The 256,846-nt window shown below is 32.7% G+C and overlaps 2 protein-coding genes and 1 long non-coding RNA gene across 6 annotated transcripts in view; 2 read left to right on the top strand and 1 right to left on the bottom strand.

Annotated features, from left to right (window-relative positions):
• Positions 1-13,483: 13,483 nt before the first annotated feature.
• Positions 13,484-126,636, top strand: LOC143054632 (solute carrier organic anion transporter family member 4C1-like). 4 transcript variants are annotated; one of them, XM_076227641.1, is made up of 12 exons: positions 13,484-13,608; positions 99,486-99,792; positions 100,383-100,658; positions 105,288-105,455; positions 117,367-117,469; positions 118,936-119,057; positions 120,853-121,116; positions 122,815-123,013; positions 123,418-123,565; positions 124,601-124,779; positions 125,080-125,144; positions 126,282-126,636. In XM_076227641.1, the coding sequence occupies exons 1-12, from the start codon at positions 13,546-13,548 to the stop codon at positions 126,587-126,589; spliced, it is 2,202 nt and encodes a 733-aa protein (XP_076083756.1). In that variant the 5' UTR covers positions 13,484-13,545; the 3' UTR covers positions 126,590-126,636. The 4 variants fall into 4 exon arrangements, with proteins under 4 accessions (XP_076083756.1, XP_076083758.1, XP_076083760.1 ...); XM_076227643.1 differs by lacking the exon at positions 13,484-13,608 and adding an exon at positions 60,414-60,722; XM_076227645.1 differs by lacking the exon at positions 13,484-13,608 and adding an exon at positions 65,229-65,255.
• A 32,436-nt stretch (positions 126,637-159,072) lies between these two features.
• LOC143054626 (uncharacterized) lies at positions 159,073-167,996 on the top strand. The gene is made up of 4 exons (XR_012971754.1): positions 159,073-159,207; positions 160,458-160,540; positions 161,838-162,357; positions 164,117-167,996. It is a non-coding gene; the product is annotated as an uncharacterized LOC143054626 (long non-coding RNA).
• A 74,643-nt stretch (positions 167,997-242,639) lies between these two features.
• LOC143054624 (adenosine deaminase-like) overlaps positions 242,640-256,846 on the bottom strand; it is a 20,364-nt gene continuing 6,157 nt past the window's right edge. Inside the window, exons 3-9 of the mRNA XM_076227639.1 lie at positions 255,471-255,593; positions 254,121-254,377; positions 252,944-253,074; positions 251,469-251,540; positions 250,271-250,440; positions 243,697-243,823; positions 242,640-242,842 (exon numbers count right to left, since the gene is read on the bottom strand). Coding sequence (XP_076083754.1) covers positions 242,753-242,842; positions 243,697-243,823; positions 250,271-250,440; positions 251,469-251,540; positions 252,944-253,074; positions 254,121-254,377; positions 255,471-255,593 — 970 coding nt within the window. The 3' untranslated portion in view covers positions 242,640-242,752. The remainder of the gene's footprint in view (positions 242,843-243,696; positions 243,824-250,270; positions 250,441-251,468; positions 251,541-252,943; positions 253,075-254,120; positions 254,378-255,470; positions 255,594-256,846) is intronic.

Raw genomic sequence — 256,846 nt, 5'->3', positions numbered from 1 at the left:
ATGAACCAACGACAAACACTGAAATACAGGCTCCTGACAGACAGGTACATATAGCATGAACCAATTACAAACACTGAACTACAGGCTTCTGACAGACAGGCACATATAGCATAAACCAACGACAAACACTGAACTACAGGCTCCTGACAGACAGGCACATATAGCATAAACCAACGACAAACACTGAACTACAGGCTCCTGGCAGACAGGCACATATAGCATGAACCAACGACAAACACTGAACTACAGGCTCCTGACATACTGGAACATATAACATGAACCAATGACAAACACTGAACTACAGGCTTCTGACAGACAGGCATATATAGCATGAACCAATTACAAACACTGAACTACAGGCTCCTGACAGACAGGTACATGAAGCATGAACCAATGACAAACACTGAACTACAGACTCCTGACAGACAGGCACATATAGCATGAACCAACGACAAACACTGAACTACAGGCTCCTGACAGACAGGTACATATAGCATGAACCAATGACAAACTGTGAACTACAGGATTCTGACAGACAGGCACATATAGCATGCACCAATGACAAACACTGAACTACAGGCTCCTGACACACAGGCACATATAGCATAAACCAACGACAAACACTGAACTACAGGCTCCTGACAGACAGGAACATATAGCATGAACCAACGACAAACACTGAACTACAGGCTCCTGACAGACAGGCACATGTAGCATGAACCAACAACAAACAATGAAATACAGGCTTCTGACAGACAGGCACATATGGCATGAACCAATGACAAACACTGAACTACAGGCTTCTGACAGACAGTCACATTTAGCATAAACCAACAACAAACAATGAACTACAGGCTTCCGACAGACAGGCACATATAGCATGAACCAATGACAAACACTGAACTACAGGCTTCTGACAGACAGGCACATATAGCATAAACCAATGACAAACACTGAACTACAGACTCCTAACAGACAGGCACATATAGCATGAACCAACGACAAACACTGAACTACAGGCTCATGACAGACTGCAGGCACATAAAGCATGAACCAATGAAAAACATTGAACTACAGGCACATATAACATGAACCAATGACAAACAATGAATAACAGGCTCATAACAGATAGGCACATATAGCATGAACCAATGACAAATACTGAACTACAGGCTCCTGACAGACAGGCATATATAGCATGAACCAATGACAAACACTGAACTACATGCTTCTGGCGGACAGGCACATATAGCATGAACCAACAACAAACACTGAACTACAGGCTCCTGACAGGCACATATAGCATGAACCAACAACAAACAATGAAACACAGGCTTCTGACAGACAGGCACATATAGCATGAACCAATGCAAAAACTGAACTACATGCTTCTGACGGACAGGTACATATACTATGAACCAACGACAAACATTGAACTACAGGTTCCTGACAGACAGGCACATATAGCATGAACCAATGACAAACACTGCACTACAGGCTCCTGACAGACAGGTACATATAGAACGAACTAATGACAAACACTGAACTACAGGATTCTGACAGACAGGCACATATAGCATGCACCAATGACAAACACTGAACTACAGGCTCCTGACACACAGGCACATATAGCATTAACCAACGACAAACACTGAACTACAGGCTCCTGACAGACAGGAACATATAGCATGAACCAACGACAAACACTGAACTACAGGCTCCTGACAGACTGCAGGCACATAAAGCATGAACCAATGAAAAACATTGAACTACAGGCACATATAACATGAACCAATGACAAACAATGAATAACAGGCTCATAACAGATAGGCATATAGCATGAACCAATGACAAATACTGAACTACAGGCTCCTGACAGACAGGCACATATAGCATGAACCAATGACAAACACTGAACTACATGCTTCTGGCGGACAGGCACATATAGCATGAACCAACAACAAACACTGAACTACAGGCTCCTGACAGGCACATATAGGATGAACCAACAACAAACAATGAAATACAGGCTTCTGACAGACAGGCACATATAGCATGAACCAATGCAAAAACTGAACTACATGCTTCTGACGGACAGGTACATATACTATGAACCAATGACAAACACTGCACTACAGGCTCCTGACAGACAGATACATATAGCACGAACTAATGACAAACACTGAACTACAGGCTTCTGACAGACAGGCATATATAGCATGAACCAATGACAAACACTGAACTACAGGCTCCTGACAGACAGGTTCATATAGCATGAACCAATGACAAACACTTAACTACAGGCTTCTTACAGACAGGTGCATATAGCATGAACCAACGACACACTGAACTACAGGCTCCTGACAGACAGGTACATATAGCATGAACGAATGACAAACTATGAACTACAGGCTTCTGACAGACAGGCACATATAGCATGAACCAACGACAATCACTGAACTACAGGCTCCTGACAGACAGGAACATATAGCATGAACCAACGACAAACACTGAATTACAGGCTCCTGACAGACAAGCACATATAGCATGAACCAACGACAAACACTGAACTACAGGCTCCTGACAGACAGGCACATATAGCATGAATCAACGACAAACACTGAACTACAGGCTCCTGACAGACAGGCACATATAGCATGAACCAACGATAAACACTGAACTACAGGCTCCTGACAGACAGGCACATATAGCATGAACCAACGACAAACACTGAACTACAGGCTCCTGACAGACAGGCACATATAGCATGAACCAATGACAAACACTGAACTACAGGCTCCTGACAGACAGGCACATATAGCATGAACCAATGACAAACACTGAACTACAGGCTCCTGACAGACAGGCACATATAGCATGAACCAACAACAAACACTGAACTACATGTTCCTGACTGACAGGCACATATAGCTGGCATATCAGTTAACTGCTAGTAGTCGGTTGCTATTTATGTATTATTGTCATTTTGTTTATTTTCTTTGGTTACATCTTCTGACATCAGACTCGGACTTCTCTTGGACTGAATTTTAATGTGCGTATTGTTATGCGTTTACTTTTCTACGTTGGCTAGAGGTATAGGTGGAGGGTTGAGATCTCACAAACATGTTTAACCCCGCCGCATTTTTGCGCCTGTCCCAAGTCAGGTGCCTCTGGCCTTTGTTGGTCTTGTATTATTTTAATTTTAGTTTCTTGTGTACAATTTGGAAATTAGTATGGCGTTCATTATCACAGAACTAGTATATATTTGTTTAGGGGCCAGCTGAAGGACGCCTCCGGGTGCGGGAATTTCTCGCTACATTGAAGACCTGTTGGTGACCTTCTGCTGTTGTTTTTTTTTCTATGGTCGGGTTGTTGTCTCTTTGGCACATTCCCCATTTCAATTCTCAATTTTACATATAGCATGAACCAACGACAAACACTGAACTACAGGCTCCTGACAGACTGGAACATATAGCATGAACCAACAACAAACACTGAACTACAGGCTCCTGACAGACAGGCACATATAGCATGAACCAACAACAAACACTGAACTACATGTTCCTGACAGACAGGCACATATAGCATGAACCAACGACAAACACTGAACTACAGGCTCCTGACAGACAGGTACATATAGCATGAACCAATGACAAACTGTGAACTACAGGATTCTGACAGACAGGCACATATAGCATGCACCAATGACAAACACTGAACTACAGGCTCCTGACACACAGGCACATATAGCATAAACCAACGACAAACACTGAACTACAGGCTCCTGACAGACAGGAACATATAGCATGAACCAACGACAAACACTGAACTACAGGCTCCTGACAGACAGGCACATGTAGCATGAACCAACAACAAACAATGAAATACAGGCTTCTGACAGACAGGCACATATGGCATGAACCAATGACAAACACTGAACTACAGGCTCCTGACAGACAGTCACATTTAGCATAAACCAACAACAAACAATGAACTACAGGCTTCCGACAGACAGGCACATATAGCATGAACCAATGACAAACACTGAACTACAGGCTTCTGACAGACAGGCACATATAGCATAAACCAATGACAAACACTGAACTACAGACCCTTAACAGACAGGCACATATAGCATGAACCAACGACAAACACTGAACTACAGGCTCATGACAGACTGCAGGCACATAAAGCATGAACCAATGAAAAACATTGAACTACAGGCACATATAACATGAACCAATGACAAACAATGAATAACAGGCTCATAACAGATAGGCACATATAGCATGAAGCAATGACAAATACTGAACTACAGGCTCCTGACAGACAGGCATATATAGCATGAACCAATGACAAACACTGAACTACATGCTTCTGGCGGACAGGCACATATAGCATGAACCAACAACAAACACTGAACTACAGGCTCCTGACAGGCACATATAGCATGAACCAACAACAAACAATGAAACACAGGCTTCTGACAGACAGGCACATATAGCATGAACCAATGCAAAAACTGAACTACATGCTTCTGACGGACAGGTACATATACTATGAACCAACGACAAACATTGAACTACAGGTTCCTGACAGACAGGCACATATAGCATGAACCAATGACAAACACTGCACTACAGGCTCCTGACAGACAGGAACATATAGCATGCACCAATGACAAACACTGAACTACAGGCTCCTGACAGACAGGTACATATAGAACGAACTAATGACAAACACTGAACTACAGGATTCTGACAGACAGGCACATATAGCATGCACCAATGACAAACACTGAACTACAGGCTCCTGACACACAGGCACATATAGCATTAACCAACGACAAACACTGAACTACAGGCTCCTGACAGACAGGAACATATAGCATGAACCAACGACAAACACTGAACTACAGGCTCCTGACAGACAGGCACATGTAGCATGAACCAACAACAAACAATGAAATACAGGCTTCTGACAGACAGGCGCATATGGCATGAACCAATGACAAACACTGAACTACAGGCTCCTGACAGACAGTCACATTTAGCATAAACCAACAACAAACAATGAACTACAGGCTTCCGACAGACAGGCACATATAGCATGAACCAATGACAAACACTGAACTACAGGCTTCTGACAGACAGGCACATATAGCATAAACCAATGACAAACACTGAACTACAGACTCCTAACAGACAGGCACATATAGCATGAACCAACGACAAACACTGAACTACAGGCTCCTGACAGACTGCAGGCACATAAAGCATGAACCAATGAAAAACATTGAACTACATGCACATATAACATGAACCAATGACAAACAATGAATAACAGGCTCATAACAGATAGGCATATAGCATGAACCAATGACAAATACTGAACTACAGGCTCCTGACAGACAGGCACATATAGCATGAACCAATGACAAACACTGAACTACATGCTTCTGGCGGACAGGCACATATAGCATGAACCAACAACAAACACTGAACTACAGGCTCCTGACAGGCACATATAGGATGAACCAACAACAAACAATGAAATACAGGCTTCTGACAGACAGGCACATATAGCATGAACCAATGCAAAAACTGAACTACATGCTTCTGACGGACAGGTACATATACTATGAACCAATGACAAACACTGCACTACAGGCTCCTGACAGACAGATACATATAGCACGAACTAATGACAAACACTGAACTACAGGCTTCTGACAGACAGGCATATATAGCATGAACCAATGACAAACACTGAACTACAGGCTCCTGACAGACAGGTTCATATAGCATGAACCAATGACAAACACTTAACTACAGGCTTCTTACAGACAGGTGCATATAGCATGAACCAACGACACACTGAACTACAGGCTCCTGACAGACAGGTACATATAGCATGAACGAATGACAAACTATGAACTACAGGCTTCTGACAGACAGGCACATATAGCATGAACCAACGACAATCACTGAACTACAGGCTCCTGACAGACAGGAACATATAGCATGAACCAACGACAAACACTGAATTACAGGCTCCTGACAGACAAGCACATATAGCATGAACCAACGACAAACACTGAACTACAGGCTCCTGACAGACAGGCACATATAGCATGAATCAACGACAAACACTGAACTACAGGCTCCTGACAGACAGGCACATATAGCATGAACCAACGATAAACACTGAACTACAGGCTCCTGACAGACAGGCACATATAGCATGAACCAACGACAAACACTGAACTACAGGCTCCTGACAGACAGGCACATATAGCATGAACCAATGACAAACACTGAACTACAGGCTCCTGACAGACAGGCACATATAGCATGAACCAATGACAAACACTGAACTACAGGCTCCTGACAGACAGGCACATATAGCATGAACCAACAACAAACACTGAACTACATGTTCCTGACTGACAGGCACATATAGCTGGCATATCAGTTAACTGCTAGTAGTCGGTTGCTATTTATGTATTATTGTCATTTTGTTTATTTTCTTTGGTTACATCTTCTGACATCAGACTCGGACTTCTCTTGGACTGAATTTTAATATGCGTATTGTTATGCGTTTACTTTTCTACGTTGGCTAGAGGTATAGGTGGAGGGTTGAGATCTCACAAACATGTTTAACCCCGCCGCATTTTTGCGCCTGTCCCAAGTCAGGTGCCTCTGGCCTTTGTTGGTCTTGTATTATTTTAATTTTAGTTTCTTGTGTACAATTTGGAAATTAGTATGGCGTTCATTATCACTGAACTAGTATATATTTGTTTAGGGGCCAGCTGAAGGACGCCTCCGGGTGCGGGAATTTCTCGCTACATTGAAGACCTGTTGGTGACCTTCTGCTGTTGTTTTTTTTTCTATGGTCGGGTTGTTGTCTCTTTGGCACATTCCCCATTTCAATTCTCAATTTTACATATAGCATGAACCAACGACAAACACTGAACTACAGGCTCCTGACAGACTGGAACATATAGCATGAACCAACAACAAACACTGAACTACAGGCTCCTGACAGACAGGCACATATAGCATGAACCAACAACAAACACTGAACTACATGTTCCTGACAGACAGGCACATATAGCATGAACCAACAACAAACACTGAACTACATGTTCCTGACAGACTGGAACATATATAATTTGGCTACGCTTGTTTGTGTGTGCTCTTTAGTGTTCATCTGTTGTTATATGAATATTTACTGATCAGTGTCAGATACAGATCCAGGAAGTTGAGAAAGTGGATAACACCCAACAACGTTCCATAAGGGGACCTCGATTCTGCCTCTCGGTACTTTAAATTCAAAATTTTTTGCATGTATTTATTATTGCTATGTTGAGAATAGGACATAAATAGGAAATTTATTTATATCAATTTAGGGAGAAGTTGCATACAAATATATGCATCAGAATGCAAGTTCTTAATATAGTTATACTCACCAGGCACATTATTTCCATTAATTAAAACATTGCAATAATTTCTGAATTTAAAGCATGTTTTTATTTAGTAATAAATGGCAGATCTTTGATAGTCACAACTGTTTGGTTTTTTTTTTTGTCAAAGCAGGAGGTAAACTGAATTACTTCTGTTCGTGTGTCCTCCTGGGTATCCTTGCTTACACATGTTACTGTATAAAACTTGGACTTTGACGAATCTATCACTCATCAACTGCCTGTCTAGATTTGGGCGAATCCATCACTCATAAACTTCTTTTCTAAAATTGGACGAATTCATCTCTCATCAACTTCTTGTCTATATTTCGTCGAATCCAACGTGTCTAGACTAGGACGAATCCATCGCTCATCGATTCTTGTTTAGACTTTGATGAATCCATCACTCATCAAGTTATTGTCTAGATTTGGAAGAATCCATCACTCATCAAATTCTTGTCTAGACTTGGACGAATCTATCACTCACAAACTGCTTGTTTGTCTGGTATTGAACGAATTTATCACTCATCATCAACTTGTCCAGTCTCGGACGAATCTATCGCTCATCAACTTGTCCAGTCTCGGACGAATCTATCGCTCATCAACTTGTCCAGTCTCGGACAAATCTATCGCTCATCAACTTGTCCAGTCTCGGAAGAATCTATCGCTCATCAACTTGTCCAGTCTCGGAAGAATCTATCGCTCATCAACTTGTCCAGTCTCGGACGAATCTATCGCTCATAAACTTGTCCAGTCTCGGACGAATCTATCGCTCACCAAATAATTGTCTAGCCTGTGACGAATCTACCACTCATCAACTTCTTGGTTAGACTTGGACGAATTTATCACTTTTCAAACACATTTAAGTAGTTTGACAAAGTTTGTCAAAATTATGAAGGTATTTCATCAGTATCTTAAGCTTATGGAAGTTATTGTATACAATTAAGAATACAATGTGTAATGATATCAGAATTGATTCCCACACGTTTTACGAAAAATAGTATTCATAATTATCTTCTCAGGCAAGTATTAAATAGTATAGCTGGTACAATACCAGGGTTGGTTGACAACTGTCATGAATTAATGAAATAACAATACACACAATTTAAGTACAGATCTAAATGCTCGTATGTATGAGAGTATCGATGGATTTTATTACCAAAGAATCGTATAGACTTCCATGATGTTACAAATAAGAAAATAAGAAATCCCCCAAATAAAATTAAGAAAAATGGACAAAACATGTACTTAAGGAATAAAAAGGTACTAGATAAAAAATGAAAACAGCACCTTATATAATTCCATGCATCCGAAGCGATTTTCTTATTTTACCTTCATCGGAAACACTCATTAGTTAAACGCATTAAATAGATAGTAATGAGCCTACGAAGTAATGAAGAGAGAAAAATGGCCTAAAATCTTAAAGAATACAGAAATAGACCCCCAAACCAGACCCGCATACGTGAAAAAATAAAACCTCATCAAAAGTAAAAGAAACTCTCTAATAGCCTTTGTAAAATTTCGTATTATCAATACCATTTACTTCTAAACATGACTGTCTCAGTTTTATCAAATTCAACAGTAAAAGTAATGGATATTATAACGTAATAATGACGAAGATCAGGTTATACGGGAATCTATTGATACTGTTTAACGAGATTACGACTTTGAACAAAACATTGTGATGACTTTGTCTTATAGAGCTATTTCAAAATCGATCTTTAGTAATCTTCTTTGTTGTTTTCTAAGAAGGTTATATATTTTCCTGTTTTGTTCCGTTTGGAATGAAGACGTTAAATCCGATACCCTGCTTTCTGCAAATTTCATAGCTTTATCATTGACCAGTTAAAGTTCTCAAAAACTATTAAAAGATAAATAAATGTTATAAGACTTACAAATGACTTAAAATTATACATGTAAAAGATTTATAAAATGAAAAATGGGGGTCCATGGGCAAATTTTTTTAAGGCTTTCAAATGGATAAAACCAGGGGATTTCGAAAATCTGACAAAAATTACAAAACATGACAAGCAAACATCCTTAATCTACGATGGGCTCGTTATTTGGCCTTTAGAAAAACACAATTTCTGCCACTATCATACAACATTGCGACTGCGTCGTGCATTTTCCAGTGATAGACTATTAGCTCTTATCCAGGGCGATTATAATTTTTTACCTTATACCCTATTGTATCGTTATAAAGTTTATTTCGTTATATAAATGCATACAATATTTACCACTGGACGTTAATCAAACAGCAATCAAAAACCTTATTAGCAAATGACAAAAACGAGTCAATAATCGATCGTGTCACATGATTTGCACCTAAATATAAACTAAATAAAAGTAAGTCGATTACTGACATGGAACATCATATATGGTTACTTGGTCCTCTCCCAACCGGCAGTAAAACCAATGCTCTGACAAGGCGTCCATTCGGCTCTGCAGATGTATACATACAAAGTACGCAGCCATGTCCGCCCAGAGGGCAGACGTTTAGATCAGTTGTACCGTATATATAATATATACATAATGTACACAGCCATGTATCACCATCATTGCTGGTGATCCGATGGATAAATCTGTTGTAGAGTTGTTACTGACTCAGACGTACTTATTAATATAATTATTTTCTGTGTCTTGCATTAATTTGTAGGATCCTTTACTATAGATAATTGAGCTGATCTGTAACAATAACATCTCCATGCCTTATATATCATGTACTGTAATACGCCGCTAGATTAAAACTGACGAGGAAAGGTAACACCCGGCCACCGAAAGTTTTATTATAGTGAAGCCAAGGTGGCCGTGTGGTCTTGCGCACCGGATACAGTGCAGGCGATTTGGTGTCACGATATTTCAGTAGCATGGGTTCGAATCCCGGCGAGGGAAGAATAAAAAATTTGCGAAAGCAAATTTACAGATCTAACATTGTTAAGTTGATGTTTAGACGAGTTGTGTATATATACATGTACATATATATGTCGCTCTATGTTAAAATCCCATGCTACAATTCTCTGAAGGGCTTTTACGGGACAAAATGTATACTATATCGTAATGGCGGATCCAGGGTCTAGTAAAAGGACGGCATAATTTTCCCAAGTTATGAGATTTATTTTAACAACTTTAAGATAAAAAAAACCTCAAAAAACATGAGATTTAATTCTGATCAAAGGTGGCATACGTCTCCCCGTCCGTCGTTTATATTAAACATCAATAAAGACCGATAGATATAGGAAGATGTGGTATGAGTGCCAATGAGACAACTCTCCACCCAAATAATAATTTAAAAGTAAACCATTATAGGTCAAGGTACGGTATTCAACACGGAGCCTTGGATCCCACCGAACAACAAGCTATAAAGGGCCCCAAAATTACTAGTGTAAAACCATTCAAACGCGAAAACCAACGGTCTTATCTATATATATAAAAAAAAGAGAAACGAGAAACACGAAACACGAAATTACATAAACAAACGACAACTACTGTACATCTGATTCCTGACTTAGGACAGGTGCAAACATTTGCAGCGGGATTAAAAGGTTGTAATGGTACCAAACCTTCTCCCTTTTTTGAAACAATAGTATAACATCACAACATAGAAAAACACACGATATCAATTTACATTAAAAACTACAAAACAATATATTACCATTAATTCAATAAAGTGTTCGTATTGCATCCGATGGTATTATAACATGCAATACAAAATTATTATTTAATATTTCATGTATGTTGTTCTATATGAAATGACAAGCTGATGAAAGTTTATTGATTTTAAAGTCAGTGTATAAGTGATGAAATACCATATTTGACCTCATTTAACCAAAGTTACAGAATTTCTGTAATATGCCATATTTGGTTTATGTATCTAATCAATCAGAACTAGTATGGTTAGATGGATAAATTAGTTTAAGGGAAATTAATGTTGTCAACATCAATTCAGACCAGAACTTGATACCGTCTGCTTCACTAGAAATTTATCAAATTAGAAGTATCGGATAACTAAGGATTTTAGAATATAGAAATGTTTGTTTGTATTGAGCACAACCCTGTACTCACTAGACTGTCAACACTGAGGTTGTGTGTTCGCGCGCGTGCCGGTGCACTCGACTCCAATCTTAATTGACTAGGATTGCCATTTTTCTGACTGAAGGTCGGTGGTTTTCTCCGGACACTCCGGCTTCCTCCACCAATAAAAACTGGCCGCCACGAAATAGCATAAATGCAGTGCTTAAAAGTGGCGTTAGAAACACCGAGGCAAAAATCAATCAAATTATCATAAAAGATTACAACCCGGTTTGAAATACAACTTGTCATATTCGCCATGAACTTCAATTTCTCTCATTCGTTGATTGACAACTGTTTTATGCATCTTACACTTTTAAAATGTTAAACTCGTTCAACCATTTCATATCAAATTAAAAATTATGTGTTGTCTTCTGTGATCCTAAATGAGATGGTTTATTATGTAGTTCGGTCTAATTTGAGAAAGAAGATCATATAAAAGAACAAGACTGTGTCCATAGTACACGTATGCCCCACTTGCACTATCATTTTACATGTTTAGTGGACCGTGAAATTGGGGACAATACAATTGGACTTCAACTTCATCAAAAACTACCTTGACCAAAAACTTTAACCTGAAGCGGGACGAACAAACGGAGGCACAGACCAGAAAACATATTGTCCCTCTACTATCGTAGGTGGGGCATAAAAAACAATCACAGAAAATCAAGTTCGTACGATTCTATCTACTTAAATCCTGCATGTGTATAATTGTTTTTATATCAGTTGATTATGTATAAATATATATGTCTCCTGGGTCCGTCAAATCATGTAATTGCCATATAGAATAAGATAAGATATTTTTAAGATATTTTTTATTTCCAATTATGGGCCCCAAAGGGCATAAACATTACAACATCAATAATTTTTTCATAATACAATACAAATAACTAGCTTGTACTTGATCTAATAACAATCGCGGAAGGCATGTAATACATATTTTCCTATAACACTATTGTCTCAATCATAATAAAATATATGATCTTGGTGATTATAATGTCAATCAAATAATCAGAACACCACGGTTGTACTTTTCATTGATAACCACATGCATTTTATTCACCACAAAAAATATAAATATATCATATAAAACTTAGAGTATAAAATGTAGCTATGAATAAAATTGAGAATGGAAATGGGGAATGTGTCAAAGAACTTAGAGTATAAAATGTAGCTATGAAACCTTCATTAGATACTCTCAGCGAAATATATTAAGGTCGATCGCGCGACACGCTTGAAATCTAAAGTATACGACTCGTGTTCATGAAACTGTCGACAACAAAACACTACACGTCGCAACCAAATTTTGATAAATCGAAAGTATTACACGTGGATACGAAAACTTTATCATATAGTATAGTACACTCGAAACCAAGAATATTGAAGATACAGTTCGCAATATTGTAAAGGACCTAGAGAGAAATGCTAACAGAGATCTATCAAACTTTATCATATAGTATAATATCCCCGAAACTAAAAGCTTGAAGATACAGTTCGCAAAATTGTAAAGGACCTAGAGAGAAATGATAACAGAGATCTATCAAACTTTATCATATAGTATAATATCCCCGAAACTAAAAGCTTGGAGATGCAGTTCGCAAAATTGTAAGGGATTTAGGGAGAACTGCCAACATCTATTAAATCAACTGGAAAGTTTGAACTAGCAAATAAATCACGACAACTAAATTATTCAATATCCAATCGAAGTGCCTGATAAAAGACATAATACAATATCTTGATATCCAGCCTTCATCTGCATTTAGCGATTAAAATAACATATATCTCTATTTATCCTTCATCTGTATTTAGGGATTAAAATTTATAGGTTTATAGGCCTCACGTGCTATCACCGTATTGTAAAATATATATGTATGAGTATATAAGTATAATGGTTCATAAAGTGCAATCCATACACTAGTTATATTCTGATCGATTTTGGACAGTATGATTGACATTTTATTGTAAAACAGATGTTGTATTTTGTCACTATAATTGTGTATTCCCATTTGTAGTGAATGGTATGCGAATACACCAAAGTTAGGAATAGTTTGGAATTTACGCTGTATTTCATTTTTAAGGTAAGATTTTTCTGTTAAATAAATACTTAGTTTTAATATATAAAAATTCAATGTCAAGTTTATAAAAAAATCTTAAATCAAATATTGTATGATGTATATTAGACATAAAACAAACCAATCAATATAACACTATTAAGTAGCAACTTTATTTGTATAACTTGTCTTAGAATAGCTGTGGGAAATTAAATGGTCTACTGCCAGTGTACATTGACATTACTAGGTTCTAAGGTGCAATAAATGTTTTGTTAACCAGACGCGGATACATGACTTTGAAAGGAGGGGTCTGACAAACCATAGTTTTGAGAGTTACTTGTAATAGGTCTATACATTTATTACAGTCATAGGCAGCTCAGTAAGAGGGACAGGGCTTAAACCTAGACACCCCTCCCCCCCCCCCCAAAAAAAAAAAACCTCAATGAAAATCATTCTGGTCGACCTTTACTAGTGAAACCAATGATTTGTATAATGTGATGGAGTATACTATAAAAGCATTTACTAAGATACACTATATTGAAACTTGGGCTAGTCCTGTAAATATTGAATCACTATTTTTGCAATGAAATTTATCAGTTTGATTTTATTAGATATTCACGCTTAATACCTAATAACTAATAAAAAAAAATAATAATAATATCTCAGTGAAATGATGTACTAATGGCTTGTACTAATTACAAAACGTAAACTGTTAACAGCAAAACAGTATGCAACACAATATTTTAATCATAAATCTTTATTGTCGTAAAACATAAAGCTTGTGCAAAAGTGATAAACGAAATATAAATTACAACATATTTACAACAAAGCGTATACGAATCAGTGAATCAACAGTCCTTTCTCTTCAGTTCCATTGATCGCTTTAAAAAGGAACAACAAGGCTTTGAACCTGTTGAAAATTTAATTAAGTGTTCGATTGTTAATGTATTGAATATTTTTTTTGTTAGTAAAAACTCATACAGGCAATATTTTGAGAGAAAAAAAAGGAAGTAATTGTTTTTGCATTTTTAATTCTTATGCTTTAAAAGAAGAAATGAAATTCATCATCTGTATCTTTAATCGAGCTAAAACTGATTACATAGAAACCTATACTTAATTTTGACTTAGCCATGTATTAGTGCTGTTGTACACTTTTTGTCTCTTGATCAGAATTGGGGTTTCATTTTATAGCATGGACTTTTTTTTTAATATATAAACAGCTCCTCCTAAACTCCATATTACAATTTATCGAAACTATCCCACAATCTTTATAACATGAGTAGCAAGACAAGTTCTACAATTAAGTCAGCATGACCTCAATAATCAGTCTTCTCTTTATTAGAGTTATTGCTCTTTGATGGTGATTTTTAACATTTTTCAGTTTTTGTTTTGACTACAAGTACAATCTTGAAAACTATAATATATGAAAAAAATATCAGCAATTAAGACAAGGTCTACAAATAAACCAACATGGTCATTTTCTTTGTTATCTATCATCTTAAAAGCTTCAAAAGATAGAAAAAATTAAAATCACAAAAAATACTGAACTCCAAGGAAATAAAATCGGAAAGTCCCATATCACATGGCAAAAAACGGTTATTCGAAAAAATATCTACAAATCATGCAAATTCTGCAGAAATCGTTAGTAGACTCTTGATAAGATTAATAGCCATTAAAATTACGTTTTTCTACCCTATTCTATCTTTTGGGAAAAAACTAAAGACCAGAGAAAATATTTTAACAGAATAAACTGTTTGTCATGAATTAAATTCTAGTGCACAATAATTACATTAAATGTATGTTTCACTTTAATACGTTATTCTGATTGGCTAACTGTACATCACGTGTTATTCCTTAAGCAGTTGTATCACACAATAAAACTTTTCATTCATGATGACACAGGTCCCACAGGTAAATGAAATAAAAACTTGATAAAAGGCGTGTTTTCATGATCCTATAGGTAAAAATGTAATTATAAGAATTGAATGCTTTTTTTTGTAACTTTATAGGGTTGTAAAAGCGTTGACCGTGCGCACATTTTTAGTATGAAGCCCTTCCGCGCTTCATACAAAATGTACTTCGGTCAACGCCTTTACACCCCATATAAATTTACAAAAAAGAACATTCAATTCTTAAATGTTAGAGAGTGTCCATTGTTAGACATGCACAAAGACCTAGATGAGCGACACATGCTATAAAAAAACCTCTAATTTCATACACTATTTGGATAGAAAAAGCACTGCTTAGTAAAATCTGCTAATTAATGTTCCTGTACTGTAATCTGGTAACCTTGATATGATTGTATTACGCTTCACTCTATGAACAAAGTGTAGCAGTCAGCCAAGAACCAGTTTAGTAATCTGGTATCCTTGATCCGATTCCTTAGATGAATGATTCTCTCATTAAGTCCTTTCCAATATTTATTATCACACGATTGGTAGAGTAGCTGATGACAAAATCACGTGATGCTTAAATTCCTCAGATATACTTCGGTATTGCACCATTTTTTTTCTTGTCAATATCTTCAAACTGTTGAATTTGATGAACTGAGAAACAAATATATAATTATAAATGATCACTATATTTTCACCAGAAATTTCTATGTTTTAAATCAAATGTTTACTATTCTGTCCAAAAAATTAAAGTGCGTTTCAAATAAAATTTGGACATTTTCCCCAGAAATGTGTCGTTTCTAATCAAATGTTGGCTATTTTCCACAGAACCTTATGTGTTCTTTATCAAATTTAGCCGCGATTTTCCCAAGAAAGTTTTTTGAATAAAGACTCCAATTTGACAAAATGAAACAATATATCAGCGGAGGATAGGCAAAGAATGGGTGTTGATATATTAAATTGATCTCGAAATGATGACAGGTTGTCCCTCAGACAAGCCAAAATATGGACGCAATGACATCTTTTAAAATCGCACAATTACAAAAGAAATGACAATCATCATCACTGTTGCATTATAAAAATAACAACATTGCATACATCAGACATGCAGTAAAAATAATTTCTCATAGTCACTAGCCACGGTGCTGTTGTTCCGGACTTGCATGTACAATATACAATCTTCTTATTCAGTGACGTATATTTCACATTGCTGGACCACGTGGTACTTATTTCACACTGCTGGACCACGTACGTGGTGATTATTTCACACTGCTAGACCACGTGGTGCCATGTATTTGCATGTGCAATCTTCAGTTTTCTTTCTCCATTACGTTTATTTCACACTCTTCGACCATCGTGATGCTGTTGGCATGTACAATCATCTCAGTTGGCATGTACGTACGTGTACAATGATCTCAGTTGGCATGTACTTACGTGTACAATGATCTCAGTTGGCATGTACTTACGTGTACAATGATCTCAGTTGGCATGTACTTACGTGTACAATGATCTCAGTTGGCATGTACTTACGTGTAAAATGATCTCAGTTGGCATGTACTTACGTGTACAATTATCTCAGTTGGCATGTACTTACGTGTACAATTATCTCAGTTGGCATGTGCCTGTCTTGTACAATTATCTCATACAGTGAAGTGTCTAGTTTTGCAAGTTTTTGATGGGTTGAGCTACATGTATGATCATATCTGAAAAAAGAAGAGACCCGATTTCAGCTTTGTTCCAATTCATTTTGATATAATTTGAAGAGAGGTTTTACATTTGTAGATAAGAACGATTCCGACTTGTTTTTATAATTTCACAGAAAAGCACCACTGTATTGCGTCATCAATGATCTAAATAATACATCCGTATAACCATCCCAATTAAAAAAGTATGTCTGGGCCTATTAACTAATTCAGGTGTTCTACTAAAAGTATATTGATTTGATATTGAAACAAAAGAAATTATACACCTGCTCTGATTTCTGACCTTAATCTAATTTGCGGTAGTTAGGTCGCGTTTAACGTCATCGACAAAGCTTCGGCAATCGTTTAGAAAGGTAATACATGTATAAGGGAATAGGAACACATGCACTATTAGTAAGTAGTATGAAATGATATTCTCGCGAAAAAATGTGAAGGTGCAATTCATTCGGACCCTGTGCATTCTGAAGCCGAGATCTGCATCTTAAATCGAATATATTGCTAATAGGTAAGTATAGTTTCTATGTATACAAACTGTACGCGTTGTATAAACATCAAGTCACTAAAGCAAAATTTTGAAATCCCAATTCAGTATAACTCGAAAGTGTAGTTGCCTTTATAAATACCTTGACATAATAAATACACATATTGAAAGTGTCGTATGCTTCCATTGCATTATTTTTATTATCTCTCTTAATTATGTGTGAACTGAACCGTTTTTCGAATTGTTTTGGGGGCCGGTTAGTTGCGGTTGTGATGGTTATGATACAGTGCCATTCGATTGGGAAAGGTGGGGGTTCGCCAAGAACACATTTATTATGTCTGTTTTGAAATGTCTATCTCAAAGATTTTTAACCTAACATGTCCGTGTAATATACAATTCTGCTCCGGACAATATTCTCTAATATTCGTGAAATAATCCAAATGTATAAATCTTTATTGCAAAATTATACCCATAAGGGTAAAAAAATACAATCAAGCAATTGTATACAATACAATACAATATATTGAAAAATAGAATATATTAAAGTTCAATTATAAATATGTTAAAATAAAACCACCATCATAAGCTTGTCTGACATGGATCTGACTCCCTCAGTTTTAAAGACTGCCTAATGAAGACTCCAATATGACAAACAAGTTCAGAGATGGGGTTTAGAATGTGTTTAAGTTTAATTTTTAGTTTATTGAAAGCATGAAGATGTTGAAATAATGGTACATAGTCTTTTAGATTATAAAAAAGGATTAGAACGCAAAGATATGTTAATGTCACAATACAAAAAGAAATGAAATTCGTCATCTAGGACGCCACATTTTTTTACATTATCTTTGTGCTCTTGGAATCTTTCTATACCTTCCTAATTCAATACCTAGGGAATATATACAAAGCATTAAAATGGTTCTTTATAGCCCCTAATTTGACTCTGCATGAACTTTAGAAATGAAAATTAGAGGGTATCCATTTTGTGTTGAACCCCCAACTCCTAAACCCCATTGAATGAAACTTTCCCAGTCTGGGACAAGGGTTTAATTTTTAATACCTCTTATTTCGATCTAGATTGCTATTCAATATCAAATCCATATCTTTATAACATATTGATAGAATACCTGATTAAGGAGCATACGCCCAAAGTTCCAGTTCCAGTTTTCATTGGTAATTTCATTTGGTTTGATTTGCAAATGGCAATATTGTAAATTTTTATAGTACATCATTGTTGATATAGGTTATAAGACAGAAATGTAAGATCACACGTACCATATGGCTTTTCTTTGTCATATAAATGATTTACATATACTTTTAGTCTGATCTATAGATTGACTATTTATGTCGTAATTTGCATTACTTATTAATTCAATAACGGAATGTATGAATAAATCTGTAATATTTTGTAGGATTTTGTACTTATGTCGCATTTGATAATAACATTAGAATTTCATTCATTGAGAACGATCTGTTTTACTAGTTTACATCTAGTTGTCATTGCCTCTTGACAAAACCATTTAGAAAATAAAGAAAATGTGGTATGATTTTCAATGTGACAACTCACCAACATGCAGAGACCAAATGGTGTAGTAGCTAGCAATTGACTATCCGCACCATACGGTTTTCAACAGTGAGCAAAACACATACCGCATATAGTAAGCTATATAAATGAAATTCATGGTGTGCTTGATGTCTTTAATCTTTAAATATGTCACAGTTATAAATATATTTTAAACAACTATTAATATCAGCACAACAATGTTTAATCTACAAATATGTGGAGGCGTGTGTTTACCTCGCCGGGAATCGAACTCATGCTGTTGGGATATCGCCGGACAACACTGTCTGCATTGTGTCCATCGCTTAAGACCTATCGGCTACCAAGATTCAGTTTTCAGTTGCCTAGTTTAACCTTTCCTCGTACGTAGAATCTAGAGCTGTTATTCATACATGTAACTAGAGTCTAATATGATCATGTTGATGTTCCGTTATCTTTGATTTGCTACGTTTCATTTAAAAATTTGTATACGAATATTATACAATGTATACTAGTAGTAGGGTTTTTAGTTAAAATTGTCGCGAATTATATATAGTGATGCAAGTAGTGATGCTATTGTAGTATCTTTTTTTAGATCGCACATAACTACTCGTCCAATGCATACAAACGTTTGCGAGCGCTTTTTATTTGGATAAAAATAGGTAAGTTATGGCAAATTAATGCCTATTTACGTTTTCCTTCTATAAAACATCACAATTCTCTTTAAAATAAATATCTAAAATGACCTTATACATAAACCGTAATGTCCTTTTGAAACAAATGACCTCCAAGATCCACGAACGTTCGTCTTAACCTTATAAAAAGCAATTATTTTACACGCACAGCACCGGTAAGATTGCGGATGTGCTGAATAAGCCTGCTTCTAAAACAGACTTTGAAAATATCAATAAAAAATTCCATCTCCGGTCCCGATTACAACAATATGATGATAGATAGCAGAATTAAATCGTTTGGTATTGACTAGTTCGGAAGCATCAAGACCTTATTTAGAGTGTCTGTAAATTCCAATCAAAGTTAGACAGCTAGTTGAACGATGTAAAGAAAATACCACAATAGTACATGACAGTTTTACCAATAAGTAAAAATAATGCTAAGTTCTGACAATGATTTTATATCTACCAAAAGATTGATTAACGGACTGGAATTTATTTTACTAATTTACCAAATGAACATATATGAAAATACTATCAGTCAAACAGAGAGAACTCTCTTGATGAAGTTACTAGTCTTGATCGTAATTTACGGAAAACTAAAGTATGAACAAGTATGGCCATTGCTATGTTCTAAAATACAAGTTAATTAAATTATAATCGTTATCGTATTAAAACAGCTTGTTGTTTATTGATTTCTCCTTGATTTGTGTCATGAAGATCAGTGATACTCCATCCAATTTGATTTATTTCATTTTGGTGTTTAACAATTTTCATTGATAAAGGTTATTCATTATGCATACTTGATTTTGAAATTATTTGCAGGAAAGCCTGAATGCAATTTCTATTTAGAAGTTGAATTTTCATGTCATCATTTACACACAAAATCCATTATTATTCTAGTATCCCATATTTAGTAATGAACTCATTGCAGGGGTGTGTGTGTGTGTGTGGGGGGGGGGGGGGGGGGGGTCCAACTACATGTCCCCATTCAAATGCATTTATGATATCATCTAAAAAAAACTTGGGGAGGTTCATCCTGGATCCGCCACTGCATTGCATCCAAACCAAATATAAGTTTAAATAGTAAATAATCATGGTTTATGAAAGAGAAATGCTTTGAGAATTTGCAACTGTACCTTGAGACACTATCTGTTGATTAAATTTAGAATAGCCATTTATTGAAAACTTCAAAATTAAAATATTATGTGGTGCTCATACACCACTGTATCGGGTTTGGGGGAGGGGAAGGGGAGGGGAGGAGAACTCTCGCTGACATGTTCATTAACCCCGCCATATTCTTGTGATTGGCTGCTGTCATATTTGTTTTAAAAATATATTTATTGTTTTGTTGTAAATAAGGCCGTTAGTTATGTCGTTTGAATTGTTTTACATTTTGCCATGTCGGAACTTTTTATGGATGTCTATACGGTTTCGGTGTATCTCATTGTTGGAGTTCATCCGATGATATATATTTTCTAAGTCTATGTCATTTGGTCTATTGTTGATATTTGTCTAACTGGTAACTATACCACATATCTACATGTATCTTTCATTTAGCAGATGTGTTGAAATGATGCCATATGTCATGGTCTTTTATAGCGGACTCTAATGTATGGATTTTGCATATAAATCGTCCATTAGCACATTTGTTCCATCAAAATTATGTCAAGTCACGTCTTTTATAAATAGCTGACTACGTTTAGGATTTTGCTCATTTTGTGTCATTTGGTCTCTGGAGGTTAGGGAGCTACCATTTGATTTTTATGGGGGGGGGGGGGGGGGCTAGGATGAATGTCCTGCATTTTTTTTAGCTGTAATCTCTGTCCTGCCTTTTTTATTTTTCACTCTAATCGGTCCTGCCTTTTTTTTTATCCTGACTTTTTTTACCAAAATTGTCGTCCTGACTTTTTTTTTTGCAAGTGTCACATCCTGCCTTTTTTTTTACTCAAAACTCCTATCCTGCCTATTTTTTTCAAATTTCATCCTAGCCCCCCCCCCCCCCCCCCCCCCTAAAAATCAAATGGTAGCTCCCTTAGTGTTCTCGTTTGCAATCATACCACATCTTTACTATACTTAAATATCGTTCATTAGCACATATTTTTCATTGAAATTGTCCACAAAATTATTCTAAAGTTTTGTATTTAAGCTAATTGTAGTTATTATTTTCCGTTGATTTATATCTAATTTTCAGCCATTACACAGCTGACACGTGCTTCCGTCAATTTCATTGACATTTAAAAATGACATAATATACATAATCATACATTGCAATCGTCTGCTATCCCCGCACTGCAGACGGTTACATAATTTAAAGGACAAACAACACATTTTAGCTTTGTGTAGGGCGAAGGGTAAAATCGTGACTAAACTGGACTTGAGGACTGGACTCATGGCCTGCACTGGCCTAAACTGTTTGAAATTAATGGGAAGCACTTTTATTATTTTTCTTTCAAATTTCTAATCTTGATATGCCAATTCGTTTCCATCTGGTATTACATTTTGTTCTTATTGTGTTTTGTGATAACAATGTTCCAAGGTTAATAGAAGGATTGAACTCTCACAAACATGTTCAACTCAGATACATTTTTTTTAAGGTTCCTGTCCAAGACCAGATGCTTGCAATTCAGTAATCAAGACACCTTATTGTTCCAACGCACCATAAATCTTGCACACTACTAGTCCGACAACCAAACAGTCCCACTTATTTAAATCAAATGCATTTCACAGAAACGGTGTTTATGTGGAAACGGTATATTTGAACTACTCATTCTATCACCCAAACGTTGACTCGTGGGTATGAAAATATAGTCTCCCGTTCGGCAGTGAGGTCCTTGCTAAAATGCGGCGTTTGGCTGTTTGTTACGGGAAAATTTGCAGCCTCGATCATCCGGTTAGGACGGGGACTTAAAATCGAATGACTCGTGTACAACAACTCTCTGAGGGATCCTTATGTATGGCCTGCTGCAAGACAAAATATGTTCCTCATTTTCATTTAAATTACTCTAATATTTCCCAGTAAACGATTGAATTTGAAGACGGTCCTCAGTTTTTCATTCTCTATGGCTACAGTGGCGGATCCAGCCATTTTAAAAAAGGGGGTTCCCAACCCAGAGTAAAAGGGGGGGGGGGTCGAACTATATGTCCTCATTCAAATGCATTGATCGGCCAAAAAAGGGGGTTTCAACCCCCGGACCCCCCCCCCCCCCTTGGATCCGCCACTGGGCTATGTTTAGGGGTCTAGGTGGAATTTAAGATAAGAAAACAATTAACTGATACTTCAAGAATAGGAAAAAAAAACACCAGCCAATAATAAAGAATAGAAAAGGACCCCATCCAGACCCGCCATGTTTATACTCGACATACTCAAATCAATCAATCAATGTACACAACAAGTCAAGGTCAATTTTGTGGTTAACAGTGAAATCCGGATTATCGATATTCTCGATATTTTGCACAAATATTCCAAGTATGGCTCATTTATCAAGGCTATGGAGAAAATATTAGCCTGGATTAATCTGCATCATTGATATTCATGAAACTAGCAGCGATATCAGATCTAACTGGGATTCAGAAGTTTAGATGAATATTGATTGTTCTTAAAGTTGGTTAATTTTTCCATAATTATTTAAGGAAAGACTGTAATATCTTGTTTTCTATGAAGAAATAACATAACAAATGTGGTGCACACTGAATGACCCGCGTAGGAGTAAATCATGAAAAAAAGTTGATTACGTCACTGTGAAATTATGTCAATAGACAAATTGCTTTTAGCCAATCAGAAGACGTCTAATCGCAAACTTGCTTAAATTCTCCATAACTATACATTATTATACTCACTACAGGGGCGGATCCCGGGTTTTGGAAAGGGGGGGCGAAGTAATAAATTTTCCCGAGCGGAGCGAGGCGAAAAAAAATTTTTGACCTTTTTTTTTGCTAAAAAAACATAAAATAAGTGTAAAATGCATTTTAGTTAAAGTGTAGGGGCTGGACATTATTGGTGCCGTATTCTCTACATTGATTGTCTATTATAAAATGATTGAATAGATCCAAAGCTATGTACTATTTAATATATTTAATGTGGGATTTGTCAGTAAAAAATGGACATGGAAAATTCCCGTTTGTTGTATTGTTAGTTAGCATAACTTTGCAGATTTCTTGCTGTGAACAAGATATACGGCTATTCAGTGAAATTTACAATATAACCGACACGAAGAAAAACAAACAAGAAATGTTTATCCATTGAAATGTTTGGTTGAAATTTTTCACCCAACAAGGGAAGCGAGGGGTCTAAATCAACCAAAGGCTACGAATGAATCGAAAAGAAAATGAAGTTGTGAATAACGGTCGACACATGGAGTCATATAGGCCACACTCAGCAGGCCGGTTGCAGTCGGGCCTTGAAAAACATATGTAGAATATCAGTTCGGCTGAACAGACCTTCCGGTCAGATATGACATTTACATGCAACCCTCTCCCCCAAAAAAAATAATTACGCCGCCGTTTTTTTTTAGAGTGTAACAGTGTATAACTTTCTGTTGGGTGGAGTCGTGAAAAAGAAAATACGTCCTTGCTCAATACTTTGTAGCTTTGAAAGCGTCATGCTTGATTGTCATCCTTAGCCTCAGCAATGTTATTTGAATTTCAAAATGACTGATTGACGTTTTTTTCGACATACTTGTCAACTCCACCGTAGCGAATCACATAAATTTGACATATTCAATAATATATTACAGTGCACGTGAATACGAGCGAAAATTATTTTCATAAGTATTGTCACAAAAAAATTAAATACATGGCAATACACGAAGTCTAGATTGATTATTAATCATTTTACAAAAAAAAAAAAAAAAGTGCCAGCAAAGGGGGGGCGTACGCCCTCTACGCCCCCCTCTGAATCCGCCACTGCTGTTTTGTTTTTATTTTTTTGATATTTTTAAGGAGATAATTTTTAGTTCTTATCAAACCATCTTACATGTATTTATGATTTGCGTTTTGTTTGAAAATACTTCAGTTCTATAATCTATATGTTTTATTTGAGGCCGTGATTTCGTAACGTAGTTAAACCATCAATTTGACAACTATTGCTTTATTGTCTTGTGTGTTTTTACTTCATACTGTAATGATAAATTCTCTGACTGAAAGAGAAACTTATGATATTTCAAATTTATAATATTTACATATTTATGAATACAAATTTAAGCGACTATAATTAGTTACTATCAGTCCGGAATGCGGTTCGATAAAATTGCTCCCCTTGTTTATTTCGCTCTCCTGTCAAATCATGCAATTTCGCTACCTCCAATGGTAGACGCTACAACGATGGGTGTCGTCAAGAAAGGTACGATTAAAGGAATCAGCTATGAATTAGACGATCACCATTGGTATAGGTGAGTTGTTTAATAGTTGTTGCTTTGTGATAAATGCATGTTTTGGATTAATTGATAATCAGGAATAGCTGGAAAGGAAAGAAACGTGTTGCTACGTGAACCCGGAAAGGCCGGGACGAATTTAAAAAACAATCTAGAGACGATCGTTCTGAATGTTCCACCTACAATATTCCCTATCTATGTAATCTGTTTTAATAATTATGTGAAATAGAGCAAAAAAAGATAGCAGTTTTTTGTGTCTTGTTGTTAAGCATTTCCAGGGGAGATAATGTTATTTTTCACGGTGTCACTAGTAGCACGATTTCAGTCTGAAACGGTCATTTTGGTCTGATCGTATCTTAATTGACTGGATTTACCGCTAGAGGAAAACGTCAAGATTTGTCAGATCGTTCAGTCTCCATTCGGATCGATAGTCTCATTAGGTAAATTAGTCCCGTTAAGGCATGTCAAGATATTTAAGACTGTATCTTCTAGCGAGCTGTTTAGATCCGTTAAGACCGTGTCAGACCAAAACAGACCATGGATACAAACTGACGTCAAGATGTTGTCAGACCGTGTCCAGTCGTGTTCAGATTTTAATAATTTGGACACAAAACGAGTGAAACTTTCCCATTATTTATCAGGGGTTGCTCCCCTTTCAAGAATAAAATAAAACTGTGAAAGAAGACGATTTTTTTAACTGAAAGTCTACCACGTCCCCTTAATCATGTTATTTAAATAAAACAAATATTCAATTTTAATTCTAACTTCTTACTATTTAATTATTTAACACTGTTTTATAATTATATAAATAAAAAAAGTAGCTCAAAGTCATACTGCTGCACAAATCGGAATCGCCGCGAATTGACTAAAAAAAATCAACAGATTGCCGAAATAATATTTGATTATTGAATATAAGCACCTGAACCTTTGTATTTAATGGTTTACAAGTGATTGCAATACGTTTTATATGCAATTACAGACTGCCGTACGTGGTGAAGAATTTGTCATTCATTTTTACACCCTTATTTAATAATAACGGATGTCGGCCGTGAACACTTGCAAACGTGATCTTAATATGTTAAATTAAATTTAAGATGTAACTATTTTTAAATATTGTAAATGAATGCATTATCATTTATCTTTTATGTTACCTATATAAATTGCATTTGAGTAAATTTGAGGCAGGGAAAAAAATATATAGATATAACTCTGTCTTTTATCGTTTTCTGTTTATTGTCATGACATTGTCCGTTAACTTTATTTTTGCCAGACTCATGCGTTTGACTTTCCATCTTTATTTTTTAATGTGTCTATAATTCGAGAGCCTTTTGTAAAAAAAACTACATACCAGAAGCCTTCGTTAAAAAATAAAGTTTGAATATTATAGCAGAAAAAGGCTTATAAATTCATTCAAATTTATATTTGAAATAGGATAAATAATCAAGAAAATGTTTATAAATACGTCAGACACTGTACTTAAAGTACATTTAAAGACCAGGTTACATATATATTACATGCATACAGCATAATAAAGCTGGTTTAATTTGAATGACTATCCATTAGGGACATTTTTCGACGATAATTAATCAAATCTGACAAGTTTAATTAAAAACGGAAAATAATTCTTCGCCCGTAAACGATTTAACGTTACCGTACCCTCTTTATTTTTGTTGCATTCATGTCGCATGTGTGTCGGCAGTGTCAGCGCTTCTAATAGCTAACTTATTTTACATAAAATCGTTGACATGGTAGAAGGAAACTCTAGTACAATATAAGCTGAGCTGGAAATTGCAATTGGTGAGTAGAAATGAATATTTTAATACATGTCTATCAGAATAATCATTGATCATGGATCATCACCCAAGAATTTGAAGGAAAAATGTTCACATTTGTTAAATTTGTTCATACAGGTATGAATCGACGTTCCAATACTCCACACTCTTGGATAGTAGCCTGTTCAAAGGCAAAGTAAGAATTTGGGCTGGTTAAAAAATTGTTCCTGTGATTGGACCCCCCCCCCTTTTTTCATGTTTTTTGGAAGATCAATGCATGATTTAAAAAGTTACATATAAACTAGTATGGTTTAAACCTCCTTTTAAAAGTGGCGGGATCCACCCCTGTTTATTGCCTAACATGCATTGACATGTGGGGTATTCACAATGGTATGGTTGTGCGGGATGGCCTATACAACAGTTACAAGACCTAAACCCCTGATCGAGTAATCCTATATATTGTATGTTAATGTATTGATAACTGTCACGTCCTAAATTTGCATGAAATATTTGTCACTTTTTTTTATTAACCAATAACCAACCAATCTTCACATGTTACGATGTAGTCCGAGACAAGCTTGTCTGGCAAAACAGCCGTTTGGACGTCAGAGTAATCTCAGACTAGTTACGACGATGATATACCTATTTATATAGCCACTGGTGGGTGAAGTACAATAATTATAATTTGTCACATATGTGTTATGAATACCTTCAACATGTTCAAGGCTTGGGTTTATATATATGCAATAACCTCAAAATTGCCCGGGGCAAAAAAAGAGTATATTGATATTGTGCCCTGACATGCCTGATTCCAAATGATGAGACGACATTGCGTCCTTAACAACAATTTTTAACACTTTTCATCTTTTGTGATAAGAAATTTAAGATTTTACCGGGTATGATTCATTATTTTGTTATAAATGATTTGTTATGCTCTAAATTTTGTAGAACTTAAATATATGTTATAACAAGAAAAAGAAATTATGTTGAAATTTTTATTTTTATCTTTTGTATATTAATTATTATTCACTGACATGACTGTCATGACTAAATAAAAATTAGATCCCACGCATGCGCGGCATAGTTACTGTAAATAAGTGCCAGACACGTTATCATCAGTATGTTGATGGATTATAAAGAAGAAGAAGAATCTTATAAATACTATTTGCTTTGTCACCATGTCACGTTGGTAGTAATATTCAACAAATTCTATTTTAAAATAAAAAAGTATTATAAATTGATCACAACAAGTATAGTGCTATACAATGCTATAGCCTCTATTAGACAGTAACCCTTCAATGAAGTATAGACCTAAGAAAACATTGATGTAGAAAGAGAGAACATTTTGTTTTAGAAATAGAACCTCAAAAAAGGGTTTTATTCTTCTTCTCATAAGGGACTTATCAATTAAATTGTATAAGTCATAAATTCATTTCTTTACATCATTAAACTTTGTTGTCAAGCAAATTATGATTGCTAGTTTTTCTTGTAGATAAATTATACAAGTTTATATATAATAAATACTTTATTCTTAATGTATGTTTTTTTTGTAGATAAGATATCACATTGGTTTGAGCATGATTCCCAGCCAGATTATGAAGCGGCATATATCATGTATATCAATGTATATATAGGAAATATATAGTGTCACTAAGTTACTCTCATATGGTACCTCATTTGTACCTGTAGCTATAAATTGTGAAATGGTGGATTCATTCATAATTTTGTGTTACTTATTGGTTTGGAAATAACGTTGATAGAGCTAACAGCATTATGTCATGATGTACAGTTGATGGGATGATCTGATTGGACAAAAAGAGAATTGTGAATTGAACAAATAGCAAACTTACAATTCATAGAAAAAATGTAGGAAATACAATGTACTACATTACTTGGTGACAGAGCATACCTTTGAGATATATATATATATATATATATTTGAAATAAGTAATATTAACAATTTGAAATAAAGAGAATTTAAAGTTTTCTAGGAATATTAGTAGTGCATCATATCTTAATTCCATGATTATCTTGGATAGTTATATCATTAAGAATAGACAATTGGAATAATGGAAATTTCTGGTTTCAGTGAATATCAATCATTGTCAATACTAAACGTGCAGCATCATGATCATACATCATCTGATTCACCTTGGATAATTATTCATTTGAAATAAGAATTTGGATATAATAAGAGTTTCTATGCTGCCATTGCTATTGTTGGCTACATGTACCACCAGGGAGTGTTAAACCTCCTTTACTTTCCATGAGGGTCTGTCACGGTCCATCACTATTGGTTAGTGTCATATATATGCATGATGATGGAAGTTTTTACCAACCTAGACAAGCTTTAGTTTACAGCCCTGGCATGGTTGTTGGTTAGAGTCGAATGACAGCTTGCTGTATAGTTATAATAGTCTGAATGTATCTACATGTATTTTAATAATCTTCTAAATTACTGTTCATTCTGAAACTGGCATTTTATAATAGTAGTCAAACATATTAAACAATACATGTACTTCAAAGTATCATTTTATTTTGTCTCGCCTTACACAAAAGTCATGAAAGTTGGTTGTATACAAGAAATTTGTATTACAGTCTTGGGGTGATGATGTAAGCTATTTTATAGAGCTTTACATTTTAAAAGCTAAAAGAGCTGGATGTTTCTTGACTTGTATTCAGATGCTAGTAGGTAATTAATATGTTATGATGTTTCAGTTTGCCATTATATGTACATTGCACCTGACCCCATTTTCATGGTTCAATGACTGCATGTAAAATATACTGTTACTTAATCAATGAAATGCTCTTTTATACTGTATATTTTATATATGTAATTGGATACATTTTATTGTATATGAGTATCTTGAAAGATCTACTTGTCTATCAGGTTGGGTTGACCTGACCTTGACCTTCATGGATAATTTAAGTGATTAAGGTTATTTCAGTTTGATACAATGTTAACATGGTTAGGTTTGTTTCTCAGTTTATACTTCCTAATCATGCTAATAAAATTGACACTGGAAATGGGGAATGTGCCAAAAAAGACAACAACCCAACTTCAGAGCAGACAATAGCCGAAGGTCATCAATGTTTCTCATAAGCTATAAGCTACATTGTACATGTATAGGATCACTACTTTTGGCATAATTATGGAATAAATGTAAGTTGTACATGTTTGACATTTTTGAATGGCTTATTTCATCTGACAATGACACCATTTTCATGGTTTTTATGTTTAGTCTTTTTCTCTGTTTCTATGGTTACTATAAATGTTTAACCATAAATTTGGGGTATGGAAGAACTGTGAAATTCAAAAATTCATGAAATTCATGAAATTATCTGTCCTATATCTGTCTGGCATGGTTATTTTGACTGGACTTCATTTTAATGGATTATTGATAATGTAAAGTTTATGTGATACTTATAGACTAGTAAAATCTTCTTATTTCAGAATTTCAATAAAAAGATCATGAATAAGTCCACATTTAAAAGAATGTCTGTTTCCCATCCCAGGGGGCTTATTTTTTACCTGGGTGTGGGGAGGGGAAACAAACAATTTTTATTTTGGCCTAAGGAGATATGGTGAGACGACTATCAACCATTTAAACCATGTAGACCAAGTGATTTACTTGTTAGTCACTATATAATAGGTCACTGCACACCCTTCAACAATGACCAAAAACTAAAACTTTATAATGAGCACCCTATAAAAGGTTCAGCCTGTAATGAGGCATCTGACACAGTTAATGTAAAATATTCAGACGAAAAACCCAACAGTGATGACAATTTGATTTATTATACCATACCCTCCCCCCTCCCTTGAAGTTAAATGTCTAATCCCTTGGTGTACTAATATGAATAGTATTTTACTGGAAATGTTTCGGAAAATAGATATTGATGCTAACATAAATATTTTATCCAATAAAAAGACAGGAAATAAGTCGGTGAACCAAAAAGTTCAAATCTAATTGAAAATTAAAGTGCCCATGAACTCACTGATCATGCACGAGTGATTCTATTCATAAAAAGTGTCCGTGTAACAATTAAGAAGAGTCTGTGTATCATCGAAAAAGAGTCTGTGTAACACCCCTTAATGTACTGTTTTTCTATAGCTCTGCAAGGGGGGGGGTCAAAGTCGTTCAAAGGTCACTGTACGGCCTTTAACAATGAGCAAAATCCATACAGCATTCTAGTACGGCATACGTTTTACCTCAGCGAACTCACTGTCTTGGTGATGTATCAATCATTTGCTTCAGGTCGATCAATTTCGCATCTCGTCATGAATAAGCGTGATATATTTGCCACTGGACATTAAGGGAGCAATCAATTTATCAGTTTCATTTAGTGATGCATGCTAGTTATATATAGTTCTCAAATGATAATTGTCTAAAACTGTTTCCATTTTTGTGTATTTTATTTTTTAGCGTAAATTTTAGAATTTCTTTCCGAATCTTTCTCTTTGCATTTATTTGTTTGTAAACATTTAATAAAGTAGTCCATGTCAGGGGTTAGATTGTATACAGCCAATCTAGGACCAGGCCAGTAGAACAGAAAACAGTCTCCATTGTATACATACATATGCATTTATGTTGAAGCGTAAAACAACGACATGTAGTTGAGCTCGTTTTGGTGAAACAAGTACTGTCAAATCTTTATATATATATATCTGGTAAAGTTGTCATAAAAGCAAAAACGGACGAAAAAGTTGGCAACAATTTATAATAAGACTAAACTTATTTTGGCCGTTTCGTTTCTTCTAAAGTGTTAAATTCAAGTTGACAACCATGCGACTGGCTTACTTGGAGATTCAGGTGACCTTTTTTGTTTTTTAGAAATTTCAATCAAAGTTCGTATACCCCTTCAACGATTTATTCAATTTTTTTTTAACGTATAGATAGCGCGAAACTCTCACTACACCATGCATAGACTATTTTTTTTTCGACCAAATGCGGCTGCTTATTTATACAACCGAACAACCAAACGTCCGCACCCAATTTTAGCAAAGATATACTGTCGAACGGGAGATGTGAATATTTCTATACCCAATCAATCATTTGGTTTTGAAAACAATTTTAAAGGTATACATTAATACGACATCAACCCAACGACACATATCAATCAAAACATTAAGAGTCAACACACAGATTTTTGTTATAGAAAGAAACCTATACAGAATAAAAAGCCTAAACCGCAACAAGACTAAATAATACGGGAGCAGTGATTTTTTTTAGACAAAAATGCAAGTGTTCCGTAGAAATATTTCACGTACCATTTTTTTTTATTTCGATCGTTGAAAATTATAGCAGGTGTGATATAAATCAGTAGATTCAGGCCAAAACTATAATATGGAAATATAATATAAAAATTAAGCCTGCTTTGTACTAGACCGACACACTGAGATGGATTTTTAACGTGTAAGTTCACAAGCTAACAGTTCGAAAGAAAGAAAAAAACTCTTTGTTAGACCCGTTTGGGATTCGGACTAAAGTCCTCTCGCTGTTGAGGTGAACTTATTCTCACGAGACCAACCAGGAGAGAGGTCGCATAGTCATGCCATGGAAGTATTATATTGACGTCAATATAATACTTCCATGGTCATACCAAAAACTTGAGCATAATAAACAATACAGTTTAACAGAATTATCACCGTTACTAGTTAATGCGATTTTAAAGTCATGATCTTATCTAAATTAGATACCGTTATGTGATGTTGGTATCTACACGTATGAATAGAGATGGCCGACATCAGAGTAGATTGAGAGGACCATCGCTCTCTGCAAATTGAAAACTCTTCCTCAATGATGTTAGTGGTCCCACTGTAGCGAGCTGTTGCAAGGCTAAATTTCTATCCTTATTAAATCTTCTCTCATTATTCAGTGGTTACCGTATTTCAAGTTTACTTTTAATCTTATTGTCGAACGACTATTTGAAGTGCTTCCTATTATATTTAAAACTTGTGTTCTCGTTATGAACACGAATGAAATATTTGCCACTGGAGGTGACTGAGGCAAACAACAATGAATCACCATCACTAAAATATAAGTATTTGTTCTCACAAAATACTTTGTAATTAATTAGAAGAATGATGACAATTTCTCATCTATTCACGTTTTGATCGAGCTGCTTCAACCTCAAATCTTGCTGCATTGTTTTACATTTAGGCTACTAGTATTAAATACTATTGTATTCATTGAAGTTTACATGCGTAGTTTTTTTTATTCAAAAGAATAAATTAATATTTATAAATAAATTGGACTGAACAAACAACACTAATTACTTCGCATTTGCATGTAACGCAGTTTAGAAAAATAAAAGATTGGATTTTTTTTAGATTAGCACACATGCAACGCATCCCCACTTAGGAGTCCTCCAAAAAGGTAAAATTTACCTGTAAGGGAACATGTATGTCTGGTGTATGTATATCACTCGTTCCATCTACAATATACGGAAATGACACGACCGGGTATTGTAAAGCTTTGAGGGACTTTTAATGTCAAATTCATATCCCTGGGCGAAGAAATTACCAAGTTTGGAAAACACCGTGTGTACACTGACTTATAAAAGTGTTTATGTCTTTCATGCTGTCTAGTCTGAGAATAAAAGTTTGAGCAGTTTTTGAAGGTAAAAAATAAAGGTTTAATATTATTGCAAAAGTCTGTGAATAATTGAAAATAGGACGTTCCGGAAAACACAAGTCGCTATATTAAATGCTTGTAAATCTCTGTTACATGTGGCGCGCTTCTATTTAAATACCTTTCTGTTAATTAAGAAAGTGTAACAGTTATTGAAATCCGGCTGAAAAAAGGGAAAACGAATAGTGACTATCTAACTTATTTTTCAAATATCGAATACACAAATAAATCTCTAACCATCCACGCTTACAATTTGTTTTTACTGACAGGTGTCTGCTGGCATTCGATTGGATATCAGTTTTATGTAGGCGTAACAATTCATCCCATTTATCCAATCAGCTGTCTTGTGTGCGATCTCATACGGTTCACATGGTCTAGTTTTTTATAATGATAGCGATAAAAATTATTCGTGCAGAATATACATACACTATAAAACAAAAATATCCTGTCCAAAAATGACTTACGAGACACCATATTAACCAAATAACTATTTAAAAAATTAGACAGCATACATGTAAAATATTATCATTCATAACAATTACTATTTAAAAGGGAACACATACTATAGGAGATATGGGATATGTTTCAATTTGACAGCAACCAAACGACAAAAAATCATAAATGAATCAAGAGCGCATGTTTAGTCTTCAACAAGAAACAGGTGTCTACACAAAAGGTCTGACAGCGTGAAAGACCAAAACCACACTATTATAAGTCATGGTATTCGAAAGCAGGAGATTAGTACTCTATCAGACAAAACTGCAATCACGTTTACCAAATACTTAACCAACGCACCACAAACTAATACCTGCACCAAGTTAACGTATAATTGTGATATGAAGAGATGGCAGATACCCACAACCAACTTGGAACCACCACCAGACAGAAGGACAAATAAGCATTTAGAGGGCTGGCACCCCATATGGAATTTACTGACCCCATATATACCGTATTAGGTCACTAGCACACTGTGTCACTAATAATATTCAGTATGGTGATGCAGCATCTTACATCCTCTAACTTGGAAACTTGATGAACATTGAACATTCATATGTGTATATCAGTGCCTTGTACTTGTATGATATTTGTCTGTATTTATTCATTAAAATATAAATCTCTAATAAGACTTTATTTACAAAATATAACACATGAGTAAAAAAAAAAAACACTTTCAGAAAAAAAAGAGTAACTATAAAAAGTGCGACCCCAAAAATTAAAAAAAAATATCTTTCCTTTAAAAAGTATTTCATGGTAGAATTTGACATCAAAATGGGTTAAAATAACAAATATCAACTTATTGCAATACTAACAAAACTTAACTTAATTACATTGTTTACAGAAGCTCCCATTTCACCTTAGTTAATTCTTGTGTACCTAAAAATTTGTACTAAGGCAAACTGGGATTAATTATATATATATATTTTGACAACTAAGTCGAAATGAGAATAAGCCGTTCACACAGTGTTTTCACAAACCGGTAATTTCTTCGCCCAGGGATATGAATTTGACATTAAAAGTCCCTCAATAGCTTTACAATACCCGGCCGTGTCATTGCCGTATATTGTAGATGGAACTAGTAATATATGTTCCAGACCGTATGAGTATTTGGGCCGTACGCGTACGGTCTGGACCGTATGCGTATTTTTTCAAAATACTCATACGGTCGGACCGTACGCGTACGGTCTGACTAATATTAAGAAGTTGTCAAAGTTAATTAGATCCATATAACTGATCAATATAACTTAACTCTCAAATAGATATAAACAAGGGTGTGTGTTATCGCCCATTTTATTCAATATTTTTATTAATAATTTAGTAAATGAGGTTAAAAGTTTAAATGTTGGTATTCCGATAGAGGAAGAGAAAATATGTATTTTGCTCTATGCTGATGATATTGTTTTACTTGCTGAAAATGAATCAGACTTACAGATGCTCTTAAATGTTTTACATATGTGGTGTCATACAAATGATATTAGTGTTAATTTGAGTAAATCTAAGATTATTCATTTTAGACCACCTTCTTTTCCAAGGTCTATTTATACATTTATGCTGGGTAATGATAATATTGAAATTGTAATACAATATACTTACCTTGGTTTACATCTTACAGAATTTTTAAATTATGATTTAATGGCAAAAGCTATTGCCAAGTCGGCAAGTAGAGCTCTTGGGTTATTGATCGCAAAATGTAAATCAAATGGTGGTTTTTGTTACTCTACTTATACAAAGCTTTTTGACACACTTGTATGGTCAGTCATCGATTATGGTGCTTCAATATGGGGAACAAGAGAATTCTCCTGCATAAATGCTGTTAAAAACAGAGCGATGAGATTTTTTATGGGTGTAGGAAAGTATACACCAAACTTATCTCTGTATGGTGATATGGGCTGGATTCCATGCAATGTAAAGCATTGGACAGCTGTTTTTAGATTATGGTCCAGATTTTGTAAAATGGACAATGATAGATTGAACAAAAGAGTATTTATATGGTCATATAAGTATGGAAATAAGCCAATTAAAAACTGGTGCTTCAGAGTGATGACTAAGTTTAAAGAGTATAATCTTGAACCATATTGTAACTGTGATATATTGTTAACTAAAAATGTAATTAAGGATATAGAATGCTTAGCTATTGATTTATATAAAACTGAATGGCATAATAAGTTGGTTTCGAATGAATATGCCAAACTTCGTACTTATAAATTATTTAAAACAGAATTTAAGGTAGAAAATTACATTTGTAAAACTATTGCAGGGAAATATAGAAGTGCTTTTGCAAAATTTCGTTGTGGTGTTGCGCCCCTAAAAATTGAAACGGGCCGGTATCAGAACTTACCTATTAATGAACGAATATGTTTTAGTTGTAATGAAACCATAGAAGATGAGAAACATGTAATTTTGAAATGTCCACTATATGCAGATTTTCGTGCTGTGTTGTTTAGTCATGCTAATTCTTTTTGTCATGATTTTAATAGTATGTCAGATGATGATAAATTTGTATTTTTATTTAGTGATGAAAATGTTTATTTTTACACTGCCAAAATCTGCTATGATATTTTACTGAAAAGAAAATGTTTATTATATTCTTAAAATTTGTTTACTTTTAAACTGTTTTATGTTATTCTTAACATTTGTATACTTTTAATTTGTTTTATGTTTTATGTATGTAAATATATATATGTAAATGTATATACCTTTTTTTTTTTTTTTTTTTTTTTTTATAGTCTCTCATAACTCTTTTTAGAGTGGCTCTTGTTTTATATTGTAATATTTAAATTGTAATATTATGTAAATGTTTTAGAAGAGGTGAGACTCAAATAAAATATTGTCTTGTCTTGTCTTGTCTTGTCTATAAAAAAAGTTTAATTTTATAATTGAAAAAAAACAAACTATATATTTTAATGATTTAAAAAATTCACGCTAAGTGAATCTGTTAATCTCTTGTATTTTAAAACATGTCGATCACTCAGTAAAATAATTGAATTATGATCACTAAAATTGAAAATATCGGAAGTAAATATAATGTGGGAGGACAATTGTTTTAGAATATTTAGAAACTTTACTAAAAAATATTTTTGCTAAGGAACATACAGAACTGCAAAAATGTAAATGAAAAAATATTAGTACGTTACTTGTGGTAGCAAGTGTAACATTGGTTGAGAGTACCAAAATTAGGATTAAGATATACAATTAAACAAATATTTTATTTCAATTGTTCATTTGTTCATTTTATCCGTGTAATTTTAATAATATTAAATTAGTAAATCTGAAAATAAAGATTGTGATTAATGTTAATTTTTTGAAATTTAACCCATATGATCTAATAACATGTATGGTCAGCTCGTACTGGACCATACGCGTATGGTCGGACCGTACGAGTATACGTATACGGTCCGGACCGTACGCGTACGGTCCAAATACTCATATGGTCTGGAACATATACACAATGAATTTCATACACCAGATATACAAATACAGGTGAATTTTACCTTTTTGGAGGACTCCGAAGAGGTGGTGCATTGCATGTGGGCTAAGTTTGAAAAAAAATCCAATCTTTTATTTGGGGTACGTCTGAATACCGCTAATGACCTCCTGAGTGCACTCAGGACATACAATGTGCACTCAGGATCCTTCATATTCATCGTATTTGCAGGATGGATGCATATATTTGGTACACGCTGCTTAGCTAAGAGTTACATTTTGGTAGAATTTGAAATCGAACTAAGATAGATTTGTTAATTCTTTTGAAAAAATGACACCAATTACTGAGCCGTGAATTATCCAACCAAGCAGGAAAGTCCCTGAATCAACAAAATTGATCGGATTATCTTATTTTTGTTTATGAATTGTGTTGTTAGTACTGGTCCGGGAACACAATTATCCCCCTTCAATTTTCGTTGTCAATTTTCGTTCACAAATATAGTTCCCTTTAATTTCAGTATATTTTTTCTTAAATTTTTTTTTGCCTTTCCTTTGAATTTTTCTCAATTCAGAGTTTGAACTTTAAAAAAATGATTAAGTGTGTATTAATATAGTACATAATAGTAAAGAATGTGAAAGCGATTCCTTTGATATAAAATTTGCAGCAATATTCCAGTATAAAATTTCTGTCTATCTGTAGCTACATCCAACACTTAACATGTCATGATATAATGATATTCGTCACAGATATCTCTTGAGCCGCAGAAATGACAAAGTCTGTCTTGAAAGGGGTTAGTTATTATAACTTTATGAAGTTAATCTCTTTTCATGCTTTTGGAGAGTTGTCTCATTGGCAATCAATACCACATCTCGATCTTTTTTTTATTTTTTTTTACATATATAAAGTTAGACTTCAATGCCCCCCCCCCCATTTTTCTTGAAACTCCTCGTAGATTTATAATAGATAGCTTACATATAACATATGTTTTGATAACTAATAATAAAGATCTTATTTTAGTTTAAAAACTTTACGAATGCCCAGGAAAGATTAAGCGTGTTAGATTCGAAGTGATCAGACTACCGCTAGGTAAAACTTTGAATCATTTTTGACAAAACTATTAGAATTTAAGACTGCTCTGCTTTTACAATAACTGTTTACTTGTTATCATTTCAATGAATATCGAGTAATATTTGTCGATGGACGGTTGTTGAGTTAATGCACGGTATTGTGATTGTTTTCACAATTGAATTTATAGAACCTTTTGTTAAGATTCATTGTCATATGTATCAAATCAAAATAGCTTTCTATTACCAGTTCCTTGGCGTTGCAACACCACTGCATGGTCATCCAATCAAAAAAGGAAAGTTATAATATTTATTTTATTAATAATATAATCTTTTATTCGTAAGCAATACAACTTACAGAAAACAATTATTACAAATATTCAATTACATCAGTGAAACATATTTACATTTAAACAATTAGTCAAATAATCATATAAGTATAGGTATACCATTATAACAGTACAGCAGAATAGGATCAAATGGATTTTTAGCATTAATGAATGAATTTAATTTCGTACCTTCTCAGTCAGAAATAAAAACTTCCCTTTAATTGGTTAGTTCCTTTACATTATGAACAGATACTGGTGAGAACCCAACCACTTTAAAAGGGGGTCCCAACCGAGCATAAAAAAGGGGCGAGTTCCAACTGTATATATATGCCCCCTTTCAAATGCATTGATCGTCTAAAAAGTTTAAGATTCGACGGTTTTCTCCAACAATATGGTTTGATAAATTTCTTTCGAAGTTCATTATACTTTTCACATACTAAAATAAAATGATATTCATCTTCAATTACTTGTTTATCACACCATATTACAAAATCTCGGATATCTCTCAATATTATAAAATCGACAAGTTTCTATATTCAAACAGTGAACAGACTGATTTATGCGGTATTTACAAATAAATGGTTTTATAAATATAATTTACAGCATGATCTAATACAGCTATGCAACATACATTTAGGCGAGTCTTCAAAAAAATAGTTCATTTCACTATTAAGGCAGCAACCATTTGATTTTCTTGGGGGGGGGGGGGGGGGGGATTTTTTTTCCAAACATTTTTTCGGCGACAATTTTTTTTTCTTTCAATATTAGCATTACATATAGTGTCAGCTGAGGGTAAAACAAACATTTTTTTTCTCAGAGTCAAAAACAAATTATTTTTTTTCCAAAACTCGAAACAAACTTTTTTTCCAAAAAAAACATAGCCCCCCCCCCCTTTCCACCCCCAGAAAATCAAATGGTTGCTGCCTAAAGCTACCGTTTAATCTATCTTTGAATTCAATTAAAAACAAGTTCACATTTTTTTTTAACCCTAATGTAACCGTATGTTAAAGCGTTGTCATCCGTATCAATAAATTGTTTATCAAAATTGAAGTGCATGAGTATTATTAACGTCTGGGATGAGTGTGAGATTTCTCTGTTGATGGGAATAAACAAAATTTAGCTGAATTTGTATTATTCAAATTAATGAAAAGGCAATCTAGTGTGTGTTTAAAATGATATTGTTGGAATGGATTTATAACATTAAAAATGTGTGTAACCGATTTTAGGTTGACTTGGACTGCGAATTTGAAAATAATTTATTTGTGAAATCACATTCTTTAAGATGACATATTTTGTAAGTACGTTAACCTTTTATTCTAATTATAATATCTTTGAAATGCATTTTATAGCTGACTATGCGGTATGTGCTTTGCTCATTGTTGACGGCCGTACGGGTCGGGAAAACTATCAGAAATATATATGATAAAAAAAACAGTAAAGTTCCCACTACTTTTTTGGTAAACTTTCTTGCTATTCCCGAATGTGTTTTTGTGATTTATGCAATTTTATTCATGGACTAGCTAGCATAAAGAATTACATGTACTTTAAATGTATAAAATAAATTTTTTCTACAATGATATATAATTAGGAATGGAAATTAAAAGCCTAATTCAAAAACATAAAAAGGATTTTTTTATTTGTATCTTTAAATATCCTCGAAAATAACTGCGTTTGAAAGCTTCTTTTAATATAATTTACACGTATATCGAAATGTGTTCATACCAATTGTCCCGCTTAATACCAATCAAAACATTACAATTTTGTTTATTACAGATATATTTGATCATATCCACGGTTGAATGCACAATATCCCCACCAAGAGAACCGTCTACGGTTAGAGGTGGGACGACAGCCTAGATGTCGTGTGCAAAAATAATAATCACTTGGTACGGTTTCAGCTTGCGTATTGTAATTTTAAATAGTATAGATCGATTCGTGTTTTAAAATCAAACAAACGCTACTGCTTGCACTGATGATCAAAAATTACTTTTATATATATATATAAAAAAACAATGTATTTGTTACATGTTATTGGTATTAAATTGTATATTTTGAAGATCATATTCCGTAATGTTATGCCCTGAATTCTATTCGATGTCTATAAAGCAAATAAAATCTTTTTGTACTCGTAACAAGAAGGAGAAAAGATTGGGCTGCCTCTCTTCAATTTTGTCCAGTTACCAAAGTAAAATCAAAATTAAATTCTCCGACAATGCACATGTTGATATATTGTATATGTCATTCCAACACTTACACTTGTTCTTTTATTTGTGTGGCAAATTTAATGACCATTTTAATTCAAAGCTTGGATTTGCATCCTTCATTCTCCAGTACGTTTGAATTTCTACATACATCCAGTCAGTAATTAAAGTTGTGTGTTAAACGTCAATACGAAAGCAAACAATCCATAGTAAAAAAAGATATTTAGAGGGCACATATGTATCTTTCGTCTGACAGCACGTATACACCACAGTTATCGTAAATTATATAAACATATAAAAAAAAAAAGAGAAAAGAACTGATAAGTGCGGGTAATCCATGCGCCTTGCCTCCTTCATGTTTCGATATCTTAAAAATTAATTATTCTTTTATCTATTATAACACGTGAAAACTACACCGGTGAGTTCCGTACATGTCATAAACTTACAGGTGGTCCTGAACATGCATGAAGTATTTGCCACTGGACTTTAAACAACAATCAATCACACTGCAACTTATAGTATATATAGTTGTGAAATACAAAATGTATATTATAATGATACATTTAGATGAATAAATAGAATACAAATACACACTACTTTATATAACTGACACAATTTAAAGGAATACTCTCTAAACTATATAGAGAAGCGAAACGTTTCTTTTGAATACTAAACAAACTTCCTAACAGTACATGTTTTTTTAATGGTTTTACATGCGGCGCTCAAATATTTTGCATGGTCTTTTGGTATATGATATTGTAAGAACCTTTAACGTTTAATAGATTCACATTCGTTACTTTGCTCAATATAAAAAAAAACATAAGCATTAATTTATATTAAAAACTGAAGGTCAGACATCACTAATACGTGTTCATTCATTCTTTATTAAAGTTTAGACCTTTTATCAAGAATGATGATGAGAGTAATTGTAAAATATAATAGGCATGTACTTTCGTACGTTATGGATCATTGATTTTGTTACATGTTGACCCGGTTGATTACTAGCACGTGCCATTGAACTCGACCGTTTTAACTAAAACAGATTTTATTTCAAATCAACGCCATATATATATATACAAAGTATATACAAAGTACTATATACATATTATATGGATAAGAAAATAAATATTATAAGGATATATTGTTTGAATGAAAATTTTTATACGGTGATATTTTAACACCGTCCCGACAGAGACTGAATGCAGTATATGATCAGGTTTCGGGATCCGGGAAGTCTTTTTTCGAATTTCCGAATGTCGGGAATATTTTTTTCCAACTTAAATAGAGTAACTCGCACGAAAAAAAAATAAATATACCAAAAAAGCAACAGCTTCAACGGTAAACTAGGACATATATCAACAGAAAACGAATTAAAGAAACTGTCATGCATAAAACAAAAATATGCATGACTGTGTTTATTTGCCTCCGCTGCATTTCTGTGGATTGTCTCATTGGCAATCATACCTCATCTCCTTAACTTTTTTAGGTTACGTTTAGGATTTTCCGTTACTAATCTTCAAATACAAAAAAACATTTTTACCGGTGTTCACAACATTTCAAGGTTAAATTTATGGCATACATTATGGTGTGTATACAATTAACGTACGTCCTTGCATTTAACTATCAATATATATTTATATAAACTAACATTTATTAAAAAATAAACAACATATATATATAGAAGAATAATTTATTAGTTTTTAACAAAACAAGAAAAGAAATAAAGAATTAACACAGGATTTAATCTTTTTTTTTTAATTAATCAAAATATACTTCAAATTCTAATAATAAAATACATATATACATGTATTAATCTAAAATGCATTATCGAGTAGAAGGGGCGCAACTCGTGGTATCAAACCGGTATACTGAACGGATCAAAACAGGGTCTGAAAATTTTGAACGTTCTTTTGTATCCATGGTCTGTTTTGGTCTGACACGGTCTTAACGGGTCTAAACAACCCGCTAGACGATTCAGTCTTTTCCGTCTTGACACGCCTTAACGAACTGATTTACCTGATGAGGCTATCGATCTGAACGGCGACTTAACTATCTGAAATATCTTGACGATTTTTTCTAGCGGTAAATCCAGTCAATCAAGATGTGATCAGACCAAAATGACCGTTTCAGACTGAAATCGTGCTACTAGTGTGTGTTTGATAGGTTTGTTACATTGTAACATTATATAATACACACTCAGAAAGTGGATTAAAATAGCCTCCCACACTAAATTAACCGAATTTCAATTATTCTATTTACCGTAATGCTATTATATAAACTTCGGAGGTTCATATCACTTATATTCAACGTTTTTATATCGGATTTGTTTTTACTATTGATGTTGAACGGTTCATAGTAAAAAAAAAATCCGATAAAACCGCTGAATGTAAATGATAAGAACCTCAGAAGTGTTATATATTGTCCTTTAATATAAGACCGGAGGTTCATATCATTTAAATACAACATTTTTTTTATCGAATTTTTAAATGTTGAACGGTTCAACGGTTCAACATTGGTAGTTAAAAAAATCCGAAAAAAACTGAAATTAACGGTTCAACATTGATAGTAAAAAACAATCCGAAAAAAACATGTTGAATCTTAAAGATATGAAACTCTGAAGCCTTACATTATAGGATTATCGTTTATTAGTTCTTTATCCTAACTAAATGTTTTTTGTTGGTGGTGTATATTTAAAAAAGGGGGAGGGGCTTTTAAAAACACCAAAATACCTTAACAATCCTACAATATTTGTTTACAGAATGAGAATTCCGATTCGTTTGTACGGGGAACATGTGGTTGCAACCCCCTCTTTAATTGACTGTTCGATTTTTTTTTTGCAGTGTCGAAAAGGGAGATAGACAGCAGTTTTATCAAGAAGTTATGTACGTTCTGCTATACATTTGACAGTCAGTAATTATTCTGAAGTAGACATGTCGACCAGAGGCATGGAACAGAGAGGAGAGGTTTTAAAGTACCAGATGCTTATCTGAGATTCCAATTTGAACTAAAGAAAGCAATATATAAAGATATGTAGGAGAAATAATCTATACGAATAAAGTTATGTCACAAAAGGAACTTGTTTTTTTTTTATATACAGAATTTGTCAAACGTCTCCATAACAGAAGAGATGTGAATGCATCCTTCATAGTCTTGTAATACTAATGGTGATAATTTATATAATTTCTGAGATGATATAGCAGTGCTATTGGTTTCCCCTTTCTCCTTCTTCAAAGAACTTGATCATCTGAACTCTTTCTTTTTTTTTTTAAATTGGAGCCCTGTTCAAGAACAGTTAAAAGAGCATATGCTTAATTTTCGTTATCTTTTAGAATCATATTTTTTTTTTAAACAGGTTGTACATTCTACATAAAATATGCCAGTCAATCGCAAATGTTAACACCCAAAAAATGTCTTTAGCATATTCATTTTTCAACTTACAAAATATGCGAAAAGTTTAAGCATCCCAAACATTACTCTTGTACAAAACTGTAACAGACTATCAAAGACTGTCTAGTAAGTACAATGTTAACCCAAGCCGCTGCTCTTTTAAGCATCGTCTTAGCAACGACTTGGTTGATTGTAAGAGTTAGGTGCAGAGACTGAAGACTTGAGACAATAACATGGAGATAAGTATGTATAAGAACAACGTTTTCAAGAATATAGGAGGGGGGGGGGGGGGCTTTCGTCGGAAAAATATGTTTGATTAAACATAGGGAATCACTGGAGCATGACTGGAGCGAGCTCCCCTTAGCTCAGTCTTAATTCCTTGTTGATGGATTGTTTCCTGGCTTGCTTTGGTAGAGTATTGTCTGCATGTTTCACACTAGAGTACTATATATACGCATGTGCAGTACATGAAATATGAAGACACCGGTGTACTACTATAGTACTTGACTTATAATAGTGAGCAAGTATGAGAAAAATAGAGTGAGCCACCGTATACGGTAAAAATTAATATAAGGGAACTTTGATATTCTTGAATCTGTTTCTGAGTTGTGAAGAACTAACATACAACTAACAGTGGGACGGTTTTTCAAGTAAAGTACTATAAATTACAATCGAGTCTTTATGTGATAAACTTTAATAAAATTGAGTCTAATGTAAAACGATTAAATAAGTAAAGACTCTTAATGTCTTGCAAATTTTAGACTGTAGGTAAACTAATAAGAAAAGAAAAAGATATAAATAGTAAATTCAAATTGTATGAATAATATTTGCGAACAAAAAAAGTATCACATTAAGATAGACTAAAAATGTATCGAAAATATAGCACAAAAGAAATCATGAAATAACTCGGTGCAATCCCAATTTAAGATGCAAACACATAAAAAGAAAAACAAAATCACATCATATCTCCACATGACACAAAACAAAAACCAACTGCAATCAACAAATAAGACGCAAAGAATAAAAAAAAAACATTCGCGGGCAACTACCGCCTTATTATACAGTATGATCGAACACAAACATAGATCCTGCTAACATGTTTAACCCTGCCACATTATTTATGTTCGTGCATGTCCCAAGTCAGGAGCCTGTAATTCAGTTGTTGTTGTTTGTTTATGTGTTACATATTTGTTTTTCGTTCATTTTTTTTCTATATAAATAAGGCCGTTAGTTTTCTCGTTTGAATTGTTTTACTTTGTTATATCTGGGCCTTTTATAGCTGACTATGCGGTATGGACTTTGCTCATTGTTGAAGGCCGTACGGTGAATATGACACCAAAGAAATAAAACGCAAAATAAATTACAAGAAATTGCAAAATAAATAAATGACGTATAAAAAATAATTCCGAACGACAATTGGTTAACACAAACAAAAGGAATACAACGATATAAATTTATGCTACCCCAAAAACTCAACTTCACAATGGTCAACCAATCCGGGTTACTGTATAACTAAGGTGTACCAAATGTGTAACAAAACTTTTAAAAATAATACAGAAATTATGACTGTCGGTGTAATTGTAATTGTTAAATAAAAAAAAAGATGTCAAACATGCAAATATTATTTAAAAAAAATAGTTTTAATCACTTTAAAGTCATGTGATGTTACATATATATAGGACGGGTGTGTTCGATTCGTAAATTAATTAACAAAACCGCGTCACATAACATCCAACTTTGAAATTGCGTCCAAATGTCAAATTTAGGTGTGCCACTTTAGGAATGGTCTTAAACGGTTGGCAATTCATTTCTCAATTTTTGTAATTTTTCCCAGATTTTTTCTATGTCGAGCAAAAAAAAGTAGCTGTTTATAAGGAGACCCCCTAAATGACACAGTGTAGATACTATTCTGTACGCTATCCGGAAGTCGCGATTTTCGAAGCGATGATTTCCAACTGGCTAACAGGACGGTTTTGCCTACGGTAACTTTTCTCATCATTTATTTACTCCTATATCTACAAAGTGCTTTGAACATCTTCAAGGTATATATAGCATCATAAATATGAGTAACTGTAACAAAAACATGTATTAGAATATAAAATATACGTGTGCATCACATCAACTTGGTAGAAAAAAGTGAAATCGATGGACAATTTTGCTCTTGTAGTACAAAGCAAATAATCTTTTATTGCAAATATTTGCATCAGTTTACAGTTAAATATATACTGTTTCAATATTCTTTTCGTATTTAAGTAGAATATTCGTATTTCCCATAAAAAATATGTTTTCCATGAGGATCCCAAAATAAATTACTGTACGATCAGTCTAGAACTGACTGTATTCTAGAAGCGATTTCAGATTTTTTGACTGTATGACCAGTCGTGATTTTGAAGAAAAAACAACAGCAATTTGAAGGTATATACGTGTATATGTGATATTATGAACTATAGGGAACTATAACGTGTGATTACTTTCATCAGACAATACAAATATATTTCTGATGATCTTTTGTAGACGGCAAAATAATTGTATTTTTGTTCCATCAGTCTTATTTAAAATCAAATGCCTAAAAAGTAATACATGATTCGCTTGTGGACTTTGTAATAGTGTATCGTTACAGTTATCTGTTTAGCTATTACATTTTTAAAGATTATTAACCGCATCGTCCGCCGTTGACCAATTGGTGATAACATAAATCAAGCTTGTCTCTTTTAAAATAACAAAAAATTGATAAAGACAGCTTTGCATAGGGGATAATTCATGTGATATAATTTTGGTAAGTTTACAGAAATAGAAGGTCCAATCCATAATGCATTAATCGAGTAAAAATGGAGCAATTTCAGAAAACTTTAACGATTGGTTTAGGAGGTGTTGGAAATACCTGATGGATGCCCCCAAAAAATGCAATATTCAAGTCCGTATCTTATATAAAGTAACCCCATAAAAGACTTTTACTAAAATTCGAAATAGATGGTGTACAATACAGTCATTATCATTTATGATAAGGAAACCGAATAAGATTAATTAATAGTTATATCAGTGACGGATTAAAAAAAAAAAGAGATCCGGCAGTTTGAAACCCTTTTTTTTTAACTATCAATGCATTTGTATGGGAACATATATTTGGAATCCTCTTTTCTCCTGGATTGGACTCCCTCTCAATTTAAAAATGGCCGGAACCCCCAACCTCCAACGGACGAACGGAAAGACGGACTTCTTTATCACTATAACCCCCCGCTTGACAAAGTGGTGTACAATTGAGTGTCAAAGAGACAGCTCTACATCTTAAACAAAGTGAAGGAACTGCGATCAATTATAGGCTACAGTACGGCCTCGAATCATGTGTGTAAATACATGCATTTTTATATAACAACTAAATCTGTGTGTTTGTACAATTCTAAGTATAACGGAGGATATTTCTGAAACTTATATACTAGTATACATCAAACCTTCCTCTTATTTTAGCATCATTTAAACATCCTTATACTTAATGCAGTAAGTCGAGTACACCCTATCAAGCTAAAACATGTTTCATAAGTTTTCAGGATGTGAATGTATTGAAATATTGTTGTGTTATTTAGAAAAATGCCACCTTCTAATGTATCGTAAATAACTTTGAAATCACCACTAGAATACAGTGACATTATCATAAAGACTGATCATACAGTTTTAAAATATACAAGCGAGACTGATCGTACAGTGAGAAATTCAAACAAGTGTAATTTTCTTATTTCTGGCTTCAAAGATCTGGTTGAAACTTTTACCACCACTTGAAATATACTTCATTTAGTTAATTAAGTCAGGTGTTTACGTTAATTTGTACACTAAGAGGGTAAAAAGATTGTTTTTAGGTTCGCCGACTGATTTTTCTTAGTGATGCACTTGAAAATCTCTTGATCAAGGCAAAGATATGAATAATTAATGTGCGGAATTTAATTCTAAACCATTTGAGAATATCGATGTCGGCTGAATTAATCATTAAGCAATGTACAGATGATCAACTTACCGTTTAATTCGGTATACCCATCAAATTTAAAATGTGATCCAAAAAGTTATCGCTTCGAAAATCGCGACTTCCGGATAGCGTACAGAATAGTATCTACACTGTGAATGACGTTACAGCTTGACTTATGGTCGTTTTAAAAACGATTGTTTGCAAGTTGCATTGTCAACAATTGTACAATAGTGCGGTGACAGAAGTGTAAAAAGTCGTCTAGATCGCGAGTTTAATCTCCTCAAATAACACACGGCTAAAAATGGTCTTAACTTAAAGACAAATATGTCTTCTTTAGTTTTTGCCCTGTCGTCAGAATTTCGTACGGTCACTTTTTTCTAAAAAGTCGTTTTAATGACTGGTAGTATATTGGAGAGTTTCAACCCCCCTTTTTCAAAATGAAAAAAATGGGTATGTTTGCTTACATTTAATTGAAATAGTTTTTCCTGAAGCTATTTTTACATGTCAAAATATGCTATTCAGTATTTTATTTTCTTCTAATCTATAAAATTTGTGAAGTTCAGACTATTTAAAATTGAGGTAATTTTAATTGCAAATTCAGACTCAAACTTTAGTTTCTTCTTCATAGTAGTAATAAAAATTATCCCATAATATTTTAAGCATATAGTATTTAATAAAACTAATAAGTGATAAAAATTTCGGAACCAAAATATGAAAAAAAACTTAAGAAATCAATGGAAAAAGAATGGAGTAAAAATCTTCAATTTCAACACGGAACTCAATTACTTGTCTTCCGTCACATTTTGTGTATTGGTCAATAATTTGCTCTCAAGTGATATATGAAATTACTACCTTTTTCGCTATTATATACACATTTCAATTAAAGTGCACTGATATATGCCATATACTTTGTTTGTATATGTTTATATTCTATGTTTTTCGTTATAAAACATCAAATATACTTTGTCAGAAAAGTCTTATTGTAAAATCAAAATAATGACGGATAGTTTCAGTAAATATTCCGTGATATGTCAAGTCCTTTGCAACTTGCTCGATTAAGTCCAACAGACAAAAGTCGTTAAATTTATGCAGTGAATAAAAAATATGCTAAAAAAACCTCGATTGAAATTTAAAGTCAATTTACCAGTTTAGGGAAGTCGACTTTTGTATCTGCATTGCATAAAAGATTGGATGAGGGGAACATCAAGATGTTTCATGCGATAGCTGTTAATTTGAAGAACTCCGTGCAGGAAGTTTGACGACATACAATTATCTGACTGTTGTCCCTCAGTTTCGGGTATTCAGTGTACACGTTATAGAATGCAGTCGTTCATCTGGAGCGCTTGTATATTTTGTTGCAACAAAACATTTTAGAAAGATAAAAAATTACTCAAGTTTGAATCAGATGAGCGCATTAAAAATGTTTTATCCGTGTCAGATAAAGTTAAAGTTGAAATAGTTTCCCGTCCATCTTTTAAACTTCAAGCACTCTGTCATTTTTGTTGCATTACAAAATATTTGCTAAAAACGAAAAAAAACTAAATCCAAACCCGTGGAAGCAGATATTTCAGAACACGATACTGCTTTTACTAATTCTATTTTGGCTATTGACAACGATTTAATGGTCATTCCTCATGGCACCGTTACTTGATAAATATAGATCATTTCTTCAGGCTGATTCTAATTTAAAATATTCTACATGAAAAATGCAGTCTAAACTCATTTATTTCTATAGAAATTCAGTTGTCAAACAACTTCAACAAGTTCAAGGCAAATATAACATATTATTTAGTAGCAAATTAACTATTTTAGATGCCATATAAGTTTCTAGTCAATTGAAAACTGACCTCAAAATCTCAATGTCAAACTGTAATAGACACAAATAACGGACAGATATTTAATTCCGCTGCAAGTCTACTTAGAAAAGACATCGAAACTCCAAAGAAGACTACCCAACTTTGGATGAATTGTTTCTTCCTTCTTAATTCAGTCAATGCATTCGTATTTATTGCAATTCACTCTATAGTTACTCAATGAAACTGCATACAGCCAAGACTATTCTCAGGAAATGGCACCAGAGAAATTGTGGAAATGCTAAGCAATTGTTGAGGCAATCTTTTTTATTTTACTCCTTTTCATTTAGGATTGGCTTTACAAATGTACCGTGAGTTTGGTTCAAAACACCTTGTTGAAACATTGAATGCCAATGGATTTTATGCTTCTTAAAATAAAGTGCGACGCTATCTAATGTGTTGCCAACCATGAAATTGAGCGAATTCAAGATAGTGTGTACTTCTCGTATGATGTTTCCCCAGCATCTTTGCAGACAAGCATATGGATGTCATCACACCTTCCTAAACCCCCTTATAGATCTCTGTTAAATCTTGGATGAATTGATAGGGATGGTTTGAAGCTGGTAATTTTTAGAAACAAATGTCTTCGGACTTCCTACAATACCTTGTCTGTACTTGTAAAGAAAAACTCAAAATAACGTGTTTGCTCTGAGCAGAACCTTTCATGTGCAGACCTGTGGCCATTAGTGAAATGTGTAGAAATATTAAAACATGTCAAAATGTTAGAAATTATTATAAATTAAGGAATGTATCTCCCTAATGCAAAGCTCTGATTCATTTCACTGATTTGGCTACACTTTTTGGAACTTTTGGATTATAGCTCTTCATCTTCAATATAAGCTTTGGATTTCACATATTTTGGCCACGAGCATCACTGAAGAGATATGTATTGTCGAAATGTTCTTCTGGTGCAGAAAAAATGTTACCGTTATTGTTATTGTGACAGTTGATGAAAATGAACATGATGGAGATAAGGGTTGATTTGGTATAAAGCTTGTTGCACTGGTACACACGAATCCAGTCCCGAGGTTAGGGGATTGTTGGCGTGCCCTTAAAAAAGTTAAACCCCGCCACTATCTGTATGTGTCAGTTTTAAGTTACGAGACGGTAATACAGTGTTTGTCGTTTGTTTCTATATACTATATTGGTTTCTTTATTATGTATTTTGTACATTAATCAGGCCGTTAGATTTTTTGTTTGTTTTACATTATTCGTTTCGGGAATTGAAGACTTTGCAGTATGACTTTTACTCATTGTTGAAACCCGTACGGGACCTATAATTGTTTTATGTCTCATTTGGTCTCATTTGGAGAGTTGTCTCATTTGCAATCATATCACATCTTCTTTTTTTATATGGAATACTTTTGAAGTCTGTGGTACGTTGCAAGGGAAAAAAGGGGGGATATAGTTACAAAACCTATAATGTAATAGATATTAACCAGAGTTAATTACACAACAAAAGATAATACTATGGTAGCAGTAATAATTGTGAAAAAAACCAAAAAGAAACGAGTAGTCTATAAAAAAACCTGAAGTATCCGCAAATTCAATTTGAGGTCATATTTGACTGTAGTGTTCTATGGCTTTGGTTTGATACCTCACCCAATATGATAGTTTAAAAAATAATTTTAAAGTATTGTCCTGCATGACACTTGATTTTTACCTGAAATTTATATTTTTTTAAGGTTTAGGTGCTCTTAACATTTTATATGTTGAAAACTTGATTTTTGAAGTTTTGTTTATATAACGTCGTTTTAGGACTTTTTTTTTTATGAAAAAATCTCAATGATTAAGGTTTATGTATAATAACAAACATTACTAAAGCCAAAACAGTATCATTTGTATTTAGGTAGAGTTTAGAAATAGAAAAAAATGTCAAAATTGAAACCCACCCAAATTTTCACAAATTTTTACATATGACCTTTGACCTCAATTTAAAAAAAATGTGACCATATCAAGTCCTGACGACAGGCATATTCTTATAGTACATGATTTCCTCTTTCCAATGATATATTATGTAGGTGTGTGTTCAATCTAATTAAAAACCGATCTCTCATCGCTCCTGTTTCTGATATGTCGCGTGGGAGATCTAACGAAAGCCGCTTTGAGGTCACATGTGAGTGACCTCGTAGGTGTGTCTTTTTCGACCAATGAAATTGAGTCTTCCACGATCTTGGAAGTTTAACGTAAGGCAAAGGGATGTAACTCATTTTATTTACGACGAAATCGTCAGTCATAATAATTCATAAACTTTTTTGATTGGCTTATTAATAGGTCGTCAACTCATTTGCATATCTTTATAAATTCATGACTTTTAGTTCACTCACATGTGACCTCAAAGCCGGTTTCGTTAGATCTCCCACGCGACATATCAGAAACAAGAGCGATGAGAGATCGGTTTTTAATTAGATTGGTGTGTGTTCGGTGGGGAGATTAAATTCCAAAAAATCTGCCTTCAGTCACCGCACTACAATATGAAAATTAAACAACGTGAATGCAAATATTTATAATGACTTTACGGAAAGTAACTTTTGTGACATCTTGACAACCGTATACAAAGTTCATTTCACTTTTCTACCTTCTAAACACAAGAGGTCGAATTCTTTTGTTCTATTTAAACCGCATATCGGACTGCTATGTATTGCTTGATATAAATACTGCCGTATATAAATGACGTCCATCTACGATAGAAGCTCAAAAGATATTTTGTTTTTTTGTATAACTGATTGATCATTATTCGTAGGGTATAATTTTTGTAAATATCTTGGATACAAGTTAACCACATTTAAACGTTCAACGAATTATAAATAGCTTTTATAGCTGACTATGCGGTATGGGCTTTGCTCATTGTTGAAGACCGTACGGTGACCTATAGTTGTTTGTGTCATTTTGGTCTTTTGTGGATAGTTGTCTCATTGGCAATCATACCACATCTTCTGTTTTATATAGGCTTTGTGAAGGCCTCCCTGTGACTTTGAGATGAATAACAGCAATAAAAAAGTTGTTTCTTTACTTACATGTAGTTGTTGTTTTTGCTGTGTATGCATGTACTGATTTTGTGTCATTGTTTTTCTATTGTATGCAGAATTTGGAAAAAAAAGAAATGAGTTCACACGTAATTCGAATTCGATTCGCATTAACTAATTCGAGTTAGTTTAATTCGCATTCGAAACGTTTTACGTGCTAACGTCAATTCTAATTCGAATTGCAATTGCGAGTCAAATTCGCTAAACTGTCCAAACGACGTAAACTTTTAATTCGTATTCACAAAAGCGTATTTCTAATGCAAATTGGATAATTCGAATTAGCCAATTCGAATCAATTCGAATTAAAAAAGAAGAGTGTGTGAACGCGATAAGCGAATTCGATTCGCATTCGATTCGAATTCAATTCGAATTTAATGTCCGTGTGAACGAGGCATAAATATCAACGAAAATGCGAGTTTTCTTTAATCCACGATAATTGGTATTCACGAAAATAGTAATTCCATGGTATACTTGGTTTCTCCATTACGTATATACCGGATATATCTTCCTTCAATTCATAAGACTGACGTATAATAAATTAATAAGTACACTAAGATTAGAAAAAAACCCGGATGCGCGTGTTAGATACAAGTACATGTACATTAACAAGTAGCTTTTCCTATTTCCACACAATAAGTTCAAATATACAGTGAATATTCTAGTATTATAATACAGTTATGCACTTTTTACTCTCAATAACAAATTTGACAGCTATACAAATGTTATTTAACAACTGTTACCTCTATCAAACATTGTCCTACAGATGGTGTGATATTAGTGAATGAACTAATCATAGATACCAGAATTGAAATTTTACACGCCAGTGAGCCTTATTTAAGAGCTGGATTATTTTTGTTAGAAATAAAGAATTCCTCTTGTGCTGTGCATTGTTATAGATATCAATGGGGAGGGTAAATTATTATTGTAATGTATTTGTATAAAAAGTAAAAGAAATATTTTTTATACCGTTAAAAAAAATCTTAAATATGCCAACACACGAAACGCCTTATCATGCCGAATTAGATTTAAAATTTTGGCTTTGTGCGTTCCTGAAAAAGGTAAATCTAGAAAAGCGTTTCTATCGAATGAAATTTTTCCCGCGCTTCATCCAGATGAACTTATTTAAGTTACATGTCGTTCAATTTATTGTTTATTAAATGATTTGTTCTCGTCCTGAATTTGCATGAAATACTTGCCAATGGATATTAACCAAACAACAAGTTAAATTCATAAAATGTGGATGTCCTGGAGATGTTGTAACTCGAAAAATTCTGCGACCTCTAGCGCCTGATAGCCTATCGAGGTTAATGTAGCGATCGGAGATTAGTCGGAGACGGCGGCGAAATATAACGACTGACATTAGTTCGGGTTAGAGATGTTGCAGCTATTTTCGTCTGTTTCTATGAACCACGGGTAAATTTTGCCATCTTCGCAGGCCAATAGTTGCGATCAAGGGGGACTTGATGCATTCCAATGATGAATTAGTGATCATTAGTCACCCAGGTCGTCTATAACCAAAACAAGTGTTATTTTTCGGGTACAATTTTTTAAGGAGGACCAAAAACTCCGACTGTTTACTTTCCTAACATTTACCTTTCGAAATCAGACCAAATAATCTTGAATCAATGCTTATCTATACAACCGACAGCTCGTCAGAATTTTGCTAGATTTCTATAGATTGAAGAATTAAATGCCTCAACTACCCGGGGATCCTATAGTACATGTACTAATGACGTAAACGTATGCATCTAGACAATAAGATACACATCAACATTGTTATTTTTGTATTGATTTAACCTCTGGGTCAATAAATTGCTGTCCAAAACAAAATTGTATCTTGCCTAACTCTCTTTCATTTAATCTTTTATTTGATTGGCAAAACATACAATGGTATCTTATTGATAACAACATGTAAGACATTTGAGTGGATATAATACAACTTCATCTGACGCCAATCGAGTGGGAGGATCATTTTCGCGAGGGTCTGCATCGGGTTTAAAGCATAGAAAATAATGATTAAATGTGCAGAATTAAGGACCAAATAATAGAAAAAAAATGGGCTGAAAATTAAAAAAAGGTACGAAGGACCCCCCCTTTTCTATAGTTTGTTAATTCCTGTCATACGAGATGGGATCATTTGGGCAAAACAAAATAATTTAAGAAATATCGTTCACTTGCAAGTGAATTATTGGACATCATTGAATCTGAAGTCATGTGACCTTCAATTTTACCCTTTAACTAGATATGGGTTCCGCATGAATTATGCGTGTTCAGTTATTAAAAAGAAAAACAAGTGAAACAAAAAAGAGTGAAACAATGGTAAACTGATTCGATCCACAAAACCTCTTTCGTATACAGGTAAAAACTATGATTAACATACATTTTAACCTATTATATGAAATGACCTAAAAAATCCAATTGCACGAGTTCGCTATCTATCTTTAATTAAAGTAAATAAATGTTTGTATCAGGTCAAATGACCGTCGGCAGTGTTCCGAGGTGACCATTATGGTTAACTAGATAGGGTCTAGACTAAAATACACACGAAGTTCCGATTCATATGAGACTTTATAATTTGTATAATTATACTAGTACGTTTTAGTATGACATAAATAAAATGTGAAAACTTGAGTCAAAGCAGAGAATATGAATTTGACAGCTAATGCCGCTTTTATCAAATATGACCATAACCTGGTCCCATGTTTGTACCGCCCTCCTCACTTACCGTTCGGATATAAACAGTCTAAAGAAAGGAAGAGTGTTCCATCAATTCAAAGAAAAATCCAGAACAGTTTCAACTGACCTGTTGTGAAAAAATATTTGAAATATAAATTTTCACATGCAGACAGCTTTCGATTTTCGGATTATATTTGAAAAGTTTCCATTGAATTTTTCTAAATGCAGTTAGATTTCTTTTTGAAATCGAATTTAAACGTTTCTATCGACCAGAAATATCAAATACGAGTCTTGAGTGTTTACTTAACCTTCGATGGACAATTTTCCAGGTAATTTTCCTAAAATAGAGATTAAAATGTTTCTGGTACTTTCATCTGCAACGAAAAATTTGGCTTCTGACGGAATAAGGTGTATACAGTATTTGTTCCTCACTGAATATATAAAGTGGTATATAATATTTGATCCCATTGGTATAAAGGAGTACACAATAAGCTTCTGACGGAATAAGGTGTATACAGTATTTGTTCCTTACTGAATATATAAAGTGGTATATAATATTTGATCCCATTGGTATAAAGGAGTACACAATAAGCTTCTGACGGAATAAGGTGTATACAGTATTTGTTCCTTACTGAATATATAAAGTGGTATATAATATTTGATCCTATTGGTATAAAGGATGTACACAATAAGCTTCTGACGGAATAAGGTGTATACAGTATTTGTTCCTCACTGAATATATAAAGTGGTATATAATATTTGATCCCATTGGTATAAAGGAGTACACAATAAGCTTCTGACGGAATAAGGTGTATACAGTATTTGTTCCTCACTGAATATATAAAGTGGTATATAATATTTGATCCCATTGGTATAAAGGAGTACACAATTAGCTTCTGACGAAATAAGGTGTATACAGTATTTGTTCCTCACTGAATATATAAAGTGGTATATAATATTTGATCCCATTGGTATAAAGGATGTACACAATAAGCTTCTGACGGAATAAGGTGTATACAGTATTTGTTCCTCACTGAATATATAAAGTGGTATATAATATTTGATCCCATTGGTATAAAGGAGTACACAATAAGCTTCTGACGGAATAAGGTGTATACAGTATTTGTTCCTCACTGAATATATAAAGTGGTATATAATATTTGATCCCATTGGTATAAAGGAGTACACAATTAGCTTCTGACGAAATAAGGTGTATACAGTATTTGTTCCTCACTGAATATATAAAGTGGTATATAATATTTGATCCCATTGGTATAAAGGAGTACACAATAAGCTTCTGACGAAATAAGGTGTATACAGTATTTGTTCCTCACTGAATATATAAAGTGGTATATAATATTTGATCCCATTGGTATAAAGGAGTACACAATAAGCTTCTGACGGAATAAGGTGTATACAGTATTTGTTCCTCACTGAATATATAAAGTGGTATATAATATTTGATCCCATTGGTATAAAGGAGTACACAATAAGCTTCTGACGAAATAAGGTGTATACAGTATTTGTTCCTCACTGAATATATAAAGTGGTATATAATATTTGATCCCATTGGTATAAAGGAGTACACAATAAGCTTCTGACGGAATAAGGTGTATACAGTATTTGTTCCTCACTGAATATATAAAGTGGTATATAATATTTGATCCCATTGGTATAAAGGAGTACACAATAAGCTTCTGACGAAATAAGTGTATACAGTATTTGTTCCTCACTGAATATATAAAGTGGTATATAATATTTGATCCCATTGGTATAAAGGAGTACACAATAAGCTTCTGACAGAATAAGGTGTATACAGTATTTGTTCCTTACTGAATATATAAAGTGGTATATAATATTGGTATAAAGGAGTACACAATTAGCTTCTGACGAAATAAGGTGTATACAGTATTTGTTACTCACTGAATATATAAAGTGGTATATAATATTTGATCCCATTGGTATAAAGGAGTACACAATAAGCTTCTGACGAAATAAGGTGTATACAGTATTTGTTACTCACTGAATATATAAAGTGGTATATAATATTTGATCCCATTGGTATAAAGGAGTACACAATAAGCTTCTGACGAAATAAGGTGTATACAGTATTTGTTCCTCACTGAATATATAAAGTGGTATATAATATTTGATCCCATTGGTATAAAGGAGTACACAATAAGCTTCTGACGAAATAAGGTGTATACAGTATTTGTTCTTCACTGAATATATAAAGTGGTATATAATATTTGATCCCATTGGTATAAAGGAGTACACAATTAGCTTCTGACGAAATAAGGTGTATACAGTATTTGTTCCTCGCTGAATATATAAAGTGGTATATAATATTTGATCCTATTGGTATAAAGGAGTACACAATAAGCTTCTGACGAAATAAGGTGTATACAGTATTTGTTCCTCGCTGAATATATAAAGTGGTATATAATATTTGATCCTATTGGTATAAAGGAGTACACAATAAGCTTCTGACGGAATAAGGTGTATACAGTATTTGTTCCTTACTGAATATATAAAGTGGTATATAATATTTGATCCTATTGGTATAAAGGAGTACACAATAAGCTTCTGACGGAATAAGGTGTATACAGTATTTGTTCCTTACTGAATATATAAAGTGGTATATAATATTGGTATAAAGGAGTACACAATTAGCTTCTGACGAAATAAGGTGTATACAGTATTTGTTCCTCACTGAATATATAAAGTGGTATATAATATTTGATCCCATTGGTATAAAGGAGTACACAATAAGCTTCTGACGAAATAAGGTGTATACAGTATTTGTTCCTTACTGAATATATAAAGTGGTATATAATATTTGATCCCATTGGTATAAAGGAGTACACACTTAGCTTCTGACGAAATAAGGTGTATACAGTATTTGTTCCTCACTGAATATATAAAGTGGTATATAATATTTGATCCCATTGGTATAAAGGAGTACACAATTAGCTTCTGACGGAATAAGGTGTATACAGTATGTGTTCCTTACTGAATATATAAAGTGGTATATAATATTTGATCCCATTGGTATAAAGGAGTACACAATAAGCTTCTGACGAAATAAGGTGTATACAGTATTTGTTCCTCACTGAATATATAAAGTGGTATATAATATTTGATCCTATTGGTATAAAGGAGTACACAATTAGCTTCTGACGGAATAAGGTGTATACAGTATGTGTTCCTCACTGAATATATAAAGTGGTATATAATATTTGATCCTATTGGTATAAAGGAGTACACAATTAGCTTCTGACGGAATAAGGTGTATACAGTATGTGTTCCTCACTGAATATATAAAGTGGTATATAATATTTGATCCTATTGGTATAAAGGATGTACACTATTAGCTTCTGACGAAATAAGGTGTATACAGTATTTGTTCTTCTTAGAATAAATGATATAGAATATTTGTTTTTACGGAATAAAGGGTATAGACTTTTTGTTCCTGTCTGAATAAGGGCATTTAATTATTGTTCTTGGCGGATTAAAGGATATAGAGTATATATATATATATATAAATGTGTTCTCCAACCAATAAAGGGTAAAGCATATTTGTTCCTCACAGTATAAAGGGTAAACACTATTGGCTCCTGAAGGAATACAGGATATACATTATTTGTTCCTGTCGTAATAAATGGTGTATTAGACGATTTGTTCCTGACGGAATAAAGGGTACTTTCTAGACATAGAATATTTGCTCCTGGCGAAAAGAGGGTATAGAATAGTTGTTCCTAGCGGAATAAAGGGTAAAATATATTTGTTCCTGGCTGGCGGAATAAAGGGTAAAATATATTTGTTCCTGGCTGGCGGAATAAAGGATATATTAAACTATTGTTCCCTAACGGAATAATGGATTTTTTAAATATGTAGCTTGCTGGCGGAATAAACGATGTCGAAAATTTTGTTCCACGCGGATTAAAAGGGTACTACTATATAAAACATTTGTTCCCGATGGAATATTAAGGGTGTAGAATATGTGTTGCAATCGTAACATATGTTATAGCACTATTAAACAAAGTTTCCAGGGGTACTATAGTTAGGAGGAACCAAGCTAAAAGTACCAAGGGAGTTTTGACATAAAAAATCTTACGACAAAAATTGATTCTAAGTTATACTGAAATATTTCTGACTCAGGAATATGATGTTTTCTCGTAAGATTTTGTTGCGAAATGAGTTGCTGAACTGTTGAAATAGAATAAAGTATGTCCTCACTCTATATATAGATTTTTTTACTGTTAGACTTGTGATGCTGTTTAATATTTTGATTCATTTTCGTATTGATTGGTATTTCACAATCAATCGAGAAATTCCAATTACTGTGCCGATCCTGTTTTTTTAAGCTATTTTGGAGTTTATTTAGAATCATAATCAACGACCAATTTAAATGTTTTGTCACGATCTTAAGAAACGCGTAAAAAGTGATTCACATTGTTGTCATCCTTGTACTTGTACATTTCGATTACAAGTGAGATTATGTCGTTTTCACTGGTGTTTATGTTTTGCAGTTGAATAGGCACAACCACGCCGTACCTTGTTTATATATTTAAATACACGCTTCAGTGGATTTCTTATTGTTAATGGATGTTAAATAAATAATTTCAACACTAAATCTGTAGAGTGAAGTTTAAATTTCAAAAGGTAAGTCATTTTTTATAACTTGCATGTATGCTGTTATTTTTTGTATATGCATAACTGTATACTAGTAATTGGAGATATAAAGCAATCTGAGACAGTGTATAATTCAAATGACGATAATTTTCATAATTTGACATTGATAAATGTGTAATGCATATTTGTATATAAATTTGGCAGGGTGACAAAATAATTAATTCACATCACAACACCTAGTTATAACGTTGAGTGGTACATCTATAGTTGAATTATATGTTCGGAATAGAAACCTACATAAGATACCCAGATCCCACTTCCATTTTATACCCTTTATGTTACTTTTTTTTAATTCGTGGCCCCTTCATCCCACTTTTTGGAATATTCTTAAAAAGTTAGAGGATAAATAATTCATTTTGGCATCATTTAGGTCCTCAATGCTCGACAACTTCGTACTTTATTTTGGGCTTGTTTGGCTTTGATTCGAACTTCCCTGATGAGTCTTTTGTAGACTGGCGTACACAATTTTAATCAGGGCTTTTTGGCTTTGATTCGAGCGTCCCTGAAGAGTCTTTTGAAGACTGGCGTACAAAATTTTAGTCTGGGCTTTTTGGCTTTGATTCGAGCTTCCCTGGTGAGTCTTTTGAAGACTGGCGTACACAATTTTAATCTGGACTTTTTGGCATTGATTCGAGCATCCATGATGAGTCTTATGTAGACTGGCGTACACAATTTTAATCTGGACTCTTTGGCTTTCATTCGAGCATCCCTGATGAGTCTTAGGCCAAATAAAAATATATGTGTGGTTCCAGTAACCCTACCGTCCCTACTTTTTCGGCTTAAGAATAGCCTACCCTAAAGATTTTATTGTCATTTTTCATTAAGCACTGTTAAAGTCAGAATGTTGCTCCCATAGACTCAATGTAAAAAAAACCCCATAAAATAATAAAAAAAAAAAAATCCCTACCTACCAAATCCTAACTTTTTTTTCAGATGTAACTGGAACCACACATACATTTTTATTTGGCCTTATGTAGACTGGCGTACACAATTTTAATTAAGATATATGATGAATTTTGGTATCATTTTACTTGTACATTTCCTTGTTCTAAACACATCTAACAAATAACTTCGCCAATCTAATTAAAATATAGAGATCTTATTTCGTCACCATTATATACCTTATACATGCATGAATATACGAGCACGCGAATTAAGATAGATCTGAATTTTGATAAGATTGATGACTCCGCATATATAATATTGTATAGTATTGCAAATTACTTACATGTGGTAATAAATATAATAGAGTTAACAAATGATGGTTGAAATATTTAAGGTCAACTTCAAAAGTACTTGTTAGGTTCAACTCCGCTTTCTATTGAGTATAACAAGGTATACAGAATGCAAATGTAATCAGCTAAGTATTGGTCCACAGAAAATCAGTGTCAAGGCTGAACCATTTGTCACTTGGCGGATGACATACTTGAAAACAAACACCCAGTTGAGTGACCTTGTGTTGTAGTAATGAATAAGTTAATGATACTCTTAATGAATATGTAAACACAATATATTTTATACACAAACAGTGAAAGAATGTATTACAGAGACGGATTAAGAAAGTGGGGGAAGGGGAAAGGGGCAAAGGGTCTGGGCCTAATTCTTGTGGATCTTCATAGCTTCGATAGATGCATACACTGGGTTGCCAGTCTCCAACTACCCCCTCCCCTACTCAATATCATGGATCCGCATATGCATTAATATGTTTGCATCGGAACTAAACACATTTATTTGAAAAACAGTTGTTGGCATGACACGGGTATGCATGTTCTTCTCATATATTTTATGATAGTATGATACTAAACCCCTAACGGGAGGGATTGTACCTGATATTAATATGATGAAGGCATAATCTTTCAATCAATTTATTTGAGGTCTGGAGTTGGCATGTCAGTTAACTGCTAGTAGTCTGTTGTTATTGTCCTTTATTTATTTTCTTTTGTTACATCTTCTGACATCGGACTCGGACATCTCTTGAACTGAATTTTAATGTGCGTATTGTTATGCGTTTACTTTTCTACATTGGCTAGAGGTATAGGGGGAGGGTTGAGATCTAATAAATATGTTTAACCCCGCCGCAATTTTGCGCCTGTCCCAAGTCAGGAGCCTCTGGCCTTTGTTAGTCTTGTATGATTTTTAATTGTAGTTTAATTTCTTGTGTATATTTCGGAGTTTAGTATGACGTCCATTATCACTGTACTAGTATACATATTTTTAAGGGCCAGTTGAAGATCACATACGGGTGCGGGAGTTTCTCGCTGCATTGGAGACCCGTTGGTTGCCTTCGGCTGTTGTCTGCTCTGTGGCCGGGTTGTTGTCGCTTTGACACATTCCCCATTTCCTTTCTCAATGTATTATATCTGACACAAAATTAAACATTTTGACACCTGTTATTAATAAGTACTAATGTACAAGTGTCGCATTTATTTTGTATTTGTGTAATTATTTAAGACTCTAGGTGTTCTTTAAAATGCATGCCCTACAATACAGAATTAACATATTTCTTCTAATAAGTTGAACAAGTGTATTTAAAATATAAAATTCTTGACTATAGATCAGATTAAAACTAAATAGAATAAATTCGCACTCTGTCTTCCAATCTTTGCACAGACAACTAACTAAGTCTTGCCTCTAAAATTTCATTTTTCCTATAATGATAAACCGTAAATCATCACTGTTATTTAAGTATAATAGATTTTTTTCATATTTATTTACATTTATATATCAAATAAAGCATCTGTGTTCTTTGTATAGATATTGGAATTTCTAGGTTTAACTAAAACCCAATAATGATTTGCGTCAAACAATAAAATATGAGGTGCACACAGTTTTGATTTTTTAATGAATGTTAACGGAAAAGTTATGGATACAAAGTGTTGATGGTATACAAACGTTTGAATTCACTCCTTTTGTAGGAATTTAAAATTTTGTACACCTTTTTTTTCAGAAAGGAAAGTTAAAAAGTTGAATAATCAAAAAGAGGCTTTTCTTTCCTTTTATTGATATTTTATCCTATTTCTTAACTGACCAGTTTTAAACAAACACTTCAACCATCTTGCGATGTTTGCTGTCACGTATAAGATAAATATGCAATTAAATTTTATTAACAATTCAAATAAAGAGTCGTTGGTTGTTCCACGTGCACATGATTTTATTGAGGAACAATATTTTCATACATGTTATACTCCAGATTTACGTTTGAAGGCCCCATGAAAGGTATGTTGAGAAAATATTTAAACTTAATGCGTTAAATATTTATTACTTGCTCATGGTCTTTTACAAGAAATGTGACTTGATTTGCAAACAGTCGACGTTAAATGCGCACATTTTCACGTCTCGCTTCGAATGCACTGGCGCTATCATGAAACGTTTATATGCAAATTTGAATAGAGGATAACAGTTTGTACGCCATCGGAAACATAAGAATTCAAATATTAAACTTTTTTTGCGGGTTTCCTTAGTCATTTATATTTGGTTATCAGGGAATTTGTTTATACTTCATCGGAACTATATGTAAAATTATATGTTCATGATTACGGAGTTTTACAATGAAAAACAAATTCCAAAATAGACACCATTAGTTTTGAATACGAAGAACTAAAAAAAGAAGATAAATATCTTTCCTAACTGTAAGAAAAAAAAACATAAAACGTTTCAACTCTAGTTTCTTGCGAACCTAGATGGCTTCACAATAACACAAGATTAAAAGAGTCGCACGACCTGATATCAGTAATCGTTCGACCAGGGGGACAGATACTTTTAACAGGCATTGAGACCTTTTATAGCTGACTATGCAGTATGGATTTTGCTCATTGTTGAAGGTCTTATATTGACCTATAGTTGTTGATTTCTGTGTCATTTGTTCTCTTGTGAAGTGTTCTCTCATTGGTAAAAATACCATATTTTCTTTTTCCATATATCAGAAATTAAACCAGTGCGTAGTGAACACCGCGAGTATAAAATCTGGCCTTTTGAGATCCATTCGAAGAGTCGTATTACTTGTTAGTTATAGAGGACATTACACTTTTCCAATATATACCTTATTCGAATTTTACGTTCTAAATTAAAACGCGAGGTAACTAAAGAAGCCATGCGTTTTTACGTCACATCTCCCCTTTGCTCGATATTTTTAAATTAAAACAAGAATTTGTATAGCAAAACTGTATGCTCCTTCGATTCAAGTGCACTTCTTTAAGACATTTATTTGTTTTTCTTTCTCTAACGATCAATGTCTCAAGAGATCGTGCCTATGAATTTACAATAATAGTATAAAAGACTTTAAATCATACAAAAATCTCTGCTCGATCTGAATATTGACTGTTTTTCAATGCACAATAGAGTCTTCAAGGCTAGCTATATGACAACTGTATAACATGTTCATTTATATTTACTTTTAAACGTAAAAAAAAAACACTAAATGGAGCACTGTTGCATAATATTTGAATTAACTCCTTGTCCTTGGTTAAGCTAGATTAAGAACTCTCAGAGGAATAACATTAAGAGGTAAGAAATTAATGTTACTTTATAATTCTGGAATAGTAGTAAATTTAATAATTTTTCTACAATCTGAACTGATTTGTATAACATGTTGTTTTATGAAGGTATGTGGTCTAAATGGGGTTTACACAATAGAGAATAATGAACCAATACATTGAAAAATAGACCAAAAACAAATATACAGTCTAGAGTAATTAGACCAACAAATTAAGGGAGCTACCATTTGATTTTTATGGGGGGGCTTGGATGAAAAATTTTGTCTTGCATTTTTTTTTAGCTGTAATCTCTGTCCTGCCTTTTTATTTTTCACTCAGTTTGGTCCTGCTTTTTTTTTTTTTTAGTTTATCCTGACTTTTTTTTACCTAAATTGTCGTCCTGACTTTTTTTTTTGGCAATTGTCTCATCCTGCCTTTTTTTTTTACTCAAAACTCCTGTCCTGCCTATTTTTTTCAAATTTCATCCTAGGCCCCCCCCCCCCCCCCCATAAAATTAAATGGTAGCTCCCTAAGAAAAGAAAATAATGGGGTTCTCAAATATAAACTATAGAGAATAGTTGGCAGGAATGGCAAATACTATAAGTAATTGAGAAAAATGGCATAAAAATTTAAGGAAAATACAGATTTGAATTTGATCAACTATTATTCCCTTTTTCCATTCTTTAATATTTGTCCTTTTTTGCTCATTTTTATCTTTTCTTCTTAGATAATTAGATGATGACAAATAAATTTTTGTAGTAATTTTGAAATGAACCTATTGCGAAATGTCATACAATTATATAATAATATTGACACTCCGAATTGTTATTGACGTATTTTGTTATTTGCATTGTTTGGTTGCTGTTTCCTCATATATACTTCCAATCGTCTTGTACTTGTTTTTAACATCGGCTGGTGTTAGGTTGCTGTTTTCTCGTCTACACATCTTATCGACTTGTACCCCTCCTTTTTTTACATCGTCTGGTGTTGACCTCATTAGCGCTCCATTGCACATAGAATATGGTACAACCAAGATAAACATCGTGAACATTTATATATTGAAAGCCGAAAAGTATACATTATTTGAATTTTGTTCAAACAATTTGCAAAACAGGTATTTTACCTTTATAAATATTGATTGAAATATACCGTCCTTCAAATATTTATTTTTATAACTATACCAAAACACATAACAAAAATGAGGACTTACTTAAGGGACCAGTTTAAGTAAGTTGCATGTTCTTTTATATTATTTGTTCTGGCTCTTAGGGAGGCTTGATTAAATGAAACGTTTCTGTCCTATTCAATATACCACCCTTCACCCTTGTCAACTTCCCAGAACCTTCTTGCATGTATATGCTTTGATGGTTAATTTGTTCTCGTATATAAAATATGCGTGAAATATTTGCCACTGAACAATAAGCTAAAACATTTAAACAAATGTGCAGCTAATCCTACATTTATTATTTACATTGCTAACATTACTTACTTACTTACTTACTGCCCGGTATGCCATCGGCATGTAGGGCAGCAACAAAGGTTCTCCATTTCTGTCTGTCTTTGGCCATCTTTTCTACTGTTCCCCATGTATTATTCATGGTCTTCAGTTCTCCTTCTACAGTACGTCTCCATGTGTTCTTTGGTCTACCTCGCTTACGCCTTCCTTCTGGAGTCCAATGTAGAGCTGTTCTAGTGATGGAATTTCTATCTCTTCTGATGACATGCCCAATCCATTTCCAACGCCTTCTCATTAATATTGTACCCATGCTATCTTGATGACACTGTCTTAAAAGGTCTTCATTAGATATTTTATTGGCTGCTAACATTAATAGACCATAATTAATACTTGTGAATGCAAGTATTAATTATGGTCATTTCTGACTATAATACTTAAATATCAAAATAATGTAAGATATGTGTGTAATTGTAATCAAAATGTGTGAAATTCTGAATGCCTTCTAGGAATACAACTTACGATTTACATTTATGTAAGACCTTTTTTTTTTAATATGCAAAACATAGCAAATTAAATGCATTTAGGTATGTAAGGTTTAATGTCACTAAAGGCGAGACATGAATGTCAGTCTGGCGTCGGCGATTCACGGAAAAAAACTGTTTGTCGTTTAATAATAAAAGACATTAATACTAAAAGACACATAATTTATCATCTATATATGTAAAATATTACTCAGTAGCTTTTGAAATGCGGTTATATGAACCATTTTGAATGTGAGTATTATGTAAAAATATCCCCAAAATCCGACCATGCAGTCGTGGCTGCATATTTATACATCCTGCAGTAGTTAAGCAGACACAACTAATTTGTCCTCACTTATTTTTGTGTTCATAAACAGCTACATATCGCAATCCTGTTGAAGGGTAAACAAAATATTAAGTGACTTTCACGATTTCGTATCTTTTTCGGATTCTAACTTCGTCGAAGCTACTATATATACACATCGATGATATTTATTCCAATTTTCAACTTGGTTCGTTTTGAGGAGAGTGTGTACTTCCGGACTGTTTGATAGACACGATTTCCAATGTACCTCTGATAAATCACTAGAAAGACTGTTGGTATGATTGATTTACATCTGTGTTTATATTCCACGTTTATGTTTAACATTTAAGAAGACATTAAACATATATCAAACTATCACTATTATGTAATATTTGATAATCATTGTAGAGTTTAATCCTCATACATTTACTCTATATATAATTGAAATACATAATTTGTGTCTGCACTTTGATCCTCAGCTTTGATCCTAAGTATACGATACCTTGCAATATTTATCCCAACAGCAACAATGAACTAATGATTTGATGCTCTTCACTTGGAACGATCGAATGTTTTTGCGGATTGACTTCATTTGTCATCTGTTGCCATGCCCGCTTAAATGTTTTTCTTGCCAATTAACTTTTGTACCCAGCTGTTTCCTGCATTTTGTGTTGCAGAATATTCGTTTTCATCCTGTCTTATGCAAGTCTATTTATTTTCACCTTTAACCAGGTAATATCACTATCCATTTTCATAATCCTCACGGCCCCAAGTGAAAATTAAATGGTCGTACAAGTGACGTAGTGCACAATCAAAAGTACGTCTGCTGCCATCAGGTTAATATCTAGGTCTAGACAATGATTGGAAATATAATTGATACAATCAGTAGAGCGTATTCGAAAATGGAATGATTTACTTTGTTATCAGGGTAAAATGAAACACATTATAGATCTAATGTAGTTATTGTTTTTTTTCAGCCAACAAGCACCATTGATTTATCTTCTTTCGGGGATGGACTTTTTTAAGGAGCATTTTTTTCTCAATGCCTTAAAGACATAAGAATATATTTGAAAATTCAAGAGTTGTATTTAATCTATGTTTCCTGGCTTTACACAAGATATAAACTATTGATTTCACTACCCATTTTAATCAAATTATCTATTTTATCAAGAAATTAAGAAAAAAAAAAACAATGTTACATGCCAGCCATCGAAATTGATACCTAAAGATTTGAAAGGAAAAAAATGTTTTTTCACTTATATATACATGTATATTTTTTTAATTTTGTGGCATTCGTTTTGACTGATTTATAATTACATGGTTACCAAACTTTCAGTCACCAATGTTTCGTTCAAACTTTGACAAGAAAAGGTTGTCCCTTCAATGATCTGCTGCAGTATTAATTGGGCATGTCCGTTGTGCAAAAAGCCTCGGGAACAGGACCTTAATCGTATTGCTCACGTTAATAAAATACGTAGAATTGACATTACAATTTTGTACTTTTAAAACATACAATACAATTGTGTTTACTCTTGTTACCAGAATAACATAAAATAATTGAATGCTACTCGTATATCCAATTATATATGTATCATTAAAAGGGACAACTCCCATATTCTATTTCTAATAGAATTTCCATCCATTGCAAAATGTATTTTGAATTATATAGTAATGAATAGACGTTAAATAGGAACGATTGTGCATGGTTTTTGATATCTGTTTGTGTCAAATCGAATGTTTAAATATAAAAAAGAAGATGTGGTATGATTGCCAATGAGACAGCTCTTCACAATAGATCAAATGACACCGACGTTTTATAGGTCACCGTACGGCCTTCAACAATGAGTAATTTAAAATATTTATCTAGCAAACTTAACTGCCCTAAATTTTAATCTTGGACCAACTAATGAATGAAAGCTTCTGTACAAATAATTGGCCAACCTTTCCTTTTTAATCCTGATGTTTTGATTTTGAAATAATGACTTCAGAATTGAAAACCTCCAAACTGGACAGAAAATAAAGCGTCGGATGGCCGGTTTTTTACTTAAACGTTTTATCTGGTCAAGCTTCAAGATTCAATACAAACGTATTAGAAAGTGTACGTACTATGAATATTTAAAATTTATCAAATCTTTGTACACATATTGCTCAAAGCCTTCCGGTTTGACATATCACTCCATGGCGAGCTCACGTGGCGAGAAGTCTTAAATACGACAACTCCCGTGGTAAGACTTCTAACTATGATAGTGATACATTCAAACAACTGTCTCTCTGGTACTATTATAAAGGCAAAGGTGTTGAAGTTCTACCATGGCCTTTGGCTCGCGCCTTGTCACAACTGGGACTGACACAGTTTAGCCTATTGTCATGTCTTTTTCGTGTTACTTGTTTTAAAATAAGGAAACGACCACAATGCACCGAAACTACATGCATTTTATAAAGATTTTAACAACTGGATTATTCGGGTTAGTTTAAGATTTGTATCTTTTGTTTCTTTTCTTTAGTAACCTTTCATTTCCTCAATTCAAGGAAAACCATGTAAACAAACTTCATGGTCCGGAAGTATTTGTTTTTAATATATTAGATCTGAAATTCTCAATACAAATGGTCTATTCATTACGGAAATTTATTTTTTTTAAGGATTAATCTTGATGCAAAATGTTTTGTCGTACATTAAATTGTATCAAATTTGTAAGTATATATGAGCACTGCACTGCTATATGATATCGCAACATTAAATAGGATTGAAATATTCTGGTTAATCATACAATTTGATCGGTTTCCTCAGCAGGAGTATGAGCCTATACATATGTACCCTGTGTAAAAACATGAAAATCAGAATGGTATGTAATGTTGAAATCAGTGAACTCCGCAGTAAGATATTTATTAATCAGTGTACTTCATTATATATTTGCTACTTGTGCTTTGGAAATCAGTATAATCCAGTTTGATATAATTGTTATTTATGCTTTCGAAATCAGTGCATTCCAGCATAAAAGAATTGTTATATGTGCTTTAGAAATCAGTGCACGTGTACTCCAGAAAATAATTGTTGTTTCATGTGCTTTTAAAAATAGTGGTCTCCATGCAGTATATCATTGTTATGTATGCTTTTGAAATCAGTTTACTCCAATAAGAAATCAATTCAATTAAAAACCGATCTCTCATCGCTCCCGTTTTCTGATATGTCGCGTGGGAGATCTAACGAAACCCGTTTTGAGGTCACATGTGAGTGAACTAGAAGTCAAGAATTTATAACGATATGCAAATGAGTTGACGATCTATTTATAAGCCAATCAAAAAAGTTTATGAATTATTTTGACTGACAATTTCGTCGTAAATAAAATGAGTTACATCCCTTTACCTTACGATAAACTTTCAAGATCGTGGAAGACTCAATTTCATTGGCCAAAAAAGACACACCTACGAGGTCACTCACATGTGACCTCATAGCGGGTTTCGTTAATCTCCCACGCGACATATCAGAAAACCGGAGGCTTGAGAGATCGGTTTTTAATTAGATTGATAAGAAATATTTGTTACTTGTGCTTTTGAAATTAGTGTTCTCTCTGCAGTAAATAATTGTTATGTGTACTTTTGAAATCAGTGTACTCCAGTAAATAATTGTTATGTGTACTTTTGAAATCAGTGTTCTCCAGTAAATAATTGTTATTTGTGCTTTTGAAATTAGTGTTCTCCAGTAAATAATTGTTATTTGTGCTTTTGGAATCAATGTTCTCCAGTAAATAATCAGTATACTTCAGTAAAATATATTTGTTACTTGTGCTTTGGAAATCAGTACACTCCAGTTTGATACAATTGTTATTTATGCTTTTGAAATCAGTGCACTCCAGCATAAAATAATTGTTATATGTGTTTTTGAAATCAGTGTACTCCAGGTTATATATAATTGTGAGTTGTGCTTTTGAAATCAGTGTACTCCAGGTTATATATAATTGTGAGTTGTGCTTTTGAAATCAGTGTACTCCAGTTTACAACTATTATCTGTACTTTTGAAATCAGTGTACTCTATTAAATAATTGTTATTTGTGCTTTTGGAATCAGTGTACTCCAGTAAATAATTGTTATTTGTGCTTTTGGAATCAGTGTACTCCAGTAAATAATTGTTATTTGTACTTTTGGAATCAGTGTACTCCAGTAAATAATTGTTATTTGTGCTTTTAGAATCAGTGTACTCCAGTAAATAATTGTTATTTGTGCTTTTGGAATCAGTGTACTCCAGTAAAACATTTTATATGTGTTTTTGAAATCAGTGTACTCCAGGTTATATATAATTGTGAGTTGTGCTTTTGAAATCAGTGTACTCTATTAAATAATTGTTATTTGTGCTTTTGGAATCAGTGTACTCCAGTAAATAATTGTTATTTGTGCTTTTCGAATCAGTGTACTCCAGTTTACAATTGTTATCTGTACTTTTGAAATCAGTGTACTCCATTAAATAATTTTTATTTGTGCTTTTTGAATCAGTGTACTCCAGTAAATAATTGTTATTTGTACTTTTGGAATCAGTGTTCTCCAGTAAATAATTGTTATTTGTGCTTTTGGAATCAGTGTACTCCAGTAAATAATTGTTATTTGTGCTTTTAGAATCAGTGTACTCCAGTAAATAATTGTTATTTGTGCTTTTGGAATCAGTGTACTCCAGTAAAACATTTTATGTGTGTTTTTGAAATCAGTGTACACCATACTGTAGATAATTGCCAGGGCCGTAACTAAAGTTATAATTCAGGGGAGGCAGGGGTTAGGGGGCCGCCGATTGAGGCCCAAAGAGAGAGGGTTTTTTTTTCTCGCAGTAAAATGGCTAAAAATGACCCGTTTTCCTTCGATTTACTTACGTTAAGAAACATCAGTATTGCTTGAACCTGGAAGCCATTTTTATGCAAAAACAAACTGAGATTGCTGTTCGGAGTAAGCTAAGGCTCCGTCTTGAAGGCCGTACTTTGGCCTATAATTATTAACATTAAATACATTGTGACCGCGGATTTTGTTCTCAATATAGCTACAAATCACCCGTTTTCCTTCGATTTCCTTACTTTAAGAAACATCAGTATTGCTGGATCCTTAAAGCATTTTTTTATACAAACAATTATTTTCTGTATTTAAAGATATTTTTGTTAGAAATCAAACTGGTAAGTTAAAAAAACATATAAAGCAAGATCATAGAAAGCACGATATTTTTTTTGTCGAGGACCTGAAATTTTAATATTGTTGAAAGCTGAACAGACATGTATATAACTACAACCAGGGTATTTCTAAACTAGTTTATACTTAGTTTAGAAAGTCTCTGCTTCAACGATTTGGGAGTGTTTAACTACTAAGGCATTGACTATAATGTTCTCGTACGATCGGCCGGGAGACGTTAAAAAAATGACACAACAGCTGATTCAACCGGTAACGAATTTCCAATATCATAAACGATTCACAATACAAAGGGAACTTCCTCTGCTTAATGGAGCCCCTAAATAAATGTGAATAGTTAAGCTTTATTCAAAATTGTCGAAAGCAAAGTTTCATATGTGTTCTCGTATGAATACTGAATAACAGACGGACGGCCACACGAAAAATAAAATACTGAAACGGTCCACTTTCGGTAAAAAATCCGGGAAATGACAGATATATCACGTATCATGATAACACTGTTAAAACTGTAAACTTGTGTTGTTTATAATATAAATTCAACTTCTTCGTGTACATATTGTCAATATTTCATTTTATTTTCATTACTTCAAAAAAAAAATTGGTGTAGAAAATTCAGGGGAGGCAGGTGCCTCCCCTGCCTCATAGGTAGTTACGGCCCTGATTGCTATTTGAGATTTTGAAATTAGTGTATTCGAGTATATAATTGCTATTTGTCTTCAAAAGGAGATTTTGGCTCATATTAAATCTCATGATTTAAATTTGTTCAGTGATCAGCAAATACTTTTTGATTACTGAACACTTCTGTACAGATCATAAGATGTATAGCAAGTTAAGATATTAACAAAAATGTGTCCATGGTACACGGATGCCCCATCCGAACTAACATTTTCTATGTTCAATGGACCGTGAAAATGGGTGAAAATCTCTAATTTGGCCGATTAAGATTAGAAAGATCATATCATAAGGAACATGTTTACTAAGTTTCAAGTTGACTGGACTTAAACTTCATCAAAAACTACCTCCACCAAAAACTGTAACATGAAGCGGGACGAACAGACGAACGACCGAACAGACGGACGAACGGACCCACAGATCAGAAAGCATAATGCCCATAAATGGGACATAAACATATATAATTCATGTAAAATGCACTTAAGATATTACATGTAGAAAGCATTTGTAGACAAGTAGATTGCGTAAATGGAAATTATTTTTAACATGTCCACTTTTATATTCATTTGAACTTTATATAGTTTACGGTGTCAAGTATTTTTACAAACGTAATTTAATAAATAAATATTTGTGTTGAAACAAAGTACATAAACTATATGTTATAAATACATGAATGAAAGCCATTTAAGATTATGCATCAAATATTTGCCACTGGATGTTAAGCCATAAACAATCAGTCAATCAATATAGCAGAGAGTTGTGTTATTGCTTTTCTCATTCTTGGTGTCAAAGTCTAAACAACTATAAACAGACGGAAATTGAAAAATAAAAACCTTTATTTCGAGATGATTTCGTTACAAATATTATAAACTTTGCAATACGTCTTTTTTGTTGCTTTTTTAAAATTGTAGAAATACAAACATTTGTTCGAGATGATTTCGTTACAAATAATATAAACTTTACAATACGTCTTTTTTATTGCTTATTAAAATTGTAGAAATACAAACATTTGTTCGAGATGATTTCGTTACAAATAATATAAACTTTACAATACGTATCGATGGACTTTTGGAACTAAGATTTAAATGTTTGACTATAAAGAGAACAAGGCAGAACTATAAAATATTGAAATACGACTCCATTTTCCTTGTTCGTAGTCTAAACTATATCTTTTACGACTTTCAATGGCAATGACCTGAAACCTTAAGTTGCATTTATTAACCTTCACCTCAGACCAAAGAGTTAAATTTATTGACATTTCAATTATATTGACCTAAGGCCGTATGGGGATCTCATCATAGGATCACAGTTCGGGTCAAATTATGAAATGCAAAAAACAGTTGATATTTTTCTGACATATTATGACATAAATAGTCCAAGCTGAATACTTATAAAAATTTTAATGTGTTTATGACCAAAAAAGAATAATGCTATACTTTTTCATGTTTCTTTATAAAAGTTCATATACGAATCCCGGTTTTATTTATCATATATCACAATTGATTAAATAATTTGTTTATTCACTTATTTCTTATTTTTGTCACTTAGATTTCTCCCGTCCAGCAGTAAAACCCATAATGCAGTTTGGTTAAGTGGGATGTATAGATACGCAGCCACGTCTGCTTGGAATAGGAACATGTAACCAGTCTTGTTGTAGAGAAAGCTAATGTTAACGTGTTTTCATGTTTTAGACGTGACACTTGCAAACCTCTTTAAAGAGTGACAAAATGCTCGTATGCCGTCTGCTTTGAAATGATCAAATATACCATCTTTGTCCAATGGCAGACCAAACATTTTTGGAACAAAATTACGAAAATAACCCATGAAAAATTAAGTATCATTTTTTTTTCGGAAGCAACATAATTTGTTATTTCTTTCTAATCAGGAAATTACGGTGAGGAATGTAAACTCCTATACCTCTTCTCCATGATGACTTCAGAGGCGGATTTAGGGAAGGGGGTCAGGAGGCCCGGGCCCCCCTTTTCTGGAAAAGATTGGTTGCTTATATAGGGAATCACTGAAGCATGACCGGAGCGGGTCCCCTCTTAGGCAGTCAACAGCCCCCCCCCCCCCCCCCCCGCCCCCACGTATGGTCTGGATCCGCCACTGGACTTGACCTGAGTATATCAACGGTTCACTTCTCGTAAGTAAAATTGAGAATGGAAATGGGGAATGTGTCAAAGAGACAACAACCCGAACAAATAAAAAACAACAGCAGAAGGTCACCAACAGGTCTTCAATGTAGCGAGAAATTCCCGCACCCGGAGGCGTCCTTCAGCTGGCCGCTAAACAAATATATACTAGTCTAGTGATAATGAACGCCATACTAATTTCCAAATTGTACACAAGAAACTAAAATTAAAATAATACAAGACTAACAAAGGCCAGAGGCTCCTGACTTGGGACAGGCGCAAAAATGCGGGGGGGGGGGGGGGGTTAAACATGTTTGTGAGATCTCAACCCTCCCCCTATACCTCTAACCAATGTAGAAAAGTAAACGCATAACAATACGCACATTAAAATTCAGTTCAAGAGAAGTCCGAGTCTGATGTCAGAAGATGTAACCAAAGAAAATGACAATAATACATAAATAACAACAGACTACTAGCAGTTAACTGACATGCCAGCTCCAGACTTCAATTAAACTGACTAAAAGATTATGATTTCATCATATGAACATCAGGCACAATCCTTCCCGTTAGGGGTTTAGTATCATACCATCATAACATATATGAGAAGAACATAACCCGTGTCATGCCAACAACTGTTTTTAGAATAAATGTGTTTAGTTCCGATGCAAAGACCTTATCAGTGATTCAATATTAACGCCAAAATATGCAATCTTTAATGACTTGACAACAGTATCGTAATTATATCCCTTCTTAATAAGTCTATTCAAAGGTTTTGTAAGTTTCTGAGGTGAATACTGACACCTTTGTGCTTTATAAAGAATATTTCCATAAAAAATTGGATGTGAAATACCTGAACGTATTAGAAGTCTGCATGTTGAGCTATATTTACGAATGATGTCTTTATACCGATGATAAAATTTAGTAAATGTTTTGACTAGTTTGTGATATCGAAAACCCTGGTGTAATAATTTTTCAGTAATACATAAATTTCTCTCGTTAAAATCTAAAACATTATTACATACACGAGCGAATCGTACAAGTTGAGATATATAAACACCGTAAGATGGTGACAAGGGAACGTCACCATCTAAAAACGGATAATTAACGATAGGAAATGAAAAATCATCCCTTTTATCATAAATTTTAGTATGCAGCTTTCCATTAGTGATATAGATATCAAGATCGAGAAAAGGGCAGTGGTCATTGTTAGTATTAGCTTTATTTAAAGTAAGTTCAACAGGATAAATTTCATTAATATACATACTGAAGTCGTCATTATTGAGAGCCAAAATATCATCCAAATATCTAAAAGTATTATTAAATTTGTTTATCAGATGTTGTTTCGATGGATCTTTGCTTATTTTTGTCATAAATTGTAACTCATAACAATACAAAAACAGGTCCGCAATAAGTGGTGTTTATATATAAACAATCCCCACCCCTCTTGTTCAATGATAAAATTTTGATTAAAGTTAAAGACTTTAAATTTCTAGGGAATTTTTTTAACTATAGGGGAAATTTTACAAAAACTACTGTCTAAAAAAGGTATTAAAGTTTTATTTTATTGAGAAAATATATGTCAAATTTCAATTTTGTTCCTACTAATTTGTCATGTAAATTATTTGATACTCTTATAAGACCTATTTTGACATACAACTCTGAAATTTGGTTTATGGATAATTTTCAGTCAACTTTTAGGGCATCAAATACAGCTGCTTTAAATAATACTTTTTGTGACACTCTTGCATTAGCAGAAAAATATCCTTTTGAGAAGGTTCATTCTAAATTTTGTAAAGCAGTATTAGGATAAAAAAAAGACAACCACTAACAAAGGTGCTATAAGAATTAGGTAGATTTACTTGGGACTCTTATATTAAAACTCAAATACTCATGTATTTTTATGGAATAAACTGTAATGATATTAATCCTCTGGTTAAAGAATCTTTACAAACATAAATTTACATTCTGTAGGAAGTTATTCTTGGTACTTATTTGCAGATAATTTTTTAAAGATATGAAAATAAACCCAGAAAATTAATCTAATATTAATGTACCTTTTAAACAATCAAAAAACTTGTTAAAATGTAATATTAAAAAGTGTGTTTCAGAGGAATATGAAAAAACTACTTTAAATAAGCTTTCAAAATATTTCTCTTCCATTTGTCCCTAATGGGAAATTAAAAACTAATTGTCAGTCTCATAAATATTTAAATTGCAATAATTTTATACAAAGACAGTTACTCTCAAAATCGAGACTGAGTGATCATTCCCTATGCATTGAATTGGGAGGGTACAGAAACATTCCAAGAGCACAAAGATTATGTAAAAAATGTGGAGTCCGAGATGACACATTTCATTTCTTGTTGTATTGTGACATTAACATATCATTGCGTTCTAATTTCTTTGCTTATCTAAAAGAATTTGTACCATTATTTCAACATCTTGATGCATTTAATGAACAAAGAAACATTCTAAACCCAATCCCTGAACTTGTTTGTCATATTGGAGTCTTTATTAAGCAGTCTTTAGAACTAAGAGGATCAGACCCATGTCAGACAAGCTCATGATTGTGTTTTATACATTAATTAATAATTTGAACTCTTATAATATGTTCTATTATATTGTATTGTATTTCATTGTACTTAAAATGTATTAATGTTTGTTTGTATTGCTTGACCCTTATGGGTGTAATTTTGCAATAAAGATATATATATATAGATAGATATAGGATATGCTTCAATTAGGTTAGAAAAAAACTTATTTATTTTTTGTGAGTGAATCTGCACAAGAAATGATTGATTTGTTTAAAATGACAGCTTACCATCCGGCGGCAAATATTACATGAAATTCAAGAAATTTTCTAGATAATAACATGTTTTTCGTCAAATATAGGCACATTCATGCATCCTGATTTGCACTAAAATGGTACAATTAATTAGTACAACGGTACAAAATATATATGTTTTCAAAGCAAACATTGCAATTGCTACTGCAACTTTAGATTCCAAAATCATACCAGTCTTATTTCACGGTATAATATATCAACTTTTGATTACATATAAAGAGTGAAATGCACACTGCCTTGACTTGGTAATAATAACTGTTGGATTTTAATTAGGAATAACATTGCAATCTTCGGAAAGCGAGTTACATTTATATGAACATCGTTGTGTTTCAACTAACGAAACATTGAAACATTGAAACATTTTATTTCACTAAAGGTCTCACATGAGGCATGATAGTACAACAATATAACAAATAAGATATAATGCATGAACAAACATATTTACAAATGCATGAATAAATGGGAAGGTAAATATCATTGTAAATTGACATTACAATTTTACAAAACTTGGCTAAGCCAAGAAGAACAAATTTATCTTTGTTGTTCATTAAATTAGAGAAAGTTGTAGTATTTCTAACTTAACAAATATCTACTGGCAAAAAATTTCAGCCGTTCAGCATTAAAGAAAGTACAATCATATATGTAATGAAATTCATCTCCTAGCACATTACTGTTACATAAATCACATATTCTTTCTGATCTATCAATGCTATAAATTCTACCACATGCAATAGATAACATATGACTACTGCACCTATATTTACACAAATTAATTCTTACATCAAAAGGCAACTACCGTTAGTTAAATAATCTTCAAAACCAAACTCAGACTTTTACATTCTATAATTTACTTATTATTCCCCCACGAAAAACGACAGGGCCTTTAGGCTTTGACCATTAAACGTCTGTGCACCCATTCCAAATTTTGTTCTGCTCTTTTAACTTTGGTTTGCCTCAACCAAATATTTTACTACACAGACGAGTGAGTCTATGCAAATCCCTGAAGTCAATTAGAGTTATCTCCCTTTCGTCAATTTCATGTTTATCCTCGTGATCATTCTCTATGATTCGGGCATTTGACAAAACATAAACAAACATTTGGCAGTGGCGGATCCAGAAATTTTCATAAGTGGGGGCCCACTGACTGACCTAAGAGGGGCCCCGCTCCAGTCACGCTTCAGTGATTCCCTATATAAGCAACCAATTTTTTCCCCAAAAAGGGGGGACCCGGGCCCCCTGCCCCCCCTAAATCCGCCTCTGTTTGGGGGGCTTTGCTCATTGTCGTACGGTGACATATAGTTGTTGATTTCTGTGTCATTTTGGTCTCTTGTGGAGAGTTGTCTCATTGGCAATAATACCACATCTTTTCTATATTGTATTTTTTTTTTTTTTATATTTTAGTAATTATTTGAAGTTTATAGCAGAGAATAATGAATCAATTATAATAGTGCTCGCTCATTTACAATAATCAGTTACTTCAAATGCACATCTATACCATGAAATAACCGATACAAATATGTAATGATACTTGGAATTTCGAAGTGTTTTCTTTAATTGTACGTTTAAAAGTCCACTTACCAAAGTACATGTTTGTTTAATTTTTCATTATGGTTTTTATTTTATCTTTATTACCGTTAGTTCTGAACTCTGTGTATTCACATTAAAATTCAAAGCGCAGTGGCTGATCTAGGGTGGAGAGGGGTTGGACCTCCCTTTTTTGGATGATCAATGCATTTCAATGGGGACATGTACTAGTAGTTGGAACCCACCTTTATCCTGGGTTGAGTACCCCTCTTAACAATGGTTGGATCCGCCCCATCAATTATGATGCATGTGGAAAGGAAATGGGCTTCATTGTACATCGTAATTTCACAAAATTTAATTTGAAATTACAATGGCAAAAGATTGCAACACACTATATCTTACTCGAATAACGCAGGCCCTTCCCATAAACGACTCTCCAACTCGCTCGGTTCGAATGTGCCCATCGTAGAGCAGCAAAATATAACGACTTATGAAATATTTTAAATTTGCATTGAAACTTAAAATACAAATAGGTATCTTACTGTGTGACTCTCAGGCGGGAAGATATTGTATAACTACTACCATGCAATGTTAAATAAGCCAGGAGGAAACATTTCGGAGGTCAAATGTGTGTAAAACACAAACTTCAATTATGTTTTTGTCCTTTTTTGGGGGTACTTGGTGTTTATTTCAAATTTTGTATACTAGTATGTCTTGAATTTATTTGCTGCTTGTCTGTTTCGTTTTGGAGGTCAAATGTATGAAAGGCATACTAAAAATGTGTTCTGTAATTTTTGTGGTATTTGGTGTCCATGACACATTTTGTATAACTAGTCTGTCTTAATTGAATTTATTTACTGCTTGTCTCGAGTCAGACCAATTAAGACCTTGACATTTTGAATGATTTAATAAATAAATACCTGTCTATTGTTCAAGACGATATGGTATGTTGATCTCTATGACTTTTGTGTCTTTGTTATTGTTGGTTTTAGTTGGGTTTTTTTTTTCCAGCTATTAATAATAAGAAGTCTCACAAGTACACATAAACCCCTTACCATTTTGTTTGTGTACAAAGCAGGAAACAGCTCATTATAGAAATAAAGATATAAATGACATCTGGTCTTAAATCTAAATATTCTTAATTTAGTGATTATATTGTTTTTTTTCTGCAATTACATCCCTTTGGTGACACTATCGATCGCCTTTTGAGAAGTCGTGATTGTAATCACTGCACCAACATAATATATAGCTCTGCCATCACGCCTTAAGCCAGACATATAAGTTAACCACGTGTTAAAAATAAACCGGATTGTTTGTGTTATCTTTCATGGCGTTCTGATTGAAATTTAAGCACACAGGTGTGTTTTGTGAAATTTGTGAAAAAGGAGATCATTTAAATATTATCGACGTAATTAATCAACGATATGAATCGGTAACCATACTCGGGGAAAAAATCAAAACAGCAAAATGAACACGGTAAGTGATTTAATCTATATGTAGGGCATATATGCTTCGTAACATATATTTATTAATAATGGTAAAAACACGTGTCACCGTGTAAACAAACAATATTGATAGATCTAAACTAACACGTGTACAAATAAATTTAACCGGCTTTTGTCAGTGGTTTTCTGCAATGGAATTTAATAACGAGAAAAGTAACAATAATGATATAATATTCTTGGCTCGTATATTTTGTAATTAGTAAAAATAGGGAGGCATAGAGTCATGATCATGATCATTTGTGATAGTGTTTGTAGCTAAAACAACACATGCAGACTTGGCATATAAACAAATATTCTCACACAAATAGCAATTTTAATATAAATTGCCTTTGAAGATCGTTGAACTATTGAATCCGTATAATCTGACAGTGGGTAAATTCACTAATGTTTCAATGCAATTAATGCTCTTTTATATTTTATTATAATTAAAACATTTGGCACAGTTGTGTCTCGTTTTGCTTACAGATAAATTAAATCAGTTTGTCATTTTAAATACGCAATTTGAAGTATACACTCAAACATCATATTGACATGATCGAAAACATATAAATTGTCGATATACTGTCCCCACATCATAGTTATATATACATAGTAGAATTAATATTGTTTTAAAATTTAATGTTTTTTTTGTTAGAATACTAGTAATTAATTCATTACTCAGATATCTACTGACTAGGCAATCAGTTACTGTATATAGGTAAACAATCATTTGAAATCAGAGGCGGATTTAAGGGGGGGGAGCTTTTTGGGAAAAAAATGGTTGCCGTTATATAGGGAATAACTGAAGCGTGACTGGAGCGGACCCCCTCTTAGGTCAGTCAGCGGGCCCCCATTTATGAAAATTTCTCTGGATCCGCCACTGGAAATGTGTTACCCTAACACAATACGCATTTGAACGACGCAAATATCTCACTTACTTTAAATTAAATAATTTAAATCTTATCAAAGTCTGTCTTAATCGTGTTTGTTATTGATTTGAGAACTCATAAATCACACAAACGTTTATTGGAACACTCACAACCGTAACTCCATTAAAAGTAATAGATTAGGCCATAATAAATAATAGGTTTGTTTGCCCAAACGCTACCTACCCAGAAAAAAGCTGCCTACTCAAATTCTTTTATTGTCCTGATTTGAAGAAGTTTTTTTTTAATCAAATAGGCATGAAGACTAATAAACATCTGATACTTCAATTTCTTTTTTTGAAAAAAAAAAATGCCTACCTACCTACCCACTGTCTCAACCTTTGGGTAGGGTTTGGGCAAACCAAAATATTTTTAAGTGTGGCCTTACGTACGTATACATGGTAAAGGTGTACTGAAAAAAATGACATTTTTTTTAAACACGATCCACATGCCATGCATACAGAGTGAAAGGAATATCATTATATCAATATAAAACTAAGGCTGCATTTCTTTCTAACCAAAATTTTGTAAACGTTGTATGGCGTTTGTTGTTGTTTTCTAAACGTTACAAAAGTAGAAAGAAATACACCCTGTTTCAACTTTCAATAATGCATGCTCATGCATGTTGTTGGTAAACAGACTTTTTACAAACGTAGAAAAGAATACATCAATTACACATGTAATCAGGGTGAAGTTAAAAACAAATGAAGCGTTTGTACTAACAAACGATGAACGACAAACTGTAGACGTATCTTTAGCGAGTGCATAGTTTACAAAATTTATGTAAACTTTGCAAAGAATGTTAGAAACAAATGATCAAAACATGTTCGCGCTTAGCCGTTTGCATCGTTTGTGTTAGAAAGAAATGCACCATAAGTCAAAGTCTGTTTCTGACACGCACGTGTATGTGGAGGTGGGCCCAAATATGAGCATATATACTAAAGACATGAAAGAGGACGAACATTTGCTATTATGATAGTAAGGGACTGAATGATTTTGTACTGACTTCATTTGATCTTTTTCCAGACCAGGATGTCCTACTGCCATCCCAAACTTCCAGAACATCAAATGGTCGTCCCCTGACCAAAATATCTAAACCGTGGCGGATTTATTATCCCCTCATGGCAGAGAAATAAATATGCCTACTGTAATGGGAAAACTAAAAAAAAACACACCAAGAATTTATGTTTCAACTTCGCCGTTATATGACATGTATGAAGGGCAATCTTAAGCCTATATTTTGCAAAATCATGGACCTCCACTGTTGTAGGACTTGTCTTTCAGTCTATATCGTATGCATTTTAGATGGCCTCGTCTATTAAAAACTAAGAATCATTAATAACTCTTTTATTCAGTCTGGATTTTCATGGCAACTGACATATTTAATGACAATGACATTTTTTTCCCCATTCAAATGTACTAGAAAATATATATATTCACAAAGAATTAACGCATGAATGTACTAGATACATGTACATATTGAAAATTCAAATTTTCAAAATATAAAGGAAATATAACGCTGGTTAATAAAGTGTAACAGTATCTCTAAAAGGTAGGAATACATTTAAACGAAATGTGAAGATCATTTTTTTTTGCATTGTTATGATTTTGCGTAATTACAGCGTTACAATATGCAGTTATAGTATACATTATTTTCAAACGTATTTTCATTTATCATATATAAATGTTTACCCTGAATGAAATACTTTTGTGATAAGGACATGCAAACAAATGAACATGTTAAGTAAATTAAATACAAGATAACAAAGAATGTATATCCCAATTTTAAATTACTTTTCTAATCGACATATAAACCGGATTATTTTATAATATGAAATTGTATGGACAGGTTTAAAATAAAGTTTGTCTGGATTTGAGTGGGCTTTCAATTCTTTTCTATTCATTATTTGTTTGGTTCATCATTCGTTTTTCACAATAAAATATTACCCTAATATTTACCGTTTTTTTTTCAGTCCGTTTTTTTTTCTATTCTTGAATGTGTTTGCCCAATATTCTCCATATTTTACCATGCCCATTATTTTTAGTCTCTAAACCCCACCCACACTCTCAAACGTACAAGTTATCAAACATGGAGTACATGTTTCTATATAATCATTGTAACAGTCCACTTTTACATGTACTAAACATCTCGTTGGAGTATTGCGGCATACTAGACGTAATACTAAGATTCGAGTCTGTACCTCTCCCTCCCTCTTGGGATTTCTTCCTGGTTGAATTTTATGTTTTATTTTTTCAGTTCTGTTGTGGGTTTTAAGGGATGAAATTTTCGAAGAATTCGAATAATTGAAATGTAAAACGTATAAAATGAGGCTACGGTTTTTCGTCTGATTTAAATTCAAATTAAAGATACCCGGTATCTAGCCCTTAAATAATAATAATGATTATGATAAAATTAATAATCCCGGAAAATGATGTAAAACAAATCGCACGCAGTTTGAAGTGTTATAAGAAGGATTTAACCCATTAATACTTATTAATCGCTCTAAGGGCATTGCCTTTCGCTCACGAAATTTGCGTCCATCATTTGATAACGGCAACAGAAGTAGCGAGTTTTGGGAAACGATTTAATTAATGTGTGATGAACTTGGGTAAATGCGAATGACTTGAACCCTTTCTATCCATTCGATTAAATTTTTCGATATCACATGACATGTATAGACAGAGCTGGGCCATGTTCAATATCGTAGCAGCTACGTAGATTTTGACTATTGAACGTGTAGCTATAGACTAATTGCTACATAGATATTGATAGCAGCTACGTATCCGCTACGTATCCGCTACGTAGCTGCTACGATATTGAACTCAACCCTGTGTTCAATATCGTAGCGACTACATAATGCTAAGTAGTGCTACATAGATTTTTGTCTACTGAACGAGTTGGTGGCCTAGCTGCTATCAATATCTCGGTAGCTGCTAGGCTAGCTACACGTTCAATAGTCATAAATCTACGTAGCACTACGTAGCCGCCACGATATTAAACCGCCGAAACCCAGATGCCAGACTAAATCGATATCACATGACCTGAACCGATCTTAAATTATGCCAAAGGTATGTATTTCAAGCTGAACCACTTAAAATAAAACCGCATACTCGTACGTTCGTTGTTTAAACGGCATGGTCGAAGGTTGAAACAGTTATGATAAGATGATATTGTTTGAACGGCTAGGTCGAAGGGTTAAACAGTTCTGATTAAACTGATGCTTTCTAATCCTATTTCCTCATTCCTATATTTAGATGTCACGGTTTTGCTATCTTTGTCCACCTATCAAACACGGATGTATACTGATTAAAGTAGTACAACTGACTTTAAACAATGACATACATGTACCAACATACTACAGTGAAACCTGTTTAAACCGAACCTCTTTGGGACACTTAGGTCACACTAGATTTTGTTCGGTTTAGGCCGATGTTTGGTTTTATCAGGTTCACAATGCATACAATTTGATATGACGATGCTTAAGCATATATTTTTATGTATGGTTTATACAGGTTTTTGGTTTATGCATGATTCGGTTTAACCAGGTTTCACTTTATATGTAATTTGGTTCAACAAAACTTAGATAGGATTTGACGGAATTCGAATATACACGTATACAATTGAGAATGGAAATCGGGAATATGTAAAAGAGACAACAATCCGACCAAAGAGCAGATAACAACAGAAGACCACCAAAGAGTCTTCCAACACAGCGAAAAAATCCCTCTCCCAGAAGTGGGCCTCAGCTGCATCCCAAATAAAGATATATACTAGTGAAAATGGATGTCATACTAAACTACAAAACAAAACAAAATATGAAATAAAATTGAAAAAAAACATACAAGACTAACAAAGGCCGGAGGCTCCTAACTTAGGACAGGCGCAACAATGCGGTACGGTTGAACATGTTTTTTAAACTTATATTTATGTTTGACGGAATCGGAATATCAGTGGTACGGTTCCAAAAATTGCATCATTGATATTATATCAGTGTTGGAGGGGGTATATATTATAAGTTATATGGTTCGCTACTGACCCCATACGGATCCATAGAGGGTTAGTAAAATCCATAGGGGGTGAGGCCGGAGGCCGAGTCCCCTATGAATTTTATTCACCCTCTATGGATCCGTAGGGGGTCAGTAGTTAACCGTATAACGAATTTATCGGACGCTGGTCTTTTTCTGCGGCGTTTTGTTGAAAAATAAGCAATGAAACACAACAACATTAATAGATGACGTCGCCATTAACGCGTCATGAACCCCATATGAAACTTACTAACCCCATACTGTCTCATAGGGGGTCACCACGTGACGGCATTTAACCAATCACAACGTGATAATTCATCTGTGGTCCGATAAATATATATATATATATATATAGTTAACAAACTTTGAGATCCACAGTATATAAAGTAGGCAGTAAGGAAGGTATTGAAAAGATAATTTGATGCCACTGCTGGTGGACGTTTCGTCCCCGAGGGTTTCACCATCCCAGTAGTCAGCACTGCGGTGTTGACATGAATACCAATTACATGGTCATTTTTATAAATTTCCTGTTACAACTTAAGTTTTTCTTATCCCAGCTGGAATATATTACCTTAGCCGTATTTGGCACAACGTTTTGGATATTTTTGGGTCCTCAATGCTTTTCAACTTAGTATGTTTGGCTTTATAACTATTTTGATCTGAGCGTCACTGATGGTATCTTTCGTCCCTCTTTTATAATCCTGCCAGGTACCTTTGATAACTTTTCACATTTGTATCAATCATGTTTGGCCTGTTCAGAGGGAAATATCCGTCGAAATATGTAAATTTTTCAACAAATGTTTGGGAAACAAATAGAACGTTTTAACATGTACATTGCAATTTCTGACATGTAATACGAATGAGAACCCCCCCCCCCCCCCGAATTTTTGTTGGAAAGGAGGAATTACTGTCGCTTGATTATTTATACTTACTTTTATTTGTAACATGTAAATTAAAATGAGTTTTTTTTTCTCGATTTTTCTTGGGGGAGGAGGATTAATTTCATTGCATATGTATTGTGCGTTGACTATTTATATTAACTTTTATTTTTTAAGTAAAAATCAATTTTATCTTAGCATTGATATGATAGCTTTTGCATATGTGTAATGAGCGGAAGTACACAAGCCATAATTTCCTACCCGGTCTGATAACCCATATCAGGGGCGTCTCGTGCAAAAACCCATAACTGTTGCTTTCGTGTTTCGGTGTAATAACATGGAGTAATAATGATCAAAAAACTCTTCCAAATTTTCAATGTTTCAAAATGCCTCTATAGGAAATGTTACCATACATATATATGGATGTAGTGATGCTGTTGTTGGACAATTATAGTATATTTGATTCATAATTTAACTTCTTTATAAAGTTTTTGACTGTTTTAGTTATTGCATTTGTTTATTTGCCTTATTTAGTCCTGGTATCTATGATGAGTTTATTTACATAAAACTATTGTAGGAAGTATATGATAAAGCGATTAATACATGCCAGGCCTTTTCCATATCAGCCTGGGTATCATCCCTCGACCCATATCAGCACCTCGACTCCGTCTCGGGCTGATATGGGGGTCTCGGGATGATACCCAGGCTGATATGGAAAAGGCCATGTATTAATCTCTATTAAAACTCTTACTGCATTATGTAGGTATATATATTATTACCTCAGTATATTACAGTGAAGGATTTAGTATGACGTCCATTATCACTGAACTAGTATACATATTTGTTTAGGGGCTAGCTGAAGGACGCCTCCGGGTGTGGGAGTTTCTCGCTGCATTGACGACCCGTTGTTGGCCTTCGGCTGTTGTCTGCTCTATCGTCGGGTTGTTGTCTTTGACATATTGCCCATTTTCATTCTGAATTTTAAGAATATTAAATGTTTATGTCCTACACCATAATAATGTTAAGCTGCACATCAACCGGTAACACGCTGTAGTTTTAACGGACGACACAACATACTGAGAGTAATCTTTATGAGAACATGATACACTTTAAGTACTTATATAACGGTCGGTAAAACTTACATAAACCTAGCGAGATTATTCATCATCAGAACATAATACTCTTTTATGTAATGTTTAAAAGTCATAAATCAAAAGTCAAGGTCACATATCATTTGACTTCGCTGATCTCTTGTTGACTTTTATTTCACACTTCCCTTTGATAAAGGCCTTTGATTCGATCTAAGGTCATCAAAGTTGTAAACTTGTACACACCACTACTTATGGAGATGAAGTGCGATGTTCGCTGAATGATTTCCAATTGAAGTTTAAGCCCATTAGTAACAGAAGGGAGACTTTGGAGGGTCTGGATCGAGAGTCCTTATTTCTGTACTCCTTAATTCATGAGACAATTTCTTCGGTTCTATATTTGTTTACCGATTATAATATATTCTATATATTTTGACGCTCCATTACTCTGTATTCGGTTTGCGCCATTTATCTCGATTCTTTATTTTTTGTCCAATATCATGAATATTCTCTGACCTTTTCATTCTGTATCTATTGTCCAGACCTTCATATAGGGTGGAACCACACCAGCCAACAACTTTATGAAACCTATCTTCTTTTTTATCAAAGGAACAGCACCTTTATACGAATTTTTAGAATATATTTGTTTGCTGAAAGGTCTTCATTAGCTTATTAGGTGGACGTAAGACATTCTTCACTTCGTATTTGCCACTTGACTTTATATTTAATATACATTTTGAAAATAAAAAAAATCGTTACAAATGTTTTGAAACTCTGTTCTTTACCATAGAAAATAATTAAACAAAAATTATTGCAGCAATACTAATTGGACACTCGGTAGGCAGTATACTAGGAGTGTGTAGTTTCTTTTTGATAATACCAAGATTTTTATTTATTTAAGGAATGACTGTAATATTTGTTCTGTCTATGAAGAAATAACATAAAAAAATTGGTGCACACTGAATAACGCGCTTAGCAGGTTATTTAACAGTGTGCACCACATTTTTTTATATGTTATTTCGAATAGACAGAAAAAATATTACAGTCATTTCTTATAATTTGATTAAAAATTCAATTTTAAACCGTAGAAAACCATGAAAAAAAAACGTTGATGACGTCACGGTCGCATGACTTAATTATGTCTATGGGCTCATAACAAAATAACGTCAGTCAATTAGAAGACGCGTTACATCCAAAATTAAATTATTTGTAGATATATATCATAAACTGCAATAAAAGGCTAACGCGCATTGTGCATATTACACAATGGTTTAAAGCGAAGCATTATACATTTACATAAACTAGTATTTAGTTTGTAATGAGTACAATTGAACTTAGCTGTAATTTAATTGAACCTTAAATATTTACGAAATTGATCCAAACCAAATACTTATATAGTGATAAGCATCTCCAACATATCTATTGGTACATTTGCTGCACACTCGGTTGTACCTTTCTATATGTTGTCACCTTCCACGTTCTGGAGCACTCTATGCTTTGGTAACGGTAATGTCATAAATATTTAGCGATTTTATTTAAAAATGTAACCAAATCGATTGGACTTGATTGTTGATTGTTACAAAGTGAGATCACACCTTTCATTTTTATTTTTTTTTTTTTATTTTTTTCTATGGGTTTCTATTAAAAACGAATATGTTATATATCCCTCTATCTCTCTTTCTGTACAAATTTAGATATATGGTGTATTGACAATTGAATAAATAGTGAAATTCATTCCCGACTGATCTGTAACGTGCAATATCTCCCTATAAAAATGTTTGTCCATCGGCCAGTTTCAATCGTCCAAACATCGCAATTTAGTTATATTATTCTATTCATTATTTTAAAAGAATTCATGCAAGTATTTTTCAAAACCTAAATAAATTATTTTGTACTAGGAGTAAAATTGGCCTCTATAGATGAAATGCCCATCTTGCTATTTCATTTCTGAATAAATCGATCACAAAGAATTTGCCGAATGAAATTTTGAGTATCTAAAGTTGTCAAAGGGCACTGACTCTGCAGAACATCGATTAATTAACACTCTATTATCTAGATTTGACTTAATACAAGCGAATCGTTTAGAATCATATAATTTTAGATTACACATATTATATAATAAACAATTGAATCTATTATACTACAGTTGATGCATCATACACCATCAATAATAGTCACGGGCGTGGGTGTGTGTGGGGGGGGGGGGGGGGGTTCGGGGGGTAAAGTGTAGTAACACTTTCAGAAGATATAAATTTGGAATAAAATCTTAATTGCTTCTATTTTTCTGTCCCAATTTGATTCCTTATCAGTGCTTTTGTAAGGCAATATGATTCGCTGTACTTTCTTTTCCTTTTCTGGCTTCATTGCCAAAATCCGATCTTTATGCTAATAATTGCTAATGATTAACACTTCAATAGAAATAATATTTTTTAACAACTGGTAAAGTTTTCAAAATGAAATATGTCTTGCTATTATATTTGGGCGTTTCAAAACACGAGCAACCTTAACCTTAATAATCCAGTAAAAATATTTATATAATCAACATATAGAGAGGAAACGCATGTAAGTTTCAATTACAGTAGTGTACGAAAGTTTGTAAAAGATAAATTGTCACACAATATTTAACACATGTTTCAAAAGTAAAATTACAAAAATACCGGAATCCTAGTAAAATTAAGAATGAAAAGTCCTTTATCAAATGGCAAAATCAAAAGCTCAATGGCAAAATCAAAAGCTCAAACACATCAACAAATGGAGAACAACTGTCACATTCGTGCCTTAGTACAGCAAGTTCCTTAGTTATGTAGAAAATCACAAATGGAAGTTTTTAACGACCAGTGGCGTAGCTTGCATGTATGCTCAGATGCTCAAGCATCCACATCATTTTGACCAAAAAAAAAATAGCAGCAGTTTAACACGGAAGTATCCAAATGTAACAAGGCTGAGGATATGAGGATAACGTCCAGTCATTTTCGAAGCAGTATGCCTGGTCTTTCATTTGGGATAATTTAGTTTGATAGTTGAATCGCAGAATAGTGTTTCAAGTTAACTTTTGTTCGTAAAAATAGTCTATGTCATCGGCTAAGGCAAGCGGAGAGGACTGATACAATGTTTCATCTGAAATTGAACCTAGTGGAGTGATGGCTTCTCATTTGACTATAGCAACTAACAGCTAAAAATCGTTTCTTGCGACATTGTAAAATACGTGATAAAAAAAAATCAATTTGTAATAGATCGTGATAAGTCCTAAGCTTATGAATTTCCGTTTCTATCTAGGTTCAAATACTTATTTTATTTTCATTCAGCAAAGAACAAAGATCCAATGTTCCCCGCCATGCACAATACATGTCATATTTTATCTATCAAAGGGCAAGGAACAAGGGAATGATAACTAAAAAAAAACCTTTTATTTCTTTTTCTTTTTTATTTTCAATATCTAAAGAGAAATAAAAGCTTCACAGCAAATGAAATGGGATTTCCATTACAATTGATATTTCAAAGGGTCATTACTGATTAAAAATATTTGATTACGAATTATTTTCCAAATTGTCAAAGACATTGCTTATGATATGAGTTTCACTTAATCTGACAAGAATTGTACACATGAGAGTGCCAACAAGACCGGACGATCGGACGCCCGGTATTTTTTTGTCTCCTGCATGAGTTAAGCTCAGTAATAAAAAAAACCCAAGGTTGTAGACTCAAATTCCTGGAAAGAGAAGTCACTTCAGTTCCTATATTCCGAAGTTCCTAAATTATACAAAAGTGTCGCTGTAATGGGGTCCGTTTAAACGGTTTTTGATATGTCAAATAGAAGATTGGGTGGGAAACTTTACATCAAATATTTATGAATTGAATGATGGTAGTTTCAAGGAAACAATAAAATTTGGTTAAAAATATAAATATATGAATTGGTGGGTATTTTGAATTTAAACAAAAATCTAACTAGTGTCGGATTCTGGGGGAGTACATGTGCTTAGATTAAAAATAATTTTCTGCAAAAAAGGTCCAAAACATTTTTCGGCTCGCTCCGCTCGGCAAAACATCCACATCATTTCAACCCTGGCTACGCCACTGACGACTTTGACTGGCTATACAGCCCTTGTACGGTCGGTTGTAGAAAATGATGGATTAAACCTGCTTTTATACATATCTGAATTCCTCTCAGTTGCATGTATGTGATCGTTGCATAAAATCCCATAATATTGAAAACAATGTGTGAACAAAACACACAGACATAATTGGTAAAAATGTCATCAGCCAACATTGAGTTATTAAATGCATGTCCTAATGCCTTCTATTATAAATAACATTTCAAATTATTTCAAATTTTCTGATTATGAAGCAATAATACTGAAACTCCCACTTTTTGTTAGCTTTAAATGATAATATTAACATGCAAAGTCCGATTTTGTCTATTAATGACTTTTATTAAAGACCTAGTCATCATTAATTCAACTTCACGACCAAGGTCGTTCGGTGACTTATAGCTGCTAACTTCTACTTCATTTGGTCTCTAGTGTAGAGTTGCCTCATTGGCAATCATACCACATCTTCTGATTTTTATACCAAATGATCAGCGAGTTGATCTAATGCATTACTGTATCGACTAAAGCCTGGTTATGACTGAAGACAAGCACTTTGAAAATCGTCGAGGTTTAAAGCTGGGAGATATTTCCTATTAAGTAGGTTGTTAGGCGTAATCATACGTAAATTCACTGGTAATGCTCAAATGAACCATGACACATGGCCGAATATTTGTCGCTAATGACTTTACAAAATCTCATTTTCTCCTTTACCCTTGCCTGTGATTTTCTGTTCAAAGCATCATTTATTTAAATCATGGTGATTTCAATCAATTGATCTTTTCTGAAATTACTTATTGGTATACTTGTATTATAAGTTGGTAACAATTTTATTTAAGAGAAGACTGTCTAATATCTGCCATCAGTTCGTGAGAACTTATCTATCTTACATATATGGTTTGACTGCATTCGTCTCAACTCGGCCGATTCCGTACACACATCTAACTATAGAAGGAGAGATTCGACCGAGGATTGCCGAATGGGTTTGACTGGTTAATATTTTCCCATCATGATGAGACAAATGCATTGTACATGTATATATATGCATGCAAGACATTGGCGGATTTTAACTATCGTGTGTCTGGTTCCCATATCAGCAATATACCAAGTAAAATAAATAACTTGACCCGAGAAAGCTTAACCATGTAAACTTCTAAAAAAATGATTTTTGCGTCTCCAAAACACATTGTTAAGTTCTTGAAATAAAATAATTGCTTCCATATCCGCTTGTAAGCATGATTAAAGACACGATCAGTGTAGTCCTCACACCCATTTGGAACTGTCTATTTTTTGACATTATTTTTTTAGAAGAAGTAGTAGATGCACAACTATAACTACAGATACACAAAAAATATAGTTTATATAATTGATGGAACATTTAAGTAGATACACCGCCATGTGAATAATTCCTGTAGTTTTTTTATAAAGAGTTCGAAGGAATATACCGCTTACTTGTTTGAACATATAGTTGAAACTATATTCCGGAGCACCTGAGCCTGACCCCAATTTTGTGTTTGGTTCGTTTTGCCCAGTCTTCAATTTTAAATGTTGTGTTTTTCTTTTTTTTTTAGTCGGAGCGTTGTAAGTTGTAAGTGTCACGCTCTTTCCACGTTAAGAACCCTTGCAACAACTCTTTTAGGGGTCCGTAGGTGACCTGTTAGTAAGTCTAAATTTCTGTCCCTATCAATTATATCCTCATTTCCTGTTGCAGTCTACATTTCTCCGACCTTAATCCCGGACGCCTCTATTACAGAACCTACCTATTGTATTTATTGTTAATTTTTTCTCGTCCTGAATAGGAATGAAATATTTGCCACTGGACGTTAAGCAAACAACAACCAATCTATAAATGATTCCATATATTTTGCCTAAGCTGTATTTGGCAAAACTTTAAGGATTTTTTGGTCCTCAATACTCTTCAACGACGTACTTATTTTAGCCTTTTTAACATATTTTTGATTCGAGCATCTCTGATGAGTCTGATGTAGACGAAACGCGCGTTTGGCACAAATACAAAATTTCAATCCTGGTACCTATGATGAGTTTAATTAGCTAAAATGAAACAGAATAGTTGGTTTTCTTGTTCAATGATTGAACCTTGATACATAAACCGATTAATTTTCATATACAACAAACGTTGTTGACCCTCTGGTAGCTAGTTCCACACAATAAGAAAATTAAAGCTTTTCATCACCAAGAATTGATTTAGTACTAAAATAAATATGCTTTATACGTAATAATATTCAAAATGATCTATTTCCTCCCAGGGCGTGTATAATTAAACTAGCTACTCCAGACAGACTGAGATTTGTCACATGCATTGAATGCATTGGGTCAATTCACTTGCTTTCTTGTTTTGACCTTTATTAATCAAAGATATTTTGACAGTTTCTTCCTATTGTAATAATCCGACTTTAGAGATTGAGATTGTACCGTATACACGAAAGATAAAGCAAAGACCATACATGAATAATAAATCAATATAGTCCACACCATAGGGCACCCAGGGGGTATTGCATTGAATTCAGTTTCTAAGTCTGAGGGTAACAATTCCCGATTCCTTTCAAATTATGAGGTGGTCGTTAACAGGTTAAGCTGCGCAAGATGTATAAATACACAGCCACGTCTGGTTAAAATTGGGACATGATAATATACTATTAATCCTAGTGAAAGGACCTGGCTCTTCAAACAAAAACGAACCCTTGTTTCAACTCTTTGGATGGCCCGTAGATGATCTGTTACAAGATTTCTTACAAGGCTAACATTATTAATATTAAAATAATATTAAGTATTATCTGTAAAATTGATTGACCCTTGGTTATCAGTCGTATTTAGAGAATTCTAAAATTAGTGATATCCTTGACTGCGATTCCGGACAAGTCGTGATTTGTTTTTGTATAAGAATTACAGACTCATACCTCATCTTGGCACTCGTTCCTCACCTTCTTATATCTATTTAATAGAAATGCAACAATTTCCAACAGTTTTTCAGACTTAATTTTACTTTGAGTATGCCTATTTTATCTTCGTAAGTAAAGAAACAAACATTCTTATAAACTATCTACTATATAGTTACAGGTATTAGAGTTATTTTACAGGATGAAACACACTGTTCTCTGAATATAGGTAATTGATAAGTGATCAGGAAGCATATATTGTTTATTGTATTTCATTCAATTTGTTGTGGAACTCCAGTATCCAATGCATGTGTTTTACAAATATCACTGTGATATGGACGCATAAAACTTTGCTCAGTGCTCGGAGCACAAAAATCATGCTCGAAACATGAAATCCAGTAATTTGATTGGTTGATTTTCGAGTCTGAGAACAAAAATCATGCTCGAAAGTTTTATGACCGTGATGCCAGGACTATACAAAAGAAAAACAATCGAAATCCCAAATCACGTTCAAGAATTAAGGATATTCGCTTGTCAGGATTTAGAATTTTTGTTAAATTTTCGAAATCCTCTGGTTTTATTCATTCGAATGCCTGGAAAAATTTTTGCCCATTGACACCCATTTTTCTTTTTATAAATCTTTTGCATGTATAAGACATTTGTAAAAGTCTTATAAAATCTTATAGATTTTGAGAACTTTTAACTTGTCAATGATAAATTTTGCCATGAAAAATGAAGAGAGAACATTTTTAAGCTAAAATTTCAATGGCTAATAACTCCAAAACAAGCACAATGACCTCTATATTTTTTTTTGCTTTTTTGACCTTATCAATATATACTAGTTTTAAGGAAAGTATATATTTATTGCGAACTTCCTTATGTTGTAACTATGTTAAATATATAAAACATAATTGACATGATTTATAAACTTTTATACAGCCGTTATCAGCCGTGAAGCAATAGTCATTTCAGCCTATTTATAATATACCATAATAGGAACAGTTCTGAAAATGTTTATAGGAGTGGTCCCGCGATAGATTGATCTGAACATTGTTTTGCTAATGTTTTGTCTATGTTTTCAATAGAGTTATTTTTTGTTTGTTTGTCACGTACATGTAACTGTTTACATTTATGGACAACATAAACAAATCAATTATTCATTTAAAATGTAATAAGTATTGCTTCTTTTGTCTTTTGCATTTGTACCTTAATTTATATAAGCTTCTAGAAAATGACATGTTTTATTTAATTAATGGTTGTATTTTACAAAAAACAGAAAACTTTTGTTTGATCATTTTTTTGTTCCAACTTTGCAATATAAGTGGAGGCAACTCAAATGCAAAGGCAGATAATTCAGATTAAGGTACTTTTACAATAGAATGTGTAAGGAATTTACCTATTTTATAATGTAGCAAGAAAACGGGTCCGGTGACCCCATTGTTTCTTTTTCTTAACTGAAAGCATTCTATTAAAGCCATCTTCCCATATGATATCTCAAAATTCTATGGTGTAGATTACGCTGTATTGCAGAAAATTTGGTTTTCCATGCATAATCTATACAAAATCTGTAAAATTTGAACACTGTGTAACGTGAAAATACGCCTGGTGACCAATTCTTTTTATTATTTGTTTTAAAAAGCATGATATAAACTACATTTTGGCAAATTATTAAAAAATTCTATGGATTATAATTTAGACACCCCATCTAACTTAAAGGTGTAAATTATCCATTTATTTGATGTGTCTTATTGTGAAGGAAAAAGTAGAGGATAGAAATGATACATTTTGTACATTCATTTTTTTCACGATTGTAGCAACAATCCTTTGACATAAGTGTTGACCGCATCAATTCCACTGAAATTGAAATAACAAATACCACACTTTCGGCTACATACATATCTTGTCTTGCATCTGAAAAATATAGGTATAAAGGTCTGTCTAGAACATACGGGATGACTTGAATTTCCCAAATCTAAAGCATTGGCTGGGGTTTAGAAATGTGCAATTCACGAACTCTCCTATCCGACAGTAAAATATCTGCTAAAGAGGGGTGCATCTTTGTATGTCGGATGCAAATATACCAAAGCATCTCCGACAAGAAGGGTGATGTCTGATGTATGCTGTTTGCAAGACACAGCATCCCCATGCAAGCAACTTTTGATACGACCGAAAAAAATGATTTTTAACCGGATTTTTGTGACAAAAATGTCGGTTATTGATTTGGGGATGTACGGCGGGCGGGCGGCAATCAAATGTTGTCCGTGCATTAACTCATGAACCGTTCAACCAAAGCTTTTAAAATTTTAATATGTTGTTACTGACAACTAAATGAAGGTTAAGTTTAATAATGGCGATTTTTACTCTTACCGTTCAGGAGTTATGGTTCTTGAAAGATTGAAAAATGGAGTTTCCAGTCGTGTCCGTGCATTTACGCATGAACTGTTCTACCAAAGCTTCCCAAATTTTAATATGTTGTTACTGATGACAAAATGGAGGTCAAGTTCTATAATGACGTTTTTGACTTTTACCGTTCAGGAGTTATGGGTCTTGAAAGATTGAAAATGGTGTTTCCAGTCGTGTCCGTGCATTTTCTCATGAACCATTCAACCAAAGCTTTTGAAATTTTTATATGTTGTTATTGATGACAAAATAGAGGTCAAGTTCAATAATGACGATTTTGACTTTTACCGTTCAGGAGTTATGGTTCTTGAAAGATTGTAAAATGGCGTTTCCTTCACATTGTTGCATTTTCTCATGAACCGTTCAATCTAAGCTTTTCAAATTTTAATATGTTGATACTGATGACAAAATGGAGGTCAAATTTGATATTGACGATTTTCACTTTCACCATTCATCAGTAATGGTTCTTGCGATATTGCCAGGACACAAATAAATATTAATAAATCCGGTTTGCTGTCGTTGTGACAGCCTCTTGTTGTTCGTATATTGGTATGACGTTGTCGTCGTCGTCCGAAGATATTTGGTTTTCGCACTATAACTTTAGTAAAAGTAAAAAGAAATCTATGAAATTGAAACACAAGGTTTATGACCATAAAAGGAAGGTTTGGAATGATTTTGGGAGTTTTGGTCCCAACAGTTTAGATATTAGGGGCCAAAAAGTACCAAAATAAGCATTTTTCTTGGTTTCGCACAATAACTTTAGTATAAGTGAACAGAAATCTATGAAATTTTAACACAAAGTTTATGACCATAAAAGGAACGTTGAGATTCATTTTGGGAGTTTTGGTCCCAACAGTTTAGGAATTAGGGGCCAAATGAGCCCAAAATTAAACTTTTTTTTTTGTTTGATTTCATCAAAAAATGAATGTTTAGGGTTCTTTGATTTGCCAAATCTAACCGTTTATTTAGATTCTTAATTTTTGGTCCTGTTCAAATTGGTCTACATTAAGGTCCAAAGGGTCCACAATTAAAGTTAGTTTGATTTTGACAAAAAATGAATTCTTGGGGTTCTTTCAAATTAATATGCCGAATCTAAACATGTACTTAGATCTTTGAATATGGGCCCAGTTTTCAAGTTGGTCCAAAATTAAACTTGGTTTGATTTCAACAAAAATTGAATATATGGAGTTCTTCAATATGCTGAATTTATCCATGTATTTAGATTTTTAATATTTGGGCCCGGTTATCAGATCGGTTCACATTGAGATCTAAAGGGTCTAAAATTGAACATTATTTGATTTAATCAAAAAATGAATTCTTGGGGTTCTTTGATATGCTGAATCTAACCATGTATTTAGATTTTGGATATTTGACCATAATAGGTAAATGTCCAATTTAAATTTTTTAAGTTTTTAAGTTTAAGTTCTTAGACCACATTCATTATGTGTTAGAAACCTATGTTGTGTCAACTATTTAATCACAATCCAAATTCAGAGCTGTATCAAGCTTAAATGTTGTGTCCATACTTGCCCCAACTGTTCAGGGTTCGACCTCTGCGGTCGTATAAAGCTGGGCCCTGCAGAGCATCTGGTTGAGGGTTATTTAGATGTCCCGTGCAAGACAATGTACCACTATCAATACCCTTATTTTTTAGTTGACATTTCTAATTTTCTACTCCTTTTCAAATGCTTACGGTTCGATAGGTCCTTGTGAAGAATGAATCTAGTACCTAGACAGAATAGCACTTCGAACGCACGAAATTTATAAAGTGATATTTTCATTTTAATCAGGAACTTGTTGAATCTATCGTTTTTCGCGTATGGAAACGACTAATTAAAACATGACATTCATTTTTTATTTCAGACTAAAAGAGTTCCAGATGATGGGTGTTATGGTGAGGACATCGACGATCCAATCGTAGAACTTCTTCCATTAACTGCGGGATACGACATTTCACCAGACAGCATGCAAGAGGAAAATACCAAACAAAATGGCGGTTTGGACAAATTGGAAGAAGCATATTTAGAGCGACCAGAAAGTGAAAGAAGTTCATCTTTATCCGATCCTGATATACGATGTGGATATTTTACATATTCGCCAGACTGGTTACAGTACTGGAACAATCCTAAATCATTGTTATTTTTCCTTTGTTGTCTTTCAATGGTGCAAGGTACGTTAAAATTGTTATACAAACGTGGTGAAAGTCTCGGTGACTGAGTAGTATAAGTAGTTCAACTGCTGTACCAGTAGCCTGCAAACACTGTATTTGTGAGTTCGAACCTAGTACAAATTTACCCGACATTTATCATGCCAAAGGTCGATGGTTCTTGTCTAGTACTCCGGCTTCCTCTACCAATATGACGGTCAGAAATATCCAATTGGGCTGAAAGTGGCGTTATACATTAATCAATGAAAAAGTACATGCAAGTCTTTAAATTTGTTGAATATGCAACAGATTTGTCCATAACAATGCAAGAAAACTGATGTTTTGATTTTGAATTAGATATTGTTAGCCCTTTTTGCAGTTCTTTGAAGATGTTTAATGTAAACAACTATTCGCCATTATAAGGACAAAAAAGCAACAAAAAGATGATGAACAGTTAATTAAAAAAAAAGACACACTTAATTCGATATTACTTTTTGTTTAAAGCTGCTGATTTTAATTTTAGTAATGCATTATAATATTTGGTCCAGAAAACTTAATGTTTATGATAATGATTTTTTATATTACATTTATTATTATTATATTCTCTCTTGTAGGTTTTGTTGTAAATGGTATTAATAATGTTAACACTTCGACAATCGAGAGAAGGTTTGAACTTCCAAGTTCAAGGGTTGGAACTATTTCAAGTGCCTATGACGTTTCAGCTGCCATTTTGGGCATAGTAATAAGCTACTTCGGATCTGGTAGAAACAAGCCCCGATTAATAGCATGTGCAGCAATTGTTATGTCCATTGGTTCTTTCATGATGGCGCTTCCACATTTCACTACGGGGCCTTATCAGTGGGGACAGAACTCCGCTGAAAAATGCAAAGGTTTGATTTTATTAATTAAATATTTGACATATTTCTGGAATTACCCATTTTGTAAGGGAGTGTGATGAGAAATGCATATAATTTGATAGCTTCTTGATTAAAAATATAACGGGCATTACAAACAAAAAGTGAGGCTTAAGATGGCAAAGGAATATTCAAACCTACATGTCAAATGTCAAAAATAAACTGACAACGTCATGTCTTAAAAAAAAAGAAAATGGTCAACAGACAAACAATAGTATGGAGAACTCAACTTAGACGACTAAAGACTGTATACATGATTTCAGATGATCCAGAAGTGACGGTAACAGCAATGCTAAGTTCAAACTTAATCACATTTTATTACAAATTTTAAATAAAAATAAGTAGATTTGAGATAATTGTCAATGAAAAATTATAAAACAATTATCCTCTAGAGTGCAAAGGACTTGTACGTAAGTCCCTATAAATCATTTCTATATAATTAACTGTAGCACATTAAACACATAGGTCGTGAGTTCGAACCGCGCTTTGCAGGTGCTCTCGACTCCTAATCTGAATTGACTGGGATTGTCAGTTTTCGTACTGAAGATTGATGGTACTCTCTGGGCACTCTGACTTTCCCCATCAATAAAAAAACTGACCGCCGCGAAAAAGCACAGCAGTTCTTAAAGTGGTGTTAAACACTACTCAATCAATCAATGTGCATAATTTTTCGGTATGACTATCAATGAAACAAGTATATTCCAGAGCCAAGTTTATATAAATTTAATTTGGTATATCCTACATAAATCCTTTGACTCTTATATATTACTTCTATCATTAAAATATTGATGATATATATAATCTAAAAAAGGAAGAACAAACTTTCATTGTTCCTGCATTATTCCATGAAACACAATGTAATTTGACGACATCTACTTATAAAATAGATTGTTCCTCAGCCTCCGTAAATCATCGTCATCTTTCTTTTGATGTTTGTCAGATCAGGCCTCCTTTTATCGTAATTAGATTTGTCATTTCCGATGGTTTCTTTCTCCAGAAGCTATTTTACTAATTTCCCTTATTGGTTTACATCTGATAGATAATGACATTACTGTCATCATCACTAGATTGAAGTCAATAATGGTCAAGAACAAAACGAAAAGTTAGGACGTAGTTTGATAAAATTTGAGAATTTAGGTTGTTAAAATGTAAATTATGAAACGAATACAATTTACAGCATTAATACAGATTTGTTTCTTTTTTGGTCATTGAAAGGCAAACATGTTTAAATACTTTTGTCAATCTCAAATGTTTATTTAAGGTGGTACCCAACACTTTCACTAAAATTAATTTGGCTCGTTTAAATTTCGTAAAATTTTGTCAAAGTATTTGCTTTGACCCTTTAACAAAAATATGAAAAAACAAAAAAAAATTGAACCAAGCGTTTTGTCAGAAAAATTACACTGGTTATATAGCAGTTTGACAAACACCAATTTTGATCATTGAGAAGCTTATTATTCCTTTTACAACACAACGTAATTAAAACGTTTCGCTGACTTTACAGAGTTATCTCCCTGTAGTGTTAGGTACCACCTTAATGTATTCAATCAATCCTATTTTGGCATAAATGCGTATGTGCATTTGGAAAACAAAATGAATTATACATTTCTATCATACATCGTTGACAAATGTAACTACAAACCTTAAGTTCATTGCTGCTTATGGTATGGCTATCTATTTCCACAGGGCCCTACTATAATCATTAGCCAGTCAACACTGAGGTTGTGAGTTCGAACCCCGCTCTTGTGGGTGCACTCGACTCCAATCTTAATTGACTAGGATTGTCAGTTTTCCTATCGAAGGTCGGAGGTTTTCTCCGGACACACTGGCTTCCTCCACAAATAACAACTGGCTGCCACGAAATAGTCTAAATGCAGTGCTTAAAAGTGGCGTTAAAAAATCAAGAATAAAAAATCAGATCTATTTGCGCGCCAAAAAAATAATCTGTATCAACGACATCAATCGTGGAATCGATGCATTTAAACCTTGAAAAATCTTAACAGATTTGAACGCCTTGTAATTATGGTTTCATGGTTCAAATAACAGATATAGGAATTAAATTGACTCTTTATGAAATCGTATACAATCTGTTTAAAAAAATACTATTTTACCAACAAAACAAGTAAAAAACGTCAACACTTTATGGAAAACCAAGCCTTAGAAATGTAGCCAACGAAAAGTGATGAGAATTCCGTTTTTTTGTCAATTACTTAATTTTAAAATAGATTCCCCGAGTGAGTTCAGTATGTTACAAAACTGATATCGATAGACAATTCACCGTTAAATTCTAATTTGTAAGTTGGTATCGATAGACAATTCACCGTTAAATTCTTAGTTGTAGTTGGTATTTATAAAAGCAAATAATGAAAACGTCTGAACATTGATTCCGACAAAGACATACAAGTACTAATTACAAATGTCTTCGATTAAATTGACCGTATTGACATTTACTCGACAAAATATAGCTTTGAAACAAGGAGTGATCAAAAACTAGATCTTGTTTAAAAAAAGCGATATTTTCACAAAGTTAAAAATAAATTAAATGGAAAAAAGCCGTTTCAACTTTCTATTTTCTCAAGGAGGAAACTATTCTCACACATTTTTGTAAGTATGGCCTTACTGAAAAAAGTCCTCTTCGTGACCGTTCTTCGGAAAATACCTGCAACCACTTCGAAATATATGACAGTTGTTTTCCCTGTTCTTACCTTGATTGATGTAAATTTGTCTGTTTTTTTTATGGATTTCCACAATGTAAATTTACCATGTAGTTCGATATTTTTATTAGTTCTTCTTTTTAGATCATCATATGCTTACCTTTAGCTTATAGAAATATTCTGACCATGGTACTGTTGTCTTGTTTTCACCTGATTGTTTAGTTGTTCTCGTGGTATCTTCCCCTTTTGATAACTATAACTATAACTTTAGTAAAAGTAAACAGAAATCTATGAAATTTAAACATAAGGTCTATGACCACAAAAGAGAGGTTGGGATGGATTTTGAGAGTTTTAGTCCCAACAGTTTAGGAATTAGGGGCCAAAAACAGGTCCCAAATAAGCATTTTTCTTGGTTTTTGCAAAATAACTTTAGTATGAATTATTAGAAATCTATGAAATTTTAACACAAGGTTTATGACCACTAAAGGAAGGTTTTGATTGATTTTGGGAGTTTTGGTCCCAACGAATTAGGGGCCAAAAGGGTCTAAAATTAAACTTTGTTTGATTTCATCAAAAAATGAATTATTTGGGTTCTTTGATATGCCAAATCTAACCGTGTATTCAGATTCTTAATTTTTGGTCAAGTTTTCAAATTGGTCTACATTAAGGTCCAAAGGGTCCAAAATTAAACTTGGTTTGATTTTAACAAACATTGAATTCTTGGGGTTCTTTGATATACTGAATCTAAACATGTACTTAGATTTTTGATTATGGGCCCAGTTTTCAAGTTGGTCCAAATCAGGGTCCAAAATTATTATGTTAAGTATTGCACAATAGCAAGAAATTTTCAATTGCACAGTATTCCGCAATAGCAAGAAATCTTCAATTGCACAGTATTGTGCAATAATAGCAAGAAATTTTCAATTGCACAGTATTGTGCAATAGCAAGTAATCTTCAATTGCTCAATATTGTGCAATAGCAAGAAATCTTCAATTGCACAGAATTGCGCAATAGCAAGAAATATCTTATTGGACAATATTGCGCAATAGCAAGAAATTTTCAATTGCACAGTTTTGCGCAATAGCAAGAAATATTTAATTGCACAGTACTGTCCTGTTTTCATATTGGTCTACATTAAGGTCCAAAGGGTCAATAATTAAACTTTGTATGATTTCAACAAAAACTGAATATATGGGGTTCTTCAATATGCTGAATCTAACCATGTATTTAGATTTTTAATATTTGGGCCTGGTTATCAGATTGGTCCACATTGAGGTCTAAAGGGTCTAAAATTGAACATTATTTGATTTCATCAAAAATTGAAGTCTTGGGGATCTATGATATACTGAATCTAACCATGTATTTAGATTTTGGATATTGGACCATAATAGGTAAATGTCCAATTTAAAATTAAAGTGTCTTTACTGATTCAGTTAAAAAATCAAACGGTAATTAACATATGGATTTATAAAAACTAACGTGATTGATTTCACATGAACGCCAATTGCAAAAACGGCACAAATTTAAGTGAAATTTCATTTAAAAAACATGAGAAGTTCATGTTTCCTCATCATGAAGGTAGCATTGACCTTCTTATGTAGACATATTGTAAAAAGTTTCATTAAAAGTACGTTTTCATCGTCCAACTAGGCTTATCTGGAACTGCATTGATAAATGATCATAGTTATATTCTTGTGACAAATATCAGATGTAAAAATCTTGCAACATTTAATTCACTCGTAATATGTCATGATCAGTATAGTTAACACGAGGTTCATTATTTAGAATTATGGTCGCTTTCCATTTGTTTTCCATTCGTTTGATGTTTTTGAGCTTTTAATTTTACCATTTGAAAATGTATTTACGATATGAATTTTCCTTGGATTTCCGTTTTTGTTGTCTTACATTTGATTTGCAAAGAGGTATTACATTTGATTATTCTCTTTTCAGATCCATCCATTGTACCAGAGTGCACAACAAATTCAGATTTACAAAACTATTTATATGTATTTTTATTGGGACAAGCTTTACACGGAGTAGGTGGTACCACATTGTATATAGTTGGAGTGGCTCTACTTGATGATAGTGTGCCTGCGAGTTCATCGCCTATGTATGTAGGTAAGTGAATGCAGTATATCTCGTTATAGAAAAGAAGACGAATGGAAGGAACGTTTGATACCACTGTCATACAAGTAATAGGCTTAGCTAGCTTAAAAACTAGGTTTAATCCACCATTTCTTACATAGGAAAATTGCTTTACCAAGTCAGGAATATGACAGTTAGTACCCATTCGTTTGATGTGTTTAAGCTTTTGATTTTGCCATTTGCTTAGGGACTTTCCTTTTTGAACATTCCTCAGAGTTCAGTATATTTGTGATTTTACTTTTGACAAATATATTTTATTATATGCGACTTTCATCTAGGATATTGGAAACGTGACTTTCAGTTACCTAACTGTAAACGTCCTTGTTCATAGTAGTAACATACCGTATGCATCATTGTATGGTGTAAACATATCATAATTGATGCGGCACACACGACAATGTTAACAAATATGGGCCTCATTATATTATGCATGTATGTAATGCACAAGCTTAACTTTCAGTTTAATGTGGAATAAAGGCAACAGTAGCATACCTCTGTTCAAAAGTCATTTAAACGACTAAAATTAACACTACGAAAGTATAACGATTTCATCACGAATGAGTTGACCGATAATGTTTCTGTTTCTTGACTAAGCAGATGTTTTTATGGTCTTAGATTTTATATATGGAAGTATTCGTTTGTTTATTTTCCCATTTTGTCTTTTTACTTATCATTATATTTAAACTTAGTTCAGATTCACATGAATTGACGATTGATGCATAGACAACCTGATACACTTTCTTCAATGACGCATTTTGTATTGTTTCTTTTAAAAATTTGTGTAATTCCCCCATTTTCATCCTAATGTTCTTATTCAAAATCATGAATTAAATCAACATTAGTAAACCGCTGTTCAATAGTCATCAAAGAGGGACCAAAGATACCAAAGGGACAGTCAAACTCATAAATCTAAAACAAACTGACAATGCCATTGCTAAAAATGAAAAAGACAAACAAACAACAGCAAACATGACACAACAAAGAAAACTAAAGAATAAACAACACGGACCCCACAAAAAAATAGGGGCGATCTCAGGTGCTCCGGAAGGGTAAGCAGGTCTGCTCCACATGTTTTCATCAATCGATTAAGCAAAAAACAGATCCGTGTCACGAACCACAACCGCGGGAATCACATCAACTATAAGAGGAAAACAAAGGAAAACAACGGAAAACAGAAAAACCGAACTATTATTAAAACAAACAAAAACATATATACGCACTTGCTATATGATATCCTATTCTACATTCCTGGCTTGGTACATTTAAAGAAAATATAATAAGCTCTTATTTGGCTCCCTAGTGTTCGAGTTTTACTATACATCTTTCATAACCATCATATATTACTCGTTAATCGTGATTAAACCCAATATGTAACGTAACTTAAGTTTATTGCTCATGAAACATTTTAATAATGTTTGCTTAAGTCAGGCAAGGAAATTATAAATTAGGTAGAGTCAGTTTAATTATCTTCCCATGATTAACTATAGAAGCACTATGAATTAAGTAGGATAAAAGCTAAAAGTAGAATATACCAGCTGTGTCACTAATTATTTCAACGTAACGTTCATTTCTCTGAACAAAAACCCTATCCGATAGCATCCTTTGTGGTTAAAATAAAAGCAAATAAAACATCATACTGAAACTCTTATAATGATAAAGAGAGGGGAAGAATACCAAAGTACCAAATGGACATTATAAAAAAACATAAATAGTACTGTTTGTCAAATGTTTGTAAAACCCTTCAAATGACAAAAGATAGGCGAAAGATACCAAGAAACTCATCATAGATAGATGCCAGGATTAAAATTTAGATTTACGCCAGACGCGCGTTTCGTCTACAAAAGACTCATCAGTGACACTGGAATAAAAAATAGTTAAAAAGGCCAAAATAAAGTACGAAGTTGAAGAGCATTTGAACATTTAGAATCATAAATGGTCCTGGTGGACAAATGTATTTGAATACAGCAACATAGAGAAAATAAAAATTTGAAAGAAAGTAACATATGAAAGCAACGACTAACGTTTTCCTAACGCCCAGTAACGGTACATTTCAGCTTCTTGTTACCTTATATAAACTCATCATAGATACCAGGATTAAATTTTGTATCCACGCCACACGCGCGTTTAGTGTAATGCTGCCGTTTCACTGTGTTTTTTTCGTTGTGTAAGTATTTTAAAGATGGTAGGTACCCTGTTTTTGGTGAATGTTGTCTCATGTTTATTATATTTTTAATCGTATATGTTATTTTTGAGAATTTATTTGTCGTTTAAAGGTCATTTCTGTTAAGTTGATTATTAATCCAAGATATTTTATAAGAAATATAAATATCATGACATTTGAATATTGAAAACAAAATGTTGGCCAAATTGGATACACACAACCTTAAAATTTTTTTACCTTACAATTATACTATGAAGAAAAAAAATTCCCCCTTTTTACATGCTTAAGGCATAAAACAGCCAATTTCTCAGCATATGAGGAAATGGCCATTTATGTGAAGATAAAATATATTTGTTTACTAAGCGTACGATAACGGTTTACAGCATATTTTTATGATATATATAAATCAATTTAATAACGTTTGCGGAGGAAATTGTAATTTTGAAATAGCTAATTTATTACTAGCTCGTGATATAATGTAGAATGTAAATGCTTTTAAATGGCTATGTTGTACTTTTGAAGTGTCTCAGAGGGTTTATAGTGTTCACTAGTCGTGCGCTTTGCCTTTATAAATGTTAGTTATGCAAACACCTGTTTAGAAATTCAAAGTCACATGTTTGTTTATTTATACCTAACACATCTTCCTAATAATATATTAATGTACATTGACCATTGAAGATTCCGTTCGAATATTGACCAATAGGCTTATATTAGAAGATGTGGTATGAACGCCAATGAGACAACTTTCCATCCAGGTCACGATCTGTAAAAGTTAACCATTACAAGTTAAAGAACGGTCTTCAGGACGAAGCATTGGCTCACAACGAAAAGAAAGCTAAAAAGGGCCCTAAATGACTAGTGTAAAACCATTCAAACGCGAAAATCAACGGTGTAATCTATATAAAAATGAGAACAAGGAAACACTTATGAACCACAATTAAAAACGACAACACTGAACATCAACATAAACTTGGAGTTTTGTTTACGGTGCTAAGAACAATTAGGCTTAAAAGGACCAACACACCAACCCTGTGTGTGCTCTATGGGTGGTGTGTTGCAATGCAAAATTTCTGTCACCTTACGAAGATACCCTTTTTTCTAGTGGCTTTACAATTTTCTCGCTTCCTGACTTACATAGACCAACTTGCATAGTGTATGTATTGTTAAATTGAATATTCAAGAAATAATTGGCACAAGAGGTTAGGCAAGTAACCTTCAATCTATTTGATACCAGAAGTTGGCCAAGGTTTGGTTAAGAGAGTACACCACAAAACTGTTCAATCTTCGTTTTAACATGTTCCGATTTTTAGTCCTCTATTGCGGCCTCGGTGGCCGAGTGGTCTAAGTAGTTACTACTGTAACCACTATCCAGTCAACACTGAGGTTGTGAGTTTGAACCCCGCACGTGCGGGTGCACTCGACTCCTATCTTAATTGACTAGGATTGTCAGTTTTCCTATCGAAGGTCGGTGGATTTCTTCGGGCACTCCGGCTTCCTCCACCAATAAAAACTGACCGCCACGAAATAGCCTTAGTGCGGTGTTTAAAAGTGGCGTTAAAACACCAAAAATCAAATCAAATTAAGTCCTCCATTGATGTCTGATATGTTAACAGAGGTATTTTTTCTCGCTATGAATCTTATTAGTAAGTAGTTTGTTTACATTAGTCTTGATGCTATATCATCATAGTCATTGAGTTGAATTAATTTAAAGAATCGAAGTCTATAGAAAATATGTATGTTCTGTTTTAATAAACACTGCTCAGACCGGAAAATTAATAGAAATGGTCGTTTGTCATCAAATAGATTACGTCATTAGTTACGTCATTAATTTGACTTAAGTTATTTATATACATTGTTTTTCATTAAAAAGTACTTCTAGATGAAAAACAAATGCTTCAAGATACAAAACATATATTCCCCTTCTCAAGTAAAAAATGTATTATAGAAGCATGGCAAAAAATGCTTTGTTTATCTTAATTGGATTTCCTAATATCTCGTTATTAGATACACAATCAATAATACAAGTAGAAGTCATCTGATTCTAGAACAAGTACTTCAACATTTTCAAATATTCTGCATATGTATAGGGTTTGGTTGGTTTGTATAAATGTTTACTGAAGCTTTGTACAAATGACTGACATATTCAACTAATCTTTATAGGGATAGTTAAACCTGTATAATAATATTCAAACTTAATTGGACGTTATCCCAATTACAGTTGTACAATATATAAACAAATAAAGCAAGCTTACCAAAGTCTTACTCTACATGCATTAGCGAATTTGCTGTAAAAAAAATAACAAATATGAACTTCAACGTGAGTAGGATTTTAAAATAATGCTACTTCATATGCCGACCTTAAAAACACGACATAATAATCCAATTAAATTCTCTTCATAAACCTGCTTGGTTCATTTCGTTAATTTGTAGTATTCTTTAATATGGACAATCTCTTCATAGATACCAGGCTCAACATTTTGTGCGTTTCGTCTACAATAGACTCGGCAATGACGTTCGAATAAATGAACAATAGTAAACTGCATTTAAAATTATAGTTGCTATTACTGAAGCCCAATACAGCTTTAAATGCATAAGAGTGCGCATGCTCTATAAAGACCAAAGTGTGTGATAGATTATTGTTTTTCTAGGTCTATTTGTAACTGACATGGGTATTTTCCATAAGTTATCAGAATTTTTGCTTGATGTCTACTAAAATCCCGAAAAATTAGTCAGTCAATTTTTAATTTACAAAGCAACAATATTTAAATGTTTTGTCTGAAAAGTGACGAGCGTTGCTGGAATTTTTTCAGGACAAAGTATTTGTAAAACAACTTTAATTCTAAACGAAACAGAACGTGTTTGTTCAGACATATTAGAAAAACTTTAAAATCGAAATGACCATTTTTGAAAAAAATTGATTTACATACTCAAAAAGACTAATGATTGCTTTTGTAATGTTTTTTTATTTATTTTCAAATTTCAACATTACATTGCAATTATGTTCTAAAGGATATGTCTGAGTTGAAGTTCGTATGAACGTGATATTAGTTTTCGAAATCTAATTTGAAAACAGAAGCTTAGAAACAACAAGAGGCTAATCAAATAGTGTCTTTCTTTAGTAACGACAAATAAATCAAGTATTTCATTACAGTTTAGAAGTACTTTTGAGATACTATAAAAACTCCTCGATGACACCAGACGTGTATTCTTCTCCAGACGTAACATCGAAAAGTCCGCATTCACCTTTGTAAACTGGGTTAGTAAGTCAAGGAATATGTAAACTTATAAAGTAAAGTCGGAAGCAACTCTCTTCACTATGCATGTCATAATATTTTATAACACGTTCGCCGATTGGAAATAATGGGTTTACAGTATAAAAAATAGATTGAAAATAATGTCATCTACGGTCTAATAGTAAACACTTAGTTGGTCTCACGGGAGTGTGCTCTTCTCGGGTACTGGATGTACACAATTACTGTGGATTCATTTATTTTCGTGGGTATCAGTTTTCGTGGATTGCTGAAAACCTGCATATTCGTTGATATTTGATTTCGTGGTTTTGCCAATCTCTGTATACAAGGCCTATTGAAAATATGTTATTCGTTGAACATTTGAAATCACGGGTCACCTGTTCCCACGAAGTCCACGAAAATTGGTATCCAACGAATATTAATGAATCCACAGATTGTCTGTTTTGCTTTCACACCAAATTTGTGCTTGGATATCACTGAACTATACACAATCGTCCTACAAGTAAGAGGTTAGAAAGCTATAAAACAAAGGTTTGAACCATAAATTGCTTCATTTGTTATCCATTTGCACCTTTGATAGATAAAGTCGCGCGTTTGTTTTTTTTTTTTTTTTGTTTTGTAAAGTATTACAGATTTCCATAACACTTCGTGGGAAAAATTTGGTTGATTATATAGGGAATCACTGAAGCATGACCGGAACGGCCCCCCTTAGGTCAGTCAGCGGCCCCTTTTTATGAAAAGTTCTAGATCCGCCACTGATTTCCTCTTTTTGAATTTACCTTTGAGTTTGATATTTGTTTTTATAATGTTATGTTTATGCTTGCGTAAGGGTCAATTTCAGGCATAGATTACCTTAGCTGTATTTGGCATAACTTTTAGGAATTTTGGTCTTTAATGCTCTTCAACTTCGTACTTTATTTGGCCTTTGTAACTTTTTTTGATTCGAGCGTCACTGATGAGTCTTTTGTAGACGAAACGTGCGTCTGACGTATATACAAAATTTAGTCCTGGTATCTATGATGAGTTTGTTCAGTAGAAAAAAAAAACTAAATAAGATAGGATCACGATCAAAATTTTATTTCCATGACGGTCATGTATCTTACAATGTAAGTAGAACGTTAATATCTCGGTCAGAAAGTCTGACTAGTGCAAACTGAAAACGGTTCATATATAGTACATGACCTGCACATTCTCGTCCTAAATCGTTATATTTCTTTGAATTGTACAATTCTGAATTGATAGTGTAGTATTTATAGAAGAGTATATCAGTTAAGATAAACATGTATTATATAATCAGACTTTAAGTAGGTCAAGTAGACCAGACGATATGAAGGTGGCTATTAACAGTGACTTAAAAATAAGATACATGAAACGATTTGGGTAGGTTTTATTCTGGTCTCGATTTACACATATTTGTCTTGTCACTTGTGTATGTGACACGTATTTATGTAAACACGCCTAAACAAATTTACATTTCACACTTACGCAAACAAACTTATTATATATAGTAACTAACAGTTGTGATAATATAATATGAAACTGTATTTGATCTGATACATTTGTAAGGACCTTGACCAGCTTGACATTAGCTGTTCGGCCTAGCCAAGATCAGATGTGCATTTTGTGTTTCACATGAGGTCAAAAATGAGTATCACCTCAGGGAAAAACTCTTTTGATATTTTGGTTCAAAAATGGTTTAAATTATGAAAAATTGCTATCGTTAGGCTAACACTGGAAGCATTTATATAATTACATGCAGTTTTTGGAAGAAATATTTAATATTTTTATTAAATAAATGGTGTTTAAAAACTGTATAATTTTCTTTAATGGTTGGCTTCAAGACATGGTCACCAGTGTCAGATTTTTGGTCAATGACAAAGACAACAAAATATGTTTAGAATTATTGAATATCAAACATTTTAATTGAAAAAAAAATGACAAGAACATGTTTAACTCACAGTTATTTCAAACAACAGTAGCTTTCTTTGATTATTAATCTTATCTGATAAAACTGTATCTAAAATTATCTATAAATAACAAAACTTCCAAAAAAAACCTTTCTTTTGGTGTATAGAACATTAAAATAACTTGATGCATATTCTTACAATAAACAATCAAACTTAGCAATACAATTTATATGTTTTGTCTACGGACAAGACATTGTATTCATATTTAATGAAATGCATTATTAAAACCTAATTTTGATACAGCTGAAAGTGTTCTCTTAAAAGAAACCCATACATTTTATCAGGTTTATCTATCAAATGATGCTTAACTTCGAGGAAAATGGAAACACATACATTTTGATAATGTCTACGGACAAGACATTTTATTGATATTCAATTAAATGCTTTCAAAGATGATTGTTAAAGTTAAGATTAAAAGTTACTATTTAAATTTTAAGCTGTGTTTTTTAAATTTTGGAAAATACAAAAATGTACCCATAATTCTTTACATATCTCAATAATTTATTGATTAAACCAAACTGAAGACACATTCTTTTAACTGAAATACATATATCTGACTGTTTAAAACAATCAAACTATTATTAAAACTCAATTTTGACATAGTTGAATGTGTTCTCTTAAAAGAATAACATACATTTTACCTATCAAATTAGGCTGAAATCAAGGAAATTGGATACAAATATATTGTGGTAATGTCTACGGACAAGACAATTTCAGTTAAAAAAAAATCTGTTAGAATTAATTGTGACTATATTCATGTTGAAAATACTGAGTTTTAATTTGAATAGATAACTTTTATCACCTATAAATAAGATTTAAGTTCCATAGCAGACAAATAATTGAATTTAATACTTGTTATGTACAAGTGTCTTGTCCGTAGACACTTCCTCATCTGCTGTTAATACTAAAATGCAAAAGATAAAGTTAGAGAGAGAGAAATACTTTTTCTTCATTTGATTTAGTTAATCTTTTAAGGTATGCATCAACTGGAATAAACAATATTGAAGTAAAATAAGGTATGCTTTTTATGACTGATAATGTGACACTTTTTAAAATCCACTCCCGTAAAGTCATTTTACAAAAATTGAGAACACTTAAATTACCATTCATTTATTAAAAATAAGATATTTCTAAGTTTAAACAACACATAGGACTAATTAAGACCCATAAAGCCAAGCAATATTGATAAAAAGACATGTCTACGGACAAGACATGTGTCTACGGACAAGACATTCTGACATATTTTTGAATTTTTTCCTCTATTAATAGATGGTAGAAAAAAACGTTAGTAGTGTTTTCATATCTACAAAAGAACAGGAACTTAGCAATGCAACATAAATGTAATTATGCTTCCAGTTTACTAGGGAATGCATGTCTACGGACAAGACATTTTTTCACTTTATTTGTATATCCAACTTTGATGGCATATATCTCCAGCTAGGGTACTGCAATTTTGATAAATGAGGTAGTTTCTGATAATGTATATACTAGAAGAGAAAATAAAAGACATAATAGCATAAATTTAATTTATTTTTCTCTTTTATCACTACACTGAGCAAGCTAAAAACAAAAGTACAAAATTGCATAACGAGCGCATAGTATTCAACTTTTTATCATAACTTTGTAACCACTGAAGATTTTTTGTTGCAACAACCAGTAAAAGAAAGAAGAATAAATTGTCTATAACAGTGAACCAATAATGTAGTTCAAATTAAGTTCAATTATTAACTATCAATTGATAAAAAAAGGTAAATTTTAAATGAAACAACATAACGTGTAATTTTGCCCATTTTCAGCGTGTATTTTAGTGTTTTTTTTCAAAACGGTAATACCTATACATGATATTTGATATTCATTGTGAAACCCTACATCCTCTTCTTCAGTTCAAAGATGTATTACTTATGTAAAGTTTATCTTCTTGTCTTTACAAGCCTATAACATAGACCCAATATGAAATGCACATCTGATCTTGGCTAGGCCGTGTTGTCCGTTCTACTTAAAGGGGTATTATCCGCGATATAGAAAAATTTTCAAAACCGAATCCTTTTGTTTCAAGATCTAACAAAAATGGAATTTTGAATTTGGCTCTTCAACTTTGTACTTGTTTTGGCTTTATTATTATTTTGATTTGAGCGACACTGATGAGTCTTATGTAGACGAAATGTCTTATGTCTGGCTTATAAAATTATAAGCCTGATACCTTTGATAACTTTTGATCCAAATTTGTCAAAATAACATCCATAAAATCGCTGAGAATATTTTTGATTTGAAAATCACTAACTTGTCCTTATTGAATCGTTATTTATTTAACCTTCAATTTAACCCCTTAGCTTGAGATGGGTTACACATGAACTAGGCGTTTTCAGCCATGAAAAGGAATAGAATATCAACAATGTCAAACAATGGTGAACCATTTGGTGTACTAATTTGATCCACATTTTTGCTTTTTATAAGACGAGGTTGATTTGATTAAATAATATATGTACTGAAGTTTGATAGATATGGATATGTACTTAACCCATGACCAATTAAGATTAAAATATTTTGTGTATTCATTGTAACATATGGGTCAGTGACCAAGTTTGAATCAATTTGACCGACACGTGTTTATATAAACTGTAATTTAAAACGAGGCAGAAATAACAAAGTAAAATATAAAAAAACGTGTCGAAGACAGTCTACAAAATTGCAACAATGAAAAAAATCATACGTCCAAGACGGACCACATAAAGGCCAACATATACGATAACTTTGGGGAATAAGTCTTGAACCAAATTTCTTATACTTAAATCGAGTTTTTTCAAGAGTGCAAATAAGTAAACTGTAATCGATGAAAAAAAAGGCATTAACAGGGGCTTGGAAGACTATAATAGAAAGATAATATTATACGTAAAACGAAATGTCAAAATTACAAAATGTCCATAGACTGACAAAAAGAATACCGACCAAATCTCTATTACTTAGCAAAACTGTTAAGACTTTTTTCTCCTCAATGCTCTTCAAATTCGTACTTTATTTGGTCTTTTAAACTTTTTTTCATTCGAGCGTCACTTATGAGTCTTTTGTAGACGAAATGCGCGTCTAGCGTAAATACAAAATTTCAATTCTGGTATCTGTGATGGGATAATTTAATCTTCGATATTTGATTGTCCTGAATATGCATGCCATATTTGATATTGTACGTTAAGAAACCAACAATCAATCAATCAATCAATAGATATTTGATAAACACCTATTATGCTTTTAAACTGACTCCCTCAAAACTATGCCTCACTTTTGAAGAGTAAATATAAATTTAATCAAAATCAAATTAAAAAAAAAACACGTTTTAAGGCACTTTTTCATATGGTTAAATGTTTACCGAACCAATTCCTTTTTATTGCATTGTGATTTACAAACTCGTTAAGTATGAATCAATTAGATATCAGGAGAATTCACGTTCAATGCCATGATTTATTAGCTATTGATCTATTGGCTGGCTTTCAAAGAGCAGTAATGATATTACTACTCCCATAACATTATCAAAGACTTTTATTTATCAATTAGTAACACAACCAAAGTAATCTCTCTTAGACGCAAGAGTGGCTATTAGGAAACAAACCTTTTTAATAATTTATCACTCATATTGTTTGTTTAAACACTTTAAATGAATTGTTCCACCCACGATATTATAAGAGACAATCCAACGAAAATAATTACATCTATGTACATATGAGTATATGGAACAAAATTATATCCTAAAATACAATTATTTTATTGACGAGTACAGTTGTACTAAGGCTTTTTTTCTATTTTAGCTATATATAAGTTATGGGCATAGTTATGACAAAGGTTATTGTATTTATGAATATTGTACAGTGGTATATAAACTAACTAACTGATCCTCTTCATACCGACTGGCATATAAGGCTAAGGTGGTATGCTACTGATGCCTTTATTTCACATTATTTGCTTATATTTTCTTAAATGTACATGATCTATGCACTTGATTGTTTCACAGGATCGTTCGCTGTCATGATCTCTTAAACTTGATTTGAAATTTATGTTTGTGATGATGTTACAGTCTTTGTTGTTATACTGTCAATTTAGCATATACATGTTACTTGGCCCATCTGGAGAAAAAAAACTCAATTGAAACCTAGCCCTACCATAACAAATCATATATTTTCCCTTACAGGTGTTTTATATATCATTGCTACGTTAGGACATTTAGCATATTTATAACTTGATTCATATATCTATCTAGAGAAAAAAAAACCAAACAATTTAAACCTAGCCCTACCATAAAAAATCATATGTTTTCCATTACCGGTGTATTATTTGCCTTTGCTACCAATACAAACTTAGCCATACTTTAAGAAAACATATATTTTCCATTGCAGATGCATTATATGCCTTTATTGCATAAGAACCAGCAGTAGTTGCTGTTGTAATGACAATTTAGCCTCTCTGGGACCAATTGAAACTAAGTCATGCACTTACAAATCATACATTTTCTATTACAGGTGTATTATATGCCTTTGCCACGTTAGGACCAGCATTAGGATATATAGTTGGTGGTCAGTTTCTGAATATCTATGTCGATTATCATGTCGCTGATAGTGACGGGTAAGGAATACATACAATATAAGGTATTGATATGTTCATGCCACTTATGTTTTAATGCAGTTAGTTTAACCATACATCAAGTATTTATATGCTAAAATGCTCAACCATGTAAAAAAAATACAATCAAACTTGCTTAAAGACCACTTGCATTAAGCAAAAATCTCTGTTAAAAGCCAACTTATTTTAGATCCCTCTGCAGGACATTTCATATAAATTGAACCTGTAATAAAAAACCACCTGCCTTAAGAGACCACTTTATTGCTCTCCATTAAGTGGTCTCTTAGAGCAGGGTTGACTGTATGTACATATTTAAGCACGTAAAATTATTAACATTCATTATTAGACTACGTTCAAAATGCAATAGAACAAACACATCTTTGTACACCGAATGGCTCAGTGACCTCCTCAAAATATTTAATACCATATGGATCTGACTTCAAAGTCTATCACAAGATTTTGAAGTATGTTATATTTGTTGCAAATGATGTTGTTTTTACTTTCCTTTCTACCAATCAAAAATCCGAATACACCAGTCTCTGAAGAACGATTAAATTTTTAGATCCGAGGATCACCGATACGGCTGTTGGGGATTTGATAACCACATAGGTCGTCATTACATTAACATACTGTCTTTAAATATTTTGTTGATAAAATTAGAAATTAAAATTTTCAAATCCGTCAGTGAAATTTGCTGGGTCCCGAAATTCTTTAAAGTCAGATTTTGTTTTGACTTTATGATTTAAACGTTTCGAATTTATAAAACCCTAATAGTTGGAAAAATATATAATTAGTTATCAAATGTATCAGGATTATAATTTAGTACGCCAGACGCGCGTTTAATCAACACAAGACTCATCAGTGACGCTCATATCAAAATATTTATAAAGCCAAACAATTCACAGCGGCAATATTTTTTCATGTCGTGCGTAAATGAACACCAATAATCAAATATGAAGTTGCATAAAATGTATAATTCAACAATATGCACAACGATATAAAACAGCCTAAAGTCTGCAATCACTAGCTTGTCAAAGCAGAGGTTTTGAGCTAGAAGCCACAACGGGACTGGTGCGTTCGACTGAATCATAAATAGATTTTTGCTGTCAGTGATCTTACCGAAGGCCAGTGTTTTTCCGGGAATGCAATAAAAACTGACCGCCACGAAATAACCAATAGTTCTGAAAGTGTCATTTAAAATGAGAAAAAAGATAATAATCAATAAAAATTTACAAACTGTTATTTTAAATACCTGACATTTTAAATAACGTGTTTAAATATAAAAGAGGGGCGAAAGATACCAGAGAGAAATTAAAACTCATAGATCAAAAATACACTGACAACACCTTGGCTACAAAAGAAAAAGACTAAACAGACAAACAATAGTACACAACACATAAAGACTACGCAACACGAATACCACTAACATATATAATTATTTCTTCTTATCATGTCATTCTTGATTATAGAACTGGTTTGTCAGCAGACGATCCACGATGGGTTGGCGCTTGGTGGATAGGATTTATCTGTTCCTTCCTGTTATTTTTAGTATTTTCTCTGCCATTATTTGGATTTGGAAAGGAACTTCCAAGTAAGTTATATTTATTACGGTTCAATCTTTATCTTTATTCAGTATTTGTGCTAATTTTCAATGCAATTCCTTGTCAGAAGGACGAAATAGTAAACATCTTTTATACCAGAAATTGACAATAATGAAATTAGCTTACTATATTTCGAGGGTTTAATGCTAAAACTACTTAACTGAAAAATTTACAGCTTTGAGATTTTTTTTATATGTAATGATATTAAAGATAATTCTTGAAAAAAAATTGAGAGCAATTTAACTTACAAACGAAAAAATATAAACAAGTCTAAATTGAAAATATATATACATATAATAAATATTTATGCCCTAACATAATATCTTGATATACTTACGTATTAAGGTCTTTCTCCCACGTGAAGAAAGACCATATTGTTTTTCTAATGGTTTTATATAAAGGTCTTTCCGCTACGTGAAGGAGGACCTTATTGTTTTTCTAGTGTTTTTTTTTAAGATCTTTCCCCCTACGTTAGGAAAGACGTTATTATTTTCTAAAATTTGTTTTCCCCCTTTTTTAGCTCACCTGGCCCGAAGGGCCAAGTGAACTTTTCTCATCACTTGGCGTCCGTCGTCTGTCGTTTGTCGTCCGTCGTCGTTTACAATTTGAACTTCTTCTAGAGAACCACTGAATGCAATGAAACCAAACATGGCATGAATGTTCCTTATGAGGTGCTGACCAAGTGTTGGTACTTTGTAGGCGATCCATCATCCAAGATGGCCGCCAGCGGGGGACTTAGTTTAACATAGGACCCTATGGGAAATGCATACAAATGACTTCTTTAAGAGAACCACTGAATGGAATGAAACCAAACATGGCATGAATGTTCCTTATGAGTTGCTGACCAAGTGTTGTTACTTTGTAGCCAATCCATCATCCAAAATGGGCGCCAGCGGAGGACTTAGTTTAACATAGGACCCTATGGGAAATGCATACAAATGACTTTTTTTAGAGAACCACTGAATGGAATGAAACCAAACATGGCATGAATGTTCCTTATGAGGTGCTGACCAAGTGTTGTTGCTTTGTAGCTGATCCATCACCCAAGATGGCCGCCAGCGAGGGACTTAGTTCAACATAGGACCCTATGGGAAATTCATACAAATGACTTCTTTTAGAGAACCACTGAATGGATTGCAACTAAACATGGCATAAATATGCCTTATGAGATGCTGACCAAGTGTTGTTACTTTGTAGCTGATCCATCATCCAAGATGGCCGCCAGCGGGGGGAATTAGTTTAACATAGTACCTTATGGGAAATGCATACAAATGACATTTTTTAGAGAACCACTGAATGAAATGAAACCAAACATAGCATGAATGTTCCTAATGAGATGCTGACCAAGTGTTGTTATTTTGTCTCCGATCCATCATCCAAGATGGCTGCCAGCGGGGGGCTTAGTTTAACATAGGACCCTATGGGAAATGCATACAAAAGTCTTCTTCTAGAGAACCACGGAATTGAATGAAATAAAACATAGCATGAATAGTCCTCTCCTTATGAGGTGCTGGCCAAGTGTTGTTACTCTGTAGCCAAATTTGATCTGTTTTTATATGATTTCAAAAACCCAAGTAGAGTCAGTTGAGCGATACAGGCTCTTGAGAGCCTCTAGTTTTCTTCCAACATTAATGCAAACTACTTATAAAACTAAGATCCAATTTAGTTTAAGGTTCGCACTATAAAATTCAGTTTGACTAAAATGACATAATGGTGTTTCCTTAGACAACGTCTGTATGATCCACAATATATTAAAAACTTTAAAATGCCATTCTGCTTTTACAGCGGCGAAGCATGTCCGTGCAACAAGAGTGTCGCAGGTCCATGGAGGAAAAGATGACAAAGACTTAATTCATAAAGATTCAAATGACAGAAGTTTACGGGAATTCCCAAAAGCAATGTGGGGAATCATATCAAATCCAACATTTTTATTGATTACATTAGCCGGAACCGGAGAAGGATTAGCCACTTCCGGTTTTGCAACATTTATGCCAAAACTTATTCAAAATCAGTTTGGAATTACAGCATCATGGGCATCAATGCTTGGAGGTAAGAAAAGTTGATCGATTCTTCATTTAATGTGTCATTGGTATGTTTTTGATACCTGTATTTAATCTAATCCAAATTAAAAGACATCCTGCATTTCATAGTAACTGAATGTTAAAAAAACGAATTGATATTGACAATTTTTTGATAACTCCTTTGATATCTTCATAACAGTTTGAAGTTTTTGAAATTATTGGTGACAATCACCATCCCATTTTAACGGCGATCAGGCATTTCTTTACTTTTATTGTTATTTTCAAGGAGGAAATGTTATTATTTCAAAATTTCTGTTTTATTAAACATATTTCCGACCACACAAACACAATCTTGCAACACTAGACATGGATAAATTTTATATGTGCAACCTCTTACACCTGTTTTCAACAAGGATAGAACATTATGTAGAAAGATTGAAAGTTCAATGTAGGTAATTGACAAAATTAATAAACAGTACAACTTAAAAAGACCGATATTTCAAAAATTTCATGTAATGGTTATGTCCCATTTATGGCATTATGTTTTCTGGTCTGTGCGGCTGTCTGTCCGTTCTTCCCGCTGCAGGCTAAAGTTTTTTTCGAGGTAGTTTTTGATGAAGTTGAAGTCCAATCAACTTGAAACTTAGTACACGTGTTCCCTATGATATGAACTTTCTAATTTAATGCCAAATTAGAGGTTTTTTTTTAATCTCATTTTCACGGTCCACTGAACATAGAAAATGATAGTGCGGATGGGGCATCCCTGACTTTGGACACATTTTTGTTAAAAAATTAAATTACTTTTTATAAATTAAATCCGCTCAGAGCTGTTTCGATTCATAAATACACTTGAATACCTAAAAGGTTATATGATAATAGGAGATAAATTTAAAAATTGAATGCTTCTTTTTGTAACTTCATTGGGGTGTAAAAGCGTTGACTGAAGTACTTTTTGTTTGAAGCGCGTTCCGCGCTTCATTCTAAAAATGTGCGCACGGTCAACACAGTTACAACCCTATGAAGTTACAAAAAGAAGCATTCAATACTTATAATTATACATTTTTTAGCTAGGATCATGAAAACACGAATTTTATTTAATTCACCTGTGCACTTTATTGTGGGACCTCGTGTTATCATGTATGATAAGTGTTATTGAGTAATGCAATTGCTTAAGGAATAATACGTGATGTACACTTAGCCAATCAGAATAACGTATTGTAATAAACATACATCTAATGTAATTATAAAAGAAATTGAAACTATTCGTTGAGACTTTCGTTAACCTGACTTGGGACTAAAACGTGTCCTAATACCATCCTAAGTCATGTCCTAGTCCTAGGACAGTTTCGTTGACACGGTCCCTGAATTGCCGACATAGCCGACACTTTAAGGATGTACTTAGGTGAGGATAGGTAAAAATTAAGAAATTAAGAATTTAAAAGTGATACTATGAGCTGGTAGAGCATTCAATAAGGATAGAAATAAGCTAAAAATATTGATTGGTCATTGGCCTCCTTTTCGAGATATTAGAGATATTAGCATTTTGATAATTGACCTTTCGTGAGCTATTAAGTCTTAAATGAAAAAATAAATGGGTGTTATGGGGCAAACTATTTAACCTTGTATTGTTTGGAAAAACACAAAGGAGTCCGAACATTTGACCCGAATTCTAAAACCTCACCTAAGTTTAATGGAACCGATTATTGATGAAAACGATAATTTGTAGGACTGATGGCAGTGCCCGGAGCAGCAGGGGGACAATTTATTGGTGGTTTAGTCTGTAAAAGATGGAAATTAAAAATACAAGGAATGTTGAGATTAAACATCATAGTGTGTATAGCAGCAATGATACTGGACACAGTGGTATGGATACGATGTCCTGAAGACTCCGTAGCTGGGGTTAATATTCAGTATAATATTTCGAAGTGAGTAATATCAAAATTGTATAAAGAATTTGTAAACTATCAGTCATCTGTTCACTTCTTATTTACATACACCTATTGGAATTTTAGTCAAATCGTTAAACATAAATGTGACAGTTAATGCCCAATTAAACCTTCATAAAATATAATATTCTTTGACAAAAGCTTCATCATTAGTATGAAAAGTAAAATATTGACAGGTATTTAGATCAAGTTTTTTTCATGAGTAGTGTGAATTCAAATTTTTACACGATGTAAAAAAATGCAAATTAAAACAACGAAACCAGTACATTTATATTTTGTTGATACCATTAATCGGTCAATATACTTTAAAAGAAAAAGAATGTTAAATTATCTTTATGAAAAATTGTAGCAAAATGTATAATTTTTATAACGTTTTTATTTAGTAACGAGATGATGCCACAACTAGAACATTCATGTAACAGCAATTGTTCATGTTCTACAGAGTTCTATGAACCAATGTGTACTGAAGACATGGTTCAGTATTTTTCTCCTTGCTTTGCTGGGTGCAGCAATGGCTTTCTCAATGGAGAGGTTAGTATAGTGACAAAACGATTAAAGTAAAATTAAATAGAATTTTAATAATAAATAAAATAGATATCTTAAAATTTATAGGGAAATCAGAAATAAAACTATTATGCAAATAATTATAATTTTATGTTTGCTTTTACATACTCGAAACGATTTTTTTTCCCTCTTTTGTAGTTGAGTTTTCGATGGCATTGCTATTTGAAGATAACAACTTTGCATTTCTGATGATTCAATAATTTTTCAATTTTCTGTCCTCATTTGTTTTAAAGGTACTGCTTGTGAATGTATTTTTATGCCCCACCTACTATAGTAGAGGGGCATTATGTTTTCTGGTCTGTGCCTCCGTCCGTCCGTGCGTGCGTCCATTCGCTTCAGGTTAAAGTTTTTGGTCAAGGTAGTTTTTGATGAAGTAAAAGTTACATCAACTTGAAACTTAGTACACATGTTTCCTATGATATGATCTTTCTAATTTTAATTCCAAATTAAAGTTTTGACCCCAATATCACGGTCCACTGAACATAGAAAATGATAGTGCGAGTGGGGCATCCGTGTACTATGGACACATTCTTGTTTTGTATTGATTTCAACCGATATGAGAGACATATCTCTGTGTCAACATCCTATTTTAACATCTTTGTTTAAATGTGTGTGGATTTACGAGATTTTAATCAATACTATACAACTGCCACAAATGGATAAATACAATACCATTTATTACATGTTTGCACCGTTCATATGTCTGCTTTTCTGCCTTTATCTGTGTTCCTTTTATTTTATTCAACACTGAAGGGCAAAATGTTTTCAAGTCTGTGCATCTGTTCCTCCTCTTCAGGTTAAATTTTTTGATGAAGTTAAAGTCCAATCAACTTGAAACTTAGCAAACATGTTCAGTATGATTTGGTCTTTCTAATTTTAAATTAGAGGTCTGACCACCATGTTACGGTCCCCTGAACGTACAAAGTATGGGCGGAGTATCACTGACTATGGACACATAATTGTTTTAAAATGTTTTATTAATAATTAATTTTACTTTTTCAGTCTTACACCAACTGCACCTGTATGCATCATCGTAATTCCGGTATTCCAAAGACAATGACAGCTACTGTTGGACGCTGTAAATCAGATTGTTACTTATTGTATATTTTCCTACCTCTTTTGCTATTTGCAATCTTTTTCCGGTTTATGCAGTCACCTCCTGCCTTATCTGCAACTTTGAGGTAAAACATAGAGATTTTAAAATAGTTTGTCTTCATTTATCTTGTTAGAATATATTGTCTTCAGTTATCTTGTTAAGGGTTGTTGATATTTTTTCTCTCGATATTATAGATTTCAATTCTATTATTTTAAAAAGGTATGCATATGTTTTATGTTTCGTTACACATGTAAAAAAAAATAATAAAACATTCAGTTAGTAAATTTAGACCTGAGGAGGAAATCACAAATTGCTTTACCTGTGTCATTTAATTATGGTTGTTTTATATATTTTCCAACTCTTTAAGTTTATATACTATTTACAGGTGCATTCATGACAACCAAAGAACATTTGCTTTGGGCATTCAGTGGTTTATAGCTCGTCTATTAGGTAAGATATGGCTAAGGAGAGATAATTCAATGTTGACCTCTTCTTATTATCATCTCAAAATACAATATTGTCCTTAAAGAAACACAAAATGATATGAATATGATATGAATACTAATGATGATTTATTAAAAACCTTAACACTTCAAAATATTAAAAAGTAAAATCACAAAAATACTAAACTCAGAGGAAGATCAAATCGGAAAGTCCATTATCACATGGCAAAATCAAATGATGAGAGGCATCAAAAACGAATGGACAACAACTGTCATATTCCTGACTTGGTACAGGCATTTTCAAATGTAGAAAAAGATGGATTAAACCTGGTTTTATAGCGCTAAACCTCTCATTTTGTACGACAGTCTCGTCAAAATCCTTTATAAAAGGACAATTGACTAACACAAGTCAATACGGACACAAACACAATCATCTCTGACGAGACACAGCTTAGCTTGTACAAATGTTTGAATTCTGGGCTATATTTAAGTGTTTGTACAAAATGGAATTCTAGACGTCAGCTTAATGAGTCTTGACTTAACATGACACCATAACAGATAATTTATCAATTTTATTTCCTATAAAATAGATTATGCAGTATAACCAATCCTTTACCCTTGTAAAGTTTGAAAAAAAAACTGTTTCAAAGGTCTGTAACTGCATATGGTACTCAATTCTATGTGTCAGTTTGAAGGATCTGATTATTATAGAGGAATAGTGCATGCTTACTTCCGTGTTCTTTCGAAAGGCGACATACATTCCTCATGTTTTGCGTTTTATTATAATCATATTTTTTACATCAAACTAACTTATTAGCAAGGATGTGTTTTGTTGTGATATATTGGATGTGTTTAGCCGAAATATGTGATATACCAGTACGTTATGTTTATTTACGCATTTAGTTACAGGATCCATAGGGCAAATAGATTTCATACATGGCGATCAGTTAGTTCAACGCTTCGCTAAACATCCCGTGCAGATACACAGACTGTTAACTCCTTATGCAATTTTGTTGACGGCCTCATAACTTATGAATTTACCACCTTTTTTTTAATCGGTAGGGGATAAGAAGCAACACACATAGCTTAAAGTATAACTATTTTGTTTGCAGTATTTTTTTAATACATTTTACCTTTATTGTAGGTACTGTTCCAGGGCCTATATTTTTCGGTGCAATTATAGACAGTACATGCCTTGTGTGGCAGGAAAATGAATGCGGTGATAAAAAATCATGTTATATTTATGACAATGCATCTTTAAGCTCATATTTCTTCATAATACTTGTAAGCGTTAAAATTTTCACAGCATCAATGTTCATTTTAGCATATAAAATTTATAAGCCTCCAAGTGACAAATGTATAACTACAGTGATTAAAAAGCCAGAGGAATCTAATGGCTTCGATAGTATTTGTTCCCCAGAACCAAAGTCAGATAGCACGACCGTTGTATAATTGTTAAAGTATATTTTGTAATAAAATAGTTGTTTTATATTTTAAAATGCGTTTGTGTATTTGTCTAAAAGAGGGACGAAAGATACCAAAGGGACAGTCAAACTCATAAATCTAAAACAAACTGACAACGCCATGGCTAAAAATAAAAAAGACAAACAAACAACAGCACACACGACAGTCACACAACATAGAAAACTAAAGAATAAACAACACGAACCCCACCAAAAAACTAGGGGTGATCTCAGGTGCTCCGGAAGGGTAAGCAGATCCTGCTCCACATGCGGCTCCCGTCGTGTTGCTAATGTGATAACAAATCCGGTAAATAGTCTAATTCGGTAGGTCACATTCAGAAAGTTCTAACATGCCTTTAGTCTTGTAAGAGAGATACAGATATGTCAACAATTGAGATTTTATCAGAGCAATGGGAACAACAAGTAATAAGCCAATTATATTCAAAAAGTAAAATCACAAAAATACTGAATTCCGAGGATAAAGCAAAACGGAAAGTCCCTAATCACATGGTAAAATCAAAAGCACATTCACATCAAACAAATAGATAACAACTGTCATATTCCTTACATGGAACAAGCACTTTTTTATGTTGAAATTGATGCATTGAACCTGTTTGTTAGATAGCTAAACATCTCCATTGTATGACAGACAGTCGCATCAAATTCCATTAGATTGACAGCGATGCCTGAACAAAACAAACAGACATAAAAATGTCCAAAATACAGCAGTCACCATTGTGTTATAATCTTAATCACTGAAAAAAACCAAAACATACAAATATGTAACGAAGAAGCACAAAATTGCATATAGACCAAGCATATTAGTAAAATTTAAAGACTACACAAATTTACCGTAGTACAATAACACAATGACGGGATGTACAAGTACAGAGCCGAGTCATATATGTAACAAAGAAACATAAAAAGTCATATAGACAAAGTGCATAGCAAAAATGAAATACGAGCAACACACTAGTTTTCGAAGGAACACCAAAAGGCATATAGACGAAGCACATAAGCAAAAATGAAAGAAAAGAAGCCGAGACTATCATAAACAATAGACAGGATGTACAAGTACCACAACTGTCTTAATAACAATAAAAACAAACAAATATTTAACAAAGAAGCTCAAAAAGACACATATCAAATTAAGCTTTTTTATTTTTGAATAATATGCATTTGCATATAACTTTTTTTTTTAATTTTTGATATGTACATTTTGATGGTTACCATAATTGCTTATTGCTTGATAAATTGTTGCACTTCTTTAGAATTTGAACATTTCTTTTCTATTGAACATCGGTGGTTTCATGGTAGGGTCTTCAATCGGATTGCGGGAGTTAGTAGGTCAAAGCACGTTCGAATAAAACTAAAGACTAAAATGCTGATTGTCTACTTAGCACACGACAAGGAGTAAGAGTAACGACTGACTGACTAGGAGACAGAATAGTTTGTCCGTGTAGTATAAATTCTCTTACTACGGACTGTGACTTGTGATTTAGCACGATACAAATCGGGCTCTTCGTGTCTGTCTCCCCTTCAGTAGAATACTTAACGCCTTCCCACTTTTACCGTCTTTTGCTTTGCGTTGTAAAATTAATTCCCTACTGTGGACAGTATATCAGTTGCAATTTTTTAAAACCCCTTTCAAATTTAATTCTTCATGTTTTATGCCCACAATAGCAAAAAAGGGGATAAAATTACACTGTAAAAAAATTGCGTCATGAATTTTAAAGTAAAGAAGTGATTTGGTACAGCTGATATAGGTAGCAAATTAATGTCTGAAGCTGTCAAAAGAATTAAAGACACCCTTAACATAACAGGGCCCATATTTTGAGTTACAGCTGATGAGGTTTTCTATAATTATGCCCCATTTATTTGCATTATTCGTTCTTTCGTTCGTCCGTCCGTTCGTTTGTTCGTTCGTCCATCCCCCCGTTTGTTCGTCCGGTCGTCCGTCTGTTCCTCCGTTTGTCCCACTACAGGTTAATGTTTCTTGGTCCAGGTTAAAGTTTTTAGTCGAGGTAGTTTTGATGAAGTTGAAGTCCAATCAACTTGAAACTTAGAACAAATGTGTCCTATGATATGATCTTTCTAATTTGAATGCCAAATGAATGATTTCCCCGTATTTTCATTGTCCATTGAACATAGAAAATAATAGTGCGGATGGGGCATCCGTGCTCTAGGGACACCATCTTGTTTTAATATATATATATAGTTTGTCCCAAAAGTAGTAAATAATGAATTATTATTTAGAAAGCGCAGGTGAGATATTTTTAAAAATTTCGCTAATTGCCTAATAGAAATTCATTACAAAATAAATGTTCAATGTAGGCTTCATAATAGTATCACATAATCATGTTCCTCATGTGATGAATATGCCTCTAATTTTGCACTGAAAATATTACAGCCATCCATCCATCTCATTTGATCTATGATGAGTTTATTTAGTAGCTGAGTCCCTCAGTTAGGTTTATTTTCACAAAACACGTAGACCAAGTTTGAATTTAGGTGTCGTCACTTTATCTTTTCTAGATTAATGCCCCTTTACTAAAGGAAAAATCGCGGAAGCTATCTTTTCCGTTCTCCTACTTAAGTTTGTCTCAACCAAATAATATGAAACTTAAAACATGTTAAAAATACAATTCGAATTACCACAAAACGCAGATCCAAGACGAATGAGGGTGGTGTCAATTTTACTGTTCTTGGGTTGTGTTCATTTAGAACGGTATGTACAAGCAGGGGCATCATATGCGTCCGACGGACACATTCTGTATTTATTCTTGTTTAATATCTGGTTTCTTTATTGTTAAAAGGAACCACTTATGGTTAATCAAGGATTTTTAAAATTGGCATATCTTATTTCAATGGAGATGATTTAACAAAATTATGTCAGAAGGTAATTGCAGTATAATAGATATCGAAATGTATGATAGAACGGAACTGACACTAATAAATATTCTGCATCAGATTAATCTTGTTTAAATGCAAAGGGAAAAATTGAATGCAAAAAATAAAACACATGAGTATTTTATAAGAATTGTATATGGTTTGTCGACATTTGTTACTAAAAACCAGACTTTTCTGAGTAAAAGATTTGATTTATTATGTAATGTTTTATTTCAATTTTGCATAGTTTGCTGGCGCAATTTGGTAAAATGTCCTTTCTCAAAACATACATTTGGGTAATTGGATGCATCAGTTAATGAAACTGTTTGACATGAAGTCATTTGATTTTCTTATTATTTCGAAGGGTACTTGAGAACGCTCATAGTTATTGATAGCTGCATTACTTTGAAATAGAATGACAATAAAATACTTTTAGTTACACTAACCTGTAAATCAGATGTGACTGATTGAGCGAAAAATCTATGTTCCGGACCATATGAGTATATACTCGTTTGGTAATTAAGAGTATAAATATGATATAGGTATTTTCTAAATAAATTTTATCTACTTTCAAGGAACACATGGCTCGTCCTATTAACTAAAAATCGATACAAGTCAATAACTAAAACACTTTATCTTTGTCATATTGTCTGAGTTTTAGTATGTTTGTAGTCTTGCTTTAGAAAATTTAAAGCTTCCTTACGCTTTTGACAATTTTGTGTGGGAGTTATGTGCATGTGTCTTTTTATCCTTTCATTGATAGATAGATTGTTATTTTATTTCTTTTGATTTGCACTTTACCAATGTGTTCATGTTCTTATTTAATAAATTTATTTTTGAAATAAGAATAGAGGTGCAGCACTTTTTAAATAGCTGTAACTGTTAAATGGTATGCTATAGAGCTAGTAATTGAAATAGAATACATTAATTAAATAATTGAACTAAGAATTATGTAATATCTAAGAAATTTTAAATTGAGAATATTAAATTGAAACACAAAAGTTACATATTGTGTTACGTACCGAAAATCAATGATGACCATACAAAAATGTATTTTGTATAATTCAACTCTTGAGAAAAATATTTATTTCATAAGTTATGTAACATTGCAAATTTCACTTTTAAGGCTTCTTAATTTATGACACTTGAAGGGTGCAATTACAGTAAAGTTAACTTACCAATGTTAATCGTATTAATTACCCGTAACCTATAAGTATATTCACATATGGTCATGACCATACGCGTATATTACGGAACATTTATATTACATTCTGAAAGGATATGAAGATAAGTTACTTTCGAATTACTTCAAATTGTGTCACAATCGAGGCCGTTTCTCCATTTATTTCGAATATTAATAATAATTGAAAAAAAGTCAAACGATCTCACTTTTATTCAGACCACTTTTACCATATTACAAATTGTTAAATTCCTATATAATTTCCTTTACATTTACTTTAAATATGTACGACAATTGTACGATATCGTAAGACGTATTTTTTAATATTCATCTGTTTAAAACTCAGAACCGCAATAAAACAAGACAACAGCAAACATATTTATTCAATCCACCTTTAGAAAAAAGTACTGAGTCAATAATATTTCAGGTCAGCCAACGTGTGCAGACTACTTGAACGGCGATCCATTAGGGAACGAAACGCCTTCCAGTAGCGACATAGACCTAGACAAATATCATCCATCGGGTGCTTGTACATTGTATGTAACCGACACTTTACGACACAGCCCGGTCATGTTGTGGTATATACATGTGTACTTACTTATTATGATTTGTATAATTTGATGTTCTATTGATCCGTTTTACGGAAACGCAGTTGTAGTCGTATGAATTTCGTTTTCTACAAACAGAGTGTGCATGAACATTATAAACATAAGATAGTAAAAAGGGGGTCATGAATTTTAATAAATGTTATAATTGTTATTCTCATCGGAATTTGTCTAATGCTTAGTCCGTTGCTGTGTGTGTTACTTTTTAATGTTGTGTCGTTGTTCTCCTCTTATATTTAATGTGTTTCCCTCGGTTTTAGTTTGTTACCCCGATTTTGTTTTTTTTTGTCCATAGAGTTTTGAACAGCGGTATACTACTGTTGCCTTTATTTAAAGTTAAGCAAAATGAAGTAGTGATTTTTTCCAGCTGAAACATGTACCAAATGAGTGCCATCAGCTTTCAAACTAAATCAAATTAATATGCAATTCTCAAAGTTTTGAGTAGTTGGTAGAAATTTCTATAATTGATATATTATTCGACACCGTAAATATCTTATTTAGAACATATGTATTAGATTTTTCCAGCATGTATTTATTTATAGACATGCCATACAAAATACCTGTGTTCTCGGCCGGTAAGATTATTTATCGCTATTTTACGCATTTTTCTTATTGCTGTTCAAGAATTCCTCTTTAGATGAAGGTCATTGAGTAATATGCTCTAATTGAATGTTAAACAAACGGCCCCAGTAGTTTATCGATGATGAAATACTATAAGCTTAAGAAGCTTAAGATGTCTCCTAATAAACACTACCAATTCTCATAAACCTTACCACATTGAAACAGTTAATATCTCTTTATCAACGTTAACAATTCTCATATACCATACCACATTGAACAGTAGATGTCTCATATTAAATACTAACAAATCTCATATCCAATACCGCATTGAAACACTAGATGTCTCCTAATAAACCCTAACAAATCTCATCTAAAATAACTAGTCTCATGTATCATACCACATGTATCTTTACAAATAAAGATACTAAGAGTAGAAAAGGAAATGTTCTACTTGAATGGAACACTTATTCTACCATAATAGATATTTTGATATCATACGCAAAGCTTTCAAATAGCTATTTTAATTGTATCAACAAACTAATTTACTAAGACACAATTGTATATACTCTATAACAGTATCATATTCACAAACAATTCTGAAGCTATTTTACAAAATAGATATGGAAATAATAATAAATGTATCATTTGGCTTTCTAGGGGGTTATTCAATAAATATAGGTATCATACAACGGAATTTGATGAGACTATCATCAAAGTGAGAGGGTTAACGCTATAAAACCAGGTTTAATCCACGATTTTCTACATTTGAAAATGCCTGTACCAAGTCAGGAATATGACAGTTCTTGTCCATTCGTTTTTGATGCGTTTTGTTATTTGAAATTGCCATGTGATTATGGACTTTCCAAATTGATTTTCCTCTAAATTCCGCTGTTCGAAATTCATAAATAGATTTAGAAAAAAACAAATCCGGGTTACAAACCATTAAAATCAATTTATATTAACTCATTATTTGTCCTGTTATGCTGATTTTTGTGAATTTCGTGGTTACAAGTTAGATACGACGTTAAATGATCAACGAGGTACATATTTTGTTCAGAATTGTACTATGCAAATGGCAATACCACGGAGAGCAAATATCCGCGGAATTAGAAAATTTACACAATAAACAGAAACTGGTATCTAGAAAAACGACTCCATAGTCTCTGAAATCAAAGCCCAAAACATGGTGACGTTAAGTGCATGTCGATAGTAATAAACACGTCAAATAAAACGTGGTCTAACACAAATGCAATACTTATCAAATTAGACTAATATTTATTTGAGAAACAAATCTTTAATTTCGATACAATGAAAAAAAGATATAGAATAGAAACTTTTCATAGAAGTAAAATTCTTATATGTTTTAACTTCTCATATGTGTATACCTATATTTTAATAGAAGTGAATCAATATATAATTTCATGAAGACACTTTAGATAAAGAAACCATTTAGCTCTTAACTTTTATGGGTGATTTTAATTAATTATCTCTTTCAAGACTAGATCGGTCGATCTATCCTGATTTCGGTCAACTTACTAAAAACAGGAAAATATTGTAGCTTTGTTTTTGCTACAAACACCACTAAATATTTCATCAAAATAAAAATGAGCTATCATTCTAGAATGATCGGATAATTGATAACGGTGAATAACGGAATACTGAAGTGGTCAATAAAATCAACATGGCTGCTTGAATTCACGTTACAAATACCAAAACAGGTAAATATTATATGCAATCACATCAAGGTTGTTAAAAACAAATGATAATTTTCTTCTTTAAATTTGTTACATTTAAGGAATGACCGTGATATTTTTTCTGTCTATGAAGAAATAACATAAAAAATTTGGTGCACACTGAATAAAAACTGATATAAAGGGACAGTCAAACTTTATATCAGTTTGTATTTACAGTGTGCACCACATTTTTTATGTTATTTCGAATAGACAGAAAAAAATATTACAATCATTTCTTATAATTTAATTCTAAATTCCATTTAAAACCGTAGAAAACCACGAAAAAACGTTGATGACGCCACGGTCACATGACTAAATTATATCTATGGGCTCATAACAAAATAACGTCAGCCAATCAGAAGACGCGTTACATCCAAAATTTAATTATTTTCATATAGCAAAAATGTCATTACACCTTATTTGCGAATTCGATAATTCAAGAAATTATAAAAATTACATTAAATGGCCGTTCTTTATGTAACATTTTACGACTGTTTTATGCAGCATTCCAGCCGCACCTGCATACGGGGTATATATCTCCCAATTGATACGATATTCCCGTGCTTGCATTTCCTATCATGATTTTCTTGATAGAGGGTTTCTGCTCACAAGGAAGCTATTAAACCAAGAGTTCCAAATGGCGAAGTTGAAATCATCCCTTCGTAAATTTTACGGACGCCATCACGAGTTGGTTGACCGTTATGGAATAACCGTTTCACAAATGATATCGGATATGTTCCTTACGTCGTAACTACAATCCCCTTCCCTTTCATTCATACCGAATTAGACTATTTACCGGATTTGTAATCACATAAGCAACACGATGGGTGCCACATGTGGAGCAGGATCTGCTTACCCTTCCGGAGCACCTGAGATCACCCCTACTTTTTGGTGGGGTTCGTGTTCTTTATTCTTTAGTTTTCTATGTTGTGTCATGTGTACTATTGTTTTTCTGTTTGTCTTTTTCCTTTTTAGCCATGGCGTTGTCAGTTTGTTTTAGATTTATGAGTTTGACTGTCCCTTTGGTACCTTTCGTCCCTCTTTTATGGTATTTCCTGGGGTAACCAAGTTTTTAATGTTATTCTTTAACTGTTGGTGTAAGTTATATTGTTGTTTTATAAATATTATGAAACTGAAACGTTGTGAAGTGAAATTGTTAATATTTCAAGTGTACTCTTATAAATTCAACCTTTGTTGGTATTGAGCGGCACTAAAGCGTTTTAGTTTCTTTTATTCATTTGCTAAAGAATTTGAGATTCTCATTTCGAAGCAAAGTGAACCAAAACTTAATATATTTTTCTATAAGATGTATAACCGTTTGATGGTGTTCCTTCTTGTTCAATCTGCCCTTTCCATTTGTGTACTATTGTTGGTTTGTTTTTCTATTACATTTTTAGCCAAGGCGTTGTCATTTTACTTTCAAGTTTTGAGCTTAAATGTCCCTTTAGTATCTTTCGCCTCTTTAGAGCAAAGTGAGAGTAATTTATTTTTAACTGAATAAAAAAAATTAAAATAATATATATGCACATTTTGTATTGTTCACTAAGGTTTTGTTGTTTTATTTTGAAATTACCAGGTTGGGTACAGTTGGAATATTCATACCCGAGTAAAATGCACTATTTTCATAATCTCTATAAACAACGTGCATAGCAGCTTGAATCACGTTTAACATACCGAACAGTTGAAGGACATTTGCTACTACATGGCAGTTAAAAACACTTGTTTGCTATATTTTTATATGCAACAATTTTTTTTTAAATATGCATTTGAATTCAATATATGAATTAGAAAAATTATTAGAACGGCGACCAATTGAATTTTATATTTAATGACTGAAATAGTTTTTTCGTAATTTGTTTTGTATGACGTTATCTTTAAGAATATGTGGTACACATTCCAAATAAGACGATACTCCACCGGTGACCAAGACTATGTAAACGTTATCGACTATAGATCATCGTACAACATTTACGATGATTTAGCAATCATCAATACCGAATACCAGGCTATAAACATTAACAGATTCAAAACGAGAAAACTTAAAGATATATTTGAAATTCCCTGAATTACAGGCTACTGACTTCGGACAGGCACATAGAAAATGTTGTCAGGCTTAGCATGGTTGCGAGCGCCAAACAATGTCCCTAACCTGGGACAAGGTCTAGGAAGCATAATGAATATGAGACTAAAATATCGATCATAATTCATTCAATATACACTAGATAGAGTGTAAAGACGTCAACTATAGCTACTAATAATATCAACAGAACGTACCGTTAATGTTCATAAGCGTTAGGCAAAAAGAATATAGTTGGGTTTTGATTTATCTTAAAAATCAATATTCATTCAAATAAAACAATTATTCAAAGACATAATACCAGTGTTTGTTGAAAATGTTTTACAAAAACTATTATAAGAATGAACAAGATTACTCGAATCATATTTTACTTCATGTGCTAAAAAAAAACCCTTAACATAAACAAATGTTATATCCCATTTGTAAGTGTTCTAAAGTACAGTGTAACTATGAAAAAATATAGACGTCAGACACGCCAAGCAACGAATGGGTTTTTATTTTGATAGATGCTTTTGTGTTCTTATGTTAAATTGTTTCTTTTAGAATTGTAGCACACGTACGGATAAGACTGCTGTACCCATATTTTGACTTTTTTATTTATTATGTCTGTTTTGTTCACGTCACGCATCGTTGTAAATACAACGGACTTTGTTGAGACAGTCGTACAAAGTGAGAGGTTTAGCGTAATAAAGCAAGGTTTAATCCACCATTTTCTACATTTGACAATATCTGTACAAAGTGAGGAATATGACAGTTGTTTTCGTTTTTGATGTGTTTTGTCATTGAATTTTGCCATGTGATTATGGACTTTCCGATTTGAGTTTCAGTAATTATTATGATTTTACTTTTTAAGTATAATTTGTTGTAAGGTATTCCCTGATTTAATTCCAATAATGTTTAAGCTACGTTCATTGAAATGCAATGAAGCTATTTTCTTTAGGTACATTTTTGTATGTATTTAGAATGATCCGGAAGAGGGGGTGGGGTGGGTTTTGAAATCTATATTTGATTGGACATAGCTGCAATATATTGATATTTTTTTTTTACTGAAACTAGGAAAGGACAAGGAACAATAAGAGTCATTTTGGCCCCCTCTTCAAATGAATTGAATTATCTAATTTCAAATTACTAAATATAAAAGCTTAGAAAATGACAAACATTTGGTAGTTATCATTTTTTGGTTGCTTAGCAACTAATTTATAGCTAATGATACACTATTTTAAACCTTTTTTTATAAAAAAAAAATATCTTTTCTATATACATTAAAATGTATCAGTGTATAATACATACTAGTGGATCTACAAGACAGCGAGAAAATCAAGCACCCACAGGCGTGCCTCAGCTAGCCCTTAAATGACAATGTATACTGGTAATACGGTGACAAATCAGGTAAATTTGAAAATGTAATGGACCGAAATATCTGAAGGCTAATTTTGGTTTTATTTTGTAGAAAAATATAATATCCTTTGACTTATGCGTGCATATTTTTGAAAACTGCGGTCAAAGATCAAAAGGAGGGATGGAAGCATGCGCCAAGAATCCTCCACAAATAGAGCTAGTCATATTTATGTCTGATTACCAGATATCAGTGAAACATACCCTCGCATGCAACATGTAAGACAATGAAATAAATATCTTTATCTTCGGAAATCATGGAGAAAAATATTCATAATTTAGATTAAGCTATGCAATTATATTTGGCCATCTATAAAGATATTTTTGGGGAAGTTTGGTTAGAATGCCATAAAAAACAGTGGAGAAATAATAACTGTAAAGTAAACACCCGGTCCGTTATGTTCTGAAAAAAAAATGATGAAATTCATGGCTGATTATTTAAATATAAAATAATGTTAGAACTATACAAAAAAAGTATATTAAGTTTGTTTTTATATTAATAAATAAATCAATACTAGACCAAAGCCAGATAGAGAAGATGTGTTCCCCTTTTTATAAAACAACGATATACATGGTTGTCGTTTGATAATGTGGTTCATAAATGTTTCTCGTTTCTAATTTTTGTTAATATTGATTACACTGTTGCAATGATTTTACACTAATAATTTTTTGGAGCCCTTACTGTTCGGTGTGAGCCAATGCTCGTTTTGAAGACCGTATTTTTACCTAAAATGGTTAACTTTTACAAATAATGACGTGGATGGAGAGTTGAACTAATACCACATCTACTTATATCTATTAACAAAGGAATTAATAGCAGACTTGAAAGCCCGAAATATATGTAAACTACAAACAAAGAGTAAAAGAGATATTACACTTCAAAGGTTGCTGTATATGTATAATTGTTATACACTAACACTAGACATCAATATGCACATCAATTTGAAAAGGTAACGAATTCTCATGAGTTTATTCAGACCACCATGAACTGATTTAATGGTTGAACATTGCTTCTGGGGTCATTTTCGATCAGCGGTGAACTGAATTTTACTGCAAAATATGTGTGAATATAAGAATCACCTAGAAGACAAATTGTTATAAATGAATGTTTTTCCCATCCCCTTGTAATTTTTGTCCTTTGCCAGTTTCGATTAGAAAACTTGTGTCGCATCCTGTAAGAGCAGCTTGAGCTGCTTTTGTTGTGCCAGATACCAGGGTCTAATAATTAGAACGTTGCATATGTCGCGAAGTGTCAACCATTGTCTTGTGGCTTTGGTTAAAGAAACGCCTTCAGTCAAAAATCACAATTCATCATGTTGAACATCTGAGGAAAAGACCTTACTAGAAATAAAACATAACTGTCATGATTTTAGTATGATGCAACCCCTGGAATACCTTTTCAATATCTGTTCATTGACAAAAAAGGCGGCAGCATAATTCTTATATCTGTCTCTTCAATCACTTACAAATCCTACAAAAAATTGCTTCACAGTCTAAGGATTTCGAAAAGATATCGCTAGAAATATTTTGTAATGTTCATGCAAATCAAAATCATCGTAGTGCGATAGTGCATAGTTACATTGACATGTACCTACATATCTTATCCAACCACGTTTATTTTTAGGTGCACAAAGACATTTCTTAGAATCTCGTATTGATCTGCATTCAATGACTTGAAGACAATTTGGATCTACCCCCATTTACAATAAACCTAATTGTCCCGTTGGCGCCTTTAATAGTTGACTAAGTGGTATGGGATTTGAGTATTGTTGATGGTCGTTTAGTAACCTGTAGTTTAAATATCTGTGTCATTTGGTCTCTTGTGCAGATTTGTTCCAAAATTTATGTAAATAAAACACTGAGAAAATGTTTATACTGTACTTCAAATAAAGTCGAAGATGAGATACACTTGGGGTTCGTGTTGTTTATTCTTTGGTTTTCTATGTTGTGTCGTGTGTGCTGTTGTTTGTTTGTCTTTTTCATTTTTAGCCATGGCGTTGTCAGTTTGTTCTAGATTTATTAGTTTGACTGTCCCTTTAATATCTTTCGTCCCTCTTTTGTAACTGAATGCCCACTATAAACTGATAACAAAAATGATATTTTTGCTGTATTTCTCTAACTTGTAATATTTTTCAATCTTTAGACAATTTTTCAAAGTGTTAATGGCTATTTACACAAGAAAATTTAAATGTGAATAAATGTTTAAGAAAGTTTTTTTTTTAAAAATCTACAGATAAAGAGAAGTTACAATATAATAAATGCAAATTACTCAAAAATATACACTTTATCAGTAGAATCTGACTGTAAATGGTATATCTTACAGATTTCAATTGTATAATCTGGTTCTGTCCTGTCCTAGCATTTTTAATAGTATTAAATAAACTCATCATAGATACCAGGATTAAAATGTTATATATACGCCAGACGCTCGGTTAACGATGTTGTTTTCTAAGTTAACGTACATGTCTCTAATTTATGTCTAATCTTATGTACTTGTTTGTAATGTCATGACAGCTCTTCATAGGACCCTTTGATTGGAAATAAAATATTCATATCCTTATTCTTTTGTTCAATAGGGTATCATATCACATCTTCTTTTTATATACACCTATGTCCGATGTAAGGGGAAGGTTTGGCGCCCTCTGACATCTTATACATTCTGTATGTAGCTGTCATTGGTCATGAGGTTGTTATTCAGTTGTTGTCATCTGTTGCCGTAACATTTTTGTTGTTTGTTTATTAATTTGTACATTAATTATGCCGTTGTTTTTCTCGTTTGAATTGTTCTACATTAGTCTATTCGGGCCCTTTATTGCCGACTATGTGGTAAGGCTTTGCTTATTGCTGAAGGCCGTACGGGGACCTATAGTTGTAAATATATGTGTGATATTTGGTCTTGCGTGGAGATTTGACTAATTGGCAATCATACCACACACTTTTTTTATCCTGGTTTTAAAGCAATCTTTGGCCTAATCACAATTTTTGTGGTTTGTTTTGTATTTGCGACTTTTTGTATTTCTTTTGTTCTTATAACGTGACTCTGTACTTTAAAAGATCCCGTCAGTATGATATTGTTCTATTATATGTCATTATGATATATTTCTATTATGAATTACAATATACGTTGAACCACAAACGTCAAAATCATTCAATCGCGTAGTGGTATTAACTATTTTTGGATTCTTATAAATTCTATATATAACTTTTGGACAAGTTTAAATCTCGGTCTATTTCTTAAATTTATTCTTACATACTTTTGATTTTTTAACCCTGTATGTATGCTAACATTCCCATGAAAATTTTAAAATTGTTTGTACGCACATTGAACGACAAATTTATGTGACTTATAAAATTTTCTGACGTCAGACACTCAATAAATGTGTTCGTAGATAGTAGATGTTTTTGTGTTCTGTTAAATTGTTCCTTTTAAAATTGTTAAACGATGATGACTGATGTACCCATATTTTGACTATTATATTTATTGTGTCTGTTTATTTAACGCATCAATGTAAAAATATCGGAAATTGATGAGACTGTCATTACAAAAGTGAGAGGGTTAGCGCTATAGAACCAGGTTTAATCCACCATTTTCTACATTTGAAAATGCCTGTACCAAGTCAGGAATATGACAGTTCTTGTCCATTCGTTTTTGATGCGTTTTGTTATTTGATTTTGCCATGTGATTATGGACTTTCCCAATTGATCTTCCTCTAAGTTCAGTATTTTTGTGATTTTACTTTTTACTGATGTTCCTTTTTCAAAGTATTTGTCCTTGAAGTTATTTATGAAGAGTAAACTCACCCCTGTATGACTGCCTCATAATTTGCGTAATTTAAAACAATATCGACACGCTCTAATGACTCGACATGCCTTAATTGCTTAGCTTATATGAGTTTTGCCTCCAGAAAAGACATCATGGTAATGTCATGAAGCGTGTTTTTATTTTTAAACAATATTAATCACCGCATTCACTTAATAGATTTCATTTTGTTCAACGTAATCGGTACGATATTTTACGTTTAAAGTAAGATTCAAAACAAACCGGACATAGCTTTATAATATAGTTAATTGCTACCTTAGTTTGCTAATAATAAATATTAAAATGTGCATTGTTATTAAATGCAATATCAGTATTTAGTTCAAATATAATCTTAAATCAATCCTAATTCTATCTTATTCATTCAAATGACGTCATTTCTCATTTTTTGATGATCTGTTTTACAAATTCAAATGACGTCATCATTTTTATGTCATTTTTTACAATTTCAAAAATGACGTCACTTGGCGTTGGGGTTTGGGCTTGTTCGGATGTGTCTGGTTATGTAATGTATTTCAGTTGTTTCCTGTAATTAGTTAATACTTCAGTTCTATCATGTACAGCTTTTGTTTAGTAATTTTATAAATTTACTGTTTGCAAAAGTATAAATTATTCTAAATAATAAGGATGTTCTGGTAACTAACAGAAAACCCTGGCCGTTTTTGGAACAACTTTTTTGATCTTTTGGTCCTCGATGCTGTTCGACTTTGTGCTTGTTTCGGCTTTCAAACTTTTGTATCTGGGCATCACTAGTAGATCTTGTGTGGATAAAATGCACTTCTGGCGTATTAAAATTTTCAACTTGTTGCCTTTTGCTGGCTGTTGTTCGTGTGTTTCTTTGTCAATTGTATTCTCCAATTTATTTATATTGTAGTCCTGTGATGTTGAGTTGTCATTTTAATGTTATATTTCACATGGCTATAAAAGGGGTGGTTTGGCATGCCACAAAACCAGGTTCAACCCGCCATTTTTTTCTTTTAAAATGTCCTGTACCAAGTCAGGAATATGGCCATTGTTATATTATAGTTCGTTAATTTGTGTGTTACATTTTAACGTTGCGTCGTTTGTTTTCTCTTAATTTTGAGTGTAAATTCACATTGCGATAAGACGTGTCACGGTACTTGTCTATCCCAAATTCATGTATTTGGTTTTGATGTTATATTTGTTTTTCTCGTGGGATTTTGTCTGATGCTTGGTCCGTTTCTGTGTGTGTTACATTGTAGTGTTGTGTCGTTGTTTTCCGCTTATATTTGGTGCGTTTCCCTCGGTTTTAGTTTGTTACCCCGATTTTGTTTTTTGTCCATGGATTTATGAGTTTGAACAGCGGTATACTACTGTTGCCTTTATTTACGAAAGTTGATTCATCGTTTCACACATGTTTTTTTCACTAATTCAAACGTTTCAAAATGTTTTATTCTTTGACATGTAAAGGCTTAATAACACGATCAAAGGTACTTTACTCGTTCTTATTAAATGGATTAAGCACTGACTATAAGTTTCCGGATTCATTTTGGTGTTGTTCCAATGTGGTTTAAAATTAGTCTTTTTGAAAAACAAGAATAAAAGCACCTCAAAAGTTTATAAACCTAAGCATTTGTACTAACTCAAGCACATCGATACAAAATCAGCAAAGACCCATCGAAACAACATCTCATAAACAAATTTAATAATACTTTTAGATATTTTGATGACATTTTGGCTCTCAATAATGACGACTACAGTATGTATACTAAAGAAATTTATCCTGTTGAACTTACTTTAAATAAAGCTATACTAACAAAGACCACTGCCCTTTCCTCGATCTTGATATCTATATCACTAACGGAAAGCTTAATACTAAAATTTATGATAAAAGAGATGATGTATCATTTCCTATCGTTAATTATCCATTTTTAGATGGTGACGTTCCATTGTCACCATCTTACGGTGTTTATATATCTCAACTTGTACGATTCGCTCGTGTATGTAACAATGTTTTAGATTTTAACGAGAGAAATTTATGTATTACTGAAAAATTATTACACCAGGGTTTTCGATATCACAAACTAGTCAAAACATTTACCAAATGTTATCATCGGTAAAAGGACATCATTCGTAAATATAGCTCAACATGCAGACTTCTTATCCGTTCAGGTATTTCACATCCAATTTTTTATGGAAATATTCTTTATAAAGCACAAAAATGTCAGTATTCACCTCAGAAACTAACAAAAACTTTAAATAGACTTATCAAGAAGGGATATAGTTACGATACTGATGTCAGGTCACTAAAGATTGCTTATTTTGGCGTTAATATTGATTCACTTATAGGGTCTTTGCATCGGAACTAAACACATTTATTAAAAAAACCAGTTGTTGGCATGACACGGGTTATGTTCTTCTCATATATGTTATGATGGTATGATACTAAACCCCTAACGGGAAGGATTGTGCCTGATATTCATATGATGAAATCATAATCTTTCAATCAGTTTAATTGAAATCTGGAGCTGGCATGTCAGTTAACTGCTAGTAGTCTGTTGTTATTTATGTATTAGTGTCATTTTGTTTATTTTCTTTAGTTACATCTTCTGACATCAGACACGGACTTCTCTTGAATTGAATTTTAAATGTGCGTATTTTTATGCATTTACTTTTCTACATTGGCTAGAGGTAAAGGGGGAGGGTTGAGATCTCATAAACATGTTTATCCCCGCCGCATTTTTGCGCCTGTCCCAAGTCAGGAGCCTCTGGCCTTTGTAAGTCTTGTATTTTTTTAATTTTAGTTTCTTGTGTACAATTCGGAAATTAGTATGGCGTTCATTATCACTGAACTAGTATATATTTGTTTAGGGGCCAGCTGAAGGACGCCTCCAGGTGCGGGAATGTCTCGCTACATTGAAGACCTGTTAGTGACCTTCTGCTGTTGTTTTTTCTATGGTCGGGTTGTTGTCTCTTTGACACATTCCCCATTTCCATTCTCAATTTTAGACATAATACATTCTTTTATAATACTTCAGAAAATGCATATTTTATTCATTGCATTTCATATGACAGGGGAAAATAGGAAAGGGGAACGTTACAAGTCTTATTATGGTGAAAATTGAGTGGTAATACTGCTATATGATGAGTTGTATAAACATGCTTGTAAAAGTTGATTTGTATGTTATATCAAACTTTTATATATCAAAACGTCTTAAGTAAATGATGTTCCACTTTTTTGTGTAAAAATTTACCATTGGTGATACATTAAGAAATGTAATATACTTTGACAGATGGTTAGATTGAACAAAAAGCAAACATTCGAAAATCGTCCAATTCACTCAATCTATATGTTCATATAATATTTAAGTTTGATGTCAAATAAAAGCTGATACCTCTCTCTTTTATTTAATAACAATGTTTGTATGATATCTAGATCTTTATTCGAGACTTTATTATAAGCGTTCTCCAGTTTGAACCGATTTTACAAATAAAATGCACCGTGGATAAACTCTACGACATGACTAAAATTAAAGTATCATGTTTACTCTATATCTTCATACGAGTTTTCAGCCGTGAGGTATTTCGGTCCATTATCTCTTTAAATAAGCAACTTTTCCCTATTTGTCACTCCACTATTGTTCAGTGACAACGGAGCTCGAGGCCATTCTTTATTGCAAAACATATAAATGAACTAAAATTAAAAATCATACAAAACTAACAAAAGACCAGAGGCTCATGCCTTTGGATAGGCCGAGGTCGATGTGAGAAACCAAAACAAAACTCAATTTTCAGCTCTCCCTTGACACTATTTGCGAGCATGCTCTTGAGGAAACGATGATAGTCCGTCGCAAGGGACGATAAATGGCTGAGCCGTATTAAGAGAGAAAGTAATATCTCTTGCACGTTAAAGACACCCTTGTAGATTCAAAAAAGAGTAGGCTAATGCCGCGACAAGGCTGCACGCGCACCCGCAAAGTGGAAAGGGATTAATATCAGTTGCAAAATTTGTTTCCCAATCCACTATAAATAAATATCTTTAAACTAAACTACCCCCCCCCCCCAAAAAAAAGAAAAACAAAACAAACTTACAATACTACGATACTAAATAAAGGACTAGCGATTACTGACATACCAGCGCAAGACCTCAATTAAACGAATTGAAAAATGATGTCTTCATCATATGAAAATCAAGCACAATCCCTCTCGCGCGGAGTCAAGTATCGTACCAACATTAAATATACAATAAGAAGTTCAACATAATATGTATTATGCAAAGAACTGGTTGTATAATAAATGTGTGTATTTCCTTTGCAACCAACTATGAGTGAATCACTATAAACACCAAAACATATCAACAGTATCCCCTGATTTCCTTTCATAGAATGGCCAATTTGAAAAAGTGCTGAGAGAATATAATTTACGATAAAAACAAGAAATATATTTTTCATCAATAAAGGCAACAGTAGTATACCGCTGTTCAAAACTCATAAATCTATGGACAAAAAACACAATCGGGGTAACAAACTAAAACTGAGGGTAACGCATTAAATATTAGAGGAGAACAACGACACAACATTAAGTGTAACACACACAGCAACGGACTAAGCAATATTTGGTTTTAAATCAATTGTCACATGTTTTATTTTTTTTAATTTACACCCCACCCCCCAAACGAAAAGTCAATGAAAGTCAAATATGCGTAAACATGGAGCCCCGAGAAGGACATATTAAACCACCAAAACAAAGTCATGGTTATTGTTTTTCTCCAAAATTACATTGGTTAAGTGTGTCCATATTACCAAAAATAATAAAAAAGGTAAAACATCACTAATTGTATCTATATACCTACTAAATAACCAATACGTCTTCAAGAGTCGCCATGTTTTCATCGAAAGCGCCTGAACTGTAACTGAAGAATTATATGTAAGAAGGGGTTCAAATCCCACGCAGAATGCTTTTGTTTGGGTTGAAATATTAAATTGTAATGTTAATATCATATTTTTTGGATGTTAATTCATAGAGTCCTTATGGATCAGTTTTACTATTTATCATTTGATTAAAGAAAAAAATAATGTATTGACTATTGTGGTGACCGTAGTGCCTATTACTAACAATATTCTTGTCTATTTCCTTTTCATGTGTTTACATTTATCTTATAATATGATAAGAACAGTTGCCGTAAAATTGAAAAAGAGCTGTAAAAAAAAAAAAAATAACACGAAAATTGAGTACGTATATCAATGAGGACCAAATGTTGCATGTGTAATGTACACATAACGGAAAAAAGCCGAAGTAAACAAAGGAGTAGGTCCGGTAAGGGCCGATTTTGGCCTCAAATTTCAGGTTCATCTAACGAAAGTTTTTGGACACTTTTTAAACACTTAAGTGTCTATTTTAATTGATGCGATTAATTTATCTGAAAGATTGTAACTGAATTAGTCATTAAAAAACCCTCTGATTCAAGCTTAAATATGAAAAATCTATCAAATATGCCATCACTTTTCAGATGGTTTTTGTCAAAAATGAAAGTGGCCGCATCCGTGTTCATCCTCAACCTTTATATATGTTTTGTATTATCATCGAATACAACTTACATTTCAATATTATGAATGAACACGAATGCGGCCACTTTCATTTTAGACGAAAACCGTCTAAAATTTAACCAAAATGCTAAAATTTTGAAGATTTCAGTAATTTAACATGATTTAATGATGCTAGAACGCGATATTTGTGCATTGTCTTGTCAAAAACAGCTCATATTTATGAAGCAGAAGCATTTTACTTTCCAAAATATAGCTTAAAGATTACATTTTCACAATTTTCTAAAACTGCTATATTTTGGGGCTAAAAAGGGGTCTTACTGAACCTACTCCTTTCAAAACAACAGACAACAATTTTCCACATGTCGAAGAAGAACGTTTTCAAAAATGGTGTTATTTGTAACAAATACAAACAGAAATTTCATCGCCAATCAACCATCTGTATAAAAACTTATACTGATAGTATTACCACCGTCTCGGCATCGGTACCTAAGTCATTAGAAAATAAACCTTTAACCACATAAACAAAGCAACTACACTACCAATCGTGTCTTCGGGTAAAACATGTAAACAGTGTTGCATATGTATCACAACATGCACAACAAAGTGTCCATTTGTAACAATGCCAGAAAAGACATGAATTTGTAACTCAAAGTGTTATTGTACCAACTTGTGAAAGACATTGTCCGGTTCAGAAAGACGAAATATCCTTAAAAACAGGACAGAGATTAGATACATCCAGATTAGGGAAACCAACAGCCGAGTTAAAATGGGTCAGATATTGTTTGACATCTTGGTGCTCCTTATGAACAGTAACGAAAAATCAATATTGCATGTTCTATGGCAAGCAATATTATGAATACAGCTCTGTACATTATCCCAGATTTTCTTTATAGGTTTAGTCTGTAAAAGCAATAATGTACTATTTTAGTGTTTGTATATGTAAATAATTTTGGATGTAACGCGTCTTCTGATTGGCTGACGTTTGTTTGTTATGAGCCCATAGACATAATTACGTCATCAACGTTTTTTCATGGTTTCTACGGTTTAAAATGGAATTTAGAATTAAATTATAAGAAATGACTGTAATATTTTTTCTCTATATTCGAAATAACATAAAAATGTGGTGCACATTGTTAAATAACCCGCTACGCACGTTATTCAGTGTGCACCACATTTTTTATGTTATTTCTTCATAGACAGAAAAAATATTACAGTCATTCCTTAAATAAACAGGACTAAATTTTGTATATACTCCAGACGCTCATGCATTTTACTTTATATATATATATATTATGTACTAAAGATAACTTATATGCAATGTAAATTTAATAAAAAATAATATTACGTTGATGCTATTTTTAGCCATTCTAAAAACCAACCTTGACGGGTGATCTTGCTGCGTAATAATATTTAAATAGCCTATCAAAGTATATGTTTAGAATTTGAGGAAGAAACACGCATTACCGTAACATTATTACTTTATAATTTATTACAAATAAAACATAATCAGTTGGGAATTTGGGATGGGGATGGAGATGGCATGGGCTAAGATTTTGTGAGTCAACACGAAATTAACAATTCAAGAAATATGAGTTACAATAGTTTTTTTAATTTCTTCGAAGGGGACCTATGTATTAAAAATCAATTCTAACTATTGCCAAAATCATCCCTCTTTTTCTTGTTTGTGACATCATTGCATTTTTTGTCAGAAGGTGGAACGTAACACTGGTAGACTTCTTATGTAATAGTTTGGATACATTTTTGTCTTAAATGAAAAACAATCCATAGAAAAAATATCATATAGAAAACGTAAGTTGGATTCTAATTTTCATGTGTTATGTGAAAATAAAAATGCAACAGAAAATGCATGTGTTCTACGGACGAGTGGCGAAAGATACCAGAGGACATTCAGACTCATAGATCGTTGATAAGAAAATTAAATTAAGCTCTGTACCTTACCCAAGACATTCATAAGGTGAAAGTCGGTCATAGAACACTCTAGTTCCATTTAAGTGTGTTTGCATTAAAGACACAACGCCTTTGATATATATTATTTACTAAAAATAACATATATGTAATAAAATTTAAAAGATTAGTTTTACATTGGTATTAAGTTAAGATTGTTCAGCTATACCAACCTTGACAAGTGAACTTGTAGGGTAAAATAATTCAATAGTTCTTATTGAAAATCATGCTAAGTAATTAGTCTTTACGACAAAATTTTGATATCGATTACAAATTTCACCACATGCATTTCCAAATTACAATACGTCTGAAATATACAGTAAACAAAGCATGCACTCGATAATAATATATTTCTGAATTTGATAGACCAGCCAACGAAGAATAACACCTTTGCTTCAATTTTAATGCTGATATTATTTTCCTTTTTTATAGAACACGACTTATACATGCGTAACTAATCTATATCTAATGAGTTCAATTGAAGTTCATATGGTTACGGGTTTAAAGAAGTAGAATTATTTACTTGCAAGTAATGAAAAACATACATCAGCTATATGGCTTTGTGTATTTTGACATTGAGTTGAAAAAAGGCCAAAGTAAAAATTTAAATATCAGAATTTTGTGGTTTTTAGTGTACACGCGTTCTAAATAACTGTCTATAGTCAAAAATTGAATTTTTACCACAAGGTTCTCTCTTGTACCTATATTGAAAATTATTATATGTAGATAACCATCATCACGTTAACAAATATAAAAACTGTTAAGCCCCAGTCCCACTAGACAACGATCGCACCACGCGCACCGTAATCTAAAATACATTCAGATCGTGGTGAGATCACGGTATGAGCGGCATGAAAATGTTAATTTTCGTTGCTTTCACAGTGCAACTGCGCCCTCATTACGCTTCTACAACAATCCCGCTACGATTATACCACGTTATCACCGCGCTTATTCTGCGACTTCACTACGCTTATCAAGATCTTTCTGCGATTATCACGTTCTCACTACGACAATACCACGAATTATCCGATTGCAACACGATCTAACCACGTTTCTACTGCGATTATAGCACGTTCTTACTACGATTATACTACGTTCATACCGCGATCTTGCTACGTTCTCAGCAATAACGTCAAGATCGTGTTCCATATAAATTCTGCTGTTGTCTATTATATGGTCGGGTTGTCTCTTTGACACATTCTCCATTTCCATTCTTAATTTTATGTTCCATTCCTCATATTTCTGATTTATACGTAGATTTCGCGAAAACAACACAGTCATGTCACCAAAACTTACCAGAACACGTGAACGTGGTGGTAGGAGTGATTATAGAGGCAAGGGGCTCTAATAGTAACGAGTCCTGATCTAGCAAGGATGTCAGACCGTCGAATGCAACCTGATGGTTTTGCAGTGAGACCGTGATGGTCATAATGAGGTCGTAGTAACGTCGCTGTAAGATCGTAGCGCAGTCTCTACGAATAGAAACACGCGTTCACTACGTATATATACGCTCTCGCTACGATGGAACAACGACCTTCGCGATCTTACCACGACCTTACTGCGCTCACAATACGCTTCTACTACGACCTGACTTCGCCACGACAGCATTACGATTTTTTTGAACATGTTCAAAGTGGCCACGCTGATCATGATCTTGAAGACCTCACCACGACCGTATTACGACGTCACTGCATTTGAATTTTTTTCACAGATCGTAATGCGATCGTGGCCTAGTGGGACTGGGGTATAAGGTGTGAACAAAACACATATGAATTCAAAAATAGTTTATTTTCCAAATTTAACTTGAAAATACTGAAATTTCAACAAATCAATAATTGTATGTAATTTATACACTATATTGGATAAATACTTTTATAGAAAAAAGTGAATCTTATCAGTAGATAAACATATTAAGTGTTTATTGTAATTTAATTTATTACCTACATTCAGTTAACAAATGCTTATACGGATATTTTGACAAGTTAAATCGATATGTGAATAAGTAAGTATTTGAATGATTTTAAGTTTCAAAGTTTTTTTTAGATTAACGATTACACGTTGCATAGAGAAACGTATCCTTACTTAAATGGCATTAGTTCATTGTTTATAACTACATCTCTCTTACTCTGTTAACCAGGTCGGTTGAACTATCATAAATTTAATAAATGGCCAGAATGTAACGGAAAGCAGTTGCTATTATTTGGTCACCGGAATGAGTTAGCTGTTGTCATTCGAAAATTGAACATTTGGATAAATCATTACCCATTACTGTAGTTACAAATAAACAACATGTCAGCATAAACAACGTTTCATGAACAGGTTAAGATAACACAATAGTCAAATAGCAGCAAGTGTTGATATATAATGTTTTTATTTTACTATAATTTATCAAATTTTATCAAGTTTACGTTCGAATTTACCGAACGCTTCGGGTTTTTGAAAATCTAAATTGATCAATTATTGTAATAATGTCATGCAGAAATGTATCTAATAAAATATATATGAAAATATTGTCTATCTTATGGTTGCACCTTTCTAAATAAACAGGAAAAAAGAATTTCATCGATTGTTTTTAAAAACTAAGATGTATCAGAGAAGTTTCTGCAGAAATGAGTCTATCTTGTTCAGTAGAAAGAAAAACCTTGAGTTTAGAATTCGCTAGCTCCATACAAATTTAGAATCTTTGGCATACTACAAACAATAATAGATAATCAATCTAGCAGTAAGTATACAAATCATTATAATAAATTAAACTTATTTTCGAAACATAGGAATCATCTAGGTCAAATGTGAATAAAGGCAAAACAAAATCATTGAAGTGTCAAAACTATAAATACTGATTTCTTTTGATTAATTGTTCAAACCCTTTATAATAATTTATAGACTAAAGTATGCAATAGTATATGACTGGAAATTTTAATTTTTTTTTAAGTGCGTTTATAAAATAAATATGTGATATATCTGTTTGTTTGAAGTATAGAGATATTGTAATCCTCTTAATGTCTCCAAGGATTGATTTTTATATAAAAAAAAATCTCCAATTCATGTAAAACCGAAATTTACATTATGTTGACATGTTATGCACATAACTGTATGCTTAATGGCTAGATTTCATTTCTTTCCTCAATTTTGAATAAAATCCTGAATGAGCGAAGTACTGGGTTTGAGAATATAAAGTACTAAATGGTGGCCCCATTGCCAGCAATGCTATTTTTAGCAATTATCTCCTGAACAGGCGTTTTTAATAAACTAATTATGGAAAAACTGCTGTTGTCTAATTGAAACGCGATATCTATTTGTGATTTTACCGCACTCAAATATATATGGTCCCATGGCTTTTCTTGGAGAATTTTGAGGGTTTTCACGATACATTACGATTTCGCAGAAAATTTTCCCTAATTTTGATCAACATAAAAACATATTTGCGGCCCTTCATCATATACATTTAAGGACAAATTTGTGCTTGCATGAAACTTCATTCATGATGCTTTCAAGAATAAAAATATATAAATGATATAACAACCAATCACAGAGAGCCATCTATTTTTATCTTTATGTCATGTTCCCTTCATAAAATGGCTCATGTAATTTCATTTGGTATATTGTAACCTATACGGTAATAAACAATTTGTGAAATTTGATATTTTTGCCGCATTAGTTACTTGAACATGGCTTGACTTCATTCATTTTGCAAAATATCTCATTGAAAACTGTATAATACACAGGAATTAATTTCTGGACCCTACCCCAGTTTAACAATTGGTAAAAAAATACTTAAATTGATTTTTATAAACATTACAGTACTGTTTGTTGCAGGTGTAATATTTTGTCTCTTTGCTAGTATTGCCTTTTCGAAGTAATCATGTGCTTCTGATATTGACCGTATGCAAATACCCTTGGAGCCGTTTTTACCAAAAAAAAGGGGGAGGGTTAAAATCGAAGATTTCTATGTCATGTGATGTGACAAGATCTAACAAGTATCGCCAAAAGTTAGGCCTATATATGACTATCAAGCCTGTAAGACAATTTTTGGATAAAAACAGAAAAGACACATTCAGGCGATGTAATCCTGTACCTACCCGTATTTTGAATGCAAATAAGAAACAGACTAACATGAAAACGGAATTATTCACACATATCAAAACACTAAAAGCGTTTTTGATGTCTAAATGTTTCTTTAAATACCATTTTTAACATAATTTGAGACCATTATAGAATATAAAGTACTAAATGGTGGCCCCATTGCCGGCAATGCTATTTCTAGCAATTATCTCCTTAAAAAAAGCGTTTTTAATAAACTAATTATAAAAAAACTGATGTTGTCGAATTAACGCTCGATATCTATTTGTGATTTTACCGCACTCAAATATATATGGTCCCATGGCTTTTCTTGGTGAATTTTGAGGGTTTTCACGATACATTACGATTTCGCAGAAAAAAGTAACATATATTCTTACGATAAAATAGAATGTTAAGTCAAAATAATCTTATTCCTAATCAAGGATTACGAGAACAGTATATGGATACACAATCTTCCGACCTAATTTTTACTGACCAAATTTTAAATGACAATTTTTCACAATTAACTGTTCTGAAACCAATTGTTTATTGCATTAATAAGCTCTAATTAAGAAGTGAGCTTTTTACTCAATCTGATAATTTTTCTATGGTTATAATTTTAGTTTTTGACTTTGATAAATAATACAAACATTTTTTTAACTCAATATTGACAACGTCATAATAATTCATGACACTGATATTATATGGCATCTGCTATTCATTAAAACGTCGATGGTCATACATCCTTTTTTTTCAACTGTGTGCTGATTTAGTTGTAGGGAGTTTTGCATAAATAATCTCTACCCAGAATGTATCTCAAATATTTTGGCCATTGGTTTGTGTCTGTTATAATAGCAATTTCGTGCAAATCCTGTTTCAATCACAGTTGGAAGTACGGGTTCAACATGATCGCATTTATATATAGCGGGTTACATGCTTAATGGACTTCTGACATTACATATACTAAATCATAATAATGGAAAATCGGACATATACGTTTTGACATTCCGCCGACGTATTTTGTTATAACCATTGCTAATAAGTAATTCTATCTTTCATTTATAACTGATATTCAGAGATTTGTTGATTTTATCAAACGATTATGATAAAATTATAATCACACAAGCTTAAGTCTCAAAGAAACATTTAGAAATATACATTGTGTCTGTCATCTATTGAATTCATTTCAAATAATACAGTTTTTATTTCTTGAAGCTTTGTTTTTATTAATGTAGGTTAGAAAACACTGGCATAGTTGCAAAGTGATTTTAACGATTTGAAATAATTATTTACGTAATAAATTTATGTCAAGTAGGAGATCAGAAATGTCAAAATTTATGATTCATTACTGATTGTTATTACAAGATTAATGTTTATCAACAAATTTTCCGATGACCATTTTTGTTTCATAATTCTTTCCTTAGTTTATTGTTTTTATTTTATATTATTGACATTTACATTTTGATTAAACTGTTCTAATATGCACACATTATTGGTAAACTAAATCCTTCTGTAAATGTGTATTTGGAAGTCATTTTATTGAGAAAATCAGTTTTTAAATATCCCGTACTAGTTTCAGCAAGCAACATTCATGTTCTTATCGTGCTCAATAAGCTTTTTAATGGTCATCTTATGTCATATTTTTATGCCTCTACAACTTAAAGTTGGAGGAAAATTGTGTCGTCCCTGTCCGTCCATCCCTCCGTCAGCTACAATATATGTATATGATCTCATGTTCTCATAACATCTACATTTTGAATTCTATAAAGTTTTAACTTTGCTGTCTGTTTGTACATATATTGAAGGCGTGCATGTGGTCAGGGTTCAGATTTTTATTCGTATTTGCTCTTTTGAGAGATAGTTGATTTTTTTCTTTTTTTGGAGAATTTGACTTGCATTAGAGGATCTTTTACAGATAACCCCTCCTACCGTATGAATTTTAGGAAGTTTTCGCTTTGCTGGCTCTTTGTACATATATTGATGGCTGTTAATGTAGTCAGGGTTTTGATTATTATTAATATGTTCTCTTCTGGGAGATAGTTTAATTTTGTGATTGTTTTTGGTATAAGGGGTTAAATATTACTTGTTATGTTTAAATAACACTTTGCATCTGCAAGACTCAATTAAATCTCAAAGAAAGTTCTACATTGTCTTTGATATAATACAGTTACTTCATAGTGGAGTGCAGGGCATCACTTTGTCTAGTTAAAATTAAGTCTGATAAGAAGCTTTTGGTGACAATTTGACATTTTCAGTTTTATGTGTTCATACGTTCTTTATAGAAAGGGGCGATTAATAGCTCAATCCCAGTATATGTTAACCAGTAAATCTACCGAAGTACTGGGTACTTAACTGAGGATACATTTGTTACTTACAGCAACCCTGCAGATGTATCGACTAAGCGCTACTAATAACATTTACCAAAATAGTGCAAAACAGTTGCTGAATATTCATTGAATATAAACTTTGAATTTGACAAAAAGTTAAACAAAAGTAACAAACTACAAGGTATATGAAAAAGGGAAAATCAAAAAGAATTACCCATTCACAAAATTAGCCAGTAAAACTTTGAGTAATGATGTTATCCCATAGAGAGGTCGAATAGAGATGTCAATATGCGTAGAGGTAGAAGATTTGTCAGGATAATAGCAATTTTTATTGTATTTTCTTAAAAAAATCATTCTTCAAATTATGTTTTGCTTTGTTTAGTTTTTTTGTAAGAATTTGTGTATTTAGATAGGACCCTTATGAACCATATTTTATCTGAAAGTGTCATTTTAATCTTGTCTTTAACTGAGAATTATGAACAATAAAATATTAAATCCTGATTGTGTCAGGGATGGGGTTAATTACTCTAAAATGTAATCGATTAAATCACAATTACTTTGCTTGTAAAATGTAATCGATTACATTACAATATATCCTGATTTCAAATGTTATTGCTTACATCAGATTACTTTTCTTTAAAGTAATCATGCTTACTTTAGATTACTTATGATTACATTGTATATTGCAATATCAAAATAATTCGGATAACTTTTTTTCCTCACCAAAAAGCTAATTTTGGTGATTTAATTTATTTATCTGAAACAAGTCAGTGTAAAATGTATACTTTGATTAAATAGCTAAAAACAAGTTTCCTTTCTCTATGTAAAAAATATAACTTTGTTTTTTTTATACAAAGGAGTAGGTCCGGTAAGGATTTATTTTGGCCTCAAATTTCAGGTTCATCTGACGAAAGATTTTGACCACTTTTTAAACACTTAAGTGTCTATTTCATTTGAATTAATTAGTTTATGTGAAAGATTTTAATAGATTTAGTCATTAAAAACGATCCGATTCAAGCTCAAATATGAAAAATCTACCTAATATGCCGAAAAATGTGGTTTTTGGTAAAAATGAAAGTGGCCGCATCCGTGTTCATCCTCAACCTTTCTATATGTTATGTATTATCATTAAATACAACTTACATTTCAATAATAACGATGAACACGAATGCGGCCACTTTCATTTTACACGAAAACCGTCTAAAATTTAACTAAAATGCTAGAATTATGAGGATTTCAGTAATTTAGCATGACTAAATGGTGCTAGTACCGGATATATGTGCATTGTACTGTAAAAAAACAGCCAATATTTATGTAGCAGAAGCATTCTACTGTCCAATAAATAATCAAAGGTTTACATTTTAACAATTTTGTAAAACTGCTATATTTTGGGGCCAAAAAGGGGTCTTACTGAACCTACTCCTTTTAACCAACTGCCCAATTAACAAAAAAAGTGAACAAATAATGAAACATTAAATAGGTATAGTTTTATTGTCTGAGGGACATAACTGACACATCCATAAATGTTTTACAGGTGTTAATCACTACTTTCCCTTTTTTTTAACACACAATAGGTGAGCTTGGGTATTAAAATTTGATTGTCTTAATTGCAATATCCATAAAGTTTTAAGTGGTCAATTGGCATTATTTGTTTGAAAAGGTTTCATACTTGATGTAATTATGAAGGGCGTATCATATTTATGGAAAAAAAAATCATTCAAATTGTCCAAAAAATGCAATTTAATTTTAAATTCCATTTTGAATTAGGTGGGCTCATGTATTTATGTCGACCATCAAAGTAAAATTTAACTAAATGTTTTCTGCTTTTGAATTTCAATTTAGTTTTATCAAAATATTGGACAAACTTTTGTGAAATTGGAGTTAATATAAGACGTGTACAATCATAGAACAAAAATACTTTAAGGTATATTGTTGTATCATAAGAGCTCAATCTCACAATGAAACATTCGACAGGCAAATTTCTTTAGTAAACTGTTATAAAAATAAAGCACTTGGTTGTACAAAACTTGCTATATAGATGATACAATTTATCACATTGAACAAAGTCCCATCATAGTGAAAATTAGTTAAAGTTTCATGATCTTTTATTTACGCTTTACATTTTCTTATTTTAATATTGTCTATCATAAACTTTTTTCATATATACAAAATTTGTTATCATGTGAGTGTAATCTTAAAGTAATTGAAACGTAATCATGATTAAACCTTTTTTTTTGTAATGTAACCGATTATAATACAATTACTTGTAATCAAAAATGGCATAATTACTGGTAATATAGGATTACACTGCAAAATCGATAACAGCTGATTACGATTACTGATTACGATTACCCCATGGCTGGATTGTTTGTAGCGATAACACATAACTGAAACACATTTTTAAACAAATATTTGATTATCTGAATCTGAATGTAATGTAAAACATAAAAAGTAAAATCACAAAAGTACTGAACTCAGAGCAAAATCCAATCGGAAAGTCCATAATAACATGGCAAAATCAAATGACAAAACACATCAAAAACGAAGGACAAGAACTGTCATATTCCTGACTTGGTACAGGCATCTTCAAATGTAGAAATGGTGGATTGAACCTGGTTTTATAGCGCTAACCCTCTCACTTGTACGACATTCGCATCAAATTTAATAATAATGATAATGATGCGTGAACAAAACTAACGAACACAACAGGTAAAAATGTCAGAAATAAAGGTAAAAAGTCTTTGTTTGGTAGGTCTCATTCATGAAAAGGGAACAGGATTGTAGTTACGTTAGAAGGAACATATCCAATATCATCTTTATAACAGATATTCTGTAACGGTCAACCAACTCGTGATGGTGTCCGTACAATTAACGAAGCGATGATTTCAGCTTCCCAACGCTTCACAATTGGGAAGCTGAAATCATCTCTTTTGTCGTAAAATTTAGTTTTTTAACCGACCCTCATAGTCAATTTCCAGATATAAAACCTAATCAACTGACAAAATCGAGAGCTCAAACATATCAAACGAAGGGATAACAACTGTCATATTCCTGACTTGATACAGACATTTTCAAATGTAGAAAATGGTGGATTAAACCTGGTTTTAAAGCGCTAAACCTCTCACTTTGACGATAGTCTCATCAAATTCCGTTATTTTTACAATGATGCGTGAACTCAACAGACATAATAAATAAAATAAAATATTGGTACAGCAGTCATCATCGTGTAACAATTTTAAAAGGAACAATTTAACAGAACACCAAAAACATCTATCTAGAAACACATTAATTAATTCGCGTGTCTGACGTTAGAAAATTTTATACGTCACATAAATTTGTCGTTCAATGTATATACAAACAATTAAAAAAATTAACATTGGCAATGTTAGCATACAGGGTTAACAAATCAAAGTATGTACGAATTAATTTCAGAAATAGACCGAGATTTAGAATAGTCCAAAAGTTATATAGAATTTATAAGAATCCACAAATAGTTCATTCTACTACGCGATTGAATAATTTTGACGTTTGTGGTTCAACGTATTTTCTAACTTATAATAGAAATATATCATAATGACATATAATAGAACAAAATCATATTGACGGGATCTTTTAAAGTACAGAGTCACGTTATAAGAACCAAAGAAACACAAAAAGTCGCATATACAAAACACACAAGCAAAAAATGAAAGATAATAGAAACACATTGATGGGATGTTTAAGTACCGAGTCACGTTAAAAAAATATCACATAAAACAATCCATCAGTGAAAGTAATATTAATAATAGAACAAAGACAAATGAAAGAACAATATAACACGTTGTTAAGATGATAAACAACATCAGTACGCTTTACAATGTGCAATAAACAGTGTTTTGATTACCATTCATCAAAATTAATTTTGTGTGCACATAAGATTTGAATAACGACTCAACGTCTTTGGAAGAATTTTAGTTGACTTTTATTCAGACTATTTACATACTTTTCAAAGGACAAACTTATGTTTGTTGATTATTAACAAAACATTTGTACTTTTGATTTTCAACTTATTGATTATTTCTTTTAGTAGAAACTATGTGACACTTTATTCTCCATGTAATTATTGACAATAGAATTCTTTTCACTATCTAAAACAAAAGTATTTTTTCTAAATTTCGTTGATATCATAAACTATTTTAAAAACTATTTGAAGCCATATAAATAAACACCTGTTTGTAAATAATCTTAACCCTGTTAAATGATATGATTTGGAACTATGATTCTTTACAATTCAACGACTGAATTAAGCATAAAACATATAAAAAGTTTTGAAATAATTAAGAAATACGTGCAGCAGCTTTTACAATTTGGTTAGTTACTTATTTTGTTTTTTAAGGAGTAGAATGGTGAAAAAGTGATATTGTTAAACTATATACAAAGACATCATGAATCACAATGAGTTGAATTTTGATGACATAATGTATGGTATAATCATTGACGTAACTTAATACATGTGAGTACAAAAATATAAGTCAAATAATATTGTTTTTTGAACTGTAAGGAGACAATATTTTAGTGAGACCCAATACAACGTTCAAAACTGTAACTGGGGGAATTGCACGAAAAAAGCGAGACTGGCTACGTCAAGAGGGTATGCATTTCCCACTATTTATCCATCACCCGCCATGCACATTCACACCGAGGTAAAAGACACGATCGATAAAACCGTCTTTATTTTGAAGAAAAACAATCAATGAATGATTTTCAAGTTTACATTTTAAATATTATATTATAAGGAACATGGAATACCATTCACAAAACGTATTTATCGTGTGTCTTTTATATATTACAATACTTAATGAATATCACACACAGTACATAAATCAACTGCAAACACAAACAATCCTTGCAAATGTTATGTGGTTTGTAGAAAAATAATCTAAAAACGAATTCAGAACATACCCCACAGCTTTAATTTACGCATATTTTTATTTTAAAGTCTAGTCTGGAATATGATTGCCGAGCATTCGTTTTGTCAGGTTTTATGACGTTCCCCTTGGAGTTAAGTCTTAATTTCAAATACTTCCTGACGTAGTGGTCATTTATGGCGTAGTACCACCAAAAAAGGGTACGTCACATCAGGTTTCAAACAAAAACATACAAAAAACAATTCCTTGAATTAGACGGTTTCATCGTAGAAAAATTTTTTAAGTCATGATTATATCATGCATATCTCTGGAGTTTATTTGGCAACTATCAAATATTCTGTTAGATTAAGTTACATGTTGAAAAAACTGATAAAAACGTACAAAATTGTAAATAAATTGATTGATTTACCTCTGTTGATGGTTATTACCTAATATGCATTCAATTTACTGAAGTACTGGATAGGCTACACTGTATCAGTGAAGCGCAATATTTTCAAAATACGAAATTAACAAATGACATTCGGGAAATCAATGGGGTATTACCCCTTGTCTAATGAGTGTTTTATTTACTAAAGTGTGTTCAATTAGTAAAAAACTATATGTAGTTCCGTAAGAGAAATGACATGTAACGTTATAGAACAAGTCCAATTACGATGACTTTATATAATACTAAGCTCTTTCGACGTTGTATTTCAAATATATTGGTGAAAACTCAGAAGGTTGTAATGCATGCACTATTGACAAAAGGATATAGTATTAATCGATTTGAGTTTGATCCATTGCCAAAATGATAATGGTAATATGACCAATGACAATTGGTATATTTGTTTTATAGACAGGCTGAACATTATTTTATGGTACACATACATGGCTTCTTCAGAATGAAAGCATTCATTGTTTGAAAGATTACAAATGGAGGTATGCATACTATACACAGTTGTAATCAGTCATAACTTTAAGTTAATTACTTATTTTAAGAATAACACTATTATAGACACAATGTAAACAACCTTGAAATTTTTTTATAGATCAAATGCTTTATTCAATTAACTGACACAAAGATATATTGGACTCTAAGGGACTTTACGATTGAATTTTCCTCGGAGTTCAGTATTTTTGTGATTTTACTTTTTTATTTGGATAAAGCATTTGATCCAGCAGATTCGCCTACATGAATATATAACTTGTTTTTTCATTATGGAATATACATCGCATTATAAATACAACAATGTACTCAAGAACCAGATGCCCTTATGAGCATGTGTCTCTCATCTAGGTATATGTGAATCTTCAACAACGTCTTTACTCATTAATTTTTCTAAGAAATAAATCTTTGGACTTAACTCATTCATATACTTTGGAAAAACGTACATGTTATGACTATCTGATTGAAGTTTTGTCAGGTAGAATCCGTTAAGTTCTATGACTACATGAAACTGATGATAACAAAGAAATTGTCTAGTATGTTAATACGTATGTTCATCTGTTTAATAGACTAAGTGTAAACGTTAAAATTCTATACCAAATTAAGAATAACCCGATTTACAGACATCGGGTAATTTAGATATGTAATGTAGCATTTATTCAAATACAAGTAATTAAAACTGTCTGTAATTGACAATTACATTTCAATAACAACTCATTTTCATTTAAATTTCGGAAGAGAAGTTTCCCTCACCAGATATCTCACTTTTACCCTTTTCATATACTGGCGGAATTTTAAAATAGTTGCTGAAGATCAAATTTATTTTAACTATAAAGCAATGTATGATACTAGTGTACGTATCATTTAACAAATGCATGGTTTCAATATTTTGTCTAAATTTCTATGACTAGTTTTCAAGTAATTAATTATATTTTATCAAAAGTCAAAAATTTTATTACAAATCATTAAAAGTAGGCAAATTAAATAAATTTAAAATAGACAAAAAATTGATGTTTGATTAAGAAAAAAATTTGAAATACTTTTTTAAACTTCAGCTTCGTACTTTACCAAGAAGTTATATAGTCTTCCTTAACACGATAGCTTGAGATTAGTTTATTCACAATTAATCAAAAAACAAATAGTACTAGCTGATTATATACCATAAGTTTACAGATACCATGAAATATTAATAAAGAATCAGATATGAAAATTCCGTCTTATCGTTTCCAGAGATTTGATGTTTTTCAGTCATTTTTGGCATTTCATTTGACTTTTTTTTTTATTTTTTAGGAAAGAATGGAAGCCAGGGAACAACGAAACTACAAACGTTTAATGACATTGATAAATTTGGCGAACAAAGTATTGGTTAAAGTATTGAGAGACAGATTTCCGTCAAGTTCATGTTATGCAAGAATTTTAAAGGATAATAAAAAAAAATTGGAACGGATCGTGAGACATGATCAATTGATGAAAATACTTTATCCACACAACGATGACTACAGAGGAGATTTCAGCGAATTAGATATAACCAATGTTTGCACTCTTCTTCGCTGCATCGGGCAATTGGCAAGGCCAGACGAATGGAAAAAACCACTAGAAGATTCAGACAGAAGCATTAAAGCAAACGTCATGAGAATAAAGAGTATTCGAGATGAAATCTTTCACCTTTCTTATAACAAGTATAACGCAGTTACAAATGAAGAGTTTGACACATATTGGAAAGAACTCGGACAATGTATCTTGGAACTTGATAATAAAGATAATATCAAGGAAGAAATAAACGAAATCTTCGATTCAGAACCAGACATGGGTACGATTTGTTAATACATTTAGGGTTGTTTGTTTAGTTTTGCAGCTTATAAATGGTTTATGTTTTGTTTGCACCTTTTTTGTCTTTTTTTCTTTGTCCATAAAGCCCTATTGATGAGTTTCAGTTATATCTAAAGTAACTTGCAACAGACTTTTATTAACTGTATAAAATTAACAAACAAGTTTTTCCAAAATACCATTGAAAATTCTTGATCATATCACAACTTAGTTAGTGTCGTTGTTGTTTTACTACTCATTTTACTAGATTCTGTCTAGTATATTATTTACTTTTCATAGAATTTGTATTTCATTTTAAATTGCTCGTTGGCAAAGACAAGACGGATAATTGTAAAAATTGTCCAATCTTACAATCAGAAAGAATCAATAAAGCAATATTAACGTGGAGTATTTTAACCTGATCTCAAACCTTTATTCAATTACCCGTAACTTATAGAAATGGAATGTGGAATGTGTTTGCTAACAAATCGTACTTTTCTATGATTGTATAAAACATGACCGCTAGGCCATCTTTTTTCTTTTGACTAAACTTTTCAATTAAGATCATAATGAAATGCTAAAATGTTTATAAAAAATTCTCATAGTGCTGGACAAATCAACATAACAATAGAAAACACGACGAATAGACCAACGACAATCTTCAAAACAATACAGAGATAGCTTAATGATCAGCAACACAAACAAAACTCGATTGTGAAATCAGCTGCTTGGGAAAGTCAGTAGATCCCTTTACACACATAATACCCGTCATGTTGATAATGGTTTTAAAAACTTGAATAAATAAAATGAGAGGGTTGAGGTATACAATACAAGCTGTAAATTGTATACTGACTGATTTCTGTTACATTAACATATGTCCAATATCCTCTTATTAAGAATTGGAAACTAATGCTGTTGCCACATCTATACTAATAAGCGAGAAGACCTAATTTTGTGTGTCGCTTCTCTCCCTTCCACAATTAATTAATCATCATGCCTTTGTGTTCTATAGGTTCCATGCATAGTCGCATTTATCATCTATTCTTAGGACTATTCAGTTTGGGTAATTTTGGGAGGAAAACGAACACAAAGGCGTCCGGATATTTTTCCCGTCATCAGACTTACTTTTTAGTCATACAAGACTCCCGGTTTGGAACATACTTTTCGTAAGAGCACTCGGGGACAGGATAATAATTTTCGCGTTTAGAGAGACTCTGTTTATAACATAGCAGAGATCGACTTCGAGAGGAAACTTGAAAAAAAAATGTCCCGTCCCAAAGTACTTGACTTCTTCAGACATTAAATCTTTTATAAAAATTCTCCCTACAACAGTTTACATAATTTCAACCAAGCTCTAAATGCCCGCAATTTCGCGGGTGTGTTATAGTATTCTTTTTAGAGAAAACATAGTAAGACTAATGGTTATCACTGTTGAATATGGTAAACTACAAATGCTTACGTTATTTTAAGTAAAAGCATTTGGAGAATTGCAAAATGTATCGGTATCTTTTGTAAAAATACAGATTCGCCACAAATTACTTAAAATCATCCTCTGCGTTTTGAGCATAATGTTTTATATCGTTCTTCTTCTAATTACTTTAATTAAACGCTATCCGTTTGATGGATGGCATTTATAAAAGTAGTAAAACCGAAAATAGCATATCTGAGTTAATCAAGTAATTGAGACATCTTCAGACAAGTATATAGTAAATATAAAATATTTGTTTTAAAGACAATGCTACATTAATATTGTTATATTCAAGGTCTATCAAGAGGAGACAGCAGAATTCTGAATATTAAAATGGAAGAGGTTGAAAAGATGCGGAAAACAACAGAGTCATTTGTTGAAACGCACGATTCTAAAGGAATTTCACAAGTACTAAGGCAGGAAAAAATCATTTTAATCCGAGGAGTTCCCGGCTCTGGTAAAACTTTAACTGCTTACTACACAGCCTTTCAATTAGAGAAGGAAGATAATTATGAAATATTACCATCAAATAATCCAAAAGAGATAATTAAATTTACAGCCGCCGATGGACGATCTATTTTCATATTTGATGATGTAGTCGGAAAGTTTGCCTTAGATACAGATTGTTTTAAAAAATGGAAGGACAAAAACACCATTAATTATGTCAATGTCATGCTAAATAAATATCCAAAGTTAAAAATAATCTTTATTTGCAGATCGCAAATCGAGACAAATAGAATTTTCAGACAATTTGGAAACGGTGCATTCTGTTATCTTTTAAATTTGAACAAGGACGAAAAAACAATTATAGCTCAAAACTATTACAGGAATTTTCCAAATAACTTGTTCGATGAGGATTTATTTTTCAAATTGCCGTTCTTTCCACTTTTATGCAAAACACATTCGTTTGAAGATCGCGAAAATGACAATCTAAATAAACATGCCAACGAAATAATGTCTGAGGAATTTACACAATTAAAACAGAAAAACCCGTTATTGTTTATAGCGTTAGCACTTCTTATTGTTTTTGATAACTCAGTCGAAAAGAAGTTGTTTACAAATAGAGCGGATGTGATAAAAAAAATATTAGACAGCTTAATACAGGAATACGAAAACGATTTTAAGCCGTCACAAAAAGAAATTTTGTCGACTTTCTATGATTTGAAAGGAACGTATTTGATAGAAAATGAAGATTCCTTTAAAACTATTAATAACGCAATGTATGACTTTATTGTGTGTTATGTAGGCAACCACTTTTGCAGTACAATTTTAAAATTTGCGGCAGATTCATTTTTCATAGATAGAATACATATTGAGTCATTGAAATCAGCTGACAAATTTAAATCAATATCTCTGCCTTGTAGTTTAGAAAGTAATTACTTTGATAGATTTGTTAGAATTCTAAAACATGGAAATATAAGGAAAGCATTTTCAAATGTTCAGACAAATGACACAGAATATATATCCAAATTCATCAAACACTGTAGAAAATCTGACATTGACTTGGATTACTTTACTGACTTAGCCGACGGTTGTTCAATCCTTCATGTTTGCGCTAACTCAGGATATGTGGACATAGTAAAGTGCATTCTAAAAAATAACAATGATTTAGCTAATAAGACCGATAGAACTGGAACAGTTCCATTACATGTAGCATGTGCATATGGGTTCGTTGATGTAGCCAAGATGCTGCTAGAATACACATCAAACATTAATATTATAGACGATAATGCATTAACACCATTGCATATTTGCTGCATGCACGGACACACAAAGTTGGCGGAAGTATTGATAAAAAACGGTGCGGACATCAATTTGTGTTCTCCCGAACATGGAACACCTATTTTTGTAGCTGTCCGCAACCAGAGTTTGGAAGTATTAGACCTTTTGCTTACTAATGATGCAGATGCCAATAAAGGGACTGAGGCTGGAATGACCCCGCTTCATGATGCATGTGCAAATAACCAAAAAGAAACTGTAAATATTTTAGTATATCAGAATAAAGCTGAAATCGACATTAACAAAGTTGATAAAGATGGATGCACACCACTCAATATCACTTGCCAAAAAGGATACAATGACCTTGCAGAAACTTTAATTTGTAATAAACATGTGAAAGCAGCCATAAATAAAGCAGCTTTAAACGGGTTAGCACCAATACATATAGCTGTTTCCAGAAATCACTTACGTTTGACAGAACTGTTGCTTCGACAACATGCGGCAGTCGATAAGCGGAGTCACAAAGGTTTTACTTCATTATATTTTGCATGTGAGAACGGAAATCTAGATATGGTTAAGCTTCTTTTAAGTTACCAAGCAGAAATTAATGGTCATAGTGAGATTTGCAATCGGACACCTCTGCATGCGGCTTACAAAAATAAGCGTCACAACATAGTCAACCATTTACTCAAACAAGTCAATGCAATGAAATCAAGTAATAATAAATATGTGATGTTGTTTACAGCTTGTTTGTTCGGTGACGTAGACGCAGTTAAATACTTTTTAAATAGTAGACTATTATGGATTGATATAAATTATAAGAGAAAAGGAGATACGTTGTTGGGCATCGCTTCAAGAAAAATGTATCCGAAATTGGTAGAATTACTGTTGCAACATAAACCTGATATAAATGTTTATTCAACAACAGGATGGACAGCTCTCTGTTTAGCATGCAAAAATGGGGATAAAGAAACAGCAGAACTGCTAATCAAGCATAAAGCATCTGTACATATTGCTACAAAATCTCGTCTGACTCCTCTTTTCATATCTTGCCTGTACAGTCATTATCATTTAATTGAAACATTAATACGTCATGGGGCTTATGTGGACGAAGGCGATCTTAATGGATGGACACCGCTTCAGATTTCATGTTATCTCGGAGACACGGAAATGGTTAAAATTCTTTTAAAATGTAAAGCAAAGGTAGATTCGGAGGAAGAGGTTTGTTGTAAAGAAGAAAGGAAAATACACAAAAAAATGAAACCGACGCCGTTATGCATAGCATGTACGCAATGTGATGAACATGCAGTAAATGTATTGATCAATGCAGGCGCAGACATAAACCAAGGGTGTGTGTCTGATGACTTTATTGCTACATTACATGCATGCGACAGTTACGTTCAGTCAAGATTTGAATCAGGCCATATTAGTTCAAAGGAAACATTTGACGCAAAAGCAAACCTTACCCCGCTTCAAATTGCATGCTATAAAAAGCGCATAGATGTGATTAAACTGTTGCTGAAAAATAAAGCTGCTGTCAATATTTTTTCACCAAAAGGTATTATAACAAACGATACAATAAGTCATATGAAATATGAAGATATAATGAGAAAGAATGCAGAAACGTCTCCACAAGTTTCGCCATTGAATATAGCAATTAGGACAGATCAGATAAACATCGTGAAAACATTACTCGAAAATGGCGCAAATATCAATAAACCAACTACAACAGGGTGCACACCTTTGCACTTAGCTATTCAAAACGATCAAACAAATAGTCTCGAATTGATTAAATTACTCCTTGAACGCAAATATGAATGTGGGGTGAACCACTATATGCCAGGTGTAGGAACACCCCTTTACTTAGCATGCAGTAGAAATCAACTGCCAATTGTGAAAATGTTGATTATGAGAAAAGCGAATGTAAACCAAGTTGGAGACGGTGGCCAAACAGCTTTACAAGTTGCGTGTTCCCGAGGAAATACAGACATAGTACAGGAGTTGTTATGTTATAGAGCTGAACTTCATTCAGAAGGGCAGCGAGGTCCAGATCCGTTAGAAATTGCAACAAAACAGAGTTTGTCGGATATTTACTCCTTACTTATGGAATATAACATGTATTATGCTACCAGCCAAACAACAACATGCTTTAAAATGATGAACCCGTTTAAAAACAAGTAAGAAGAGGCTAGTTGGTCAATTCTTAATCCAAGAGACAGACTGTTTACAGTTACTTCACTCCTGTTTTGTGTATTGACCTAAGGACGAGAGTGAAAACTGAATACATCTGAGTCGATGAAAAACGTAACAAAAGGCCGAAATACGTTTGATCGTTCTTATTATTTACTTAATGTTTAAAGTAGGTGAGCAAATCGATTGGGCATAAGAATCCGTAATATGTTACATTTGTCGAATGTTTGCTATTAAGACTTTTATCGGATTTGCTTATTTTCTGTTATGCTATTAAATAAGGAAAAATCAAAGTTTGGAAATGAAATAAAAGTATTTAAATTTTTGTTCAAAACACGTTTTCGTCAGTTGTACTGATGTAGCATGCATATATAAGGTCAACAAATTCTGACATTTACTTATAACGCATACATTTATAACGTGTTGTTTTAATATCTTAGTAAACTATTTAGAACAATGTAAATCGTTGTGTAGTCGTCCGACGTCTTTTAAAAAGGTCAAACTCAGGGAGATCAATTCAGAAGAACTCAATTTCTGAGCAACATGAACCCAACTTGGGTGAATCCTGGTGCTCCGTAATAATAATTAGTTCCTGCTTCACATGTGGCAACAGTTGTGTTGTCATTGTAATAATAGACCTAGTACAATGTAGTAATTGGGCTAAAATTTGTAGGTCTCTTTCGGTCGGTAAAAGGGGACGGGTTTGTAATTTTGAGAGCTTTTGAGCATTTCCACTATCATTATTGACACATATTCCATGAGGAACATATATCAAGATGAAATTAAATTTCGTATACAGTGTTCATTCTGTTGGGTGGCTGTTTGTAAGTGTGTTTTTCTTATTAAATTTAAGTATGCCAGAGAAAAAAGAAGATCATAGATATTGTTACAATTTAATCATGTAAAAAGTAAAATCCGAAACATACAAAACTCCGAGGAAAATTCAGAACAAAAAGTCCCAAATTTAAAATTTAAAAGCTCAAACACATCAAACGAATAGATGGCAACTGTCATATTTCTGACTTGGTGTAGGCATTAATTCTGGTTTTAAATGCTAGTCGTATAAAATTCAATTATGTTGACGACATGTCTGAACAAAACAAACAGATATAATAGGTAAAAATGTCAGAATAGTGGCACAGCAGTCAACATTTTGTTATAGCCTAAATCACCATAAAAACAAACACATACGTAACAAAGAAGCACAAAACAACATACAGACAGGGTACATTAGCAATAAATAAATATAAGCATACACAAATTTACTATAGCGTAATAACACACGGACGGGATGTATAAGTACAGAGCCACGTCATATGTAACAAAGAAACTAAAAAAGGCTAATTGACAAAGCATATTAGCCAGAATGAAAGACACGAATATAAAACTTGTACCAGAGATCAATGACGAGTACAGATTCACGTCATGTTCTAAGAAGGTACACAAAAATTTATAAAGACAAATCACATTAAATAAGTGTAAGAGAAGCATACAAAATGTTCAATATACAATATGCCTTATTTAGAAGGAAAAAAACCAAAAACATATAACAATTGAAAACCAATTCTTCAGAGAACAATTGAAGGTTTTTCCACCTCGATAATAAGAATGAAATTAAAAAAAACAATGTTAGAAATTTGACTTCTTGTTGATGTAATTTGGTACCTCAAACTGATATAAAACAAAAACATTAATAGGTTTATGCAGAAGACTTAATTGTTTTATAATGAACAAGAAAGAATTTTTAGCAAAGGTCAAAATCTAGAACGTCAAATTCAATTTCAAGGTCATAAGTCAGTGATCCGAAATCAAAAGACACCAGTTCAATCACTTGTATGGTTTTGGAGAAATACCAAAGTTGCGCCTTATCGTAAACAGTTATTTGGAAAACATATCATATTATTATTTGTTACAGTTTCGTTTGAATAAAGATTACAAGCAAAATTCTAAATTAATATTATGACCTTGACCTTCATCAACCTTGACCTCATTTACAAGATCATATGTCCGTGAACTCAAATAGAAAGACCCGAGGTCAATCACTTGTGTGGTTGTGGAGAAATACGGATTTCAAATACATAAGGGGAGAAAACTCCTATAAGGGTTAACCAAAACACTCCGACTTAAATAGGTTGCAGTTGCGCCTTATTCAAAACAGTTATTTGTCAAACACTTAATATCATTAACTGTTACAGTTTCTTCACATTGACGATAACAAGCAAAATTAAGAAAATAACCTTGACCTTTGACCTTGACCTCAATTTCCTTTAAATGGACCAAGGACTTCATATCGAAAGACTGTCGGCCTCTACGACTTATAACGTATGAACTTATCCAACTTATCGCCTATCTTAAATTTTCAAAGGGAAATGACTCCCATAAGATGTATTCCGATCACTCTAGTTAAAATTAAACAAATTAAGAGTAGACGAACAATTTGGTGGAAAAAGTTTGTTAAAATGTTTTACGGTTTTCGAGATATAGCGATAACAAGAAAAAAGGGACACGGGGAGATAACTCTTATATGAATAAGTGTTCGGAAACATAGGGTGAATTTTAAAACCCCCATTACTGTACAACATCTTTGGCCAAAAATCCATTCGATATGTTATTAAACAAAAAAGGATCTCAGACGGCAGAAGAACAAAAAAAATATAAATCAAATGCTTTTTAAAAGCAATTGTAAACGGTCTTTCCTCCTTTTGAAACATGATTGATTTGAAGAGGGATGTTTGTTTGTTTGTTTGTTTGTTTTGTTTTGTTTTGTTTGTTTTGTTTGTTTGTTTATTTCTGTATGGGGTCTATATTATTATGTTACCGGAGAAGTTTCATGTGTAGTTTGGAAAGTTTTTATTTAATTTCAGGTCCAGCGCGCGACTCTCGCGCCAGATTGAGGAGACATCACGTGACGCGGGTTTATGATAACGAAAACTTAGTCTTTTTATTTCTCTTCAGGTGGGGACGTTGAACAGACAACATGTATAGAGACGGAATTTCAGTTTCAAAAGCGTATTAACTCTTCAATATCATATACAATATATCTAAGCGACATCTTGTGAAACAAAAAAAAAAAAACAAAAAAAAAAAAAAAACAGCGAAGGAAAGAAAATTAGGCGGAAAAAAAAAATAATAATCAGAAGAAAACCAATAGGTCTTTCTACGGAAAGGTGGAAAGACCAAATAATCAGTAGAAAAACAAAAGGTCTTTCCACGAAAAGTGGAAAGACCAAATAACACAATGACGGAATGTATAAATACAGCAGCCCGTCAAATAGATATCAACCAAAGCAGACTAAACACAATGAAACAGTTACAGTAATATTATAGGACAAGTATATTTAAGATTATTTTTCTTATATTACCTGAGCATCTTTTTCGAATTTTTTTTTAGTATTAACTCATAAATACTAGACCATATAACAAGTACATTTATCTTTTACCCTTGAAAGATGGCAGATATCCGTTCACACCTTATACGTATGTTTATCGTCATATCCGAAAAAAAAACAATCTTCGTGTCGTGTTTACGTTTAGCAAATCTGAAATTTATTATAGACAAATACGTACCGATTAGTTTGAAACAAAGTGATTGACATACTGCTCTTTCTTAGTGTTATTCTTTTTCAACTAGTTGTCTCATGGCAATTATACCCGATGATATATGTGTATCTCCTTATTTTGATATTTGAAGGAAATGTTAAATAGCCGAGCCTGTAATGCAGCAGTTGCCGTTTGTTTATGTGTTATTTATATGTTTCGTTCATTATTTCTACTTAGATTAGGACGTAAGTTTTCTCGTTTGAATTGTGTTTCATTGTTATTTAGGGGCCTTTTATAGCTTACTATGCAGTATGGGATTTGCTCATTGTCGAAGACCGTACGGTGATCTATAATTGTAATTTTTTTTTGTCATTTTGGTATCTTGTGGAGAGTTGTCTCATTGGCAATCATACCACATATTGTTTTTTTTATATTGTTTGTCTTATTGTTTATCTACTGCGATGAACATAAACTATTTAAAAAAAAAACTATGTGCACTTGGACAATATCTTTACATTACAAACGCACTTATCTAATGTTTAGATTTTAAATTATATTCTTTAATGTTAGCCGATGCTTCTTTTATTTCATTTACAATACACATTTAATAAAAGAAATAGTTTTAGTTTTTATTATAAGTATGTTTGTACTTAAGTTCTTGAAAACGTTCACTTTTATCAGCATCCCAAGTTTGAATTCATCAAATAAAACATCACCTCTGATATGCTACCAATAAATGAGTGAGTAGTTATCTTAGTATTATTGATTGCTAAGGGAAAATCATGCATATCGTTTTTCAAAAACATACTCAGTGTATATAAAGTGCGAATCCAGCTAGTTCATTTTCACTGTCATATGCGGGTATGTCTATTGTAGAATAAAGGATCATGGGAAAACTGTATTTGTTTATGTTTTGAAAATACCAAATTAATTGATTTGAAGGAAAGTTTTTACATATTTTCATTGTGATATGTCTTTATTATGTACAAACAAAGCATTAAAGTTCAAATAAGTGTTATAAAAGCAACATAATATAGCATATTGATTTTTGAAAGCGATCCATTTTAACTATAGATGCGATGAATTATCACTGTTAGTGCAGTCATTTCTGATGTGGAATTTTCGAAGATGCGAGGAATTTTTATTGTAAAATTATGTGATAAATGCTCTTGAAACAAATGAAAAAAACTTAGTTGATGACTTTAGAATTTATGATAAATGTATTTTCAAATTGAAATACAAACTCCTCATTCATTCTTTATCAAATATATAGCTTTTCAAATTTGTACCAAAAACGCTTCTCAAAATGTCATATTGTATTCTTCAAATTACGTTTTTCCTTGATTTAAAAAAAAATTAAAAGATATTTCTGTATTTTTTTTAAGTCAAAGATTGATATTGCGGAGTTTAAGTGCAGTCTGTGTGAAATAGAGACGAGTACATTTGAGGACGTTATCTTCCACGCAATAAATACACTTGCGAACAGAGAAATATGCATCTTGAAACGCAATGGTGACAGAAAAACTTATAAAAGATTAACTTTCCCCAGTTGTACCCTCAACTGCTTCAATTTCCATATTCTGTAAAAGACAGTTTTGGTAGAACAAATGTTCTTGACTCGATTGTTGCTTGCATGATTTTAACTGTATAAGGTGAAACGGTATGTGACATAAATTATCCACAGTCATTAAAACATGAAATGTAAGGTGTGGGCGAACTTTTTTGTTTGCATTGGTACGTGAAGTAGAGCACCCTTGATACAAAAAAAAATTATCCGTAATGAACAGCTCGATACCAGAGGAGGATTTACGGGGACAGGGGGTTGCCCCCTTTTTGGGAAAACATTTGGTTACTTTTATATGGAATCACTGGAGCGGGCCCCCTCTTAGGTAGTCATTGGGCCCCTACTTATAAAAAATTCTAGATCCGCGAGTGGATACTACCACAGAGGTCAAACAATGCACATTTGGGTAATTGTACACAAGATGCATGCTACAATTCATGTTTGATGATCTTAGACCCTTTGGACCTCTATGTGGGCTATTTCGGTAACTTGGTAAAAATCCCCAAACTGGATACAAGGTTAGATTCAGCATGTCAAATAACCCCAAGTCTTTTGTCTATAAAAATGCATGCATGGGATACATTTATTATTGAAGGCATGACTGTAACAATAGGATGAAGATAAAAAAAAAATATCTTATTCTGGGGTCTCATTGGGGGGGGGGGGGTCTGATCCCTGATCCCGCTTACTGCTTTATCAGATTCCCGTATCCCGCTTTAATATGCAGTTCTCATTTTTTTTAAATTTCCGTATCCCGCTATACTTTATTTCTCGTTTTCACGACACAATCATTTGACTATCACGTGTCACGCTTACAAAAAAAATAGACAATTCCGCGTCACGCTTATACCTCAACGCGACCCACTATTCTACTCTTTTCTGACTCATATTAAGCCCATTATAAATATATTTAAAAAGTGTGTTTTTTATCCCTTTTTATCCCGTCTCGTTTCGGGTTGAGCCACAGATAGATAAGATGTTATATGAGACAATGAGACAACTCTCAAAACGAGTCACAATTTATAAAAGTATACCTTTATACGTCAAAATACGGTCTTCAACATGGAGTCTTGGCTCACACCGAACAGCAAGTTATAAAGGGCCCCAGTGTAAAACCTTTTAGACGGGAAAGCCAACGATTCAATCTTTATCAAGATGTACGTAATTAGTGGTGAAGTGTCATGGAAATGGATAAAAAAAAAAAACAAGGATATGGAAATGGATAAAAAAAAACAAAGATAAAGACCCCTATACGATTCATAAGAAATTTTAAAAATGGAATACATTTGAAATAAATGTTATTTCTATTGAATTTATTTAGAGTGTTTTAAAACCAAACTTTCCTCCGTAAGTTAAATTTTATCAAATACGTCTCTTACTTTATCTATTGTTTGAACAAGTCGGCTAAATTAAGGCTTTACAGCTAATTTCCTACTGCATGTAAAGCAAAACTTTGGTTGACTTGATTGCTTAGTTTGTATAATTTTTTATACAAAATTTGTAAATAAGATTGACATCTTTAAACAATATGTATCGGCATAGTTTAACTTCTATTTATATAATTATTATATTTGAATTAAATTGGGTGTTATCATAATGATTGTACAAAAAAAAAAAACAAAGCAAGCACACTAACTAAAGTCTTGCTTTACATGCTTAAAAAAATACGCTGTAATAGATAAAAAAAATTATATCATACAGTGAAAATGCGCCGCATATACAATACTAATGAATCGCTTTACAGTGAAAATGAAAGAATAGTATCATTATTCGACAGTAAACATGACTCGCATAAAGAAAGCATCATAGTGGAATTCAGTTCAATATGAAGAAACTGAATGACAAAACCTATTCTACGTTATACAACTTTAATAATTGTGTTGAAATGAATATTTGTTCTGCAACAACATCTTACCTGTTAGTTATAAAACACCTGCACGATCTGTTCGTGAAATGTCCTAAATATTCACCTATTTTGGTATATATTTCACAGCTATTTGGATTTAGGCGCGAAAAAAACCCGTTCGCATCTCTTACTTTGTTTTATTAGTATTATGTGTTTCTTAACATATAGTTTTTAACTAATTTTCTTCATTTTCTTCAAAAATAAAAAAAAAAGTCGTCTGTTTATTTATCATTCTACATCAAAAATTTCTAGCATATACAGTGAAAATGATATTTTAGGATCTGCACTTTACATACACTGATCCTCATAATAACAAAAAAATGCTTCCCAATAATATTCAATACAATTGGGAACAACAGGCCGCTCATGCTTCAAAAGTTTTTATACAGTATGAACGAAAAATACAATGAAATCATTGATCAATTGAAAGAATACATGAAAATTAAGTGTATGCAACTCAAAATTACAATAGAATATTTAAACTTTCTTAAATTTTCGTTCATTTAGTATAAGACTTTGGTGTATTAATGTTATAAGTATTATAAATGATTTAAATAAACGTTACGCCATGTCTGATGACGAAATCATAAGTGAAAATATTTTTCTGACGAAACGTTGGTTATGTTCCAAATTAAATTTTAAGACTTCAATTGATCTTAAAGTTTACTTAAATTTTTATGACTATGGAATATTTTCGGTCGTTATAATTTTTTTGGTGATAAAAGATATAGTGTATAAATGAAGCAGCCAAGTTTGCTACCCATTGAAATTTAAATACAAAAACATAAAAATAACTAATGGTGTTTTATTAAAATGTGACAATAACAAATAATTACATTAGATGTATGTTTCATTATGATACTTAATTCTGATTGGCTAACTGCACATCACGTGTTATTCCTAAGCAATTGCATTGCTCAATAAAAATTTTCATTCATGATAACACGTGGTCCCACAATAAAGTGCACAGGTGAATTAAATAAAACAAAACTAAAATTCGTGTTTTCATGATCATTGCTAAAAAAATGTAATTATAAGTAGGCCTATTGAATGCTGGTTTTTGTAACTTCATAGGGGTGCAAAAGCGTTGACCGTGCGCACATTTTTAGTATGAAGCGCTTCCGCTCTTCATACAAAATGTACTTCGGTCAACGCTTTTACACCCCATTAAAGTTACAAAAAGAAGCATTCAATTCTTAAATGAAAAACGACATAAATTTGAAAAATTTCTACCCTTTTTACATTAGATTTCTAGTTTATGATGTGTCTTTTTAAACGATGAATTGATTTTAAAGCTTTTTTTACAAAGTTGTGTACAGTCTGTGTCATGAATTTTTGTAAACATTTTGGTGTAAACTAAAGTTTAATATTTATCAATTACTAGTATGAACTTATTATGTATTTTATTTAATTTCATGATAGCTTAGCTCTGATCATCACTTCATACCAGTTACAGCTGAGTAGTATTTCATTTCATTTTGTGATCCCTCATTTCTGATTATCAATTCGAACCAGTAACAGCTGAGTGGTATTTTATGTTTAGTATTTAAGAGGTTAATACGTGATAAATGGACCTACGACGAAGGTACACATATAACATTTTATAACGTATTGACTGAGTGAAAGTCCTTAATTTATTTATTACATATATTGTATTACACATGAAAAAAATATATAAGAAAATGGCGTTAAATGTTCTTTTTGTGTATTTGTAAATTGTATTTTGCAAGAATTCTAACACATTTGTAACATGTTACTAGAAATATAAATATTCCTTGAACAGCTTCATATCTTGTTGCATTAGCTTTCTTCTACTCTTTGCCTCTGCGTTTATCATACAGTTCTTCAAATCTCCTGTTAAACTTGCAAATTTTGTTTTCGTGTGACGTCATGACGTCATAAATATAAAAATTAAATATTGACTGTCAATATACATATAAATGAAACATAGCGTCAATATAAATATAAATAGAAACAAGGCTTCGAACACTTAAACTAACCTTCGAAACACGTGATCGTAATATCCATTGAAAACAGTACAATGCTACACCATATGTAACATTAAAATTTCTATCACAGAATCCAACATAAGTACCGATGTTATCAACAAAATACAAGAAGACAACCATCAGACTGCTGCATTTGATAGTTTACTATACTTTTCGAAAACCAAGGTAAGATACAGTAGCGAAAATACAAGGTAAATAAAACTTGTTTGATCATAATCAGAAGTTGTTTTCGGAATAAAAGATTTATATAACCTTGTATTACGTAGTTCCACACATTATAACTTTGTTTGCATTGATAATTTATAAGAAGATGTGGTATATAAACTCATCATATGTGTGCCAATAAAACAAATCTCCTCCCAAGTCACAATTTGTAAAAGTAAACCATTATAGGTCAAAGTACGGACTCCAACACGGAGCTCTGGCTCACACCCGAACAGCAAGTTATAAAGGGCTCCAAATGTTAAACCATTCAAACGAAAAAAATACACAAAAAACAATGGTCAAGATATAACAAACGACAATAATGAAACACTTAGGGAACGACCATTTAACTTCCAGGGAGTTATATTTAAAAAAAAAAAAAATATTCTGATAACAAATTTGATGAAAATAAATATTCTGGCGCAGCAGATGACAATTTTTTTTTATTCTGAATTCAAATGCCCCCCTACTATATAGTGTTAAATTTTGAAGAAAAAAAATCCGTTAGCTTCGAAAGACTATTATTAAAATTAAAAGTACGAAAAAACCAACCTGATGAATGGTTGCTTCCTTATGAACAATATTAACAAACGAAAAACTACATGTACATGTACTGAACATCAGATTACTGACTTATGACAGGTGCGTAGAAATGCAGCAGGTTTTCACATTTTAATAGTACCAATATTCACCCTTATTTGAAACACTAGTGTAACATCACAACATAGAAACATACTATAAAATATCAATTGAATTGACACATTCAACATTTCCATTCTTAACTTGTGAACATACACTGAACGAATGACTTTGATTTATGATACAATGTAAGTACGTACAAAGTCAAAAAAATAAGGGATGAATGCATAAAGGCAACAGTATTATTCCGCTCTAAGATGTCAAATAAGTTTAAAAAACCAAAACACCAAAACCTTGAACAAAAAGCTGCCATATACACTGGTAAATGAAAATAATTTTGTGGCAAGCTAAACAGTTTGAAAGGAGAATGAAAATATTATTTACAAATTTAAATAGATAATTTTGTAGTACGAAGAATGGAAAATTTATAGTAATATCAAACACGCATTAAAGCTGGTCTATAGACAAGAATAAGTTATCATTAAATAACAAAAACATTACAAATAGTATCAACAGGTCATATTAACAAGAATGTACGATTTGAGTACTCGCAGTTACTGAAAATCAGTTGTAAGCCAAAAACAATAATTGATAAAAACTTGTATCAGAGACTAAAATGAATTAAAACACATCTCGGGGATTTAGTATTTTTAAAGTCATGGACTTTAAAAGAAGATTTGACTTGTGTAAAGCAAAAAAAAAAAAAGTATCGATTGGCAGTAGAATAGTTAAGAGTAAACCTCTTTATAGAAATTTAATGAACATGGGACAGTATTTATACATCCCGTTTGAAAATAATCCAGATTTAGTTATGTTTTAATTTGCGGATGAAAAAATCGATATTTGTGCCAATGTAAACTATATTCAAAGATCTAATTGGTTTATGTCTTAAGAACATGTAGAGTAAAGTCAAACATCATGTGTAGCAAACACTAGTTATAACATGAAAACAATAATGTTTAAAGTGATTGAAAAATGAAATATCGAGTAAATCTCTGCCTATAAACGCTATAGTTGACCTTGTCTTACAATTACCGGGAAAACTTAAAATTATTCTTTAAATTTCTTCACACCAGAATACTTGCTAAAACATAGCTTAAAAATCTAGGGAATATGGGCGTTCCGTTCATTCATTGTATATCAAAGTTTTCATAAGTTTATAATTAGATGAATATCAAGAGCTTACTCCCGTAAAAGGAAATATGTTTCACATTTCTAGTAAAAATTGGAAAACAGAAAAATGCTCGTACACCTGAAAATCATAGGAGACAAATCGGATATCAGTCCGTGGTCATACAGAGAAAATGACAAACCGTAACATCTTACACTCATAGAACCATCAAAACATTCATTTTCTTTATATAGTATTGGCAGGGATACAGTGCTTCCTATGAGTTGTCTCTCTTGCAAGAAAAACCTAGTGCGAAACAAAGTCGGTAATTTTCAAATATCAGGTACGATAAAATATATATTGATCAAACTATAACAGACATTTTAATGCAATCTTTATGTCCCAACTTTTTACTTGAAATACCTAAAATCCACAATTGATATTTTGTAATTAAGGAAAGAGTCGAAATATTGAAATGCTTGAACTAAAAAAAAGTAGTATAGAAGGTTAAACAAGTTAACACCGACTATTTTGGCTTGAGCATCAAAGAAGAGAAATCTATTGTTGAAATGCGCATTTGATACAGAAAAATAAGTACCGTTAATGTTATTATGATACTCATAAGTCTTATAAATTGACAACACCCTGGCTAATCAGAAACAACAGACCAATAGTCCACAAAACACAACATATATAATTAATTCCTTAGCAACACGCAACCTACCATTAACAGGGGATGATCTCTTATGCTTCGGGAGGTTGATTTTTGTTGTCAATAGATTAAAACCTTACTAAATAGTATTGCTAAACACCTACACACTTCAACGGACCTTTATGTTGGCATTGCAGAAGATCATTTTTTTCTGACTTAACAACTCATTCGAATCTTGAATGTGTACTGTTGGCATATTCTGTCTAAGATATATATTTTGTTTTATGATTTGTGAACTGGCTTACAGCTACTTCAATACTCTTAAATTTTTGTCTTAAGTCATATAAGTTGTTTCTTGCTTTTTGTCGATTTGCTAGCTAAGCTCTTTTCAACTTGTTATGATAAATTGTTATTACTGAAAACCAACTCGTTTTTTCGCGGATACTTTATTTCGCGTTTTATCCTTTATAGATCACTTCACAGCTATTTAATTTCGCAATTTTTTAATTTTCTTTCCGTATTTAATACGGTAATATCCTAGTTCATCATATTCGCGACGATTTATACTCGTGTTATTTTTTATTTTCGCGAAGGCCGCGAAAATAAATCGCTCGCGAAAATAAATAAGTTTAAAGCATATTTATGTTAACCACTTAGCCTAGTTAGTAGAAGGGTGCTTAAAAATTGCGGTTTTTGTTAAGCCAGCTTAAAAGTATGTTTTAATTTATTGTTGAAGTATGAAGAGTGACCTTGTCAACTTCTAGGTACATTCTGTATAAAGTTCAATTTTGTAAGGGGAGTTGTCTGCTGGCCCATATACAAATTCAGCCTTTTTTATGAGGCAAGAAACCAGAATGATCATTGTTTATCATAATCATTTTCATGTCATATCCGATCAGTAAAAATGTCTTTTGAAAGCTGTATACTATAAGAAAAGTAGGATGTAATTTTTTGGGTTTTTATCTAAAATTTTCAGAAATCATTTTTAATATTGTCCCCGTATATAGAAAGGGTTTTAACAGAATAATACGACATATAACAAGTTCTTCTAACAGGGTTCTGATAACACATCTGGTGCAACAAAATTGGTACCGGTAATTGTATTCAAAACGTGTTTTCCTCCACTTTGTTCTTCCAGCAGCAAATAAACTTCTATAATGAATTAAAGTATCATCCAAAAGTAAATCAGCACAAGATAACTTGTAATATCCATATTCATAATTTTAATTTGGAATATATTTTCGTCTTTAAATGAAATCAAATACTGAAACCAAAACCGCTGTTCTTTAAGAAAATCTGTATTTAGTTTTAGCTCTTGGTTTCATTTTAAAACGCAAAGGAAAAAAAGAAGAAAAAAAAAACCGAACTAGAAGTGGATTCAAAAAAGGAGTATTTTTTTTTTAAATAACAAAATCAAAAGTCAAAATCTAACAATTGAAAACATCTGTCATGTTTCTGACTTACTACAGGCATTTTTTTAATGTAGAAAATTGTCGATTAGCGTGGTTTCGTAGCTAGCTATGACAGTCGTATCTAAGTTTGTTTTTATTAAACCATATACAGTTCTTTTGGTATCAAACACAACCTGTAATTTGCGATTCAAGAAATTTTAAATTGAGCTGAGTAAAGAGCTTATGGTTTCTTAAGTTTACAAGCAATTTTACTGAATTATATTTCCATACCATGCTGAGTAATGACATGGAAACATTTCTAATACAATAAAAAAAAATCATCAACTGAACTCAAACACTATGGTTTAACACGGTTTACTTTTACAAATCTGGATATAGTTTAAGAGCTTGATCTTGTTTTTTTTTTTAAAGTATGGCGTGGTTATATAGCTAGCGTAGCCTCTAACTGACATGCCAGTCGTATGTTAGTTTTAAAGAAGAAAAAACGTGTTTTAAATGCGTATACATTTTTTTTTGTAATAAAACACAACCTGTGATTTGCGATTAAATAAATTTTAAATTGAGCTGAGTAAAGAGGTTTCATTGCCTTAAGTTCAAAAGCCATTTAGCTGTATTCGAAATATTTCCATACCATGCTGAGTGATGGTATCGAACTATATCGTATCAGTAAAATTTCTTTTGTACTTAGGCAACAAAACCTCTTTACATAATGTGTGAATTACAGGTGGTTTATATCTGTGATGAACGTAACTGACTTCTCGTCGAATAAAGGTGTTAAATAATGCTTATGTGTTTCAATAACTCCGCCTTAGACTAGACGAAATACCATGTTCATCATTTTGTAGTTGCATACTTAACAAATCGCTAAACAATGACAAAATCTAGAATACTGCTCTTTGTGTTTGCGAATGTAATATTCAGTAAATACTTATTTTCTTAGGGTGAAATTTATGTAAAATCCTGACTTTCAAAGAAACATTTGTATAGACTGGCTGGTTAAGGTGTCTACAGGGAAATGTATTATAAAGTCAACAGTAGTACACCAGTAACCAAAAGTCATAAATAGATTGAGAGCTAACAAATCAGGTTACAAACTTCAACCGAGGAAAACACATCAATAATAAGACAAAAACCCAAAGGAACGGCAGGAACACTGAAGTGCAACATAAATAATCACCAACAAACATAGAAATGAACTGTTTTAATAAAGGTATTGATGCAACGTTCTACATCACAGAGAGGTAACATCTAAACTTCATCTTTATTTCAAAATCAGTGTGTTCCTATTGTATCCTAAAGTTACACCGAAACCATTTTTGCCAAAATTATTTAACTATAAACAAGCATTTCAGGACCTTTATTTCAAACAATCCATAACAAAAGCTTCTGACATGTGACTGTTCCTACTCGCTTAATATTTAACAACCCTCTGGCTATGTTATAACTGGGAAACTAAACATAATTCAACATGAAAAGGTGATACATGTATATCTTGGTCTTAATTTTATTTAACACTAACTTACATTTTTCAATGAGAACCATAACTTCAAAATTATTAGAAGGACTATGATAAATAAAGGCAACAGTAGTATACCGCCGTTCAAAACTCGTAAATATATAGACAAAAAACAAAATCGGGGTAACAAACTAAAACTGAGGGAAACGCATTAAATATAAGAGGAGAACAACGACACAACATTAAAATGTAACACACGCAGCAACGGACTAAGCATTAGACAAAATCCGATGAGAATCACCAATATAACATCAAAACCAAATACATGAATTTGGGATAGAAAAGTACCGTGATAAGTTTAACTGGACGTTTTCTCAAAATGGGTCAAAGCAATCAGGTTATTGATAAAACATTGCATTCAATCCACCCATGTCTGTTCCCAGATACAAAGAGCCTATTAAGTGTCTATCAGCTTTTAACGATAAGTATGTTGGAGTTCCTTCATACAAAGCTTCAAATGATTTTGTTTTAGTATGTAAATGGTACTATTAGAAGTGTCTTTAACAATCCAAACATTTCTTATTTGGTCTAAATAAAATATCTCAAAGAAATAGAAATTAAAGAAACAACAGACACGACTTCTTCATTCTCAATTTTAGACTAATACTCTGAATTTGAAATACACATTAATCTCCGTACTATAATGTATAACAACATGAATAAACGAGACGATTTTAATTTTGAAATTATTTATTTCCCCCACCTTAGAAACAATAAACCAATTTCACCTGCAAATGGGATACATTTTTTTCCAACTTATTTGGTATTCAAGAGCATGCAGCAACTACTCAGACTTTACAAGCCGCCACCAGTGTCTGGGTAGAAAGTTGATTAACCAGAGTGTCAAGGATTGTCTTGTCTTTTTTTCTAAAATCATTTATCGGAAAATATCAAGATTTTGTTGATAATTATTCCGTTTCAACTTTACAAATAATACATGGTGGTCTTAAAATATAGATTGTTGGTATCGACATTTTTTATTATCTTAATAGCATGTCACTTTTTTTTTATATTTAAGAATATTAAATTTACTGTTTAGTCTGTTTTTGGTTGTATACATTTTACATGGATTTGTACTAATACATCCCAACATTGTGTTATTGTGCCGTGGTGAATGCTGGTTTTGCATATTTGTATGTTTTTATATTGATTAAGATAATAACACAATGTTGATACTTGTACCCTATTTCTGACATTTTTACCGATTATGTCTGTTTGTTTTGATCACACATCGTTTCCAATATAATGGAATGGAATTGTATGCGACTGTCATACAAGTGAGAGGTTAACCTTACTATAAAACCATAATGCCTTTACCAAGACATGAATGTGACAGTTGTGAGCGCTCAGCACGAGAACACCCAGTACAAATCAACTGAAAATGACTGAACATACCAGATCGATACTAAACAGGTTTTGATTGACAACCAAACCACATACGTCTTGACGCAGCAGTATCCTGGGCCATCATTATATTGCACAACAATTCAACCCGATTTCAAAAGAAGGAAACGGACTTCTTGATTTCATAGAAAACTTTTATCAGGTAATATATGGTACCCGTTATACAATAATGACAAGTTAATGTCAAACCTTCTATTCCTACTCTTTTTAAAAAAAAATATATCAGAGTGTTACACATGGTGCTGGTTTAATAAAAAGAGGTCATGATTTCCGTGATAAAGGGATGCAGCTCACAAAATATTAAACTAAAGTTTCGAATGGTGAAGTTAGAATCATCCTTTCGTAAATTTTAAGGACCCCAATTGGTTGACAATTTTGGAATATCTGTTACACAGATGACAATACATATGTTCCAAATGTCGTAATAACAAATCCCATACCCTTGTCCCGACAAATGACCTACATATATATATATATGTAATAAGACTTAACACCGGATTTTATCTTGAGCAATCTGTATGTAAACTACCTTTTTGATTTGATAAAATTTACCGTCAAATCCCTGATTGACATTTTGCAACTACCGAAAGAGACGCCATATTGAATTTTTATAATAAGATATGTTCAATTAGTACTATATAAGGTAAAACAAAAATATGTCCGACCTTGAACATTAATTTGTGAATCGGCGTAATGAAATAACATTTAGTTTAAAACAGTTCATTTGTTTGACGTAAAGTTTTGCCATGTCAATTATGCGCCATAACTCTACAGAACCTACCATCTGTTTATTTATTGTTAATTTTCCTTGTATTTACACATATTTGGTCAAAATATTTTTGTTTGGTTTAAAGTTGCAAATTGATATTATATTTGTAGTTTATATCTGACTGTATGTTCGCACTTTTGTAAATAACGAATGAAATTGAAACCAATATCAAATAAAGGAGATCGATCATATTTATGTATGTAGTATTTCAATTTTTTCTATAATGGTACTGTAGTACATGCTGAAGGCACCACGAGTACATAGTTATACATTATTTAGTACATTGAATCAGTACAATAATTTAAAAAAAAATGATTTAATTGGTTTTACAAAATGTTATGGAACATTTATGTATATCAAATCTAGATCTGAAGGAGTAGATGACGTTTCTTATTTGTACTCTTTTTCTTCATTGATTGCTGTGTTCAGCTAGCCTTCAACGGGAAATGTTAACTGACATGGTTCAGTTGCATTTTCTTGTAAATTTTCTTTTTCACTTCAATTATAACACACATTAAGATGTTTAACGCTAAGAGAACGTTCCATTGTATTTTTTTCTCCATCCGAAACTGGTAAATCGAAAAAGTTCTTTGTCTGGACGTTATTGAAACAATTCTTACTTGTATATGCTTTCTGTCCTTGAATATCAGATTGAGTTTTACGTCATTCTGAATGCTTATGAAATGTTTTTCATCATGTATTGATACGGTTAACCACACCAAGTCAAAAGATTCATACATTTCTCTCTTTTTTCTATACATTTCAATTTCTTGTCTGTAACACCGAGCACCACTTCTGCGAAAGATACTATTATTATTTTATCTCAATCTTTGCCACTTTAAACAACACTTGGACTTAAAAATAATATACGATTGCTCATTGATAGTTTCAATCAATAATAGCTCAATTGAACAAAACTAAGATCAGACTATGAAATAACTTATCTGACCTTTAACACTGAGAGTCACTTATGTCGTCCGATATTCTTCATTTGGATTTTCTTTTTAAGCCAATGATGCTACATTGAGCCGTAAATTTAGTTTTAATTTGTAAAGTGGCATAATTTTCTAAACTGATTGACTTTTTTGTGATACACCTCATTTCCACCATTATGGTTATTTCGAGGTTTTTATTGATATAAGAAGACAGTGTGCCAAAAGAGATTCACCGACCTTTGTCAATACTAGTCAAATAAGATGAAAGTCGAACGCAACTGTAACGTGAAGGGCTCGTACACAGACCTTCCCGTGTTAAAGGCTAACGATGCAGTAGATTAACTACTTAGACCACTCGGTCCCTGAGGCACCACAATTCTCAAAAACTTGATCCTGATGATTTGATACTGTTTTGTGAGGAAGGGGGGTTCATATATAGACTCGAATTAGACGACATACTATTCCTGCGAGTGTTATGTTGATGTGATTCACTGATAAACTTTTTTTGTCTTTTTGTAGCGTCTTTGTCTGACATTTCTCCTTTATTATAACAAGATTTTCCGTTTCCATTCTTTTTCGCCCCAAATTTTCTATTATAATTCAATCTGGAAGACATCCTTGCAGTATTCGGTGGATGTGGTTTCATTTGCTTTGAATTTATTGTATCGTCAACATAACTATTAGAAGATTTCGTATTTTTATAAGATCGCCGAGTGTTGACATTTACTACGGGTTGTTTCAACTCCGGACAAGGCGTTGTTCTATTACTACTCAAATTTTCATTTTTAGTTTCACAGTTAATTTTTTTAACAACGTCAACAGGTTTTTGCTTCAGTGGTTTCATGTTCATAAACTTCTCTGTATTATGGTGAACAGACATTTTCTTACTACTAGCCAATTTATGATTCGTTTTACTTCTATATCGCCTTTCTCTGACAGCATTATCTGAATCTTCGGAAGTTACATGTTGAACATAGTTTTGAACTCTTTTAATCTTAGGATCTATTTCATTTGAATATGATGTTAAGTTGTCACATATTTTGTCCCATTTCTCAGGAAGCTTATTCATGATTTTCCTACCTGAAGATTGACTCTCTGATAACTCATTTGTATCGGACGAGTATTCACTTTCAGTTTTTTTGTGAGATCCTATAGGAGGCAACACTTGCCAAGTATTCAAATCACGTCTGTGTAACGTGGTTTGCTTATCGTCCGAGACTCCTGTATAGTGTGTAAACTGAGAGCAAGGTGACGAAGATTTAGATGAAGCAGGAGTTAATGTAAACGATGGTGACAATAACTTTGAAACGAGGTTTAGATTTCTGTTGAATGATGGTGTAGGCGATTTGTCATCAAAAGAGAAATTAGAGATTGGCGTTAGCGTCATTGAGGATGTAGAGGATAAGTGTGCACCGCTTGAAGGAAAGGTGTTTTCGCGTACAATGGACAAAGACGGGGATGGTCCTGTAACGTCAATCAGCGGAGGAATTTCCATTTGATCCCTTTGAAGTGATCTGTATTGATTTGTATCTGAATCAGGAAAATCTATTTCTAAAGCTATACTTTCATCGTCGAGGGTACTACTCTCTCCTGTTGAGAAACGTTTCTTCCTTGCTGGTGAATCGCAATGAGAAAGACGCTGGGATTTCCCAGTACTCCTTTTAGTACTCAATGTTGAAGAGTCAAGTTTTGTCAGTAAATCGTCGAATGTTCCATCTTCAGAAAAAGGTGACATAATGTTTTTGTGCTGATTCGGTTCACTATTATCAACAGCTGATGTATCACTGTAACTACTGGTTGATACTTTACTACAAATGTTGTAAAACGTACTAGTTGTAGATTCGTCTGATTCGGAACCATCAGGAAAGATTGGTTTTTGACTGGTGGTGGCCGATCTTAAAGATTTTCTGCGTCTTTGCTTTTTATATTTGTCCTTAGACGCCATTTTCTGTAGATAAAAAAAAGATTCTTGTACATTCAGTTTTATTTTATATTTTAAACAAATGTTACATAAATATTAATATATTCTACAATCCCTTTTTAGCTCACCTGGCCTAAAAGGCCAAGTGAGCTTTTCTCATCACTTGGCGTCCGGCGTCCGTCGTCGTCCGTCGTCCGTCGTCGTCCGTCGTCGTCGTTAACTTTTACAAAAATCTTCTTCTCTGAAACTACTGGGCCAAATTAAACCAAACTTGGCCACAATCATCATTGGGGTATCTAGTTTAAAAAATATGTCCGGTGACCCGGCCAACAATCCAATATGGCCGCCATGGCTAAAAATAGAACATAGGGGTAAAATGCAGTTTTTGGCTCATAACTCAAAAACCAAAGCATTTAGAGCAAATCTGACATGGGGTAGAATTGTTAAACAGGTGAAGATCTATCTGCCCTGAAATTTTCAGATGAATCGGATAACCCGTTGTTGGGTTACTGCCCCTGAATTAGTAATTTTAAGGAAATTTTGCTGTTTTTGGTTATTATCTTGAATATTATTATAGATAGAGATAAACAGTAAACAGCAATAATGTTCAGCAAAGTAAGATTTACAAATAAGTCAACATGACTGAAATGGTCAGTTGACCCCTTTAGGAGTTATTGCCCTTTATAGTCAATTTTTAACCATTTTTCGTAAATCTTAGTAATATTTTACAAAAATCTTCTCCTCTGAAACTACTTGGCCAAATTAATCCAAACTTGGCCACAATCATCTTTAGGGTTAGTAGTTTGAAAAATGTGTCCGGTGACCCGGCCATCCAAACAAGATGGCCGCCATGGCTAAAAATAGAACATGGGGTAAAATGCAGTTTTTGGCTTATAACTCAAAACCCAAAGCATTTAGAGCAAATCTGACAGAGGTAAAATTGTTTATCAGTTCAAGAGCTATCTGCCCTGAAATTTTCAGATGAATTGGACAACCCGTTGTGGGGTTGCTGGCCCTGAATTAGTAATTTTAAGGAAATTTTGATGTTTTTGGTTATTATCTTGAATATTATTATAGATAGAGATAAACTATAAACACCAATAATGTTCAGCAAAGTAAGATTTACAAATAAGTCAACATGAGCAAAATGGTCAGTTGACCCCTTTAGGAGTTATTGCCCTTTATAGTCAATTTTTAACCATTTTTCGTAAATCTTACTAATCTTTTACAAAAATCTTCTCCTCTGAAACTACTTGGCCACAATCATCTTTTGGGTTAGTAGTTTGAAAAATGTGTCCGGTGACCCGGCCATCCAAACAAAATGGCCGCCATGGCTAAAAATAGAACATGGGGTAAAATGCAGTTTTTGGCTTATAACTCAAAACCCAAAGCATTTAGAGCAAATCTGACAGGGGTAAAATTGTTTATCAGGTCAACATTTATCTGCTCTGAAATTTTTAGATGAATCGGACAACCCGTTGTTGGGTTGCTGACCCTGAATTGTTAGTTTTAAGGAAATTTTGCTGTTTTTGGTCATTATCTTGAATATTATTATTGATAGAGATAAACTGTAAACAACAATAATGTTCAGCAAAGTAAGATTTACAAATAAGTCAACATGACCGAAATGGTCAATTGACCCCCTTAGGAGTTATTGTTCTTTATAGTCAATTTTTAACAATTTTCATAAAATTTGTAAATTTTTACTAACATTTTCCACTGAAACTAATGGGCCAAGTTCATTATAGATAGAGATAATTTTAAGCAGCAAGAATGTTCAGTAAAGTAAGATGTACAAACACATCACCATCACCAAAACACAATTTTGTCATGAATCCATCTGCTTCCTTTAATATTCACCTAGACCAAGGTGAGCGACACAGGCTCTTTAGAGCCTCTAGTTTGTACTCTTGCCAAATTTTATTTCTCACTAATTTTGCATTAAGTATACACGTAGTTTTAGAAAATCTTTGAATTCTGCCAGGACTTACAAAATACCTCCACTAAACCAAGTTTTCGAATATACAGATTTCGCCGCAACGAGGTTTGTTTTAAGTTAAAATGCTTTGGTTAAGAACAATCCAAGGTAAGTTTTATTGTAAAATTCTTTTAAATGTCAGCTAAAACGAGGTAAAATTTTAAGCAATAATAATAAATAACAATTGTAATAGTGTTACGCACCTGCATGTTCACACTTAAAGGACTTTATTAACAGAGGAGTGTTCCCTACACAACAAAACTGCAAACTGTTAAAAAGATTTTTGTTGTTTTCTGTTATAGTTAAATTCACTACGTTCTAACTGTTTTCACGGACCTATATTTGTTTCATGTCAATCTTGTTATATTACGTCATTTTTTGTAGGGCTGTTCAAAATAGTTTTTATAAGAATTCTTCGACTATTTTATATATTGTTTATATATTTCGTTATTGTCACTCTTCATTCAATTTTATGACTTTAGTCCTCATTTTAGCTACTCATAACCCTTTGAATAACACGTCAACTTGTATTTTTGTCCATCTGATGAGTTAAGCCTTTTTCAACTAATTTTTATAGTTCGTTCCTATGTTGTACTGTTATACCACTGTCCCAGGTTAAGAGGAGGGTTGGGATTCCGATAACATGTTGAAACCCGCCACTTTATTTAAGTATGTGCCTGTCCCAAGTCAGGAGCCTTTAATTCAGTGGTTGTCGTTTATTTTATGTGTTACATATTTGTTTTTTCATTTTTTTTATATATAAATAAGGCCGTTAGGTTTCTCGTTTGAATTGTTTTACATTGTCTTATCGGGCCTTTTATAGCTGACTATGCGGTTTTGGCTTTGCTCATTGTTGAAGGCCGTACGGTGACCTATAGTTGTGGATAGTTTTCTCATTGGCAATCATACCACATCTTCTTTTTTTTTTTTATATTAGTTGAAATAGAATAGAATTTAAATTTAATACTATAAGTCATAAGAGCGTTCATTAAGGAACAAAATAGAATAAATATATTGAAAGAATAGTGATAATCTTTTTGGGATGTCTGTTTAATTTTGGAATTGATGGAAAAGGCTGAAAATGCTGAATGTATATAACAACGTATTTAATTTCACAAAAGAAATCTCTGCACTACTAAAAAAATTATACACCATGATTTTCGATATCACAAACTAATCAAAACATTTATTTAAGTTTATCATCGGTACAATGACATCATTCGTATATATAAATCAACAGGCACACTTATACGTTATGTAATTTTACATCCCCCCCCCAAAATGCAATCCTTTATGGTATTATTCTTTACAAAGCTCAGAAATGTCGGTATTCAACTCAAAATGTAACCAAACATTTGAACAGACTTTTCAGGAAGGAATAACGTTACAATAGTGTTGTCATGTCTTTAAGGATTGCATACTCTGGTATTAATATTGATTCACTAAATTGGGTTCGTTGCATTGGAAATAAACACATTTATTAAAAAACCAGTTGTTGGCATGATACGGGTTATGTTCTTTCCATATATTTTATGATGATATGATACTAAACTCATAAACTTGATTTTCAATGACGAAGACATAATCTTTCAGTCAGTTTAATTGAGGTCTAGAACTGGCATGTCAGTAATTGCTGGTAGTCACTTGTAAATGTATGTATCTTTGTCATTTTGCTTAGTTTCTTTTGTTACCTATTCTGAGATCAGACTCGGACTTCTGTTAAACTTAGTTTTACTATGCGTATTGCTGTCTGTTTCTTTTTTCAACACTGGCTAGAGGTATAGGGAGTGGGTTGAGATCTCACAAAACATGCTTAACCCCGTCACATTGTTGCGTCTGTCCCAGGTCAGGGGCCTCTGGTCTTTGTTATTCTTTTTTGTTTTTAATAGTTATCAAAGGTACCAGGATTATAATTTAGTACGCCAGACGCGCGTTTCGTCTTTAGTTCATTTATATGCTTGGAGTTTTTTTTATGACGTCAAATTATACTGAACTAGTAGACATTTTCATTTAGTGGCCAGCAGAGAATTATCTCCGGGTGCGTGATATTTTCGCTGCATTTCAGACCCATTGGTGTCCTTCTGCGACTGTTTTCTACTCTTGGGTTGGGATGTTGTCTCTGAAATATTCCCCATTCTATTTTCCATTTTTTGAATCTGTCATTTTTGCATTGATATTATTTGGGTCTCAAGTTGAAAGAAATCTGCTTAAAATTTAATAAAAAACCTTTAATGAGTTAATGAAATCTTAGTTGGAAAGAAAAATAGGTGTTATAGGCAACATATTTTACCCTGTATCTTAGTAAAGAAAAACCGAAAGATGTCCAAACATTCGACAAAAATATCTAAACCTCACATAAGTTCATCCTTAATTATATTACTTTTCTAGTCATAGTCAGCTTCCTCGAAACATTACTAAAGTGCACGAAGGAATATAGGTTGCAAAGAAATAATATTAAACATTTTGTTCAAATACACCATTTAAAATCATATACATGTAAGTTGATGAGAAGCTTATAGTTGTTTTACCGAACTTTGGGCACACTGAATGTACCATATATGTAGGACAAGTACGAGTTTGAATTTATTTTTGAACAAACAACATATCAAATATATATTATTCTATTATTGTAGAATACCCTAGGGAATTAAGTGGGCTTAGTATTATTGAGGTCCTCAAGGGGTGTCCAAGTAATCACATAGTAACAATGATTTTGCCAATATCAGCGCATACTCAATACGTTTTCAAACATTTTAATGAAACTATCAAATAAACAGTGTACGATTATCAAATAATCATGAAATATTTGGTCTATTAATCATATGATCACTACAGAAATGATCCAGTACCTTATCACATAGTAAAAATAAATCATTTTGAAAAGTGTACACCAAAAAGTTGTAATTTTGATATCAACCTAAAAAAAAAGAGATTTAGAAACGAATTTTGATTTTTAGAGACGAAACATCAAATGGTGTATACATTTTGATAGTTTTTTAAATTGTAAAACGTTGAATAAAATTTATTTTTACATACAAAATTGAATGGAAAAACTGATACCTAATTTAACTATTGTTCCAAGCTGTTACTAAAAGAAACAACTCTGTGAATATGGCTCACATTTCCATTATGTTTATGTAGAATAAGGTAAAACTAAATACAATTTCATTATCATTTACTTTGGAATATGTCCAAAGTACAAGAAGGCAACGTGTGGTACTAGTACATAATTGGCTGAATTTTTATGTGTATATTCAGCCAGCATTTTAACGATGGTAAAATAAATGTTTGTTTTTTGTATTAGATAATTTGCATGGGTTTCTTCTAAAACGACAAAAGTAGTGTATTTTACAATGTTATCTTTATCACGGCATAAATACGATTATTATAATTCCTTTGTAAGCCGGATCAAACTCTCCAGCTTATGATGGAAATGCCTATTTTGCAGACTCTACAATGATGGTAGACACCAATTATTACCCACACAGTTTACTTTTAAAATTGATCTGATGTAGATTTGAAGTAGGTGTGTCTAGCTGCAGACCAATGAAAGTCCCTTAGAAAAATTCTGAAAGGTTTACACCATCGACCAAAGAATGTAGCAACATATGAAGTCTAAATAGTTTAAAGGAAAAGAGATAACAAAAAAGAACGGCGAAAGATACCAGAGAAACATTTAAACTCATAAATCGAAAATAAGCTGACAACTCCATTGCTAAAACAGAAAAAGTCAAACAGACAATTAATAGTACACAAAAACAATATAGAAAAATAAAGAATAAGCAACACGAACCCCACCATAAACTGTGGCAAGTTCATGGGCTCCAGACGGGTGAGTAGATCTCCTCCACATGTCTCACCTTTTGTGTTGGTCATGTAAGTACAAACCCAGTAATAAGTCTTACGCGATAGGTCACATTAGGAAACGGGATTGTAGTTACAAGATGTCTATGACATACAGCTGATTAAGAAAAGCAAATACATTATTACCTAAGCAGAATGATAAAAACGTTGGTTTATGTCCGTCATATTTGTTCGTCGAAAATGTTTTTGGTTATAAATTCAGTCACTTTCTAGTTTTTGCAGTTGCAAAAATATATGAGTTGTAAAATATAACGTTAATTAGTTTAAATCAAGTGAATGTAATTATAGTTAAGTGTTGTAATTTTCTATGGATTTCACCTTTTTGAATTTACCCCAGAACATGCAGAATGCGTTATTTTTTGTTTTGCTTATTTCCATGAAAAAATGCAAAAAAAATATAGAGCGATGCGTAACATCTAACAAAAGTCGTCCTCAAATATGATGCATACCAACGTTAATATGTGGGTAAAGTATGGAACAAATAACCCTTTCTTATTCATTAACATCAGTTATATACATGAACACACATAAAGTGATAGAATAAATAAAGCAATCCAAGAAAAAAAGTGACATTCAACAGTTGGTTTTTACCAGAAATCTGAAAACATATTCCCATTCAAACATTTGAATTAAAGGTAACACACTCCATGCAATATATCATAATTTGATTGTAGAAACACTTACCGAGGTTCAAATACTCCTTAGAAGCAGAAGAGATATGAATAATGAAATTTTCATAAAATCCTAACTTATATCTGTGAAATCGTCTGACGTCATATCTCTGTGCGAAAAATTATCAAATAATTTGTGACGATGAGAGTTTAATTTTAAGGTGTGTCGTCATATAAATGCGTTGAAGAAAACGCTTCATGTAAACAAACATATGTGTGACTTAATTTAAAACCAGGGTCGATCATTGTTTGTAGTAAACAACCGACGCCACCAATGCGGTTTTAACACGGCGAGAAAATCCCACACCCAGAGGCGTTCTTCAATTAGCTCCTAAACAAAAATGTGTACTAGTTCAGTAATAATGGACGTCATGAAATATATAAATGAACTGAAATTAAAAATCATACAAGACAAACAATACAGGCTCCTGGATTGTGACAGATGCAAACATGGGGCGGGGTTAAACATGTTTTGTGAGATATCAACCCTCCCCTATATCTAGCCGATGTCGAAAAATAACAGAACGAACAGCAACTCCCCAACGTACCACACAACTTAAAAAACTGCAGTAAATGTAAATATTGATATCTGTCTTTATGAATCAATAGAGTGTTACTTACATGGTAGTTAGAACGATCTATCATAAAAATAATTATTTGATCTTTATAGAGGGATTTAACAATTTAATGTTTTACACAAAAAACATTCTTCTTTTTATTTATAATTGTAAACTAAAATTCCAGGGTCCATGTATGTTTTTAATCAGTTATTTTCATTGCAAATCCTTAAATTACAGCTTATAACTGTGTCTTACAATATCTGCTAAAATTATATGTTGGCATTTTGTTAAGTTCCCCATTGAGAATAAACTTATTGCTATGCATTTGCTAGAGGTATAGGGGAGGGTTGAGATCTCATAAACATGTTAAACCCCGGCAAATTTTGGCGCCTGTCCCATGTCAGGAGCCTCTGGCCTTTGTTAGTCTTGTATTTTTTTTAATTTTAGTTTCTTGTGCACAATTTGGAGTTTAGTTTTCGTTCATTTTCACTGAACTAGTATATATATTTGTTTAGGGACGCCTCTTGGTTCGGGAATTTCTCGTTGCCTTCTGTTTGTGACCTTCTGCTGTTGTTTTCTCTATGGTCGGGTTGTTGTCTCTTTGACACATTCCTTATTTCCATTCTCAATTGTATTAACATAGTGATGACTGCTGTAACCATACCTGGACTATTTTACCAATTGTGTCTGTTTTGTTCACGCATCGTTGTAAAAATAACGGAATTTGATGAGACTGTCATAAAAGTGATAGGTTTAGCGCTATAAAACCAGGTTCAAACCAACATTTTCTTCATTTGAAAATGCCTGCACCAAGTCAGGAATACGACAGTTGTTGTCCATTCGTTTCACGTGTTTTATTCTTTGATTTTGCCATTTGATTAAGGACTCTCCATTTTGAATTTTCCTCGGAGTTCGGTATTTTTGTGACTGTAGTAGACATGCAGTGGGGTCAATCAACATCACTTATTTTTTTTAAAAAAACCTTATAATATCAGATGTATATCGATTATTACGGTTGTCATATACAATACTCACATCTTGAAAGTATGCGACATAGGTAGTCAAATTTATGTATTTTCCCTGGAAAGGCGCAAGTCGACAAAGCGTTTGAAATGGCCCAAGTTTGTAATAATTCTTTACAGTTATAAAATATCAGCCTTCGCCTTTATTGAACAGAAATTACGCTACATTGAGTTAAAAAAAAATATAAAAGCATATCATACGTGATTATGTAATTGAAAGTGGACAAAACTGTAAATGTGCCAATACATTACATACAAATATGAAATCAAATTGATTGTAAAAATTCGCATTATGATGTCATGTATTATCATGATGTTGGATTTTTTTAGTGTTCAAAAGGTCCTATTCCTTACTGAGAGATAGAATGAATATGGGTGATAGGCATCTATTAGTTGTTACACTGATACAATGCATAAAGCGATATTTTTACTAGTTGGGTGTGTAATAACAATAGCAACACGACCGGTATCACATGTCCTGGATCTGCTTATCCTTCAAGAGCACCTGAGATCACCCCAAGTTTTTCGTACGGTTGTGTTGCTTAGTCTTCAGTCTTCTAGGATATGTGTTGTGTAGTATCATTTTGCCAGTTTTTCTTTTTTTTTCTGTTTTAGCCATGGCGTTGTCAGTTTTTTTTTCAATCTATGAGTTTGAATGTCCCTCTGGCATCTTTCGCAACTTTTTTATGTCACATACAATGACACAAAAAAAATCAAGGCGATAACTGTGTCTAATTTTCACAGTTATGAACAGATGGTTCTAAAACATTTTTATCGGTGAGTTATTATTGGATTACTGTTTCTTAATCATCAACTCAATTCATATCATTAGGTCACGCTGTATTGTCATGCCTTTCAATTGATGATATATCAAAAGACCTTCTCAATAATTCGACATAACATTAGAAGGTTATAACATCAAGGGGAGCGATCGGTCAAAGACTAGAAACCATTAAGGAAATACCTATAAAAAGTATTAAAAAAAATTCGATTACTCTGCTTTAAGGTGGTATGGATATCTTTCGTCATCTTGGATTGTAAAAAAACAGAGAATCTAAGGTCCTGATTTTCTATCAAAGTATCAAAATGTGATGCAGGAAAGCAGATATTTAATGAGTATTTTTATTTAAAAGAACCAATTTATAAGAATATGACTTGTTTTTAAACGTTTTCAAATTAGCTTTTTATTGGGTGGTAACCCTCAAACAGTACATTTTCTAAAGGAAACAACATGGAATTTTCCTATTTTGTATTTTAGCCGGAAAAAACGTACGATAACCCTATCTTTTTTATATTCTCCAAGCATTGTCTGAAAGCTATCTTTTCTTAATTTATTTTACAATTTTGTTAAGTTTCTAATCACAAAATGGTGTTTTTTTCTTGTATAATTCATACAAAATGTGCCATTTTGTCACAACCTGAAGCTTACGAAAATGCGCGTGACTTATCATTTTTATAATATCGTTGAACATATATCAATAGATATTACGTTTTAGCAAAGTATGAACATATTCTATCATTTTTATTTTAGACTTCAATACCACCTTAAACTGTTCTATGAAAGAACTGAAAATTTAACAATTTTTTTTTTTGCAAATTATTCTAATTGTGTTTCTCTTATTTTATACATCCATACTTTTCACATGTAATTATAATATCTCACTGTTGATAGGACCATTCACAGAAATCAAATGTAAATTGCAAATTTGTAACAAAGTGTCGAACATTTAATCTTAATATTGCTGAACATGAAACTACGTCGAACATCAGATTGGTTAATTCAATTTACTAATGTATTTTGTATACATGCTTTTTTGTTTTTCTTGGTTGATAATATTGTCTGTTGTCAAAATGATTTGTAAAGGCAACAGTAGTATACTGTTGTTCGAAATTCATTAATCGATTGGAAAAGCAACAAATCCTGGTTACAAACTAAACCCAAGGGATTTTAACCAATGTTTGACATTTTACCTATTGTGGCTGTTGTTAGGTTCACAACCCGTTGTCAATATAGTGGAATTATATGTGACTGTCATACAAGTGAAAGGTTTCGCTAGCAATTAAACAAGGTTCAATCCATCATTTCTAATTAAGAAAATGCCTATATCTAGTCAGGAATATGACGTTTGGTATCCAGACGTTTGAATGTTTGAGCTTTTGATTTTATCATTTGTTGATGACTTTTCATCTTGAATTTTCCTCGGAGTGCAGTAATTTGTTATTTTACTTGATACTATAAAGAGGAGAGCACGCTATTGAGGCATTTTAGTTTAACCAAATATACATGAAAGAGACATTGCGCCACCCCTGTAATTGTTTAAATCAACAAATACTTCCAAAATCTTTTTTATCCTCTTTTTTTTATGAAAGAAGCCTTTTTATTATACTCCAGTCAAAAATGACAGTTAATTGAAATAAATCATATTTATTTAGTTAAAAAAAAATAGAAATTTAAAAATCTGTACTTCAAGATATATTTTCAAACGTGTAAACTAAAACTCGTGATTGGTTTAAGTCGTTCTAAGCAATGGAAATTTGACCAATCACATAACGTCATTTTGGGGGGGGGGGGATCAAGCCAATAAAATTATCTATTGTCCTTTGTCCTTTAGATTCCGAAACAGTCAACTGGATATAACTCAATGTTATTCAACAGAGGCAACGTTACAAAAAGAAAGAAGGCTCTTTATGTGATACACCCGACTCGTGTTTCATTTACGTGTTCCGTATAAAAAAAATCAGTGGTGCTCGAGTGGAAAATTAAACAGCTGTGGAAGTGGTATTCTAACTTCACTGTCAAATCCCCTTACCACTAGACCTTTTATTTTACGACTGTCATCTATATGATTTTCTGCATGCATTGTAGAAAGTGAGAGTTTAACATAATTTTTTATGGAGTCCTAACGCACAACGTGTTTCATCTAAAACAAAAGTAGTGTCGGACTGTGTGTCTAGTAAAGCATAAACAAGTCTTTCATTCTCCAAGAAAAAAAAAACATATGTCGGACTGTGTGTCTAGTAAAGCATAAACAAGTCTTTCATTCTCCAAGAAAAAAAATATATTAAACGATGATACAAATCTGATTTAAACATCTTTCCGTCGATAAGGAAAACCTGAAAGTCTCGAACTTCCGAACGGAATTAAGTAGTCGAAAGGAAAACCCAATCATACATAGATATAGACCGGTTATCAACTTTTTGAACATATTTGTAAGCTGTTCCATTAGTCCTGGCTTTTTAAACTTTTGGCATCACACTTGTTTATTTTTGTTAAATTTTGTGCGTTGGACGTCTTTAAGCTGTATACAGTGTAACCTGTATTATCATACAAACTGGGGTTCCAGAAGACAATGTAGGATTAAGCAGGATGTCGGAATACTGTAATGAAAGGCATATTTGGGACCAGATAAATGTGTCGATTAAAGTAAGATGATGTAAAATGCAGGTGTCGGATTGGGTATGTTACACTACGCATGTATGTCGTTGAATTCCTTGACATTATAATTTTTCTTCGTGGACATTGTTGATTTACCGATGTGGGGAAAGATTATGACAAAAGTCATGTTTTATTCGAGCGTCACTGATGAGTCATTTGTAGACAGAATGCGTGTCTGGCGTACACAAGTTTATTATTGGTATCTATGCTGAGTGTATGAATCATTACAACATATCACACTTTGAATGACGCGCTTTATCACCTCGCACATGTTATAAACATAAAATTTCTACGTTATATAAGTGTAAATCTAATATTTTTATCGTATGTTTTACGACCAATTGGTACACGTCACTATGAAGGCGATAATAAGAAAGAATTTTTTCCGGTTGACATACTGAGAAGACAACCAGAATAGGTGTGTTATACGCCATGTTGTATGTTAACAAATTCAAGTTATTGCTATATATTAAATATGAAAAATATCAGTTTCTCCAAATTTCCGATTGATTATCCTGTGTAATATCAAGTGCAAAATAAATACAAATAAAATAAAATTGAGAATGGAAATGAGGAATGTGTCAACAACAGAAGGTCACCAGTAGGTCTTCAATGCAGCGAGAAACTTCTGCACCTGGAGGCGCCCTCAGCTGGCCCCTAAGCAAATATATACAGTAGTTCAAATATAAACATTTTAACAAACAAGAGTGTCTAAGTCAGTACTACATGTGCAAGCATAGCTATTTTAATACATTCAAGGGTAAAACAATCATAAGCATTTGAAGATAAAACTGTCCGAATTTGTTTGTAGAGTAGAATTGTCCAAAATGTTCTAATATAAAACAATATCTGTTGAAAATATATCTAACAGTACTGGTTTTGAAGTTAATTATGTACTATTATGAAGAGTTTCATTTTAACAAAGATGCAAGACAATTGACCTAAAGTGAACATTGTTCTTTGTGTTACTTTCTCAAATCGCATATATTTTGAAATTTTTAGGAAACTAAGGTTTCAACTCCCCCAGGCAAAGTTGACTTTGGATGAATTTGGCTAGTTATTTTAGGTATTTTTGTCATATAGCTCTTAAACGGTTTCGGCACTTACACATCCTCGGAGTTCAAATGTTTAGCTTTGAGCGCTCCTGATAAAGGTAAACCCAGAAAAGCGCTTCAGTCCCATGAAATTATTAAACGTGTTGTTTTTATTTTTTTTTGTAACACAAGCTTTTCCAAATTTTATTTAACTGATGACTTGCAATGGGTCATATCCTTTAAGGAGTGATAACCGAGGCATCGATTATTTCTACACTGATTCAATACGGCGGAAAGCTTTATTTCTTGTCTAATTACACCTTATGTAAGAATTCTGGGTTTTCATTGGTTGATAGCCAGTGTATTTTTCACCAATTTATTGCAATCAAATGAATATCGTTCATTTCTTAACGCCGCCGGGGTATTTGTAGAAAGGATATGCCTTTTGTACCCTCTCTGCCGTGGTATTTGCCAAAAAATACTCTATCCGACTAGACGCTTGAAACGTCACGATCATCAATGCGTTTTTTAAATTTAACATTCGGTGTAATTAAACAGATATAGCATGTTCTTGTTCAACACAATTTAGAACATAAGTTCAGCCGTACTGCCATGTCTTCCGATAGATGAAATGTCTTAAGACCGTTTCAATAATTCAACATTATAAACGACACCACAGGTCGTCCGATGAAGGGATCGTTCAAATATCAGAAATCATTCAAGAAAAACCTTAAAATAGTTTTACATATTTAATTAAATGGCTTTAAATTGTTCTGAGAAAGAAGTGAAAATTTAACAATTGCGTTTTTGCAAACTGTCCTAATTATGTCTCTCTTCTCTTTTTTTTTCTTCATACAATTACTTTTTATTTTGAACACCTGACGGTTGATAGCACTATTCACAATACGTCAAGTCCAATGTTAATTGTAAATAAAAAAAAAAGTGTAAAACATATAATCATGAACATGGAATTAAGTTTAACAAATATTAGTTAATTTATTTCAGCTTAAAAGTATAAATTGCCTAACTAAAGTCAATAAGCATGACAGAGACATCGTTTCACCCTTCCAAATGGTAAAATTAACAAATACTACACAAATTTTGTGTTCCTTACCAACATTTTGAAAGAAGTTAGAAACCTATTCCATTTCTAAACAATAGTAATGACGTTACGTTATTTCCATTTTCATGTAAATTTTGAAACAGCCAATTAGATGTTATTCAAGTTTATTAAAAAAAGGAAACGTTACACACAGAAACAATGTTTTGTATTTATAAGAGGGACAATAGACACCAGAGGGAGAGTCAAACTCATAGATATAGAATAAAACTAAAATAAAACACTATGACTAAAAAATAAAAATACAAACAGACAAATAATAGTACAAAAGACACAACGTAGAAAACTAAAGACTAAGCAACACCCACCAAAACACTGGGGGTGATTTCAGGTGATTCGGACGGGTTAGCATATCCTGCTCTCCACATATGGCACCCTTCATGTGTTGCTCATATTATTACAAAGCCTCTTGTTGGGAGTTGTCTAATAGGCAATCATACCACATCTTCTTTTATATAATTGGTAGGTCACATTCGTGGTGAAATGAAAGTAGATTGTAGTTATGTAATGAGGAACATATCCGATATCTTCTGTGAAACGGTTATTTCATACTCGTGATGGCATCCGTAAAATTTACGAAGGGATGACTTCAACTTCACCATTTGGAACTCTTGGTTTAATAGCTTCCTTGTGAGCAGCAACCTCTGTTGAAGAAAATCATGATAGGAAATATAAGCCCTGAAATACCGTATCAATTGGGAGATATATACTTCTTTTGCAAGCGCTGTTGGAATTTTGCTACATAGAAATGGAAAGTTAACAATTGGGCAGCTAAAATCATTTCATTTGTCGTAAAGTTTTGTTTTCGACCCTCATTGTCAATATCTAGATTTGAGTGAAGATATTAGGCTAACTTAACTGTATCTGTTGTATCCGTTATCTCTTGTTCGATCGGATAGATGCGTTCAACATAGTCACCAAATTTTGCATTTAGTGAGAAAACAGCATCTTTCTAGCGGAAAGTAAAGTAAACATATATTGCTAACGTCTAATCTATCTTCGTAAGAAGGTTCTGTATGACATCAGCCTCATAAGAATAAAGAAACAAGCCGAGAAGAAGAGGGACACAAATAATATGTCTAACTCTCCTCCACCATTCAACGTCCTTGGGGGACTAATAAAGGACGAAATCGTTTCTAATAACTAATTTTACTGCTCTTAATATATTTGTGTGTGACTACCTTAACATGCGGTGGTAAAGAGAGAAAGAGAAGGCATGCTAATGTAATATGATACGGAGGATATATAAATGATTATATTATTTACAAACATCATCCCGGAGCACCCCTGTGATTCCGGTATGATACGTACTGAACTACGTTTCCAACAACCATATACAAATCAAGTATATAACATCCCCGCCCGAAAGAAAAAGAAATTTATAAAATTTCGTAATGGTTGTTGGTAAACGTAGGTCAGAGAATATAAAACTAAAATAAGACAACAAACATTATAGTCGACCATAATCAAAATGATAATTAAAAAAAAAATATATGCAAGTTTCTCACTAAACTTCAACATGTTCAAGCTATCAAATCTGACGCCGACTACCACACAAATCTCTTACAATGTAATATTTTCTCATCACAGTTCTAGTCTTGCACATGAAACATTCAAATGAATCATAATTTCAGTTATGCAATTGAGGAATCATAGTCTATTTGATAAGTCTAGCAGAGACCTGAAACTCCAAATATTTCAGATAATACATTCATAAATAATATCAACTTTTACACATAGATTTAGTTAGCACTGGCACTCTCACTTACATAAAAATACGAACATATTATAGGAAACATACACAGGTTTTATATCTAGAACATGCCATTCGACCTCATTTAACACAAAGTCTATTCATGAAACGACCAATAACAACTAGTAATAATAATACAATGATAAGAGAAAAGTCGCAGTCACACACAGTACATTCAAAAATCATAAATCTCAATACAAATTAACAATCAAATCAAATCAAGTCCCAATTATGTGTTGTTTCGTATACTTGTTTCTGTAAGAAAAATCAGTGTTGCTCGAGTCAAAACATCTGAAAGGTTAAACAGAAAACAAACTATCCTTAACGATGTTAAAAATCTGCTTTAATCATCTACACCTTTGATTAAGAAAACTTAAGGAATTTGAATTTAAAAAAAAAAAAGAAATTACGTATTCAATGAAATAATAACCGATTTTGTTTAAAAAGTAAAATAACAAAAATACCGAACGCCGAGGAAAATTCAAAAATGAAGTTCCCTAATCAAATGAAAAAAAAATATGACAAAACACACCAATCGAGTGGACAACAACTGTTATATTCCTGACTTAGTACAGGCATTCTCAAATATAGAAAATGGTAGATTGAACCAGTTTTTATAGCGCTAAACCTCTCACTTGTTTGACAGTCACATCAAATTTCATTATATATATAATGATGCGTGAACAAAATAGACATAATAGGTAAAATTGTTAAAATAGGGATACAGCCATCAATACCGTATCACAATGTCAATCGGAAGAAAACAAAGTAATAGCAAAGAAGCACAAAAAATACACTTCGACCTGTCTTCATTTTTTTTTATCAGTATTGAAGTCTGATCCATTAGTACTGACTGTCAAATGTTTGCCATCATAGTTGTTTATTAAAATTATTTGTTATTTGCGTTACGTTCCTAAGTTATGTATGTGGTTGAAATCCTTGATATTTAATTTCTCCTCAGGGAAACCGCAAACATTGTTAGTATAGTGCGTATTGGGAAAGATTATGACATGTTTTATTTGAGCGTCACTGATGAGTCATTTGTAGACGGAATGCGTGTGTTGCGTACAAAATTTTCATATTGGTATATATGATGAGTTTATGAATCATAACAACATATAACACGTACATTGTAATCCGCGTTTTATACCCTTGCACGTGTGATAAACATATAGTGTCTTTGTTGTATAAGTGTATGTAAAAAATATACTTTTATCTTATGCTATACGACAAATTAGTAATAGAGGCTGTTAAGACGGGAAGATGAAATGATTAATTACAGGTGACAGAATGAGAACATGATCAAATCCATTCTTTGAATGATTCAAACAAAAAATAGGCTTGGTAAATGCCATTTACGATCCGTATGAAAAACAATGTAAATAAAAGGAATCATTGGGATAGAAAATCACAGAATCGAAATATAACTTAAGTTCGCCTCCGAGTAGCATTTCTTTTAGGTGAACATTATAGATAATACATAAGATATTCTGAAAGTTGCTATAGGTTTACTCGTCAACAGCATTATCATATTTCCCGCCAGGTACTTATCTCTTGCTTCGATGTTTTCTTGTTGAATAAGTTGTGTGGTTTAAGAACTGAGTGTCTGCTCAGCATAGGTTATTATAATTTCATCCTTTTCTTTTAACGTTTCTCATTTTATCATACGAAGTTCTCAAAATAATTTCCAACAATGTCGTGTTAGACCACGTGACAGTAAGATTACTTCCGGATAGCAGTTTAAGGCCAAAACAAACAGACTCAGATCGAGTCTGCTACGATATTAAATAATCGATAATAAAAAAATATCATAAAGAAACCGATGAAAACAAATCAAATAACAAAAATAATAATAATTCCATAAACAAAAACAACTGTGTACGTATTATCATTACCTATATTATGAACCCTTTTATGTTAGAAATAAGATACAGATAAATAAATAAAAAGAAGTGTCAAAGTCTGTTCTACATGTACAAACAGAAATATCCAAATCTGTCCATAGGACGAACATGGTAGTTAATGTGCAGGCCACATGTGGCGCAGGATCTGCTTACCGTTCCGGGGCACATGAGATCACCCCTAGTTTTGGTGGGGTTAGTGTTGCTTATTCTTTATTTTCTATGTTGCGTCATGTAAACTATTGTTTGTCTGTTTGTCTTTTTCATTTTTAGCCATGGCGTTGTCAGTTTATTTTCGATTAATGAGTTTGACTGTCCCTCTGGTATCTTTCGTCCCTCTTTCATGAAGTCAAAAGTAATAAGGAAGAGTCAAGCAAAAATTACCTTAGTGTATGTTATATTAGGATTTTTTTTATTCTAAGTCTTCATATACTAACAAAATATAGGGTTTGAGTATAAAAGATGTCAACAACCCACCAGTGTCTAAGAGACGTAGATGTTGACCTTTATATTTTGAACTTTCAAAGCTTTCCATTTCGTGCTACCTAATGAAGATTAAAACGAAATCGCATATTGCAAAAACGGAAATCATATTTTCGTGTTTACTTGTAATAATTACAAAGCAAAGATCGATGTCATTGGTTACATATTTCTTGTAAAGATGGACAATTGAAATGGACGTATACAACGTTTTCGACAAATACAATTGAAAGTGAATGATCAAATTACATTTTATTTCGAGTTCAATCTTTGCATAGATATTATTCGACAAAACCAACACCAAAACTTCCTAACTTAAAGAAGTTTGATTTACCTTGTTTCACTTAAGACGGTCATTATTTGTACATAGATACAATATAAAAAATCAAAACAATTTTATATACAGTGACACAACGACATTTTCAAAACGGGTGTGTAATATTCGCAGTTATGAACAAATGGTTCTTCAGCATTTTGTATCAGTCAAAATAAGGATTTCTGGTCCACAATGCTCTTTAACTTTGTACTTTATTTGGCCTTTTTAATTTTTTGGATTCGGGCGTCACCGCGCGTCTGGCGTTCAAAATCTAATCCGTGTTTCTATAATGACTTTATTTAGTAGAAATCTGGTTCATAATAACCAAATTAAATCATGAGAAATGGCAGCTGTATTTCAATATACCAATACCACCTGCGTATGAATATAATATCTCTCAACACATATATACTTAGAGAGGTTGTTGCAATGACAGAGTTTCATCTAAACGAGCCAAACATGACTCAAACTGGAGTTATACACAACTTCCGTAGCACCTGAGATCACCCCTAGTTTTCGGTGGGGTTCTTGTTGCTTATTCTTTGGTTTTCTATGTTGTGTCATGTATACTTTTGTTTGTCTGTTTGTCTTTTTCATTTTAGCCATGTTGTTGTCAGTTTCTTTTCGATTTAGGAGTTTGACTCACCCTCTGGTATCTTTCATCCCTCTTTTGTAGATAATTTAATATATATATATATATATATATATATTTATATATATATATATATATATATATATAAATGTCTAAAAATATAACTTAAACACACTAATTAATACATTAAAAAGTTCTATTAGATGTTAAATAGAAATACGCAATATTTCGCTAAACAAATTAGCTTCATCAGGCGTGTGCATCTCTCAAGATGAAATCGGATGCATGACAAAAAATATTTTTGTAGCTTAATCTATACAAGAGTTGAGGAAAAGTGTAACATATTGATTGATGTTGCATAAAATATGTTTGTAGCTACAACTACATGAAGTTGGAATAAAAGTTTAACACATTTATAGATGTTCGATTAATTGTATGAATTTCTATAAATTAATTTGTATGATTTCAAGATAATTATGGTTTTGATTTGTTTTTAAATCTTTTTTCGTCTCTCTCATTGAGTCCATCAGGTTCAAGAGTTCGTAACTGGTGCATCCAAAATCTCTCTCTTTTTTGTCTTCCTTGTGTATCCCAATTTTGATTTTTCTCAATGATTTGAAATGTGACGTTTTCAAAATCATGTCCTGCTCTTAAAAGGTGTCTTGTAATTGAGCAGTTCCTTTCTTTTGTATAAAATGACCGATGGTTATTTAGTCGGATGTTAAATGGTGTTTCTGTTTCACCAACATATTGTATTTTGCAAGTTCAACACGTTAGAACATAAATGCAATTTTGCGTTTTGCAATTTGATGTTATGAATATGTTGTATTTTTTCTTTGTGACTGTGCTGACGAATTGGGTTTCGATAGTGGCGACTCTGCAGCACTTACAATTGCCCCTTCCGCATTGTATAACCTCCGATTGTTGATATCTCCTGTTTAGATACTTTTGATGTTACTAGAATATCTTTGAGGTTTTTGGGTCTGCGGTAAGCTATAACGGGAGGTGATGGAAAAATCTCTTTTAAGGAAGGATCATTTTCAATAAGACGCCAGTGTTTGTGGACAATTGATGAAAGATTTGTCAGGTCAGGATGAAAGCTAACAACAAACGGGATTTTATTTGTCTGGGCCGTCTTTTCTTTGTATTCAAGTAGGTTTGTTTGGTCTTTTTCTTTTGCTTTACCGAAAGCTTCTGAAATATTTTTGTTCTTATAACCTCTTGATTTAAGTTGATGTCTGAGTTGCCCCAAACGATGGTTAAATTTTGATTCCGATGAACAAATCCGTTTTAACCTGATGGCTTGGCTGTACGGAATGCTCCGGGAGCAGTGTTTCGCGATTTAGATTTTTTAGTAGGGATTATTATAATTTCAAAAATTTCTAGAAACGTTTCTAGTATTATCATTCGAGATTTAAAAATATTTTCAAGAAATATTGTGTTTGACACGTGACAATACTGTTGAAGGTCACATGAAATGAACTCAAATCGACCTTGCTGTTATATAAACACACATATATTGTTATATGGTAACACCAAGTAATCATGAATATTTATCAAAGAAAACAAAATAAAATGACAAAAATAATGATAATTTCAATAAACAAAACACACAGCTTTGTAATTGCAAATGATAAGCCAAAACTTTTTTCTAGATTTTTCAAATTTGTTTACCAAAATGAGATTTTTCAAATTTGTTTCCCAAAATGAGATTTACACAAATGAACAAATATAAGTGTCAAGGCAAAGTTGACCTTTTATGAATTTGGCTATTTATTTTAGGTATTTTTGTCATATAGCTCTTCAACGGTTTTGGTATTTATACATCCTCGAAATTTAAATGTTTGGCTTTGAGCGTTCCTGATGAAGGTAAATCCAGAAAAGCGTTTCGGAAAAAAGAAATTATTAAACGTTTTGTTTACAATTTTGTACGTGTACACAACTATTGAAACGGTCCAAGGGTGGAACAGTCCATTAATATGATTTAAGAGTAAAGCTAGATGGATATGGTGTATAGAGTAGAATTGTCTTAACCTTTTTCTAGAAAAAAGTCTGACAAAAATACCGAACTCTAATGTAAATTTTAAAAGGGAAAGTGGAAAACTGCTTTTATATTATTGACTTGGTACATATATTAGAACATCTTTTGTCGTAACCAGTTCAAAATATATTCTGCGAACTGTTCTATAGCCTATATCGAGGTTATCGTTCAACTATTTTGTGTCACTGGTTTTGTAATGATTACGTCTTATATTTTTCTGAAATTTTACAGATTATCAAATCGAAATAAAAAGGAAATTAATTTTAGGTTAGTTGTTCATTTTTTGTTTTCTGTTTAGACGATTGGTGTCTAACTTTCATTAAAATATCAGAAGATTTAGTTTTCTAACCAATGCTGCAATCGTCAGAGTCGAAATGACCTGTGACAAAACACAAAAATAAGATTGCTGAAAGATATGCATATTCATCACACTAATGACAAAAGCAAAAATAAAAATTCCTACAAGGCAAAGAAACCTCCGACAGCTGGCAAAATCAAAATCTTGAACACAACAAAGGAATGGACTGACTTGGTACAGGCTTTTCCTTTTTTAACAAATGATTGATTAAATCTGGTTTCATAGCTAGCTTAACTTATCAGTGTGGTCACGGAAATTGAATTACAAATAACGGGCGGAATCATACGGAACACCATAACTAAATTGCAGTCAACATTAATGTTGCTATATTTCAAATGTTTATTTTGTGTTTGCAGAGTTTTTATCGTTTTTATTGAATTTGACGGTTGCACAGTACTGTCAGTCGTGTCTGACTTTTCAGAATAAATGTACATGTACTTTATGTATGTTTGATATATTTTCGTGGCACCTGAAAAACATATATTACATATGAAGTAGAAACCGAATATTTTCCTGTTAGATGTGGATACTTTCCGATGAACTTTATAAGAAAAAGGAAAAAGTAAAATCACAAAAATACTGAACTCCGAGGAAAATTTTAAACGGAAAGTCTAGAATCAACAGGCAAAATCAAAAGATAAAACACATCAAACGAATGGACAGCAACTGTCATATTCCTGACTTGGAAGAGGCATTTTCAAATGTAGAAACTTGTGGATTGAACCTGGTTTTATAGCGCTAAACCTCTCAATGTTAAGACAGTCGCAGCAAATTCCGTTATTTTTACAACAATGCGTGAACAAAACAGACATAATCGGTAAAAGGAAGAGACACTCTTTGACAAAACGGTTTTATTTTAACCATCATTTACATGTTCAAGGACATAGCATTTTCAGTAATGTGTGTTATCATCAGTCTAGTAGCCATTACTTCTATGTTGATATAATATGTATTTATTAACTACCGATATCAAATGAGTTTGTTGTTATATTGGGAACATGTGTTTATGTTTACAATAATATTTTTTTTAGCAAAACAGTAAGTCACCTTAACAAAGTTAAGAGCTTAAAAATCTTTGTATGATAGCACGGACTGGTCATTCGCGATAGTGTTAATATTGAAAATACATTTTCATAGCTTGAACATTCGAAGCTCAGTCTTAGTGCAGTGAAGTTTCCCCCCTTCCCCTCCCCCTGTGTACATGTTTTGTATAATCTTATAATATTGTAAACGCATTATGTTTTTTCTGCAGATGTTAAAAAGAACATTATGAAATTATGGTTTTGTGATATGAAAGATTCTATTATAATATTTTTCATTGTAGATATGATTGTAAGACATGTATGCTGCAGCGGTCTTAGTGTTCTGGCAAAGTGATTTTAGGACAGTTGAATTATTTGATAATAAAACTTTGCTGCACTCGTCTAGGCTAGCTGTTTCCCATAGATATGTGTTTGAGTTTTTGTTCATGAATACTTTATTAGTGTTTGAGGGCAGTAATAAAAAAATAATTGTCAATGATATGTTCATAACTATAAACTAACTGTTTATATTACAACTCATCAAAATACTATGGAATAAATTACCATAGCTGTATTTGTGAATGCTTTTCGGCATTAGGAGGTTCCTACACTCTTTAAGTTCATATTTCATTTGATATTTTTATTTTTTTAACTCGATCGTCACCGATGAGCCTCTTGTTGGTGAAAGGCGTCTTTGGCGTATAAAATGTTTATCTAGGTACATAAAGTGTGTATCTAGGTCAATAGAATGTTTATCTAGGTACATAAAATGTTTATGTAGGTGCATATGTATATAGAACAGGTTCTTTAGCTTCCATTAGCACTTGTTATCAACATAGTTCCTTATATATTCAAGGTGTTAGCTCTTTCACCTTAAATATATAAGGAACTATGTTGATAAAAAGTGCTAATGGAAGCTAAAGAACCTGTTCTATATACACTTTTTATTTTCTCGACCGTGATACTTTTGTCACTTTAGAATTGTATTTAGGTTTAGGTTGTTTAAATGTGAAAAAGTTATCACTTTTGGTATGTATCTGTTTTTCGTTTGTTTAACCGCTGACATTATGTCATCTTGATTTGAAGAATAGAAATTTTCTTGTTTGGTCATTCATCCCTTATAGTTTTAAGATTTGTGTCGATGATAACTACGACCGTGCACTTCTTAGAAAATAGATTAATCAAACCAGTGAAAATATGAAAGATTCTATTTTATTATTTTTCATTGTAGATATGATTGTAAGACATGTATGCTGCAGCGGTCTTAGTGTTCTGGCAAAGTGATTTTAGGACAGTTGAATTATTTGATAATAAAACTTTGCTGCACTTGTCTAGGCTAGCTGTTTCCCATAGATATGTGTTTGAGTTTTTGTTCATGAATACTTTATTAGTGTTTGAGGGCAGTAATAAAAAAATAATTGTCAATGATATGTTCATAACTATAAATTAACTGTTTATATTACAACTCATCAAAATACTATGGAATAAATTACCATAGCTGTATTTGTGAATGATTTTCGGCATTAGGAGGTTCCTACACTCTTTAACTTCATATTTCATTTGATATGATATTGTGAAAAAGTTATCACTTTTGGTATGTATCTGTTTTTCGTTTGTTTAACCGCTGACATTATGTCATCTTGATTTGAAGAATAGAAATTTTCTTGTTTGGTCATTCATCCCTTATAGTTTTAAGATTTGTGTCGATGATAACTACGACCGTGCACTTCTTAGAAACTAGATTAATCAAACAAGTGCAAATATTCGAAAAAAATGTTTCAATACCATATTGGGTTTACCTCTATTGAATGTTCTCGCTTATCTCAAAAAGGGGCGAAAGATACCAGAGGAACAGTCAAACTCACAAATCGAAAACAAACTGACAACGCCAGGCTCAAAATGAAAAAAAGATAAACAGACAAATAAAAGTACACAAGAAATAACCGTAAATAAAACCCAACACTGGACATATAATACATACATTTATCTATATTACAGTGTACGCTTGATATTTTACGTTTCTGTATTACTTGTCGGTATTGATCTGCATCAGTAAAGCTCAAACCAAACTAATTTAAAACAAGTGCCTTATTAATTGAAGACCACACTATATAATAAAAGGGGACAGTAGAACATTTGTTTTGAAAAATCCATCCAAGGGGTACTTTGACCGAAGTTCCATCATAGTAATTATCCTAAATAGTTCCATATGTGTTTGATATTATTACACAATGTTGGCTGCTGAATACCATATTTTTGACATTTTTACTTGTTGTTTTTGTATGTTTTGTTCAAACATTGTTGTCAACTATAAAACCAGATTTACTCCCCCATTTTTACATACGAAAAAGCCTATACCAAGTCAGGAATGTGACAGTTTTATCCATTTGTTTGATGTTTTTGAACTTTTGTTTCTGCAATTTAAATATGGACTTTCCTTTTTTAAAATTACTTTGGAATTGAGTATTTTTGTGATTTTACTTTTTATTTATGACTTCTGAACATATCATTTCTTGATCATTTATTGACACATATCAGTTATTATGTCTTGATTTGAAAAAAAAACCCCAAAATTTCTTATTATATGTCCGTGATTGATGTCTGTTAAAATTTTGGCATCTAGATGAATGCGGGTCTGGATTGGGGGGGGGGGGGGGGGGGTGTTATTCTGTAAACATTTAATTTTCACCCTTTTTTCTCTAATCTTCAAAAAATTAACCCCTTTTTTCTCTAATGTTCATTTTTTTGCCCGTTATTCTCTAATCTTCATTTTTTAAGAGCATTATTCTTCAATCATTTTACCCCATTAAAACCCTCATGAATGTTGGATAGCGACAAACATTATTCACAAGGGAGGTGTCTGTAAACATTTAATTTTCACCCTTTTTTCTCTAATCTTCAAAAAAATTAACCCCTTTTTTCTCTAATCTTCATTTTTTTGCCCGTTATTCTCTAATCTTCATTTTTTAAGAGCATTATTCTTCAATCATTTAACCCCATTAAAACCCTCATGAATGTTGGATAGCGACAAACATTATTCACAAGGGAGGTGTCGCAAGAGATTTTTAAAAGTGCAGAGTGGTTTCCTGTCACCCCCGTGACTTCAAACAGTCTGCTTGAACTTTGCATAAATGTACACAAGTTTTTGATAACATCACAAAAATTACCTGATCTTTTGAATCACCTTATAACTCTACTGCTGTGTGTTTAATCCTGTATTACAGATATAAGACAATGTTTAAACCCATTTATAGGTTGATAAATCATGTTTTGCTTATATTTGTCTATCATGTCTTTTATGAATATGATTTAAATATAGTTTCCCTTAAATTGAGTGTTACAAGATAAAACAAAAAGGGGTTTAACAAGGTTGAAGAAAGAGTGATTTGGTAAATATCCCCTGTCATAACAGTTAAGTGCAATAGTGTTTGTAAAATCTGTAAAAAGGCCGTTCCTTGTCCTGTTGTTTATCAAAGCTATCTATTTAGTGTAGGTTTTACTCATTTTTTGAAGATTTAACAGTTGTTTACATCTTTGTCTTTTGTTCTCTGTAATATACCTATTGTGTAATAATATCATATTTTCATTATTTTCATACTGTACATACATGTATATGAAGCATGAGGCTATTTGTATTATGATTTCGAATCGGCTATTTCATTTTCATTTGTTTAAACATGATTTCAGTCTATAAATTTTAATTTAAATTTTTTGAAATTTGCTGGACCAATTCGACGATTTAAATTATTGTGCAAAACAAATAAAAAGGGATAAAAAGATTGTGTAGTACATGGATATTAATAAAAATAAGTGATCAAGATTGTTTTCTATTAAGATTACTTTTCTTTTTAGACAGTATCTTTCATATGTTAAATGTTCTCAATAAACCAATGTAAGATCTTTCAACATTTTAGTGTTTGCCGTGTCTGAGTCAAAACTTTGTGACCTTGTATTAATTTTAATTTGTATCTTTGTTACATTTGTTTGACCATGACATTTTAGTACTTTTGATTTGTATCTACGTTGTTTTTGTATGATCATGAACCTTTTATCAAATGTGATTTGTTTGAGCATCAATTAAGGATAAAAATAAGCTAAAAATATTGATAGGTCATGGACCTCCTTTTTGAGATATTTGAGATTTAGAATATGGCGGGAAAAGGTTGACTCGGACTTTTACCTTATATTTGCATTGATATTATTAGGTCTCAAAACAAAAGAAAGAAAATTAAGAATCTTCTAATATTTTGGTAAATGACCTTTCATGAGCTATTAAGTCTTATATGAAAAAATAAATGGGTGTTATGGGGCAAAATATTTTACATTGTATTGTATGGAAAAACACCAAGGAGTCCGAACATTTGACACAAATTCCAAAACCTCACCTAAGTACATCCTTAAATGTGATTTGTTTTGATGATATGTTTTTTGTCCGTGCATCTCTAAAAACAATTCGATTGTGTCGACGATTTCTCTGACCATGGACCTATTACGACATTTCGATCCGGCCGACGTTGGTTTTTTTTGTCCGTTAACCTCTCATACCATTTTGGTTTTTCGAATTGTAAGTTTGCATGAACTTACTGCTCTCATAACCTTTGATTTGTTTCCACTTTTCATTTGTTTGACCGTAAACCTGTAGTTATTTTTAGGGACAATTTTTTATATATGTATTGCTGTTTCGTTGAATGTGAACTTCATTCATTTCTGACAAAATACGTTTGGGTTTGTTAAATAGTATCAGGCAGATTTAGAGGGGCCCCGAGGTTCCGGGCACCTTCTTTTCTGTTAAAAATGTGGTTGATTACATAGGGAATCACTGAAGCATGATCAGAGCAGGTCCCTTCTTAGGCAGAACGTTGGCCCCACTTATGAAAATTTCTGGATCCGCCACTTTGAGTTTGACCTTGTACCTTTAGCGACTTTTCATTTGTTTCATAAACTTTTCAATTGAAGAAATTGCGCGAATTTCGCTTTAAAGGTGTGTTTGGTTATAAAGACATACATGTAGGAGGGAGCCGGAAGATACCAAAGTGATATTCGCAAAAACAGAAAAACGAAAATTCGAAAATCAGTCTGAAAACACAGATAAATGGATTACTAAGTGACAAGATCTCACATAAAAGTAGAGTTATCACAACTATTTTAGAAAAGTTGGAGGGGCCTGCTAAACTAGTGACACCCGTTGAAATAATCCTTTGATAAGTTGTAAAACAAGATAAATCTTCAAGCAATAGCAGACTGATATTTGGCTATAACATGTATAACTTACTTTTATTCATCACCAACTTCGTAAACCAATGGTTAGCTAATTGTGTTACTATAAATCTATTAAATCATATATATATCAGGAATCTGATGTACAGTAGTTGTCGTTTGTTTATGTAATTTATTCGTGTTTCTCGTTTCTCGTTTTTTATATAGATAAGACCGTTGGTTTTACCATTTGAATAGTTTTACACTAGTAATTTTGGGGCCCTTTATAGCTTATTGTTCGGTGTAAGCCAAGGCTCCGTGTTGATGTTCATAGCACGAAGAAGAAAACATTTTTAGTAGTTCCAAATAATCAAAGCTGGTATATAGACAAGATCCATGTTAACAAAAAAGCGTTACAAATAGTATTAACAGGTCAAGTCAACACAAAAATACGATTTAAGAGTACTTGCAGTTACTGACAGCTAGTTAAAAGCCAAAATAATTAATAATAAAAAAATGCATTAGAGACCAATTGAGCAGGCAATTTTTAACCCCTAAAGCTTTACTAAATCAGAGATACAGATCATTTCCGATGCCGTCAAGAAGCTACGTTGATCTGTCATTGATATGATCATAACTATAAATAAACTGTTTACCCTACTTCAAATTCTTCAAAATACTTAGAGTTAACTAACGTTGAAATATATAACCTTAGGCCATTTTTTCAATACTTGTCGTGACTTTGAGGCCTCAATACCCTACAACTTCATATTTCATTTGTACTCTTTTATTTGAGCGTCACTGATGATTCTTTTGTTGCTGAAAGGAGCGTATGGCATACATATTTTTAATCTGGGTACATGTGGTATATACAATAAGTTATTTAGCCTTCATTACCACGTGTTATCACCATTACTTCCGTTTATATTGAAGGTGTTAGCTCTTCCAAATATTTTTGATTCGTAGCTACTTTTCGTTTCTCTGAATGTGAACATTTCATCACTTTTGATTTGTATCTATTGTTAGTTTGTGTCGTCGTGAACATTTTATCACTACTAATTCGTACTGAAATTTTGCCATTCATCTTTAATGATTTTTCATTTGTTTCGATGGTTTTGTTTGTTGACCGTGCACCTCTAATAACGTTAGACTGTTTCGACCTTTTGTTTGTTTAATATCAATATCATACCAACATCAACGCACTGTTATAAATGTTGCATGCACTTTCAAGACACAAGTGTCTGCAGCTAAGCTTGCCGGTATGAGATAAAAAGGTTCAACAAGTGAAACTGTGAGCTACTGCTCACTGATGATACCCCCGCCGCAAGTGGATAATATTAATAGTGTAAAAATATGCAAGTGTTCGGTAAACAGGAAGTTGTCGAGTGATGAATCTGAAAACGCATCACACGGTATAGCTGACTTATATAAATCCTGAAACCAAATTTCAGAAATCCTTGTATTGTAGTTCCTGAGAAAAATGTGACGAAAATTTTCAACTTGGCTATCATGTGTAAAATCAGACAAGTGTTCGGTAAACAGGAAGTTGTCAAGTGATGAATCTGAAAACGCATCACACGGTATGGCTGACATATATAAATGTTGATACCAAATTACAGAAAGGGTGGATGTGTAGTTCCTGAGAAAAATGTGACGAAAGTTTCATGGGACGGACTGACTGACGGACGGACTGACGGACTGACGGACGGACTGACGGACGGACGGACAGACAGAGGTAAAACAGTTAACCCCCCTTTTTTAAAGCAGGGGTATAACAATTAAACGGCAACTGGAAAATTAAGTTAATCAGAAAACATATTAGAATATGATGTTTTAATACCAGATTACTGTCATCATTTATTGAATGTATTCGCTTATCTCCATCATATATATATATAACAAAACTATACTGGACATATAATACAAACATTTGTATAATAAATTGCAAATTTAAAACTAGACATATAAAATAAGCAGGTGTACGCATACAAAGAGCATAATGATTGAATAATTAAAACAACACTTTATAAACTTAATGTTTCTGAATCACGTTTCGGTATAAACCTTCATCAGAAAGGAACTATTTTAAAACAAAGGATGTATTAGTACCTTAACACGTGAATATTGAGCTATATTGAGCTATATTACTAGAGATAAAGGATACTACAGATACAGTTAAGTCGGCCTCATATCTTGACTTACATCTAGAAATTGACAATGAGGGTCGGTTGAAAACAAAACTTTACGACAAAAGAGATGACTTCAGCTTTCCAATTGTGAACTTTCCATTTCTAAGTAGCAACATTCCAGCAGCACCTACATACGGAGTATATATCTCCCAATTAAAACGATATTCCCGTGCTTGCATTTCCTATCATGATTTTCTTGATAGAGGGTTGCTGCTCACAAGGAAGCTATTGAACCAAGAGTTCCAAATAGTGAAGTTGAAATCATCCCTTCGTAAATTTTACGGACGCCATCACGAGTTGGTTGACCGTTATGGAATAACCGTTTCACAAATGATATCGGATATGTTCCTTACGTCGTAACTACAATCCTCTTCCCTTTCATGAATGTGACCTACCGAATTAGACTATTTACCGGATTTGTTATCACATATGCAACACGACGGGTGCCGCATGTGGAGCAGGATCTGCTTACCCTTCCGGAGCACCTGAGATCACCCCTAGTTTTTTGGTGGGGTTCGTGTTGTTTATTCTTTAGTTTTCTATGTTGTGTCGTGTGTGCTGTTGTTTGCTTGTCTTTTTCATTTTTAGCCATGGCGTTGTCAGTTTGTTTTAGATTTATGAGTTTGACTGTCCCTTTGTTATCTTTCGTCCCTCTTTTACTATACGGGACAAAAGAACAACAAATTAACAATTATTTTTAAGAATCCATCGAAGGTTAACTTTGCCTTTAGGAGGTTCTTAGGTACCAAATATTGACATTATGTATGATATCTGAATAAGTCATATTGTTGATCATTAGCTGATGTGTATCATTCATGTCCTGAAACTACAAAACAATTCATCTGGTCCTTTAATATGTTAAAGTACATGTTATTAGCGACATAGCTTGAACCTTTTTTGTATCGAGGCAATTACTGACAAGGTGCCACATTTTTTAGGACTTCTTGAAAAGAGATTTATTTATTATGTAGATGTCCCTTTCAGTATTTTTGTGATTCTACCTTTCTTTTATCAAACAGGATAGTTGTATCTACTTGTAACTGTATTCAATTTGTTAATACGATTGAACTCTTTTGTCTTGTATGTTTCAAACTGAGAAGGAAACATACATTTGTAAAGAGAAAAGATGTTAATGTTTTGAACCATCCTTAACAATGAAATAGAACAGTCACGTTATCATCCTAACCTTTTCCTTCTAAAGAATTTAGCGTGGCAATAGTCTCGATGGATGCTACATCTACTGTAAAGATTAGTCACCTGCTGTTCACAGACACCCAAGTATACTTATACTGAACGAAAGCGTACAGTTTAAATAGAGATTTGATAACTAAAAATTTACAAGTCAAAGATAAATTATATGTTAAATAAAATCTAGGTCGTGTTATTTAAACTTTGCCTTTTCACTTCATTGACATATCAGGTCAGTATGCCAAATATCTATGTCTATAAAAGTAAATCATTCGAAAGGTTATAATTAAGGTCAGGAGACTTCTAAATATGAAAAAAATTGATACCAAACTGAAAAACATAGCAATGCGGATATGTATGAAATGTGAAACATGATAATAGGTAATATAAATGTAATTTTTTTTTGAACTACACTATTTTTGTTGTATGTCCGTGATGTATAGATGTATGTTGGGTATAGAAAGATGTTTTTCTTCCAACACGTCAAGCATATGTACACGTTAACTATGTGTTGTGAGTGTTTTTGAAGTCCAGAGAACACCCAACAAACTGCAATACTGTTTGCAAAAATATACAAGATTTTATATTACATCACAACAATTTGTGTGTATCTATATGTGTACGTTGACGACCCAATTATGGATTTTATTGAACAGGCCATGAATATGGACACTTACGAGAGGTGTTGCAAGTGTTTTTAAGTGCAGAGAACTTGGCTGTCACCCAACAATTTACTGACCTATCAGATGACCCCAATAACTAAACCACTGTGACATTTTCAAATCTGCTAGTACTTTTAATATGTGTTACCATTGTAATACATAGTTTTAACCCAAAGCTAGATATTTTGATACTAATTTTAGTTTTGATTTGATATAATTTTCTCTTATATTTTTCTATTGTTACCTTTAAATTTGAGTTTTCTTCAAATCGAATGATGCAGAGCTATAAAAAACATGTTTTGACAAGGTTAAAGTACGAGTGGATTTGTAAATATCCCCTAGCAGGAAGGTTCAGTGCATGTGTGTTATGAATTATTTATTTCTAAAGGCCATTTATTGATCTGTAGTTTTTCACAGCTTAATGTTAAGTGTAGGTTTTACTACTTTTAAAAGATTGTATGGAGACCTATGCACAGATGCTTTGTTAACTGATATATGCTTAATGGTGGTAACATATCCTATCAAATTGTATTCTCCCTTTTTTATACTGTTTAAATATATGTGTATGACGCATGAGACTATTTCACGAATGGCTTTTTAAGGTCTTTCCCCTACGTGAGGAAAGACCTTATTGTTTTTTAAATGTTATTTTTTCTTCCAGCATATTTTTACATGCCCTCCCCTCGTTTCTATTGAAGTCATCAAGATTAAATATTGACCATCGATAGACCTCATTATGACCTATTACCGGATGAGGCCGTGTAGGATTTCATCATCGCCTTTGAGAGTTATATCCACTTGAAGCAATTTCTATTATTAGCAATTTTCTAAAAAGTATAAGAAATAGAAAAATAGAAAAGAATTGAAAATGGCAGCATGTACAGGAACAGATGGCAATGTTGATATAAATAAAACAAATAGTAGGTTATTTGACCTGATAAGAGTTATTTGCCTTGAAAAAATAAACATTTTTCGAAAAATAATAATTTGAGAACTGGAAGTCGAAGAGACTTTGAACCTTCACCAATATTCTTTGATTTATGTGACCTTTAATTTGTACCCAAGGTCAACGGTCAATGAGTGCAAAAAAAAATTTCCCCTCAATTTCAAGCTTACATATTCAGAAAACGATAAGAGTTGCTGCATACATACTGTGTATAAAATGTTATACAATAAGCCCAAAAATATCCGACCGTCTGTTCAAAAGTTACAACAGGATGATTCCTAAAAGTATAGTATTGTGTGTATATCTTTTTAAGGGTAACAGATATCAACCTACAATAAACTGCAAAGATGATCAGTAATTCAATACCTTCAAGTTGAGGTAAAAATCAGGTCATGATTAAATTTCACCTTGATCTTCACAGTATAATATACTATGACCTTGACCTTGTGATATTTGAAAGGTCAAGTGGTCCTGAGTTGAATGGTGGTAGTCCCATGTATCTACGACTTCCGGTTATTAAGTTTGGTATTGCATCATATATTTGATGATTCATTGTGGCCTTAATGAACTTTGGAATTGTCCCATTTTTCTTTCTATAATGTTGTTCTTCAACTGTAGATCATTTATTATTTAACAGATTTGAGTTATCTATTGTTTTTTTTAGAGATAATGCAGTTTGAAATTTTGCTAGCGGAGCCATGTATATCTGAATCAACAACAGCTTACAACTTAAAAAATGTTTAGAATTGAAGAGGTTAACATAGTTATATGTTTGACCAAATATCAAAAACATTCCATTGAAAAAAACCACCAAAAAATCAATTTGACATTTTCATGTTTTGCATTGACTTTGTAAGTTTCATAACTTCTATTTATATAATTGATATTTCATCATTTGTTGGCACTTTGCCGAATGGGATCATTTGATGTATCAAATTGAAGGTCTGAATTAACTCTACTTAAAAATGAAAATTTCAAACTCCTTTCTCATCTCAGGGGGAAGGGTGGGGTCGTTTAGTGCAAAATTCAAATTTCGCAGATGGTAAGGTTGTCGCGTATCAAATGAATGAACATAAAGAGTACATTTCAAATTTCAAATTGACATTTCACAAAAATTGGTTGGATGGGGTCATTGGATTGCTGTATATCAAATGAAAGGTCATCAAGTGTACATTTGAAATATAAAATTCCCGACCTCCAAACATGAGTTGGAGGGGGTTATAAAGTGGAAAAACTAACTTTCTAGAACATGGCGTTGTCGCATATCAAATTAAAGATCATCAAGTCTATGTTACATATATCTTACTTCCGATCTGGAACATGTAGGCAGATGAGGTCATTAAGTGTACAAAGCGAAAAGTTTCAGGAGGTATGCTTGTCGTATATCAAACAAAAGGTCGTACAAAGTACATTACAAATCCTTAAATTTGAAGCAATGTTTGTTTACTCTTTATTAACACTTGTTATCATCTTTTGATTTGTTTATATTCAAGGTATTGCTCTTTCGTAAACAATTATTTGTTTGACCGATAACCGTGTATTATTTTTAATCGTTATCTGTGTTTCAATCGTTTGACCATGACATTTTATTAATTTTAATTTGTGTCACGTTTTGTTTGATTGATCATGAATCTTTTATTAATATCTGATAAAAAAGTTGACAATTTGTTTTCCGTGCACCTATAATAAATTTTCGAGTTTTTGATGATTTACTTGTTAGACCATTCATCTATAATATTTTTCCATTTGTTTAATTATTACACCAGGGTTTTCGATATCATAAACTAGTCAAACCATTTACTAAATTTTATCAACGGTAGAAGGCAATAGTTCGTAAATATAACTCAACATGCAGACATCTTATACGTTCAGGTATCTTACATCCTTTATGGTAATACTCTTTACAAAGCACAAACATGTCAGTATTTACCTCAAAACTTAACAAAACCTTTAAATAGACTTTTTAAGAAAAGATATAGTTACGCTACTGTTGTCAGGTCATTAAAGATTTCATATTTTGGCTTTAATATTGATTCACTTATAGGGTCTTTGCATCGGAATTAAACACATTTATTCTAAAACCAGTTGTTGGCATGACACGGGTTATGTTCTTCTCATATATTGCATGATGTTATAAGACTAAACCCCTAACAACAGAGATTGTGCCTGATATTCATATGATGAAGACATAACCTTTCAATCATTTTAATTTAGGTCTGGAGCTAGCATATCAGTAACTGCTAGTAGTCTGTTGTTAATTATGTATTATTGTCTTTTGTTTCATATTCTGACATCGGACTCGGACTTCTCTTAAACTGAGATTTACTGTGCGTATTGTTGTGCGTTTGTTTTTCTACATTGGTCAGAGGTATAGGGGAGGGTTTAGATCCCCAAAAAAATGTTTAACCCCGCCGCAATTTTGTCAGGAGCCTTTGGACTTTGTTATTCAGGGATGATTTTTAATTTTAGTTTCTTGTGTATAACTCGGAGTTTATTATGACGTCCATTATCACTGAACTAGTATGCATATATGTTTAGGGGCCAGCGGGAGTTTCTCGCTACATTGAAGACCCATTGGTGGCCTTCGTCTGTTGTCTGCTCTATGGTCGGGTTGTTCTCAATTTTTTTTTTACAATATCATTGTTTGTCTGTTCACCCCATATATAATTTCTCAAGTGTTTCGATTTCTCTGACGATCTTGAACATATATTTTTTTCGATTGTATCGACGTTTCGGTTTTCGTCATTAAACCTCTAATAACATCCGGGTTGTTTGTTTGACTTTGTTTCTTTGTACCTATTTGTACTTACAAACTTTATAATTCAATAATTGAGTGAATTCTTTTTAAAGGTGTTTTGGTGTGTAAAAAAGTTCATATTGTAAATTCCAAACATCTTTTAGAGTACATACAATCCAACTCTCTTTCATCTTGTAATAGTATTAAAACATTTGATTTTTATACTCTTTACAAAAGTATTCCACATTACAAACTAAAAGACAAATTGAAAGAGTTGGTATTGCTTTGCTTCATAAAAAAGAATGGCCAACGTAAATACAAGTATATTGTCTTAGGGAGGGATAAATCCTACTTTGTAAAGGATCACTCTTATTCAAACAACAAATTCTCTGAAACTGACATTATCAAGATGCTTGATTTCTTGATTGACAACATTTTTGTTACGTTGAGGACGTGTTTTTCATCAGACTGTCGGCATTCTAATGGGAACCAATGGTGCCCGTCTACTTGCCGACTTGTTTCTTTATTATTATGAGGCTGACTTCGATACAGGAACGTCTTAGGAAGAAAGATAAGAAGTTAGCGAATCCTTTAACTCTACTTTCCGATATATAGATGATGTTCTTTCACTAAATAATTCAAAATTTGGTGACGATGTGGAACGGATCTATCCCATCGAACTAGAGATAAAGGATACTGCAAATATAGTGAATCGGCTTCATATCTTGACGCACATCTAGATATTGACAATGTGGGTCGGTTGAAAACAAACCTTTACGACGAAAGAGATGATTTCACCTTTCCAATTGTGGCCTTTCAATTCCTAAGTAGCAACATTCCAGCAGCACCTGCATACGGGGTATATATATCCCAATTGATACGATATTCCCGTGCTTACATTTCCTATCATGATTTTCTTGATAGAGGGTTGCTGCTAACAAGGAAGCTATCAAACCAAGAGTTCCAAATGGTGATGTCGTCGTAAAGTTTACGAACGCAATCACGAGTTGGTTGACCTTTATGGAATAACCGTTTCACAAATGATATCGCATATCTTCCTTACGTCGTAACAACAATCCCCTTCCCTTTCTTATATGTGACCTACCGAATCAGACTATTTACCGGATTTGTTATCACATAATTAACACGACGGGTGCCACATGTGGAGCAGGATCTGCTTACCCTTCCGGAGCAGCTGAGATCATCACTAGTTTTTGGTGGGGTTCGTGTTGCTTTTTCTTTAGTTTTCTATGTTGTGTCATGTGTACTATTGTTTGTCTGTTTGTCTTTTTCATTTTTAGCCATGGTGTTGTCTGTTTATTTTCGATTTATGAGTTTGACTGTCCCTGGTATTTTTGTCCCTCTTTTGTGTCATGGCATGCGTATAAAGTGGAACTGTACCACGATTTCCCGAGGATTACAAGACCTTATTAATATCCAAAGGAAAAATTGATTTGTCCAAAAATCATGGTGTTATACTAATTAAAATAATATTAAAGTATATAATTTTATGATATTAGTCGTGTTTACTCAATAAAAGTGCAATTTAACTTCAGGAAATACAAAAGTAGATAAGCATGTCTTATAAGTTATATGCAAATAACTTGATGAAAACAATATGGCGGACGTAGTAAGATAGCAAAGTAAACACGAATTTACTTGTTAAATGAAACATAAAAGAGGCGGAGAATATTCAAGTGATATTCAAACTCATATTTCAACTGGCGAAAACAGACAGACTTGAGAAGGAAAATTAAAAGAAAAGAGGTAAATGTTGATAACCATCTTATACCATGAAATACCAATTGAACATTCAAGTTATCATCCCAATTTCTTTCTTCGTGAGGAATTTACTGTGACAATTGCCTCGATGGATGCCACATTTAATGTTTATATTTGTCACATGCTGTTCAGAGACACCGACTACAGACCTTCTAAAATTCAAACTGACCATTATTCCGTGCGTTCATCGTGTATCGTGCGTGTTGCGTGCGTGCATCGTGCGTGTATCGTGCGTGTACCAATCGTGCGTTCATCATTCATCGTTCCGTGTATTTTCCGTGTAACGTACGTGCATCGTGTATTCTTAATCGTGTATCGTGCGTGTATCGTGCGTGTATCGTGCGCTCATCAAACATTCATTCTTAACCGTGTATCGTGCGTGTATCGTGCGTTCATCAATCATTCATTCTCAACCGTGCGTTCGTCAATCGTGTATAATTTGATGTAGATCAGATAACGTGCATTTGTGAAACGTTCATCTCTAATTGTGTAACGTTCATACATTGCGGTTTTTATATGATAGTCGGTTATAGAGCGGTTAAAGTATATGTATATATATATAATATATATGAATGTTCCGACTTTAAATAAAATTTACAGTCATACTTACTTTCTTGTAGACTCTTTTAAAATTAACTTCATCGTACATAACGTTCATACAGATTCATGACTTTTTGTGTAAATATTTTATCATCTGTAAAGATTTTGTGGTTATTCGGTGAATCTTGGCTGGGACTGACACATTTTGATATAATGATACATGTTGTACGTACAAACAATAACATGATATTGACATTTCTACGACAGAAGAGTTAAAATTGGAATTTCTATTCAACTGAGCGAAAATGGACTTCAAAATATACTGTTGGCCAACTGGTATTTGTTAAAAATATTCTGTCAATTAAAAACAAATGTGTTTTTGCAATATTTAAATGTAGGGTAACTCCACTAAAAAAATAGAAACTGGAAAGTATGAAAGAAAAGAAGTCCACGAGATAACATGTGTTGTAGCTCTACTATTGAAGATGAACTTCATGTCATTCTAAAATGCCCATTATAGTATAATATTATACATTTTAATGAACTTTTTAACCCGCGGCTATAATTATCAGATAGCGAAAATTTAATATTTTTATTTAATAACGGCAATGTTGTTGCTATAGTCGCCAAAAACACCAACAATATTTTATTGAAAAGAAACTATACAAATCCTTGGTTGTAAATCCTAGGTAGATTATAATTCTTCGCTTATTTGGCAAATTCCTATGCTACTTAGATATTTCGAAATATTTAAGTTTTGATAAATACCATTATAAATATCATTTTTGTCTTAGTTTCTGATGGTCACATGCACGTTATGTTATTTCATTGAGAAAATACAATATACAAGATTGTCGGGTAAATGTGGATTGCGGATTAAAATGTTAAATGTCAAACATGAATTAACAAATTAAACTGAGGCGAATTAACACGAATATGTATATTCTCTTCAACAGTGTTTGAATTCTCTGTTCTGAATTTCATTTAAATAAGCTAAAATGTTTTGTGGAAAATTGAATAAAAATAAACATTACATGTATTTGAAGGCATTATTTTAATAAAACAAATATAAGATCACGCAAATATATCATGTATTATTTTTAATTGAGGAACTTTTAAAAATTGAAATTGGATTTACAAGTTTAAGATATAATCTTGTTTTTTGTTTGTTTTTTTTTTTTGTTTTTTTTTTTATAAATTAGTTAAATGTATGGTATTATCATAACAAGTCTTTACTTGAAGGGAATAAACATGGAACACTTTCACGGATTCATTTTTCATTGTGTTCATGGTTGCCTATCAATGACACCGTTTTTAATGTATGATTATTATCCGAAAAATAATTCACAGAAGTACGTTGTTACTAACTAGGTTGATCCCCCCCCCCCGTAAAACATTCAGTATGCCTTCGGAACATACAAATATTAAGGTATTGTCAAAATTTTCAATAACGGCCGTGAAACAAACTAGTTGTTAACCTTCTATGATTATTAAAGAATGACGGATGTTGTTTTTTTTCGGTACGTCTTAACACTGCTAAGGAATCCTTAGTGCACTAAGGCTTTGACTATACAATGCCACTAAGGAATAGAAGGAGTGCTGTTATATGTATTATTTTTATATATCGTGTTAGAGATTGATATTTAATGCATAAATTTTAAATTTTACAGAAAAATAATCATAAATAAACGAGATATTCAACATTATTTAGACACGTGCCGGTTCTTCTTTGATATGCCGAAAATCAATGAACCGTTTGACACGTGCCAAATAACATATATATATAGCAACTGATTAAACAATGACGATCTTTTTTATTTTAAGTGATTTAAAACAATTGTATCGAAAATATTTATGCTTCAAATATTTAATTAATGTGTTGTTCTTATTTAAAATGATGAAAAGGACAAATAATTTTGCTGTTGTTTCATTTCTTTTGCAACAAAATTGTTTGCCATAGGAGCACGACTTTGATGTGCGCCAACTTATAAATAAGAGTGTGGTCAGCTTGTTAAAATGTTTATGTAAGATATACGGAGACAAAAGGAATATATATATTTATAAGTGTTTTGTTTTTATTTTAATTCCGACAAAGATGCGTGTAAATACAAATGGTTTCACTAAAAATATGAGTAAATTCCGAAAACCATCATAAGAAACAACTATGTTAAGTTTCGTGAAATGGATAAGCGGTTCTCAAGTTACAGTGCGACATGCGGACGGACGGACGCCGGACATTTGTATACCATAAAACGTCCCGTCAAAATGTTGACGGGCGTATAAAAAAAGCGTAGTGCGCCCGTATGTCAGAAAGAAATCTGATTTGTATGTTTTTTGTCGAGTCTTCGACTTTAGTCGAAAAAGCGAGACTAAGCGATTCTACATTCCGTCGGCGTCTTTGAAATTTTAATGACCGTATCTTAAACTATCCTGGATTTCTATTAAACTTTATTGATTTATTTCCTCATTTTTTTTAACAAATTGTCTGTTTAACATATTGTATGAGATAATTTATGAAATAATTACTGTGGTGTGTTCAATCATTACTCACTGTTGAAGGCCGTGGGGTGACTTATGGTGAAAACTTCTGTGTCATTTTATTTGTTGCGATGAGTTGTCTCATCCCCAATCATACCACATCTTTTTCTTGTTATCAAAACTTCAATAAAATTAACGGTACTAATTTTCTTGCACCAGATGCGCATTTCGACAATACATGTCTCTTTAGTGATGCTCGTGACCAAAATATTTGAAATCCAAAGCTTATATAAAAGACGAAGAGCTATAATCTAAAAGGTCCAAAAAGTATAGCCAAATCCGTGAAATGAATCAGAGCTTTGCATGAGGGAGATACATTCCTTAATTCATAATAATTTCTATCATTTTTGTAACAGCAAATTTTAATAACACAATAAATCCGTATTTTCATGCCAGTACTGTAGTACTGGCTACTGTGCTGGTGATACCCTCGGGGACTAATAGTCCACCAACAGAGGCATCGATCCAGTGATAGTAATAAAATTAACGGTACTAATTTTCTTGCACCAGATGCGCATTTCGACAATACATGTCTCTTCAGTGATGCTCGTGACCAAAATATTTGAAACCCAAAGCTTATATAAAAGATGAAGAGCTATAATCTAAAAGGTCCAAAAAGTATAGCCAAATCCGTGAAAGGAATCAGAGCTTTGCATGAGGGAGATACATTCCTTAATTTATAATAATTTCTATCATTTTTGTAACAGCAAATTTTAATAACACAATAAATCCGTATTTTCATGCCAGTACTGAAGTACTGGCTACTGGGCTGGTGATACCCTCGGGGACTAATAGTCAACACGTATTTTCAAAAACTTTAAGAACGATTGTACGAATATGTATTGAAACCTCGTAACCAGCTTCAACATGTTCATTTGTGGACAAGTACCTATAATGGTTTACTTTTTAAATTGTTATTTGCATGGAGAGTTGTCTCATTGGCACTCACACCACATCTTCCTTTATCTAAGTATCATTTGCAAATATTTAAAACACGTATTCAAAATGGCGATTAACTGGAAACAACAAAGTATTAATACCAGAATTTGTGAAAACGCTCCACGAACAACTCAAGCTGACGACTTTGGCGCAATGGAGTGCGATGGTTTATAAAACGCGGGATATCATAATTAAAGTCTACATATGTGCAATTATTATGAGCAGTATATTTGTTTCAATGTCAGTATATAAAGCATTTTTCTAAATTTGTTTTTTAGGGATGCACCCAATTGCACCTTTTCATTTAAGATATATTTCCGTGACGTAACCTCGAAAGATTAGTCACATCACTAAAAACAATAAGGGAAATGAAACTTCTTCTCGCATGTTGCACTTTGGGTAATAGTTCTCTTCGACAAAATACTGCCTTGCACTCAATTTTGGTATCAATATAAAGAAGCCAAAATTTGGTTCTGAAATATATATTTTTGTAAACTCTAAAAGCTAGGTAGCATATCCCTTAATTGATATAGGTTCTTAAAATTCGACAATGTTTAGAGACAGTGCTAGGGCTGTTAGCAAGTCAAGGTCGCTAAACTCTCATTTGCCGTTTAGAGATTTTCTGAAAATACAATGGTTTTTGCCTTATTCGAAACAAAAACATTAGCAAATATAACTGGTGGCCTTCGGTCAATTGTTCTTTTCGGGTTGTTGTCTCTTTGACACATTCCCGATTTTCATTCTTAGTTTTAAAATAACTAAAAATACTATTTACAATTGTCAGTTCAAAATACATTTAAGAAGTCAGTACGTTGATACATGTTATATTCTACTGAATTTACTATATCCGTTATTCATGTTATTATTACGTAATATATATATTATATAAGTCCTGTGTCCAGGTGGAAATGACGGGCCGTAATAACAATATGTAATTTGTATGTCAGGTGAAAGTGACAACGGGTGGTATGTATACTGAAATGTTTATCGTCTTCCATTATACATGAGGGTGTGAATGGGGGTTTATAGAAGGAAATTATAGACAAAAAAATAAAGAATACAAAAAATAACCAGACAAATAGAAAAGAAAATGATGAGGTACTAGAATATATGGAATAAAGAATAATCGGCAAAAGGTAAAACGAATTATAAAACAAATTGCCTAAAAATATAGAATACAGAAATACTGAATCCCCATTCAGACCCTCATGATCTGACATTTAAAGCTTTAGGACATTTATGGGCATGCGATACAGTTTTAGACCGACAGTGATTTTTTTTACAAAATCAATTTGTACATGTGTATATGTGCTAAAAATTATATCTTCATATGCTAAATTTAAAAGACAAATGGGTTTGAATTATTCGACATTTACTTAATATTTCGGTTTCTTGGACATTTCTGTCCTTTGAGCAGACACCCTTAACATTTTATGTTTCAAAATATAAAGATATGCAGATTTCGGTAAAGAGATAAGGAATATCTTCGTTACAAAATTGGGTTCTTCCTACATTTGTGTAACAATTATTTGTTAATAATTGATTTTTGTTAAAACAAATTGATTTAAGAAAAAACGGTATTTTTGTTGAATATTTATCTAGTTAAAAAAAGTCGTTAATTTCTTCATAATAGTTGGAACAAAAATATCCATACGGTATCAAGCCAAATTTCTAAAAAGAAGGAAAATATGCTCTTAAGCTAATGGTTAAATCTCGAAAAAATGTTAAAATGCTAAAAGTTTTTAAAAGAAAGAGTTTAAGTATGCTATTTTAGATTAATTCTGCGAATTGTTTTTGTCTGCAAAAACATAAAACAGACAGAGAGATAAAGAGAATCACAACTAATTGAATAAAATGGAGGATTGAAATGGAGAATGTGTCAAAGAGACAACAATCCAACCAAAGAGCAGAAAATGGTGCGTCTAAACACGGCTAAGGACTCATAAGTGCACTAATATGTTATAATATGCTACTAAGGACTAAAAGAGTGATGTGCAGTGTAAACAAATTTCTTATCTAGATTGAGATTGATATTTAATGCATATATTCAAATTTAATCAATAAAAGATCACTGATAATAATTGAACAATGCCTGTGCCGGTTTTCGTTAATTTTTCCGAAAATCACTGAACTATAAGACACGTGTCAAATTACATAACTGATAACACAATTACCTTAAAAAATGAAAAAAAATAATTATTTAGAGAGGAAAATTACCCAGACCTTTAGATATATTTACCATAAAAATATGTGTTTAAATTTTTTTAAAAATCATTTAATATGCATCGGTTTATGATTTAATGAAAACATATAGAAAATTGTTAAGCTGGGTTTTTTTCGGGAAGGAAAATAATGTTTGCATCGAGAAAAATAGCCCCTCCCCTATAAATGATCATACATTTACCTAAGTGGGAGCTTAAATTTTGGAATCAATCGCGAGGCCTGACTGCCATAAACAACAGATTACGAACAGCAAACAGTGGATACACCAATTCATTGATATGTATGAAAGACAATGACGGACACAAAATGATTGCACTGAATAATTTCAACTACCATTGAGATAGATTTTTCAAATCTCCTTATCAAATTAGACATGCATTTAAAAAAAACCTTGGGATATCTATTACCGTTAGGTTTCAAATTGGAATTAAAAATTGTATTTTCCCAAAGTGTTTAAGGCAAAACCCCGTGAATCTCAGCTCCTAGAAATTTGAAGTGTCAGCTAAGATGTTTGAAAATATGTATGAATTTTCTTACATACTTGAAATTGGAAAGGAATATAAACACATTCAGTATGTTTACTGTACAAACAAACAACAGACACCAATCGTGTCTTATATTGTTGAAGTCATTTTTACTGAGATAAAAATTTGATTAATTGATTATTCAGTGGTTGTTTAAACGTCCAGTGGCAAACATTTCATGCATATTCAGGACGAAAAGTCGTTTCAGAAGTATATAATGAAGTATTTGGTATTACAAATGTTTAAATTTTCTAATTATTTAGTAAATGTCATTTTCTTAAGTAGTTCTAATTAATTTGTACGAATCAAATTTTTCTGACAAAATAATATCTTTTGCTCTCAATTAACACATACGATTTTGATAACAATGGATGATATAAGGAACTTTGTAACTTAAAAAAAGAAATTATGATTGTTTAATCAGGTGTTATGTCAGTTCGCTTGTGTCAGTCGGATCACTGATTTTCGGCAATATCAAGGAAAAACCGACACGTTCTAAAGATTGTTCAACTACTCATTTATTGGTGAAATTATAACCTAATATGTCCTGTTGATAAGTATATTTGTACAGAACTACAAAAATTTGCAGTGAATGTTAACATAAAAGAATCAAATAATTTCTGCCATGCTTGTAGTGAAAACGAAAACAGCTTACAATATTTTTTAGATATATACAAATATAATCGTTTATAAAATGTATCCGTCAAAGTGAAAAAATATATAACATGTTAAAATACATAGATCATTCATTTATTGCAATCAATTATACCAAACATGTTAGTTAAAATAATTTCTAGAACCAGTCATGCACTCTCTGTAGATATAATGCGTCGGACATTGTATGCATCAAAATAAAATCTCGATTTTTAACTGTATGAAATAAAATTAGTAAGAGTTTCGCGGAACACAATGTCTCGCCTTCGTTTGCCGTAAACTTGAACTCTCAGGGTGAGGCTGAACAAAAAGAAGACACTATATTTTGATTGTTATGAGCTTCTGTCCAAGTTCAAAAATATTTCCGGTGCCTATAAAATAGCCGACTTTAATTAAGTTATTTGAATCTGAGCTGGCAAAATAGTATATTATCTATTATGGTGGCATCGGCAAAACAGCTACAAGTATTGCCTTTAATGAAAATTCATATCAATTTTAAATACTATTCTAAAAAAAACAGCTTTGAGAACCGTGTAAAAAGCGTTCGTTGTTCAGTTGTCAATGAATCATTCAACGTGCGTGTATCGTGCGTGCGTGTATCGTGCGTGTATCGTGTATTTATCATTCATCGTGCATCGTGCGTGTATCGTGCGTTCATCATTCATCATTCATTTTGCGTTAATCCTCCGTGTAACGCTCATCGCTCATCGTGCGTGTATCGTGTATCGTGCGTGTACCGTGCGTGTATCGTGCATTCACCGTGCGTGTATCGTGCGTGCGTGTATCGTGCGTGTGGTCAGTTTGAATTTTAGAAGGTCTGTAACATACTGGAAAAAAATTTACACTTTAAAAAAGTAACAAGAGATCTAAAATTAACACCTAAAAAAATGTTAAAAATATCCAAGGTAATTCAAACTTTGAATTTTTGAAATACTAAGGCTTTTCTACCTCAGGAATAGATTAAATTAGCTGTATTTGGCAAAACGTTTATGAATTTTTGGTCCTCAATGCTCTTTAGTTTCGTACTTCATTTGGTACTTTTAGCATTTTTTGATTCGAGAGTCACTGATGGGTCTTTTGTAGACGAAACGGGCGTCTGCTGTAAATATTAAATTTGAATCCTGATATCTATGATGAGTTTATCTATCAATTGAATTACATATTAAAAAGAATCAGAGTAATGTAATTGATACATTGCCTTTCCAATTCAACCATTTGAAATTTGAATTTATTGAAATATCAGGTCAGTATACCTAATATCTATGTCACTAAAATGCACCCATTCGAAAGGTAAAAAAGTAAGGTCAAGAGACTTCTAGACACAAAAAATTAATAGCTTATTTCTAAACTGAGAAACATAACAATGAGGACATTCATAAACTATTAAATATGTTATCAGGTACATGAAGTATGAATGTATATCAATTTGACGTGAATTATGCCTGTTATGCGAGTCAAAGTTTTGACTGCAGGAAGATTGTTGGACATGCACAGTAAAATTGTATTTAAGCAGAACTTATATATAAAGACACGTACACGAGACACCGCGTTCCTCCACACTGCTAGAACTGCACATAAATGTACATGGGTGTTTGATAACAGCACAACAATTCAATGACCTATCAAATGACCCCAAAAACTCTTCCACTGTTTAATTGTCTAAACCCTTCGTGTTTAAACTCCGCGTTACAAATGTAATACAAAGTTTATACCGATGCATATATTTTGACAGAAATTTTAGTTCTTCCTTCAATATAATGTGTTGCGTATATTTATGAATCATGTATACTGAGAGTACGAGATTTGAGTTTCGTTGAAATTTATTGTTGCAAGATCAAAAAATGAACTTTCTGTGCAAGAGTGTTTGTAAGTACATGTATCTGTACATTGTCCTGTATTTTTTTAACAGCTTACCACTTGGTATTGGTTTTACACCTTATAGAATTCTGTACTGAAACCTATAGTTTTTTTTACATTTGTTATGTCCTTCTATTTCTGTAAACATTGCAGTGGTTTCATTTGTTTTATATCATATTCGTCTTATTTTAAAATCTGTTACTACATTACATGACGTATGATGCTATTTTACTGTTTAATATGCTTTCAGGAGGAATTGTGTAGTACATAAATATTAATAAAAATAAATGTTCATGATTGTTTTATAATAGACAATGTCTTTCCTATGATTAATGTTCTCCATAAACCAATTTAAGATCTTTCAACATTTGGGTCTTTTCAGTGTCTGATGCAAAACTTGCGCTTGCCGCAATAAATATTTGCAAAAATAAGAACTAGTATTTAAAAACAGAAAATATTTGTCGATTCTTATCATTTTGTGACACTTCTGGAAATCGCCTTATTACCAGCAATAAAACGGATGTTAAATTTGAGGCAACGTATGTTTACTCCCCATTAGCACTTGCTATCACCCTTCGATCTGTTTAAATTCAAGGTGTTGGTTCTTCGTAAACAATCATTTATTTGGTCGATAACCTTGTATTACTTTTAATTGGTTGTTGCGTTTAATTTGTTTGACCGTGACCTTTTATTACTGTTGATTTGAGTCTAATTTTGTTTTGTTTGATCATGAATCTTTCATTTAATCTGATTTTTTATTAAAATTTCCTTTTCGTCTGTGCAACTCTAAATAACTTTTCGATTTTTTCGACGACTTCTTTGTTTGACCGTGAATGACATTTTTCTCGTTTCGACGATTTCTTTGGCCGACTCTGCACCTCTAATAACTTTTCATTCGTTTTGACAATTTCTGTATTTGACCTTGTAACTTTTATACAACTTCTTGATTGTTTCGATGATTTTTCTGACCGCGGACCTTTTAAGACTTTTCATTTGACTGGGAATACTTATAAACTTTTCAATAATATGTGTGTTCGGGTATAAAAAGGTAAATGTTGTATCATGTCTTAGTTTGAAGTGGACATGCTTTATGAAAACGTACACACGCCTGATGATTAAATGATAAAATGAAAGTGTGGCAAAAAAAAAGGATTCCACAGACATATTCAAACTCATATGTAATTTGTCAAAAACAGAAAAACGACATTTGAACAACAGTCTGCAAACACATCGAAATTAAATACTGAGCGACAAAATCCCCACTTAAAACCAAAGTGATGTAAGATATTTTCGAAAGGTAAGGAGGTGTTGCTTTACTAGTGACACTCGTCGAGTTTATCCTTCAATAAGTTGTAAAAAGATAAGTCCTCACGTAAAAGCAGATTGGTAATTAACTAGATATAGGAAGATGTGGCATGAGTGTCATTGAGACAACTCTCCACCCAAATAACAATTTATAAAAGTAAACCATTATTGGTCAAAGTACGGCCTTCCACACTGTGCCTTGACTCACACCGAAAAGCAAGCTATGAAGGGCCCCCAAAAATACATGTATAAACTTACCTTTATTTATTATCAAATTCGTAATGCAATGTTTGGCTAATGGTTTTTCTTTAAAACTTTATTGATTCAGATATTTTGAAATCATACAAATCGTTTACAATGTCGCAACGACCTTATTCATCATAAACTTCGGAAACTATTGTGCATATACTTTTTAACCCTAGAAATGCACTGAAATTATATAGATCAGTTCCGATGCCGTGAAGAAGCTGCAATGATTTGTCTTTGTATAAAACTATGAATAAACTTTAAATTTCTTCATAAAACAAATAATATACTATCGTTGAAATATATTACCATAGGTCATTTTTGCAGTACTTGTTAACTTGATTTTGAGGCCTCAATACCCCAAAAATTTAATTTCAACTCTTTTTTATTCGAGGGTCACTGATGGATCTTTTGTTGTTGAAAGGCGCGTACGGCATACATATTTTTTATCTGGGTATATGTGGTATATAAAATAAGTTATTTAGCCTTCATTAGCACGTGTTATCACCACTACTTCCGTTTATATTGAAGGTGTTAGCTCTTTCAAATCTGTTTATTTCATTGACCGTGATTCTTTTATCACTTTTGATTTGTAGCTATTTTTTGTTTCTCTGAATATGAACATTTTATCAATTTTAATTTGTACTGAAATTTTGCCATTTTTTTTTAATAATGTTTCGATGACTTTTTGTTTGACCGTGCATATCTAATAACGGTTTGACTGTTTCGATTTTTTGTTTGTTTAACCTTGAAATCTGATAACATGAATAACGTTTCATTTGTTTTCAAATATTTTTTTTTACCGTAAACCTCTAATAACGTTTTATTTGATACAAAGTTTGTAAGTCAAATTTTGGACTTGAGCACAGGCGCTCTGAATTGGTTTTCAGATACTGGTCACTACGTTTCCGTAAATAATAATTTTAAAGGGTTTCAAGTGATCAAGCACCAATAAATAGACGATGTATAGCTGATCCTGAACTAACTCTAATTGATCATAAGTCGGAAGTTCTTTAGGAAATCCTTTTCAAACCATTAAAATTGACCAAATCAGAAACAATATTCTCTTCTGTGGTCAGGAAGTCGCAATATAAGATATTCAAAACGGTTGAACATAAGACTTTATGATTGATTATCGTTGACCTAATGCAGACCGGTCTGAGATAAAAGGTAACCAGTAAAAATATTAGAATAGAATGTTTCAATACCAGTTTTCGTTATCCTTTATTGACTGTATTCACTTATATCCATCATATTTATAAAGTCAACACAACGCTGTATATATAATACAGAGATGTGTGTGTATTAACAGGCTAAACATATAAAACAAACAGGGGTCCACATTTAAAGAGCATAATGGTCGAATAATGAAGAAAAAAAAACCCACTTCGTTTCTGAATCACGTTTCGATATTAACCTGCATCAAACCAAACAATTTCAAAACCAAGCATGTAATGGTATCTTAACACGTGATAATCGAGCTATATAACAAGATTAAATCAATTTGTAAAAAAATCCATCAAAAGTAAATTTTGCTTTTAGAAGGTGAACATAGGTTCCTTGGTACTAAGTTTTGACTTTATATGTATCAAATCTAAATACTTTATTTAGTTGATCCATAGCTGGTGTATATTATTCATCATCATGTCTTCAAACATACGTGTGTAAACAGAGAGGAAGTAAATATTTAGAACCACCTTATACCATGAACTTCAAATAACAGTCATGTTATCACTCTAACTTTTTTCTTCGTAAAGAAAAAGGCGAGGCAATTCTACTGTTAATATATGTCACTTGCTGTTCAAACACCCACTTATAATTATACTGAAAGATAGTTTACAGTTTTTCTTTACAAAAAAGACAGGAACACTAATAATTAACACATCAAAGATTTTGTTTTCAATTCACTGACATATTAACTAGAGGTGTCAAAGTGACACGAATGGCCCCGTCCCAAAAAGTTGAAAAATCTGCAATTTCAATATGAACACATGTGGACACAAACATGATGGTTATCTCAGATATCAAAAATCAGCTCAAAATCTGGAGGGGAATAGAAAAAAAAGACCGTATAACTGTGATTTTCAATAATTTTCAAAGTCAAAAGCCCGTTATGTCGGCAAAAATTAGTGGAGCGGAAAGAAACTTAAACTTGATCTGTAACTCATCATAGTTAACTCACATACCAAAATCAGCCCAATATCTAAAGGCATTTAGAAAAAACTCCGTATAATGGTTTGTTGCGAAATGACGGAATGACGGAAAGACGGAATTTCGGACAAGGGTAAAACGATATGGCATTTACAACTTCGTTGCGGGGCAATACAAATAAAGGAAATTTATTGATTCCGATTCAATGACACATTCCACCTTTGGGAATTAGAGTTTACTGAAATGTTAGGTCAGTATGCCAAATTTATATGTCACAGAAAGTGAATCATTCGGGAGGTGTGTATTAAGTTCAAGAGACTTTCTTAATATATATAAAAAAGATAAGTTGATACCGAACTGAAAAATGTAGCGATGCAGATATGTATAAACTGTGAAACGTGTTAACGCGTAATATTAATGTATATTGTTGAATGTCTGTGATGTGTACTTACAAAATTTTGTCTTCTACATGTATAATGGGTAAGAGAAGAAACGTGGCTTCTAACACCTCATGCATATGGACACGTAAGAGAGGTGTTGCAAGTGTTTGTTAAAGTCCATAGAACTTGGCTGCTACCCGATGTAGCCCTATACTGCATAAAATACACACGAATTTCTTATTACATCACAGCAATTTGTCTTTACCTGTATGTGTTCGTTGAAGATTCTAATTATGATTTTTATTAAACGGGTCGGAATATGAACACGTAAGAGAAGTGTTGCAAATGTTTTAAGTGCAAAGACTTTGCTGTCACCCATCAATATACTGACCTATCAGATGATCCATATACCTCTTCTGCTGTTTTGAATTAGGTGTAATTAACTAATCTACTAGTATTTTTACTGTGTGTATTCAATGAAATACATAGTTTTTATCGATATTATAACTGTTACAGAAATTTGTCATTTTATCCTGCAATTGGGTGTCCTACTATACAGATACAGCCCTACAGATATCGCTATGCTGTATCTGTATACTATACAGATATCGCTTTAAAGCTCCGCCCACTGCCGGACTGAGTATTGTTTGAACCTGTGTGACCTCAGAATGTGTATTCCAGTTGCATTCCAATGACGATGACAATTGTCGAATTCAAAACTTGAATGTGTATGATTGTGTTACAAAATTAACCATGTCAATTTCAGCATGCATGTTTAGTGAATGTCAAGTCTGAAGCGTAGGACAACTCGTACACTTCTGTTTCAAATTTGACAATGTTTTATTATTTGTTTTTACTGTTGAAATTAGTTGTTATGTTAAAATAGATAATTATTCACCTTGAGCGATGAATTATTGTTGACCATTCGAGATTCTTTTTCGCGAACCCGTCTTCAGCGTAATGTGTGATTTTGATATTACTACGCGGGCCTCAAGGGATTACAAATCGAAAATAAATTCTAAATATGTTAGTTTTTGTGTCTTTCAAAACACAAACAATATACAGAACTAATTGCAGGATAAAGACAATAACTGTTTAGTGTCTTTAAATATCAGCTGTATTTGTACTCGGCTCGAAACAGGTGTAGTAGCTCGCTAAAAGCTCGCATACACCTTGTTTCCTAGCCTCTTACAAATACAGCTGATATTTAAAGACACTAAACAGTTATTGTCTATTTATTTGATATAACTTTCACTAACATTTTTTCCAATTTTTTTTTATAGTTTCCTTCAAAACAAAATGTTTTGGCAAGGTTAAGTACACGTACCATTGGTTTTGTTTATATCCCCTGGCAGGAAGGTTCTGCTGATGAGGTTTTGTGACCATCTATTTTTAAAGTGCGTTTATTTATCTGCAGATTTCACAGCTTACTACTGTGTATGGGTAGTACACCATATTGAATTTTGTATGGATACATATGTACAGTTGTTTAAATATGTGTGCCTTGTTATCTGTTATATATCTAAGGGTAGTCTCATATGCTTTCAAGTTTTATTCTCCCTATTTTTATACTGTTTATATATAATAATGTGTATGACGAATGAGGCTATTTCACGAATGACTATTTTGTTCTGTTTTTGCATTGGATATTTTGGTTTCAAAAGACTTGGTCATTTGCTTTTAACATTTTTCACTCTATTAATATCTATCAATATTGATTTTCATTATTTGTAATATTCAGGACCATTTCGAAGATTTAAACTATTGTGGAAAACAAATAAATAGAGATAAAAATAAAATAGCAAAATGATTTAAAATATTTTGTCAATTCTTATTATTTGGCGCGACACTTATTGATATTGCCTTATTACATTATTTTTTTTGTACGAGTAAAAATAACACGAATTTCAATTTTGAAGCAAGGTATGTTTACTTTTCATTTGCACTTAGTCTTGTTATCTTCATTTAATCTGTTTATATTCAAGGTGTTGTTATTTGTTTGGCCAATAATCTTGTACTACTCTTAATTGATATGTGTTTTAATCGTTTGACCGCGACCTTTTTTTATTTTTGTTTGTGTTTTGTTTGTTTGATCATGAATGTTTTATTAATCTGATTTTTTTGTCCGTGCACCTCTAACACATTTTCTATTTTTCGATGATTTACTTGTTTGAAAAGCACCTATAATAGTTTTCCATTTGTTTTGACAATATCATTGTTAGTCCGTGCACCTTATATATAATTTTTCAATCGTTTCGATGATTTTTCTGACGACCTTGGACCTATTGACGTTTCGTTTTTCGTCATTAGACCACTTATAACTTTCGTGTTGTGTGTTTGACTTTGTTTCTCCCTACTTCATTTGTACTAACAAACTTTATAATTTAATATTTGAGTGATTTTTTTAAAGGAGTGTTGGTGTGTAAAAAAGTACATGTTGTATCATGTTATGTGTATAAATAGGAACTGTACCACGATTTCCCGATGATTACAAAAACTTATTTTATATCCAAAGGACAAATTGATGTATCCCAAAATATTGGTGTTATACTACTTAAAATAATATTAAAGTGCATAATTTTATGATATTAGTCGTGTTTATTCAATAAAAGTGCAATTTAATTTCAGGAAATTCAAAAGTAGATAAGCATATCTTGTTATCTAAAATTACTTGTTGAAATCAATACGGCGGACGTACACGTAGTTATATAGCAAAGTAAACACGAATGACTTTTAAAAAGTAACATAAAAGAGAAACGGAGGATATTCAAACTCATATGTCAACTGGCAAAAACAGACAAACTTGAGAAGGAAAATTACCTGTAAAAAAAAGAAGTAAATGTTAAGAACCACCTTATACCATGAAATACCAATTGAACAATCACGTTATCAATCGAATTTAGCGTGGTAATTGATTCGATGGATGCTACATCCACTGTTTATATTTGTCACATGCTGTTCAGAGACACCGACTAACTGGAAAAAAAATTACACTTTAAAGAAAAGTAACAAGGGATCTAAAAATTAACACATAAAAAATAATGTTAAAAATATCCAAGGTAATTCAAACTGTTTTATCAATTTAATGACATATTAAATAAAAACCAAGGTAATGTCTTTGATACATTGCCTTTCAAATTTATTGACTCATTCAACCTTTTGAAGTGTGAATTTATTGAACAATCAGGTCATTATGTCACATATATATGTCACTAAAAGTTAATCATTCGAAAAGTAAAAAACTTAGGTCAAGAGACTTTCATATAAAAAAAAATAGTGGTTTGATACTTAACCGAGAAACAAAGCAATGTTGACATTTATAAACTATGAAAACATGTTATCAGGTACATGAAGTATGGATGAATATCATTTGATGTTTCATGCTTCACTTAAAAATGCCATATTTTGATTAGCTAATACGAGGGCGTTAATTTACTCTATCACATGGCTGAGCAGGTGACATTTCTTTTAATGTATTGTTGAAAATAATCAAGAATCGATAATTTAGAGGGCAATGAATCAAATTTACATCAAGTTATTTAGGCAATGCTTAGTTCTATGTTTCTGCTCAGATTCTATTATTTGACTGTCAAAATAAAAAATAAATAAATAAAAAATTATGCTTCACTTCTGTTGATTTTTCTAATACCTGTATTGTAACGTTGGTATGTTCGTGACGTCATAGCAAATACTTTTAAACAAAATTCATCTGTAAAAGACAATATTGACAGGACATTCAGCATAATAAATTTAATAACACATAGCTGAGGGAGTTAAGAGTAGATTAGTACCCCTAAAAAAAAAGCATTGTCAACCTTGGCTTCGCCGCGGTTGACAATGTTTTCCCTGGATACCAATCTGCTACGTGTTATTTATATAGTGTTATATGTCTGATATATGAGTCTTCAAAGTTTTGGCTGCAGAATGAATGTTGAATAGGCACAGTAAAATTGTATTTCAGCAGAACATATATACAAAGACACGTACACGAGAGTTTGTCCGTCACACCACGTTTCTCCATACTGCTGGAACTGCACATAAATGTTCCTGGGTGTTTGATAACAGCACAACAATTCAATGACCTATCAAATGACTCCAATAACTCTTCCACTGTTTAACTATGTATAATTATCCAAACCCTTTGTGTTGTACTCTGCGTTACAAATAATTAAAATATTTTGACAGAAATTTCAGTTTTTCATTCAATTTAATGTTTTGCTTATAGCTGTCTATCATGTATATTGAGAGTACGATTTTTGAGTTTCATTGAAGATTGTTGCAAGATATAGAAAATAAATTTTGTGTTTTAACATGTTGTGATTTGGTTAAAATCCCTTGTCATGAACATTCAGTGCAAGATCTAAAATTGAGAATGGAAATGGGGAATGTGTCAAAGAGACAACAACCCGACCATAGAGTAGACAACAGCAGAAGGTCACCAACAGTTCTTCAATGCAGCACGAAATTCCCGCACCCGGAGGCGTCCTTCAGCTGTCCCCTCAACAAATATATATACTAGTTCAGTGATAATGAACGCCATACTAAACTCCAAATTGTACACAACAAACTAAAATTAAAAATAATACAAGACTAACAAAGGCCAGAGGCTCCTGACTTGGGACAGGCGCAAAATTGCGGCAGGGTTAAACATGTTTATGAGATCTCAACCCTCCCCTATACCTTTAGCCAATACAGAAAAGTAAACGCATAACAATAAGCACATTTAAATATGCCTTTTTTACCATTTCTGTTGTGGTATTTGCCAAAAAATACTCTATTCGACTGGACGCTTGTAAAGTCACGATCATCAATGCGTTTTTGAACGTTGTCATTCGGTGTAATTAAACAGATATAGCATGTTCTAAATGGGAATTTGTTAAAAAAAATACCAGTCTTGAGAATGAATTTCCTTCGACTTACGGCTCGAACATTCCCTCGACTGGTATTTTTTCGCAAATACCCCTCCTTAACATGATGTATCTGTTAAAAATACCTTGCCATTTGTTTTTAACATTTATCCAATCTATGGATATTAATTTTCATTGTTTGAAATTTGATGGACTTATTTGAAGTTTAAAATGTTTTTTTAAACGAATTCAACATGATGAAAAGAAAAAGATAATTGTAGAAAACTGTTTAATATGCTTTCATAAGAAATTGTGTAGTACATGAATATTAATAATTATAATAAATGGCAACGTTTGGTCTTTTTATCAGGAAATTTCGTTCCTATACCTAATGTTCTCCATAAACCAATGTAAGATCTTTCAATATTTGGGTCTTTTCCGAGTCTGATGCAAAACTTGCACGTGCCGCATTAAATATCTGAAAAATAAGGAATAACATTTGAAAACAGAAAATAGAAATTTTGAAAATATTTTGTCAATTCTTATCATTTGGTGACACTTATATATATATTGAGATTGTCTTTTTACCAGCAAAATAACAAAGATGTTAAATTTGAGGCAAGATTTGTTTACTCTTTTTTAGAACTTGCTATAATCATTCGATCTGTTTAAGTTTAATGTGTTGGTTCTTCGTAAACAATCATTTGTTTGTTCGATAATCTTGTATTACTTTTAATTGGTATCTGCGTTTTACTTGTTTGACCGTGACCCTTTATTACTTTTGACTTGTAGCTACGTTTTGCTTTTTCCTTGGATTTGCTGTGACCTTCTATTTATTTTGATTTGTAGGGATGATGTATTTGTCTGACCGTTCACCTCCAATAACATTTTAATTGTTTTGACGTTTAATTTGTTTGACATTACACCTGTTAAAACTGTTCTGACTCTGACTACCTTTAACCGAGTTTAAGTATGCGTATTTTTGTGTGTGTGTGTTCTATCCAATTCGCTAAAGGTATAGGAGATGGGTTATGATCTCATCACATGTTTAGCCCCGTCGTATTTGTTTTCTTCCGTTCCAAGTCAGGAACTTTTGGCCTATTATAAATCTTGTTTAAGGGAAAGCTGTAGTTCGAGAAGGTGCAAAATTTTCTCACTGTCCTGAAGACACTTTAGTGCCCTTCGGATATTTCTGCTCTAAGGTCATTTTTTTTCTCCGACACATTCACAATTTCCATTCTCATTTTATTTTTCCATTTGTATTGACGTTTTGGTTTTAAGAACATGAAACTCTAATAAAAAAAAAATATGGGACGATAAAATAATACTAACCGATTGTATAATTTGTTCGTCTGTTAGCCCAATTTCTTTACACTTAAGGTAATCATCATCTAGGTTGTTGTCAAGAACAACCGGATCATCTGTGTTGATAGAATAGTTAGCGCCATCTTTGACAAACCTATACAGAGAGTCATCGATTTAAGTATAGTCATCAAATATTAACAATTGATTGTATGTGCCGCTTTTTAGATCAAGATTCTTAGGTTATATATTCAAGACGAGAACAAATAATACAATATATATCAGTTAAATGTGAAATAGCAAAGATTTCACGGAAAATTCAATAAAATAGGTCTTGATCGGTCATTGTACTGTTTGATTTATGACTAAAATCGTAGTACAGCACACTGTCAGTATCTAAGATGGGTCTTACAAAGCAAATGGGTAGAAGAATGAAAAAAAGAGTGTCGTTTAATTTAAGCAATGCCTTTTCAATTCAAAGACTCATTAAACGATTCTAGGCTGTGTAATTTAAACCATGTCTATTTCAATTCAAGGACCAGGGAAATAAAGGTTGGTTGTTTGACTTAAGCAATGCCTTTTGAATTTAAGGACACAGTAAGAGAGTCATAGTTTTATTATTTAAGCGATGACTTTTCAATCCAATGACACATAAAAAATTAAATTCAAGGTTGTGTAATGTAAGCGGTGCCTATTCTATTCAATGACACATACACAATTTCCAGGTCGTGTTATTTAAACCATGTCTATTTCACAGTTTCACACTAAAGAACTTTTGATATTTGTATTTATTGAAATGAGAAAGTCTGTATGTCAAATATCTATGTCACCAACAGATGAGTCAGTCAATCTGTGAACATTAAGGTCAAGGGAATTCTGATTGGGCCTTAAAAAATAGGTTTGTTTGCCCTAACCCTGCCTATCCAGAATATAGCTGCCTACTCAAAATCTGTTGTCCTGATGTGAAAATGTTTTTTTTTTATTCAATATAGGCATGAAGACTTATAAACATCTGATACTTAAATTTCCCTTCGCCAAACAAAAATAAAGAGAAAAAAAAAGAAAATGAAAACGCGTACCTTCCTATCCATTGTTTCAACAAATATTTTTAAGTGTGGCCTTATTAAAAATATAATATCCTTTTTTTTTTAAATGTCTTCTACATTTAAAAAAATCATGGTTGTGTATTTAACAATTACATCTTTATTACAACCTCACACTAAAAAAAGTTAAGGAAGTATAATTTAAAAAAAAAATGCCTTTTCCATTCAGTGACGCATTTAAAATAAAACAGAGATTGAATAATTTAAAAATAAAAGTCTTTCTATTCGAGCTTTACTGATGGGTCTTTTGTAGACGAAACGCGCGTTTGGCATAAATAAAAAAATCAATCCTGGTATCTATGATGAGTTTATTTCCATTCAATGACACATCAAATAAACCAAGGTAGTCTTATTTAGAAAATGCCCTTACAATTCAATGACAAATAAAAACAAGAATATGTCCATACTACACGGATGCCCTGCTCGCACTATCATTTTCCATGTTCAGTGGACCGTGAAATTTGGATCAAAACTTAAATTTGAAATTGAAATTAGAAAGAGAATATCATAGAGAACATGTGTACTAAGTTTCAAGTTGATGTGACTTCAACTTCATCAAAAACTACCTTGACCAAAAACTTTAACCAAAACTTCGCACTATCTTTTTCTATATTTAGTGGACCATGAAATTAGGGTCAAAACTTTAATTTGGCATTAAAATTAGAACAATCATATCATCGGGAACATGTGTACTAAGTTTCAAGTTGATTGGACTTCAACTTCAACAAAAACTACCTTGACCAAAAATTTTAACCTGAAGCGGGACAGACGGAATGACGAACGAACCGAAACATAATGCCCCTCTACTATCGAAGGTGGGGCATAATAAAGGTTGTTTAATTCTAAAATGCCTTTTCAATTTAATGACGCACACACAAAATCATGGTCATATAATTTAGATAATTGTTTTTCAATCTTATGGTAATTTCGAAATTTTGAAATTGGAATTAATTTAATGATAGGCCAGTATGTCAAATTATGTATGTCACCAACATAACTAATCTAACTGTGAACGTTAAGGTCAAGAGAATTCTAACTATTTAATAAATTACTAAACCGAGAAAAATAGCAATGCAGAAACTTTTCTGAAATACCAAAACAAGGTATATGTGTAATACACAAAATAGAGAGTGTGGTTCCAGTTTAAAAAAGGTAAAATCTCAAAAAAATTAAACTCCGAGGAAAATTCAAAACGGAAAGTCCCTAATCAATGGCGCATTAACCTCCCAAAGAGCGTTATATTTTACAACGATGCGCGAATAAAACATAATAGGTAACAGTGTCATATAAGGGTAAAGCAGCCATCACATAGTAACAATCTTAATAAGAATAAAAACAAACAAATATTTAACAAAGAAGCACAACAAAGCATTTATCAAATTTAACAACCACAGTCATTGCTTACTTATATATGTATTGTAATTCAACTCATTAAGGTTTGAAATATTTGAAGTCATGTGACTAAATGACAACGTTCATATCATCTCTAGTGTAGAATCGCGTGTTTGACGTCAGAATGTAAACTTCACAGAGGAAGAGATATAGAATAATTTTGTCGTTCAAAGTATTTTCAAAATTATAATGGAACAATACATAATCATGGCATTACGATAGAACAATAACATAATGGCGGGACGTTTAAAAGTACAGACCCACGTCATATGTACCAAAGAAACACAAAAAGTCACACGTACAAAACACACCAGCAAAAATGAAAGATAATACAAACAACACATTGACGGGATGTATAAGTACCAAGCCACGTGAAATGGATATCAACGAATACAGACCAAATAGTAAAAGTAATATTAATAATAGAACAACGACAAAAAAAGAACAATATAACACGATATAAATGATGATAGCACAATAAAATAATGGCGGGACGTTTAAAAGTACAGACCCACGTCATATGTACCTAAGAAACACAAAAAGTCACACATACAAAACACACCAGCAAAAATGAAAGATTATACAAACACCACCTTGACGGGATGTATAAGTACCAAGCCACGTGAAATGGATATCACCGAATACAGACCAAATAGTAAAAGTAATATGAATAATAGAACAAAGACAAATAAAAGAACATTCTAATATGACGTGCTTCTTTCGCTTTGTAAACAACACCGTGATAAAATTCTCGATATATCTATACTTAGCGCAGACTCCAAGATGTACACACATGGCTGTTTAAATATGCCTCCCACGTAAATCCACATGTATCGTAACCTATGTGTAAACGGTTGTGAATTTCGCTGTGTTAACAATTATAATTGAATAAAACCCTACAGAACATTTATTCTGATTCTGACGCATAACAAAAAGAATTTACACATTAGAGAACATTTACTAATTTCAGCAAGTCAACATGGCGGCCCCTTGGTTACAACATGTCAACAGTGAATTTGACGGTAGCTTACAATAACAAGTGTAAATTTAAAATTGCAAATGTTGGGTTTACTGAGAAGTAACAAAAGGAATCACATTTTTTTTTCTAGCGGTTAGTTAAGAAATCATTCATGCAGGTTTATTAAATTTGTTTTACATTTATCGAACAGTGGGTAAAATAGAACAGTCACACACACGGTATACCCATCATCGCTTCAGTTTATTAATGATCGTATTTGTCCTATTAGAATCGAAATAATTCATGGAAGCCATAGATTTGTTGTAAATTTACACATGGCCTGGGCCGTGATATTCGTTAATTTTATCCCTCTCTAACGCTCAGGATAAAATTCGAATATCACGGCCCAGGCCATGTGTAAATTTCCAACAAATCTATGGCTTCCATGAACTATTTCTTAAATATAACACGTTATAAATGTATTAATAAAAAGATGATAAACAACATGAGTACGCAAAATTCAAGTGCCATCTAAAATAATAAGGGTAGGTAGATAGGGATTTTTATTTTATTTTATGTTTTTTTTACATTAAGTCTACGAAAGCAGCACTCAGACTTTAATAGTGCTTAAGGATTATGTACCCCTTTGTTGATTCAATGCTAAACATATGGAAATTTTATAGAAAATCCACAGCCTTTATCCTTGTACTCTCATATTTGGCAATTTGATGACTGATAGATATAGGATTAGTGCATGCAGTGCTAGCATTGATTTCATTAAAACAAGTTTATTAATGTAGTTATTGGCTAAAAAAAAAATGGACTAAATCAAGTACACCTTTTAGTGTGCGTTCGACTTTTGTGACTCAGCACGAGGTATTTTGGAATTTACAGATTGGTTAGAACTTTTTGTAAAAAATAAGCACTAGCACATTATAGAAAAGCAAGTGAGTGATCTTTGTTTGAAATTTGATATAAAAATTCTCTGTATTAAAGGCTGTTGATTTTCTATAAAAATCTTGTTTTATTTGCCCCAAAGTACTCTTTTTCTATAAAATGCAAAGAAACAATAAATAATAATGCTCTGCTTTGTTTCCCCTTGGTATATGTACAAAATGGCCCATCTCTTTTAGTCATTATATCTGTAGTTTTGATACAATTGAAGTTTGAAAAGTTCGTACAAAAATGGCCATAGAAGGGGTCATGAACTTTAATGTAAAATGAAAAAAAAAATCTTTAGGGAAAGCTATTATTTAAACTTAAGAGAAGGAACCACACATATATTCTTTTTGACTAAATAAATTATAATTCGAACTTAGACCTCTTTTAAACAGGGATACATTTTAACATTTAATGTATTATCTCTTTACACTGCGATTAAAATACCGAAATATTGAAGAAGTAGTCGAAGACACGTCAACAGCATTTTTATCTCCATTATAATAAAACTGACAGAAAACAACGTCAAAAATTAAAATACATTTAAAATTTGGCATACATCGTCTGCGCTTGCACGTGCTTTTTAAAGTATCAATATACTGATACCATGAACATTTGCGACGTTATCCAATCAAAATAAACGTTACGAACTGTGTTGCCTTAGAATATAACTTGACACTGCGATTAAAAATACTGACATATTGGAGATGTAAACGAATAAACGTTACAATAAAAAGGTCGACAACTAGCGTTTTAAACGGACATACTGGTGTATACAATACATCAATCTCAATAACAGAAAAATACACCCAAAGACCAACAAAATGTTTCAAAATGACAACTACGTTGGTTCTATGCATTGATTGATTTATTGTTGTTGTTTAACGACACTTTCAGCATGCTTTATCTTGATGGACAGTTTAAATTGATGGATAAATCCAGAGTAAACAACTAAAACCACCGTCCTTTGGCAGGAAACTTCCAAATCTAGTTAATTACAATCGGAGTTGAACATGGATTACATTTAAAAGAGGGACGAAAGATACCAAAGGGACAGTCAAACTCACCACACCAAAACAAACTGACAACGCCATGGCCAAAATGCCATTTGCACTGCTCGAAATTACAACCTCAAGATAGAGAAACTGTAGATATTTTTTTTGATCAATCGGCGCTATAACCTTTTTCTTTTCTTATATATACATCCTTCAAGTTGGCTTCCAAACGTTCCTAAGCTGTAAATGTATGTGTCATTTTATCTCTTGTTGAGAGTTGTCTCATTGACAATCGTTCCACATCTCCTTTTTTCTAAATCCGGAGAACCGCTTTGTACGTATAAAAATGAATTGCTGTTTCACTTTTTATAGTCGATAGGTTATCAATGAAAAAAAATAGAAGGTATATAGGAGGCAATAAATTTAGAAATGAGGAAAACATCGAACAGACGTTAACAATCCACGAAAAGCAGAACAGAAATTTTAATACTGAAGAACCCGCGATCTCCACTCTAAGTATTTTTCCGTTTTCGAGATATGATGCTTTGCAACAATTTACTCAATGTTGTGTATAGTGCTTCATAGTAGAAATTAGAACACATTTGATGTCTGTGTCTGAGATGAAAACAAAACGAACCTTACCAATAAAAGCAAGAGAAGAGAAACACGAGTTAAATGCTCCGGAAGGGTCAAAAGTTCCTATTGCCCTTAAGACACATGTAATTTTACTGTTTCCTAAAAATTTGAATGCAAGATACCAAGTTTTGAGATTAAAAAATAAAGTCGGCATTCGTAGATGTCAAAACAACAATGTGCTCTGATCTGAGGTTACACTTGTGATTACGTGTCTTAATAAAACAACCTAATTTTAACCCCATTACAAAATGTGCTTATCCGAAGTCAAGAGTCAGTTATTCAGTGTTTGTCGTTTGTTGCAGTATAACATCATTTTTATTTTTTTTTTTACACTGTACATGCCTTAGATCCTGGTGAAGGTACCGTAGTTTGGAAGTTAAAGTATCAACCAGAAATTAAGCAGACGTAACTGTTGATCTTCGGATCAGTGCAATCAAACCTGCACGTGCTATCTGGTTTGTACACGCCTTTGATCGTGTATTAAATAGATTTCGTCATGCGAGCATTACAAACGCATCAGTTGTGAAATTACATGATACAATATACAAAAATACATATTCATAAATATTAAGATAATTTACCTTAGAAGTGGATGTTTTTTCAAGTCTTCGGACACAGAACCTGTTCTTATACTGGAAAACGGACAAACTTCAAAGTGAACTTGATCTTTTATACATTGTTGATACAATTTTTCATCATCAACAACATGATATCCGTGTCCAATTCGTTCTGCATACATATGTTCTAATGCCTAAAATATCAATTTGTTAATATCATGATGATAAATGTCTGCTTAACGTTCAGCGGCGAATTAATACACATATTCAGGACGAGAACAGGTTAATGAAATATGAATATTAACGCTGCCTTGTATGAGATCGATAAACTGAGTCGGATTTGTAACGTGCTTGTTCACCAAATAACAGTTTGCGGGCAGACATTTCAATTTACCCTGAAGCATTATTGTGATTCTGAGGTTCTTACTCCTTAATGCCACGTGATTAGCGGAGAAGCAGCAAATACCAATTTTAAAGTCTTTGGTTTGACCCAGCTGGGGTTCGAACCCACAACTTCTTGCACACGAAGCGAACACGCTACCACAAGACAACTGAGGCGGTCAGATACATATGAAGTAGACTCATCTAACGTATGTGTATTACTAGATCGCTTCTTTTCGGTACAAGTTGGCTGATGTTTTATTCATAAATGAAAGCTCAAATCTTTTCTTAATATTTAAAATGAATATCTTGAATTAAAGACATTCAATGTTCAGTTTATCAATCTGGTAAACATTTTGTTTTTTTAACTGTGGTACTTGTGGCTTCGGTGGGATTTTAACTGTGGTACTTGTGGTTTCGATTGGATTTAACTGTGGTACTGATTCTATGATATACAAGGGTCCAAATGTTGAGTCTTGATTTCTTTGTTCTCCTGGTATATCATGTATAGATTTAGGAAGATGTGGTGTGAGTGCCAATGAGACAACTCTCCATCCAAATAACAATTTTATATGTCGTTTTAAAACTTTTTCGCCCATTTTTTTTTCATTCTTATAATCGTAGCACATTATTTTAGTTTGTTCTTCGATTTTAGACAATTCAAGACCATAACTATCTAACATATAAAATCATCTTTACCCTCATTTATCAAAATGAATTCCTTCGTTCTGGTCAAATGTCAAATTGTTTTCATTGCCTTTCTATTCATTCATACATGTATACATGAATGTTCATTTCTGTAACTTTATGTAAACATTGTATGATTTATTACATAACAAACCTCTTTAACACCTTCAGATGGTCCATTTTCACCAGCGTGGACTGTTCTATGGATACCTTCGTCGAACGCAACCTTTAAAAATACAACAAACAAAAGACTTTGTTAAAAAGCTGTACAACTAGATTAGTATGACTCATCTATCATAGTGCATTGTAAAATAGATCGATATAAATAAAATGTTGAAATTGGGGATAAGCATGGATTGTCATTTTTTCAAGCTTTATGGTAAACGCCATAGAACCCGTTTGAATAAAAAATAATCATTACTAGTCTTACAAAATGTATTAGAATAGAGTCAACTAAGGCTCTTTAGAGTGTATGTCGCTCACTTGCATCACCTTATAGTAAAAATCTTCATTAAAGGAGAATAACTTTATTAATTTCAGTCTTATGTCGATTTATACCACTGTCCAAAGTTAGGGGAGTGTTGGGATCCCGCTAACATGTTTAAACCCGCCACATTATTTATGTATGTGCCTGTCCCAAGTCAGGAGCCTGTAATTCAGTGGTTGTCGTTTGTTTATGTGTTACATATTTGTTTTTCGTTCATTATATTTATATAAATAAGGCCGTTAGTTTTCTCGTTTGAATTGTTTTACATTGTCTTATCGGGGCCTTTTATAGCTTACTATGCAGTATGGGCTTTGCTCATTGTTGAAGGCCGTACGGTGACCTATAGTTGTTAATGTTTGTGTCATTTTGGTCTACTGTGGATAGTTGTCTCATTGGCAATCATACCACATCTTCTTTTTTATATCTGTATATCTTATCCTGCTGATAATTTTTCGTTTTCAATTTTTCTTTTTTCTTTTTGATAGTTATCTAGACATAAGGCAACATATTGAAAATTGGCATTTAAGGGGAATAACTACAATAATGACTATACCAAAGAGTTTATCTCTATCTATAATAATATTCAAGATAGTAACCAAAAACAGCAAAATTTCCTTAAAAATTTCAAATTCAGGGGCAGCAACCCAACAACCAGTTGTTGGATTCATCTGAAAATTTCAGGGCAGATAGATCTTTACTTGCAAAACAATTTAACCCCATGTCTGAATTACTTTTAATGCTTTGGTTTCAGAGTTATAAGCCAAAATCTACATTTTAACCATGTTCTGTCTTTAGTCATGGCGGCCATCTTGGTTGGTTGGCCGGGTCACGCCACACATTTTTTAAAATAGATACCCCAATGATGATTGTGGCCAAGTTTGGTTTAATTTGGCTCAGTAGTTTCAGAGGAGAAGATTTTTGTAAAAGCTAACGACGGACGACGACGACGACGACGGACGACGGACGACGGACGACAAGTGATGAGAAAAGCTCACTTGGCCCTTATCTAGACATAAGGCAACATATTGAAAATTAGCATTTAAGGGGAATAACTTCAATAATGACTATACCAAAGAGTATATTGTAAAATTATGGGCCTTTGGAAGAAATTTACCTATTTTATCATTATTTAGAATTAATACCTTAAATGCTTGCTTGTGAAGACATTCATTTGGTTCCACGCCTGGTTCAAAGTCGTCCCCAGCTATGTCAATCGCCACTACACCACGCGATTTAAACTCCTTACACAACTCTACTATTTCCATTGACCATTCTGTATACAAACAGTTATATATTAACTCATAGAACACAGAACACAGTTTTATTTTTTCAAATAATAAAGCGAGTTTAAGTGCTCTTCAACTTTGTACTTGTTAAGCTTTATAAATATTTTGATCTGAGCGTCACTGATGAGTCTATGTAGACGAAACGCGCGTCTTGCGATTTAAATTTTAATCCTGGCACCTTTGATAACTATTATTATACATGATATTGCTAAATCTATCTAGTTTTAATAAAATCTGTTATCATTATAAACATTTCTACTTTAAATTTTTATTATTATTTGATTTAAACTATTTTGAAATTAATGTTTTTGTTTAAATATCCAAACGTCATAATGCCAAAACAATCTAATGCAGATATTGAAACGTTTTGCATACTCCGGTTAATAAAGTACGTTTTTTTTTTTTTAAAGTTCGAAAAATAAAGTCTATTACAATCCGTTCGTCAGTCGCTCATTTCCATTGAATACCGATTGAAGTAGATGCTGGCTGAGTATTGAATAAGCTAAGTCGTTATAGCAAGAACATAGAAACTTAATCGTATTAACGAATTAATGTGTTATTTTTTTTATAAATAACGAGTAAGCTAAGTTGCTATAACGACATAAAAATAAAACTACACCGTGACAATTTCCGGCTTTTGTAGATTGGTAATTGTTCTTTAACGTCCAGTGGTAAATATCAATTTCATAGACATTTGTTTGTTATTTCTGACGGGTTTGGAATTAAAACTGATATTTAAAGGAAATCTTCAGCTTGCTTTATATCATTAAAATTCTAGGGTTCGGTGGCCGAGTGGTCTACGTATTACTACTGTAATCACTAGCCAGTCAACACTGAGGTTGTGAGTTAGAACCACACTCGCGCTGGTTCCCTCGATTCCAAATTTAATTGACTAGTATTATCAGTTTTCCTATCATCGAAGGTCGCAAGTTAGCTCCGGGCACTCTGGATTCCTCTACCAATAAAAAACTGGGCGCCACGAAATAGCCCAAAAGCGGTGATTAAAAGTGGCGTTAAAAAAATCTAGACGTACCTGGTCTGTGTGTCATACTGCACAAAATGCTCTTAACAGTAATATTAAAATCCTTTGATCCTTTTTCTAAAGCAGTGCAAACGATATCTACAACATCACGTGGCGAAATATCTCCAGGTTTAATGGCGAATTCTCGTTTCTCAGCTGTATTAGCAAGCAAATGCGGACAATATCTAGTCTCAACATATTTTATATTATGTTTGGCACTATCTTCACAAAATTCATACGCAATCCTGTAGATAGCATCTCTACATCCCCTGTGAAATTTAACAAGAACATAAGATAATGAAAGGCAAAATGGTAATTGCAATGCAGGATTTTGTAGGAACTACAAGACCTTTGAACCTTACTTTGTTTTATAAGTTATGTGTTTCGCATTACTCTTATTTGTTTTGATAATCTTAAGCATACCTATTCTGTTTTGTCCTTTAGAAATGATAATTATAAATAAAACCTACTGTTTTTTTACTAGGTTTTTGAAATTGGTAAGGACGTACGAGTATCGAGTATAGATTATGTTTTTTTCTTCTTTTTAGTATGATGTTGTTGTGACAACGTTAAACACACTGGAAGATCAGATAGAAAATAGTTTTGAAAGCATTCAATGTAAAGATTTAAAAAGAACGTCAGAACGTTAAAATGTCAGGGTTGCATGCATTCGCAATAATTGACTTGTTTTAGCCACTTATGTTAAATCTCAAAATATAAGGCGTACAGTACATGTATAATCAAATTTGAATTAATTTGAATTAATTTGGTCGAGCAACTTTTTTATAATTATGATATTTGTTTTACTTTAATAATATATCTTTTTATTTTCTCTTATATAATGTATTACATCTATTTTGTATGATAACAAGTGTGTGTGCGTCTGTATGTGTTTGTTAGTGAAAATAATGTTGTATAAATTACCTTAGCTGTATTTGGCAAAACTTTTAGGAATGTTGGTCCTAAATGCTCTTCAACTTCGTACTTTATTTGGCCTTTTTAACTTTTTTGGATTCGAGCGTCACTGATTAGTCTTTTGTAGACGAAGCGCGCGTTTGGCGTATATACTAAATTTTGTCCTGGTATATATGAGGGCCCTCATGGGGTTTTTGATTATGTGATTACTTGGCCGTTTTTTTAATGATTATTTGATAATTAAGCCAAATATTTCATGATTATTTGATTACCTAGGACTGTATTTTTAGTTTATGATTATTTGATTACTAAAGATAAGCAAATATTTAATGATTATGTGATTATATTGGCAAAAAAATGGTGATTATGTGATTACTAGGACCCCCCCCCCCCCCCATGAGGGGCCTCATATATGATGATATTAACTATTGACAAACATAAACATACGCTATTACTGGCATAAACACTCTAAAACAGTTTAACAAAACTTCTAATGTTGATCGTTCATATACAACAACATCTCGTTTGAATTCCTCTATATTCTCGTGGGGCATGTGAATTTTTCGAGATCTGAAATAAACGTTCAGTTTTTAAGAGTACTATATATTATGATGGAATTTGACCACCACAGTATGCGAATGCTTTAAACCTAAATCATAGTAGCACTCTTAACAAAATATTCATTTAGTTTAATAATCGCTACATTGTATACATTTTTTACAAACATGAGCAATCAGGTTAAACGGGAATAATTTGATATAGTATAAGTGATTACTTGTTCCTTAATTACCAGTGGCAAATATTTCAGTGTTTGTTATTCTCTCAAGTGCATGAGTAGTGCAACTCTGCTATAAATTACATGTGGTCAATATCTACTTTAGAGAGGTCCTAACCATATACGGCTAAATAAATCCAAGCGTATATAATAATTTATAAAAAAATAAGTCTTTGGGAATGGTTAGCAATAATAGAGATGATAATACATGTATAAATTTAAATCTTCCAAACATTAACACTATTCCTAAACTTTACATACATTACATATCTAAATGAATGACAATCTCACGTGAAATTGACGCGAATTTCAAACGTACTTTCACGTGAATTTTACATTAAACATAACCCTTACTTAAAACCCTAACCGTACAGTGAATCTAGACTCAGAACAGGGAAAGGATCCATAACGAACAAGAATGTGTACGAAGTACACGGATAATTTTCTATGTTCAATGGACCATGAAATTGGGTGAAAAATCTAATTTGGAATTAAAATTAGAAAAATCATACCATAGGTAACTTGTTTACTAAGTTTCAAGTTTATTGGACTTCAACTTCATCAAAAAATACCGTGACCGAAAACTTTAACCTGAAACGCGCACTTTCATTTTCTATGTTCAGTGGAACGTGAAATTGGGGTCAAAAGTCTAATTTGGCTTAAAATTATAAAGATCTTATCATAAGGAACATGTGTACTGTTGCAAGTTGATTGGACTTCCCCTTCATCAAAAACTACCTTGACCAAAAACTTTAACCTGAAGCGGGACAGACGGACGGACGAACAGACGAACGAACAGAAGAACGCACAGACCAGAAAACATACTGTCCTTCTACTACCGTAGGTTATTTTGTGATGATAGAATATGGACAATGAACAAAGCGCTAACTGTGTACACTAGTACTACATACATGTATTCTTTGAAACTTAGATATCACTCAGTAGATCTACGATATATTACCGCTCAACAACGCCCTTTAAAAGTTAAGTATCTTATTTTTTTCATTTTGTTTTAACGCTAGTAAATCAAAGTGTATACGTATCTATT

The sequence above is a fragment of the Mytilus galloprovincialis genome, chromosome 12 (genome assembly GCF_965363235.1).
Source record: "Mytilus galloprovincialis chromosome 12, xbMytGall1.hap1.1, whole genome shotgun sequence".
Taxonomy (NCBI): Eukaryota; Metazoa; Mollusca; class Bivalvia; order Mytilida; family Mytilidae; genus Mytilus; species Mytilus galloprovincialis.
Note: the sequence above shows the minus strand (reverse complement) of the source record. Positions and strands in the feature narration are given on the sequence as shown.

Bases quoted from the DNA above. Each gene is read 5' to 3' on its own strand.
- LOC143054632 (XM_076227641.1), top strand. From the start codon at position 13,546: ATGGTATGCGAATACACCAAAGTTAGGAATAGTTTGGAATTTACGCTG. The intron at 119,058-120,852 runs GTAAGTTATATT...CTGCTTTTACAG, and splicing joins ATTTGGAAAGGAACTTCCAA to CGGCGAAGCATGTCCGTGCA. The intron at 123,566-124,600 runs GTTAGTATAGTG...TTACTTTTTCAG, and splicing joins ATGGCTTTCTCAATGGAGAG to TCTTACACCAACTGCACCTG.